The sequence below is a fragment of the Phyllobates terribilis genome, unplaced genomic scaffold (assembly GCF_046119375.1).
Source record: "Phyllobates terribilis strain yellow unplaced genomic scaffold, ASM4611937v1 Scaffold_9__5_contigs__length_417890890, whole genome shotgun sequence".
NCBI classification, from domain to species: Eukaryota; Metazoa; Chordata; class Amphibia; order Anura; family Dendrobatidae; genus Phyllobates; species Phyllobates terribilis.
The window spans coordinates 400705776-400960801 of NW_027362769.1; the positions used below are offsets into that span (position 1 = coordinate 400705776).

General features: G+C 49.6%; 3 protein-coding genes across 3 annotated transcripts; 2 read left to right on the forward strand and 1 right to left on the reverse strand.

Annotated features, from left to right (window-relative positions):
* The first annotated feature begins 356 nt into the window (after positions 1-356).
* On the forward strand, positions 357-139949 carry LOC141161435 (serine protease 33-like). The gene is made up of 5 exons (XM_073646244.1): positions 357-534; positions 701-905; positions 995-1266; positions 2673-2842; positions 139509-139949. The coding sequence occupies exons 1-5, from the start codon at positions 357-359 to the stop codon at positions 139785-139787; spliced, it is 1104 nt and encodes a 367-aa protein (XP_073502345.1). The 3' UTR covers positions 139788-139949.
* LOC141162628 (serine protease 27-like) lies at positions 116107-129217 on the reverse strand. Its single transcript, XM_073648913.1, has 5 exons — positions 129062-129217; positions 122486-122675; positions 121893-122164; positions 119072-119241; positions 116107-117966 (listed from the first exon to the last, which is right to left on the reverse strand). Exons 1-5 carry the CDS (start codon positions 129102-129104, stop codon positions 117688-117690), a joined length of 954 nt encoding a protein of 317 aa, XP_073505014.1. The 5' UTR covers positions 129105-129217; the 3' UTR covers positions 116107-117687.
* Positions 139950-207468: 67519 nt separating the features above from the next.
* LOC141162627 (serine protease 27-like) lies at positions 207469-246609 on the forward strand. The gene is made up of 5 exons (XM_073648912.1): positions 207469-207601; positions 218186-218390; positions 221640-221911; positions 241098-241267; positions 246114-246609. Exons 1-5 carry the CDS (start codon positions 207559-207561, stop codon positions 246390-246392), a joined length of 969 nt encoding a protein of 322 aa, XP_073505013.1. The 5' UTR covers positions 207469-207558; the 3' UTR covers positions 246393-246609.
* Positions 246610-255026: the final 8417 nt, after the last annotated feature.

Consider the following 255026-nt stretch of genomic DNA (forward strand, 5'->3'; position numbering starts at 1 on the left):
AAATAAAAAAAATAAAAAGTAGCAAGAACTTATGTTCTGACTTTTTTGCTGAATTTGCTATTGATAAAAGAAAAAAAAAATTCTTATTAAATAACACAAAAAAAAATGTTCATGTGTCAGAAACAAAGTGAAACTAAAAAGTTTTTGGGAAGAGCAATTTTCAAAAGTTAAAAATTTCAACCGAATAAAAGAGATGTGCCGCTAAGAAACCGACTGCCGGGGTTCGCTAATAAGCGGTTTACGATATGGTCCCAAATGATCAAGAGTGGAAGCGTGCACTGGTGTAAGATGGGACAAATTCATCAACAATGTGGCACATCTTTTAGCTCCTGTACGCCACTCTAATGTAAGTTATGATGGATTTTCTGGCCGCTCTCATCCAAGACCCCACCCGGCTAAGCTCCATTAGCCTTTTCAAAAAAGTAAGATGGGACTCGTATAAAAAATGGCAGAAATCTCTAAATTTTTGCACCATTTCAAAAAGTTATATGGTAGAAAATTTAAGAAATCCATTTGATCAATCAGAGTTTATATGTAAGGGGCGGCCATGGTCGCTCAATACAAGTCTATTATTTCCAATTAGAAGATGACTTTAGAGACTGTTTCTAGAGATGACCCATTGACTTCTTTGAGAGAGTGTTAAGACGTACTCGCCATACTCCACCCAGTTGTTCAGCATGTGTTCATTCTGTTATTCCAGTAGCCAGTTATACCTCATCCCCGGCCCCAACCAACTATTCTGTATGTGGGTCCCCAATGGTCAATAACCGGATTGTGGGGGGTACGGATGCTATGGATGGACAATGGCCATGGCAGATCAGCTTGCGGTATTTTGGATCTCATATCTGTGGTGGGTCTCTGATCGCCAACCAATGGGTCTTGAGTGCTGCCCATTGCTTCGAAAAGTAAGTCCTAAGGGGTAATCTATATTATTTCCTGAAAACTCCAGGTGATGTCACTGAGAGCCTCTATTTTTATGTTTCCTATTTCGCAGCTCCAGGAACCCAAGCTATTACAGTGTTTACTTGGGGAAATACCGACTGTCGATTATAGACGGCCATGAATACTACGCCTATGTACAGCAAATTATAACTCACCCCAGATTTGTGGGGATAATGGGGCCAGGAGACATCGCCCTGATTAAGCTGACTAGCCCTGTCACCTACACCAAGTACATTCTGCCTATCTGCTTACCATCATCCTTGGTCACCTTCCCTTCCAAACTGGACTGCTGGGTAACCGGCTGGGGAGACATCAACTCTGGAGGTAAGTCCTTCATGACACTTTGTTTCTCAGTTTTGTGATGTCAACGACAAGTGACCATTGGAAATTCCACAAGAACGAGACCGTCAGCAGTAGTCGAGAGTCTCCCCCTGATTGTTCCGATTTACGAAATTTCTCAATGGCGTTACCATCTGTGATAGGAAACTTATGGGCACTAGATAGGTGGAGAACTTCACGTCACCTGATGGCAAATGCAAAATAAAATCCATGATGGACAACATTTCCATCTCAGAGTCAAGGGAACATGGTCGAAATCTCTGTATAACGTACCCCAAAATTGTTAAGGAGACACCAGTATCTCTAGTCATGGATGTAAAAGGATAAAGGGGTTCTCTACTGTGGCCAACATTACTTGATAGAAAGGTCTCTTCATTTGAAACAGTTCCCAAATTGTGCTCCTGGTGGGACTGTGATTTGGGGGTAAATTTGGCAGTAGGTGTTACATTTACATGCAGAGCCACCACAGGAAAGTCATTATTATTATTATTATTTATTATTATAGCGCCATTTATGCCATGGCGCTATACATGTGAAAGGGATATACATAGCACAAACAATTACATTAAATTTTGAACAATTCAAGTCGGCGACTGGTTCAGGAGGAGCGAGGACCCTGCCCGCGAGGGCTCACAGTCTACAAGGGATGGGTGAGGATACAGTAGGTGAGGGTAGGGCTGGTCGTGCAGCTGTATGGTGGAGCGGTGGTTACTGCAGGTTGTAGGCTTGTCGGAAGAGGTGGGTCTACAGGTTCCTTTTGAAGGTTTCCACGGTCGGCGAGAGTCTGATGTGTTGGGGTAGAGAGTTCAGAGTAGGGAGGATGGAGAAATCTTGTATGTGATTGTGGGAAGAGGAGATAAGAGGGGAGTAGAGAAGGAGATCTTGTGAGGATCGGAGGCTGCGTGTAAGTAAGTATCGGGAGACTAGGTCAGAGATATATGGAGGAGACAGGTTATGGATGGCTTTGCATGCCAGGGTTAGGGTTTTGAACTGGAGTCTCCGGGCAATGGGGAGCCAGCGAAGGGATTGACAGAGTGTGAGCATTGACAGGAGAGTGTGAGCATTGACAGGAGAGTGTGAGCATTGACAGGAGAGTGTGAGCATTGCACTGCATCTATTCATATCAATGGGTTATCTGTGTATTGTAGGACAGGCCAGGTCCTCCAGATCTACAGACACTCTGCCCAAAAAATGAGGATCCTTTAATAAAAATATTTTTTTCTAAATTAGACGACCCTGGCAAGAATGCGTCATAATCATAAGACCAAAGGTTAATCGGTCCATAAATACCTAATGAGGGATGAAAAATGGTTGGATTTCCATATATTGTTGGCCATTGATTATGCCTAGACTTGATGAGAAGTCTCACAATGTCTTATGTAACTCCACAGTGAATCTACCGTATCCCGAGACTCTTCAAGAAGTGATGATGCCACTGATTGACTCCAAAACATGTGATGCCATGTACCACATAAACTCAGCTGTGAATAAAAGCACAAATATTATCCTGGATGACATGATATGTGCCGGGTATAATTACGGGACACAGGATTCGTGCCAGGTACACCAAATTATTCATATATCGTTCTTCCATTTCATATTGTATTGTAGTCACTCAACGCGTCATGTCCACCATTCAATTGGTCACCGATTCTGCTTTCTTTCCATCCAGGGAGATTCAGGAGGACCTCTGGTGTGTAAAGTACAAGGAGCATGGTACCAGGCCGGCATTGTCAGCTGGGGTGAAGGCTGTGCTCTGCCCAACCGTCCCGGGGTCTACACACTCACCACAGCCTACCAGACCTGGATACAAGCCTACATCCCAGAACTTAATTTTACTAACCTGGAAATCCCCATAAATGGAAGTGACAAGCGTCAGGGTCCAGAACCGATGGCTTTGATTCTTCTTACCTTGATTTTAATGTTTTTTAGTTTTATTTAAGTAACGGCTCCAATAAATATTAAGAAGCACATCAGAATTAAACTAAGAAACAGACGAGCTCTCAAAAGGTCTCATCTTCTGCTCTTCCTTCGTAGGATATAATACGGGAGGACAATCTGTCGGAATCACTAGGATTCTTGATAATCAGGAATTGTTTCTCCAAACTCCCTGCGGGTGTGAACCTGTCAACATGTGATGACCGCGTCTCATCCAGAGAAAAGGAAAACAACAGCAGTAGTTTATTTAATGAATTGCATAGAAGACATATGGGACTGCTGGGAAATCCATTAATAAGTGCAACATCTCAAGTCATAGATAAAACAGATTAGCAAAATGATGAGAGGAAACTTGCCTTGGATTTTACAAAAAAATTGTATTGCTTCATTTTAGTGATTCACTTTGTGCAATTGTTAAGGGCCTTCTGAAGGTTTGAAAAATAAAAAAAAATAATATGCTCACCTCGCCGCTCACCTGTCGTGCCACCACAGCTCCCAGCCCGGTCTTCCTCTGGCTCTGGGGTCTCCTGGTCTTCATGACAAGCGATATTCTCTTCTGTGTCTTTCTTCCCTCTCCACCGGCTCTCCTGAGCTGAGGAGGCCTCAAACAACATACGTCGTGATATCCGGAAGTCACAATGTGGATCATCTAAGTGTGCAAAGTGAAAAAAGACCAGGCTGATCTGGAGGGAACTGGTGGAAGACAAGGCTGGATCTGGAGGGAACTGGTGGAAGACAAGGCTGGATCTGGAGGGAACTGGTGGAAGACCAGGCTGGATCTGGAGGGAACTGGTGGAAGACCAGGCTGGATCTGGAGGGAACTGGTGGAAGACCAGGCTGGATCTGGAGGGAACTGGTGGAAGACCAGGCTGGATCTGGAGGGAACTGGTGGAAGACCAGGCTGGATCTGGAGGGAACTGGTGGAAGACCAGGCTGGATCTGGAGGGAACTGGTGGAAGACCAGGCTGGATCTGGAGGGAACTGGTGGAAGACCAGGCTGGATCTGGAGGGAACTGGTGGAAGACCAGGCTGGATCTGGAGGGAACTGGTGGAAGACCAGGCTCGGAGCTGTGGCAGTGAGGTAGAAGAACAGCGAGCGAAGTATACTGTGTGTTTTCATTTTCTAACCTTAATGTTATTACAGTCTCTCCGGACCATAAAACATTATAAATTAGGCTGATTCTATTAACATTGAATAAATTCAAAGCAATTGGAAATTCCTGGTCAAATTGGAGAAAATTTTCCTAATTCCAGCAGATTCGCTTATCACGAATAGAAACCTTTTATCAGGATAGAAGAAAAAACTAAAACAAAAAACAAAACTCCTCTCAGAACACATACAGCACACAACACGTAGTTCATAAATACACTTAGATGAATCTCAATGTATGTGCAACGACTTCGTTACCAGATGACGCCTTGGCTGCAAAAATCCTGAAATTCCAGAAAATTTGAGGCGACCATGATTTTTTTTAAAGATAAAGATTATTATGACTGTAACAATTTTATGTTCTCGGGTCACAGTGAATGCTGCTGATGTATTCATATCTGAATTATGGGCTGCAGACATGGATCACTTATTATCTTAATGATTTGTTATGGTTTTCTAATGTGTCTGTACAATTTTTAGGTCTGATGAGATTTTTTGAGAAGCTTTCTATAAAATATAAAAAATCAAGTTGACCACCCTGGATGATGTGAGTGGTTGTGACATGGTGTGCGGAGAGTCCAACACTCGGTGGGCAGTAGGAGGTGGTGGGGTAGAGCAAGAAGAAAACTTCTGTCTCTCGCCAGACACCAGTTATGTAGAACAGTGTTCGCCAACTCCAGTCCTCAAGGACCTCCAACAGGTCATGTTTTCAGGATTTCTTTAGTATTGCACAGGTGATAATTGCATCACCTACACAGGCAATAATTCCATCACCTGTGCAATACTAAGGAAATCCTGAAAACATGACCTGTTGGAGGTCCTTGAGGACTGGAGTTGGGGAACACTGATGTAGAAGGTGTATTTATTCACATGTTCGATGTACGGACGATTCAACAGCCGTGAATGTTTCTGGTCCTCCTGAGGCCTTCATCAGACCCTCTGTATGAATAGTAGTGTATAAGACTATTACATATAATTATAGGTCCATACATAGAGATTATACTCTAGGAACCATTATTCTAAAGAGACTAACATCAAATTTGTCTTGAATTTCGCAAAAAAATCAGTATTAGCCCAAATACTAATATTTTATGATTCACTTCAAGTGAATGCAACAAGACGGCATTTTTTCTGAATTGAAAATGGGTTAAAAAAAATAAAAACAATTATGCTCATGTCTCCTTGGTCTTCACCATCTTCATGCAGCTCCTGAAAGTTCCCATTCTTTGTTCTTCACCTTCGCAGTTTCGGTCCGGTCTTTGGCACGGACTAGGCACTGCGATGTCATGACATCGTCACACCCTAAGTCTCAGATCATCTGTATCCATGTATTTTGCAAAAAGGGTGGAGTTAAAATCACCAGCAGATTGTGACGTCTGTCGTGAGATTTCCCATATTATACAATATATTGGTAAGTGTTCATCCACAGTAAGGCTATGTGCACACGTAGCGTTTTTGATGCGTTTTTGCTGCGGTTTTCCTGTCGTGGAAATGCTGCGAAAACGCTTGTTAATAGGTCTACCATGCATCACAATGCGAATCCGGAAGTGCTGTGCACATGATGCGGAAATTTCCGCTCTGGATTCGCATTGCGTTAAAAAAACGCAGCATGACCATTTCTAGTGCGATCACGCCGCGAATTCTCACCTATTGACTTGAATTGAAATGCAGAACAACTGCAGGTAACCTGTGGATTTGCAGCATTTCAATTAAAGCCAAAGACTGCGAGTTCACAGCGGTGTCCTCCTGGTCCCCGGCGGTGATTCGCTGCTTCCCGCAGCCAGCGGCCCATTACCCGCTCGCCACCGCTGCAGGGCAATGGGAAGAGCGGAGGCTAAGCACCAGATTTCTGGTTAGATTTTATAGGGGGACCCCACGTCAATTATTTTCTGGGGTCCCTCTGTAATCTATCCAGTAAAGACTAAATAAACAGCTGTGAGCTGATATTAATAGCCAGGGAACATTATTGGCTAATGGCCCCTTCCCCAGCTACTAATGTCAGCCCCCAGCGGTCGGCTTTCCCTCTGCTGTTTATAAAAAAGAAGTGGGAGCCCACGGCATTTTTTTTTTATTTTAGGCTCTGTGTCCATGATCTGGATGTAGCAGTGCTTTGGATGCAAATTTTTGCTGTGTCCAAAACGTTGCATTCTATTGAACACAGGTAAATCCACATGTGTTCACTGAACCATGCAGATTTATCGCATTCAATACATTCTAGTGGTCACATTTCTGTTGCAGAAACTAGTGACTCCGCAAGAGAGTTTGACATGCTGCGGTCCTGAAAGACGCACCGCATGTCAGTGTCCGCAGGTGATCCGCAGCCTCTGATGCACGCATAGTGGACATGGGATTTCTAGAGATCCCATCCACTTTGCTGTAACATCTGGACGCTGCGGGTTTGACGCTGTATAAACACGCAGTGTTAAACCGGCAGCGGCTCCTGTCCATGGCCACGTACCCAAACTCACCAGAGGCATGTCAAATTCTGAAACGGATACACTAGTCTCTACTGCAGATTTTGACCGATTGAAGTGTCATTATATGCAGTGGATTCACATGTACCGACAACAAAAGTGCGGCATTAGAACACTGCGTTTTGGACGCAACAAAAATATGCTGCATCTAAAGCGCTGCTGAGTGCTAATCGGGGGGACGTAGCAGCTAACGAACCAGCTGTGAGATGTTAATTATGACCAGGGACCATGTTTGCAAATGCACCTTTTCAATCTAAAAATAGCAGCTCACAGCAGCCGCATAAATTGCATGAATAGAAATGCTAATGAAGATTGGGTGAATGGGACTAGCTGACAACTAGCTCTTTTGTTTGGTGATGACAAGATGTCAATCAGACCTTTTCATAACAAAACTTAATTAAAGGAAAGTAAAGAGTTAAATAAACACACAGACACAGAGTAAACACTTTATTTGAAATACAACAGACACATTCTTTAATCATTCAAATTAACCAATATACTCACCCCAGTTCTGATGGTAATCCAAAAGTTTAAGCAATGTCCCACCAAATAACTTTATTTAGCCCACAAAAGCATTCATTGATGTACAGAAACACTTAAAAAAAGCATGTAAAAAAACGCATCAAAAACGCGTCAAAAATGCATATAAAAAATGCATGCGTTTTTCCTGACAAGGAGATGCAGAAACGCACAGGAAATTTTTGCTTGAAATACGCATCGTGCGCACATAGCCTTATGCAGACAGTCCCTGGACACTTCTATCCAGAACTAAATCCAACCATCATTGAGGACAAGTCACGGGGGAATATCAGGAGGAAACTCAGGCTTTGATTGGCGGTAATTGCATTACCGTGGTCAGAGCGCTGTGGCATCATGCTGACAGGTGCTGACAGGTGTCAGCATGATGACACAGCAATGACAAGTGACCCGGCGGTAAATAGCTTACCGCGGGTCATAGGTGCCGGATGATGGTACTACTACCACCATCAGCCAGCAGGAGGCCTGCCATAGGAAAGAGTGGGCACATGCGCCGCTGGATGGGAGCAGTAGTCTCTCATCCGCCGGAGTCTGTACTGTGCTGAAAGTAAAAAAAGAAAATTTAAAATGAATAAAAAAATATTAAAATAAAAATAAAACACACTATACTCACCTACACCTGCGAAAATTAAAAAACACCATATACTCACCTTACAGCTAATCCCCAAAGTCCATGATCACCAATAATAAAAGTAAAATAATAAACCAACCTCATCCTTACCTTTCCGACGTCCAAATAACGAGGGTCCCACATAGTATGTGACTGCTCTGTTCATTCGCCAGCAATACACTGACTCAGTGAGGCTGCGCATGCGCAGAGAGTATTTTCCCACGCAAGCAATGAGTTGAACTCAGTTGATATTAATCCATCTATCTATCGATCTATTATCTATCTATCTATATATCAATATATCTATACTAGCTATTGAACAATGCCCGGGTGGCGAGCATTTTTATTGGAATATGCTGCCCCCATCCTTTTTTGTGCTGCCCCCATTCTTTTTTGTGCTGCCCCCATCCTGCGCCATATCCAGAGGCCGGGGGAGGAGTGTGGCGCCGGAGTACGCGCAAGTCCATAGCACGCTATCCAGCGCCATTTTGATGAAGTGCCGACGAACAGCGCGCTATGCGCCGCACTCCTCCCCTGGCCACCGGACCGAACAGAGGCACCGCGGCAGCACTCTTCCCAGTCAGGTAAGTACTTATGGTGCCGGAGAACGCGGTATGCATTCAGTGTCTATGCATACCGCGATCTCCTGCGCTATACACTCCTCTTACCTGTAGAGGCTGTATGTGTTCTTCGGTCTGGAGCCAGATTGCGCAGGAGCATCGCACATGCTCAGTCTTTAGAGGCTTCGGACAGAAGGACACATCTCCCGTTATATTATGGATGTCCCCCAATTCTGTTAAAATCCCCCATCCTGGTATATATGCCTCCCCTTCTTATTATACGCGGCCCCCATCCCATCCCGGTATGCATGGCGCCCCTGATCCCCAATCCTGGTACGCATAATGCCCCTGATCTCCATCCTGGTACGCATGGCACCCATGATCCCCATCCTGGTACGCATGGCGCCTCTGATACCCATCCTGGTATGCCTGGCTCCCCCGATCCCCATCCTGGTACGCATGGCGCCCCTGTTCCCCATCCTGGTATGCATGGTGCTGCTGATCCCTATCTTGGTATGCATGGCGCCCCTGATCCTCATCCTGGTACGCATGGCGCCCCTGATCCCCATCCTGGTATGCATGGCACCCCTGATCCCCATCCTGGTATGCATGGCGACCCTGATCCCCATCCTGGTATGCATGGCGCTCCTGATCCCCATCCTGGTACACATGGCGCCCCTCATCCCAATCCTGGTATGCATGGCGCCCCTCATTCCAATCCTGGTACGCATGGCACCCTTCATTCTGGTATGCTAGGCACCCTTCATCCTGGTATGTATGGCCCCCTTATCCCTATCCTGGTATGCATGGAACCCCATCCCTCATCCGGGTATGCATGGCACCCCTTATCCCCAATCCTGGTATGCATGGCACCCATTATCCCCTATCCTGGTATGCATGGCACCCCCTCATCCATATCATGGTATGAATGGTTCCCCCTCATCCCTATCCTGGTATGTATGGCCCACCTCATACCTATCCTGGTATGCATGATACCCCCTCATCCCTATCCTGGTATGCATCGTACCCCCTCATCCCAATCCTGGTATGCATGGCACCCCATCCCTCTTCCTGGTATGCATGGCACCCCATCCCTCATCCTGGTATGCATGGCACCCCTCATCCCCCATCCTGGTATGCATGGCACCCTTATATCCCCCATCCTGGTATGCATGGCACCCCATCTCTCATCCTGGTATGCATAGTATACCCCTCATCCCCTATCCTGGGATGTTGGCCCCCCTCATCCCTATCCTGGTATGTATGGTACCCCTTGTGATGAACCCGTAGCCGCCATCTTGGTAATGATAAATCATATCCAGGGATGGCCACACTTCAGCAGCCCCCACCCTTGGGACCTTCTGTTAAAACGTCAACTAGATAGTTTCCCCCATCCAGGCTCCTATGAGATAAGAAGCCCCAGGGCCTACTTAACACTTGAATGCTAGGAGCTTCAAAGACTTCGAGAGGAAACACAGCCAGCAGGGGGGGGTGCTTCGTCCATCTGTAACTGACCATTTGTCCCATAGGACTAGTTTCTTTGTCTGTCACAAGCATGGAGGCATAAGATATAGAAATATGAATAGTACACGCATGTTGCGTGGGATGGGCCAATAAAAAAATATCACGGCATCCCGGAGCCATTGCGCACACAAGCCTCTGCGGTAGACGTTGGTACGTGCTCTGGAAGCCAAGATATAGCGCTGAGCCATTCCTGAGGACCGTATGGTATCATAATTGATATCAAAAGGTCGGTTACGGCGGCCCAAATCCATGGGAACCCCTGGGGGTATCCTGAGACCATCCCAGAAGAAGTTATTGGGTTCCTTAAAATTTGGGCTTCTGATCGAAGTCACACCTGAGGGTGGAGACTGAGCCAGCTGACCTCACCAGCAGTGGGCGGGACGGGGCAGGTAAGATAGCAGGACAGACAAGAGATAAGTCAGTCTTGACCCAAGAGTGGTGTGCTGAACATCTGAGCACCAGCTGAGGCCACCAAGGGGAGGAGCAGTTTGACCATGCCGTGGTAGGCCTCAGCCTGTAACAAAGAACCGTGCCTGCGACCGCAGAATCCTCTCCCTGCGTCACAAGAAAATCAAGAAACCGGTAACTGATATGCTGTGGTGATTCTGTGTGTTGTATTCCATTGTTGTATAGTTTAGCCTGACCTTATACCTGTGTATATTTAGTTGTATATCGTGTATCTAGTGTATTATTATAATCAATTACCTCAAGTAATTGTGGTCCTGCCTTTTATTCTGCATAACGAACGCACGTCCGTGTGAGCTCAGCTCAAGCCAAAAACGCTACCCAGGGTTGGTTCCTGACCCGATATAGGCCCATTCACGGACTGGGCGTATATCTAAAATAGGGACTGGTGGCAGCATACCAACTGGGGAAGGCTGGTAGTGACGATCGGAGGTTCAGATATATATATTCCTGGCGCGGCCAAGGAAGATATATATACCGCCCTCACTACAGAGGGCCCCGATACCCAGTAGGTTACAGGACAGTCTCCCTGGCGACCCCTTATCCTAGGTGCAGTTCCTTGACTAACCTGAGGCTAAGAGGGCGCTAGCGAGTTGTGCTGTGTAGTGACGTTACGGTTTAGTGACGTTGAAGGGATAACACTCTACCGTGTTCCCTGCGCTGGTTGCAGCTACCTGGCACTACTTTCTCTAGGTGCAGTACCTTGACTGACCTGAGAGGTGAAGGGGCGCCAGAGAGCTGCACCCACCGGCCGGCTTTCATCACATTGGTGGCAGAGCGGTGGGATTGCAGAATAATAGTGTTGTGGGACCCCTACTCCCAGGTACTAAAGATTGCCAGTGGTAACTTCCACTGCTGGAGTCTTAAGGTCAGCCCAACGTTAGACGGTCAGGCTAAAAGTATAACAAGGTGTGTGCAAACTCAGGGTTGCAGCGGTGTCGGTTACCAAGATGGCAGATGGCACCAGGAGCAAGACCCTGCAGGAGGCTAATGCTACGGTCCGTGTGGCAGGAGGGGAGGACATTGTTACTCATGGCGAGGAGGAGTCCAGCCCGGGCACCTCAGGGAGCCAGTCCCCAGTATACGGTCCCGCAGTGGGCTGCCCACCACCTACCCAGCCCAACCTGTCCAGATCACAAGCCCTTTTATAAGCGGCTATGGCAAGTCTCCAGTCTCATGGCGATGCCGTCTACAAAACCCTCCTGGCAGCATCAGAGAAGGCAGCGGAGGAGGAGCGTGCAGAGCGGGCTGCGGAGCGGGCTGCGGAGCGTGAAGCTGCAGAGCGCCGGGAGGCTGCGGAGCGTGAAGCTGCAGAGCGCCGGGAGGCTGCGGAGCGTGCAGAGCGAGATGCGAAGCGCCAGCACCGACTGGACCTGGCCCAGCGGGGGCTTCCGCTAGAGCAACCAACCCATCAGGAGACCAAGTCGTCCAGAGTCCGAGCTGAGGACTTCCCTCTACTGGAGAAGGATGGGGACCTGGACTCCTTTCTGGTGGCATTTGAACGGACCTGTCTTCAGCACCATCTGGCCCGGGATCAGTGGGCCAGATACCTGACCCCCCGTTTGAGGGGTAAGTCCCTGGATGCCTTGGGGGACTTACCTGCCGGGGAGGTAGAGAACTACGACTGCATCAAGCGGGCCCTGATCTGGCAGTACAACCTCACTCCCGAGTCGTACCGCCAGAAGTTCCGGAGCCTGCTGCGTGGCCCCAAGGACACCTGGACCGATCATATGCGGGCGCTGTTGAGAGCCGCAGAGCACTGGACCTCGGGTCTAGCGCTTACTACCCGCCAGGAGGTCCAGGAACTGTTCGTCACGGAGCAGTTCTTGTGGAACTGCCCAGAGGACCTCCGACAGTTCCTCCGTGACCGAAAACCAACAGGGGCTTCTGCTACAGCCGCCCTGGCAGACGAGTATGCCAATAACAGGGCGCCTGAGCTGAAGAAGTCTGCCAGCAGCACCTGGAGAGGGGGTAAGCCCAATCATGCCCCTGCTTCCCCGGCCCCTAGAACACAAGGGGTGTATTCCCCTGTTGCCCTCTCCAGGCAAGGACCAGACGTAAGACGTTGTCATCTATGCAACAAACCAGGACACTTTAGGGCTGAGTGTCCCCAGCGCCAAAAGACCCCATCCCAGTCCCAGAGAGCGCCCAATGTTTTGTGTGTGGGAGGGGGTGGTGGTAGGTCCCTGGACAACATCCAACCCGTCACCATAGGCCGTTCTGCGGTCATGGGACTGCGGGACACTGGTGCTGAACGAACACTGGTACGGCCTGAGGTGGTGTCCCCCCAGGACTTGGTACCAGGAAAGACTCTTTCCGTCTCCGGGGTTGGAGGCGTGGAGCCGGCACTTCCCGTTGCCATGGTGTATTTGGACTGGGGTGCCGGGAGGGGGATGCGGGAGGTGGGAGTAACGCCAAATATTCCCGCAAATGTTTTATTAGGGACCGACTTGGGGTGTCTAGTATCGCAGTATGTACCCTCTGAACCCCCAAGTTCGGCCCCCCAAGAGTGTATTGATTTGTCTGCTGCTAATGCCAACCATGTTGTATGTAGTGTGCGTCCTGCTGAGGACGAGGGAGTGAAACCTGAGGGTAACACCTGCACAGACACAACACAAACAGGGTTAGTGAAAGCAGGTGGGGAGTGTGGGGATGCCCGCAGAGGTGCTCAGCCGGCGTGCCGTGACCTCTTGTCCTCCGGTGAGGGAGGGGGCGGGCAGGATTCTGTAGAGGAACAGGCCATGGGGGGTGGGGGTGTCCCAAGAGAGGAGCCGCCAGGTAAGACCCCAGGGCAGGAGTTCCCCACATCCGAGATGTCCAAAGGCCTAGGAAGCCTGCCTGATCGGGCGGCTTGGTCAGAAACAGAGGGGAAGCGGGCACTACCCACGGTCACAGCGGTCATAGCCGCTGTCACCAGGAGTGGGAGCGCCGGAGCCCAAGGAGCCTTGCAGAGGTCCGACGGCTTCCCCACTTCTGACCAAGTGTCTGCCGGGTCAGACAGCGGCCAGGTGACATGCTCGGAGGGGCTGACGGAGGATGTGGCAGTTTCATCGATTCTGGCCACATCAAGTCAGGAATTTCAGGCTGCGTTGGAAGCAGACGACAGCCTGAAAGCTCTCAAGGAACAGGCGGCACAGCCTCCCATGGAGTCAGACTGCGAGCGTGTGGTCTGGGACCAGGGACGGCTGTACCGGGTAACGGTCCAGCAGGGTTCACCGGAGGCATGGCCCAGGGACCGACAGTTAGTGGTACCCTATCCGTTCAGGGCGGAATTGTTGCGGATCGCACACGAGATTCCGATGGCCGGACACCTAGGGATCGCTAAAACCAAGGCCAGGATAGCTCAGCATTTCTACTGGCCTTGGATGGGAGCCGCGGTGGGTGCCTACTGCCGTTCGTGTGACACCTGTCAGAGGGTGGGGAAGGCGGGGCCGCTCCCCAAAGCCCCACTGGTAACTCTGCCAATCATCGAAGAGCCTTTCTCGAGGGTCGCTGTGGATCTTATTGGACCTCTGTCCACTCCCAGCCACTCCGGGAAATGCTTCATACTCACGGTAGTGGACTATGCCACCCGGTACCCGGAAGCGGTAGCTTTGTCGTCCATTCGGGCCGACAAGGTGGCTACCGCCTTACTGGAGATCTTCTCCAGAGTGGGTTTCCCCCAGGAAATGCTCACCGACCGAGGGACCCAGTTCATGTCGCGGCTGATGGAGTCCCTCTGTAAGCAAATGCAGGTGCAACATCTGGTGGCCAGCCCGTATCACCCACAGACTAATGGCCTGTGTGAGCGGTTCAAGGGCACCTTAAAGCAGATGCTTAAGATGTTGGTCGACTCCCACGGGAGAGACTGGGAGCGTTACCTCCCACACCTCCTATTTGCTTACCGGGAGGTTCCGCAGGCCTCAACGGGGTTCTCCCCCTTTGAGCTCCTGTACGGGCGACGGGTACGGGGCCCCCTGGCTCTGGTGAAGGAAGCATGGGAAGGGGATTTGGCCACCCCCGAGGTGTCGGTCATCGAGTATGTCGTGCGCCACCGGGACAGGATGATGGCCTTGGCAAAGCTGGTGCAGGACAATATGGCCCAGGCCCAGGCCGACCAGAAGCGGTGGTACGACCAGAATGCTTGTGAGAGGACCTACCAGGTGGGTCAAAAGGTGTGGGTACTGGTCCCCGTACCACAGAACAAGCTTCAGGCAGCCTGGGAAGGTCCCTACTTCGTGCACCAGAAACTCAACGCCGTCACCTATCTGGTCACCCTGGATCATGCCCGTGGAAGGAGGAAGGCCTTCCACGTGAACATGATGAAGGCTCATCATGAGCGGGAAGCGACTGCCCACCCAGTGTGCAACCTTCCCGAGGAAGGAGAGGTAGAAACCCTCCTGGATCTGCTCACCCAAGCCAAGGCGGGTGGGTCCATCGAGGATGTGGGGGTTGGCCACCAGCTCACGGAGGACCAACGGTCGCAGCTGGGGACCACCCTGCACCCCTTCCGGGGGCTGTTCAGCAGCCTGCCCGGAAGGACTGAAATGGCTGTCCACGACGTGGACACTGGCGATCACCCGCCGATCCGGCATTCAGCATATCGGGTCTCTTTCGAGGTGCAGGGAAACATGCGCCAAGAGATAGACGAGATGCTGAAGCTGGGGGTGATCCAGGCATCCAACAGCGCGTGGGCCTCGCCTGTAGTCCTCGTTCCAAAAAAGGACCGAACTACACGGCTCTGCGTGGACTACCGGGGGCTCAACGCTGTAACGGCCACCGATGCGTTCCCCATACCACGCATCGATGACCTGCTCGATCGGATGGCCGGGGCTAAGTACCTGACCATCATGGATCTGAGCCGGGGGTACTGGCAGATTCCTCTGACCCCCGCGGCAAGGGAACGCTCTGCCTTTATCACCCCTTTTGGACTGTACGAGTCCACAGTGATGCCATTCGGCATGAAGAATGCCCCTGCCACTTTTCAGCGGATGGTCAACACGCTGCTTGAGGGACTTGAAGGGTACGCGGCTGCGTACTTGGACGATATTGCAGTCTTCAGTCCCACTTGGGAGGATCACCTAGAGCACCTGCGGCAGGTGCTCGGTCGGATCCACCGGGCAGGCTTGACTATCAAGCCGGAAAAGTGCCAGCTGGGCATGAGTGAGGTCCTCTACCTGGGTCACCGGGTAGGCGGGGGGGTTCTGAAGCCAGAACCTGGGAAAGTGGATGCCATCGCATCCTGGCCCACTCCTAGGACCAAAAAGCAGGTGATGTCCTTCTTGGGGACCGCCGGGTACTATAGGAGGTTCGTCCCACACTATAGCACCCTGGCCAAGCCCCTGACGGACCTCACCAAGAAGAAGCTGCCCGTCGCAGTCGACTGGACAGTCGCCTGCGAGACAGCTTTTGGGGCACTCAAGGCCGCCCTAAGTAGCTCCCCTGTACTGCAAGCTGCCGACTTTGACCGGCCGTTTGTGGTACAGACCGACGCCAGTGACTTTGGCCTCGGTGCTGTGCTAAGTCAGGTCAACACGACAGGCCAGGAACATCCTGTCTTGTACCTGAGCAGGAAGCTACTGCCCCGGGAGGTGGCTTACTCCACGGTGGAAAAAGAATGCCTGGCAATTGTATGGGCCCTGCAGCGTCTGCAGCCCTACTTGTACGGGAGCAATTTCACCGTGGAGACGGACCACAACCCCCTCAGCTGGTTACACACGGTCTCTGGGTCGAATGGCAGGTTGCTACGCTGGAGCCTCGCTCTCCAGCAGTACCACTTCTCCATTCGCCACAGAAGAGGCCGTGACCACGGTAACGCTGACGGGTTATCCCGGCAAGGGGAGGGTGCAGAAGGACGCACGGGGGAACACAGGAATGTGCTACCCCCTCGCGCCCTCGTATAGGGGGAGGTGTGATGAACCCGTAGCCGCCATCTTGGTAATGATAAATCATATCCAGGGATGGCCACACTTCAGCAGCCCCCACCCTTGGGACCTTCTGTTAAAACGTCAACTAGATAGTTTCCCCCATCCAGGCTCCTGTGAGATAAGAAGCCCCAGGGCCTACTTAACACTTGAATGCTAGGAGCTTCAAAGACTTCGAGAGGAAACACAGCCAGCAGGGGGGGGTGCTTCGTCCATCTGTAACTGACCATTTGTCCCATAGGACTAGTTTCTTTGTCTGTCACAAGCATGGAGGCATAAGATATAGAAACATGAATAGTACACGCATGTTGCGTGGGATGGGCCAATAAAAAAATATCACGGCGTCCCGGAGCCATTGCGCACACAAGCCTCCGCGGTAGACGTTGGTACGTGCTCTGGAAGCCAAGATATAGCGCTGAGCCATTCCTGAGGACCGTATGGTATCATAATTGATATCAAAAGGTCGGTTACGGCGGCCCGAATCCATGGGAACCCCTGGGGGTATCCTGAGACCATCCCAGAAGAAGTTATTGGGTTCCTTAGAATTTGGGCTTCTGATCGAAGTCAGACCTGAGGGTGGAGACTGAGCCAGCTGACCTCACCAGCAGTGGGCGGGACGGGGCAGGTAAGATAGCAGGACAGACAAGAGATAAGTCAGTCTTGACCCAAGAGTGGTGTGCTGAACATCTGAGCACCAGCTGAGGCCACCAAGGGGAGGAGCAGTTTGACCATGCGGTGGTAGGCCTCAGCCTGTAACAAAGAACCGTGCCTGCGACCGCAGAATCCTCTCCCTGCGTCACAAGAAAATCAAGAAACCGGTAACTGATATGCTGTGGTGATTCTGTGTGTTGTATTCCATTGTTGTATAGTTTAGCCTGACCTTATACCTGTGTATATTTAGTTGTATATCGTGTATCTAGTGTATTATTATAATCAATTACCTCAAGTAATTGTGGGCCTGCCTTTTATTCTGCATAACGAACGCACGTCCGTGTGAGCTCGGCTCAAGCCAAAAACGCTACCCAGGGTTGGTTCCTGACCCGATATAGGCCCATTCACGGACTGGGCGTATATCTAAAATAGGGACTGGTGGCAGCATACCAACTGGGGATTGGGGAAGGCTGGTAGTGACGGTCGGAGGTTCAGATATATATATTCCTGGCGCGGCCAAGGAAGATATATATACCGCCCTCACTACAGAGGGCCCCGATACCCAGTAGGTTACAGGACAGTCTCCCTGGTGACCCCTTATCCTAGGTGCAGTTCCTTGACTGACCTGAGGCTAAGAGGGCGCTAGCGAGTTGTGCTGTGTAGTGACGTTACGGTTTAGTGACGTTGAAGGGATAACACTCTACCGTGTTCCCTGCGCTGGTTGCAGCTACCTGGCACTACTTTCTCTAGGTGCAGTACCTTGACTGACCTGAGAGGTGAAGGGGCGCCAGAGAGCTGCACCCACCGGCCGGCTTTCATCACACCCCTCATCACGCTGCACACACACAAAAAAATAAACATTTATACTCACTAGTGATGAGCGAGCACTAAATTGCTCAGGTACTCGTTGTTCGAGCCGAGCACATTGGAATACTCGGGTGCTCGACCCGAGCAATGAGCCCAATGTAAGTCTATGGGAAACTCGAGCATTTTTCAGGCGGCTCCCCCCAGCGGTCTGCAGAGGGCCTAAAAATTGCCTAAATCGATGGGAACAGTGCTCAAATGACATGGGAACAGCATGGGGAAGACCCCTGGAAGCATTTCTGACTCTCAGATCACGGCTGTCAACAACGTGGTCAGAGTATTACGCCACTTTTACGGACTCACAATAAAACATACAAAAACGAAACCAAAATGGATTTTCCTGGGAAATATGTTAAGGAACATCCTTTCCAGAGTAATGACTTGTATATAAAGCAAAATAAATAACCAAAAACAAAAATGCTCCTCCACACCTTGGGCTATGTTCACACATAGCGTTTTTGCACTTTTGCATTGCTGTCAACCGTGACAAATGCATTTGTGGCGCCCCTGCGGGTTCAGTCGCCACAGAGGTACTGCATCTCACCCAGAGGTGTGGTATCTCACTCTCAGGTAAGGATGGAGTACTGCCCGGGACCCTAACACCTGCATCCAACACTACACTACTCCAGACCAGCAGGAGGGGCAAGATGCACTGCTCCTCTGCTGAGCCCTGTCCCTGGCTGGAGTGGGGGGAACCAAAGTAGGGGGAACCACGAAGTGGGTGTGGGTGGAGGAAGTAAATCAGGGGAGCATTGAAGGAAGTGATATAAAAAGAGGGTGGAACATTCTAGAGTGAGCAGTTAGAGGAGGACAGTGAAAGGAGCAGGAGCTCTGTAGGAGCTCTGCGAAGGAGGATGGCCTAGAGAGAGGCCCAGGACAGACTGAGAAGGGGAGGAGCAGGAGGAAGGCTCCAGGAATGTGAAAGGGATCCCAGGGGTACTGGCAGTACTGGAGGCCACCCATATGCCTGAATCTGCCAGGCGGTGGAGGGATCAAGCCGCAGAGGGGACCCGCCCCTGACCAGTGAGAATTACAAAGTTCAACTGGAAACTGAAGGCTTCTGTACTTTCAGGGTGCAGTTGCCACATCCGCACTCAAGTCGCCAAAAAGGTATGTGGCACCCCAGGGGTCTGGTTTCCACAGTAACAGCAATGTTATGTCTGAGAGCAGGTGGGAGGTCTCTTGGTCAGGGATCCTATGCATGCCACACCTCCTGCCCAGTCCTGGGAGGGGAAGAACTTCCCCTATATAAACCTAGGGCTGAGGCAGGGTGAGTGAGTAGAGAAGAAGTAGAGACAGAGAAGCAGATATAGGAAAAGAACATCAGGAGCTCTGTGGGAGCAGTGCTACAAGGAGTCAGGGGCTGGCAGCTGCAGAGCTCGCCCTGACTGAGAAGTTATCACCGGACCCGGAGTCCGAGGCTGTGGGGACTAACTCCTATCCAGCAGCAGAAACCGACCGGCAGGGGATTGCAGGTCCTCTGGCCCAGAAACCCGAAGGCACGGTCACACGCGTGGGACCAGCACCGCCGTCGTGGAGCGAAAGCTACTAGAAGGCCCCGAGTCACCGGCCATACGGGTGAGCACCACACGGTACACTCAGGGACGTGGGCTACTTATACCCGCCTCTAGCAAGGTAGCCAGAAGAGTATCGTTAGTTTGGGAGGCCTACAACTCCGCCTGGCCAGGGGAGATCCCATCTGCTCAAGGACTGACCAGGCCCCAATCGCTAGCCAGTACTCCGGGAGGGTCTATCTTTGCACCAGTAAAGACCCTGAACTACACCGTACCGTCTCCGAGTGGTTCCTGCTACCCCCATCATCCACGTCGGCTGCCCTGAGGCCATACGCTGCACAATCCTACTACCGGCCTCAGCGGTCTGCCCTGCAGCAGCAGCTCCTTAGCTGTACTCAACGGGTGGCGTAGTCGTCCAACATCTACCGCTGATACAGCGCCACTTAGTCTGACTCCCTGGGCACGGACCGGATCACCGCCACGAGACTACAACCCTCAACAGATCCGGCTCCGGGTCAGCTCCCGCGTGCGCAACGCTGCGCGACACAGGCCCAGGGGCGCGTCAACTTTTGGCGTAGTCGGCAGGATCTCGTGCCCGCAACCACCGGGTACTGCGTGCCTGAAAAAGACTGTTCAAACTTACCTGTGGTGAAGATTCCCGCCATCCGGCGCCATCTTCCGCTTCCTTCCCGCCATCGGTGGAGTTTTCCCGCCATCCGGCGCCATCTTCAGCCTTCTTCCCGCCACACGTGGAGTTTTCCCGCCATTGGACGCCATCTTGAGGACGCCGCGCGGGAAGAAGAGGGGCGTGGACTCCGAAAGCGCGCGAGAACTGAAGCCCCGCCTCACGTCCGGACGTTGCGTAAGGTCCTGGAAGGAGCCCAGCAGACGCCGACGTCACAGGAGCGCGACGGAAGGTCCTCAACCTTGACGATCCACTGCGGAGCCGCGGCCTACGGAAGAGGATCATCGCAAGGTAGGCCACGGTCCACTAGGGGGGAGAAGGATGTCGGATACGGAGGAGAGCTTCACCGCTTCAACCCCCGCCAGCGCCACCGCTGTTGCGGTCATGCCTTTCACCATGCCCTATATCCCGGGGGCAGCCTGGCTACCCCAGTACTCAGGGGAGTCACATACCCTGCATGACTTTAGAGAAAAGCTGGATAGCCTCTTCCAGGTGTACCCCCTCACAGAGGAGCAAAAAGTGAGCATCCTGGTGGCCCAATTAACCGGGGCAGCCCAAAGGGAGGTAAAGTCCTGGCCACCTGGGGGGAGGACTGTCGCAGGGATACTAACCCGGCTGAGGGACACCTTTGATACCCGCACCTCAGCCGAGATCAAGCTTAGATTCTACGGGTGCAAACAGCGGGCACATGAGAGTATAAGGGACTATGCCCTGAACCTACAAGAGGCCCTGAGAGCCATTAAGCAGACCGACCCTGACGGCGTGGGAGACGAGGACAGGCTGTTGACTGAACAATTTATAGAGGGTTTATATTGCAATGCCCACCGAACCCAGTTGCGGGCAATGGCCTTACAGGACCCTCATCTGGGATTTGCACAGTTCAAGGACAGAGCCATCCGGGTGCTTCGAGAACCGGCACCAGGTGGCGTTGTGACCCACAGACGCCCCACTACCACTTACCACCAGGAGGCGGCGCCCTTGTCGGCAGGGCCTGTGGGAGCTGATGCGCAGGCTTTGAACAATGACCCGGCTCCAGACCTGCACCATCAGGTCCAAGAGCTAGCTAAAAGCGTTGCTGCGCTAACCCGAACTGTGCAGTCTTTACAGGTTTCCACTCCAGGGAAGATCCAGCTGGCATCCGGACCGGAGGACATCCCGTGGCGTCGACCAAGGAGGACCCCACCGGCCAGAGGAAGACCCAGCGACCGATACAACGAGGACGGACGACCCATCTGCCGCCGCTGCAATCAACCCGGACATATGGCAAGGTACTGTCCTTTAAACTGGCACAACCTGGGGTAGAGGGCCAACCCCCAGGAAAAAGATCACCAGGCCCATCGAACTGGTGCGACAAATATGTGGGAGGACGTCCAGTCTTACCCGTGGTACTGGATGGCATTCCTATGAGTGCCCTACTGGACACCGGGTCACAGGTCACCACCATCCCGTACGTGCTCTTCAAGCAGTACTGGAATGACTCGGATATCACCCGCTACCCTGACGACGACTTGAGTATCATCGCCAGCAATGGTCAGCCCGTGCCACAGATTGGATTTAAAGAGGTGACCATTAAAATCGGTAGAGTCGAATTGGCAGCACAGGGACTGATCATTGTAGACATTGACAAACACGAGAGTCACCCAAAGATAACTCTAGGAACTAATGTAATTGAAAATTGTCTTGCAGAGGTGATTTTCCTTTTACAGCAGGTTGCCAAGAACGCCAGCTCCGGCCAGCAGCGAGTGCTCCAGAAAGAGATCCGGGCACTGATGCGACGGCAACAGCTAGAACTCTCCGGTGGTGAGATTGGTAGCGTGCGAATGTGTGACCCTTTCCCTATTGCCATGCCCCCGAAAAGTGAAATGATGATTTGGTGCCGGGCAGCTATTGGTCTGAGAGGTAGAGATTACCAGGCAATGGTAGAACCAGTCTACTCAGACAGTAGGCCCACCATTTTGACAGCACGGGGGGTGGTCAATGTACGCCATGGGAGGGTGCCCGTTCGCATAATAAATATCGGGAAGAGGGAAGTGTACCTGCCCCGGTATGCCACGCTAGCCAAATTGTATACCATCAATCAAGATTCCATACAGTCCGTAGAACCCTTGCCTCCATCTTCCCCGGAGGAAGGTAACGGCTCTAAGAAAACAATGGAGGACTGGTGTCAGCAACTACATTTGGGTACTGACTCCACTCCCTCACACCAGAAACAGGGAGTCTATCGGGTGGTTCAAGAGTACGAGAGAGTGTTTAGTAAACACCCGTTAGACTTCGGGCGAGTCAAGGGGGTAGAACACCACATCCCCACGGGAGACCATCCTCCCATAAAAGAGAGGTATCGACCCGTACCCCCTGCACACTACCAACACGCCAAGGGGATGCTTAGAGACATGAAGGAGGCTGGGGTGATCAGGGATAGCTGTAGCCCCTGGGCAGCTCCACTAGTCTTAGTCAAAAAGAAAGACAACACCATGAGGATGTGTGTAGATTACCGGAAAATCAACCGTATCACACACAAGGATGCGTACCCCTTACCAAGGATAGAGGAGTCTTTGGCTGCTTTAAGATCTGCTAACTTCTTCTCTACCTTGGATCTCACTAGTGGGTACTGGCAGGTTCCTGTAGCAGAGGCGGACCGGGAGAAGACCGCATTCACCACCCCGATGGGACTTAGCGAGTTTACCTGCATGCCGTTCGGACTCTGCAACGCACCAGGAACCTTCCAACGATTAATGGAGTGCTGTCTGGGCCACAGAAACTTCGAGACGGTCTTGTTGTACCTGGACGATGTCATCGTATATTCCAAGACGTATGAGGACCACCTGAAACACCTGGCGGAAGTGTTCGAAGCTCTGGCAAGCTACGGCCTAAAGGTGAAACCCTCCAAGTGTCACCTCCTGAAACCAAAGGTGCAGTACCTGGGACACGTGGTGAGCGCTGATGGAGTGGCTCCCGACCCTGATAAGATCACCGCAATTAAGGAATGGCCAAGTCCCTCCAGTGTAAAGGAAGTGCGGCAGTTCCTCGGGTTGGTAGGCTATTACCGCAGATTCATCCCCGGTTTCACCAAAAAGTCAGCTCCTATGCAGGACCTCCTGATAGGCCAGTCCCGGAAGGCCAAGAACCAGAAGCCACCCTTCAGATGGGAGAAGTTAGAAGAAGAGTCCTTCCGCCAGCTGAAGATGGCCCTCACGGGGGATGAAATCCTGGCGTACCCTGATTACAGCCAGCCCTTTATCCTCTACACCGACGCAAGTAACATCGGGCTAGGAGCCGTGCTGTCCCAGATCCAGCAGGGGAAAGAACGAGTAATCGCTTACGCCAGCCGAAAACTGCGACCCACCGAGAGAAACCCTGAGAATTATAGCTCATTTAAGCTAGAGTTCCTGGCAGTGGCGTGGGCAGTCACCGAACGCTTTAAGCACTACCTCGCTTCTTCCCGGTTCACCGTGTACACGGATAACAACCCGTTGACACACCTGGACACGGCAAGACTCGGTGCCCTAGAGCAGAGATGGATGGCCCGTCTGTCCAACTACGAGTTCACAATCAAATACCGGGCAGGACGCTCCAATACCAACGCGGACGCCCTGTCCAGGATGCCAAACCTACCGGACGTAGGAGAAGATCCAGAGGGACTGGAAGAAGTTGAACTCCCCGCGTTCCACCGTCATGGGACTATCCAGTATTCCCATCGGGTAAGGAGTAAGCAAGCCGCTACGTTTAACCCCTTGCCTCACTACAACTGGGAGGAAACGCAAGACAGTGACCCTGCCATCCGACTGGTGAAGGAGATGCTGACTCGGCCAGAGGCTCGCCTTGACCCAGACACTCCGGAGGAAGCCAAGCAACTGTGGGCTGAGAAGAGTCGACTGTTCCTTTACAAGGGGAAGTTGTGCCGCAGAATGGTTAACTCCCGGACACATGAACTAATCTGGCAAGTAGTGGTGCCACGGAGAGACGCAGCCATGGTGATGGAGGCATACCACGACGGGGCTGGACACTTCGGATGGAAGAAGCTGGAGTTCCTGCTGCGCGGGCGGTTCCACTGGGTAGGCATGAGGGGAACCATCGAGAGGTGGTGCAGAGACTGTGGCCCGTGCAACCTAAGAAGGAAGGACCGTGCCAGCCAGAAGACTCCCCTGCAGTCCATCGTCACCCGGCAGCCGTTGGAACTGGTAGCCTTGGATCATGTAAAACTGACCCCAAGCAGAAGTGGCTACGTTTACGCACTAACCATCGTGGATCACTACTCCCGGTTCTTGGTTGTCGTCCCCGTCAAGGACTTAACAGCTCGAACAGCAGCTAGAGCCTTCCAGCAGCACTTCTGCCGTCCACACGGGTACCCGGACCAAGTGCTGACGGACCAGGGACCTGCCTTTGAAGCGGAGGTCTTCCAGGAATTCTGCAATCTGTATGGCTGCCGGAAGATAAGGACGACACCCTATCATCCGCAAACTAATGGACTTTGTGAGAGAACCAGGTGGTAATGGATCTTCTGAAAACGTTGCCCCTGGAAGAACGCAGTCTGTGGCCTGAGAAGCTGCCCGATCTGGTGGACCTATACAACCACATCCCGGTAGGTTCCACCAACTGTACCCCGGCTTACCTGATGAGGGCAAGGCCTGGTAAGCTACCTGTTGACCTGGAGATGGGAGTCCTGACACCCGAGGACACTTCACCAGAAGCAGACTGGGACACAGAGAGGCAGCAGCAGTACCGGAAAGTACAGGAGAGCGTGGAGCGAAGTCTCTGTCAAGCTAGGGAAAGACAAGAGAAAACTTACAACCAGTATGCTCCCGCTGTTCCCCTGGTACCCGGAGAGCAGGTCTTGAAGAGGAAAAGGCGGCTCCACAAGTTGGACGACCAGTGGGAGAAGGACCCGTACATCGTACTGCCCTCAAGCCACGACAACCCAAAGGTCTGTACCATCAGTAAAGACGGAGGGGAAACCACAACCATTGTATCCCGGGATCACCTGAAGAAGTGTCCCGAACAGCTACGGAACCCTGAAGAGGAACAAGAAGACCCTCGACCCGTAGAGGAAAGGGAAGACATGGTTAGTACTGTGCTCGGAGACTTCCCTCGGTCTTGGACTCAAGTCAATGGCGCAGTTGTGGTACCCGTACTCACCTTCCTCCAACCAGCATCCCAAGCACCTACGGAGCAACAGGTAGAGCTGGAAGAACAGCCGGTCCAGGAGGCAGAAGACTCCACACAAGCAGAACAGGAGGATCAACCCTCTGCTTATAGTGAGCCTGCCGTACCCCTAGTGAGCCAAAGAGCCGGTAGACAGCTGCCCAGTTTACCCTTGACAGCTCCTACACCCTGTAGTTCAGGGCTAGACAGTCAGCTCCGTAGGTCCACTAGGTCCACTAGAGGCCAGTTACCCGCACGTTGGAGGATTTGAAATGTATAAATTGTTTTATTTGTGGTTACCTGTTTTTCTTGTTGCTTGTGTATAATTATGTGTTTCTAGTTATTTATAGGAGTCCTTGGTGGATTTACCGGGAATCCTTTGTACATGGTTGGAGCGTAACCTAGGAATGGACTAAAGACTGTTAAGGACTCGGGGCAGGACAGACCCCTACCTGGTTACGTCTCCCTGTTTTGGTGAAATGGACACCTTGCTTTTCTTCAAAAACTGCACCCGGTTGCGGACACGCCGTGACCATCTTTATGTGTTTTTCTTATTGTATTATTATTGTTTATACCTTGTTATGTTTTTCTAAAAATATGTTTAGTCCCGGAGTACTAAATTTCACTAGGGGGGAATGTGGCACCCCAGGGGTCTGGTTTCCACAGTAACAGCAATGTTATGTCTGAGAGCAGGTGGGAGGTCTCTTGGTCAGGGATCCTATGCATGCCACACCTCCTGCCCAGTCCTGGGAGGGGAAGAACTTCCCCTATATAAACCTAGGGCTGAGGCAGGGTGAGTGAGTAGAGAAGAAGTAGAGACAGAGAAGCAGATATAGGAAAAGAACATCAGGAGCTCTGTGGGAGCAGTGCTACAAGGAGTCAGGGGCTGGCAGCTGCAGAGCTCGCCCTGACTGAGAAGTTATCACCGGACCCGGAGTCCGAGGCTGTGGGGACTAACTCCTATCCAGCAGCAGAAACCGACCGGCAGGGGATTGCAGGTCCTCTGGCCCAGAAACCCGAAGGCACGGTCACACGCGTGGGACCAGCACCGCCGTCGTGGAGCGAAAGCTACTAGAAGGCCCTGAGTCACCGGCCATACGGGTGAGCACCACACGGTACACTCAGGGACGTGGGCTACTTATACCCGCCTCTAGCAAGGTAGCCAGAAGAGTATCGTTAGCTTGGTAGGCCTACAACTCCGCCTGGCCAGGGGAGATCCCATCTGCTCAAGGACTGACCAGGCCCCAATCGCTAGCCAGTACTCCGGGAGGGTCTATCTTTGTCACCAGTAAAGACCCTGAACTACACCGTACCGTCTCCGAGTGGTTCCTGCTACCCCCATCATCCACGTCGGCTGCCCTGAGGCCATAACCCTCCCGTTGGGGGTTATACTATCACGCTGCACAATCCTACCACCGTCCTCAGCGGTCTGCCCTGCAGCAGCAGCTCCTTAGCTGTACTCAACGGGTGGCGTAGTCGTCCAACATCTACCGCTGATACAGCGCCACTTAGTCTGACTCCCTGGGCACGGACCGGATCACCGCCTCGAGACTACAACCCTCAACAGATCCGGCTCCGGGTAAGCTCCCGCGTGCGCAACGCTGCGTGACACAGGCCCAGGGGCGCGTCAGGTACCCACGTAGTATCCAGGGAACTCCAGGTTGCCCAGAAAGATCCGAGGATACCGGCTTGGGACTTTGTTTGGCGAGGCGCAGGGAAAGAAGGGTGAGGGCCAGCGCAGGAAGACAGCTGAGAAGGGTATATAGAAAAGGGTCCTGTCAGGCACTCTTGAAACACCTGGGAGTTTGCTGAACCTCTGCCTGGTGAACGCAGCGCAACGTGGGAGGTCGTAATCCGGAAAGTGCAACTTGAGGAACTTAACAACTGTGAGTAAACTCTGAGGACTGCACCCCACTGTCTCTGTGAAATTATTGCTGCGCCATCACCCCTGCACTACAACTGCTATAGCAACATCCATAACATCTCTACACTGCCCTGGAGCTAAGCTCTACCTGTGGAGAGCTAAACCAACTCAGCTGCATTTACACCAGCTCCAGAGGACCTGCTCCGCATCGGCGGCTCCCTTTAGCTGCATACCACAGGTGGCGTCACAAACTTTACTTAAAAACTATAAAACCCCTGTAAATAATATTCCCCTTTGAATTGACCGCCCTGGGTTACGGACCGGGTCACCGCTACTGTGACATCTCCCCTAGCAACGACCGGCCCGGCACCGAGTACCCCACGGCCCAGGGGGCGCGTCACATTCACTGGGAAATGTCATTTTAACATTTTACAACCTTATCTGCCCATGTGGTGTGTGAGACATGATCAGACACATCCTGTTTCATTTATGAAGGAGGGACAATGAAAGTCACAAAGCCTATTTTTATAGGGCCAGCAGTCGGCCCTCGCTATTCTTAGAGAGCCATCAGCCGGCTATGCTTTGTTGTTCCCATTACTAAAGAGTGGGTCTCCTATACTGTTATTGCGTATACAGTGAGTGGCAGGTCTGCTCAAAATTTGGACACACTCCTATAACCCTTTGAAAATTTGGACGCACCCCAATACCCCTTTGAAGAAACTTAGAGGAGGGCCTCCTGAAAAAAAATGTTCCCATTATTAAGAAGTGGGTCTCCCATTGTGTTTGCCTATGCAGTGAATGCCAGGGTTGCCAAAAATTTGGAGGCACTCCAATGCCCATTGGAAGAGACGTGGAGGTCAGCAAGCCTCCTGAAAACAATGTTCCCATTATTAGGAAGTGGGTCTCCTATACTGTTGGCCTATGCAGTGAATGCAAGGGTTGCCAAAAATTTGGAGGCAGTCCAATGCCCCTTGGAAGAGATGTGGAGGTCATAGGGCCTCCTGAAAACAATGTTCCCATTATTAGGAAGTGGGTCTCCCATTGTATTTGCCTATGCAGTGAATGCAAGGGTTGTCAAAAATTTGGAGGCACTCCAATGCCCATTGGAAGAGACGTGGAGGTCAGCAGGCCTCCTGAAAACAATGTTCCCATTATTAGGAAGTGGGTCTCCCATACTGTTGGCCTATGCAGTGAATGCAAGGGTTGCCAAAAATTTGGAGGCACTCCAATGCCCATTGGAAGAGACGTGGAGGTCAGCAGGCCTCCTGAAAACAATGTTCCCTTAATTAGGAAGTGGGTCTCCCATACTGTTGGCCTATGCAGTGAATGCAAGTGTAGCGCCCCGAGGGTTCGGCCGCTACAGGGGTATTGCACCTCTGCCAGAGGTGTGATATTCCACTCCCGGGTAAGGATGGAGTATGGACCAGGGCTCTGTTAGCTGCATGCATCACACACACCTCATTTCCGGGGGACAGCTCAATGGTGCTCCCATTAGTACAGTAATGCATACATAGTTACATAGTTAGTAAAGCCGAATAAAGACTTGCGTCCATCAAGTTCGACCTGTTAGTTCTGTAATTGCTAAAGTTGATCCAGAGGAGGGCAAAAACCCCAAATGATTTGGCCAATCTTCACCTGAGGAAAAATTCCCTCCCGACTCTGAAACCAGCAGTCAGAATAAATCCCTGTATCAACCTACTATTTTATTTTATTTTTAAGTATATGCTGAAATCTGCCTGGTATCTAGAAAAGCATCCAGTCCCCGCTTGAACTGGTTTAGTGAATCCGACATTACCGTCTCCTCACTCAGTGAATTCCATATTCTCACCGCTCTTACCGTAAAGAACCCCTTCCTATGCTGGTGCTGAAACCTTTTCTCTTCCAGTCTTAGTGAGTGCCCTCTTGTTACCGTAATATCCCTCCTTTTGAACAAATCCCGGGCAAGGTCTCTATACTGTCCCCTAACATATTTGTACACATTTATTATGTCCCCCCTCAACCTTCTCTTTTCCAGGCTGAATAGTCCTAGTTTTGCCAACCTCTCTGGGTATTGCAGTCCCTCCATTCCCTTTATTAATTTTGTTGCCCTCCTTTGTACCTTTTCAAGCTCATTTCTATCCTTTCTATATATTGGGGCCCATAACTGAGCACAGTATTCCAAGTGTGGTCTGACCAGTGCTTTGTACAGTGGAAGAACAATGTTCTCCTCCTTTGCAGCTATACCTCTTCTGATACATCCCATTACCCTGTTTGCCCTTACAGCAGCCGCCTGACTTTGGGCACTCCAATTTAGTTTGCTATCAATCAAGATGCCCAAGTCCTTCTCCATCTCTGAATTCCCCAATGATTTCCCATTCAGTGAGTACTGGTGACTTCCATTTTTCCTTCCCATATGTATGACCTTACATTTCTCCTCGTTAAACCTCATTTGCCATTTAATGCTCCACCTACCCAGCTTATCCAAATCCCTCTGTAGGTCTGCACTGTCCTCTTTTGTATTAATTGTTTTACATAACTTTGTGTCATCTGCAAATATTGATATTTTACTATTTATCCCGTTGACTATGTCGTTAATAAAGATATTAAATAACATTGGGCCTAGTACAGACCCCTGTGGTACCCCACTAGTGACGCTTACCCAATCTGAGTATATTCCATTTATAACCACCCTCTGCCTTCTATCCTTTAGCCAGTTAGCTACCCACTTGCAGACATTTTCCCCCAGCCCCATCATTCTCATTTTGTATACCAACCTATTATGTGGCACGCTATCGAACGCTTTTGAGAAGTCGAGATACACGACATCCACTGGTTCCCCCTGATCTACTCGAGAGCTAATCTCCTCGTAGAAGTCAATCAGGTTTGTTTGGCAGGAGCGATTCCTCATGAATAGAGATGAGCGTTGTTCTACTCGAACTGTTCGCCAATCTCAAATTCGAGCTGTTTTGGGCGGTGTTCGAGCCGTTCGGCGAACATGAACGATTTGAGAAAAATTCGGCTGTTCGAGGTTATGTTCGATAACTGTTCGTGCACCAAAATCATAACTAGATTTTTTCTCAGTAATGATGAAAATTAATGTTAATACGCAGTTTGAGTGTACAGCGGGGCGGGGGGAGGGGCAGGGGATGGATCTCTGCAGGAACAATGAAGATCTCCATTTTTTTTTCTCTTTCCCGCATTTGCAGTGGGGAGGTGCAATCTGTCAGCCTATCAGCAGTGCACACACGGAGCGAAGTGCTTTTTTTCACACAAGCAAGGGCATGTGTCATTGGCAGTGTATGTCACATGTCCTTGCCCTATAAGACCAAGCCATTTTCCCCGTCGCCACCATTTTCTCACTGCTGCAGCTGCGTGTTAGACGGCACCGCTGTTGCTGTGTGCGCTATACCTTGTTAATTTCAAGCCAATTTTCGCACAAATCTACAGATAGCTTGGGAGTAGGGAATAGTTGTGATTGCAGTCCTTTTAAGGACTAGGTTACAGCATTTCCTACGACTTTTATCAGGCAGGTCTGTGCTCTTAAATAGATAGATTGTGGGAGTAAAGACTAATTGTAATTGCAGTCCTTTTCAGGACTAGGTTACATCAGTTCCTATCAGTTTTTGCCAGGCAGGTCTGTGCCAGTGCTGTGCAAGTTTTTTTCACAGCATTTGGCTGAATCTAGCAAAGCTAATCCTGTTTGGCCTATTGCAGAGTGTGTTAGTCAGTGGAGTAGCCTATCTGTGTTGCAAGATATAACACCTGTGTATAGAATACCAATTTTTTTACTGCACCTAGTGAAGTCAAATCTTTAGGGCATAGCATCATTCTATTAGTCCATCTATACTGACCTCCATCAGGTTGCAAATTGAATATAATTTTTTTCTGCATCTAGCTCTGAAAAAATATTTGGGCTTCTAGCTGTGTGTGGGACTTGGTCTATTAGTCCATCTATACTGACCTCCATCAGGTTGCAAATTAAAAATAATTTTTTTCTGCATCTAGCTCTGAAAAAATATTTGGGCTTCTAGCTGTGTGTGGGACTTGGTCTATTAGTCCATCTATACTGACCTCCATCAGGTTGCAAATTAAAAATAATTTTTTTCTTCATTTAGCTCTGAAAAAATATTTGGGCTTCTAGCTGTGTGTGGGACTTGTTCTATTAATCCATCTATACTGACGTCCAGCAGGTTGCAAATTGAATATAATTTTTTTCTGCATCTAGCTCTGAAAAAATATTTGGGCTTTTAGCGGTGTGTGGGACTTGGTCTATTAGTCCATCTATACTGACCTCCATCAGGTTGCAAATTGAATAAAAAAATTTTCTGCATCTAGCTCTGAAAAAATATTTGGGCTTCTAGCGGTGTGTGGGACTTGGTCTATTAGTCCATCTATACTGACCTCCATCAGGTTGCAAATTAAAAATAATTTTTTTCTGCATCTAACCCAGCCAATAGTTTTGGCCTAATACCACAGTTTGGCCACTCAGCTCTGCTCAGTTACCATCCATTGTTTTTTTGTGCAAACAACTCCAGAGTTGTGAATTAGTTAACCACCAAAATGAGTGGAAAAAGGCCTGCTGCTGGTGGAAAGGGGAATAGGCGTGTTGGGAAGGGGAAAAAAGGTTGTGTCCGTGGGGTAGGTGCAGAAGAAAGACCATCTTCCAGCCAAACTAAAATGTCTACTTCTTTTAGCGGACAATGTGATAAGATCCCTTTCTTACGGCCACGCCAATCGCTACAAATTCCAGATGAGGCACAAAAACAGCAGGTGCTTCAACGGATATCAAGTGCTCCTTTAAGTGGGCTCTCCTCCACATCAACTTCAACATCACAAATACTCCAGTCCTCAAAGGTGTCACCCAAATCGCACTTGCTTCCTCACAGCTCCCAAATCTCCAGCTGCCCGTCTGAGTATGAGGTAGAACAGATGGTTGAGTCTGCAGAGCTGTTTACTCATACTATAGCCTGGGAATCAGAGGTCGGCTCCAGCGCTTCTGTGAATCCAGACGAGGAAATGATCTGCACTGATGCCCAGAATCTTTATGAGTCGGATCCAGGACCAGACGCAGAAGGTTCTGACCATAATGTAGACCCTCATTCCCAAACTGTAACTCCTGTTGGTGGAGACAATGAGGAAGACGATGATAAGACTCAAATACCTGATTGGAGCGACAACTTTAGTTTTTTGTCAGGGCAGGAACAGGTTGGCTCTGAGGACGACGGGTGTGATAACGCACAGGGTGATGATGATGAGGTTGGAGATCCCACTTACTGTCAACCCACAGTCAGCCAAGAGATGAGGTCAGCAGAGGAGGTGGAGGAAGATGCTAGTGACGACGAGGTCAGGTTGCGCCTTCCTGGACAGAGACGTAGTATTGGAAGCACGTCAACAACTGCATCCTCAAACACAACTCTGCCTCTCACCACAAGTCGTGGTGGCTCTTCAGGTCGCATGGGTGCTAAGCCTTGCATAGCCTGGGACATTTTTTCAGATCGATAAAGATGACCCAACTCGTGTTATCTGTAACATTTGTCAGCAAAAGCTAAGTAGAGGCCAAAAAATACATAGTTTGAGTACTTCATGCATGAACCGGCACATGGACATGAAGCATAAGTTGCAGTGGGAAGCTCAGTGTGCTACAATGCGGTCTAGCCGGCCGGGCCAACCACCGTCTGCCATATCTTGTGCATCCGCGGCCTCTTCATCCTCTGTGACTGGGGGGACAGCAGTCACACCTGTTTTGGGGCGCAGACCTGCCACCTCTTTACCCGCAACAGCCAGCGTGATTGGCAGGTCATCATTTTCTTTGGAGGTGGTAACACCAGCTGGTCTTGAGCGCTGTCCGACATCCATAGCACCACCTTTGGATCAAGGCAACCTAACATGTCCGCCTGCATCTTCCTCACAGACCGGCAGTTTGCCGGGGACACCCTTATCAACCCCGTCTAAGCACAATAGCCAGCCCTCGGTCCCTCAGATGTGGACAAGTAAAAGACCATTTCCTCCTAGCCATGAGAAAGCTAAGAGGTTGAATTTCACCATCTGCAAGCTCTTGGCTACAGAAATGCTGCCTTTCCGCCTGGTGGACACAGAGGATTTTCGAGACCTTATGTCCGTCGCAGTGCCCCAGTACCAGATGCCCAGTCGGCACTACTTCTCAAAGAAAGGTGTGCCTGCGCTCCACCAGCATGTCGCACACAACATCACCGCTTCTTTGAGAAACTCTGTGTGTGACAGGGTGCATTTCACCACAGACACTTGGACGAGTAGGCATGGACAGGGGCGTTACATGTCGCTGACTGGGCACTGGGTAACTATGGTGACAGCAGGACAAGGGGCTGCTGTCCAAGTCTTGCCGTCCCCACGAGTTGTGCGTCAATCCTCTTTATGTCATTTTTCCTCCACTGCTTCTGCCTCCTCAACCTCCTCTCGGTCTTCCACCTGCACCCAAAGCCTGTCTGGTCATGCCACAAGCTTTCTAACTGCGCAGAAGGGATCCTGCACACCTCCTTACTATGCTGGCAGTAGGGCTCAACGTCATCAGGCGGTTTTTACATTGAAATGTCTGGGAAATGTGAGTCACACAGCTGAGGAGTTGTGGTCAGCTCTGGAGAACCAATTTCATGAATGGTTGTCTCCACTGGACCTGAAACCAGGGAAGGCCGTGTGCGACAATGCTGCAAACCTGGGTGCGGCCCTTCGCCGGGGCAATGTCACACACGTGCCTTGTATGGCTCACGTGTTGAACCTGGTTGTCCAGCAATTTTTAGCCCACTATCCCAGACTAGATGGCCTTCTGCAGAGGGCACGGTCGCTGTGTGCTCACTTCCGCCGTTTGCATCCCGCAGCTCAGCGACTTACATCTCTACAGAAGTCGTTGGGCCTGCCACTTCACCGGCTAAAATGTGATGTGCCTACCCGGTGGAATTCAACTCTGCACATGTTGCAGCGACTGTGGCAGCACCGACAAGCCCTGGTGCAATACGTTCTGACGTATAGCCTGGGCCAACGAGATTCAGAGGTGGGGCAAATCACGCTGGAGGAGTGGTCTCAGATCAGGGACCTATGCACCCTTCTGCACAGTTTTGAAATGGCGACGAAGATGTTTAGTGCTGACGATGCCATTATCAGCATGACTATTCCGGTGATTTACATGCTGGAGCACATGTTAAACAGAATTCGGAGTCAGGTGGTGGCACAAGAGGAGGTGGAGGAAGTAGAGGAGGAGGAGTTGTATGCGGAAGGGCTAACATCTGCAAGGTCCAGACGGTCGGCAGCACCAAGGTGGCAGGCATGTGAGGGTCGGGGAGATGGTTTTACCAGGGCGCATGGTAGCAGCCAAACTAGTGAGGAAGGTGCAGGAGCCCAGGAAGAAGTGGAGGACGAACTGATGGAAGACTCATCAGATGAGGGAGACCTTGATCACATTTCTGTTGTGCGAGGTTGGGGGGAGAGGACAGAGGAAGGAAGCATGATTGTTACCTCGCCACCAACACAACAGGGACTTGGTGCTCCTGGATGCGCAACACACATGAGTGCCTTCTTGCTGCACTACCTGCAACATGACCCTCGAATTGTGAGAATTAGAAATAATCCTGACTACTGGGTTGCCACACTGTTAGATCCCCGGTACAAAAGTAAATTTGCAGAAATTATTCCTGCCATAGAAAGGGATGCACGCATGCAGGAGTATCAGCAGAGACTGTTGCAGAATCTTACATGTGCTTTTCCACAAAATACCAGTGGTGCACGTAGTGAATCTCACAGTTCCAACTTGCCAACCGTGGGACCGTCAAGTGTTCAGCACTCAAACCGTAACAGAACCACAGTATCTGCTGGTAACATTAATTTTGCGGAATCATTTCACCACTTTTTTAGCCCATCCTTTGCAAGGCCACAGGAGACAAGAAGTCTGACACATAGTCAACGCCTAGAGACGATGGTACAGGAGTATCTCCAAGTAAACATTGAAGCCACGACTGTGTCATTGGAACCTTGCTCTTTTTGGGCTTCCAATCTGGATAAATGGCCGGAGCTAGCCACTTACGCCTTGGAGATCTTGTCATGCCCCGCAGCCAGCGTTCTGTCTGAACGTGTGTTCAGCGCTGCTGGTGGTGTGCTGACAGATAAGCGCACGCGGCTCTCCACTGATAATGTAGACAGACTCACGTTCATAAAGATGAACAAATCATGGATCCGAAACGACTTTTCTACCCCTGTGTCATCCTGGGGAGAGTAAAAGCTTGATGATTGGTTAAAATCACCCTACCAACCGTTTTAAGCTTTCAAATTACTAATCATGTTTATCTGTATCTTGACTGGAAAATAATTTGGGCTTTGTAGCAGTGTGCAGCACTGATCCTATTAGGCCATCTATAATAAGCTTCACCAGATTTAAAATTAAAAATAATTTTTAGCTGCATCTAGCCCGGAAAATAATTTTGGGGCTCCGAGATGCGCAAGACACATAAGTGCCTTCTTGCTGCACTACCTGCAGCATGACCCTCATATTGTCAGAATTCGAAGTAATCATGACTACTGGGTTGCCACACTCTTAGATCCCCCAAACTTTTCGATCAACCTTTTCATTTTAATAAAGACCAAAAAAATGGTCATTTTTGAAATTATAAGCATTAGCAGGTTGTTAGAAACTGAAATCAAACAGTTTTCAACTCAAAACTTTATTCTAGGTGATGTTACATTTTCACATAGGACCTCTTGTTCGAAAGGAGCTTCTGAACTCTCTCGTCCATTGAATTTGTCAGGTTTTGGATGGTTTCTGCTTCAATTGTTTTGCATGAGGACAGAATACCCTCCCAGAGCTGTTGCTTAGATGTGAACTGCCTCCCGCCATCATAGACACTCCTTTTAATGATGCTCCAAAGGTTCTGAATGGGGTAGAGGTCAGGGGAGCATGGGGGTCACACCATAAGTTTGTCCCCTTTTATGCCCATATCAGCCAGAGATGCAGATGTTTTATGTGCAGCATGAGATGGTGCATTATCATGCAGAAAAATGATCTTGCTGTGAAATACACGGTTCTTCTTCTTGAACCATGGCAGGAAGTGCTGTTTGAGAAAATCCACATACATTATGGAGTTCATCTTTAGCGCCTTCAGGGATCCTAAAGGGGCCGACAATCTCTCTCCCCATGATTCCAGCCCAAAACATTACTCCACCTCCTCCTTGTTGGCGCTGTAGCCGTGTTTGCGTGGGGTGTCCATCAACCAGCCATCCTCCACTCCATCCATCTGGACCATCGAGCGCTGCACGGCACTCATCCGTGAACAAAACAGTTTTGAAATCAGTCTTCATGTAATGTTTGGCCCACTGGAGCCGTTTCTGCTTGTGTGAAGTGGATAGAGGAGGTTGACAGGATGGCGCATGCACAGCTGCAAACCTCTGAAGGACCCTGCATCTTGTTGTTCGGGGGACGTTGGAGGCACAAGCAGCTTCAAAAACTTGTCTGCTGCTATGACAAGGCTTTTTTGCCGCTGCTCTTTCAACCTGACGTAATTGCCTGTAGGAAAGAGTCCTCAATTTGCCCTTATCAGCACGCACACGTGTGTACTGTGAATCAGCTACATACTTCTTGATTGCCAAGACACTTCATCCTGATCATCGCACAATGTTGATTGTAGTCATGCCTTGACCTAAACACTCCACAATTTGTTGCTTCTCAGCAGCCGACACATCCTTTTTCTTTCCCATTTTGGCAGAAAATGTAGGCTGCTTAATAATGTGAGACAGCCTTCTTAAGTAGTCTTGCCTTTCATTGGACACACCTGCCAAACTAATTAGCACAGGTGTCTGCAATTGCTTACAGTGATATAAAGAGCCCTGACACACATCACCATCAATGAGTTTAACTGACAAACAAACAAATTCTTCCCTTATCACTCCTAAACACTTTTTGCATAATAATTTGGAACGCGGTGTACATGTGCTTTTCCACAAAACACCAGTGGTTCACGTAGTGAATCTTACAGTTCTAAGTTGCCAACCGTGGTCTGTATGGAATTGTTCAATAAAGGGCCCAAAATTAAGATAACATAGATGGGAGAGGTCTCTATGAATAGGAATTCCTAAGTATTTGATACCCTGTGAGGGCCAGGCAAAGGGAAAGTTGGACTGGATGGAATCCTATATGGATTTAGGGAGGGAGACATCGAGGGCCTCAGACTTCGCTGCATTGATTTTAAAATTTTACTGTGTAACAAAGTGATCTATTTCAGCCATAACAGCAGGGATGGATATATGTGATTGAGTGATATATACTAGGACATCATCAGCAAATAGAGAGCACTTGTACTCGGTGCCTCCCACCTCAATCCACCTAATATTGGGGTTATGGCGAATTGATGAGAGCAGGTGCTCCGTCACTAGGATGTATAAGAGAGGGGACAGAGGACATCCCTGCCTTGTCCCATTGGTGATTGTGAAAGGTGATGAAAATGTTCTGACGCGCCCCCTGGGCCTTGGGACACCCGGAGCCGAACCCTTTTTGGTGGATGCTGGTGGTTGTAGTCTTCGTGGCGGCGATCCGGTTCCGTGGCTCAGGGCGGTCAAACCAGTGGCGGAACTATTTATGTGGTTTTGATGTTTAAATGTCCGACTACGCCACCCGTGGATTGCGGTCAGAGTGAACCGCCGCTACAGGGCAGACCGCTAAGGCTGGTGTTGTGGGTGCAGCAGAGCGTAGCATAACTCCCCACGGGAGGAGTATAGCCTCAGGGCAGTGTATGCGGAGGATGGGGGTGATGGTGCAGGGCAGCAGCAGTAATGACACGGAGTCAGTGATGCAGTTCAGGGCCTTTACTCACAGTTCTTATTATCCAGACCACGTCTGCAGGTAACGGCTGCCCACGTCGTACTGTGCTCACCAGGTGAGGGGCTCAGACAACTCCCAGATAACTTTGGAGCGCTTCACAGGACCCCCTTTGTGTGTCCTTTGTCTGGCCTTTCTTACCAACACTTCTGTCCGGCTGCCTCGGGCCTCCTCTTGGTAAACTTGGCGCCAGTTTCCCTGACCCTATGTGGTGCCTTCCTAGTGGGTGGAGCAAGGGGCTGCGCCACATAAAATGTCAGAGCCTCCGGTTTCTAGCTGAGGGTCGTTTCCTGCCTCCACTAGTTCGGGGACCGGTCTCCCCCTTTGGCCTGACCCCTCCACGCAGGTGGATTCGGGCGTGCGGTGGCGACTCGCCCGTCCGCACCCCTGGGATCCCTTCATTCCTCGTTCCTGGAGCCTTCTCCGCTTCTCTTCCTTCCTTCTCCCTCTTGCAGGCCTGGGCCTCTGTTACTAGGCCCGCCTCCGGAGCAGAGCTCATGCAGAGCCCCTGCTCCCTGCCACTTCTGCTCAGACTTCTCTGCACTGAACTAAGATGGTGCCCACCTTTTATACTCCCTTCTCAATGCACCCAGGAACTGCTTCCTCCCTGCTCCTGCACTGCAGGGTTCCCCTTCCTCAGTGTTCCCTCCCCCCACTCCAGCCAGGGACAGGGACTGTCGTGCCCATCTCAGGGGCATATTGGTCGCCCTGCCCCACGGCAATGTGGTGTAATGCATGCAGGTGTCGGGTCCTGATCCACACTCCATCCTTATCTGAGAGTGAGATATCACACCTCTGGGTGAGGTGCAATACGTCTGTAGCAACCGAGCCCTCGGTGCTACAGTTCCATTTATCTTCAGCCTAGGTGACGTATTGTGATACAGGGCCGTGATTTTGGCTATAAAAGGGTCCCCTAGACCCCTACCCCAAGCTTTTTAAGAGAATCATATATGGCGTGCCAGGAGACTCTATGGAATGCTTTCTCAGCATCCAACGAGAGTATCTACTTACAAATTTTTAACTGCATCTAGCCCAGGAAATACTTTGTGCCTAGTAGCAGTGTCTGCTAGTCAGCAGATTATCCCGGCTGTTAAGCAAGCTACACCACCTGTAGTTTGGACACTTAATTTTTTCAAAGGAAATGCTTCGGGACCACGGGATACTTAGTGAAGAGCATCAGGAGGCACCCCAAGGCATAGGGGCTGGGACTGGCACTAGGATGCCTTGCGGTGGACAGCCGAGCTCGATCCTTATAAAAGCTTTTTAACTGCAGCAGCTTTAGTGGACGCTACTGGAGCTGGAATTACGCGGCTGCTGGCATGAGACTTGCCCTCCAATAGATCCTTGTAAATGGATTTAAAGTGTATTCATTCAAATTAGAGGGACAATTTAAATTAAAAAGCTTAGAGCTGCCTCCACCACAGGGGGGCTCTCTCGACCCACCAGCGGACAGGCACCAGTATTGGGAGAGGGGGGCTGGCCGTCAGGGTTCACCGCGGCTCTGGCACAAACCCGGCGACACGGAGGTGGCACGGGCAGGAGCGGACTGGCCGTCTCGGCTTCTCACTTTTTGGATTTTAGAAGGGCATGACATGCCTATATCTGTGTCTCCCCCTCCTTTTACTCCTCCACCTCTTTTCTTTTCGCATGACTATATGTACTTGTCACTTTTCCATGTGTTAGTTGTGTCTTCTGAGCAGTTTGTCAGCTTTTGGACACCTTTGAAGGTGTTTTCTATGTGTTTCTATGTGTTTTTGTTTGCCTGCCATTGGTTTTAACGGTGTTCGAAGGTGTTCGACGAACAGTTCGACGAACAGTTCGGCGAACACACGGGTGTTCGACGAACCGAACCGAACTCGAACACTACGGGGGTGGCTCAACACTACTCATGAATCCATGTTGGTTCGGGGTTAATAGATTATTAGCATCAAGATGCTCCATGATTGCCTCATTAATAAAGCCTTCAAAAATTTTGCCCACAACGGACGTCAGACTCACCGGCCGATAGTTTCCGGCGTCACTTTTCGCTCCCTTTTTGAATATTGGCACTACATTCACCTGTCGCCAATCAAGTGGTACAGACCCAGTCTCAACAGAGTCCTTAAATATAAGATATAACGGTCTGTCTATCACATGACTTAGTTCCCTTAGTACCCGTGGGTGTATGCCATCAGGTCCTGGTGATTTGTTTATTTTAATGTTACTGAGGCGTTTCTGTACCCCAGCTTGGGTTAGATTTGTCATACTTAGTGGAGGATTAAGCTTGTCACTTCTCATTTCGCCTGTTAGTTCTTTTTCCTTTGTGAAAGTTGACGAAAAAAATTTATTTAATAGATTAGCTTTATCCTCATCTTTCTCTATGATTTTGCCTTCATCACTTTTTATCGGTCCAATATTATTCGATTTAATCCTTTTACTATTTATATACGTAAAGAACAGTTTGGGATTTGATCTACTTTCCCTAGCAATACGTCTCTCTGTTTCCTCCTTCGCTATTTTTATTTGTTTTTTGCAGGTTCTCGTTTTTTCCTTGTAACACATTAGTGCCTCCTTACTGTTTTCCTGTTTTAATCTCTTGAATGCCTCTTTTTTGCTATTTAACGCCCCTTTTACGCTCTTGTTCAACCATATTGGTTTCCTCTTATTTCGGGCCCTTTTATTCCCATACGGTATATATCTCTCGCACTGAGTATTCAGAATTCTTTTGAAGGTTTCCCATTTACTATTCGTATTTCCTTGATTAAGAACTTTGTCCCAGTCTATAAGTTGAAGGTTTTCTTTCAGCTGATCAAACTTCGCCCTCCTAAAGTTTAATGTTTTAGTTGTTCCCTTATTGATAACCCTACTGAAGGGCATTTTGAAATTGATAATATTATGATCACTATTACCTAGGTGCCCCCCTATCTGTACCTCAGTTATTCTATCAGGCCTATTAGTCAATATTAAGTCCAACACGGCCGTCCCTCTCGTTGGTTCCTGCACTAGTTGGGAGAGATAATTATCCTTGATATTTGTCAAGAACCTTTTTCCTTTCTGCGATCTACAGGTTTCTGTTTCCCAGTCAATATCCGGGTAGCTGAAGTCCCCCATTACAATCACCTCATTATGTTTTGCTACTTTGTCTATTTGTCCTAATAGCAGTTTCTCATTCTCCTCTGTTATATTGGGTGGCTTATAGCAGATCCCCAGTAATATTTTATTATTTTTTGCCCCCTCTATCTCTACCCACATGGACTCGACCCCCTCTTCTCCCTCTCCTATATCTTCCCTTAGTCTGGGCTTTAGACGTGACTTTACATATAAGCAGACTTCTCCGCCCTTCCCCTGTTTCCGGTCCCTTCTAAATAAACTATAATCTGTTAAATTTACCGCCCAGTCGTAGCTATCGTCTAGCCAAGTCTCTGTTATACCTACGATGTCATACCTCTCCTCCGATATAAGCACCTGCAGCTCATCCGCCTTATTGGTCAGACTTCTTGCGTTGGTCAGCATGCAAGATAAAACTTTGGGGTTATTTAGCATCCTATTCTTCTCTAACGATCTAACTGTACTATCCCCACCCCCCTCTCCACCCTCATTATATTCACTTCTCCCCTTCCCCCTTGCTTGCCTCACATCCCACCTATTTCCTTGGTTTCCCCCCCCGTCTCTAGTTTAAAAACTCCTCCAACCTATTAGCCATCTTCTTCCCCAGCACCGCTGCACCCTCCCCATTGAGGTGCAGCCCGTCCCTACGGTAGAGCCTGTAGCCGACAGCGAAGTCGGCCCAGTTCTCCATGAACCCAAACCCTTCTGCCTTGCACCAACTCTTTAGCCACTTATTCACCTCCCTAACCTCCCGTTGGCGCTCCTGTGTGGCTCGCGGGATTGGTAGTATTTCTGAGAAAACTACCTTGGAGGTCCTTGCCCTAAGCTTCCTACCTAGATCCCTGAAATCATTTTTAAGGACCCTCCATCTACCACTCACTTTGTCATTGGTGCCAATGTGGACCATGACCGCTGGGTCTTCGCCAGCCCCACCCAGTAACCTGTCAACCCGATCCGGGATGTGCCAGACTCGAGCGCCAGGGAGGCAGCACACCGTTCGGCGATCCCGGTCTTTGTGACAGATTGCCCTGTCTGTCCCCCTAATAATAGAGTCACCCACTACCAGGACCTGTCTAGCCTGCCCTACACTTCCCCCCTCCCCCTCATTACTGGAGCATACACTCCCCCGGCGGTCAGAGGATCTGTCGTGCTCCAATAATGCCGGTTCTGAACCAGCCTTCCTATACTTCTTCCCTCTATCCCTTCTAACTGTTACCCAGCTCCCTGCCTGTTCAGCCTGCGCTTCCCCACTAAACTCCACCCCCAGTGTTGACCCATTGAGTGTCTGCTCGGTGAGCAGCAAACTCCGTTCCATGTTGTCGATGCTCCTCAGTACCGCTATCTGAGCACTTAGATCCAGGATTTGGGCTTCCAAGTGCACGATATGCTCACATCTCTCGCAGCAGTATGGATCCCTGAGCGGTAGCTCAGGGAATGCATACATTGCGCAAGATGTACACTGCACGGCTCCGGCCAACATGGACGTCATTCTAAATATGGGGATACAGTCAGTATATATGTACAAGTACAAAACACAATTATTTATATATAGGTGTATGGACGGGGATCAATTAGGGATGTGCAAGTGTATCGATTAGATATCGGCGCGGGATCAGTTAAGTATGGACGGGGGATCAATTAAGTATCAATTAAGTATGTACGGGGATCAGCTGAGTGGGTCAGGTGGATTAATTAAGTATGGACGGTGTGTCAATTAACTATGGACTGGGATCAATAAGTATGAACTGGGGAAATAATTAATTGTGGACTAGGGAATCAATCAATTAATTATGGACAGGGGGTTTAATTAAATAGGATGGAGGGTAAAGCAAATAAATAGTTATGGACGGTGGGTCTATTAACTAAGGACTGGGGATCAATAAGTATCAATAATATCAATAAATATGGACTGGGGAAATAATTAATTGTGGTCTGGGGAATCAATCAATTAATTATGGACAGGGGTTAATTAAATATGGTGGGGGATAAGGCAAATAGATAGGGACTGGGGATGAGTAAAAGTGGACAAGGGGAATCTATTAAATAGGACAAGGGGGATCACTCAATGCAGGCACGACAGACCATGTCCCTGGCTGGAGTGGGGAGGGGGGAGGAATACCCAGTGATGTAGGAGCAGAAGGGGGCGGTTTCTGAGCATAGGTAGGAGCTCATTGGTTGCTGGTCACCTGAGCTCACACACTAAGGGGAGGTATATAAGGTGGGCACCATCTTAGTTCTGGGAGAAGTTCAGTCAGAGGAGTGAGAGAAGGAGTTCAGCCAGAGAGGGCTGACAGGGGGCTACGGCTCGGTCTGGGCCCAGCTCCACGGGACAAGCCTAGAGTGAAGGTCAGAGCCAGAAGAAAGGAACAGAAACAGAAAGGAACAGAAAGTAACAGCAAAGAAAAGAGAAGTACCCAAGGTGTAGAAGGGCTCAGAAACAAGAAGACAGAAGGGACCCTAAGAACCCATGAGAATACCGGGTGAAGGGTAAGGCAGATTAAGGGTACCGGATCCCAAGTTGGTGGAGGAGAAACTACCCTCAGCCAAAGACCGGAGGTCGTGATCATTTATTGGTGCGACACCTCACCAAACCTGCTAGGAAAGCACCATATAGGACAGTGGGGAACGGGGTCCACGTTTACCCGCGCAGATCCGCGGTAGCTGGACAAAAGTTGGTCACTGGTGGGGCAGGCCAGAGAAAGGATAGAAGGGAGTCCTGTGCCATATTCCTGAACTGCCTGGGGGTTGACCGAGCCCCTCACCTGGTGGACGCAGCACGGCTCGGGCGGTCATTACTGACAGAAGTGACCCGGAGCATATGAACTGTGAGTAAAAGACATTTGACTGCAGTACGTTGTCTGTGTACTCCTTGCTCCTCCAGCACTAACGGCACTGGGACTCTCTTTACCATCAGCCCCACCATCCACTACACTGCCCTGGGGCTGCACTCTTCCCGTGGGGAGTTACACTACCTCAGCTGCATACACCATCAGCCTCAGCAGTCTGCCTTGCAGCGGTGGTTCATAATAGCCGCAATCCACGGGTGGCGTAGTCGGACATCACTTAAAACTTATAAAGGACTGCCACTGGTCGGACCACCCTGAGCCACGGGACCGGGTTGCCACTACTACCCCCATCGTCTCCCTATTGCCCGGCACAAGGGTTGCCAAAAATTTGGAGGCACTCCAATGCCCATTGGAAGAGACGTGGAGGTCAGCCGGCCTCCTGAAAACAATGTTCCCATTATTAGGAAGTGGGTCTCCCATACTGTTGGCCTATGCAGTGAATGCAAGGGTTGCCAAAAATTTGGAGGCACTCCAATGCCCATTGGAAGAGACGTGGAGGTCAGCGGGCCTCTGGAAAACAATGTTCCCATTATTAGGAAGTGGGTCTCCCATACTGTTGGCCTATGCAGTGAATGCAAGGGTTGCCAAAAATTTGGAGGCACTCCAATGCCCATTGGAAGAGATGTGGAGGTCAGCGGGCCTCCTGAAAACAATGTTCCCATTATTAGGAAGTGGGTCTCCCATACTGTTGGCCTATGCAGTGAATGCAAGGGTTGCCTAAAATTTGGAGGCACTCTAATGCCCCTTGGAAGAGAGGTAGATGGCCTCATGAAAAAATGTTCCCATTATTAGGAAGTGGGTCTCCCATAGTGTTGGTGTGGCACCCCAGGAGTCCGGTTGCCACAGTGGCATTGCCTCCCTCACAAGAGGTGATGCCATGCCTGGAAGCAAGCAGGGGTCCCCTAGTCAGGTATACTAACATGCAACACGTTAATGGCTCCAGACCAGCAAGGGAAGCTCCTCCCCTTAGCAACTGGATCTGGAGGCAGGGTTAGTAAGAGTTAGTGAGAGGAGTTGAATACAGGACAGCGACAAGGAAGGACCTAGGGAGTGGAAGTGCGCGGCAGTTCACCCCTGAGGATATTAGCACGGAAGAACCGGACACCGGAGTCCGAGGTTGTGGGGCACCAAAGGCCCAGCAGCAGAAACCAGAGGGCAGGAGACTGCAGGTCTCCTGGCCCCACCAGACGCCCGGAGGCTCAGCAGCACCGCAGGGCCCAGCACCGCCACGTGGGAGCGACGCATCAGCAAGGCCCGAGCTGCCTGCCATACAGGTGAGCACAAGGACGTTGTACTCAGGGACGAGGGCCGCGCACAGCTACAAGCAGCAAGGCCAGAGAGATTATTGCAAAAGGGAAGGCCTACAACTCCACCTGGCGAGGTGGATTCCTTACTTGCTTCCAGGCTGCCCGGACTTCCACTTCTAGCCAGCACCCGTGTCTCGGTCTGCCTAATCACCGCAAGTAAACATAAGAGGAAACTGCCATTGAGTTGTGGACTGATTATTAACTGCGCCATCACCCCTGCACTACACCGCCCAGCATCATCTACTTCACTACAACATCTACACTGCCCTGGAGCTAAGCTCTACCTGTGGAGAGCCGAACCAACTCTGCTGCATTAAACACCAGCTTCAGAGGACCTGCGCTGCAGCGTGCAGCGGTGGCTACCTATAGCCACATACTACAGGTGGCATCACGAACTGCATACATAAGAACTACAAAAATTCCCCTTTTCACTGACCGCCCTGGGTCACGGACAAGCCACTGTGACATCACCCCAAGCATCGACCGGCTCGGCACCGAGTACCCCGCGGCCCAGGGGGTGCATCAACTTGGCGTTACAAACAGGATTCACGAAGCCCGGTATAACCGGGTTCTGTGTACCATAGACTTTATTAAACGGTGTGATCACGTGGTTTGCCGCCCGCCGAGGGGAAGCAAGAAGCCCCAATCCGGAATGGCCGTGTAACAGATCCTTCCGCCTACAGAGCAGCATACTGGTACGTCAGCAAACGCCCAGGACCTGGCTGAGGTTCACTAGGGGGGAGGAAGATGCCCAGCATGGGAGAGGATTCAGCCGTGGGCGCGGCCGCCGCCACGGTAGTGCCGTTATCAACGCCATATATACCGGGGGCGGCGTGGTTGTCCCAGTACTCAGGGGAGTCGCACACCCTGAATGACTTTGAGGAGCGACTGCGCAGTTTGTTTAAAGTGTACCCCCTGTTGGAGGAGCAAAAAGTCAGCATCTTCATAGGACAGCTAATCGGTGCAGCCCAGAGAGAGGTGAAGTCCTGGCCGGGCAGGGACAAAGGCAATGTCAAGGAAATACTGGCCCGGTTGAAGGATACCTTTGACACCCGCACCGCAGCAGAAATGAAGATGAAGTTCTACGGGTGCAAACAAAGGATGCAGGACAGTGTACGGGACTATGCTCTAAACCTGAAGGAGGCGCTGCGGGCCATCAAACAGGTAGACCCTGACAGTGTGCATGATGAGGACAGATTGCTAACTGAGCGGTTTATTGAGGGGCTCCTGTCTAACGCTCACTGGACACAACTGCGCATTATGGCTCTGCAAAACCCTGATTTGGACTTTGCGCAATTTAAAAACCGAGCCATCCGGGTGCTGCGAGAACCAACCCCAGGCGGCACTGCACCCCTCCAGCGTCCAGCTATCACATACCACCAGGAGGTGGCGTCCTTTCCCCCAGCACCTGTGGAGGCTGACGCTCAGACCCTAGATAATGATCCATCTGCAGACCTACGCCTTCAGGTCCAGGAGCTGACCAAAAGTGTGGCTGCACTAACCAAAACTGTGCAGGCCATGCAAGTGTCTCCAAATGATGAGATGGATCAAGAAGCCGTAGCGGTCGATTACACACAGCCCAGCCTCATCTGATCCCAACCTGCATTGGGGGACAATGAGGGAGAGGAGGAGGAGGAAGAACAGGAGCTTGTATCATGCGCTGTAGATGGTAGTACCTGTACAACTGTCATATCGTTGGTTCAGCGTGGGTGGCCTGAGGACAGGGGGGAGGAGGAGGAGGAGAGCATAGTCAGTCGTCATCTTGGTGAGGACACGGAAGTCTTGTCCGTTACCAGTCTGGCACGCATGGCTGACTTTATGTTACGCTGCCTTAACCGTTACTGGTTGGTGACACTTTTAGACCCCCGCTACAAGGAGAACTTTCACTCTCTTATTCCTGAGGTGGAGAGGTCTACAAAAATGGGGCAGTACCAGAAGGCCCTTGCTGCAGAACTGTTAAAAAAAGTTCCCATCTGAACACGCTAGCGGCAGAGGTCACAGTTTGTTGACAAACCAAGGCTTACAGGCGAGAGAGAGGTGTGGCACCCCAGGGGTCTGGTTGCCAAAGTAATAGAAATATTATGTCTGAGAGCAAGTGGGAGGTTTCTCTGGTCAGGAGCCCTAAGCATGCAACACTGCCCGCCCAGACCTGGGAGGGGAGGAATCTGCCCTTATAAACTGGGTCTGGGGCGGGATTAGGGAGTCAGAGCTTGGAGAGGGAAAGATACAGCAGGAGCTCTGTAGGAACAGTAGCTGAAGACCAGGGGCTGGAGCTGAGCAGAGCTCGCCCTGGCTGAGGACACTACAACCGGACACCGGAGTCCGAGGCTGTGGGGACTTATATACACCCAGCAGCAGAAACCAGCCGGCAGGGAATTCCAGGTCCTCTGGCCATAGAAGCCCGGAGGCTCAGTCACAAGAAAGGGACCAGCGCCGCCATCCAGGAGCGGAGGCTAACAGAAGGCCCCAAGTCACCAGCCATACGGGTGAGCACCACACGGTATACTCAGGGATGTGGGCTACTTGTAACCGCTTACAGCAAGGTAGCCAGGAAAGAGTGCAGATAGACGGGGAGGCCTACAACTCCGCCTGGCCAGGGGAGATCCTGCTTGCTCACAGACTGACCAGGCCTCTACTGCTAACCAGTACTCCCGGGAGGGTCTGCTTTATACCATCAGTAAAGACCCTGAACTGCACCACACGTCTCTGTGTTTCATCGCCGCACCAGCACCATTAGTACTGGGACGCTCACACCATCACTCCCATCATCCACACTAGCTGCCCTGAGGCAATACTTCTCCCGTGGGGAGTTATCCCATACTTGGCTGCGCTTACAACATCAGCCTCAGCGGTCTGCAGCGCAGCGGCGGTCCCCACTGACCGCAATCCACGGGTGGCGTAGTCGGACATTTGTTATTACACTAAGACTGCCACTGGTTTGACCACCCTGAGCCACGGACCGGGTCGCCGCCACACTGAGACTACCACCCCCAGCATCCCACCAGAGGCCCGGTTCCGGGTTCCCCACGCGGCCCAGGGGGCGAGTCAGAGGCAACTCCAATCTAGCAGAGGCAGGGGAACACTGTCAACGTTCTGGGACAGTTTTCTGAGACCCGCCCAGCTTACAGGCCCTGTGGCGCGGGGTACTCTCACAAGGAGTGGAAAGTTTCAAAATATGTTGAGGGAGTACCTTGTTGACCGTACCAGCATCCTCCGTGATTCCTCTGTGCCTTTTAATTATTGGGTATCCAAGCTGGACACTTGGAATGAACTCGCTCTGTATGCCTTGGAGGTCCTGGCCTGCCCTGCCGCTAGCGTGTTATCGGAGCGTGTTTTTAGTGCCGCTGGGGGAATTATAACTGATAAGCGCACTCGCCTGTCAACTGACAATGCTGACAAGCAGGCCCTTATCAAAATGAACAAGGGCTGGATTGGGCCAGACTTCTCATTACCACCAAATGACATTAGGGTAACATAAAGTCAAATCCACTGTGTTTTTTCGGGAGGTGTATTCACATGCACCTCTTCACACCCACACATGGGTATACGCTTCCTCATTTCGGCTGTTTTATGTTCTTCTCCTTATCCTCAGCCTCCACCACCACTATACCACCAGGGTGACCGTGGTTCATGTTGCCATTATTGAAAGTTCCTCCGTCCTTATTTTTGGCAGCTTTTGCTTGGAAGGCATAAGCAAAGACTGTGGGAGACCCACTCCCCAATAATGAGAATAATATTTTTAAGATACTGTACTGTATGGCTCTTGTAAGGGGCATTAAAAGCGTCTTGTTAAGCTACTGCGACCTCCACCACTTTCCCGAGAGGCATTAAAAGCATCTTGTTAAGCTACTGGGACCTCCACGTCTCTTCCAAGGAGCATTCAAACCGTCTTGTTAAGCTACTGCAACCTCCACTACTTTTCCAAGGGGAATTAAAACCATCTTGTTAAGCTACTGGGACCTCCACCACTTTTCCGAGGGGCATTAAAACCGTCTTGTTAAGCTACTGGGACCTCCACGTCTCTTCCAAGGGGCATTCAAACCGTCTTGTTAAGCTACTAGGACCTCCACGTAGTTTCCGAGGGGTATTAAAACCGTCTTGTTAAGCTACTGTGACCTCCATGTCTCTTCAAAGGGGCATTAAAAGCCTCTTCTTAAGCCACTCTGAACTCCACAGCTCTTCCAAGGGGCATTGAAATGTTGTTTTTAATTACCTCTAACCTCCACGACTCTTCCAACGGGCATTGCATTTCCTCCTAATTTTAGTCAGCTTTTTCTTTTCAATGCATAGGCGAACACTAAGGGAGTCCCACTCCCCAATAATGGGTAGAAGGTTTTTAGTATGCTGTAATCCACGTCTGTTTCAAGGGGCATTGCAGTTCCTCATAATTTTTGGAAAGCCTTCCATTCACTGCTTAGGCCAACAGTGTACAGGAGACCCAGTTGCTATAAATAGAAAAAACGGTTTAGTTTAGGCCCTCTGACCTCCATGTCATTTCCAAGGGGCATTGGAGTGCCTCAAAATTTTTGGTAGGCATTGCACTCACTGTATGCCCTATAACTGTGTAGCAGAACTGCTCCTTTTGTTACAGAAACATATCCTACAAGACATGTGTGGTTGACTGGCCTGATATTGATGTGAATGGTCCCTGTTCCTCCTGCTCTTACTCCTTTGCCACCACCTCATCCATCATTTATCACCTGAAGCTTTGTTTTAACGGGAGTCATAGAACTGGGATAGTAGCAGGAAAACATCCAGCAATCCTCAGAGGAGGTAGGATATGCACCAAAACGCTGACCACCTCAGGCCTAGCCACTACTATATACATGCGCTTGCATTCCAAGAAAACAAAGCAGATGCTAACTTCTATCATCATCATCATGCTCCTCACCTTGGCACTCTCAACTGCCCTGATGGAGAAGCCAGGGCCCACCAGAGGAGTCTGGTTCTCTGGTGGGCTCGTCTAATGCTGCCCTAAAGCAGGCCGGGCTAAGAAAAGTGTGTGTGGGGAAGTTGACAGGAGGAATAGGGGCGGCTGGGGACCGTTTATGGACACCCGGCTGCCCCCCAGGCGGCTGGGGACCATGTGTGGACACCCGGCCGCGGGGCGGCTGCGGACCGAGTATGGACACCCGGCCGCCACCTGGTGGTTGGGGACCAAGTGTGGACACCCGGCCGCCGGGCGGCTGGGGACTGAGTATGGATACCAGGCCGCCAATGCAGTCATGACGTGGTGGCCAGATTCCGCCTCCACATGCCTAAAAGGCCCAATTTCAAGTGCAAGCTAGCAGTATAGTATTGCAGCCTGGGGGTGGGTGGGTGGTTGGCTGTATATTTGCGCTTGCATTGCAAGGAATGGGGGAGGTACAATTGAACTCTGCCCTGGGACAAGAACTTGCCCGGGGATAGTTGCAAGTCTGCATCTTCTGATGTGGCAAGGATGATTTCTGATGGGCACACTTTTAGGCAGTGACCTGGGTGTCAGAGATGCTTCCAGGGGTCTTCCCCATGCTGTTCCCATATCTTTTCAGCACTGTATGCATGTGTCACACAGCACATGGCCAGATAAGGTTGTAAAATGTTAAAATGACATTTCCCGGTGAATGCATTTGTCACGGTTGAAAGCACTACAAAAGTGCAAAAACACATAAAAAATGCTACTTGTGAACATAGCCCAAGGTGTGGAGGAGTATTTTTGTTTTTGGTTATTTATTTTACCTTATACACAAGTCTTTACCCAGGAAAGGAACTTCCTTAACATATTTCACAGGAAAACCGTTTCAGTTTCGTTTTTGAACGTTTTAATGTGAGCCTGTAAAAGTGGCTTAATACCTCTGACCACGTTGTTGACAGCAGTGACCTTGGGGTCAGAAATGCTTCCTGGGGCGATCCCCATGCTGTCCCCAAGTCATTTGAGCACTGTCACTATTGTTTTGGGCACTTGTTAGGCTTTTAAAAGACTGCCGGGGGTGCCACCGCAAAAATGCTCGGGTCTCCCATAGACTAACATTGGGCTCGTTGCTCGGGTCAAGCACTCGAGTATCACAGTGAGCTTGGCCCGAGCTTCGAGCACCCGAGCATTTTAGTGCTCGCTCAACACTAGTCCTAATGATATACCTGTAATTTCTTATTCTTATATATCCTGACAGCAGAGAGGTAATCTATTGGGATATGGTGTTTTCAGGGTCCTCTCACTGTCACCAGTTATCGCTCAGGGGCTCATTTTTAAATATTGGAGTAAATTAGTAATCCCAGCACAATCCCATTGTGTATATATGTCTGTATAGCTGTATATGTCATCTATTGCTCTGCATCCTGCACAATATCCCAACTTGATACATTTCTTCTTTGTTCTCTGTTACATTGTTCTCAGTACTCTCTGATACATGTCTGTCCCTCTCTCACTGCAATATCAATGCAAAAATGCTGGAAGGAAATCAGAGAGAAAAATAGGGCTGTAAGTAATGCAACCAATGTCCATAAGAAAAGGTTTAAACTCACCTTACAGGTTGCCTCCTGCATTCTTATATATACACTGCTCAAAAAAATAAAGGGAAGACTTAAACAACAGAATATAACTCCAAGTAAATCAAACTTCTGTGAAATCAAACTGTCCACTTAGGAAGCAACACTGATTGACAATCAATTTCACCTGCTGTTGTGCAAATGGAATAGACAATAGATGGAAATTATCTGCAATTATCAAGACACCCTCAATAAAGGAGTGGTTCTGCAGGTGGGGACCACAGACCACATCTCAGTACCAATGCTTTCTGGCTGATGTTTTGGTCACTTTTGAATGTTGGTTGTGCTTTCACACTCGTGGTAACATGAGACGGACTCTACAACCCACAGAAGTTGCTCAGGTAGTGCAGCTCATCCTGGATGGCACATCAATGCGAGTTGTGGCAAGAAGGTTTGCTGTGTCTGTCAGCGTAGTGTCCAGAGGCTGGAGGCGCTACCAGGAGACAGGCCAGTACACCAGGAGACGTGGAGGGGGCCGTAGGAGGACAACAACCCAGCAGCAGGACCGCTACCTCTGCCTTTGTGCAAGGAGGAACAGGAGGAGCACTGCCAGAGCCCTGCAAAATGACCTCCAGCAGGCCACAAATGTGCATGTGTCTGCACAAACGGTTAGAAACCGACTCCATGAGGGTGGTATGAGGGCCCGACGTCCACAGATGGGGGTTGTGCTCACAGCCCAACACCGTGCAGGACGCTTGGCATTTGCCACAGAACACCAGGATTGGCAAAGTGGCCACTGGCGCCCTGTGCTCTTCACAGATGAAAGCAGGTTCACACTGAGCACATGTGAAAGACGTGACAGAGTCTGGAGACGTCGTGGAGAGCGATCTGCTGCCTGCAACATCCTTCAGCATGACCGGCTTGGCAGTGGGTCAGTACTAGTGTGGGGTGGCATTTCTTTGGAGGGCCGCACAGCCCTCCATGTGCTCGCCAGAGGTAGCCTGACTGCCATTAGGTACCGAGATGAGATCCTCAGACCCCTTGTGAGACCATATGATGGTGCGGTTGGCCCTGGGTTCCTCCTAATGCAGGACAATGCCAGACCTCATGTGGCTGGAGTGTGTCAGCAGTTCCTGCAAGATGAAGGCATTGAAGCTATGGACTGGACCGCCCGTTCCCCAGACCTGAATCCGATTGAGCACATCTGGGACATCATGTCTCGCTCCATCCACCAACGTCACGTTGCACCACAGACTGTCCAGGAGTTGGCGGATGTTTAGTCCAGGTCTGGGAGGAGATCCCACAGGAGACCATCCGCAACCTCATCAGGAGCATGCCCAGGCATTGTAGGGAGGTCATACAGGCACGTGGAGGCCACACACAATACTCAGCCTCATCAGGAGCATGCCCAGGCATTGTAGGGAGGTCATACAGGCACGTGGAGGCCACACACAATACTGAGCCTCATCAGGAGCATGCCCAGGCGTTGTAGGGAGGTCATACAGGCACGTGGAGGCCACACACAATACTCAGCCTCATCAGGAGCATGCCCAGGCATTGTAGGGAGGTCATACAGGCACGTGGAGGCCACACACAATACTGAGCCTCATCAGGAGCATGCCCAGGCGTTGTAGGGAGGTCATACAGGCACGTGGAGGCCACACACAATACTCAGTGTTATGCACACGCCCGGGCTAAGCGGCGTGTGCGTGTGATTGGTAGTGATTCCACTGGACCGTGCCGGAGAGTGAATGCCTGGAGGGGCGTGACTAAGTATTCACCCGATCCGACCAGGGTCGCACGACGGCATACGACGCCAGTGCACCAAGGAGGAACCGAGCAGAGGGACCAGGTGCTACTCCAGGACAGACCCCGGACACGGCTGTTGACCCACACAGGGGAATACAGGAACAGGCTGGTAGGCTGGCACACAGACTGGTGGGTATAGGCAGGCACGACTGGTATGCAGGCAGGCGGGTATGCAGGCAGGGGGGTAAAGGCAAGCACAGCTAGAGTGCAGACAGGGAGGCACTAGCAGGTAGGAACACAGGCGGGATAGGACCCAGTACACACCGGGACTAGGAACAATACAGGCAGAGGGTTACAGGCAAGCACTGCTAGAGTGCAGACAAGGCTGAGCAGGGAGGACAGGGCTCTGTTCACACGGAACAGACAGGAAGGGAAAGACAGAGCCAGATACTCACACAGTACTTGCAGAGAAAACAAGCAGGAGTTAGGTACGAGTTCAGACTCTGCAGAAAAAGGAAGGGAACGGACATAGAGGCAAAACAGGTAAAGGACAGGAGAGTGTTCAGACTGGAACTGAGTGTACGGAGGAGACCGACACTGCAGCGGGATACAGGAGCGGGTCTGGGAATACGGCCCCCAGAGAGGCGGAACGAACAGGCAAGGAGCGTGTTCAGACAGGACAGACCAGAAACAGGAGCGGGTCTAGGAAATCGGCCACTAGAAGGCGGAACGAACAGGCAAGGAGCGTGTTCAGACAGGACAGACAAGAGAACACAGAAAGGACTCAGTTCAGACACGGGAACTAATACCGCAAAGCAGGAGACATACAGGACACAGTTCAGACACGGGAGCTGATACCGCAAAGCAGGAGACATACAGGACTCAGTTCAGACACGGGAACTGATACAAAAAGCAGGAGACATACAGGACTCAGTTCAGACACGGGAACTGATACAAAAAGCAGGAGACATACAGGACTTAGTTCAGACACGGGAACTAATACCGCAAAGCAGGAGAAATACAGGACTCAGTTCAGACACGGAAACTGATACAAAAAGCAGGAGACATACAGGACTCAGTTCAGACACGGGAACTGATACAAAAAGCAGGAGACATACAGGACTTTTTTTCAGACACGGGAACTAGTACCGCAAAGCAGGAGAAATACAGGACTCAGTTCAGACACGGGAACTGATACAAAAAGCAGGAGACATACAGGAGTTAGTTCAGACAGGCCTGGAAATACAGCCTCCAGGAAAGGCAGACAAGGAAACAAAGACGGGACCTGGCACCTTCAGAGTGCAAGCACACACTGAAGGAAAACACTTATGCTCAGGCAGGGATAGAAGGGAGCTGCCGAGCTATATACCAAGTGACAGACAGCAATAGGCTGAGGACGCACAAGGGGTGTGACCCACAGCAGGTACAAAAAGCAGGAAGTGATCGGGCGCCGCCCTTAAGCAGCAGAGACAGACACAAACAGACAGCATGGAGGGAAGCCAGAGAGACACTCTGGACAGGAGATCAAGTGCGCTCTCTTGCACAGTGGGAGATGGACCACCATGCAAGGACGCCGCCAGGTATGTTACAGTACCTCCCCCCTTACGCCCCCTCTTCTTCAGGCCTGCCAGAATCTTCCGCAGGGAATTCGAGGACCAGTCGTTCACTGGGTTGGAGGGGGACAGAGACTTGAGGGTAATCTCTGCTTCGAGGTACATCTTGTCAAGCTCACAGGAAAAAATAGACGGGTTATCAGGTACATAATGAGGAAAAGTCACTGTCTCTTTGTTATCTGGTGGTACCCCGGAGGATTCAGGAAACAACTGGAGGTCCTCCGCCGGGTCAGAAGAGTGCAGAGACTCGGGAGTAACCTCTGCTTCGGAGTACACTAGGTTGGACTCACTGGACGAAGCGAGCGAGGTATCAGTTACAGGATATAGGAAAGTCTCTGTCCATTCACCACCAGGTGGCACCCCGAAGGATTCTGAACACAACTGGAGGTCCTCCGCCTGGTCGGAGGGGTGTAGAGACTCAGGAGTAACCTCTGCTTCGGAGTACACTAGGTTGGACTCACTGGACGAAGCGAGCGAGGTATCAGGTACAGAGTATAGGAAAGTCTCTGTCCATTCACCACCAGGTGGCACCCCGAAGGATTCTGAACACAACTGGAGGTCCTCCGCCTGGTCGGAGGGGTGTAGAGACTCAGGAGTAACCTCTGCTTCGGAGTACACTAGGTTGGACTCACTGGACGAAGCGAGCGAGGTATTGAGTACCGGGTGTAGAGAAGTCTCTCTCCATTTGTCATCGAGTGGTATCCCGGAGGATTCAGGAGGCAACAGGGGATCCTCCGCCAGGTAGTAGAGGTGCACAGACTCAGAGGTAACCACAGCTTTGGAGCATCCTTGGACATGCACACCGGTTAAAGAGAGAGAAGCATCTGATGCCGGGTGCAGGAAGTTCTCCTGTGTGGAGTCTGGATGGGCAGAAGTCTCTTCGGGCAGGAGAACTGGTGCACTACCCACGCACACTACCCATTGGGGTTTCTCCGGGATACAGGGAGATGAAGCTTCAGTAGGGACTTCAAGGTTGGGGTCAGGAGGTCTCAGGGAGGACAGGCCCTGGCGTGACGGCTTGCCTCTAAGTCTAGCACGTCTGGACTGCCTCTTGAGGTTGAGAGAAGTATTCTGGAAAGCGTAGTCACCCTGAGAGGATTCTGGGTGGGCAGTAGTCTCATTGGGCTGGAGGACTATTGCGCTACCCACACACATTACCCATTGGGGCTGCTCCGGGATATTGGGAAGTGAAGCTTCAGCAGGAGCCTCCGGGTTAGGATCATCGAAGACCATTAGAAAGGCCACCAGGAAGGCCATTAGGTCCCGGAGGATCGGATCCTGTGTTTCATATAGGGGGTTGATCCATTCCAAGGCATCACCCGCCAGGTAAGACATCATAAAGGCCACTTTAGCCCAATCGGAAGGAAAATAAAGAGGGTAGGCCTTAAAGTGTAGCATGCATTGCTCCACAAATGCACGACACTGTCTTGGATCCCCATAGTAACGTGGCGGATCCGCAGGAACGAGAGCTGATAGATCCATCTGGACGGTGCGTAATTCGCCTGGAACTCAGCTAAGGGAAAAAAAAAATTATTTATTTTATTTTAATGCATGTATTCGCTGGAAAACTTCTCAGAGGGCGAAGGCCGTGGGGCTCAACGGAAACCATGGCCTGAGCATGCTGTTATGCACACGCCCGGGCTAAGCGGCGTGTGCGTGTGATTGGTAGTGATTCCACTGGACCGTGCCGGAGAGTGAATGCCTGGAGGGGCGTGACTAAGTATTCACCCGATCCGACCAGGGTCGCACGACGGCATACGACGCCAGTGCACCAAGGAGGAACCGAGCAGAGGGACCAGGTGCTACTCCAGGACAGACTCCGGACACGGCTGTTGACCCACACAGGGGAATACAGGAACAGACTGGTAGGCTGGCACACAGACTGGTGGGTATAGGCAGGCACGACTGGTATGCAGGCAGGCGGGTATGCAGGCAGGGGGGTAAAGGCAAGCACAGCTAGAGTGCAGACAGGGAGGCACTAGCAGGTAGGAACACAGGCGGGATAGGACCCAGTACACACCGGGACTAGGAACAATACAGGCAGAGGGTTACAGGCAAGCACTGCTAGAGTGCAGACAAGGCTGAGCAGGGAGGACAGGGCTCTGTTCACACGGAACAGACAGGAAGGGAAAGACAGAGCCAGATACTCACACAGTACTTGCAGAGAAAACAAGCAGGAGTTAGGTACGAGTTCAGACTCTGCAGAAAAAGGAAGGGAACGGACATAGAGGCAAAACAGGTAAAGGACAGGAGAGTGTTCAGACTGGAACTGAGTGTACGGAGGAGACCGACACTGCAGCGGGATACAGGAGCGGGTCTGGGAATACGGCCCCCAGAGAGGCGGAACGAACAGGCAAGGAGCGTGTTCAGACAGGACAGACCAGAAACAGGAGCGGGTCTAGGAAATCGGCCACTAGAAGGCGGAACGAACAGGCAAGGAGCGTGTTCAGACAGGACAGACAAGAGAACACAGAAAGGACTCAGTTCAGACACGGGAACTAATACCGCAAAGCAGGAGACATACAGGACACAGTTCAGACACGGGAGCTGATACCGCAAAGCAGGAGACATACAGGACTCAGTTCAGACACGGGAACTGATACAAAAAGCAGGAGACATACAGGACTCAGTTCAGACACGGGAATTGATACAAAAAGCAGGAGACATACAGGACTTAGTTCAGACACGGGAACTAATACCGCAAAGCAGGAGAAATACAGGACTCAGTTCAGACACGGAAACTGATACAAAAAGCAGGAGACATACAGGACTCAGTTCAGACACGGGAACTGATACAAAAAGCAGGAGACATACAGGACTTAGTTCAGACACGGGAACTAGTACCGCAAAGCAGGAGAAATACAGGACTCAGTTCAGACACGGGAACTGATACAAAAAGCAGGAGACATACAGGACTTAGTTCAGACAGGCCTGGAAATACAGCCTCCAGGAAAGGCAGACAAGGAAACAAAGACGGGACCTGGCACCTTCAGAGTGCAAGCACACACTGAAGGAAAACACTTATGCTCAGGCAGGGATAGAAGGGAGCTGCCGAGCTATATACCAAGTGACAGACAGCAATAGGCTGAGGACGCACAAGGGGTGTGACCCACAGCAGGTACAAAAGGCAGGAAGTGATCGGGCGCCGCCCTTAAGCAGCAGAGACAGACACAAACAGACAGCATGGAGGGAAGCCAGAGAGACACTCTGGACAGGAGATCAAGTGCGCTCTCTTGCACAGTGGGAGATGGACCACCATGCAAGGACGCCGCCAGGTATGTTACACTCAGCCTCATCAGGAGCATGCCCAGGCGTTGTATGGAGGTCATACAGGCACGTGGAGGCCACACACAATACTGAGCCTCATCAGGAGCATGCCCAGGCGTTGTAGGGAGGTCATACAGGCACGTGGAGACCACACACAATACTCAGCCTCATCAGGAGCATGCCCAGGCGTTGTAGGGAGGTCATACAGGCACGTGGAGGCCACACACAATACTGAGCCTCATTTTGACTTGTTTTAAGGACATTACATCAAAGTTGGATCAGCCTGTAGTGTGTTTTTCCACTTTAATTTTGGGGGTGACTCCAAATCCAGGCCTCCATTAGTTAATAAATGTGATTTCCATTGATGATTTTTGTGTGATTTTGTTGTCAGCACATTCAACTTTGTACAGAACAAAGTATTCAATGAGAAGATTTCATTCATTCAGATGTAGGATGTGGTATTTCAGTGTTCCCTTTATTTTTTTGAGCAGTGTATATATCTGTATGCTCCTACCAGCTGCTGCACGCCGCAGCCTTAAACGATCCCCAGCCGCCCCTATTTGTCCCGGTGTGCCTCATACACAAGCGCGCATACCAAAACATTATCTGTGCCCTCCCCAGTGCATTTAGTGGGAAGGACAGCCTAACCACAAACACATGGACAAGTGAATGTGGCCAGGGTTGGTCCATCTTACTGACGCCTTCACACTGGGTTAATATTGTGGAAGCCGGGACACAGTTGGACACTGGGATGCAACACGTCCTCCAGACATAGAGGATTGCCGGTCCTGGGTCAATCAGGCTTCAACACAAAGTTCAAAAGGTAGACAGCAGCAGTGGTCGGCCTCCAACACAACGAGCAAATTATTCATGATCATGATGCCATCCATCTCCTTAGCTTTCTGTTCCTTGGAATGCAAGCGCATGTATGTAGTAGCGGCTAGGCCTGAGGTGGTCAGCGTTTTGGTGCATATCCTACCTCCTCTGAGGATTGCTAGATGTTTTCCTGCTACTATCCAAGTTCTATGACTCCCGTTAAAACAAAGCTTCAGGTGATGAATGATGAATGAGGTGGTGGCAAAGGAGAAAGAGCAGGAGGAACAGGGACCATTCACATCAATATCAGGTCAGTCAACCACACATGTCTTGTAGGATATGTTTCTGTAACAAAAGGAGCGGTTCGGCTACACAGTTCTAGGGCATACAGTGAGTGCAATGCCTACCAAAAATTTGGAGGCACTCCAATGCCCCTTGGAAGTGACATGGAGGTCAGAGGGCCTTAACTAAACCGTTTTTTTCCATTTATAGCAACTGGGTCTCCTGTACACTGTTGGCCTAAGCAGTGAATGGAAGGCTTTCCAAAAATTATGAGGAAGTGCAATGCCCCTTGAAACAGACGTGGATTACAGCATACTAAAAACCTTCTACCCATTATTGGGGAGTGGGTCTCCCTTAGTTTTCACCTTTGCATTGGAAAGCAAAAGCTGACTAAAATTAGGAGGAAATGCAATGCCCGTTGGAAGAGTCGTGGATGTTAGAGGTAATTAAAATCAACATTTCAATGCCCCTTGGAAGAGCTGTGGAGTTCAGAGAGGTTTAACAAGATGGTTGTAATGCCCCTTGGAAGAGACGTGGAGGTCACAGTAGCTTTAAAAGACGGTTTTAATGCCCCTTGAAAGAGACGTGAAGTTCAGAGTGGTTTAACAAGGCGGTTTTAATGCCCCTTGGAAGAGACGTGGAGGTCCCAGTGGAATAAAAAGACAATATCAATGCCGCTTGGAAGAGACGTGGAGGTCCCAGTAGCTTAACAAGACGATTTTAATGCCCCTTGGAAGAGACGTGGAGGTCACATTAGCTTAACAAGATGGTTTTAATGCTCCTTACAAGAGGCATGCAGTACAGCATATTAAAAACATTATTCCCATTATTGGGGAGTGGGTCTCCCGTTGTCTTTGCCTATGCCTTCCAAGCAAAAGCTGCCAAAAATTAGGATGGAGGAACTTGCAATACCCTTTACAAGAGCGATGCAGTACAGCATATTAAAAACATTTTTCCCATTATTGGGGGTGGGTCTCCCATAGTCTTTGCCTATGTCTTCCAAGCAAAAGCTGCCAAAAATTAGGACAGAGGAACTTGCAATGCCCCTTACAAGAGCCATGCAGTACAGCATATTAAAAATATTATTCATATTATTGGGGAGTGGGTCTCCCATAGTCTTTGCCTATGCCTTCCAAGCAAAAGCTGCCAAAAATTAGGATGGAGGAACTTGCAATGCTGGCAACACGGACCACGGTCTCCCTGGTGGTATAGTGGTGATGGAAGCTGAGGATAAGGAGAAGAGCAAAAAACAGCCGAAATGAGGAAGCGTATACCCATGTGTGGGTGTGAAGCGGTGCATGGGAATGCACCTCCTGAAATAACACAGTGGATTTGACTTTATGTTACTCTGCTGTCATTTGGTGGTGATGAGAAATCTGTCCCAATCCAGCCGTTGTTCATTTTGATAAGGGTCAGCTTGTCAGCATTGTCAGTTGACAGGCGAGTGCGCTTATCAGTTATAATTCCCCCAGCGGCACTAAAAACACGCTCCGATAACACGCTAGCGGCAGGGCAGGCCAGGACCTCCAAGGCATACAGAGCGAGTTCATTCCAAGTGTCCAGCTTGGATACCCAATAATTAAAAGGCACAGAGGAATCACGGAGGACGCTGGTACGGTCGGCAAGGTACTCCCTCACCATCTTTTGAAACTTTCCACTCCTTGTGAGAGTACCCCACGCCTAAGGGCCTGTAAGCTGGGCGGATCTCAGAAAACTGTCAAAGAACATTGACAGTGTTCCCTTGCCTCTGCTGGATTGGAGTTGCGTCTCTCTTGCTTGTACGCCTTGGTTGGGCAACGAACTGTGACCTCTGCCGCTAGCGTGTTCAGATGGGAACTTTTTTAACAGTTCTGCAGCAAGGGCCTTCTGGTACTGCCCCATTTTTGTAGACATCTCCACCTCAGGAAAAAGAGAGTGAAAGTTCTCCTTGTAGCGGGGGTCTAAAAGTGTCACCAACCAGTAATGACTGTCACCCAACATTTTGACAATGCGAGGGTCACGGTTAAGGCAGCGTAACATAAAGTCAGCCATGCGTGCCAGACTGGTAACGGACAAGACTTCCGTGTTCTCACCAAGATGATGACTGACCATGCTCCTCCTCCCCCCTGTCCTCAGGCCACCCACGCTGAACCGACGGTATGACAGTTGTTCAGGTACTACCGTCTACAGCGCATGATACCAGCTCCTGTTCTTCCTCCTCCTTCTCCTCCTCCTCCACTCCCTCATTGTCCCCCAATGCACATTGGGATGAGACCTGGGAGGGGAGGAATCTGCCCTTATAAATTGGGTCTGGGGCGGGATTAGGGAGTCAGAGCTTGGAGAGGGAAAGATACAGCAGGAGCTCTGTAGGAACAGTAGCTGAAGACCAGGGGCTGGAGCTGAGCAGAGCTCGCCCTGGCTGAGGACATTACAACCGGACACCGGAGTCCGAGGCTGTGGGCAATAATATACACCCAGCAGCAGAAACCAGCCGGCAGGGGATTCCAGGTCCTCTGGCCATAGAAGCCCGGAGGCTCAGTCACAAGAAAGGGACCAGCGCCGCCATCCAGGAGCGGAGGCTAACAGAAGGCCCCAAGTCACCAGCCATACGGGTGAGCACCACACGGTATACTCAGGGACGTGGGCTACTTGTAACCGCTTACAGCAAGGTAGCCAGGAAAGAGTGCAGATAGACGGGGAGGCCTACAACTCCGCCTGGCCAGGGGAGATCCTGCTTGCTCACAGACTGACCAGGGCTCTACTGCTAACCAGTACTCCCGGGAGGGTCTGCTTTATACCATCAGTAAAGACCCTGAACTGCACCACACGTCTCTGTGTTTCATCGCCGCACCAGCACCATTAGTACTGGGACACTCACACCATCACTCCCATCATCCACACTAGCTGCCCTGAGGCAATACTTCTCCCGTGGGGAGTTATCCCATACTTGGCTGCGCTTACAACATCAGCCTCAGCGGTCTGCAGCGCAGCGGCGGTCCCCACTGACCGCAATCCACGGGTGGCGTAGTCGGACATTTGTTATTACACTAAGACTGCCACTGGTTTGACCACCCTGAGCCACGGACCGGGTCGCCGCCACACTGAGACTACCACCCCCAGCATCCCACCAGAGGCCCGGTTCCGGGTTCCCCACGCGGCCCAGGGGGCGAGTCAACTTTGGCGTAGTCGGCAGGATTTCCTGCCCGCAATCACCGGGTACTTCGTGCCTGAAAAAGACTTTTGTACTTACCTGTGGCAAAGTTTCCCGCCGTCCGGAGTCGTTTCCCGCCATCGGACGCCATCTTGGGTCGTTTCCCGCCATCTTCTGCCGTCTTCCCGCCATCCGCAGCCGCTTCCCGCCATCGGACGCCATCTTCGGGACGCCGCACGGGAAGAAGAGGGGCGTGGACGCCGAAAGCGCGCGAGACCCGAAGCTCCGCCCCACGCTCTGACGCTGCGCAAGGTCCTGGAAGGGAGGAAGAGCGACGCTGACGTCATCGGAGCGCGACGCCAGGTCCTCTACCCCGACGATTGACTGCGGAGCCGCGGCCTACGGAAGAAGAGCATCGCAAGGTAGGCCGCGGTCCACTAGGGGGGTAGAAGGATGTCGGATACCGAGGGGAGCTCCACCGCCACAGCCACCGCCAGCGCAACCGCTGCAGCAGTCATGCCATTCACCATGCCCTATATCCTGGGGCCAACCTGGCTACCCCAGTACTCAGGGGAGTCACATACCCTAAGTGACTTTAGGGAAAAACTGGATAGCCTCTTCCAGGTATACCCCCTCACGGAAGAGCAAAAAGTGAGCATCCTGGTGGCCCAGTTAATCGGGACAGCCCAAAGGGAGGTAAAGTCCTGGTCACCTGGGAAGAAGAGGACTGTCAGAGAGATACTAGAACGGCTGAAAGACACATTTGATACCCGAACCTCAGCCGAAATAAAGCTCAGATTTTACGGGTGCAAACAGCGGGCACATGAGAGTATAAGAGACTATGCTCTAAACCTACAAGAGGCCCTGAGAGCCATTAAGCAGGCAGACCCTGACAGCGTGGGTAATGAAGACAAGCTGTTGACCGAACAATTTATTGAGGGTCTACTGTGCAATGCACACCGAACCCAGTTGCGGGCAATGGCCTTACAGGACCCTGACCTGGACTTTGCACAGTTCAAGGCCAGAGCCATCCGGGTGCTCCGAGAACCGGCACCAGGTGGCGCTGTGACCCACAGGCGCCCTGCTATCACTTATCACCAGGACGCGGAGCCCTTGTCTGCAGGGCCTGTGGGAGCTGATGAACAATAACCCGGCTACAGACCTGCACCATCAGGTCCAAGAGCTGACTAAGAGCGTTGCCGCGCTAACCAGAACTGTGCAGTCTTTGCAGGTCTCTTCTCCAGGAAAGATCCAGCTGGCAACCGGACCGGAGGACGTCCCGTGGCGCCGACTGAGGAGGACCCCACCGGCCAGAGGAAGACCCAGTGACCGTTACAACGAGGACGGACAACCCATCTGCCGCCGCTGCAATCAACCTGGACATATGGCAAGGTACTGTCATTTAAACGGGCACAACCTGGGGTAGAGGGCCAACCCCCAGGCCTAAGATCATCAGGCCCATCGAACTGGCGTGATAAATACGTAGGGGAACGTCCGGTCTTGCCTGTGGTACTGGATGGCATTCCTATGAGTGCCCTCCTGGACACTGGGTCACAAGTGACTACCAGCCCGTACGTGCTCTTTAAGCGGTACTGGAATGACTCGGACATAACCCGCTACCCAGATGACGACCTGAGCATTATCGCCAGCAATGGTCAGCCCGTGCCGCAGATAGGATTTAAAGAAGTGACCATCAAGGTCGGTAAAGTTGAACTGCCGTCACAAGGACTGATCATTGTGGACATTGACCGTCGCGAGAGTCACCCAAAAATAGCCCTAGGTACTAACGTAATTGAAAACTGTCTTGCAGAGGTGATTCTTATTTTGCAGCAGGTTGCCAAAAACGCCAGTTCCAGCCAGCAGTGTGTGCTCCAAAAAGAGATCCGGGCACTGATGAAGCGGCAACAAGTGGAACTATCTGGTGGTGAGATAGGTAGCGTGAGAATGTGTGACCCGTTCCCTATTGCCATGCCCCCAAAAAGTGAGATGATGATTTGTTGCCGGGCAGCTATTGGTCTGAGAGGTAGAGACTACCAAGCAATGGTAGAACCCGTCTACTCAGACAGTAGGCCCACCATTTTGACAGCACGGGGGGTGGTCGATGTACGTCATGGGAGGGTGCCCGTCCGCATCATAAATATCGGGGAGAGAGAAGTATACCTGCCCCGGTATGCCACGCTAGCCAAATTGTTCACCATAAACCAGAACTCTGTACAGGCCGTGGAACCCTTGCCTCCATCTCAACCAGAGGAAGGTAACGGCTCTAAGAAACCAATGGAGGACTGGTGTCAGCAACTGCATTTGGGTACTGACTCCACTCCCTCACACCAAAACAGGGAGTCTACCGGGTGGTTCAGGAGTACGAGAGAGTGTTTAGCAAACACCCGCTAGACTTTGGGCGAGTAAAGGGGGTGGAACATCACATCCCAACGGGAGACCATCCTCCCATGAAGGAGAGATACCGACCCGTACCCCCTGCACACTATCTGCACGCCAAGGGGATGTTAAAGGACATGAAGGAGGCTGGGGTAATTAGGGACAGCTGTAGCCCCTGGGCAGCTCCACTAGTCTTAGTGAAAAAGAAAGACAACACCATGAGAATGTGTGTAGACTACGGGAAGGTCAACCGTATCACACACAAAGATGCGTACCCGTTACCTAGAATAGAAGAGTCCTTAGCTGCATTAAAATCTGCTAACTTCTTCTCTACTTTGGATCTCACTAGCTGGTACTGGCAGGTTCCTGTAGCAGAGGCGGACCGGGAGAAGACCGCATTCACCACCCCGATGGGTCTCAGCGAATTTAACTGTATGCCGTTCGGGCACTGCAACGCACCAGGAACCTTCCAACGGTTGATGGAATGCTGTCAGTGACACCGGAACTTCGAGACGGTCCTATTATACCTGGACGATGTCATCGTCTATTCCAAGACCTACGAGGACCACCTGAAACACCTGGCCGAAGTGTTTGAAGCTCTGGCAAACTATGGCTTAAAGGTGAAACCCTCCAAGTGTCACCTCCTGAAACAAAAGGTGCAATACCTGGGACACGTGGTGAGTGCTGACGGAGTGGCTCCCGACCCCGAGAAGATCACCGTGATTAAAGACTGGCCAAGACCCTCCAGCATAAAGGAAGTGCGGCAGTTCCTCGGGTTGGTAGGCTACTACCGAAGATTCATTCCCGGTTTCACCAAAATGGCAGCCCCTATGCAGGGCCTCCTGATAGGTCAATCTCGGAAAGCCAAAAAACAGAAGCCGCCCTTCAGGTGGAAAAAGCTGGAAGAGGAGACCTTCTGCCAGCTGAAGATGGCCCTCATGGGGGATGAAATCCTGGCATATCCTGACTACAGCCAGCCCTTTATCCTCCACACGGACGCAAGCAACATAGGGCTAGGAGCCGTACTGTCCCAGATCCAACAGGGGAAAGAACGGGTAATCGCTTACGCCAGCCGAAAGCTACGGCCCACGGAGAGGAACCCTGAGAATTATAGCTCATTCAAGCTGGAGTTCCTGGCAGTGGTGTGGGCAGTGACCGAACGTTTCAAGCATTACCTTGCCTCTTCCAAGTTCACCGTGTACACGGATAACAACCCGTTGACACACCTGGACACTGCAAGGCTCGGTGCCCTGGAGCAGAGATGGATGGCCCGCCTGTCCAACTATGAATTCACCATCAAATACCGGGCGGGACGCTCAAATACCAACGCGGATGCCCTGTCTAGAATGCCAAACTTACCGAACGTAGGGGAAGATCCAGAAGATCTGGAAGAAGTCGAGCTCCCTGCGTTCCACCGTCATGGGATTACCCTGTATTCCCACCGTGTGAAGGACAGGTGCTCTGTGACGTTCAATCCCTTGCCCCACTACAGCTGGGCGGAAATACAAGACAGTGATCCCGCAGTCCGTCTGGTGAAGGAAATGCTGACACAGGCCGATGCCCGTCTTGACCCAGACGCTCCGGAGGAGACCAAGCAACTGTAGAAGGAGAAAAGTAAGCTGTTCCTCTACAGGGAGAAGCTGTGCCGAAGAATGGTTAACTCTCGGACACATGAGTTGACCTGGCAGGAAGTGGTCCCAAGACGAGACGCGGCTATGGTTCTGGAGGCATACCACAACAGAGCAGGACATTTTGGATGGAAGAAGCTGGAGTACTTGTTGCGTGAATGGTTCTACTGGGTAGGCATGAGAGGAGCCATCGAGAGGTGGTGCAGAGACTGTGGCCCGTGCAACCTAAGAAGAAAGGACCGTGCCAGCCAGAAGACTCCCCTGCAGTCCATCATCACCAGACAGCCACTGGAACTGGTAGCCCTGGACCATGTGAAACTGGCTCCGAGCAGATCTGGGTATGTCTACGCCCTCACAATCGTAGATCACTACTCCCGGTTCCTGGTGTTGGTTCCCGTCAAGGACTTAACGGCTCAAACAGCAGCTGGAGCCTTCCAGCAGCACTTCTGCCGTCCACACGGGTACCCGGAGCAAGTGTTGACAGACCAAGGACCAGCCTTCGAAGCAGAGGTCTTCCAGGAGTTCTGCAACCTGTATGGCTGCAAGAAGATAAGAACAACGCCCTATCACCCGCAGACCAACGGACTCTGCGAGAAGATGAACCAGGTGGTGATAGATCTGCTAAAAACATTGCCCCTGTAAGAACGCAGCCTGTGGCCTGAGAAACTGCCCGATCTGGTGGACCTGTACAACCACATCCCGGTAGGTTCCACCAACTGTACCCCGGCTTACCTAATGAGAGCAAGACCTGGTAAGCTGCCTATTGACCTGGATATGGGAGTCCTGACACCTGAGGACACCTCGCCAGAGGCAGACTAGGATACAGAACGGCAGCAGCAGTACCGGAAAGTACAGGAGAGCGTCGAGCGAAGTCTCTGTCAATCAAGAGAAAGGCAGGAGAGGACTTATAACCAACATGCTCCCGCTGTTCCCCTGGTACCTGGAGAGCAGGTCTTGAAAAGAAAAAGGCGGCTCCATAAGTTGGACGACCAGTGGGAAAAGGACCCGTACAACGTACTGCCCTCAAGCCACAATAATCCAAAGGTGTACGTCATCAGCAAGGATGGAGGAGAGACCACAGCCACTGTCTCCAGAGACCACCTAAAAAAGTGCCCCGAGAAGTTGCAAAGCACGGATGAAGATCAGGAAGACCCTCAACCCGTAGAGGAAAAGGAGGAAATGATCAGCACCGTACTCGGAGACTTTCCCCGGTCCTGGACACAAGTAAATAATGCTATTGTGGTGCCCGTCCTCACCTTTCTCCAGCCAGCCTCTCAAGTGCCTATGTGACACCCCAGGGGTCTGGTTGCCACAGTAATAGAGATATTATGTCTGAGAGCAAGTGGGAGGTTTCTCTGGTCAGGATCCCTAAACATGCAACACGGTCCGCCCAGACCTGGGAGGGGAGGAATCTGCCCTTATAAACTGGGTCTGGGGCGGGATTAGAGTAGTCAGAGCCTGGAGAGGGAAAGGAAGAACTAGGAGCTATGTAGGAGCAGTAGCAGAAGTCCAGGGGCTGGAGCTGAGCAGAGCTCGCCCTGGACAAGGACACTAAAACCGGACACAGGAGTCCGAGGCTGTGGGGACTGATCTACACCCAGCAGCAGAAACCAGCCGGCAGGGGATTCCAGGTCCTCTGGCCATAAAAGCCCGGAGGCTCAGTCACAGAGAAGGGACCAGCGCCGCCATCCAGGAGTGGAGGCTAACAGAAGGCCCCAGGTCACCAGCCATACGGGTGAGCACCACACGGTATACTCAGGGACGTGGGCTACTTGTAACCGCTGACAGCAAGGTAGCCAGGAAGAGTGCAGATTAATGGGGAGGCCTACAACTCCACCTGGCCAGGGGAACTCCTGCTTGCTCGCAGACTGACCAGGCCCCTTATACTAGCCAGTACTCCCGGGAGGGTCTGCCTTGTACCATCAGTAAAGACCCTGAACTGCACCACACGCCTCTGTGATTCCTTGTCGCACCAGCACCATCAGCACTGGGACCCTCACACCATCACTCCCATCATCCACATTAGCTGCCCTGAGGCAATACTCCTCCCGTGGGGAGTTATCCCATACTCGGCTGCGCAACCAACATCAGCCTCAGCGGTCGGCAGCGCAGCGGCGGTCCCCACTGACCGCAATCCACGGGTGGCGTAGTCGGACACTTATTACAACGTTTAGAATGCCACTGGTTTGACCGCCCTGGGCACGGACCGGGTCACCGCCATGGAGAACTACAACCCCCAGCGATCCGGCTCCGGGTATTCCCCCTGCACAGCAGCAGCAGCACAGGCCCAGGGGGCGCGTCAACTTTGGCGTAGTCGGCAGGATTTCGTGCCCGCAACCACCGGGTACTGCGTGCCTGAAAAAGAGACTTTTATACTTACCTGTGGTGAAGTGTCCCGCCGTCCGGAGCCGTTTCCCGCCATTAGACGCCATCTTGGACCGTTTCCCGCCGTCTTCTGCCTTCTTCCCGCCATCCGCAGCTGCTTCCCGCCATCGGACGCCATCTTCGGGACGCCAAGCAGGAAGAAGGGGGGCGTGGACGTCGAAAGCGCGCGGGATTCGAAGCTCCGCCCCACACAGTGACGCTGCGCAAGGTCCTGTAAGGGAGGAAGAGCGACGCTGATGTCATCGGAGCGCGACGCCAGGTCCTCAACCCCGACGATCGACTGCGGAGCCGCGGCCTACGGAAGAAGAGCATCGCAAGGTAGGCCACGGTCCACTAGGGGGGAGGAGGATGCCGGACACCGAGGGGAGCTCCATTGCCACAGCCACCGCCAGCGCAACCGCTGCAACAGTCATGCCATTCACCATGCCCTATATCCCGGGGGCAGCCTGGCTATCCCAGTACTCAGGGGAGTCACATACCCTAAATGACTTTAGAGAAAGACTGGATAGCCTCTTCCAGGTGTACCCCCTCACAGAAGAGCAAAAAGTGAGCATCCTGGTGGCCCAATTAATCGGGGCAGCCCAAAGGGAGATAAAGTCCTGGCCACCTGGGAGGAAGAAGACTGTCAGAGAGATACTAGCCCGGCTGAAAGACACGTTTGACACCCGCACCTCAGCCGAAATAAAACTAAGATTTTATGGGTGCAAACAACGGGCACATGAGAGTATAAGAGACTATGCGCTAAACCTACAAGAGGCCCTGAGAGCCATTAAGCAGGCAGACCCTGACAGCGTGGGAAATGAAGATAAGCTGTTGACTGAACAATTTATTAAGGGTCTACTGTGCAATGCCCACCGAACCCAGTTGCGGGCATTGGCCTTACAGGACCCTGACCTGGACTTTGCACAGTTCAAGGACAGAGCCATCCGGGTGCTCCGAGAACCGGCACCAGGTGGCGCTGTGACCCACAGGCGCCCTGCTATCACTTACCACCAGGAGACGGCGCCCTTGTCTGCAGGGCCTGTGGGAGCTGATGCGCAGGCTTTAAACAGTGACCCGGCTACAGACCTGCACCATCAGGTCCAAGAGCTGACTAAGAGCGTTGCCGCGCTAACCAGAACTGTGCAGTCTTTACAGGTCTCTTCTCCAGGAAAGATCCAGCTGGCATCCGGACCGGAGGACGTCCCGTGGCGCCGACTGAGGAGGACCCCACCGGCCAGAGGAAGACCCAGCGACAGATACAACGAGGACGGACGACCCATCTGCCGCCGCTGCAATCAACCCAGACATGTGGCAAGGTACTGTCATTTAAACGGGCACAACCTGGGGTAGAGGGCTAACCCCCAGGCATAAGACCATCCGGCCCATCAAACTGGTGTGATAAATACGTAGGGGGACGTCCAATCTTGCCTGGGGTACTGGATGGCATTCCTATGAGTGCCCTACTAGACACCGGGTCACAGGTCACCACCATCCCGTACGTGCTCTTTAAGCAGTACTGGAATGACTCGGACATAACCCGCTACCCAGATGACGACCTGAGTATCATCGCCAGCAATGGTCAGCCCGTGCCGCAGGTGGGATTCAAAGAGGTGACCATTAAGATCGGTAAAGTCGAACTGGCGGCACAAGGACTGATTATAGTGGACATAGACCGTCATGAGAGTCACCCTAGAATAACCTTGGGAACTAATGTGATTGAAAATTGTCTTGCAGAGGTGATTCTCATTTTACAGCAGGTTGCCAAGAACGCCAGTTCCGGCCAGCAGCGTGTGCTCCAAAAAGAGATCCGGGCACTGATGAAGCGGCAACAGGTGGAACTATCTGGTGGTGAGATAGGTAGCGTGAGAATGTGTGACCCGTTCCCTATTGCCATGCCCCCAAAAAGTGAGATGATGATTTGGTGCCGGGCAGCTATTGGTCTAAGAGGTAGAGACTACCAAGCAATGGTAGAACCCGTCTACTCAGACAGTAGGCCCACCATTTTGACAGCACGGGGGGTGGTCGATGTACGCCATGGGAGGGTGCCCGTTCGCATCATAAATATCGGGGAGAGAGAAGTACACCTGCCCCGGTATGCCACGCTAGCCAAATTGTTCACCATAAACCAGAATTCTGTACAGGCCGTGGAACCCTTGCCTCCATCTCAACCAGAGGAAGGTAACGGCTCTAAGAAACCAATGGAGGACTGGTGTCAGCAACTGCATTTGGGTACTGACTCCACTCCCTCACACCAGAAACAGGGAGTCTATCGGGTGGTTCGAGAGTACGAGAGAGTGTTTAGTAAACACCCGCTAGACTTCGGGCGAGTAAAGGGGGTAGAACACCACATCCCCACGGGAGACCATCCTCCCATAAAGGAGAGATACCGACCCGTACCCCCGGCACACTACCAACACGCCAAGGGGATGCTTAGAGACATGAAGGAGGCTGGGGTAATCAGGGACAGCTGTAGCCCCTGAGCAGCTCCACTAGTCTTAGTGAAAAAGAAAGACAACACCATGAGAATGTGTGTAGACTACAGGAAGGTCAACCGTATCACACACAAAGATGCGTACCCGTTACCAAGGATAGAAGAGTCCTTAGCTGCATTAAAATCTGCTAACTTCTTCTCTACTTTGGATCTCACTAGCGGGTACTGGCAGGTTCCTGTAGCAGAGGCGGACCGGGAGAATACCGCATTCACCACCCCGATGGGTCTCAGCGAATTTAACTGTATGCCGTTCGGGCTCTGCAACGCACCAGGAACCTTCCAACGGTTGATGGAATGCTGTCTGGGACATCGGAACTTCGAGACGGTCCTGTTATACCTGGACGATGTCATCGTCTATTCCAAGACCTACGAGGACCACCTGAAACACCTGGCAGAAGTGTTTGAAGCTCTGGCAAACTACAGCCTAAAGGTGAAACCCTCCAAGTGTCACCTCCTGAAACCAAAGGTGCAGTACCTGGGACACGTGGTGAGTGCTGACGGAGTGGCTCCCGACCCTGATAAGATCACCGTAATTAAGGACTGGCCAAGACCCTCCAGCATAAAGGAAGTGCGGCAGTTCCTCGGGTTGGTAGGCTACTACCGAAGATTCATTCCCGGTTTCACCAAAATGGCAGCCCCTATGCAGGACCTCCTGATAGGTCAATCTCGGAAAGCCAAAAACCAGAAGCCGCCCTTCAGGTGGGAAAAGCTGGAAGAGGAGTCTTTCTGCCAGCTGAAGATGGCCCTCACGGGGGATGAAATCCTGGCATATCCAGACTACAGCCAGCCCTTTATCCTCCACACGGACGCAAGCAACATCGGGCTAGGAGCCGTACTGTCCCAGATCCAGCAAGGGAAAGAACGGGTAATCGCTTACGCCAGCCGAAAGCTACGGCCCACGGAGAGGAACCCTGAGAATTATAGCTCATTCAAGCTGGAGTTCCTGGCAGTGGTGTGGGCAGTGACCGAACGTTTCAAGCATTACCTTGCCTCCTCCAAATTCACCGTGTACACGGATAACAACCTGTTGACACACCTGGACACTGCAAGGCTCGGTGCCCTGGAACAGAGATGGATGGCCCGCCTGTCCAACTTTGAATTCACCATCAAATACCCGGCAGGACGATCAAATGCCAACGCGGATGCCCTGTCTTGAATGCCGAACTTACCGGACGTAGGGGAAGATCCAGAAGATCTGGAAGAAGTTGAGCTCCCTGCGTTCCACCGTCATGGGATTACCCTGTATTCCCACCGTGTGAAGTACAGGCGCTCCGTGACGTTCAATCCCTTGCCCCACTACAACTGGGCGGAGACGCAAGACAGTGATCCTGCAGTCCATTTGGTGAAGGAAATGCTGACCGAGGCCGATGCACGTCTTGACCCAGGCTGATGCACGTCTTGACCCAGATGCTCCGGAGGAGACCAAGCAACTGTGGAAGGAGAAAAGTAAGCTGTTCCTCTACAGGGAGAAGCTGTGCCGGAGAATGGTTAACTCTCGAACGCATGAGTTGACCTGGCAGGTAGTGGTCCCAAGACGAGACGCGGCTATGGTTCTGGAGGCATACCACATCGGAGCAGGGCATTTCGGATGGAAGAAGCTGGAGTTCTTGTTGCGTGAACGGTTCTACTGGGTAGGCATGAGAGGAGCCATCGAGAGGTGGTGCAGAGACTGTGGCCCGTGACACCTGAGAAGAAAGGACCGTGCCAGCCAGAAGACTCTCCTGCAGCCCATCATCACCAGACAGCCACTGGAACTGGTAGCCCTGGACCATGTGAAACTGGCTCCAAGCAGATCTGGGTATGTCTACGCCCTCACAATCGTAGATCATTACTCCCGGTTCCTGGTGGTGGTCCCGGTCAAGGACTTAACGGCTCAAACAGCAGCTAGAGCCTTCCAGCAGCACTTCTGCCGTCCACACGGGTACCCGGACCAAGTGTTGACAGACCAAGGACCAGCCTTCGAAGCGGAGGTCTTCCAGGAGTTCTGCAACCTGTATGGCTGCAAGAAGATAAGAACAACGCCCTATCACCCTCAAACCAATGGACTCTGCGAGAAGATGAACCAGGTGGTGATAGATCTGCTAAAAACATTGCCCCTGGAAGAACGCAGTCTGTGGCCTGAGAAACTGCCCGATCTGGTGGACCTGTATAACCACATCCCTGTAGGTTCCACCAACTGTACCCCGGCTTACCTAATGAGAGCAAGACCTGGTAAGCTGCCTATTGACCTGGATATGGGAGTCCTGACGCCTGAGGACACCTCGCCAGAGGCAGACTGGGATACAGAACGGCAGCAGCAGTATCGGAAAGTACAGGAGAGCGTCGAGCGAAGTCTGTCTCAAGCTAGAGAAAGGCAAGAGAAGGCTTATAACCAGTGTGCTCCCGCTGTTCCCCTGGTACCTGGAGAGCAGGTCTTGAAGAGGAAGAGGCGGCTCCACAAGTTGGACGACCAGTGGGAGAAGGACCCGTACACCGTACTGCCATCAAGCCATGAGAACCCAAAAATCTGCGTAATCAGTAAGGATGGAGGAGAAACCACAGCCATTGTCTCCAGAGACCACCTGAAGAAGTGTCCCGAGCAGCTGCAAAGCCCTGAAGAAGATCAAGAAAACCCTCAACCCGCAGAGGAAAGGGAAGAAATGATCAGTACCGTACTCGGAGACTTCCCCCGGTCTTGGACACAAGTAAACGGCGCTGTCGTGGTACCCGTCCTCACCTTTCTCCAGCCAGCCCCGCAAGTGCCTACAGAGGAACCGGTAGAGCTGGAAGAGCAGCCGGCAAGAGGTAGAAGAGTCCACACCAGCAGTACAGGAGGATCAACCCTCTGCTAGTAGTGAGCCTGCCGTGCCCCTAGTGAGCCAAAGAGTGCGCAGAAAGCTGCCCAGCTTGCCCATAACACCTCCTACACCCTGTAGTGCAGAACCAGTTAGTGAGCTCCGTAGGTCCACTAGAGTCACTAGAGGTCAGATGCCCGCTCGCTGGAGAATCTAAACCAATGCACTGTAAAGTTGACTGTTTATTGAAAAATGTTTATGGTTTATGTTTGTTGCCTGTTATGTTTCTCAGTTACCCTGCAGATTTATTTGGACTGACAGGTTATGGACACTGGATAACCGGAACAGTTTTGTAGATAGTTGCACCTTGGTGCCTCTTGTGAAGACGGCCGCGGAAGAGAAAACCTGTCTGGCGTGGCCTACTTGCGGCCCAAAGTAGCTAGCTCTACCCTTGCAGCCACGCCCAAGGACAACGCAAGGGGTTTGCTTTGGACAGGTCCCCTATTCTGTGCCAAGACTTCGCCTTGTTGGGTGATATGGACACCCGGTCACGGAAACGCCGTGACCTCTACAGACTAAAGCTTCTTGTAAATATGTTGTCTTGTTATTGTTATACCTTGTATATATGTTTCTTTAAAAATGTGTTTAGTCCCGGAGTACTAAAATTTACTAGGGGGGAATGTGACACCCCAGGGGTCTGGTTGCCACAGTAATAGAGATATTATGTCTGAGAGCAAGTGGGAGGTTTCTCTGGTCAGGATCCCTAAACATGCAACACGGTCCGCCCAGACCTGGGAGGGGAGGAATCTGCCCTTATAAACTGGGTCTGGGGCGGGATTAGAGTAGTCAGAGCCTGGAGAGGGAAAGGAAGAACTAGGAGCTCTGTAGGAGCAGTAGCAGAAGTACAGGGGCTGGAGCTGAGCAGAGCTCGCCCTGGACAAGGACACTAAAACCGGACACAGGAGTCCGAGGCTGTGGGGACTGATCTACACCCAGCAGCAGAAACCAGCCGGCAGGGGATTCCAGGTCCTCTGGCCATAGAAGCCCGGAGGCTCAGTCACAGAGAAGGGACCAGCGCCGCCATCCAGGAGCGGAGGCTAACAGAAGGCCCCAGGTCACCAGCCATACGGGTGAGCACCACACGGTATACTCAGGGACGTGGGCTACTTGTAACCGCTGACAGCAAGGTAGCCAGGAAGAGTGCAGATTAATGGGGAGGCCTACAACTCCACCTGGCCAGGGGAACTCCTGCTTTCTCGCAGACTGACCAGGCCCCTTATACTAGCCAGTACTCCCGGGAGGGTCTGCCTTGTACCATCAGTAAAGACCCTGAACTGCACCACACGCCTCTGTGATTCCTTGTCGCACCAGCACCATCAGCACTGGGACCCTCACACCATCACTCCCATCATCCACATTAGCTGCCCTGAGGCAATACTCCTCCCGTGGGGAGTTATCCCATACTCGGCTGCGCAACCAACATCAGCCTCAGCGGTCGGCAGCGCAGCGGCGGTCCCCACTGACCGCAATCCACGGGTGGCGTAGTCGGACACTTATTACAACGTTTAGACTGCCACTGGTTTGACCGCCCTGGGCACGGACCGGGTCACCGCCACGGAGAACTACAACCCCCAGCGATCCGGCTCCGGGTATTCCCCCTGCACAGCAGCAGCAGCAGCACAGGCCCAGGGGGCGCGTCAACTTCAGAAGATCAGGTAGAACTGGAAGAGCAGTCGGCCCAGGAGGCAGAAGAATCCATACCAGCAGATCAGGAGAATCAACCCTCTGCTAGTAGTGAGCCTGCCGTGCCCCTAGTGAGCCAAAGAGTGCGCCGACAGCTGCCCAGCCTACCCGCAACATGCCCTACACCCTATAGTGCAGAACCAGTTAGTGAGCTCCGTAGGTCCACTAGAGTCACTAAAGGTCAGATGTCCGCCTGCTGGAAAATATAAAGTAATGCACTGTAAATTTACCTGTTTATTGAGAAATGTTGAGGGTTTTTGTTGTTGCCTGTTATTAATTATGTTTCTCAGTTACCCTGCAGATTTATTTGGACTAACAGGTTATGGACGCTAGATAACCGGAACAGTTTTGTAGATAGCTGCACATTGTACCTCTTGCGAAGATGGCCGCGGAAGAGAAAACCAGTCTGGCGTGGCCTCCTTGCGGCCCAAAGTAGTTAGCTTCAGCCTTGCAGCCACGCCCAAGGCCAACGCAAGCGGTTTGCTTTGGATAGGTCCCCTACTTCGCTTAATACTTCACCTTGGGTGATACGGACACCCGGTTGCGGACACGCCGTGACCTTTAAAGAACTAAAGCTTCTTGTAAATATGTTATTGTATTATCGTTCATACCCTTGTATTTATGTTTCTTTAAAAATGTGTTTAGTCCCGGAGTACTAAAATTTACTAGGGGGGAATGTGGCACCCCAGGGGTCTGGTTGCCACAGTAATAGAAATATCACGTCTGAGAGCAAGTGGGAGGTTTTTCTGGTCAGGAGCCCTAAGCATGCAACACTGCCTGCCCAGACCTGGGAGGGGAGGAATCTGCCCTTATAAACTGGGTCTGGGGCGGGATTAGGGAGTCAGAGCTTGGAGAGGGAAAGATACAACAGGAGCTCTGTAGGAACAGTAGCTGAAGACCAGGGGCTGGAGCTGAGCAGAGCTCGCCCTGGCTGAGGACACTACAACCGGACACCGGAGTCCGAGGCTGTGGGGACTGATATACACCCAGCAGCAGAAACCAGCCGGCAGAGGATTCCAGGTCCTCTGGCCATAGAAGCCCGGAGGCTCAGTCACAAGAAAGGGACCAGCGCCGCCATCCAGGAGCGGAGGCTAACAGAAGGCCCCAAGTCACCAGCCATACGGGTGAGCACCACACGGTATACTCAGGGACGTGGGCTACTTGTAACCGCTTACAGCAAGGTAGCCAGGAAAGAGTGCAGATAGACGGGGAGGCCTACAACTCCGCCTGGCCAGCGGGGACCCTGCTTGCTCACAGACTGACCAGGCCTCTACTGCTAACCAGTACTCCCGGGAGGGTCTGCTTTATACCATCAGTAAAGACCCTGAACTGCACCACACGTCTCTGTGTTTCATCGCCGCACCAGCACCATTAGTACTGGGATGCTCACACCATCACTCCCATCATCCACACTAGCTGCCCTGAGGAAATACTTCTCCCGTGGGGAGTTATCCCATACTTGGCTGCGCTTACAACATCAGCCTCAGCGGTCTGCAGCGCAGCGGCGGTCCCCATTGACCACAATCCACGGGTGGCGTAGTCGGACATTTGTTATTACACTAAGACTGCCACTGGTTTGACCACCCTGAGCCACGGACCGGGTCGCCGCCACACTGAGACTACCATCCCCAGCATCCCACCAGAGGCCCGGTTCCGGGTTCCCCATGCGGCCCAGGGGGCGAGTCAGAGGCAACTCCAATCCAGCAGAAGCAGGGGAACACTGTCAACGTTCTGGGACAGTTTTCTGAGACCCGCCCAGCTTACAGGCCCTGAGGCGCGGGGTACTCTCACAAGGAGTGGAAAGCTTCAAAAGATGGTGAGGGAGTACCTTGTCGACCGTACCAGCATCCTCCGTGATTCCTCTGTGCCTTTTAATTATTGGGTATCCAAGCTGGACACTTGGAATGAACTCGCTCTGTACGCCTTGGAGGTCCTGGCCTGCCCTGCCGCTAGCGTGCTATCGGAGCGTGTTTTTAGTGCCGCTGGGGGAATTATAACTGATAAGCGCACTCGCCTGTCAACTGACAATGCTGACAAGCTGACCCTTATCAAAATGAACAAGGGCTGGATTGGGCCAGACTTCTCATCAGCACCAAATGACAGCAGAGTAACATAAAGTCAAATCCACTGTGTTTTTTCGGGAGGTGTATTCACATGCACCGCTTCACACCCACACATGGGTATACGCTTCCTCATTTCGGCTGTTTTATGTTCTTCTCCTTATCCTCAGCCTCCACCACCACTATACCACCAGGGTGACCGTGGTTCATGTTGCCATTATTGAAAGTTCCTCCGTCCTTATTTTTGGCAGCTTTTGCTTGGAAGGCATAAGCAAAGACTGTGGGAGACCCACTCCCCAATAATGAGAATAATATTTTTAAGATGCTGTACTGTATGGCTGTATGTATGTACTGTAAGGGGCATTAAAAGTGTCTTGTTAAGCTACTGCGACCTCCACCACTTTTCCAAGAGGCATTAAAAGCATCTTGTTAAGCTACTGGGACCTCCACTTCTCTTCCAAGGAGCATTCAAACCGTCTTGTTAAGCTACTGCAACCTCCACCACTTTCCAAGGGGAATTAAAACCATCTTGTTAAGCTACTGGGACCTCCACCACTTTTCCGAGGGGAATTAAAACCGTTTTTTAAGCTACTGGGACCTCCACGTCTCTTCCAAGGGGCATTCAAACCGTCTTGTTAAGCTACTGGGACATACACGTCGTTTCCGAGGGGTATTAAAACCATCTTGTTAAGCTACTGTGACCTCCACGTCTCTTCAAAGGGGCATTAAAAGCGTCTTCTTAAGCCACTCTGAACTCCACAGCTCTTCCAAGGGGCATTGAAATGTTGTTTTTAATTACCTCTAACCTCCACGACTCTTCCAACGGGCATTGCATTTCCTCCTAATTTTAGTCAGCTTTTGCAATGCAAAGGCGAAAACTAAGGGAGACCCACTCCACAATAATGGGTAGAAGGTTTTTAGTATGCTGTAATCCACATCTGTATCAAGGGGCATTGCAGTTCCTCATAATTTTTGGAAAGCCTTCCATTCACTGCTTAGGCCAACAGTGTACAGGAGACCCAGTTGCTATAAATGGAAAAAACGGTTTAGTTTAGGCCCTCTGACCTCCATGTCATTTCCAAGGGGCATTGGAGTGCCTCAAAATTTTTGGTAGGCATTGCACTCACTGTATGCCCTATAACTGTGTAGCAGAACTGCTCCTTTTGTTACAGAAACATATCCTACAAGACATGTGTGGTTGACTGGCCTGATATTGATGTGAATGGTCCCTGTTCCTCCTGCTCTTACTCCTTTGCCACCACCTCATCCATCATTTATCACCTGAAGCTTTGTTTTAACGGGAGTCATAGAACTGGGATAGTAGCAGGAAAACATCCAGCAATCCTCGGAGGAGGTAGGATATGCGCCAAAACGCTTACCACCTCAGGCCTAGCCGCTACTACATACATGCGCTTGCATTCCAAGGAACAGAAAGCTAAGGAGATGGATGGCCTCATGATCATGAATAATTTGCTCGTTGTGTTGGAAGCCGACCACTGCTGCTTTGCCCCTTCAACTCCTCTCTCCTCTCCTCTTTGCCGTCGGCCACACTCGGGGCCCTCAATATGGCAGCAGATGTGCTGCGTCTTCGCTGCTCTCAGCGTCAGCAAGCTCTCCAACAACTAACTGAACTGCCTAGCTCCACCCTCCATATATATATCCCTAACGGGCTCCCTCTGTTGGTATGAGGTGGAAGGGTGGAGGTGTTTGTATGTAGTGAGGGCCTCTTGTGGAGAAGTCCATCCATGCACCCTGGGTCCTGTGGTACCTGTGAACATCAGGGTGCCACATTCCCCCCTAGTACAATTCAGTACTCCTGGACTGAAGCATTTTTACAAAACAGGTTAACAACAATAACAAAAATAATAATTATAACAACAATTAAGTTACAGTTGTGGCACCCCAGGGGTCTGGTTGTCACAGTGGTAGAAATACCATGTCTGAGAGCGAGCATGGGTCTTCCTGGTCAGGAGCATTATTGCATGCCACACCTCCTGTCCCAGTCCAGGGAGGGGAGGAACCTGCCCTTTATAAACTGGATCTGGGGCGGGGTTAGGGAGTCCAGTCTAGTCTAGTTCCAGAGAAAGGGACAGAGGAGCAGCAAGGAGCTCTGTAGGAGCCAGGAGCTGAAGACAAGGGACTGGAGCAGAGCTCATCCTGACAGAAGACACAGAGAACCGGACACCGGGGTCCGAGGCTGTGAGGATATCCACATCCAGCAGCAGAAACCACCTGGCAGGAGATTTCAGGTCCTCTGGCCATAGAAAGCCGTGAGGCTCAGTCACAGGCAAGGGACCGGCACCACCATCGAGGAGCGGAAGGAACCAAAGGCCCCAAGTCACCAGCCATACAGGTGAGCACCACACGGTACACTCAGGGACGTGGGCTACTACACGACTACAGCAGGGTAGCCAGGAAGAGTGCAGTCAGATGGGAAGGCCTATACCTCCACCTGGCCAGGGGGACTCTTGTTCGCTCACAGACTGACCAGGCCTCTAATGTTGGCCAGTACTCCCGGTAGGGCCTTCTTCATTACCAACAGTAAAGACCCTGAACTGCACTGCACGGACTCTGAGTCATTTCTGCTGCGCCCACGCACCACGACCCTCACCATCTATAGACCCTGCCCTGAGGCTATATTCCTCCCGTGGGGAGTTATACTACCCGCTGCTGCGCACACAACATCAGCCTCAGCGGTCTGCCCCGCAGCGGCGGTTCTTAGTGACCGCAATCCACGGGTGGCGTAGTCGGACATTTAAACATTGCAAAACCAAATTAACAGGTCTGCCACTGGTTTGACCACCCTGAGCCACGGGACCGGGTCTCCGCCACGGAGACTACAACCCCCAGCATTACACAGAGACCCGGCTCCGGGTATTCCCCCACACACGGCCCAGGGGGCGCGTCACAGCATGTCCCGTAACCAGGTGTCCATTTCACCGATGAAAGTGTAACAGGGAGAAACATGAGTGACCCACCTGAAAACCCTCAATGTAGGCCCTGGGCGTGGCTACAGGGCATAAGTGATCCAGGTGCTGGACCACGTCTTCGGCCACGCCAAACGGGTTTTTGTTCTGTGGTCATTTAAGGGGCACTTTTGATGAGTGCAACTATTTACAGGAACAGTTTTTGGCTGCTCACAGTCCTCAGCCTACAAGTCTTTGCACCCTGACGGGTAACTAAATGCACACATATTATTGACAGTTTATACAATAAATAATAGACAATACCCAACTGGGTAACTATTTACAATTTAGGCACTTCATGCTTATTCCCTAAACCGGGCAGGGATTTGTCCTTATGTGCTGCGTGTGGACCTTCGTAGCACTGGGGTGTCACTAGTGTCTGTGCGTACCCTTTCTGTTAATCTAGCAGATGTACATGCTGGTAGATTATAGAACTGCCTTAATCTCTCTATGGGACTGGCAAGTACACTGTCCACTGGGCCTGCAGGCTCTGTCTCAACGGGTGATCCTCCTCTTCCTGGGGACTCTTCCTCTTCCTGAGCAGGTTCTTCTAGAGCACTCACAGGTTCTTCATGTGGCTGATAGAAGTGTATTAGAGGTATAATCACTGCTCCATCAAGTTGAGGCCAGTCCGCAGGGAAATCTCCTAGAACAGTGTGAAGCACGTCTTCCTTGGGTTCTGTTAGAACCCTCCTGTTTGCTTTATCTATCTTGTGGTTTGCGGTCACGTGACCATCTGCCTTTATATTCCAGCTCCACCCTTCTGGCTGTGCTGGACTTCAGTGTTTTACTGCCTCTCTAGCCTGGTGCTTCTTTGCCTTTCTCTGTCAAGTTCGCTTGGTCTTCTGGGACCTCTAGTACTTTTTGTCAGTTTGTCTTTTTTGTGTTCTGCAACAACTTCTGTTTAGGAGGTGTCCCATTTTTGTCCCAGTCCTTAGTTCTTTTAGGGACCCCTTCCTTAATTCTATAGGTCTTCGTTCAGACTAGCCGAGGACTAAGGCGGGTCTGTTCACTAGAAACAGGCAGCCCGCTACATCGTAGGGATTCAGCTTAGTCTTACTGTAGGGACAGCTTTCCCCTATCTTTCCTTAATACATGTTTCAGATCATAACAGTAAGTCCAGCCCAAAAAACTAAAAGGAAAGAAATTCGGGGATCAGTATGGTTTCCATCTAGGATTTGGCTCAACGCCTCCAGGGATTGTCTCTGGATGTGGCCGAGCTTCAGCAACACGTGAGTAGCTGTTCTGAAGCGCATTTTGTGGAACCCAAGGTAGGACTGCCTGATGTTTTTTATGCTAAACATACTTGTTTGTTATATTTTCGTTTGAGACCAAGATCCTCTGGGAATGAATCAGCGCATTGGTTTTATTATGTCACTTTTGCGCAATGAACCACAGGGGTGGGCCTTTTCTCTCCAGCCTAATGATCCATGTTTAAGGTCTGTTGAACAATTTTTTCTGCTATGGGGCTATTATATGACAATCCTGATCGAATCTCATCTGCTGAATCAGAACTTAGATGCTTGAATCAGGGGTCAGGTGATGTTGAAAATTATTGCACACACTTCAGGAGATGGGCTTCAGAAGTTAAATGGAATGATCCGGCGCTGAGATGTTTATTTCTTGCTGGTCTGAGTGAAAGGTTTAAGGATTTTCTAATTGCATTCCCTGCACCTGAGACTCAGCAGGAAGCTATGCAGTTAGCTGTTCGTATAGACAGGAGACTGAGGTGCAGGCTCAATGAGGTAAAAACTCCTGTAATGTCAGGTCCTAGTCCCCAGAAAATCTGCTCTGACGGCGGGGAACCGATGGAGGTTGGGGCGATGTCACTCCGCTCTCAGGAAAGAGACCGGAGATTCGCCGAGGGATTGTGTCTTTATTGTGGTAAAGCTGACCATTTGATTAAGTATTGTGAGCGTCGTTTAAGTAAAGAAAAAAAAAAGGTCAGTTACGCCCGTATAGCTTGTTTACGCTCTGCAGGAGTGTTTCTTTCTGGGAGTACTACTCTGCAGGGAGATTTGATTGAATTTCAGGTATTTGTGGATTGTGGTTCAACACTTAATGTGATTGATAAAGGGTTTTTGGAAAACCTTAAATGGAAATCCAAACCTTTGTCATCTCCTATTTCTGTGGTTGCAATTGATAACACTCCTTTGAAATGTATTACTCACAAGGTTGCTGCATTTCCCCTCACTATCAATGGAGTTCACCAAGAAATTTTGGATTTGGTTGTTTTGGATAATTTACCCTCTCCAGTCGTTCTAGGATTGCCTTGGTTAAGACTGCACAATCCTTTATTGGACTGGTCTACTAATGTGATTAAATCTTGGAGTCTGAAGTGCTATGATAAATGTTGTAATGGTCTCATTGCGGCTGTGGAAAAAGGGGAATTACCAGTACCTATTCAAGATTTTTGGAGGTTTTTTTCGGAGGAGGAGTCGCAAGTTTTACCTCCTCATAGGGATTATGATTGCGCCATTGAGTTTGTTCCTGGAGCTACTCTTCCCAAAAGTCGCTTGTTTAATCTGACTATTCCTGAAAGAAAGGCTTTGGAGGAGTACATACTGACTAGCCTGGCTACTGGTCACATTAGACCTTCTAAGTCGCCTGTGGCCGTTGGATTCTTCTTTGTTAAAAAAAAGGACGGCGGTTTACGTCCATGTCTGGATTTTCATGAAATTAATAAGATTACCGTACGCAATTCCTACCCATTGCCGTTAATTCCTGACTTGTTTAACTAGTTAGTGGGGGCCAAGTGGTTCTCCAAAATTGATCTCTGGGGGGCATACAATTTGTTACGTGTGAAGGAGGGTGATGAATGGAAAACTGCTTTTAACACTCCTGTGGGTCATTTTGAGAATCTGGTGATGCCTTTTGGTCTTACCAATGCACCTGCATTTTTTCAGAACCTTATTAATGACATCCTGAGACCTTTGATTGGTAAGAATGTGGTTGTGTATTTGGATGACATTTTGATTTACTCACCAGATCTGGAGTCCCATAGGCAGAGTGTACGTGAAGTTTTGCAGTTATTGAGTATAATTCACTCTTTGCTAAGCTGGAGAAATGTGAGTTCGCTGTGCAGAAAATTAGTTTTTTGGGCTACATTGTCTCCAGCGAGGGCTTTGAAATGGACCCTGTGAAGGTTCAGGCTGTGCAGGAATGGCCTAGGCCTATTGGTTTGAAATCTATACAGAGGTTTTTGGGTTTTGCCAATTATTACAGGAAAATCATTAAGAATTTTTCTATAATTGTTAAACCTCTAACCGATCTCACCAGGAAAGGTGCGGATACGGCCCAGTGGACTACTGAAGCCATTGAAGCGTTTGAGTATCTCAAAGAGAGGTTCAGTTCTGCCCCTATCTTTATGCAGCCTGATGAGACCAAGCCTTTTTTGGTTGAGTTCGATGCTTCATCGGTGGGGGTCGGAGGAGTTTTGTCTCAGGAGCACAAGGGTGGAGTGCATCCTTGTGCCTTCTTTTCGAGGAAATTTTCGGAAACTGAACTGAATTATGATTAGAGATGAGCGTTGTTCTACTCGAACTGTTCGCCAATCTCAAATTCGAGCTGTTTTGGGCGGTGTTCGAGCCGTTCGGCGAACACGAACAATTTGAGAAAAATTCGGCTGTTCGAGGTTATGTTCGATAACTGTTCGTGCACCAAAATCATAACTGGATTTTTTCTCAGTAATGATGAAAATTAATGTTAATACGCAGTTTGAGTGTACAGCGGGGCGGGGGGAGGGGCAGGGGATGGATCTCTGCAGGAACAATGAAGATCTCCATTTTTTTTTCTCCCTCCCGCATTTACAGTGGGGAGGTGCAATCTGTCAGCCTATCAGCAGCGCACACACGGAGCGAAGTGCTTTTTTTCACACAAGCAAGTGCATGTGTCATTGGCAGTGTATGTCACATGTCCTTGCCCTATAAGACCAAGCCATTTTCCCCGTCGCCACCATTTTCTCACTGCTGCAGCTGCGTGTTAGACGGCACCGCTGTTGCTGTGTGCGCTATACCTTGTTAATTTCAAGCCAATTTTCGCACAAATCTACAGATAGCTTGGGAGTAAGGAATAGTTGTGATTGCAGTCCTTTTAAGGACTAGGTTACAGCATTTCCTACGACTTTTATCAGGGAGGTCTGTGCTCTTAAATAGATCGGTTGTGGGAGTAAAGACTAATTGTAATTGGAGTCCTTTTCAGGACTAGGTTACATCAGTTCCTATCAGTTTTTGCCAGGCAGGTCTGTGCCAGTGCTGTGCAAGTTTTTTTCACAGCATTTGGCTGAATCTAGCAAAGCTAATCCTTTATGGCCTATTGCAGAGTGTGTTAGTCAGTGGAGTAGCCTATCTGTGTTGCAATATATACCACCTGTGTATAGAATACCAATTTTTTTACTGCACCTAGTGAAGTAAAATCTTTTGGGCATAGCATCATTCTATTAGTCCATCTATACTGACCTCCATCAGGTTGCAAACTGAATATAATTTTTTTCTGCATCTAGCTCTGAAAAAATATTTGGGCTTCTAGCAGTGTGTGGGACTTTCTCTATTAGTCCATCTATACTGACCTCCATCAGGTTGCAACCTGAATATATTTCTTTTCTGCATCTACCTCTGAAAAAATATTGGGCTTCTAGCTGTGTGTGGGACTTGTTCTATTAGTCCATCTATACTGACCTCCATCAGGTTGCAAATTGAATATATTTTTTTCTGCATCTACCTCTGAAAAAATATTGGGCTTCTAGCAGTGTGTGGGTCTTGTTCTATTAATCCATCTATACTGACCTCCATCAGGTTGCAAATTGAATATAATTTTTTTCTGCATCTAGCTCTGAAAAAATATTTGGCCTTCTAGTAGTGTGTCGGACTTTCTCTATTAGTCCATCTATACTGACCTCCATCAGGTTGCAAATTCAAAATAATTTTTTTCTGCATCTAACCCAGCCAATAGTTTTGGCTTAATACCACAGTTTGGCCACTCAGCTCTGCTCGGTTACCATCCATTGTTTTTTTGTGCAAACAACTCCAGAGTTGTGAATTAGTTAACCACCAAAATGAGTGGAAAAAGGCCTGCTGCTGGTGGAAAGGGGAATAGGCGTGTTGGGAAGGGGAAAAAAGGTTGTGTCCGTGGGGTAGGTGTTAAAGCAACAGTAACATCTGCAGAAGAAAGACCATCTTCCAGCCAAACTAAAATGTCTACTTCTTTTAGCGGACAATGTGATAAGATCCCTTTCTTACGGCCACGCCAATCGCTACAAATTCCAGATGAGGCACAAAAACAGCAGGTGCTTCAACGGATATCAAGTGCTCCTTTAAGTGGGCTCTCCTCCACATCAACTTCAACATCACAAATACTCCAGTCCTCAAAGGTGTCACCCAAATCGCACTTGCTTCCTCACAGCTCCCAAATCTCCAGCTGCCCGTCTGAGTATGAGGTAGAACAGATGGTTGAGTCTGCAGAGCTGTTTACTCATACTATAGCCTGGGAATCAGAGGTCGACTCCAGCGCTTCTGTGAATCCAGACGAGGAAATGATCTGCACTGATGCCCAGAATCTTTATGAGTCGGATCCAGGACCAGACGCAGAAGGTTCTGACCATAATGTAGACCCTCATTCCCAAACTGTAACTCCTGTTGGTGGAGACAATGAGGAAGACGATGATAAGACTCAAATACCTGATTGGAGCGACAACTTTAGTTTTTTGTCAGGGCAGGAACAGGTTGGCTCTGAGGACGACGGGTGTGATAACGCACAGGGTGATGATGATGAGGTCGGAGATCCCACTTACTGTCAACCCACAGTCAGCCAAGAGATGAGGTCAGCAGAGGAGGTGGAGGAAGATGCTAGTGACGACGAGGTCAGGTTGCGCCTTCCTGGACAGAGACGTAGTACTGGAAGCACGTCAACAACTGCATCCTCAAACACAACTCTGCCTCTCACCACAAGTCGTGGTGGCTCTTCAGGTCGCATGGGTGCTAAGCCTTGCATAGCCTGGGCATTTTTTCAGATCGATAAAGATGACCCAACTCGTGTTATCTGTAACATTTGTCAGCAAAAGCTAAGTAGAGGCCAAAAAATACATAGTTTGAGTACTTCATGCATGAACCGGCACATGGACATGAAGCATAAGTTGCAGTGGGAAGCTCAGTGTGCTACAATGCAGCCTAGCCGGCCGGGCCAACCACCGTCTGCCATATCTTGTGCATCCGCGGCCTCTTCATCCTCTGTGACTGGGGGGACAGCAGTCACACCTGTTTTGGGGCGCAGACCTGCCACCTCTTTACCCGCAACAGCCAGCGTGATTGGCAGGTCATCATTTTCTTTGGAGGTGGTAACACCAGCTGGTGTTGAGCGCTGTCCGACATCGATAGCACCACCTTTGGATGAAGGCAACCTAACATGTCCGCCTGCATCTTCCTCACAGACCGGCAGTTTGCCGGGGACACCCTTATCAACCCCGTCTAAGCACAATAGCCAGCCCTCGGTCCCTCAGATGTGGACAAGTAAAAGACCATTTCCTCCTAGCCATGAGAAAGCTAAGAGGTTGAATTTCACCATCTGCAAGCTCTTGGCTACAGAAATGCTGCCTTTCCGCCTGGTGGACACAGAGGATTTTCGAGACCTTATGTCCGTCGCAGTGCCCCAGTACCAGATGCCCAGTCGGCACTACTTCTCAAAGAAAGGTGTGCCTGCGCTCCACCAGCATGTCGCACACAACATCACCGCTTCTTTGAGAAACTCTGTGTGTGACAGGGTGCATTTCACCACAGACACTTGGACGAGTAGGCATGGACAGGGGCGTTACATGTCGCTGACTGGGCACTGGGTAACTATGGTGACAGCAGGACAAGGGGTTGCTGTCCAAGTCTTGCCGTCCCCACGAGTTGTGCGTCAATCCTCTTTATGTCAAAGCTCCTCCACTGCTTCTGCCTCCTCAACCTCCTCTCGGTCTTCCACCTGCACCCAAAGCCTGTCTGGTCATGCCACAAGCTTTCTAACTGCGCAGAAGGGATCCTGCACACCTCCTTACTATGCTGGCAGTAGGGCTCAACGTCATCAGGCGGTTTTTACATTGAAGTGTCTGGGAAATGTGAGTCACACAGCTGAGGAGTTGTGGTCAGCTCTGGAGAACCAATTTCATGAATGGTTGTCTCCACTGGACCTGAAACCAGGGAAGGCCGTGTGCGACAATGCTGCAAACCTGGGTGCGGCCCTTCGCCGGGGCAATGTCACACACGTGCCTTGTATGGCTCACGTGTTGAACCTGGTTGTCCAGCAATTTTTAGCCCACTATCCCAGACTAGATGGCCTTCTGCAGAGGGCACGGTCGCTGTGTGCTCACTTCCGCCGTTCGCATCCCGCAGCTCAGCGACTTACATCTCTACAGAAGTCGTTGGGCCTGCCACTTCACCGGCTAAAATGCGATGTGCCTACCCGGTGGAATTCAACTCTGCACATGTTGCAGCGACTGTGGCAGCACCGACAAGCCCTGGTGCAATACGTTCTGACGTATAGCCTGGACCAACGAGATTCAGAGGTGGGGCAAATCACGCTGGAGGAGTGGTCTCAGATCAGGGACCTATGCACCCTTCTGCACAGTTTTGAAATGGCGACGAAGATGTTTAGTGCTGACGATGCCATTATCAGCATGACTATTCCGGTGATTTACATGCTGGAGCACATGTTAAACAGAATTCGGAGTCAGGTGGTGGCACAAGAGGAGGTGGAGGAAGTAGAGGAGGAGGAGTTGTATGCGGAAGGGCTAACATCTGCAAGGTCCAGAAGGTCGGCAGCACCAAGGCGGCAGGCATGTGAGGGTGGGGGAGATGGTTTTACCAGGGCGCATGGTAGCAGCCAAACTAGTGAGGAAGGTGCAGGAGCCCAGGAAGAAGTGGAGGACGAACTGATGGATGACTCATCAGATGAGGGAGACCTTGATCACATTTCTGTTGTGCGAGGTTGGGGGGAGAGGACAGAGGAAGGAAGCATGATTGTTACCTCGCCACCAACACAACAGGGACTTGGTGCTCCTGGATGCGCAACACACATGAGTGCCTTCTTGCTGCACTACCTGCAACATGACCCTCGAATTGTGAGAATTAGAAATAATCCTGACTACTGGGTTGCCACACTGTTAGATCCCCGGTACAAAAGTAAATTTGCAGAAATTATTCCTGCCATAGAAAGGGATGCACGCATGCAGGAGTATCAGCAGAGACTGTTGCAGAATCTTACATGTGCTTTTCCACAAAATACCAGTGGTGCACGTAGTGAATCTCACAGTTCCAACTTGCCAACCGTGGGACCGTCAAGTGTTCAGCACTCAAACCGTAACAGAACCACAGTATCTGCTGGTAAAATCAATTTTGCGGAATCATTTCACCACTTTTTTAGCCCATCCTTTGCAAGGCCACAGGAGACAAGAAGTCTGACACATAGTCAACGCCTAGAGACGATGGTACAGGAGTATCTCCAAGTAAACATTGAAGCCACGACTGTGTCACTGGACCCTTGCTCTTTTTGGGCTTCCAATCTGGATAAATGGCCGGAGCTAGCCACTTACGCCTTGGAGATCTTGTCATGCCCCGCAGCCAGCGTTCTGTCTGAACGTGTGTTCAGCGCTGCTGGTGGTGTGCTGACAGATAAGCGCACGCGGCTCTCCACTGATAATGTAGACAGACTCACGTTCATAAAGATGAACAAATCATGGATCCGAAACGACTTTTCTACCCCTGTGTCATCCTGGGGAGAGTAAAAGCTTGATGATTGGTTAAAATCACCCTACCAACCGTTTTAAGCTTTCAAATTACTAATCATGTTTATCTGTATCTTGACTGGAAAATAATTTGGGCTTTGTAGCATTGTGCAGCACTGATCCTATTAGGCCATCTATAATAAGCTCCACCAGATTTAAAATTAAACATAATTTTTAGCTGCATCTAGCCCGGAAAATAATTTTGGGGCTCCGAGATGCGCAAGACACATAAGTGCCTTCTTGCTGCACTACCTGCAGCATGACCCTCATATTGTCAGAATTCGAAGTAATCATGACTACTGGGTTGCCACACTCTTAGATCCCCCAAACTTTTCGATCAACCTTTTCATTTTAATAAAGACCAAAAAAATGGTCATTTTTGAAATTATAAGCATTAGCAGGTTGTTAGAAACTGAAATCAAACAGTTTTCAACTCAAAACTTTATTCTAGGTGATGTTACATTTTCACATAGGACCCCTTGTTCGAAAGGAGCTTCTGAACTCTCTCGTCCATTGAATTTGTCAGGTTTTGGATGGTTTCTGCTTCAATTGTTTTGCATGAGGACAGAATACCCTCCCAGAGCTGTTGCTTAGATGTGAACTGCCTCCCGCCATCATAGACACTCCTTTTAATGATGCTCCAAAGGTTCTGAATGGGGTAGAGGTCAGGGGAGCATGGGGGTCACACCATAAGTTTGTCCCCTTTTATGCCCATATCAGCCAGAGATGCAGATGTTTTATGTGCAGCATGAGATGGTGCATTATCATGCAGAAAAATGATCTTGCTGTGAAATACACGGTTCTTCTTCTTGAACTGTGGCACCCTGAGGATTCGGCTGCTACAGGGGTATTGCACCTCAACCCAGAGGTGTGATATTCCACTCCCGGGTAAGGATGGAGTGTGGAGCTGAGCTCGGTAGGCTGCATGCACTACACACATCCCATTTCCGAGGAGCAGACCAACGGTACTCCCACTTAGAAATGTGCAGGTACGACCGAGTCTGTTCCTGGCTGGAGTGGGAGGGGGGTGGTACATCCCAAGTAGTGTAGGGGCAGATAGGGGGAGCAGCCTGGGTAAAGATAGGAGCTCATTGGGTGCTGGTCGCCTGAGCTCACACATAGAGGGAGTATATAAGGTGGGCACCATCAAAGATCAGGGTCAGTCTGCCAGCCTTTTGCAGAGAGAAGTCAGAGGAGGAAGAGGAGCAGAGAAGCCCCAGAGAGAGAGAGAGTGGAGCAGAGAAGGAAAGACCCAGAGAGAGCAAAGAAAGGACTCTGAGAACCCAAATTCAATCCCCGGGTGAAGAGTCGGCAATAGGGTACCGGATCCCAAACTGGTGGGGGCAAAAGCACACCCTAGCCAGAGACCGGAGGCCGTGGGCAGCGTCTGCCACGGCCACCCACCACATCCACCCCGAAGGCATACCACGTGGAGGGTCAGGGAACCCAAGGCCAAGGGTGTCCCAACAGAAGGCCCGAGGGAGCTGGACCTAGGTGGATCACTAGTGGGGACGGCCAGAGGAAAGGACAGAAGGAGAGCTCAGGGTCACGCTCCGGACTTGTTTGGGGGTTTGCTGAATCCAGGACCTGGTGGACGCAGCACGGCTCGGGTGGTCACTTGAAGCTGGAGTGACCGGAACATCAGCAGTGAGTAAATACCCTAAACTGCATAACCCGACTCTGTCTTCATTTAACATCCATGCTGCACCACCACAACCCCCATCCTCTGCACCTGACCCCCTGAGGCAATACCCCACCCGTTGGGGGTTATACTACCAAAAGCTGCACCAACACCATCAGCCTCAGCGGACCCTGCTGCAGCGGCGGCCATAGTGACCGCAATACAACGGGTGGCGTAGTCGACATTAAGAACTTAATAACATCTGTAGGACTGCCACATACAACTGAGTTTGACACCCTGGGCACGGACCGGGTCACAGCCACTCGAAAGACTACAACCCCCATCTGATCCGGCTCCGGGTATTCCCCTAAAGAATATGGCCCAGGGGGCGCGTCAACTTTGGCGTAGTCGGCAGGATTACGTGCCCGCAACATCCGGGTACTGCGTGCCTGAAGAAAAGAACGAGTTTACCTCAAAAAGAAGTCTCCTGCCGGTTCCGGAGGGTCCCCGCCATCGGACTCCATCACAGGTCGATTCCCGCCGGTTGTCCGCCATTAACAGCTTTTTCCCGCCATCTGCAGAGTTTCCCGCCACTGGGAGACGATTCCCGCCATTTCCAAAGGTTTCCCGCCTTGGAAGAGCGGACGCCATTATGGGCGTGCCAGAGGATGGCAAGAGGCCACCTCCCATCGTGGGCCAGGACCGAAAATGGCGCCAAAAGTGGAAACCGCCCCCACCAACAGAGACTGTGATGCTAGAGGTGTCTGTCAGCGTGAAAGAACTGCCCCTGGAGCTGACAATCACCAAGTGGCCCCGGGACCGCCCTCGAAGTGGGAGGACTGAGAAGAAGAGAGCAAAGATGGGTGTCGCCTGGAGCAGTCTGGAGCGAGCGCACCCGGAGGCAAGAAGCCTGGAGAAGAGTATCGGAGGAGCTTACCCGGAGATGGCGAGAAAGCAGAGCAGCACCGGCCCGTTGGCCAGGAGCCTGCTAGAAACAGAGGAGGGAGAGCAGAGCAGCACCGGCCCGCTGGCCAGGAGCCTGCTGGAGACAACTGTAGGAGGGCAGAGCAGCACCGACCCGTTGGTCAGGAGCCTGCTGGAAACAACGACCCCACTAGGCCTAGTGGAGGTCCTAGCACAGCTCCCCCGAGACCGGGAGTGTGCGCAGACCGCTCTGGAGGGCCTCGCACGGAGGATGGCCCGGGTGCAGCGAGAGACGTTGGCGCAGTGGAGCCGAGAGATGGCCCAGCAGACCGAGACCCGTCAGCGGAGCACGCCACCCGAGACGAGGAGACAGACTGCCTCTGAGGATGGCGCAGGAGGACTGAAGGCCGGAGACGGCGCCGAGAAGGGAGCCGAACGAGTGGAGGCAGGTAAAGGGGACGTCTATACCCCAAACCGGGAAACCGTGTACCTGCCCCAGCTCCCCGTCGCAGAGCCCGAAGTCTATCCTGCCGTGCCCGTCGCTGCAACGTCACCGCCGCAGACTAGGCCTCAAACGGGAGCCGCGACCCCTGTGATGTCACACGCCTCGACCCCGAGCGTGACCAAGCAGGAAGTACCACCAGCCTGGTCGCAAGGCCTAGTACCCCCGGGCGCCGCAATACCAACAGCGCCCCCTACCTCCGCGGAGCCCCCGGCCTGGTCGCAGGGCCAAGTAGCCCAGGGCGCCGCCGTCCTTACGGTGCCCTTCACCTTCCAGATACCCCAGGCCTGGCCGCAAGGCTCGGGCAACCCGGGCGCTAACACCACCGTGCCCATAAGACCAAAAGTGCCGCATCTGGGAGAGGACCTGTTTACCCAACACACGTGCCCGGATGGGCAGCCTTTCATCTGGCCCCAGGAATATCATGAACTGGAACGGCAGAGGAAGGCTGGGGCCATGTGTGCACCCCTGATCCCGGCTCCAAAGCCCGTAAAGAGGATCTCGCCCCCGCTAGAAGAGACCCAGTTTGAGTGGGACCCCACCGGAGAAGACCTCATGGGGTTCACTCAGGAGACTCGGGCAGCTGCAGCGGAGCGTGCTGAGTGCTGCCGCCAACAACTCGAGGTCTTTGAGAGGGAGCGGAGAGAGAGGCGGGTCCGGGAACAACAAGCCCAGATAAGGAGCGCGGAGCAGAAGAGCCGGGCCAGGAGAGACCCCCGTGCAGCGCATAGTCCCCGCACCACCGGGACTGTGATAAAGTTTAACATGCAGCATGGGTGGGGCTTCATCCGAGACCACCGCACCCTAGGCGACGTCTTCGTGACCAGGAGAGACGTTGAGTCCCACCTACCGGAGGGACACAGAGGTCGTGACCTTTACATCGGGGACGAGGTCACCTTCACCCGGCACAAGTGTGCCAAAGGACCCTACGCCCTCCATGTGCATCGCCTGACGGAGGAAGAGCTGCGGTGTGAGGAGGAAGAACAAGAGGACCCGGACGGGTCTGAAGCTAAAGGAAAACATAAAGAAAGAGCAGGAGGACGCCGTCGTTAAGTACAGCAGAGTACAAGCTGTATATAGTTGCCCGTCGGGGCACAGTGAACTGTTGCTAATATAGTCCCCGTTGGGACCAGCAAGTGTGAACTGTTTACCCGTTTATCCCTTAAATCCCACTGACCGAGGACTGAGAGCGGCCAAATCCCTTGTATATAGTTGCGCGTCCTAAAGCGCTCCCTACTGGTTTTACAGGAAAGCCACGAGTTTTTTCAAGAAAAGACTGTCGCACTTTACCCGGTCACACGTTGCACAGTGACCGGAGGAGGAGCAGAGGCGACGAGAATGTTATTTGTATGAAAAGTTTTCTGATATATATATGATATTTTATATGTTTTTACTATGTTGTTTATATGAAAAAAATTTGTATGTTTTGTGGTGTTTTGTTCTTACAGCCCGAGGACGTGCTGTGATTTACCAGGGGGGAATGTGGCACCCTGAGGATTCGGCTGCTACAGGGGTATTGCACCTCAACCCAGAGGTGTGATATTCCACTCCCGGGTAAGGATGGAGTGTGGAGCTGAGCTCGGTAGGCTGCATGCACTACACACATCCCATTTCCGAGGAGCAGACCAACGGTACTCCCACTTAGAAATGTGCAGGTACGACCGAGTCTGTTCCTGGCTGGAGTGGGAGGGGGGTGGTACATCCAAAGTAGTGTAGGGGCAGATAGGGGGAGCAGCCTGGGTAAAGATAGGAGCTCATTGGGTGCTGGTCGCCTGAGCTCACACATAGAGGGAGTATATAAGGTGGGCACCATCAAAGATCAGGGTCAGTCTGCCAGCCTTTTGCAGAGAGAAGTCAGAGGAGGAAGAGGAGCAGAGAAGCCCCAGAGAGAGAGAGAGTGGAGCAGAGAAGGAAAGACCCAGAGAGAGCAAAGAAAGGACTCTGAGAACCCAAATTCAATCCCCGGGTGAAGAGTCGGCAATAGGGTACCGGATCCCAAACTGGTGGGGGCAAAAGCACACCCTAGCCAGAGACCGGAGGCCGTGGGCAGCGTCTGCCACGGCCACCCACCACATCCACCCCGAAGGCATACCACGTGGAGGGTCAGGGAACCCAAGGCCAAGGGTGTCCCAACAGAAGGCCCGAGGGAGCTGGACCTAGGTGGATCACTAGTGGGGACGGCCAGAGGAAAGGACAGAAGGAGAGCTCAGGGTCACGCTCCGGACATGTTTGGGGGTTTGCTGAATCCAGGACCTGGTGGACGCAGCACGGCTCGGGTGGTCACTTGAAGCTGGAGTGACCGGAACATCAGCAGTGAGTAAATACCCTAAACTGCATAACCCGACTCTGTCTTCATTTAACATCCATGCTGCACCACCACAACCCCCATCCTCTGCACCTGACCCCCTGAGGCAATACCCCACCCGTTGGGGGTTATACTATCAAAAGCTGCACCAACACCATCAGCCTCAGCGGACCCTGCTGCAGCGGCGGCCATAGTGACCGCAATACAACGGGTGGCGTAGTCGACATTAAGAACTTAATAACATCTGTAGGACTGCCACATACAACTGAGTTTGACACCCTGGGCACGGACCGGGTCACAGCCACTCGGAAGACTACAACCCCCATCTGATCCGGCTCCGGGTATTCCCCTAAAGAATATGGCCCAGGGGGCGCGTCAGAACCATGGCAGGAAGTGCTGTTTGAGAAAATCCACATACATTATGGAGTTCATCTTTAGCGCCTTCAGGGATCCTAAAGGGGCCGACAATCTCTCTCCCCATGATTCCAGCCCAAAACATTACTCCACCTCCTCCTTGTTGGCGCTGTAGCCGTGTTTGCGTGGGGTGTCCATCAACCAGCCATCCTCCACTCCATCCATCTGGACCATCGAGCGCTGCACGGCACTCATCCGTGAACAAAACAGTTTTGAAATCAGTCTTCATGTAATGTTTGGCCCACTGGAGCCGTTTCTGCTTGTGTGAAGTGGATAGAGGAGGTCGACAGGATGGCGTATGCACAGCTGCAAACCTCTGAAGGACCCTGCATCTTGTTGTTCGGGGGACGTTGGAGGCACAAGCAGCTTCAAAAACTTGTCTGCTGCTATGACAAGGCTTTTTTGCCGCTGTTCTTTCAACCTGACGTAATTGCCTGTAGGAAAGAGTCCTCAATTTGCCCTTATCAGCACGCACACGTGTGTACTGTGAATCAGCTACATACTTCTTGATTGCCAAGACACTTCATCCTGATCATCGCACAATGTTGATTGTAGTCATGCCTTGACCTAAACACTCCACAATTTGTTGCTTCTCAGCAGCCGACACATCCTTTTTCTTTCCCATTTTGGCAGAAAATGTAGGCTGCTTAATAATGTGAGAGAGCCTTCTTAAGTAGTCTTGCCTTTCATTGGACACACCTGCCAAACTAATTAGCACAGGTGTCTGCAATTGCTTACAGTGATATAAAGAGCCCTGACACACATCACCATCAATGAGTTTAACTGACAAACAAACAAATTCTTCCCTTATCACTCCTAAACACTTTTTGCATAATAATTTGGAACGCGGTGTACATGTGCTTTTCCACAAAACACCAGTGGTTCACGTAGTGAATCTTACAGTTCTAACTTGCCAACTGTGGTCTGTATGGAGTTGTTCAATAAAGGGCCCAAAATTAAGATAATATAGATGGGAGAGGTCTCTATGAATAGGAATTCCTAAGTATTTGATACCCTGTGAGGGCCAGGCAAAGGGAAAGTTGGACTGGATGGAATCCTATATGGATTTGGGGAGGGAGACATCGAGGGCCTCAGACTTCGCTGCATTGATTTTAAAATTTGACCATGTAACAAAGTGATCTATTTCAGCCATAACAGCAGGGATGGATATATGTGATTGAGTGATATATACTAGGACATCATCAGCAAATAGAGAGCACTTGTACTCGGTGCCTCCCACCTCAATCCACCTAATATTGGGGTTATGGCGAATTGATGAGAGCAGGTGCTCCGTCACTAGGATGTATAAGAGAGGGGACAGAGGACATCCCTGCCTTGTCCCATTGGTGATTGTGAAAGGTGATGAAAATGTTCTCACGCACCCCCTGGGCCTTGGGACACCCGGAGCCGGACCCTTTTTGGTGGATGCTGGTGGTTGTAGTCTTCGTGGCGGCGACCCGGTTCCGTGGCTCAGGGCGGTCAAACCAGTGGCGGAACTATTTATGTGGTTTTGATGTTTAAATGTCCGACTACGCCACCCGTGGATTGCGGTCAGAGTGAACCGCTGCTACAGGGCAGACCGCTGAGGCTGGTGTTGTGGGTGCAGCAGAGCGTAGCATAACTCCCCACGGGAGGAGTATAGCCTCAGGGCAGTGTATGCGGAGGATGGGGGTGATGGTGCAGGGCAGCAGCAGTAACGACACGGAGTCAGTGATGCAGTCCAGGGCCTTTACTCACAGTTCTTATTATCCAGACCACGTCTGCAGGTAACGGCTGCCCACGTCGTACTGTGCTCACCAGGTGAGGGGCTCAGACAACTCCCAGATAACTTTGGAGCGCTTCACAGGACCCCCTTTGTGTGTCCTTTGTCTGGCCTTTCTTACCAACACTTCTGTCCGGCTGCCTCGGGCCTCCTCTTGGTAAACTTGGCGCCAGTTTCCCTGACCCTATGTGGTGCCTTCCTAGCGGGTGTAGCGAGGGGCTGCGCCACATAAAATGTCACAGCCTCCGGTTTCTAGCTGAGGGTCGTTTCCTGCCTCCACTAGTTCGGGGACCGGTCTCCCCCTTTGGCCTGACCCCTCCACGCAGGTGGATTCGGGCGTGCGGTGGCGACTCGCCCGTCCGCACCCCTGGGATCCCTTCATTCCTCGTTCCTGGAGCCTTCTCCGCTCCTCTTCCTTCCTTCTCCCTCTTCCAGGCCTGGGCCTCTGTTACTAGGCCCGCCTCCGGAGCAGAGCTCATGCAGAGCCCCTGCTCCCTGCCACTTCTGCTCAGACTTCTCTGCACTGAACTAAGATGGTGCCCACCTTTTATACTCCCTTCTCAATGCACCCAGGAGCTGCTTCCTCCCTGCTCCTGCACTACAGGGTTCCCCTTCCTCAGTGTTCCCTCCCCACACTCCAGCCAGGGACAGGGACTGTCGTGCCCATCTCAGGGGCATATTGGTCGCCCTGCCCCACGGCAATGTGGTGTAATGCATGCAGGTGTCGGGTCCTGATCCACACTCCATCCTTACCTGAGAGTGAGATATCACACCTCTGGGTGAGGTGCAATACGTCTGTAGCAACCGAGTCCTCAGGGTGCTACAGTTCCATTTATCTTCAGCCTAGGTGACGTATTGCGATACAGGGCCGTGATTTTGGCTATAAAAGGGTCCCCTAGACCCCTACCCCAAGCTTTTTAAGAGAATCATATATGGCGTGCCAGGAGACTCTATGGAATGCTTTCTCAGCATCCAACGAGAGTATCTAATTACAAATTTTTAACTGCATCTAGCCCAGGAAATACTTTGTGCCTAGTAGCAGTGTCTGCTAGTCAGCGGATTATCCCGGCTGTTAAGCAAGCTACACCACCTGTTAGACACTTAATTTTTTCAAAGGAAATGCTTCGGAACCATGGGATATTCAGTGAAGAGCATCAGGAGGCACCCCAAGGCATAGGGGCTGGGACTGGCAGTAGGATGCCTTGCGGTGGACAGCCGAGCTCGATCCTTATAAAAGCTTTTTAACTGCAGCAGCTTTAGTGGACGCTACTGGAGCTGGAATTACGCGGCTGCTGGCATGAGACTTGCCCTCCAATAGATCCTTGTAAATGGATTTAAAGTGTATTCATTCAAATTAGAGAGACAATTTAAATTAAAAAGCTTAGAGCTGCCTCCACCACAGGGGGGCTCGCTCGACCCACCAGCGGACAGGCACCAGTATTGGGAGAGGGGGGCTGGCCATCAGGGTTCACCGCGGCTCTGGCACAAACCCGGCGACACGGAGGTGGCACGGGCAGGAGCGGACTGGCCGTGTCGGCTTCTCACTTTTTGGATTTTAGAAGGGCATGACATGCCTATATCTGTGTCTCCCCCTCCTTTTACTCCTCCACCTCTTTTATTTTCGCATGACTATATGTACTTGTCACTTTTCCATGTGTTAGTTGTGTCTTCTGAGCAGTTTGTCAGCTTTTGGACACCTTTGAAGGTGTTTTCTATGTGTTTCTATGTGTTTTTGTTTGCCTGCCATTGGTTTTAACGGTGTTCGAAGGTGTTCGACGAACAGTTCGACGAACAGTTCGGCGAACACACGGGTGTTCGACGAACCGAACCGAACTCGAACACTACGGGGGTGGCTCAACACTAATTATGATGCTGTAAATCGGGAGTTGCTGGCTATTAAACTTGCGTTTGAACATTGGCGTCATTATTTGGAAGGCGCTAGATTTCCTATTCAGGTTTTCACAGATCATAAGAATTTGATCTATCTGGATGCTGCCAAGCGCTTGAATGCCCGTCAAGCTAGGTGGGCACTTTTTTTTTCTCGGTTTCATTTTTCTGTTACCTATATCCCTGGTACTAAGAATGTTAAAGCCGATGCTTTATCTCACAGCTTCTCTCCTGTGGTCGGTGCTGAGGAGGAGGAGAACATTTTACAGAAAGGAGTTGTGGTGGCGGCATTGGACTCCATTTTGGAGAATGGGATTCTGAAAGCTCAAGACGATGCTCCATCTAACACTCCCCATGGGAGGTTGTTTGTGCCTAGAGACTTTAGGAGAGATTTGTTTGTGGAGTGTCATGAGTCTCGGTTGGCAGGTCATCCAGGAATTTCTGAGACTAAGAGACTTATCAGTCGCAGTTTTTGGTGGCCTGGATGGCAGAAGGAAGTCATCAAGTGGGTGCGTCAGTGTACTGTGTGTGCTAGGTCAAAGGCTTCACATACTCCTGCTGCGGGGTTGCTTTGCCCTCTGGAGGTTCCTAGTACGCCTTGGACGCATCTCTCTATGGATTTTATTACTGATCTTCCTGTGTCTGAGGGTTTTACTGTCATCTGGGTGGTCGTGGACCATTTTAGTAAGATGTGTCATTTGGTTCCATTCATTAAGTTGCCCTGCACCAAGACACTCGCTAAGGCATTTGTTAAGGAGATTGTCAAGCTCCATGGCGTTCCCACGGATATTGTTTCTGATAGAGGACCTCAGTTTGTGGCTCGCTTTTGGCGTGCTTTTTGTGACAGGTTGGGAGTCCATTTGTCATTTTCGTCTGGTTATCATCCTGAGTCTAATGGACAGACTGAAAGAAAGAACCAGGATGTTGAACAGTTTTTGCATTGTTTTGTGCCAGACAATCAAGAGGTGTGGTCTGAGTTTCTGCCTCTCGCATAATTTGCTCTTATCAATCATACATCCTCCTCTGCTGGGTGTTCTCCTTTTTTTGTTGTATTGGGAGACATCCGTCTTTTGGTTCGTTCTCCAAATTAGGGTCGGCGTTGCCGGAGCAGGAGAATTTTTCCGGTGATTTGGAGAGAGTTTGGACTAATGTACGTTGCAACCTTCAAGAGGCTAGCAAGAAGTCCAAGAAGTATTATGACAGGAAACGTAAGGAGGTTTTGTTTACTGTGGGTGACATGGTTTGGTTGTCCTCGAAGAACTAGCGGTTGAGGATTCCCTCTAAAAAACTGGGTCCTAAGTTTGTGGGGCCATTTAAAGTGCTTCAGGTTGTTAACCCGTCTGCGGTTAGGTTGGATGTCCCTACTTCCTGGAAGATTAATCCTGTGTTTCATGTTTCCTTGTTGAAAAAGGCTGACGTATCTGATAGGGATGCCACTGTCACAGTTCCTCCTGTGGTGGAAGACGGCGAATATGAAATTTCGCGTATCTTGAATTCTAGATGGCATAGAGGGAGATTGCAGTATCTCATCTCCTGGAAGGGTTTCGGTCCTGAAGACAACTCCTGGGTAAGGACGGATGATGTCTCTGCTCCTAGGCTTGTTAAAGCTTTCCACAGGAGGTTTCCGGATAGGCCTGGGCCTGGAGGATCCGGAGGATCCTCATAGAAGAGGGGGTACTGTTAAAACCCCTCCTGTTAGTTTTTTCTATCTTGTGTTTTGCGGTCACATGACCATCTGCCTATATATTCCAGCTCCGCCCTTCTGGCTGTGCTGGACTTCAGTGTTGTTTGACTGTTTCTCTAGGTGCTTCTGTGCCTATCTCTGTCTAGTTAGCTTGGTCCTCTGGGACCTCTAGTACTTTTTGTCAGTTTGTCTTTTGTGTTCTGCAGCAACTTCTGTTTAGGAGGTGTCCCATTTTTGTCCCAGTCCTTAGTTCATTTAGGGACCCCTCCCTTAATTCTATAGGTCTTCGTTCAGACTAGCCGAGGACTAAGGCGGGTCTGTTCACAAGGAACAGGCAGCCTGCTACATCGTAGGGATTCAACTTAGTCTTACTGTAGGGACAGCTTTCCCCTATCTTTCCTTAGTTTATGTTGCAGAGCATAACAGTAGTAGCAGAAGAAACTATAATGGAGAATTGCGATGTAATATCAGAAGAACCTATAATAGATAGCTCATCATCAGAAGAATTCATAAATGTAAACATTGTTGAACCAGAGATCCTTGAAGAAGTGATGCCTCCTCAAGATAACTTCTTAATATAGTCGTCTTTTGAAGATGTATCTGACAGCATTGAGAAGAATGCATCTCCAAAACTTCCTGATATTTGCTTTAGAGTAATTACAGGAAGTATAAGTAAAGATCAGTATGATCGCTGGTCTGAAACTTCTGTTGACGATATTGAATATATATGTTCATATAAAGAACCTCTCTCACATCAAAAAGATTTCCAGGAAGATATTCCTGAGCCTCCCAGATTATTACCAGAGGAAGTGAAACGTCTTCAGGAACTGACTCCCGCAAATAGGGAAAATAATTCCTTTAGAAAGCACTCTGGTTCAAATAGTGGACTATATGAAGCTGATGAAAATATGTTACGGGATCTAAAGAATCATGAATACAACTATAGTAGAGGGCAATGACCCATTTGGAAAATTCTTGCAGGATGTGCCAGAGATGAGGAAAGATTGCAGTCTGCTGGCCAGGCGAAATTAAGTGGAACCAAGTTGTGCTAGAAGAGTTGAGGGGGGAGCAAATTCAGATGATCAGGTGACCTCCAGGAAGGATTTCCCAGATGTAAAAGTCCAGCGTGCCAAGGCAGATTTGGCATCAGGCTGCACAGTGGAGCAGACGTGATCCAGAGGGACTGCAGAGCCCAGCGTGACAGGCCTTAGCCGAAGGCCTGCACTGCACCAGAGTCAGACACCGCCTGAGAGGCTCCACACTCCTCACAGAAGCGCCCTGAGCCCTGTGCATGTTGGTCAAAGTCAGGACCTGCACCTCACACTGAGTAAGTTCCCGCGACCTGTCAAGAGCCAAGGTCTGGATCCCTTTACCTCAAGCGTGAGAGACTACCATCAATGGTCAAACCAAGAAGAGCTGAGAGAGTAAAGTGACAGGAGAGACGCGCCAGCTACAGCTGAGGAATCGTGCAGTTGAACAGGGCCGTCACTTCCAACTCTCACCTACGGTACTGGGGACAGTTGGGATTAGGATTTCAGGTTGGGTGGGGGCAGATTGGTGCATGGGAGGCTAAACAGGATCTGATAGACTTTATTTGGAAGAGACTTGTGGCCTAGCGGGAAGAACCGGTGACCCCCGCTAGGGCCATAGAAAGAGAACTCATGTGGTGACTCCCACGACTGGGTGCATCACACTTTTGGAAAGAACTTTACTGTTACTGAACTATTTCTTACTGTTAGTCCAAGTTGCTGTTTATTATCCCTGTTACTAACCCCCTTGCATAATAGTTGTTATACATATAAAGTGGTTTTATCAATCCCTGACTGTTCCCAGCTTGTGTCTCTGTGCATTGCATTCCGGCACCTGTGTTACACAACAGCAAGACAAATCATGGTAATGTTACTGTAAGTAGAAATATTAAAGACCCTGAATGTGCTACAAGAACAATCCTCGAAGAGATTTCTAGGTCTGACTTGGACCATGTCTTCTCTGTTAACAGAACAGTGTCAGATGATCTTACTGAGAACACTCATGACATGGAAACTGTAAGGTTTACTTGTAATTTAAAGGAGATTTTTTACAAAAGTCGTTGAAAGAAAAGTACATATATGGTGTTAGGCGTCGGGCTGCTGCTGGATTCAGAACCTTCTGTGGTCTCCCATTCCAGTCCAGCCAGGGATGATGCTGCTCAACATCATCATCAGCCCCAACGTCTAGCTGGTCCACGAGATGTACAGATTATCTCTTGGGTACTTGTGCCTAGCAATGTAGAGCATAGGTTGCGGATGGAGACAGGGATGTTGGAGCCTAAGTCCAGGATTCTAGGTACTGAGCATGCCCGTGACATGCCGGACCGTGATTGGTGGTTCGGGAGTCAGCTGATCTGGCACTGCCTGATTGGTCGCGGTTGACGCCACCAATAGTGTGAAGGTGGGCAGGGCTTAGTCTTTAAAAGGTCCGCCCACAAACATGGCGGCGTGCTCTGATCATTGAGCAGTATGCTGTTGTGTGGACGACTGTGTTCCACGTGTAGCTTCCATAGGCAGGTGTAGTAGAAATAGGCAGGCTAGTGGAAATAGGCAGGTAGCTTCGTCTAGCAGTCTGGTTCTGCCAAAGAGGTCGCCTAGCACCCTGAGCCGCCTGCAAACGTCCTATCCATGGTTATCGCCTGTCAGCCACGTGGAGTAGAACCCTTCAGTCCGGTAGCACTCCGGCTGGAGGTACGTGTACCCGTCGGCGTAGTCATGCACGCATCCTAGCGCCGCCAGTGTAGTCCCTGTGCTGTAACAGGACTACAGATAGTTTTTTACCGCATATCTCTCGTGCTGCTAACGGAGATAGTGCGAATTCCTATACCCGTTCCAGTGTGCTGTAACACGGAAGGGATTGTTATTCAGTTAGTTTTTCCTTCTCACCCAGAAGGTGTTCGGCAGCAGTCCATCAGGCTGCATCGCAGACCCCGGGTGCGGTTGCGTTCCATTATAATAAAGTTGTCTGCAACCATCCCCCTAACATATGGACCTCGTTTTCAGACTATGTTCAACTCCAGGCGGATTCCTAGCTGTTCACATTCTACAATGAAGTGTAGAAATCCTCTGCTTATCACTGTGCGTTGCCCATACTGCAGGACAGACTTCAGGAGACCTGACAGCAGACACTGAAGCACATGCAATACTTCTGTCTACTATGAGGAAGAATTATGAGATGAACCGGTTACCTATTCAAGGACTATAATAAAAGTTAGAACTCGAAGATATTCTCCCTTTCACTTCAGTCGATTAAGGTATAAAATGCCATTGGACAAATCAAATTCTGACATCTCCGTCATCCTTAAGGCCCCGTCACACTTAGCGACGCTGCAACGATCCCGACAACGATATGACCTGTCAGAGATCGTTGCTGCGTCGCTATGTGGCCGCTGGTGAGCTGTCAAACTGGCAGGCTCACCAACAATCAGGGGAGCAGCGACATCGTGGAAAGAATATTTCCACGATGTCCTGCTCCTGGTTACCAGCCTGCTGAAGCAGGAGCAGGCTGGTTACCATGATAAACATCGGGTTACTAGGGGCACACGCGCACCTAGTAACCCGTTGTTTATCATGGTTACCACTCTGCTACGGTGAGCGGGAGGTTACTGCTCGCTTTAGCAGGCTCGTAACCATGATAAACAATGGGTTACTAGGTGCGCGTGTGCCCCTAGTGACCCGATGTTTATCATGGTTACCAGCCTGATCGCTGCTCCCGCTGGTCACACACAGCGATGTGTGCTGACCAGCGGGAGGGCAACGACCAAAAAATGGTCCAGGACACTTTGCAGCGATCAGTGACCTCACAGCAGGGGCCTGATCGCTGCAAAGTGTCACACATAGCGACATCGCTGGTGAGGTCGCTGTTGCGTCACCAAAACCGTCACACAGCAGCGATCTCGCTAGCGATCTCGCTATGTGAGACGAGGGCTTTAATGAGTGTGTACAATCCAATCACTTAAAGTTGAGTAGTGTTGGTTTTGGTAACGCTGCAGTAGATAGAACTTCAGCCAGTCAGGTAGCAGGGGAGGGAGGCCAGCAGGCAAGAACATCTGTACCAGTTTCCTCCATGTCCCAATCTTTTAAGAACATTAACATTGTATCAAATCTTTGTACGAGTCTGCACTCAAGATTACAGAATGTTGCAAGACAGACTGAGCAAAAAATGTCCTTTTACATATCAGTTATTGGGTATGCAGTGACTACAACGGCTGCCTAAATGTAGGAAATACCCCAATATCAATTTAAAAACACATAGAGGAGGGCCTCCGTAACAACATGTTCCCATTAGAAAGGAGTGGTTCTGCTTTACAATTATTGCATATGCAGTGACTGCAACGGCTGCCTAAATTTAGGAGAACAAGACGATACATGGATGTGCTTGCTGATGGTGGTAGTTGCGAGTTTGCAACAACAGGTGCAGGACGGGAGGCATCTTGGCATGCGCCATGGACATGGGACTGGCGTGCACGCACAACATCGGGACAAGCAGTGGTGTCACCTGCAAACACAGTTTCTTGACCCTGGCGTTTGACCCACCTAGTCTGGTGCTTTGATGTCATGTGCCTGAGCATGCTGGTGGTGGTCAGACTGCTAGTTTTGCTACACCTGCTGATACTGGCCTGGCAGGTGGTGCAAATGGCCTTTTTGTGGTTATCTGCAGAGTCTTTAAAAAACAACCAGACTCGGGAAAACATAACAGTTGTACTGGCACCTTCCGTTGTGTTGGAGTTCCGGGGAACGGTTGCCCACCTTGTGTCTGTGGCCACCACACTGCTTGTACTTGCCTGTTTTGGTGCTACGCCTCATTCCCCCTGTGTGCTGCTGTCCTCGCTCTACATGTCACCTTGCCAGGTTGGGTCAGTGATTTCATCATCCACCACCTCGTCTTCCACTTCAGCACCCTGGTCCTCCTCCTGACTTTCTGGCAATTGTGTCTCATCATCATTCACCTCTTGCGACAGTAGTTGCACCTTCCCATCGTTGCCTTTGTGTGACCGTAGTTGCTCAAATATTTGGTCATCGCTACACGCGTTCTCCTCTTGTCCCTTTTGAAGGTGGCCAAGCGAGAGACCCGAATCTGTAAATGGAAAAGTGAACAGGTCCGCGTTCTCCTCTTGTTCCTCTTGAAGCTGGCCCGGGCGAGAGACCTGAATCTATAAATGGAAAAGTTAACAGTTCTTTGGAGTGTCCAAGTGTGGGATCAGTTGTCTCCGGGCATTCGACATGGTGGAAGGAAGGAGTATCAGGGTGAGGGATATGTGGACAATACTCACGGCTACTGAGACTTGACCGTATGGAATCTGAGAAAAACCTCGGCACTCAATATACCTCTTTTGAACTCAATATTTTAATATTTAAATATAAGTGCAGTCCAGAAAAACAACAAACATTTCGGCCTAAATGGCCTTCATCAGTGTAAGCTATACGAAACTAAAACATAAAGATATAAATAAAAAAATCAAATAAAACAAAGTATATATAGAACAAAGTGTGAAATGATGGTAACCTGTAATGAATGCATCAGAAACAGCCATTACACCTGTCTTTTATGTGTTGCCCAAGATTCATAAAAGTTGGACCAACCCCCTGGGAGGCCTACTGTGGCTTCAACCGAGTCAGTGTTGTCACCGCTGTCAATTTTCTTGGAGAAAATACTCACACCTCTAATCCAACATAGCCCCTCTTATCTACTCAATACGGGCACTTTCCTTGCAACTTTAGCTGACATTAAACAAGTTCCACCTGAGTCCATCCTGGTATCTTTCGACGTGAATAGCCTTTACACTTCCATACCTCACGACCGAGGCATTAACGCGGTACAACACTTACTAACCAATTCAGAGACAGACCCTAGGATCAGTAACCTCTGTATAGATCTTCTTACATTGGTACATAGTGAATCCTGCTTTGAGCAGGGGGTTGGACCAGATGACCCAGGAGGTCCCTTCCAACTCTACCATTCTATGATTCTATGATTCTACTTTCCCAGAATTATTTTTTATTTCAAGATGATTATTACCTGCAGATCAGGGGCACCGCCATGGGGTCTAATGTGGCCCCCCCATATGCTAATAGCTATATGGCCACTTTTGAGAGCGAGATTGTCTATTCAAACAGCCTCATTCAAAGACATTCGATCATCTGGAAGACATTCATAGATGACGTTTTTTGCATATGGGGTGGTACTACTGAATCCCTAGAGGAGTTTTTTTCTGTCATTAACACCTCCTGGCCTGGTCTAAATTTTACGATGACCAAGGATTTACATCAGGTTAACTTTCTTGATACAATGGTCATGAAGGAAGGAACTTGGCTATCTGACAACAGATCTTTACTCAAAGCCCACAGACCATAACGGTCTGTTGCACTTCTCTAGTTGTCATGTTAAAGCAATGAAGTCCTCCATACCTAAGCCTAAATTTCAGAGAGTTAATAGAATAGTCATTAGTGAACCCCTTCGACAATTAAGGATAAATGAAATGGAGAATAAATTTTTGGAACGCGGTTACCTCCCCGGTTATATTACAAAAACAATTGACGAACCACCCCATCTACCTGGACTGACACCAAAGACCACATTCCGTTTGTGCATACCTTTTACCCTTATGCCTATATACTGCATAAAACTATACGCCGACATTGGGGTATTCTGAAGACAATATACCCCACCATCCCTGCGTTTCAAAAACCCTTTATGCCATGTTTTAAGAGAGCTGCTAACTTGAAAGACTACCTGGTACATGCGGACATAGGCACAACCAAACTAGGACCACAACAATGGTTCCTACAAAATCTTCCCATGCCTTCAGTGCAAACAATGCAATAACGTAATACGGGGCAATATACTGAAGTACATCACCCACAGACAGGCAAAAAATATTTTATCAAAAATTATTTTACTTGAGACACAACTTTTGCTGTTTGTCTCATTAAGTGCCCGTGCGGACTTATATATGTGGGAAAAACTACTCAAGCAGTCAGGGATAGAATTTCTATACATAAGTCGACAATATGGTGCAAACATTTGTTACTACCTATCCCATACCATTTTGTGACAGCTGGACATAACATATCCCAATTAAAATTTCAAGTCCTCAAACAAGTTCTACCACCACGCCGGGGGGGTGATCGCATGCGCCTCGTTAAAAGACAGGATTGGATCCATGAGCTCCAGTCCCGGTCACCCAAGGGACTGAATAGAGATTACGATCTCTTATCCTTTTTGTAAGAGTTACAGATTCCGATTGAGTGGTACCTTAACAGGAGATCGCTGCTCACCTGCTTTATGGACCACGCAGCCCCATTCACTAAACTATGGGGGTTATTGACTGAACTATACTATGCTATGGCCATGTATTGTTTTGGAGTTATAATTGATTGATGCATACATGTACTCTTTTATCAATACCAGGATTCTCCCTTGCAGCCTCATAATAATATGGCTATTGGTTGATTTATTCATATTTGCCCATACTAACTCAGTGCATCTATATTGCAGATCAGCCCATTATATGTGATATCTTCCTCCCCTCACCACCTCCGATCGCTCTCCATGGATTCACGGCACTAGTCACTCTTCTCCTCACTTCTTCTGCCTTTGGAACACATGATTCCCGGTGTGGAACGCATGCTTCCGGTCTGTGGAACGCACCTGCACCGCAATCGACTTCCTAGAGTCGGTATGGTACCGCTACACGTCACTTCCGGGGACGTCACGGACACGCCCCCTCCATTCCCGGCCATTTCGCTGACAGTGATTCGTTGCACAGTGATCAGCATTTTTCCAATTAACTAGGATTGGCTAGTCACTTTCACACCACACCTCCCATTTTGGCTAATCAGGATCCACACTGCTATTGGCTTCCTTTCCCTTAGGTCCCACCCCACTTATATTTAAATCACCTCTGATACCATTTCACCCAGGGCAGACACTGGAACCAGCAGTGGACACTGCGTTCTAGCCCCACATGTTTATTGGTTGGTGATACAGGTATAGTACTCCTCTTTTCACCTCTACTATAATGGACCTAAGAGTTTATATCTAAAGTTTATTCGATTATGATTCCTATAGATCCCACTGACCCTGCACCCAGTGAGACATAGAGTCCAGCTCATCCCCCCTGTTTTTCCTATTCTTACAAGCAGTTGGGTAGATCTTTGTTCACCCATTGATAACTAGTATATATAGTGGGTACGGAAAGTATTCAGACCCCTTTAAATTTTTCACTCTTTGTTTCATTGCAGCCATTTGGTAAATTCTAAAAAGTTCATTTTTTTCTCATTAATGTACACTCTGCACCCCATCCTGAATGAAAAAACAGAAATGTAGAAATTTTTGCAAATTTATTAAAAAAGAAAAACTGAAATATCACATGGTCATAAGTCTTCAGACCCTTTGCTCAGACACTCATATTTAAGTCACATGCTGTCCATTTCCTTGTGATCCTCCTTGAGATGGTTCTACTCCTTCATTGGAGTCCAGCTGTGTTTTAATTAAACTGACAGGACTTGATTTGGAAAGGCACACACCTGTCTATATAAGACCTCACAACTCATAGTGCATGTCAGACCAAATGAGAATCATGAGCTCAAAGGAACTGCCCAAGGAGCTCAGAGACAGAATTATGGCAAGGCATAGATCTGGTCAAGGTTATAAAATAATTTCTGCATTACTCAAGGTTCCTAAGAGCACAGTGGCCTCCATAATCCTTAAATGAAAGAAGTTTGGGACCACCAGAAGTCTTCCTAGACCTGGCCATCCAGCCAAACTGAGTGTCAGGCAAAAGGTATTTTTTCCCTAATTTTAAAAATGAGAGATGTTTTAAAAAAGAAACCCCCCACCCCCTATCCGTTTGTAAGAGAAGACATAGAACTGCAGTGCTGGCCCCCACCCTAAGAATTTTTATTATCGTCGTAAACCCTCAGTGCAGAGCAGCTTCTAGTTCAAAATAGTTATTCTCTCCAAAATTCTATTGTTTAGCTGGACAAATAGTTAATGTAGAATTTAAAAATGCACATGATGGTCACTAACCCAGGGACCAGAGTTTTGGAATGTTCACATTTTCCTGGTTACAATGATATATTTTTCATAACTGGGATACCCCCAGAAATCGAGGAATTGGTTTCTTAGCTTCTGAGCATCATAGAGAGGTCCTGTTTAATATCCATCTGCATGAAAATTAGTGACGGCCAACATGATGTCTCCATTTTGGATGTGGGACCCCTCGACACCAAGATATGAAATCTGAAGGTTTCTATGTTCTATGCAGCTGGGTGGTTTCACAAAACCGAGCCCCCGTGTGAGGTAGACAAAATGGGTGGTTCCTAATAATTTGGCCCTGTTACTAAAAAGCAAATCGACCATTTTCAGGTCATTCTTCTCAGGGACGCCAGACGCACGCACATCACGCTGCGCGGAAGAATCACGTCTAATTTCCGGGGAGCCGTCCCCCCCACAGAATCTGAGACCATCACCTTGTGAAGCAGGTTTTGCTATTACTTATCCCTTTTATTTTAATAACTGTTGATGCATACATGTAAATTGTCTCCTTTATAATATCTTGTATATATTTTGTAAACACTGCCCACCTTTGGGAGTAAATCATAATTATTTACCAGTTTCGTCTTCTTGTCCTATGTCGAGCAAACACGTTCCTCACCCGCTAATTCACGTTACCTACCAGGTACCCGATCCACCTGTTAAGTGATCGGTGGTGGCAGTATACCAGTATTTATGTGATATTGTGGTTTGAGGGTGGCTGGTCGGAGGTATATATACGTTTCTGGAAGGAACTGGTGGTATATATACGTCCTGTCACATCACGTGCCGCAATAGGCGACATAAACTAGAGCAGCTGCACCCGTGCTTATCCTCAGTCAATACCGTGTTTGACCAGAAGGATAAGGGGGCGCCAGAGAGCTGCAAGGTCTGACTCAAAAGTGGGTGTCGTTTTCCTGACAAATTGGTGGCAAGCGGTGGGGTCATAGGACATTAGTGATCGGGTTTGAGCAATCATTCCTCTCACTAAAAACTTGCACAAAAGTTTTGGAGGATCGAACTCAGTGTTTATTAGATCTGAGACAATACTGTATGTGTAGCAGTTACCCCTACCCTTCTTCGTTTTTTCTTTTCTATTTTTATTTTGGTGATCATGGTCGTAGTTGGGGAGTCCTGGTACAGCCAGCAGAAAAAGGACACTCTTATTGGAATATGTATAACCAAAGGCATTGACCCCCATGGCAAAAGCAGAGAACAAATGATTGCTGAACTGTTACAAGATGCTGCAGAGCCCGTCCGACAGCAGAGCCCTGATGAGGGGGCGGCCAGCCAAGGCCCGGATGGCGCTGCTGCAGGGGTCCCAACTGTGATTGCCAGCCGTACCCGCAACCAGGGTAGTGTGGACCCCCACCTGCAGATGGCCTTGGAGGAGCTCGCCGCAGACGATCGTGATGGACGACTGCAGCTGATCCTGAAATTCCAGGAGCGAGCAGAGCAACAGGCCCAAGCTGACCGAGAGGCTGCTGAGCGACAAGCCCAAGCTGACCGAGAGGCTGCTGAGCGACAAGCTGACCGACGACACCAGCTGGAGCTAGCCCGGATTCAGAAGGAGTCGCCCTCTACGCAGACCCGTGAGTCCAACGGTGCCAGCTGCTTTAAACCTCGTCCTGAGCACTTCCCTGTGATGGAAAAGGATGGGGACTTGGACACATTTCTGCGAGGCTTTGAAAAGGCCTGCAGGCAGTATCAGCTGCCCACCGACCAATGGGCAAGATATTTAACTCCAGGGCTCCGAGGAAAAGCCTTGGAGGTGTTCGCTTCCCTCCCTCGAGAACAAGATGGAGACTATGAGGCCGTCAAGCAGGCCCTGATAAAAAAGTACCAGCTGACTCCGGAGGTTTACCGGAAAAAGTTCAGAGCCCTCCAACATGGACCACATGACACCTACAGCGATGTGGTAGACGGACTCAGAACCAACTTTGAGCAGTGGATCCAAGGACTGTCAGCGACCACCTTTGAGCAGCTAAAGGATCTGATGGTGAAAGACCAGTTCCTGCATCTGTGTCCGACTGAGGTACGGCAGTTCGTGATGGATCGAGAGCCACCAGATGCCAATAAAGCAGCGCAGATCGCAGACACCTTCGAGGCCAACCGGAGACCAGAGGTGCGGAAGTCGGTCGTCACCAGCTGGAAAGGGGGTAAGCCATCAACCACCATCCCTGCCCCTGCCAGCCGACCTTCCGGAGGCCTTTTTCCCGTTACCAAGGCCCTGCCTGCATCTGATGCCCGCAGGTGTTATTCCTGCAACCAGACTGGTCATCTCAGCGCCACTTGCCCAGAGAAGCAGAGGAAGAACCCCCCATCCAAGGCCCCAGGGCCTAATGCCTCAGTTCTTTTGGTGGGTGGGCCGGTTGGGAGGGCCTGTGAAAACTTTCAGTCTGTCAGGGTGGGGGACACTCTCACTGTAGGCCTCAAGGACACTGGGGCCGAACAAACCCTCATCCGACCCGAACTGGTGTCCACTGAAGCGCTTATTCCGGGAAAGACCCTGACTGTCACCGGGATTGGGGGCGTCCGATGCCCCTTGCCCATGGCCCGGGTGTTTATTGATTGGGGTGCGGGGAGTGGGGTGAAGGAAGTGGGAATATCTGCAAACCTACCTGCAAATGTTTTGTTGGGAACTGATTTGGGGAGGATGTTTGCTTATTATGTCCCTGACACCCCTCCCAGATCTGATACGGTTGGTAAGGTTAATACTGATACTGTGAATGTCGATGCTTTACCTGATGATGATGATGTATTGGAAGGTGCAGGAGAACTCAGCCATGTCACTCTGCGGGGAGATGTTGCTGAGGATCCCCTAGCAGGAGCAAATGTCAGTGCCAAGGGTAATTGGGAGAGGCACGAGGACCATGAAGCAGGTGGTGCTGTGCCAGTGACCAGGGTCACAACAGAAGGTGACCTGGCTGATAGTCGCTGCCCCATACGTAGCACTGTGCCTGAGGTAATGGAGGATGGTGGAGAAGTAGTTCTCATGGCCTCGCAGGCTAATGAGATGGTGTTATTCCTCGGGGAGACGGCCTATATAGCCGCTGTTACCCGCAGTCAGAGTGCCCAGAACGCAAGTAATGCCCTGCCTTCTGGACCCTCCTCGGACAGAGGAATAACTGAATCAGGTATGGACCCAGAGCCGGTCCCAGAGGGTCCCAGTGAGGACGTGGCCTTAACCTCACTTCTGGCTTCCTCCAGCCAGGAGTTTCAGGCAGCTCTGCACTCAGATGCTAGCCTGGAGACGTTAAGGAGCCTCGCTGAGAAGCCCACCTCCGAGTCGGATAAGGAGAGGGTATTCTGGAACCAAGGAAGGTTGTACCGGGAGACAGTTCCCTGTACACCCCAACAGGAGTGGCTGAGGGAAAGACAGCTGGTCGTCCCCTACCAATTCAGGGATGAGTTGTTGCGGATTGCCCATGAAATTCCACTCGCTGGACACTTGGGTGTCAGCAAAACCAAGGCCCGGCTGTCTCATCACTTTTATTGGCCCAAAATGAGGACAGATGTGGTGAACTACTGTCGCTCCTGTACCACGTGTCAAAGAGTGGGAAAGTCAGGTGCGGCCCCCAAAGCCCCCCTGATCTCTTTGCCAGTGATAGAGGAGCCTTTCCAGAGGATTGCTGTGGACATTGTGGGACCACTGGCCATGCCCAGCAGCTCTGGAAAACGTTTCATCCTTACCGTGGTATACTATGCTACCCGGTATCCGGAGGCAGTAGCCCTGTCCTCAATTAGGGCGGATAAGGTGGCGGACGCCCTCTTGGCCATCTTTTCGCGAGTAGGATTTCCCAGGGAGATGCTTACCGACCAGGGGGACTCAGTTCATGTCACGCTTAATGGAGGCTCTATGTAAGAAAATGCAGGTGCAGCATTTGGTATCGAGCGCGTATCACCCACAGACCAATGGTTTGTGTGAGCAATTCAACGGTACCCTCAAACAGATGTTAAAAATGCTGGTTGAGACCCAGGGTCGTGACTGGGAGCGTTACCTCCCACACCTGCTATTTGCTTACAGAGAGGTTCCACAGGCCTCGACGGGGTTCTCCCCCTTTGAGCTCCTGTATGGCAGGCGTGTCCGAGGACCCCTTGGGTTGATAAGGGAATTCTGGGAAGAAGAGCCGAGCTCCCCAGGAGTGTCCATCGTGGAGTATGTCATGCGCTTCCGTGACAAGATGCAGACCTTGACGCAGTTGGTGCATGACAACATGGCGCAAGCCCAGGCTGACCAAAAGCATTGGTACGACCAGAACGCCCGAGAACGGACCTACCAGGTGGGTCAGAAGGTGTGGGTGCTAGTCCCCGTACCAAAGGACAAGCTTCAGGCAGCCTGGGAAGGTCCGTACGTCATTCACCAACAGCTCAACCCGGTCACCTACGTGATCACACTTGACCACGAGCGGTGTAGGCGGAAGGCTTTTCACGTTAATATGATGAAGGCTCATCAAGAACGTGGAACCTGCGTACTACCGGTCTGCAACCTGACCGAGGATGGGGAGGATGACCCCCTCTTGGACATGCTCGCCCAAGCGAAGGCCAGCTGGTCCCTAGAGGATGTAGAGCTAAGCGACTTGCTATCCGCAGACCAGAGGTCTCAGATGCAACTCATGCCCCACTCCGGTGGACAGCCTATCGAATCTCCGACGAGGTGCAGCATGTCATGCACCAGGAGGTCGAGGAGATGCTGCAGTTGGGGGTGATTAAGCGGTCCAAGAGCGCGTGGGCCTCACCTGTAGTCCTGGTGCCAAAGAAGGACCGGACCACCAGGTTCTGTGTGGACTACAGGGGGCTCAACGCTATCACAGCCTCTGATGCACAACCAATGCCACGCATTGAGGAGCTGCTGGAGCGGTTAGCCAGTGCAAGCTATCTCTCCATTATGGATTTGAGTCGGGGATATTGGCAGATTGGCAGATTCCCTTGAGCCCCGGGGCCCAGGAGAAGTCCGCCTTTATCACCCCCTTCGGATTGTATGAATCCACGGTCATGCCCTTTGGCATGAAAAATGCCCCTGCCACGTTCCAGCGAATGGTCAACCACCTGCTCCAGGGACTGACCCAAAAGTGGGTGTCGTTTTCCTGACACTGAGTAATCGTGGGAGAAGAGCCTTAATGAGAGAGGTAAAGAAGAACCCCAAGATCACTGTGGCTGAGCTCCAGAGATGCAGTAGGGAGATGGGAGAAAGTTCCACAAAGTCAACTATCACTGCAGCCCTCCACCAGTCAGGCCTTTATGGCAGAGTGGCCCAACAGAAGCCTCTTCTCAGTGCAAGATATATGAAAGCCCGCATAGAGTTTGCTCAAAAACACATGAAGGACTCCCAGACTATGATAAATAAGATTCTCTGGTCTGATGATACGAAGATAGAACTATTTGGTGATAATTCTAAGCGGTATGTGTGGAGAAAACCAGGCACTGATCATCACCTGCCCAATACAATCCCAACAGTGAAACATGGTGGTGGCAGCATCATGCTATGAGGGTGTTTTCCAGCTGCAGGGACAGGATGGCTGGTTGCAATTGAAGGAAACATGAATGCGGTCAAGTACCAAGATATCCTGGATGAAAACCTTTTCCAGAGTGCTCTGGAGCTCAGACTTGGCTGAAGGTTCACCTTCCAACAAGACAAGACAATAATGAGAAAAAAAATTTACATTTTAGAATTTACCAAATGGCTGCAATGAAACAAAGAGTGGCAGATCTATGTAGAGGGCTCAGCAGCTGAGCCTGGACGATACTAGACAAATGCCTGTTGTGTTACACAGCTGCCATCTGCCTGTCACAAAAGTTTGCTCTGCCCACTGCTGTTGTTTAACTACTTAAATGCTGCAGTCAATTTCTGACAGTTGCATTTAAATAGCCCAATCACAAATGTGTACCAGCTCCCATCGGCCCCCTTCCATGCGATCACGGGGAACCGATGGGTTGTTATGGCATCTTGGTCCACCTATGAAGCTTAGCCACAGGCTGGGCTTTATATGAAAACCGCAATTTCATCATAAACTGCAATAATGCTTTGCTCTAAAAATACTAAACAAAGTAAAATATAAACTATAAAGTTTTAAAAATATAAAGTTATTAAAAAAAACTCTGAAAAGCATAAAACGTATAAATGTTTAAATTGCCTCTTTTTGCCATTTAAAACATCGATAATTTTTTAAAAAAGTAAACATATTTAGTATCAGCATGTCTGGAAAAGTTTGACATATTCAAGATATAAAATAACTTTTATCAGATGTTAAACTGAATCAAACTGCAAGAGCGTTTCTCTTCTGGTCACTACACAAAAATGGCATCAGTAGAAATGGGCTTGGTGTGACCTCTCTGCTCTATGTTATTAGAACCTGGTGCCCCCTATCTTATGTATGACTTTGTACATTTTGTGCCCTCTCTCTTATCATTGTCTTGGTAGCCTTGGTGCCCTCTCTCTTGTCTATGTATCGGTGGGCTTGGTGCCCTCTATCGTCTATGTTTCGAGGTTCTTGGTGCCCCCTCTCTTGTCTGTGTCGGTGTGCTTAGTGCCCCCTCTCTTGTCTATGTGTTGGGGGACTTGGTGCCCATTCTCTTGTCTATGTGTCGGTGGGCTTGGTGCCCTCTCTCTTGTCTATGTGTCGGTGGGCTTAGTGCCCCCTCTCTTGTCTGTGTGGGTGGGCTTGGTGCCCTCTCTCATCTGTTTTGGAGGGCTTGTTACCCCCCTCTCCAGTCTATGTCTTGGTGGGCTTGGTGCCTCCTTTTGTCTATGACTCGGTGGTCTTGGTGCCCCCTCTCTTGTCTATGTGTCGGTGGGCTTGGTGCCCTCTCTCGCCTGTTTTGGAGGGCTTGTTACCCCCCTCTCCAGTCTATGTCTTGGTGGGCTTGGTGCCTCCTTTTGTCTATGACTCGGTGGTCTTGGTGCCCCCTCTCTTGTCTGTGTGTTGGGGGGCTGGGTGCCCTCTCTCTTGTCTATGTGGCAGTGGGCTGAGTGCCCTCTCTCTTGTCTATGTGTCGGTGGGCTTGGTGCCCTCTATCTTGTCTATGTTTTGGAGGGCTTGCTACCCCCTCTCTAGTCTGTCTTGGTGGGTTTGGTGCCTCCTTTTGTCTATGACTCAGTGGGCTTGGTGCACCCTCTCTTGTCTACGTTTTGATGGTCTTGGTGCCCCCTCTCTTGTCCATGTGTCGGTGGGCTTGGTGCCCCCTCTCTTGTCTACGTTTTGGTGGTCTTGGTGCCCCCTCTCTTGTCTATGATTCAGTGGGCTTTGTGCACCTTCTCTTGTCTACGTTTTGGTGGTCTTGGTGCCCCCTCTCTTGTCTATGCATCGGTGGGATTGGAGCCACACTTTCATTCTCTTGTGTCTACTGTGTTGTCCTTACAAGTATTTAAAACGTTCATCCAAGGAAGCTACAGTAATTATTACAGAATTTTATTACAAATATGTAAGTTTTTGGTGACATCACTTTTGTGCTTGACTTTAATACAAAATTTATGATAGCCTCCAACATCTGAGGATAGCTGGGACCCAGAGGTGGACATACCATTGGGGCAACCTGTGCAGGCACAAGACGTAAGTGGGCATCTACTACATTCAAAATAGGTAGAATTGTGCATTATGGAGACCTATTGGACTGCAAAGGGCCCATATACTGTACTAGCACAGGGGCCATGTGCTTTCTGTTTAGACCCCTACTGAAACCACATATTAAATTATAAAGGTATATGGCCAAAGGGCATTTCATTAATACCATTTGAGAAAAGAAAATGCAAAGATCAGAGACTGCAGCCCTCACATCATAAACTGAAGGGTCTACAGCCCAGAGACCCCTCACTGGTCCCATACATTATAATCTACAGATATCGGAGCACCGAGGCTGTAATTATGAAAAGTGTCAGCAGATAACACGACGCGTTCATGTTTCCACTACATTTTTGGGAAGGTTCTGGAATGTCGGTCACATCTTGGAAGCTCAGATCTGGTATGTATGACTGGATCCAGGACTGGTAGGCGGTTACCAGGGTGTAGACCCCTGGACGGTTGGGTAAAGCACATCCATATCCCCAGCTGACAACACCAGGCTGGTACCAGGCACTATTAACCTGGCACACGAGAGGTCCTCCGGAGTCTCCCTGAAAAACAACAGCGGACAATGAGCCACGAATCAACAGTGTCGTTCCTTATACTATTTCCATCATATAAGTAATAATCACATGACGACCGGAAATCTCCAGAGTTCTTCGTGAAATTAAATAAAGCACAGATGAAGGAACGCACTCCGTAGATGAGTCTCTGTATAGGAAAGGGCAATGGCCGATATTAACAGGAGATCCCCGAACAAGAACACGGATGCAAGAATTCTATGATGCTAGAATAGATTTATTTTGTTCTGGCAAAAAGTCAACAGAATATTCCAACGTTTCAAACTTGTTTTGTCAAAGAATCTATACAAAATTCATTTTACATATACAGTACAGACCAAAAGTTTGGACACACCTTCTCATTTAAAGATTTTTCTGTATTTTCATGACTATGACAATTGTACATTCACACTGAAGGCATCAAAACTACGAATTACCACATGTGGAATTATATACTTAACAAAAAAGTGTGAAACAACTGAAAATATGTCTTATATTCTAGGTTCTTCAAAGTAGCCACCTTTTGCTTTGATGACTGCTTTGCACACTCTTGGCATTCTCTTGATGAGCTTCAAGAGGTAGTCACCGGAAATGGTCTTCCAACAATCTTGAAGGAGTTCCCAGAGATGCTTAGCACTTGTTGGCCCTTTTGCCTTCACTCTGTGGTCCAGCTCACCTCAAACCATTTCGATTGGGTTCAGGTCTGAGAAGGTGTGTCCAAACTTTTGGTCTGTACTGTATCTCTCCCTAAATCAGCAGCACTGACCCTACACTGTCTGATCCCAGCCGTCTATGTCCAAGATGGCGGCGCCCGGTTTTAAATACTCGAGGTGACGCTGTGCGGCCAGCCAATCACTGTAATGCCCACAAACAACATGGCTGCGGCATTACAGTGACTGGCTGGCAATCCCTGCATGTTCATTGGCTCTGTAAAGAGCGCCAAACATGCAGGGCGGAGAACCGAGCTCCCGGCCGAGTAACCTGGAAATGCTCGGTGCTCGCCAAACATCCCGAGTAGTGAGATGCTCGGGCAAGTACCAAGCAGTGTCGAGCATGTTCGCTCAACACTAGTCATTACCAGATCATGACGTCTCACCTGACAAGAGTCTTTCCCTCCTGCCGTGTATCCAGCACATATCATGGTGTCGTCCACTATGGTGGATGAAGTGTTTATGTCTGAATCTATGTGATACATTCCGTCACACGTCTCGTGATCGATCAGCGGCACCTTCACATTCTGTAGAGTTTTCGGAGAAGGTAAACTCACTAATAAAGTAAGCAGAGAAGGGTCAGTAAATATAATGCACCAGCCTTTATTATACAGGGTCTTGATAAAGTCTTCACACCCCGTGAACTCTTCCACATTTCTCATGTTACACCCATGTACCTAAATGTATTTTATTTGGATTTTCTGTGACACAAACACTAAGTACAAGTATTTGTGACGTGTAAAGGAAATGATGCAGGGATTTCTAATTATTTTAAAAATATAAATTTGAACATTGTGACATTGTGCATTTGTATTCAGACCCTGAGTCAGTACTTTGTAGGACCACCTCTCTCTGCTGCAGTCTTTTGGGGTCTGTCTCTCCAGCTTTGCACATCTAGAGGTGACATTTTGCCCCTTCTTCTTTGCACACTCGCTCTCGCTCAGTGAGATTGGATGGAGACTAGTGATGAGCGAGCATGCTCATTACTCGAGATTTAAGAGCATGCTCAGGTGTTTTCCGAGTATCTTCAGCGTGCTCGGGTGATATGTTTTAGTCACTCCGTGCTCATGATTTGCGACTGTTTGACAGCTTTAATACATGTGAGGAATGTCTGTTTCTTAGTCATTCCTCACATGCATTAAAGCTGTTAAACAGTCGCAAATCATGAGCACGGAGTGACTCAAACATAACACTCGAGCACGCTGAAGATACTCGGCGAGCACTCGAGCATGCTCATCGAAAGGGTTAAGAGAACATGCTCGCTCATCACTAACGGAGAATTCTGTGATAAGCGATTTTCACGTCTTGTCACAAATTCTCAATATGCTTTGATCTAAAACAGTGGCGGGGATTTTTTTTTCTGCCAGAGGTCATTTGGATATTTCTACCTTCTCCCGGGGCCATACAAAATTATCAACTTGAAATTTTCCTGCCATTTTTGTTTAAACATTTAATTGGCTCACTCCTTATGTGATGGCCAGAGCTGCTTCTTTTTGGTGAAACTTGTGATATTAGGTTTTATTGATGATACTACGCAAAACTGCTTTTCCACATTTGCGTTGACCTTGAGCGCAGTCTATTCTTTTCAATGAATTTTTAAATGCACTCAGCAGTAAGTTCTGAACAACGATGTATATTACACTGCATGTCTAGTTATAGTGGGAAGAAGTAAACAGACTCCTTCTGTCTCACCCTATTACCTGCACCAGTGACCCTGTTCTCTCACATCTCCTTCAGTCCCTTTCCCCGGCTGTCACCACTCACCTAACTAAAATATTTAATCTCTCTCATCTAGTATCTTTCCCTCCTTATTTAAACACTCCAGCATACATCTATTACTTAAAAAAACATGCCTCGACCAGAACTGCACTGCTAGACCTGTCTCTAATCTTTCCTTTATCTCTAAACTCCTGGAACACTTGGTCCACTCCCGTCTCATCTGCTATCTCTCAGATAACTCTCTTTTTCTCTTCTCAACTATTTACCATCTGGTTTCCGCTCTTTACATTTTACTGAAACTGCCCTCACTAAAGTCTCTAATGATCTACTAACAGCTAAATCTAATGGTCACTACTCCCTGCTGATCTTCTGGATCTCTCTGCAGCATCTGAAACTGTGGATCACCAGCTCCTCCTCACTATGCACTGCTGTATCCTCCTCAAAGACACTGTTCTATCCTGGTTTTCCTCCTACCTCTCTGACCGCTCCTTCACTGTATCTTTTGCTGGCTCCTCTTCCTCTCCCCTTCCCCTTACTGTCGGGGTCCTCAGGGTTCAGTCCTAGGCCTCCTCTTCTTATCCTTAAAGGCTCCGTGTGTGGCTCCACCATTACTCCCCGGCAGCATGCCCCCTTTCTTGGGGTCATATTTAATTCAGATTTTTAATTTACTCCCTACATCCGATCATTCGCTCGTTCGTGTCATCTACACCTCAAGAACATTTCTAGAATTTGACCCATTCTCCTCTTTGATTCTGCAAAAACTCTTACTGTCGCTCTTATTCATTCTTGTCTGGACTAGTACAACTTTCTGTTAATCGGTCTCCCTCTTTCTAAACTTTCCCCCCTCTCCAATCTGTCCTGAATGCTGCAGCCAGGATCATATTCCTGTACAGCCTCTACACTGATGCCTCTACCCTGTGCCAGTCATTGCACTTGTTACCCATCCGATACAGAGCTCAATACAAACTCATCACTCTCACCCACAAAGCTCTCCACAGTTCAGCACCATCTTCTCCCTCGTCTCAGTCTGCCACCCTCCTCGTACTTTTAGTTCTGCTAATGACTTAAAACTAAAATCCTCCATAATCTGAACCTCCCACTCCCATCTCCAAGATTTCTCACCTGCTGCGCCAATTCTTTGCAACGCACTACCCAGGACAATTCGGTTAATCCCCAATATCTTCAGTTTTAAGCGTGGCCTAAAAACGCATTTCTTTAGACTGGCCTATCACCTCAACACACTTATCTAACTATCCCCATTTTGCCCATACAAGAGTTTCTTCACAATCAGGACCCTTGTAGCATCTGTTCACAGCCCCATGCACTTAATAGCCCTCTGTGTTTGTATAATGATTATTATTATACCTCTTCTCCACTATAGCTATGTCCATGATGGTTCTCCATTGTAGGAGGTCGTGTATTAAATAATCAATTAATGAGATGTACCATGGGGCTGCATGCTGGGCTGAAGAACTAAGCATCACTTACCATCATTGCCTATATCTCCCCAGCCGGTGACCCAGCAGTCCATGCCACAAGGGAAGGTGACGGAGGCGGAGGGCAGACAAATGGGCATGATGTAACTGGTGTAGGTGACCGGACTGTCGAGCTTGAGCAGAGCGATGTCCCATGTGTGAGCGGCACTTGTATACGCCAGAGGTTTATAAATGGAGTCTATCTTCTTCCAAACACTGTGCGGATTGTCCAGAGACAGATTGTACGCGCCCAGTAGCACGTCATAGTTACTCAAGATTTCAAGTCTGAAAAAAAATGGCCAAAAATAATACTGACAATTCAGTCTCAATTACATCTGAACAAGTCGCCCTTTTGTAAGTATTTCTTTACAGATTGTAGGGATGTTTAAAGTAGGACAAAATATTTCAGGAGAGGAGTGTGATAAGGATGTTGGAAGCCAAACTGTAGGCACCACTTGGCTTTTGGTTGGCCCATCATAGTCTAAGTCGGAGTATTATACCTCCATATACAAGAGGGATACAAGAGTAATGGATGACGTTCTACTGACTTTGGGACTGTCAGTGATACATAAAGTGTCAGAGATGAGATACATGTAGAAAACTTACGAATCAAAGCAATGGGCAGCAGTCAGCAACCACTGGTCGGAGATCAAGGAACCACCACAAAAATGGCCGTTTTGATCTTGTATACTAGCCTGCCAGGGCCACTGTCCATCTGCTGCATCAGTGCCACCAACGATCCGGCTGGAGAAGGCTGGAGACCCACACACCGACTGTGATGTGGAGGTAGAAAAGACTGGGGAGAAACAGAATCAACGATATAAGGCTTCTTGCTTTAGATACAGGAAAAATCTATCTTTGTAATATGTTAGGCAGTAGGTAGAAAAATATTCAAATTTGAGAGTCCTCAGTGGTTGATACCTTTTAATGGCTAACGAAAAGATGGTAACAAATAGTAAGCTTTTGAGGCTACTCAGGTCGTTTTAGAGGAACCCAAGAACCCAATAAAATACATTTTAAGTTTTTGGATGTAACATGAAAGATATGTGGAAAAGTTCACGTGGTATGAAGACTTTTTCAAGACACTCTAGCTGTTAATATCCAAGATCTGGTGCATCTGTGGAACGTTTTGGTTGAATTTCTGGCTTTTTTTATAACACAATATACAAAAGCTATGCAATCCATACCAAGAGATGACATAGACCCATAGGACTCTTAGCACTTAGCTACAAGAATGGCTGACATGAAGAATGTATCCAGCAGATTAAGCATATATAGGGGGGTTTGGAATAAGGATTTAGGCTGAGAAGATACAACTTGATGTATTAGTGTAACCACGACCACTGTGGATCTTGGCCACCATTGAGGACTTCTCGGTCATATCTCCTTCCATGAGTTACTGAGGCTTCAGATGTTCTTCTATAGATGTTGTATGTTCTGTACTCTGTGAGATGAGTGCTGGCAGCGCATCAGAGACTGCCCACATACTGTATGTGTTCATCCACAAATGATACAGATGAATAATATGATTTAGTGATACTCTGTTGGGAGATGTCTATGTTCTAAATGTCCACACAAGTAATTACAATTTAATTGTTGAAGGTTTTGTTGGAAACTTAGACATTTACACACTGTGCACACATATACGAATTACAAAGACACATTACAGATGCATGTACACATTACATACACACATACATATATATTTATAGTATAATATCCTTGAAAGACCTAAAGTTAGCTACAAAAAAGTTCTTAAGAAATTACCCAGATACAGTGTAAAGGACATATCGATATTCATGCTATAGTTACTTTTATAGTTACTCCATTTTTGCAGCTTGCTCCCAAAATCATGTTATTATTACTATATACATTCTTTCATTCTTTTATCCTGCTTCACATGCAATTTTCTCACAAGAACTTTTTCTCTCAAGAACATTCTGTGAGACACCCTGCTCCTGTTATCTAACTAGTCTGAGCTGGGATGTGTAACCTTGTAACTTTCCATCAAGCACCGAACTAACAATAATATGACCATATGTGTGTTTCCGTAATAATTGTACTAACATTGGTTCAAGCCTGTAGTATGGCTGCAGGTGATTGGCTATTGATATACTCAAAACAATATATAATGCTAAGTAGAAATAAACGGGGTTAGAGATTCTCAAATCCACCCATACAGAGCTTTGCCTCCGCCTGGTTTCCTGATTGCAATCAACCTTGTAACAAAATAATTTGACACTCACTTGGTCAACCGTGAAGGGTCATTGCTGCCGTCCCTCAACAACAAAAGTCATGGAGGTTTTCATTTTCTTCTAAATCACCTTGTGCTATCTGTGGTTTACGTAGGACTGCAGGTGAACCTACTGAGAGAGCTTCCCCTGACACATTGACCTAGTGCAATCACAGCCAGACCCAAACTTATTTTGATTTCATCATATGTACTATGGCACCCTTTAGTCAATGGCACGCAGTGACATTTTTTACTAGCCTTGACCTCGGCTTCCTGGCAACTGATATGTGCAAAGTAGTTTATAACAATGTTGTAAACATGAAATAACTATTCAGTCTCTGGTGAAAGAAGCTCAACTACAGTAGCATAACAGGTCCAACAACTTATTTTATTGCCTATTATGACTCGGTTCCCATTTTCAACCTCTGCTTACTCTCAATGAATGGAAACAATCCACACAAAGCCTGGATACATTCACTTAAAGCTCTGCTACACCATCACAAACACAGCTCTGATACACACACATACACAGATTTAACTTTGATACACACACAGCTCAGCTACATCAGCACACATAGTTTAGCTACATCAACACAAAGCACAGCTACATCATTACACACAGCTGAGCTATATCATCACACACAACTCCGCTATATCAACACAAAGCTCAGGTACATCATCACTCACACCTCTGCTACATCATCACATAAACAGCTCAACTACTTCAGCATGCACAGCCAGAGGTACAACTATCACAGAGGGAGCGACCATGACCGAGCATGCAGGAGGAGGGTCTGCCAATATCAGCCTTGTTTTCAGCTTAATTGTATTGCAGCACGGAGATCCACCTTCTCCCTGTGCCATAAGAGCTATGGTGGCCACCGGCTGGTCTATCAGAAGCCAGCAGCTGATGTTGGCATTCCGGTCACGGATGGCACATTACATCATTGCCGTGCACTGTTCACCTCCTCTGCCAGCTATAGAGGAGAAAAAAACCAAGCAATGTGAACTGAGGTCTAAGATGGTACACATGCAAGAAATAGGAGCATGCTCACACTAGCAAAAAGATGCAAAACCTACAAAAGACAAAAAATATATCTCATATCCTGCCATCATTATATATAAATGTAAAGCAAAGTTGCATATGAAATATAGGGTACTTAGTGAACTATTTTTGATCAAAAAAAGTATACAAGCCGTCCCACCAGCGACAAGGTGACCCTAAATTGGGACGGTCCTACACTGTATATATTAAAAACCTTACTGAATATCAAAGTTGAAGTAATGCATATAAAAGGGTAGACAAATAGAACCGGGTCCCAACATCAGACCACCTAAGCCCGTGGTAAGCTACATATATACTAACCAGCTCAACAAGGGGCATGCCGTCCCAATTTAGGGTCATCTTGTCGCTGGTGGTGTCTTTTGTAGGTTTTGCATCTTTTTGCTAGTGTGAACATGCTCCTATTTCTTGCATGTGTACCATCTTAGACCTCAGTTCACATTGCTTGTTTTTTTGTCTTGTTTGCATTCTGTGAAAATTAGGGGTGTGGCATGCCCCTTGTTGAGCTGGTTAGTATATATGTAGCTTACCACGGGATTAGGTGGTCTGATATTGGGACCCGGTTCTATTTGTCTACCCTTTTATATGCATTACTTCAACTCTGATATACAGTAAGGTTTTTAATATAGACAGTGTAGGACCGTCCCAATTTAGGGTCACCTTGTCGCTGATGGGACGGCTTGTATACTTTTTTTGATCAAAAATAGTTCACTAAGTACCCTATATTTCATATGTAACTTTGCTTTACATTTATATATAATGATGGTAGGGTATGAGATATATTTTTTGTCTTTTGTAGGTTTTGCATCTTTTTGCTAGTGTGAACATGCTCCTATTTCTTGCATGTGTACCATCTTAGACCTCAGTTCACATTGCTTGGTTTTTTGTCTTGTTTGCATTCTGTGGAAATTAGGGGTGTGGCATCCCCCTTGTTGAGCTGGTTAGTATATATATAGCTTACCACGGGCTTGGGTGGTCTGATATTGGGACCCGGTTCTATTTGTCTACTCTTTTATATGCATTACTTCAACTTTGATATACAGTAAGGTTTTAATATAGACAGTGTAGGTACCGTCCCAATTTAGGGTCACCTTGTCGCTGGTGGGACGGCTTGTATACTTCTTTTGATCAAAAATAGTTCACTAAGTACCCTATATTTCATTTGCAACTTTGCTTTACATTTATATATAATGATGGTAGGGTATGAGATATATTTTTTGTCTTTTGTAGGTTTTGCAGCTATAGAGGAGGAAGAAAACAGTTCTCGCCATGGGAGCGAGGAAAGGTAGGAAGCATAGTTTATTTTTTTTGTTTAAATATGTTTGAGGAGATCACCAGTACGAGGCCATTATTATAGAAAGGGGCCAGGGTATGAGATACTATTAAATAACTGGCCCATGATGGGGAACATTATTACAGAATGACGGCCATTATCACTGGATGGGGGACAATTTGGCAAGATGGGGCCAGAATTGGGAACATTTTTAAATAAAAGGCCCAGGATGGAGGCCATTATTACAGGATGGAGAACTTTATTACCAGGTGGGAGACATTATTAAAGGATGAGGCCATTATTCAAGAATCGGGTCATTTTGGAGATTCCCTAATGATGTATGTACAGGACTCGCCCCAGCTTGACAAACACTGTTCCCAGGTGTCTCTTAGTGTAGCCTTGGGCTTGAAAACTTTGATAAAGTAGGTGTAGGTTGAATTCCACTTGGAAGCTAATATCATTGGAACAGTTTCTGTGAGTACTCATGTGAGTACCCTACAGGTACACTCTTCTTGAGAGATTCTGGATGGCCGCATTAAATTGAAAAAAACTGAAGAAATTGGTGTGAGTTTCCTATAGACCTCAATTTGAACATAGCCATCAGGACAAATACGTAATTTCAAGTCCAAGCTGTATATTTCCTACTCTTTAATTGCATATAAATTTCATGCCCATAAGATAGAAATTAAATCAAGAAAACAATGTTTTTCAACCTCCCAAAATATTAAAACATCATCAATAAACCTCCCACAGAAATGTTAAGATGACCTCAGAAAAAAAAAAAAATCTTTGTTAAATTGTGTTTATCCTCCCAGCACTGAAAAAATAAATGAGTAATTTGGTGCGCAAACCGTGCCCATGGCGGTTCCTCTTATTTAGTGGTAGAACTTATTATCAAAAAGAAAATAAATTATGTGTCAAAAGAAACACAAGCAATAAAAATATAAAATCATTCTGTGCTCTAAAGTGCGAATTTTGGTGTACAAATAAATCTGTATTGCATTCAATCCTACTGAGTGTTTAATGTTACTGTAGAGATTTAACATCAATGCTGAACACAAACGTTCATTGATTCTTATGACTGTCTTTTTTATCTTTAGGTATGATGGTAAACTGGGTACAAAAGGGGCTAGTGATGAGTATAGGTGCTGACTCAGTGACAAGGCAATCATTTTCTGAAATTATTGGGTGGCTAGGTGTAGGGGAGTCCTCTTCTCTGTCTCTTCAAAGTGCATAAAAGTTGCAGTTGTGGCACTGGGATTCCTACACGATGTCAGGCAGCAAAACATCCTGTAATAGCTCCTTGTATAAGTGTAGGTAATGGGAGCGATGTCACCTGCAGAACTATGTAACACCACAGGTAATTGTAATAATCATCTGAATAAAAACATGTAAGAGCTTTACCTGCAGTCCTATGTAACACCACAGATAACACAGTGATAACTCTCTGAGTACAGATAATGTAGTAGATGTCACCTGCAGTCCTATGTAACACCACAGATAGCACAGTGATAACTCTCTGAGTACAGATAATGTAGTAGATGTCACCTGCAGTCCTATGTAACACCACAGATAACACAGTGATAACTCTCTGAGTACAGATAATGTAGTAGATGTCACCTGCAGTCCTATGTAACACCACAGATAACACAGTGATAACTCTCTGAGTACAGATTATGTAGTAGATGTCACCCGCAGTCCTATGTAACACCACAGATAACACAGTGATAACTCTCTGAGTACAGATAATGTAGGAGATGTCACCTGCAGTCCTATGTAACACCACAGATAACACAGTAATAACTCTCTGAGTACAGATAATGTAGTAGATGTCACTTGCAGTCCTATGTAACACCACAGATAACACAGTGATAACTCTCTGAGTACAGATAATGTAGTAGATGTCACCTGCAGTCCTATGTAACACCACAGATAACACAGTGATAACTCTCTGAGTACAGATAATGTAGTAGATGTCACCTGCAGTCCTATGTAACACCACAGATAACACAGTGATAACTCTCTGAGTACAAATAATGTAGTAGATGTCACCTGCAGTCCTATGTAACACCACAGATAACACAGTGATAACTCTCTGAGTACAGATAATGTAGTAGATGTCACCTGCAGTCCTATGTAACACCACAGATAACACATTGATATCTCTCTGAGTACAGATAATGTAGTAGATGTCACCTGCAGTCCTATGTAACACCACAGATAACACAGTGATAACTCTCTGAGTACAGATAATGTAGTAGATGTCACCTGCAGTCCTATGTAACATCACAGATAACACAGTGATAACTCTCTGAGTACAGATAATGTAGTAGATCTCACCTGCAGTCCTATGTAACACCATAGATAACACAGTGATATCTCTCTGAGCACAGATAATGTAGTAGATGTCACCCGCAGTCCTATGTAACACCACAGATAACACAGTGATAACTCTCTGAGTACAGATAATGTAGTAGATGACACCTGCAGTCCTATGTAACACCACAGATAACACAGTGATAACTCTCTGAGTACAGATAATGTAGTAGATGACACCTGCAGTCCTATGTAACACCCCTGGCCCTGCATGTGGTGATATTCAGAGTTTCTTACCCCCCTGTAGTAGTATCAGCACATAGAGCAGGTTCCTCTGCATTTCTCACTGTGTTGTCATGTCTTCGCTACCTCTTGGTATCTAGCAGCTTCTTATATATGAGGAGGGGGGGGGGAGTTCTTGCACTTTTATCTACAAAGAAAAGTTTTTGTTTTCTGAAGCTACATTCATTACTTTCAATACAATAAATATGAGCAAAGTCCACATTTCCACCCACGACCTGTCCCCACCCATGAATTGTCCTCAGTGATGGCTGGATGTCATTCTGGATAGAAGTGTACTTTAAGGGACTTAAAGGGAACCTGTCAGCAGGTTTGTCCATATAGAGATAGTCCCATGTCTGTATAGGTGCTTATAGCAGTATAAGGCATCCCATCTTTACAGAGATGCGTCAGTACTATATGGGGGGCCCATTATACTGTATGGAGGACTATGTGGGGCCCATTATACTGTATGGAGGATTATGTGAGGCCTTTATGCTGTATGGAAGACTATGTGGGCCCCACATAGTACTCCATACAGTATAATGGGCCCCCCATATAGTACTCCATACAGTATAATGGGCCCCACATAGTCCTCTATACAGAATAATGGGCCCACATAGTCCTCCATACAGTATAATGGCCCCCACATAGTCCTCCATACAGTATAATGGGCCCCACATAGTCCTCCATACAGTATAATGGGCCCCACATAGACCTCTATACAGAATAAATGGCCCACATAGTCCTCCATACAGTATAATGGGCCCCACATAGTCCTCTATACAGAATAATGGGCCCACATCGTCCTCCATACAGTATAATGGGCCCCACATAGTCCTCCATACAGTATAATGGGCCCCACATAGTCCTCCATACAGTATAATGGGCCCCACATAGTCCTCCATACAGTATAATGGGCCCCACATAGTCCTCCATACAGTATAATGGGCCCCACATAGTCCTCCATACAGTATAATGGGCCCCACATTGTCCTCCATACAGTATAATGGCCACATATAGTACTCCATACAGTATAATGGCCACCCATAGTGCTCTGCACAGTGTAATGGGCCCCACATAGTCCTCCATACAGTATAATGGGCCTCACATAGTCCTCCATACAGTATAATGGGCCCCACATAGTCCTCCATAAAGTATAATGGGCCCCACATAGTCCTCCATACAGTATAATGGGCCTCACATAGTCCTCCATACAGTATAATGAGCCCCACATAGTCCACCATACAGTATAATGGGCCTCACATAGTCCTCCATACAGTATAATGAGCCCCACATAGTCCTCCATACAGTATAATGGGCCTCACATAGTCCTCCATACAGTATAATGGGCCCCACATAGTCCTCCATACAGTATAATGGGCCCCACATAGTCCTCCATACAGTATAATGGGCCCCACATTGTCCTCCATACAGTATAATGGCCACATATAGTACTCCATACAGTATAATGGCCACCCATAGTGCTCTGCACAGTGTAATGGGCCCCACATAGTCCTCCATACAGTATAATGGGCCCCACATAGTCCTCCATACAGTATAATGGGCCCCACATAGTCCTCCATACAGTATAATGGGCCCCACATTGTCCTCCATACAGTATAATGGCCACATATAGTACTCCATACAGTATAATGGCCACCCATAGTGCTCTGCACAGTGTAATGGGCCCCACATAGTCCTCCATACAGTATAATGGGCCTCACATAGTCCTCCATACAGTATAATGGGCCCCACATAGTCCTCCATACAGTATAATGGGCCCCACATAGTCCTCCATACAGTATAATGGGCCCCACATAGTCCTCCATACAGTATAATGGGCCTCACATAGTCCTCCATACAGTATAATGAGCCCCACATAGTCCACCATACAGTATAATGGGCCTCACATAGTCCTCCATACAGTATAATGAGCCCCACATAGTCCTCCATACAGTATAATGGGCCTCACATAGTCCTCCATACAGTATAATGGGCCCCACATAGTCCTCCATACAGTATAATGGGCCCCATATAGTCCTCCATACAGTATAATGGGCCCCACATAGTCCTCCATACAGTATAATGGGCCCCACATAGACCTCTATACAGAATAATGGGCCCACATAGTCCTCCATACAGTATAATGGGCCCCACATAGTCCTCTATACAGAATAATGGGCCCACATAGTCCTCCATACAGTATAATGGGCCCCACATAGTCCTCCATACAGGATAATGGGCCCCACATAGTCCTCCATACAGGATAATGGGCCCCACATAGTCCTCCATACAGTATAATGGGCCCCACATAGTCCTCCATACAGTATAATGGGCCCCACATAGTCCTTCATACAGTATAATGGGCCCCACATTGTCCTCTATACAGTATAATGGCCACATATTGTACTCCATACAGTATAATGGCCACCCATAGTGCTCTGCACAGTGTAATGGGGCCCACATAGTCCTCCATACAGTATAATGGGCCTCACATAGTCCTCCATACAGTATAATGGGCCCCACATAGTCCTCCATACAGTATAATGGGCCCCACATAGTCCTCCATACAGTATAATGGGCCTCACATAGTCCTCCATACAGTATAATGAGCCCCACATAGTCCACCATACAGTATAATGGGCCTCACATAGTCCTCCATACAGTATAATGAGCCCCACATAGTCCTCCATACAGTATAATGGGCCTCACATAGTCCTCCATACAGTATAATGGGCCTCACATAGTCCTCCATACTGTATAATGAGCCCCACATAGTCCTCCATACAGTATAATGAGCCCCACATAGTCCTCCATACAGTATAATGGGCCTCACATAGTCCTCCATACAGTATAATGAGCCCCACATAGTCCTCCATACAGTATAATGAGCCCCACATAGTCCTCCATACAGTATAATGAGCCCCACATAGTCCTCCATACAGTATAATGGCCCCACATTGTCCTCCATACAGTATAATGGGCCCACATAGTCCTCCATACAGTATAATGGGCCCACATAGTCCTCCATACAGTATAATGGCCTCACATAGTCCTCCATACAGTATAATGGACCCCACATAGTCCTCCATACAGAATAATGGCCCCACATAGTCCTCCGTACAGTATAATGGGCCCCACATAGTCCTCCGTACAGTATAATGGGCCTCACATAGTCCTCCATACAGTATAATGGGCCTCACATAGTCCTCCATACAGTATAATGGGCCCCACATAGTCCTCCATACAGTATAATGAGCCCCACATAGTCCTCCATACAGTATAATGGGCCTCACATAGTCCTCCATACAGTATAATGAGCCCCACATAGTCCTCCATACAATATAATGAGCCCCACATAGTCCTCCATAAAGTATAATGGCCCCACATAGTCCTCCATACAGTATAATGGGCCCACATAGTCCTCCATACAGTATAATGGCCTCACATAGTCCTCCATACAGTATAATGGCCCCACATAAAAAAAAAATGCTTCACTTCTTCCCGTCCTCCCTGCTTCGATCTCTTCATGTTGTTTTCAGATCCTCTGCACGTCTTGGTACAGCGGGTGCATTGTAATGATGTCATCGTGCCTGCTGCGCTGAGACGTCAGACCCAGCGGGGGAATGATGGCAAAGGACCGCTCCCTCCTCCATCATTGATTTCACCTATATTGGTATCTAGGATGCAACTGCCATTCCTCATTTTCAGAATTTTCCTTGCCCTCAAAATATTTGCTAAAGTTAAACTCGCTTGATGAACATTTCAGTCGATTCCTAAGAGTTTCCTGCAAACAGTTTTTGGCCTTTTTACAGTTGGACTTTTTTCTCCACCTGACATGATTTCTTGTCTCCTAAGATTTCTGATAGATGGACATGCACAGTATCTACTGAGTAACAGATATTGCTATATTGCAGTATTATTATGGCACTCCTCCTGTATAATAAATTGTACAAATAAGCAAATGATATATCAGGTTTATAGACAACCACAAGGTCTCATTTGGTCTCTGAATACATTTTATATTAAACAGTCCTGGTTTCTCGTCCATCTCATCTCCTTGACATGGACTAAAGGATGGGGTATACAGATGGGAGTGATAGTCTCACTCCATGAATCTTAATCTAAGGATTCAACTGATATTGGGAGGCACAGGAGCTGCAAAGTCAATATGGCTGTAAGGTGCTGAACCGGCAGAGTGTTATGCACTATGCAAGAGACCCAGCAAGACTGGCACCAAACCAGCAAGGTACAGCCAAAGATGCACTTGGTGCAAGCTGCCAGATAGGCAAACCCTTGAGGGCTGGGAATACTCTTCATCCAGCTCCCAATAAACGGAAGGGAGACTTTGGCAGAGCCCTTAAATGGCCCACTGTCACCGGACAGCTAGAGTCTGGTGATGCGGTCGGTGCCTAGTCAAGAACCAGGTGAGAACCTTTGCAAGAACCCCAGGAAGTGTAGCCAGAAGAAAAAATGAGAAAACTCCTGAACAGATAGAGTCACTACTGCTAGCATCACTCACCACCACAGCAAATAGGAACAGCAAAGGACTGAGCAGGGAACAGGTTAAATAGCCCGCCTAATGATCAGGTGTTGAATACATCTCAATCATCCCCAGACAACCACTCCCTGCTAGCTTTCACAGCAGAATGAACAACATTCCACAACTGCCTAGCGCCAGACACAGCCGTCCTGCATTGCCTGGCAACTGGGGAAATCAGTGAGAGACATGGTGTCCTGCATCCTCACACATCCTACAACACTAGAATGCGATGCTCCATAACATTGGGACTGTTTCCCTGCACATGTAGAAGCTCCGCCTCAAGGGTCAGGACAATGGTAGCACCTGCAACCGGAGTAGCATAGTACCGGACATGATCCATTCCCAGGTGTGAGCACAGAACCACAATTCCTAACACAGTCACTTGACTGTGAATAGGGATTCCCAGAAGCTCCAGAATCAGCATGACTGTGAATAGGGAGGTTCTGGAGCTGCAGAGTCAGTGTGTCTGTGAATAGGGAGGTACAAGAGCTACAGAGACAGTATTTTACTGTGAATATGGAGGTGCTGAACCTGCAGAGTCACTCAGTGTGTCTGTGAATAGGGAGGTGCAGAAGCTGCAAAGTCAGTGTGACAGTGAATAGGGAGGTGCTGGACCTGCAGAGTCATTGTGAATAGGAAAATGCAGGAGGCACAGGAGCTGCAGAGTTAGTATAGCTGTGAATAGGGAGGTGCAGCAGCTGCAATGTCAGTGTGACTGTGAATAGGGAAGTGCAGGAGCTGCAGAGTCAGTGTGACTAAATAGAGAGGTGCAGGAGCTGCAGAGTAACTCAGTATGACTGTCAATAGGGAGGTGTAGGAGCTGCAGAATCCATATACCTGTGAATAGGCAGGAGCTGCAGAGTCAATATGACTATGAATAGGGAGGTGCAGGAGCTGCAGAGTCAGTATACCTGTGAATAGGCAGGAGCTGCAGAATCAGTACGACTACGAATAGGGAGGTGCCGAAGCTGCAGCGTCAGCATAACTTTTATAGGGAGGTGCAAGATCTGTCGAATCAGTGTGATTGTAAAAAAGGAGGTGCAGGGCCTGCAAAGTCATTGTGATTGAATACATTGATCTGTGATATACTACTGTAACACCAGTGTTTTATTTTTCACCCACTATAAACAAGGAGGGCAGTTCTAATTTTTCTACTATATCAAAATACTGAAATTAAGGCTTGTGTGTCACAGATTGTGTGCTTCCTGTATTTTGAGACTTGCAAACTACAATTTATATTTTGAATATGTTTTGAAGACAAAAGAAAAATCTCCATAATCCAGGAAAGTAAACACAACTTTATACTTCACAAAGTGTCATGCTGAAATAAATATATATTTTTTCAAACTTCTCTGTGGTAGCAGACTAATATTGGACCCGTACACTCCCCCGAAATACCGCTGTTGGTCACCACCAGTTACCATCCATTTTCCTATAGTCAGATAGCTTGAGGTCACTTGGACATTACAAAGGCTGTGTTTGCACTAAAGAGATGAAAATTGGTTAAATTCAGTCCTAGGAGACATCCGAATGCTACACACATATTTTCCAGGAAATTATTGCCTATATTAATATTCTGTCCATCTATATCCCTATCAGTATATTGTAGGATGAACCAGAGGAAATCCAACACTTGGAGACAGACACACCAGTGCAAATTGCTGAGAATTTAAAAATATTTTCTCTTAATTCAGCTTCTGAGTCATAGAAAGAGTTTGATTGATTTCATAGTTGATCCAACGACTCCAACAATACCGAATTCTGCCATTCTGAGTATACAGGTCCTACGTAGAGTTACGGGTCTTCATTAGTGTTGAGCGATACCTTCCGATATCAGGAAATATCGTATCGGATTGGATCGGACCGATACCCAAAAAGTATCGGATATCGCCGATACCGGAAACCAATGCAAGTCAATGGGACACAAATATCAGAATGAAAATAAACCCTTTCTTTCCTTGTAGGCTAATTCTACATGAAGTAAAACAACTAACAATAATGTAGAATGTATTCCGCGAAAAGCCGGCAATTCAGCAGCGGCATACACCGGTACCCGACAATTTATAACAGAAAGAATAGAGCTTCACACATAGATTAGATAGATAGAAACATGTCAGTCACATATATAAGAAGTACAGTGACAGTGTTGATTACTGTACTTGTCATTTAGTGTTAAAATAAAGGATTTATTTAAAAAAAAATTGGCGTGGGGTTCCCTGTAATTTTAGTCTCTAGTGGAGGTTAAGCAGACAGCTGGGGCAAATGTTTGAAGCCTGGGAAGGGGGTAATACCCACGGAGCTTCCCAGGCTACTAATATCAGCCCCCAGCTGAATACCTAGCCTTTACTAGCTATTAAAATGGGGGACCCCCTCAAAAAAATGACGTGGGGTCCCCCCTAATTTAATAGCTAGCAAAGGCTAGGCAGACAGCTGGGGGCTGATATTAATAGCCCAGGAAGGGAGCCATGAATATTGGCCCCCTCCCAGGCTAGAAACACCAGCCGTCAGCCGCCCCAGAAATGGCGCATCCATAGGATGCGCCAATTCTGACACTTAGCCTCGCTCTTCCCACTGCCCTGTAGCGGTGGCAGTGGGGTAATAGGGCTGGGGTTGATGTCAGCTTATAATGCCAGCTGACATCAAGCCCAGGTTAGTAATGGAGAGGAGTCTATAAGACACCCCCATTACTAACCCCATAGTCAAAGTTAAAAAAAAAAGCACAAACACCCAGAATAAAGTCCTTTAATTGAAATAAAGACACAATTCTTTATTGTTCTAAATTAAACCATACTTACCGTCACGCCCATTCCAGCTGAAGCCAACGATCTCCTGCAATAAAAGAAAAATAATAAAGCAACCTCATCCTTACCTTTCCATGGTTCCCAGGACAGCTTCAGCTCTGCTACATCGAGGTGACAGGCTGGATCGCAGCAGAACGCTGCCATCCAGCCTGTCATCCCACAGACACTGAGAAGCGCAGGCATGCTTGTGCTCCTCAGTGTCGCGCTGTGACGGCATCCAGATGAGCCGAGGTCATGTCCAATGAACTCGGCTCACCTCATGCACGTCACTGACAGCGTGGGAGAATTCTCCTGCACTCAGCGCTTCAGCGTGAGAATTTTCCCACGCTGTCAGTGACGTGCATGAGGTGAGCTGAGTTCATTGGACATGACCTCACCTCATTCACGTCACTGACAGCGTGGGAAAATTCTCACGCTGAAGCGCTGAGTGCAGGAGAATTCTCCCACGCTGTCAGTGACGTGCATGAGGTGAGCCGAGTTCATTGGACATGACCTCGGCTCATCTGGATGCCGTCACAGCGCGACACTGAGGAGCACAAGCATGCCTGCGCTTCTCAGTGTCTGCGGGATGACAGGCTGGATGGCAGCGTTCTGCTGCGATCCAGCCTGTCACCTCGATGTAGCAGAGCTGAAGCTGTCCTGGGAACCATGGAAAGGTAAGGATGAGGTTGCTTTATTATTTTTCTTTTATTGCAGGAGATCGTTGGCTTCAGCTGGAATGGGCGTGATGGTAAGTAGAGTTTAATTTAGAACAATAAAGAATTGTGTGTTTTTTTCAATTAAAGGACTTTATTCTGGGTGTTGTGTTTTTTTTAAATACTTTACTAGAAATTCATGGTGGTCATGTCTAATATTGGCGTAACCCCATGAATTTCGGGCTTAGGGCCAGTGGATAATACAAAGCTGGCCCTAACCCCTTTATTAACCAGTGAGCCACCGCACCAGGGCCCTGGATGAGTTGGGTACAGCGCCAGAAGATGGCGCTTCTATGAACGCGCCATTTTCCGGGGCGGCTGCAGACTGCAATTTGCAGCGGGTGGGGCCCAGAAAGCTTGGGCCTCCCTGCGCTGCAGATTCCATCCCCCAGCTGCCAAGTTGTACCTGGCTGGACACAAATATAGTGCGAAGCCCCACGTCAATTTTTTTAAAATTATTTCATGAAATTCATGAAATAATTAAGAAAAAAAGGGCTTCCCTATATTGTTGTGTCCGGCCAGGTACAAATAGGCAGCTGGTGGTTGGGGGCAGCCCGTTCCTGCCTGCTGTACCTGGCTGGACACAAATATAGGGCGAAGCCCCACATCAATTTTTTTTTAATTATTTCATGAATTTCCTGTGCATGGCTGCTGTAAGCTCACGCTGCCGGGAACACGTCCGCTCCCGGCAGCGGGAGCCCCTGACTGAGGTCACCGGAGTGCATTCAGTCAGCGCAGCTCCGGAGACCTCCTTTACAGCACTGCTGTACCGTGGGAATTTCTCACGATACAGCAGGGTCGTAAAGCAGCTAACCGGAGCAGCGCTGCCTGAACTCCGGTGAACCCGCTTATGCAATGACGGGGCTGCTTTACGGCCCCATCATTCTAGCGGCGGCAGCGGTTCAGAGCGGTCACATTCTATGTGGCTGCTCTAAACTGGAGATCTTCGTGGGACACTCGTGGACTACTACGGAGGGGTAAGGATAAGGTTGTGGTTTATTATTTTATATTTTATTACAGGAGATCGATGGCTTCGGGGAATTAGGTGTCTAGGTGAGTATAGGTGTAGTTTTTTATTTTTTACTTTATTTTAGGTGGCGATCGGCGGGGACAGGTAATGTATGAACTAATTTATTGTAGGTAACCACTGGCCACCAATGACATGTATTTAACATTTATTGGGGACACAGTAGGGCAATTTATATAGCAGGATCAGGCTGATGGGAACTACTGCTCCCATCGAGCTGATCCTGCTGGCACGAGTGGATGGAGGACAGACATAGGCCGATGGGAGTAGTAGTGTCACATCGGCCTATGTCTGCCTGCACGCACACACCCCCTAGACATCGCACAGACACCGCGCACACCCGCAGACATCGCACAGACACCGCACACACCCGCAGACATCGCACAGACACCGCGCACACCCGCACACACTCGCAGACATCGCACAGACACCGCGCACACCCGCACACACCCGCAGACATCGCACAGACACCGCACACACCCGCAGACATCGCACAGACACCGCGCACACCCACACACACTCGCAGACATCGCACAGACACTGCGCACACCCGCACACACTCGCAGACATCGCACAGACACCGCGCACACCCCCGCAGACATCGCACAGACACCCACACACACTAATCATGACGGGCTGATGGTCTGGGAGGTGAGGCTGACCTGTGCGACCGTGGGAAAGTTCATGTGAGTTCATGCAATGCAGTCAAGCATGAACTCACATGAACCCTCCGAGGGCACCGCGGCGACTTCAAATGAACAGCTGATCGGCATCAGCTGATACCTCAGCTGTTCATTTGAAATAACCGGCGGGAAAGCGCAGCACAGAACGGGAAAGCCGGCGGTGAAGTCTTTTCACTGTCGGCTTCCCCGCCCGGGTCCTTTGCTCCCCGCTCCTTGGTGCTGCGCTCCCCGCCCTGTCCTAACTTACGATCGGGATGGGAGGTGGCGGGGGGAGCGGAGGATCGGGGTGGGAGGCTGCGGGGAAGCAGTATGGGGCTGTGTGATTGTTTAAAAGCCGGCGGCTATTTACCGCCCGCTGGCTTTTTACCGCGCGCCGGCTTTTAAACAATCAGGAGAATTCTCCCACGCTGGGATGGCATTCTGATGACAGGCTGGATCTCAGCTGAGCGCTGCCATCCAGCTTGTCATCGTTCAGAGACACTGCAGAGCGCAGGCATTATGGGAACTTCCGATTCCGGTATTCGATATTGTAAAAGTATCGGAATTAAGTATTGGAATTCCGATACCGCGAATATCGGCCGATACCTGATATTTCAGTATCGGAATGCTCAACACTAGTCATCACGTGATTTTTACTTATAGATTTCATGTGTATTATGGAAATAGTGTATATAATGACGTCTCAAGGCTCATTGTCCGCTGTTGTCTTTCAGGGAGACTCCGGAGGACCTCTCGTGTGCAAGGTCAATGGTACCTGGTACCAGCCTGGTGTTGTGAGCTGGGGTTCTGGATGTGCTTTACCCAATCGCCCAGGGGTCTACACCCTGGTAACCGTCTACCAGTCCTGGATCCGGTCATACATACCCGAGTTGAATTTCTATGAAGTGACTGACATTCCACAACCTTCCCAAAAATGCAAAGGAAACATGAACGCGTCGTGTTATCTGCTGACACTCCTCATCATTACAGCCTCGGTGCTCCGATATCTGTAGATCATATTGTACCAGTGAGGGGTCTCTGGGCTGCGGAGCTTCTATCTTATGATGTGTCGTCTGCAGTCTCTGATCTTCACTCTTATTTGTTGCTTTTGTTTGCAGAAATGGTGATAATGAAATGTCAGAGTTTGTGGTTGGCCATAGATATAATCTTATTTCTGGGTACTGGAGTCTTTCCTAATCACAGCAATCCCAGCTTTCAGGCCTCTCCAACAGTTTGGGGGCTTTTATAGACTATTACAAAATGTCACAATAATCATTATTTATTGTCTTACCAATGAAATATTCTTTATTACCAACTATCCTGAATTGCACAATGCTGTTTCCCTAAAGTATTCACAGAGAGGAGTGCGGGCAGGAAGGGCTCCATAACATGGAGAATAGAGAGGGGCATGGAGACCAAAGAGGAGTGCAGGCAGGAAGGGCTCCATAACATGGGAAATAGAGAGGCGCATGGAGACCAAAGAGGAGTGCGGACAGTAAGGGCTTCATAACATGGAGAATAGAGAGGGGCGTGGAGCTCAGAGAGGAGTGCGGACAGTAAGGGCTACATAACATGGAGAATAGAGAGAGACATGGAGAATAGAGAGAGACATGGAGCCCAGAGAAGAGTGCGGGCAGTAAGGGATCCATAACATAGAGAATAGAAAGGGACATGGAGACTAGAAAGGAGTGCGGGCAGGAAGAGCTCCATAACATAGAGAATAGAAAGGGACATGGAGACTAGAAAGGAGTGCGGGCAGTAAGGGATCCATAACATAGAGAATAGAGAGGGGCATGGAGCCCAGAGAGGAGTGCGAGCAGTAAGGGATATGTGTCACCCTGGCCTGGATGCCACAAAATCTAATAAAGCTGTGTCTGAGAGCAAGGGGGAGGTTCTCTGGTCAGGGGAACATTAGCATTCAGTACCTCCTGTCTCAGGCCAGTAGGGGGAGCAGGCTGCCCCTATAAAAGCTGGTGCTGGGGGCAGGGTTAGGGAGAACTTGACGACCTGTCTCAGGACTGAGACTTGTCCCAGAGCGGAGCAGGGACAGAAAGTTGTATTGCACCTAAGAGGAAGTGTGGCAGGAGGAGAGCCACAAGCCAGAGACAAGAGGCGAAGAGAGCCTGTCTTGGCAGATAAAGGACTTAATTTACCAGACTTTGGTGTCTGAGGCTGTGAGGATTCCACATCCTACAGCAGATAACCAGTCCGCAAGGGACTGTATATTCCTTGGCCTAAGAAGCCTGAAGGCCCTGCCACAATAGAAGGGACCAGCAAAGCCGTACAAGGCTGGGAGCAGAAAGGAACCCACGTTGCAGGCCATACAGGCGAGAATACACGGAAAGCTCGGAAACGTGGGCTGTTACCCTATAAGGAGGAGATAGCCAGAAGGAGCGCAGAAAGCACGGTAGGCCTACACCCTCACCCTGACCAGGGCCAATCTCCCAATTGCTCTCAGACATCCAGGTCCCCTCCTAGCCGGGACTGTTTGTGGGTCAGTTTACCTGTTCAAGTAAAGACCCTGGACTGCAACCTGTTGTCTGTATGCTCCTTGCTCCTCCAGCACTATCAGCACTGGGACTCTCACTACCATCACTCCCACCATCCACTATACTGCCCTGGGGCCGCACTCTTCCCCTGGGGAGTCACACTACCCCAGCTGCACACCTCATCAGCCCCAGCGGTCTGCATGCAGCGGTGGTTCCTAATAACCGCAATCCACGGGTGGCGTAGTCGGACATTATCAATAGCGCATCGCAGACTACCACCGGTCTGACCACCCTGAGCCACGGAACCGGGTTGCCACTACTACTCCCATCGTTCCCCTATTGCCCGGATCCGTGTGCCCCACGGCCCAGGGGGCGAGTCAGACACATAACATGGAGAATAGAGAGGGGCATGGAGCCCAGAGAGGAGTGCGGGCAGTAAGGGCTCCATAACATGGAGAATAGAGAGGAGCATGGAGACCAGAGAGGAGTGCGGGCAATAAGGGATCCATAACATGGAGAATAGAGAGGGGCATGGAGCCCAGAGAGGAGTGTGGGCAGTAAGGGCTACGTAACATGGAGAATAGAGAGGGGCATGGAGCTCAGAGAGGAGTGCAGATAGCAATGGCTCCATGACATGGAGAATAGAGAGGGGCATGGAGACCAGAGAGGAGTGCGGGCATTAAGGGCTACATAACATGGAGAATAGAGAGGGACATGGAGACCAGAGAGGAGTGCAGACAGCAATGGCTCCATAACATGGAGAAAAGAGAGGGGCATGGAGCCCAGAGAGGAGTGTGGGCAGTAAGGGATCCATAACATGGAGAATAGAGAGGGGCATGGAGCTCAGAGAGGAGTGCGGGCAGTAAGGGCTACATAACATGGAGAATAGAGAGGGGCATGGAGCTCAGAGAGGAGTGCGGGCAGTAAGGGCTACATAACATGGAGAATAGAGAGGGGCATGGAGCTCAGAGAGAAGTGCAGATAGCAATGGCTCCATGATATGGAGAATAGAGAGGGGCATGGAGCCCAGAGAGGAGTGCGAGCAGTAAGGGCTACATAACATGGAGAATAGAGAGGGACATGGAGACCAGAGAGGAGTACAGAGAGCAATGGCTCCATAACATGGAGAATAGAGAGGGGCATGGAGCCCAGAGAGGAGTGCGGGCAGTAAGGGCTACATAACATGGAGAAGAGAGAGGGGCATGGAGCCCAGAGAGGAGTGCAGGCAGTAAGGGATCCATAACATGGAGAATAGAGAGGGACATGGAGCCCAGAGAGGAGTGCGGGCAGTAAGGGCTACATAACATGGAGAATAGAGAGGGGCATGGAGCCCAGAGAGGAGTGCGGGCAGTAAGGGATCCATAACATGGAGAATAGAGAGGGGCACGTAGCCCAGAGAGCAGTGCGGGAAGTAAGGGCTCCATAACATGGAGAATAGAGAGGGGCACGTAGCCCAGAGAGGAGTGCGGGCAGTAGGGGCTACATAACATGGAGAATAGAGAGGGGCATGGAGACCAGAGAGGAGTGCGGGCAGCAATGGCTCCATAACATGGAGAATAGAGAGGGGCATGAAGCCCAGAGAGGAGTGTGGGCAGTAAGGGCTACATAACATGGAGAATAGAGATGGGCATGGAGCCCAGACAGGAGTGCGGGCAGTAAGGGATCCATAACATGGAGAATAGAGAGAGGCATGAAGCCCAGAGAGGAGTGTGGGCAGTAAGGGCTACATAACATGGAGAATAGAGATGGGCATGGAGCCCAGACAGGAGTGCGGGCAGTAAGGGATCCATAACATGGAGAATAGAGAGAGGCATGAAGCCCAGAGAGGAGTGCGGGCAGTAAGGGCTACATAACATGGAGAATAGAGAGGGGCACGGAGCCCAGAGAGGAGTGCGGGTAGTAAGGGCTACATAACATGGAGAACAGAGAGGGGCACATCGCCCAGAGAGGAGTGCGGGCAGTAAGGGATCCATAACATGGAGAAAAGAGAGGGGCACGTAGCCCAGAGAGGAGTGCGAGCAGTAAGGGATCCATAACATGGAGAATAGAGAGGGGCATGGAGACCAGAGAGGAGTGCGGGCAGTAAGGACTACATAACATGGAGAATAGAGAGGGGCACGGAGCTCAGAGAGGAGTGCGGGCAGTAAGGGATCCATAACATGGAGAAAAGAGAGGGGCACGTAGCCCAGAGAGGAGTGCGAGCAGTAAGGGATACATAACATGGAGAATAGAGAGGGGCATGGAGCTCAGATTGGAGTGCGGGCAGTAAGGGCTACATAACATGGAGAATAGAGAGGGACACGGAGCCCAGAGAGGAGTGCGGGCAGTAAGGGATCCATAACATGAAGAATAGAGAGGGGCATGAAGCCCAGAGAGGAGTGCGGGCAGTAAGGGATACATAACATGGAGAATAGAGAGGGGCATGGAGCCCAGAGAGGAGTGCGGGCAGTAAGGGATCCATAACATGGAGAATAGGGAGGGGCATGGAGCCCAGAGAGGAGTGCGGGCAAAAAGGGATCCATTACATGGAGAATAGAGAGTGGCACAGAGCCCAGAGAGGAGTGTGAGCAGTAAGGGATACATAACATGGAGAATAGAGAGGGGCATGGAGCTCAGAGTGGAGTGCGGGCAGTAAGGGCTACATAACATGGAGAATAGAGAGGGGCATGAAGCCCAGAGAGGAGTGCGGGCAGTAAGGGCTACATAACATGGAGAATAGAGAGGGGCACGGAGCCCAGAGAGGAGTGCGGGCAGTAAGGGATCCATAACATGGAGAATAGAGAGGGGCATGAAGCCCAGAGAGGAGTGCGAGCAGTAAGGGATACATAACATGGAGAATAGAGAGGGGCATGGAGCTCAGAGTGGAGTGCGGGCAGTAAGGGCTACATAACATGGAGAATAGAGAGGGGCATGAAGCCCAGAGAGGAGTGCGGGCAGTAAGGGCTACATAACATGGAGAATAGAGAGGGGCACGGAGCCCAGAGAGGAGTGCGGGCAGTAAGGGATCCATAACATGGAGAATAGAGAGGGGCATGAAGCCCAGAGAGGAGTGCGAGCAGTAAGGGATACATAACATGGAGAATAGAGAGGGGCATGGAGCTCAGAGTGGAGTGCGGGCAGTAAGGGCTACATAACATGGAGAATAGAGAGGGGCATGAAGCCCAGAGAGGAGTGCGGGCAGTAAGGGCTACATAACATGGAGAATAGAGAGGGGCACGGAGCCCAGAGAGGAGTGCGGACAGTAAGGGATCCATAACATGGAGAATAGAGAGGGGCATGAAGTCCAGAGAGGAGTGCGGGCAGTAAGGGATCCATAACATGGAGAATAGAGAGGGGCATGAAGTCCAGAGAGTAGTGCGGGCAGTAATGGCTACATAACATGGAGAATAGAGAGGGGCACGGAGCCCAGAGAGGAGTGCGGGTAGTAAGGGCTACATAACATGGAGAACAGAGAGGGGCACGTCGCCCAGAGAGGAGTGCGGGCAGTAAGGGATCAATAACATGGAGAAAAGAGAGGGGCACGTAGCCCAGAGAGGAGTGCGAGCAGTAAGGGATCCATAACAAGGAGAATAGAGAGGGGCATGGAGACCAGAGAGGAGTGCGGGCAGTAAGGGCTACATAACATGGAGAATAGAGAGGGGCACGGAGCCCAGAGAGGAGTGCGGGCAGTAAGGGATCCATAACATGGAGAAAAGAGAGAGGCATGAAGCCCAGAGAGGAGTGCGGGCAGTAAGGGCTACATAACATGGAGAATAGAGAGGGGCACGGAGCCCAGAGAGGAGTGCGGGTAGTAAGGGCTACATAACATGGAGAACAGAGAGGGGCACATCGCCCAGAGAGGAGTGCGGGCAGTAAGGGATCCATAACATGGAGAAAAGAGAGGGGCACGTAGCCCAGAGAGGAGTGCGAGCAGTAAGGGATCCATAACATGGAGAATAGAGAGGGGCATGGAGACCAGAGAGGAGTGCGGGCAGTAAGGACTACATAACATGGAGAATAGAGAGGGGCACGGAGCCCAGAGAGGAGTGCGGGCAGTAAGGGATCCATAACATGGAGAAAAGAGAGGGGCACGTAGCCCAGAGAGGAGTGCGAGCAGTAAGGGATACATAACATGGAGAATAGAGAGGGGCATGGAGCTCAGATTGGAGTGCGGGCAGTAAGGGCTACATAACATGGAGAATAGAGAGGGGCACGGAGCCCAGAGAGGAGTGCGGGCAGTAAGGGATCCATAACATGGAGAAAAGAGAGGGGCACGTAGCCCAGAGAGGAGTGCGAGCAGTAAGGGATACATAACATGGAGAATAGAGAGGGGCATGGAGCTCAGATTGGAGTGCGGGCAGTAAGGGCTACATAACATGGAGAATAGAGAGGGGCACGGAGCCCAGAGAGGAGTGCGGGCAGTAAGGGATCCATAACATGAAGAATAGAGAGGGGCATGAAGCCCAGAGAGGAGTGCGGGCAGTAAGGGCTACATAACATGGAGAATAGAGAGGGGCACGGAGCCCAGAGAGAAGTGCGGGCAGTAAGGGCTACATAACATGGAGAATAGAGATGGGCATGGAGCCCAGAGAGGAGTGCGGGCAGTAAGGGATCCATAACATGGAGAATAGAGAGGGGCATGAAGTCCAGAGAGGAGTGCGGGCAGTAAGGGATCCATAACATGGAGAATAGAGAGGGGCATGAAGTCCAGAGAGTAGTGCGGGCAGTAATGGCTACATAACATGGAGAATAGAGAGGGGCACGGAGCCCAGAGAGGAGTGCGGGTAGTAAGGGCTACATAACATGGAGAACAGAGAGGGGCACGTCGCCCAGAGAGGAGTGCGGGCAGTAAGGGATCAATAACATGGAGAAAAGAGAGGGGCACGTAGCCCAGAGAGGAGTGCGAGCAGTAAGGGATCCATAACAAGGAGAATAGAGAGGGGCATGGAGACCAGAGAGGAGTGCGGGCAGTAAGGGCTACATAACATGGAGAATAGAGAGGGGCACGGAGCCCAGAGAGGAGTGCGGGCAGTAAGGGATCCATAACATGGAGAAAAGAGAGGGGCACGTAGCCCAGAGAGGAGTGCGAGCAGTAAGGGATACATAACATGGAGAATAGAGAGGGGCATGGAGCTCAGAGTGGAGTGCGGGCAGTAAGAGCTACATAACATGGAGAATAGAGAGGGGCATGAAGCCCAGAGAGGAGTGCGGGCAGTAAGGGCTACATAACATGGAGAATAGAGAGGGGCACGGAGCCCAGAGAGGAGTCCGGACAGTAAGGGATCCATAACATGGAGAATAGAGAGGGGCATGAAGCCCAGAGAGGAGTGCGGGCAGTAAGGGCTACATAACATGGAGAATAGAGAGGGGCACGGAGCCCAAAGAGGAGTGCGGGCAGTAAGGGCTACATAGCATGGAGAATAGAGAGGGGCAGAGAGCTCAGAGAGGAGTGTGGGCAGTAAGGGCTATATAACATCGAGAATAGAGAGGGGCACGTAGCCCAGAGAGGAGTGCGAGCAGTAAGGGATCCATAACATGGAGAATAGAGTGGGGCATGGAGCCTAGAGAGGAGTGCGAGCAGTAAGGGCTACATAACATGGAGAATAGAGAGGGGCATGGAGCCCAGAGAGGAGTGCGGGCAGTAAAGGCTCCATAACATGGAGAATAGAGAGGGGCATGGAGCTCAGAGAGGACTGCGGGCAGTAAGGGCTCCATAACATGGAGAATAGAGAGGGGCATGGAGCCCAGAGAGGAGTACGGGCAGTAAGGGCTATATAACATGGAGAATAGAGAGGGGCACGTAACCCAGAGTGGAGTGCGGACAGTAAGGGATCCATAACATGGAGAATAGAGAGGGGCACAGAGCCCAGAGAGGAGTGCGGGCAGTAAGGGATCCATAACATGGAGAATAGAGAGGGGCATGGAGCCCAGAGAGGAGTGCGGGCAGTAAGGGATCCATAACATGGAGAATAGAGAGGGGCATGGAGACCAGAGAGGAGTGCGGGCAGTAAGGGATACATAACACGGAGAAGAGAAAGGGGCATGGAGCCTAGAGAGGAGTGCGGGCAGTAAGGGATACGTAACACGGAGAAGAGAGAGGGGCATGGAGCCTAGAGAGGAGTGCGGGCAGTAAGGGATACGTAACATGGAGAATAGAGAGGGGCATGGAGCCCAGAGTGGAGTGCGGGCAGTAAGGGATCCATAACATGGAGAATAGAGAGGGGCATGGAGACCAGAGAGGAGTGCGGGCAGTAAGGGATCCATAACATGGAGAATAGAGAGGGGCATGGAGCCCAGAGAGGAGTGCGGGCAGTAAGGGATACATAACATGGAGAATAGAGAGGGGCATGGAGCCCAGAGAGGAGTGCGGACAGTAAGGGATCCATAATATGGAGAATAGAGAGGGGCATGGAGCCCAGAGAGGAGTGCGGGCAGTAAGGGATCCATAACACGGAGAAGAAAGAGGGGCATGGAGCCCAGAGAGGAGTGCGGGCAGTAAGGGCTATATAACATGGAGAATAGAGAGGGGCATGGAGCCCAGAGAGGAGTGCGGGCAGTAAGGGCTCCATAACATGGAGAATAGAGATGGGCATGGAGACTAGAGAGGAGTGCGGGCAGTAAGGGATACATAACATGAAGAATAGAGAGGGGCATGGAGCCCAGAGAGGAGTGCGGGCAGTAAGGGATACATAACATGGAGAATAGAGAGGGGCATGGAGCCCAGAGAGGAGTGCGGGCAGTAAGGGATCCATAACATGGAGAATAGAGAGGGGCATGGAGCCCAGAGAGGAGTGCGGGCAAAAAGGGATCCATTACATGGAGAATAGAGAGTGGCACAGAGCCCAGAGAGGAGTGTGAGCAGTAAGGGATACATAACATGGAGAATAGAGAGGGGCATGGAGCTCAGAATGGAGTGCGGGCAGTAAGGGCTACATAACATGGAGAATAGAGAGGGGCATGAAGCCCAGAGAGGAGTGCGGGCAGTAAGGGCTACATAACATGGAGAATAGAGAGGGGCACGGAGCCCAGAGAGGAGTGCGGGCAGTAAGGGATCCATAACATGGAGAATAGAGAGGGGCATGAAGCCCAGAGAGGAGTGCGAGCAGTAAGGGATACATAACATGGAGAATAGAGAGGGGCATGGAGCTCAGAGTGGAGTGCGGGCAGTAAGGGCTACATAACATGGAGAATAGAGAGGGGCATGAAGCCCAGAGAGGAGTGCGGGCAGTAAGGGCTACATAACATGGAGAATAGAGAGGGGCACGGAGCCCAGAGAGGAGTGCGGACAGTAAGGGATCCATAACATGGAGAATAGAGAGGGGCATGGAGACTAGAAAGGAGTGCGGGCAGTAAGGGATACATAACACGGAGAATAGAGAGGGGCATGGAGCCTAGAGAGGAGTGCGTGCAGTAAGGGATACGTAACACGGAGAAGAGAGAGGGGCATGGAGCCTAGAGAGGAGTGCGGGCAGTAAGGGATACGTAACATGGAGAATAGAGAGAGGCATGGAGCCCAGAGAGGAGTGCGGGCAGTAAGGGCTCCATAACATGGAGAATAGAGATGGGCATGGAGACTAGAAAGGAGTGCGGGCAGTAAGGGATACATAACACGGAGAAGAGAGAGGGGCATGGAGCCTAGAGAGGAGTGCGTGCAGTAAGGGATACGTAACACGGAGAAGAGAGAGGGGCATGGAGCCTAGAGAGGAGTGCGGGCAGTAAGGGATACATAACATGAAGAATAGAGAGGGGCATGGAGACTAGAAAGGAGTGCGGGCAGTAAGGGATACATAACATGAAGAATAGAGAGGGGCATGGAGCCCAGAGAGGAGTGCGGGCAGTAAGGGATACATAACATGGAGAATAGAGAGGGGCATGGAGCCCAGAGAGGAGTGCGGGCAGTAAGGGATCCATAACATGGAGAATAGAGAGGGGCATGGAGCCCAGAGAGGAGTGCGGGCAAAAAGAGATCCATTACATGGAGAATAGAGAGTGGCACAGAGCCCAGAGAGGAGTGTGAGCAGTAAGGGATACATATCATGGAGAATAGAGAGGGGCACGGAGCCCAGAGAGGAGTGCGGGCAGTAAGGGCTATATAACATGGAGAATAGAGAGGGGCATGGAGCCCAGAGAGGAGTGCGGGCAGTAAGGGATACATAACATGGAGAATAGAGAGGGGCATGGAGCCCAGAGAGGAGTGCGGGCAGTAAGGGCTACATAACATGGAGGATAGAGAGGGACATGGAGCCCAGAGAGGAGTGCAGGCAGTATGGGCTACATAAAATGGAGAATAGAGAGGGGCATGGAGCCTAGAGAGGAGTGCGGGCAGTAAGGGCTATATAACTTGGAGAATAGAGAGGGGCATGGAGCCCAGAGAGGAGTGCGGGCAGTAAGGGATACATAACACGGAGAAGAGAGAGGGGCATGGAGCCTAGAGAGGAGTGCGGGCAGTAAGGTCTACATAACATGGAGAATAGAGATGGGCATGGAGCCCAGAGAGGAGTGCGGGCAGTAAGGGCTCCATAACATGGAGAATAGAGAGGGGCATGGTGCCCAGAGAGGAGTGCGGGCAGTAAGGGCTACATAACATGGAGAATAGAGAGGGGCATGGAGCCCAGAGAGGAGTGCGGGCAGTAAGGGATCTATAACATGGAGAATAGAGAGGGGCATGGAGCCCAGAGAGGAGTGCGGGTAAAAGGGGCTCCATAACATGGAGAATAGAGAGGGGCACGGAGCCCAGAGAGGAGTGCGGGCAGTAAGGGATCTATAACATGGAGAATAGAGAGGGGCACGAAGCCCAGAGAGGAGTGCGGGCAGTAAGGGCTCCATAACATGGAGAATAGAGATGGGCATGGAGACTAGAGATGAGTGCGGGCAGTAAGGGATACATAACATGAAGAATAGAGAGGGGCATGGAGCCCAGAGAGGAGTGCGGGCAGTAAGGGATCCATAACATGGAGAATAGAGAGGGGCATGAAGCCCAGAGAGGAGTGCGGGCAGTAAGGGCTACATAACATGGAGAATAGAGAGTGGCACAGAGCCCAGAGAGGAGAGCGGGCAGTAAGGGCTACATAACATGGAGGATAGAGAGGGACATGGAGCCCAGAGAGGAGTGCGGGCAGTAAGGGATACATAACATGGAGAATAGAGAGGGGCATGGAGCCAAGAGAGGAGTGCGGGCAGTAAGGATACAAAACATGGAGAATAGAGAGGGGCATGGAGCCCAGAGAGGAGTGTGGACAGTAAGGGCTACATAACATGGAGAATAGAGAGGGGCATGGAGCCCAGAGAGGAGAGCGGGCAGTAAGGGCTACATAACATGGAGGATAGAGAGGGACATGGAGCCCAGAGAGGAGTGCGGGCAGTAAGGGATACATAACATGGAGAATAGAGAGGGGCATGGAGCCCAGAGAGGAGTGCGGGCAGTAAGGATACAAAACATGGAGAATAGAGAGGGGCATGGAGCCCAGAGAGGAGTGTGGACAGTAAGGGCTACATAACATGGAGAATAGAGAGGGGCATGGAGCCCACAGAGGAGTGCGGGCAGTAAGGGCTATATAACTTGGAGAATAGAGAGGGGCATGGAGCCCAGAGAGGAGTGCGGGCAGTAAGGGATACATAACACGGAGAAGAGAGAGGGGCATGGAGCCTAGAGAGGAGTGCGGGCAGTAAGGTCTACATAACATGGAGAATAGAGATGGGCATGGAGCCCAGAGAGGAGTGCGGGCAGTAAGGGCTCCATAACATGGAGAATAGAGAGGGGCATGGTGCCCAGAGAGGTGTGCGGGCAGTAAGGGCTACATAACATGGAGAATAGAGAGGGGCATGGAGCCCAGAGAGGAGTGCGGGCAAAAAAGGCTCCATAACATGGAGAATAGAGAGGGGCATGGAGCCCAGAGAGGAGTGCGGGCAGTAAGGGATCTATAACATGGAGAATAGAGAGGGGCACGGAGCCCAGAGAGGAGTGCGGGCAGTAAGGGCTCCATAACATGGAGAATAGAGATGGGCATGGAGACTAGAGATGAGTGCGGGCAGTAAGGGATACATAACATGAAGAATAGAGAGGGGCATGGAGCCCAGAGAGGAGTGCGGGCAGTAAGGGATCCATAACATGGAGAATAGAGAGGGGCATGAAGCCCAGAGAGGAGTGCGGGCAGTAAGGGCTACATAACATGGAGAATAGAGAGTGGCACAGAGCCCAGAGAGGAGTGTGAGCAGTAAGGGATACATATCGTCGAGAATAGAGAGGGGCACGGAGCCCAGAGAGGAGTGCGGGCAGTAAGGGCTATATAACATGGAGAATAGAGAGGGGCATGGAGCCCAGAGAGGAGAGCGGGCAGTTAGGGCTACATAACATGGAGGATAGAGAGGGACATGGAGCCCAGAGAGGAGTGCGGGCAGTAAGGGATACATAACATGGAGAATAGAGAGGGGCATGGAGCCCAGAGAGGAGTGCGGGCAGTAAGGATACAAAACATGGAGAATAGAGAGGGGCATGGAGCCCAGAGAGGAGTGTGGACAGTAAGGGCTACATAACATGGAGAATAGAGAGGGGCATGGAGCCCACAGAGGAGTGCGGGCAGTGAGGGCTCCATAACATGGAGACTAGAGAGGAGCATGGAGACCAAAGAGTAGTGCGGGCAGTAAGGGATCCATAACATGGAGAAAAGAGAGGGGCACGTAGCCCAGAGAGGAGTGCGAGCAGTAAGGGATACATAACATGGAGAATAGAGAGGGGCATGGAGACCAGAGGGGAGTGCGGGCAGTAAGGGCTACATAACATGGAGAAAAGAGAGGGGCACGGAGCCCAGAGAGGAGTGCGGGTAGTAAGGGCTACATAACATGGAGAACAGAGAGGGGCACGTCGCCCAGAGAGGAGTGCGGGCAGTAAGGGTTCCATAACATGGAGAAAAGAGAGGGGCACGTAGCCCAGAGAGGAGTGCGAGCAGTAAGGGATCCATAACATGGAGAATAGAGAGGGGCATGGAGACCAGAGAGGAGTGCGGGCAGTAAGGGCTACATAACATGGAGAATAGAGAGGGGCACGGAGCCCAGAGAGGAGTGCGGGCAGTAAGGGCTACATAACATGGAGAATAGAGAGGGGCATGGAGCCCAGAGAGGAGTGCGGGCAGTAAGGGATCCATAACATGGAGAATAGAGAGGGGCATGAAGCCCAGAGAGGAGTGCGGGCAGTAAGGGCTACATAACATGGAGAATAGAGAGGGGCACAGAGCTCAGAGAGGAGTGTGGGCAGTAAGGGCTACATAACATGGAGAATAGAGAGGGGCACGTAGCCCAGAGAGGAGTGTGAGCAGTAAGGGATCCATAACATGGAGAATAGAGTGGGGCATGGAGCCTAGAGATGAGTGCGGGCAGTAAAGGCTCCATAACATGGAGAATAGAGAGGGGCATGGAGCTCAGAGAGGACTGCGGGCAGTAAGGGCTCCATAACATGGAGAATAGAGAGGGGCATGGAGCCCAGAGAGGAGTACGGGCAGTAAGGGCTATATAACATGGAGAATAGAGAGGGGCACGTAACCCAGAGTGGAGTGCGGACAGTAAGGGATCCATAACATGGAGAATAGAGAGGGGCACAGAGCCTAGAGAGGAGTGCGGGCAGTAAGGGATCCATAACATACAGAATAGAGAGGGGCATGGAGCCCAGAGAGGAGTGCGGGCAGTAAGGGATCCATAACATGGAGAATAGAGAGGGGCATGGAGACCAGAGAGGAGTGCGGGCAGTAAGGGATACATAACACGGAGAAGAGAGAGGGGCATGGAGCCTAGAGAGGAGTGCGGGCAGTAAGGGATACGTAACACGGAGAAGAGAGAGGGGCATGGAGCCTAGAGAGGAGTGCGGGCAGTAAGGGATACGTAACATGGAGAATAGAGAGGGGCATGGAGCCCAGAGTGGAGTGCGGGCAGTAAGGTTTCCATAACATGGAGAATAGAGAGGGGCATGGAGACCAGAGAGGAGTGCGGGCAGTAAGGGCTATATAACTTGGAGAATAGAGAGGGGCATGGAGCCCAGAGAGGAGTGCGGGCAGTAAGGGATACATAACACGGAGAAGAGAGAGGGGCATGGAGCCTAGAGAGGAGTGCGGGCAGTAAGGTCTACATAACATGGAGAATAGAGATGGGCATGGAGCCCAGAGAGGAGTGCGGGCAGTAAGGGCTCCATAACATGGAGAATAGAGAGGGGCATGGTGCCCAGAGAGGTGTGCGGGCAGTAAGGGCTACCTAACATGGAGAATAGAGAGGGGCATGGAGCCCAGAGAGGAGTGCGGGCAAAAAAGGCTCCATAACATGGAGAATAGAGAGGGGCATGGAGCCCAGAGAGGAGTGCGGGCAGTAAGGGATCTATAACATGGAGAATAGAGAGGGGCATGGAGCCCAGAGAGGAGTGCGGGCAGTAAGGGCTCCATAACATGGAGAATAGAGATGGGCATGGAGACTAGAGATGAGTGCGGGCAGTAAGGGATACATAACATGAAGAATAGAGAGGGGCATGGAGCCCAGAGAGGAGTGCGGGCAGTAAGGGATCCATAACATGGAGAATAGAGAGGGGCATGAAGCCCAGAGAGGAGTGCGGGCAGTAAGGGCTACATAACATGGAGAATAGAGAGTGGCACAGAGCCCAGAGAGGAGTGTGAGCAGTAAGGGATACATATCGTCGAGAATAGAGAGGGGCACGGAGCCCAGAGAGGAGTGCGGGCAGTAAGGGCTATATAACATGGAGAATAGAGAGGGGCATGGAGCCCAGAGAGGAGAGCGGGCAGTTAGGGCTACATAACATGGAGGATAGAGAGGGACATGGAGCCCAGAGAGGAGTGCGGGCAGTAAGGGATACATAACATGGAGAATAGAGAGGGGCATGGAGCCCAGAGAGGAGTGCGGGCAGTAAGGATACAAAACATGGAGAATAGAGAGGGGCATGGAGCCCAGAGAGGAGTGTGGACAGTAAGGGCTACATAACATGGAGAATAGAGAGGGGCATGGAGCCCACAGAGGAGTGCGGGCAGTGAGGGCTCCATAACATGGAGACTAGAGAGGAGCATGGAGACCAAAGAGTAGTGCGGGCAGTAAGGGATCCATAACATGGAGAAAAGAGAGGGGCACGTAGCCCAGAGAGGAGTGCGAGCAGTAAGGGATACATAACATGGAGAATAGAGAGGGGCATGGAGACCAGAGGGGAGTGCGGGCAGTAAGGGCTACATAACATGGAGAAAAGAGAGGGGCACGGAGCCCAGAGAGGAGTGCGGGTAGTAAGGGCTACATAACATGGAGAACAGAGAGGGGCACGTCGCCCAGAGAGGAGTGCGGGCAGTAAGGGTTGCATAACATGGAGAAAAGAGAGGGGCACGTAGCCCAGAGAGGAGTGCGAGCAGTAAGGGATCCATAACATGGAGAATAGAGAGGGGCATGGAGACCAGAGAGGAGTGCGGGCAGTAAGGGCTACATAACATGGAGAATAGAGAGGGGCACGGAGCCCAGAGAGGAGTGCGGGCAGTAAGGGCTACATAACATGGAGAATAGAGAGGGGCATGGAGCCCAGAGAGGAGTGCGGGCAGTAAGGGATCCATAACATGGAGAATAGAGAGGGGCATGAAGCCCAGAGAGGAGTGCGGGCAGTAAGGGCTACATAACATGGAGAATAGAGAGGGGCACAGAGCTCAGAGAGGAGTGTGGGCAGTAAGGGCTACATAACATGGAGAATAGAGAGGGGCACGTAGCCCAGAGAGGAGTGTGAGCAGTAAGGGATCCATAACATGGAGAATAGAGTGGGGCATGGAGCCTAGAGAGGAGTGCGGGCAGTAAAGGCTCCATAACATGGAGAATAGAGAGGGGCATGGAGCTCAGAGAGGACTGCGGGCAGTAAGGGCTCCATAACATGGAGAATAGAGAGGGGCATGGAGCCCAGAGAGGAGTACGGGCAGTAAGGGCTATATAACATGGAGAATAGAGAGGGGCACGTAACCCAGAGTGGAGTGCGGACAGTAAGGGATCCATAACATGGAGAATAGAGAGGGGCACAGAGCCCAGAGAGGAGTGCGGGCAGTAAGGGATCCATAACATGGAGAATAGAGAGGGGCATGGAGCCCAGAGAGGAGTGCGGGCAGTAAGGGATCCATAACATGGAGAATAGAGAGGGGCATGGAGACCAGAGAGGAGTGCGGGCAGTAAGGGATACATAACACGGAGAAGAGAGAGGGGCATGGAGCCTAGAGAGGAGTGCGGGCAGTAAGGGATACGTAACACGGAGAAGAGAGAGGGGCATGGAGCCTAGAGAGGAGTGCGGGCAGTAAGGGATACGTAACATGGAGAATAGAGAGGGGCATGGAGCCCAGAGTGGAGTGCGGGCAGTAAGGTTTCCATAACATGGAGAATAGAGAGGGGCATGGAGACCAGAGAGGAGTGCGGGCAGTAAGGGATCCATAACATGGAGAATAGAGAGGGGCATGGAGCCCAGAGAGGAGTGCGGGCAGTAAGGGATACATAACATGGAGAATAGAGATTGGCATGGAGCCCAGAGAGGAGTGCGGACAGTAAGGGATCCATAATATGGAGAATAGAGAGGGGCATGGAGCCCAGAGAGGAGTGCGGGCAGTAAGGGATCCATAACAGGGAGAAGAGAGAGGGGCATGGAGCCCAGAGAGGAGTGCGGGCAGTAAGGGCTATATAACATGTAGAATAGAGAGGGGCATGGAGCCCAGAGAGGAGTGCGGGCAGTAAGGGCTCCATAACATGGAGAATAGAGATAGGCATGGAGACTAGAGAGGAGTGCGGGCAGTAAGGGATACATAACATGAAGAATAGAGAGGGGCATGGAGCCCAGAGAGGAGTGCGGGCAGTAAGGGATACATAACATGGAGAATAGAGAGGGGCATGGAGCCCAGAGAGGAGTGCGGGCAGTAAGGGATCCATAACATGGAGAATAGAGAGGGGCATGGAGCCCAGAGAGGAGTGCGGGCAAAAAGGGATCCATTACATGAAGAATAGAGAGTGGCACAGAGCCCAGAGAGGAGTGTGAGCAGTAAGGGATACATATCATGGAGAATAGAGAGGGGCACGGAGCCCAGAGAGGAGTGCGGGCAGTAAGGGCTATATAACATGGAGAATAGAGAGGGGCATGGAGCCCAGAGAGGAGTGCGGGCAGTAAGGGATACATAACATGGAGAATAGAGAGGGGCATTGAGCCCAGAGAGGAGTGCTTGCAGTAAGGGCTACATAACATGGAGGATAGAGAGGGACATGGAGCCCAGAGAGGAGTGCAGGCAGTACGGGCTACATAAAATGGAGTATAGAGAGGGGCATGGAGCCTAGAGAGGAGTGCGGGCAGTAAGGGCTATATAACTTGGAGAATAGAGACGGGCATGGAGCCCAGAGAGGAGTGCGGGCAGTAAGGGATACATAACACGGAGAAGAGAGAGGGGCATGGAGCCTAGAGAGGAGTGCGGGCAGTAAGGGCTACATAACATGGAGAATAGAGATGGGCATGGAGCCCAGAGAGGAGTGCGGGCAGTAAGTGCTCCATAACATGGAGAATAGAGAGGGGCATGGTGCCCAGAGAGGAGTGCGGGCAGTAAGGGCTACATAACATGGAGAATAGAGAGGGGCATGGAGCCCAGAGAGGAGTGCGGGCAGTAAGGGATCTATAACATGGATAATAGAGAGGGGCATGGAGCCCAGAGAGGAGTGCGGGCAAAAAGGGCTCCATAACATGGAGAATAGAGAGGGGCACGGAGCCCAGAGAGGAGTGCGGGCAGTAAGGGATCCATAACATGGAGAATAGAGAGGGGCACGGAGCCCAGAGAGGAGTGCAGGCAGTAAGTGCTCCATAACATGGAGAATAGAGATGGGCATGGAGACTAGAGATGAGTGCGAGCAGTAAGGGATACATGACATGAAGTATAGAGAGGGGCATGGAGCCCAGAGAGGAGTGCGGGCAGTAAGGGATCCATAACATGGAGAATAGAGAGGGGCATGAAGCCCAGAGAGGAGTGCGGGCAGTAAGGGCTACATAACATGGAGAATAGAGAGTGGCACAGAGCCCAGAGAGGAGTGTGAGCAGTAAGGGATACATATCATTGAGAATAGAGAGGGGCACGGAGCCCAGAGAGGAGTGCGGGCAGTAAGGGCTATATAACATGGAGAATAGAGAGGGGCATGGAGTCCAGAGAGGAGAGCGGGCAGTAAGGGCTACATAACATGGAGTATAGAGAGGGACATGGAGCCCAGAGAGGAGTGCGGGCAGTAAGGGATACATAACATGGAGAATAGAGAGGGGCATGGAGCCCAGAGAGGAGTGCGGGCAGTAAGGATACAAAACATGGAGAATAGAGAGGGGCATGGAGCCCAGAGAGGAGTGTGGACAGTAAGGGCTACATAACATGGAGAATAGAGAGGGGCATGGAGCCCAGAGAGGAGTGCGGACAGTAAGGTTTCCATAACATGGAGAATTGAGAGGGGCATGGAGCCCAGAGAGGAGTGTGGACAGTAGGGGCTACATAACATGGAGAATAGAGAGGGGCATGGAGCCCAGAGAGGAGTGTGGACAGTAAGGGATACATATCATGGAGAATAAAGAGAGGCACGGAGCCCAGAGATGAGTGCGGGCAGTAAGGGCTATATAACATGGAGAATAGAGAGGGGCATGGAGCCCAGAGAGGAGAGCGGGCAGTAAGGGCTACATAACATGGAGGATAGAGAGGGACATGGAGCCCACAGAGGAGTGCGGGCAGTAAGGGCTACATAACATGGAGAATAGAGAGGGGCACGGAGCCCAGAGAGGAGTGCTGGTAGTAAGGGCTTCATAACATGGAGAAAAAAGAGGAGCACGGAGCCCAGAGAGGAGTGCGGGCAGTAAGGGTACATAACATGGAGAAGAGAGAGGGGCATGGAGCCCACAGAGGAGTGCGGGCAGTAAGGGCTCCATAACATGGAGACTAGAGAGGAGCATGGAGACCAAAGAGTAGTGCGGGCAGTAAGGGATCCATAACATGGAGAATAGAGAGGAGCATGGAGCTCAGAGAGGACTGTGGGCAGTATGGGCTCCATAACATGGAGAATAGAGAGGGGCATGGAGCCCAGAGAGGAGTACGGGCTGTAAGGGCTATATAACATGGAGAATAGAGAGGGGCACGTAACCCAGAGTGGAGTGCGGACAGTAAGGGATCCATAACATGGAGAATAGAGAGGGGCACAGAGCCCAGAGAGGAGTGCGGGCAGTAAGGGATCCATAACATGGAGAATAGAGAGGGGCATGGAGCCCAGAGAGGAGTGCGGGCAGTAAGGGATCCATAACATGGAGAATAGAGAGGGGCATGGAGACCAGAGAGGAGTGCTGGCAGTAAGGGATACATAAAAAGGAGAAGAGAGGGGCATGGAGCCTAGAGAGGAGTGCGGGCAGTAAGGCTTACGTAACACGGAGAAGAGAGAGGGGCATGGCGCCTAGAGAGGAGTGCGGGCAGTAAGGGATACGTAACATGGAGAACAGAGAGGGGCATGGAGCCCAGAGTGGAGTGCGGGCAGTAAGGGATCCATAACATGGAGAATAGAGAGGGGCATTGTGACCAGAGAGGAGTGCGGGCAGTAAGGGGTCCATAACATGGAGAATAGAGAGGGGCATGGAGCCCAGAGAGGAGTGCGGGCAGTAAGGGATACATAACATGGAGAATAGAGAGGGGCATGGAGCCCAGAGAGGAGTGCGGACAGTAAGGGATCCATAATATGGAGAATAGAGAGGGGCATGGAGCCCAGAGAGGAGTGCGGGCAGTAAGGGATCCATAACACGGAGAAGAGAGAGGGGCATGGAGCCCAGAGAGGAGTGCGGGCAGTAAGGGCTATATAACATGGAGAATAGAGAGGGGCATGGAGCCCAGAGAGGAGTGCGGGCAGTAAGGGCTCCATAACATGGAGAATAGAGATGGGCATGGAGACTAGAGAGGAGTGCGGGCAGTAAGGGATACATAACATGAAGAATAGAGAGGGGCATGGAGCCCAGAGAGGAGTGCGGGCAGTAAGGGATACATAACATGGAGAATAGAGAGGGGCATGGAGCCCAGAGAGGAGTGCGGGCAGTAAGGGATCCATAACATGGAGAATAGAGAGGGGCATGGAGCCCAGAGAGGAGTGCGGGCAAAAAGGGATCCATTACATGGAGAATAGAGAGTGGCACAGAGCCCAGAGAGGAGTGTGAGCAGTAAGGGATACATATCATGGAGAATAGAGAGGGGCACGGAGCCCAGAGAGGAGTGCGGGCAGTAAGGGCTATATAACATGGAGAATAGAGAGGGGCATGGAGCCCAGAGAGGAGTGCGGGCAGTAAGGGATACATAACATGGAGAATAGAGAGGGGCATGGAGCCCAGAGAGGAGTGCGGGCAGTAAGGGCTACATAACATGGAGGATAGAGAGGGACATGGAGCCCAGAGAGGAGTGCAGGCAGTACGGGCTACATAAAATGGAGTATAGAGAGGGGCATGGAGCCTAGAGAGGAGTGTGGGCAGTAAGGGCTATATAACTTGGAGAATAGAGACGGGCATGGAGCCCAGAGAGGAGTGCGGGCAGTAAGGGATACATAACACGGAGAAGAGAGAGGGGCATGGAGCCTAGAGAGGAGTGCGGGCAGTAAGGGCTACATAACATGGAGAATAGAGATGGGCATGGAGCCCAGAGAGGAGTGCGGGCAGTAAGGGCTCCATAACATGGAGAATAGAGAGGGGCATGGTGCCCAGAGAGGAGTGCGGGCAGTAAGGGCTACATAACATGGAGAATAGAGAGGGGCATGGAGCCCAGAGAGGAGTGCGGGCAGTAAGGGATCTATAACATGGAGAATAGAGAGGGGCATGGAGCCCAGAGAGGAGTGCGGGCAAAAAGGGCTCCATAACATGGAGAATAGAGAGGGGCACGGAGCCCAGAGAGGAGTGCGGGCAGTAAGGGATCCATAACATGGAGAATAGAGAGGGGCACGGAGCCCAGAGAGGAGTGCGGGCAGTAAGGGCTCCATAACATGGAGAATAGAGATGGGCATGGAGACTAGAGATGAGTGCGAGCAGTAAGGGATACATGACATGAAGTATAGAGAGGGGCATGGAGCCCAGAGAGGAGTGCGGGCAGTAAGGGATCCATAACATGGAGAATAGAGAGGGGCATGAAGCCCAGAGAGGAGTGCGGGCAGTAAGGGCTACATAACATGGAGAATAGAGAGTGGCACAGAGCCCAGAGAGGAGTGTGAGCAGTAAGGGATACATATCGTCGAGAATAGAGAGGGGCACGGAGCCCAGAGAGGAGTGCGGGCAGTAAGGGCTATATAACATGGAGAATAGAGAGGGGCATGGAGCCCAGAGAGGAGAGCGGGCAGTAAGGGCTACATAACATGGAGGATAGAGAGGGACATGGAGTCCAGAGAGGAGTGCGGGCAGTAAGGGATACATAACATGGAGAATAGAGAGGGGCATGGAGCCCAGAGAGGAGTGCGGGCAGTAAGGATACAAAACATGGAGAATAGAGAGGGGCATGGAGCCCAGAGAGGAGTGTGGACAGTAAGGGCTACATAATATGGAGAATAGAGAGGGGCATGGAGCCCAGAGAGGAGTACGGACAGTAAGGGTTCCATAACATGGAGAATTGAGAGGGGCATGGAGCCCAGAGAGGAGTGTGGACAGTAGGGGCTACATAACATGGAGAATAGAGAGGGGCATGGAGCCCAGAGAGGAGAGCGGGCAGTAAGGGCTACATAACATGGAGGATAGAGAGGGACATGGAGCCCACAGAGGAGTGCGGGCAGTAAGGGCTATATAACATGGAGAATAGAGAGGGGCACGGAGCCCAGAGAGGAGTGCGGGTAGTAAGGGCTTCATAACATGGAGAAAAAAGAGGAGCACGGAGCCCAGAGAGGAGTGCGGGCAGTAAGGGTACATAACATGGAGAAGAGAGAGGGGCATGGAGCCCACAGAGGAGTGCGGGCAGTAAGGGCTCCATAACATGGAGACTAGAGAGGAGCATGGAGACCAAAGAGTAGTGCGGGCAGTAAGGGATCCATAACATGGAGAATAGAGAGGGGCATGGAGCTCAGAGAGGACTGCGGGCAGTAAGGGCTCCATAACATGGAGAATAGAGAGGGGCATGGAGCCCAGAGAGGAGTACGGGCAGTAAGGGCTATATAACATGGAGAATAGAGAGGGGCACGTAACCCAGAGTGGAGTGCGGACAGTAAGGGATCCATAACATGGAGAATAGAGAGGGGCACAGAGCCCAGAGAGGAGTGCGGGCAGTAAGGGATCCATAACATGGAGAATAGAGAGGGGCATGGAGCCCAGAGAGGAGTGCGGGCAGTAAGGGATCCATAACATGGAGAATAGAGAGGGGCATGGAGACCAGAGAGGAGTGCGGGCAGTAAGGGATACATAACACGGAGAAGAGAGAGGGGCATGGAGCCTAGAGAGGAGTGCGGGCAGTAAGGGATACGTAACACGGAGAAGAGAGAGGGGCATGGAGCCCACAGAGGAGTGCGGGCAGTAAGGGCTCCATAACATGGAGACTAGAGAGGAGCATGGAGACCAAAGAGTAGTGCGGGCAGTAAGGGATCCATAACATGGAGAATAGAGAGGGGCATGGAGCTCAGAGAGGACTGCGGGCAGTATGGGCTCCATAACATGGAGAATAGAGAGGGGCATGGAGCCCAGAGAGGAGTACGGGCTGTAAGGGCTATATAACATGGAGAATAGAGAGGGGCACGTAACTCAGAGTGGAGTGCGGACAGTAAGGGATCCATAACATGGAGAATAGAGAGGGGCACAGAGCCCAGAGAGGAGTGCGGGCAGTAAGGGATCCATAACATGGAGAATAGAGAGGGGCATGGAGCCCAGAGAGGAGTGCGGGCAGTAAGGGATCCATAACATGGAGAATAGAGAGGGGCATGGAGACCAGAGAGGAGTGCTGGCAGTAAGGGATACATAAAAAGGAGAAGAGAGGGGCATGGAGCCTAGAGAGGAGTGCGGGCAGTAAGGGTTACGTAACACGGAGAAGAGAGAGGGGCATGGAGCCTAGAGAGGAGTGCGGGCAGTAAGGGATACGTAACATGGAGAACAGAGAGGGGCATGGAGCCCAGAGTGGAGTGCGGGCAGTAAGGGATCCATAACATGGAGAATAGAGAGGGGCACGGAGCCCAGAGAGGAGTGCGGGCAGTAAGGGCTCCATAACATGGAGAATAGAGATGGGCATGGAGACTAGAGATGAGTGCGAGCAGTAAGGGATACATGACATGAAGTATTGAGAGGGGCATGGAGCTCAGAGAGGAGTGCGGGCAGTAAGGGATCCATAACATGGAGAATAGAGAGGGGCATGAAGCCCAGAGAGGAGTTCGGGCAGTAAGGGCTACATAACATGGAGAATAGAGAGTGGCACAGAGCCCAGAGAGGAGTGTGAGCAGTAAGGGATACATATCGTCGAGAATAGAGGGGGGCACAGAGCCCAGAGAGGAGTGCGGGCAGTAAGGGCTATATAACATGGAGAATAGAGAGGGGCATGGAGCCCAGAGAGGAGAGCGGGCAGTAAGGGCTACATAACATGGAGGATAGAGAGGGACATGGAGCCCAGAGAGGAGTGCGGGCAGTAAGGGATACATAACATGGAGAATAGAGAGGGGCATGGAGCCCAGAGAGGAGTGCGGGCAGTAAGGATACAAAACATGGAGAATAGAGAGGGGCATGGAGCCCAGAGAGGAGTGTGGACAGTAAGGGCTACATAACATGGAGAATAGAGAGGGGCATGGAGCCCAGAGAGGAGTGGGGACAGTAAGGGTTCCATAACATGGAGAATTGAGAGGGGCATGGAGCCCAGAGAGGAGTGTGGACAGTAGGGGCTACATAACATGGAGAATAGAAAGGGGCATGGAGCCCAGAGAGGAGTGTGGACAGTAAGGGATACATATCATGGAGAATAAAGAGGGGCACGGAGCCCAGAGAGGAGTGCGGGCAGTAAGGGCTATATAACATGGAGAATAGAGAGGGGCATGGAGCCCAGAGAGGAGAGCGGGCAGTAAGGGCTACATAACATGGAGGATAGAGAGGGACATGGAGCCCACAGAGGAGTGCGGGCAGTAATTGCTACATAACATGGAGAATAGAGAGGGGCACGGAGCCCAGAGAGGAGTGCGGGTAGTAAGGGCTTCATAACATGGAGATAAAAGAGGAGCACGGAGCCCAGAGAGGAGTGCGGGCAGTAAGGGTACATAACATGGAGAAGAGAGAGGGGCATGGAGCCCACAGAGGAGTGCGGGCAGTAAGGGCTCCATAACATGGAGACTAGAGAGGAGCATGGAGACCAAAGAGTAGTGCGGGCAGTAAGGGATCCATAACATGGAGAATAGAGATGGGCATGGAGCCCAGACAGGAGTGCGGGCAGTAAGGGATACATAACATGGAGAATAGAGAGAGACATGGAGCCCAGAGAGGAGTGTGGGCAGGAAGGGCTCCATAACATGGAGAATAGAGAGGGGCATGGAGCCCAGAGAGGAGTGCGGGCAGTAAGGGCTACATAACATGGAGAATAGAGAGGGGCACGTAGCCCAGAGAGGAGTGCGGGCAGTAAGGGATCCATAACATGGAGAATAGAGAGGGGCATGGAGCCCAAAGAGGAGTGCGGGCAGCAATGGCTCCATAACATGGAGAATAGAGAGGGGCATGAAGCCCATAGAGGAGTGCGGGCAGTAAGGGCTACATAACATGGAGAATAGAGATGGGCATGGAGCCCAGACAGGAGTGCGGGCAGTAAGGGATCCATAACATGGAGAATAATGAGGGGCATGGAGCCCAGAGAGGAGTGCGTGTGTAGCACCCCGAGGACTCGGCTGCTACAGGGGTATTGCACCTCGAACCAGAGGTGTGGTATTCCACTCCCGGGTAAGGATGGAGTGTGGGACAGAGCTCAGATAGCTGCATGCACTACACTCACCCCATTTCCGGGGGACAGAACAACGGTACTCCCACTAGGTAGATGTGCAGGTACGACAGCGTCTGTCTCCGGCTGGAGTGGGGAAGGGGAAGGAATATCCCTGTAGTGTAGGGGCAGATAGGGGAGGGACTCTGGGTATAGCTAGGAGCCCATTGGGTGCTAGTCACCTGGGCTCACACATAGAGGGAGTATATAAGGTGGGCACCATCTAGAGACAGGGTCTGTCTGTTCAGGGAGGAGTTCAGCCAGAGGGGGCTGACAGGGAGCTGTGGCTCCGGCTGGGCCCAGCTCCAGGGCCAGGCCTGAAGCAGAGAGAAAGAGACAGAAAGGCCCAGAGACGCAAGGAGAGAGGGAACCATGAGATCCCCCAGGAGAACGAAGAGGGTGAAGGGTTGGCAGAGAAGGGTACCGGATCCCAAACTGGCAGAGGCTAATCATCCTTAGCCAGGAACCGGAGGTCGTGGTCAAGCTTTGGCGCGACCCTCACCATATCCACCAGGAAGGCATACCACGTGTAGGGCCAGGGAAGCCAGGAAAGGTTTCACCACCAAGAGGCCCGAGGGAGCCGGACATAGGTGGGTCCCTGGTGAGAACGGCCAGTAGAAAGGAAGAGAGGGGAGCTCTGGACCACGCTCTGGAACTACCTGGGAGCTGGCCGAGTCCCTGCCCTGGTGGACGCAGCATGACTCGGGTGGTCCTTACTGTGCACAAGCGACCGGATAAAGAACAGTGAGTAAAGTCTTTGAAACTGCACTTCAAGCCTCCGTGTTTCGTTGTATCACCTGCACCCTCAGTACTGGGACACCCGCACCATCACTCCCCTCATCCAACTCACAATAGCTGCCCTGAGGCCATACCCCTCCCGTTGGGGGTTATATCATCTACGCTGCACCATCCTACCACCGGCCTCAGCGGTCTGCCCTGCAGCGGCAGCTCCATAGCTGCATTCAACGGGTGGCGTAGTCGAACCATACAGCATTATCTGCCAAACACTGCCTCCTAGTTTGACACCCTGGGCACGGACCGGGTCACCGCCACAAGGACTACTACCCCTATCCAGATCCGGCTCCGGGTATCCCCTGAACATGGCCCAGGGGGCGCGTCACGTGCAGTAAGGGATCCATAACATAGAGAATAGAGAGGGGCATTGAGCCCAGACGGGAGTGTGAGCAGTAAGGGATCCATAACATGGAGAATAGAGAGGGGCATGGAGCCCAGACAGGAGTGCGGGCAGTAAGGGATCCATAACATGTAGAATAGAGAGGGGCATGGAGCCCAGAGAGGAGTGCAGGCAGTAAGGGATTCATAACATGGAGAATAGAGAGGGGCACGGAGCCCAGAGAGGAGTGCGGGCAGTAAGGGATCCAGAACATGGAGAATAGAGAGGGGCATGGAGCCCAGAGAGGAGTACAGGCAGTAAGGGATTCATAACATGGAGAATAGAGAGGGGCATGGAGCCCAAAGAGGAGTGCAGGCAGTAAGGGATTCATAACATGGAGAATAGAGAGGGGCACTGATCCCAACATACCCAAAGACGAGAGCTTGCACCAAGCATGCATATTGCAAAGAAGAAAATGGGCACAAATTCCACCATAAAACAAAGGGAAGAAGAATGAGGGGGCACAAAACCTACCATAACATGAGGAAAAGTGGGAGGAGGTTTCCAAGCTACCATAACGCAGGGAAGAGTCAAAACTGAGTTGTGGAATCTAAGACTTCCCTAGTTTTAAAGTCCTTTGTAAAGATCTGGTCTTCACTAGTGATGAGCGAGCATGCTCTCTACTGCTCAGAGCTCGCCGAGCATTTCCGTGTAGCTCGGGAGGGAACTCGGGTCCCCTCCCTGCATGTTTGGCGCTCTTTAGAGAGCCAATGAACATGCAGGGATTGCCTGCCACTCACTGTAATGCCGTAGCCATGTTGGTTGTGGGCATTACAGTGATTGGCTGGCTGCACAGCATCATCAGGTGTATATCAGACCTGGCGCCGCCATGCTCGTCACAGTCACTCCGGATCAGACAGTGTAGGGAGAGATGCTGCTGAGCTAGGGAGAGATTTGATTGAGTATTAGGTAGTGTAGGGAGAAAAACCCTACATTACACTTATCCATCTTATCAAACAGTCCTTCTGAGGACTAATCCATCTGCAGAGATATCAGGCAGGCAGGGTATATAGGCAGGCAGGCAGGGTATATAGGCAGGCAGGGTATATAGCAGACTGCAGTGCATATAGCACAGGAGGCTCCATTCCAGTTCTGTCTTCTGCAGCGGTTAGATATTTCTATATAAAGGCCCAGGTCTCAGGGGCCAGGAATATTTTTCTTTGGATCTTAATCCTCATTATTTGCTTAAAAAGCAATCCAGAGAACACCGTTTTTCTGCGCCATTTGCTTGTTGGCACTGCAGAATACAGCCAGGTCCTTTCCATATTACAGCGCTAGAAATCCAGCTATTTAAAACTGTGTTTTCTCCGTCACACGGATCACATATACGTTGTCAGAAAATACTGCCATTTCTGGCCTCCATTAAAAATTTCCTTTAGTGTGTCAGTGAAGCAATTCACACCAGTTTGCTGTTCAAACTACTTACCTACAGGCCAGGTATGTAAAACTCTGTTTTCTCCGTCACACAGATCACATATAAGTTCGCTCCAAACTCAGTCATTTGTAGTGAGCGTGGAAGATACTGTCCTCCATTTAAAATGGCAAGGCGCATGGCAAGGGACAGGGAACTGAACGTGACGGTGATGGTGCATTCAGAGACCGAGGACAAGGCCGTGGGCAAGCCGAAATTGTGCCACAACAAACACCCACATCTTCTCGCCTGACCTTCCTGTCCCAAATCCTAAGGGACCGCAGCACACCACTATTGAACCCAGAGCAGTGTCAAAAGGTTGTTGGTTGGATAGCGGATAATGCTTCCAGTCACTTAGCCACCACCACCACCACCCTGTCTTCCACACAGTCAAGTTTCAGTAGCAGTGAGTCTGGACCGCATATTCCTCACCCTGATCCTCCTTCCTCCCACCATGCCGAGTGCCCGGAGACAACTGATCCTACACTTGGACACTCCGAAGAGCTGTTCACTTTTCAATTTATAGATTCGGGCCTCTTGCCTGGTCCACTTGAAGCGGGGCAAGAGGAGATCGTGTGTAGCGATGCCCAAATATTTGAGCAGCCACGGTCACATGAAGGCGACGGTGGGAAAGTGTCACAAGAGGTGGACGATGATGAGACACAATTGCCAGAAAGTCAGGAGGAGGACCAGGGTGCGAAAGTGGAAGACGAGGTGGTGGATAATATAGTAACTGACCCAACCTGGCAGAAGAACATGAAGAGCGAGGACATCAGCACACAGGGGGTGGGAGGCAGAGCACCCCAACAGGCAGGAAGAAGCAGTGTGGTGGCCGCAGAAAGAAGGCAGTCAACCGTTCCCCGCAACACCAACACGAAGGAAGTTGCAAGTACAACTATTAGGTCTTCCCGAGTCTGGTTGTTTTTTAAAGACTGTGCCGATAACCCCAAAAAGGCCATTTTCACCACCTGCCCAGCCAGCATCAGCAGGGGTGGCAAAACGACCAGCCTGACCACCACCAGCATGATCAGGCACATGGCAGCAAAGCACCCGACTTTGTGGACCGAAACCCACGGTCCAGATACAGTGTCTGCGTGTGGCACCATAGCTTCTTCCGCTGTTGTGCATGCAAGCCAATCCCCTGTCCATGGTACATGCGAAGACGCCTCCTGCCCTGCACCTGTCATTGCACACTCTCAAGTAGCAGCATCAGGAAGGACGTCCATGTCCTTGTCCCAGCACAGCGTTCAGTTGTCCATACGCCAGTCCTTGGAACGCAAGCTCAAATATGCAGCCAACACCCCACAGGCCACACTACTAAATTGTCACATTTCACGACTGCTTGCGCTCGAAATGTTGTCTTTTAGGCTCGTGGAGACGGAAGCATTCCGCAACCTGATGGCGGTAGCCATCCCTCGGTACTCGGTCCCCAGCCGCCAATATTTCTTCCAGTGTGCCATCCCCGCATTACACAAGCACGTGTCCCAAAACATTAGCCGTGCTCTCAACAACGCAGTTACCGGTAAAGTCCACCCAACCAAGTGCTTGTGGGCAGGGACGGTACGTCTCGCTGATGGCAAACTGGGTTAACATAGTGGAAGCCAGGACACAGTCGGACCTTGGGACGGAACACGTCCTCCCGACGCCAAGGATTGTGGGCCCTACGTCAATCAGGGTTGCCCCCACGGTCTACAGCTCCTGCACCTCATCCTCCTCAGCCTCCTCCTCCTCTTCAGCCTCCATCTCCGAAATGACCACATCAGTCACAAGCTGGAAGCACTGCAGTACTGCCTTGGCCAAGCGGCAACAGGCTGTGTTGAAGCTAATATGCTTAGCTAAAAAAAACACACAATGCTGAAGAGTTGTGGATTGCTCTGAAAGAGCAGACAGATCTGTGGCTCACACCGCTGAACCTACAGCCAGGCATGGTCGTGTGTGACAATGGCCGGAACCTGGTGGCAGCTCTGAGGCGAGGCGAGCTCACACATGTACCATGCCTGGCCCATGTGCTTAACCTCGTGGTTCAGCGGTTTCTCAAATCCTACCTGGAGCTGCCGGATCTGCTTGTTAAAGTACGCCGCCTGTGTGCCCATTTTAGAAAGTCGCCTACAGCTTCTGCCGCCCTTGCCGTGTTTCAACAGCTTTTGCAGGTTCTGTCTCACAGACTGGTGTGTGATGTCCCCATGCGTTGGAACTCTACACTGCAGATGTTGGGAAGGATTTGTGAGTAGAAGAGGGCAGTTGTTGAGTACCAGCATGAACAAGGCATTCGGTATTCAGTTCAGACTCCACACATAAGACCTCAGGAGTGGACATGGATGTCAGACATATGTACCATCCTCCAAAACTTTGAGGACTCCAACAAAATGGTGAGCAGCGATGACGTCATAATTAGCGTCACCATCCCTCTTCTCTGTCTTTTGAAACGCTCTCTGCTCACAATCAAAGAGGATGCATTGCAGGCTTAGCACGATGAGATGGAGCAAGGAACCATACAGGGTGATTCCACACAGCCAAACCTCATCACATCCCAACGTGGATTGGGTAACAATGAGGAAGAGTAGGAGGAGGAGGAAGGACAGGAGCTAGTTTCATGCACTATAGACGGTACTACCTGCACAGCTGTCATACCGTCTGTTCAGCGTGGATGGCCAGAGGACAGAGAGGAGGAGGAGGAGGAGGAGAGCATGGTCAGTCATCCTCTTGGTGAGGACTCGGAAGTCTTGCCTGTTAGTAGTCTGGCACGCATGGCTGAGTTTATGTTATGCTGACTTTCCCATGACCCTCGCGTTCTCAAAATTTTGGGTGACAGTCATTACTGGTTGGTGACACTTCTAGACCCACAACACATATGGATAAGCATATAGTGGCTGTGCAAACACACGACTATAATGCCCTACAATTAGATTGCACAACAGCAGAATAATGACAAAATAGAACAACTTAAAATAGACACATAGGATCAACAAAACAGAGTCCAACAGGTGGTATACAGAAGGTGGGGTACAAGGATCGTAGCAAACTTACATAATGGGTACATGTAAATTGATATATGATTAATCATATTATATAATATTAAATGAGGTGCCCATAAACATAAATATTAATATTCATATGGTAGGTAAGAGATAGAAAACATAATATATGTTCATCCGTACAATGAAGAAGATGGTATCAAGAGCTCAAAAATAATGGAATAACACTAAGTATATAATAAGAAAAAACAATTCTTTAAGATATAATCCACAGGGGAATGGAGTAGTATAGCACAGACTGTAGTTATTTCACATGGTAGTGAAAAAAGCTTATTTAGAGTAAAGTGACCATGCATTGAAGGTGCAAATATGCAAATATTAATAAATAAAGAATGGAAAATTCATGGGATTTTTGAGCAAACACTGCCAAAGTTGGAACAGAATTAACACCACATGATTGGGGAGGGACCAATATGATTAGATAAACATGCTTACCACCAAAGTGCTAGCACCACACACCACGTTTCCCGACGCGCGTTTCGCCACCGCGGGCTTTGACGAGGGATAGTGGGAAGACGGATACACGGTCATTATATATAATCCATTGGCCAATGGAAATTGGGGAATCAGAAAGAGCACCCGCGGCTGATAGCTGCGTGGGGCCGTCTGTGAACGCCGGCGTCATTTCCGTATCACATGACGCGACCAGTGAGGTCGCGGCATGGGAGCGGAAGTGACATCGGAATGCTGTCCACCATGGAACGCACAGGAGGTTAAAGTTTACCGGAAATTCTGGAAAGTGTCCATAGCGGTGGAACGCAAAAGAATATATTAGAATAACCAGGCAGGAATGAATCTGCCGATTCATTGATCATATCCTTAGACCTCATGTTGAGGTATTACCCTCATATCTCAAAGATACTTCAGACTTGCTTAAAAAAATGGATGGACTAATTGTTGATACTAATACTGTACTAGTTGTATGTGATATAGAATCCCTCTATACATCCATAAATCAGAATGATGGACTTAGAGCGGCCCGACACTTTCTGGAAATGTCTAATCACGATCTATCATTTATTAACTTTGTCCTTCACCTCCTGGCCATCGCTCTGTCACACAATTTTTTTCTCTTTGACGGGTCCATATACCTACAGCTCCGGGGCACGGCAATGGGGGCGACCTGTGCGCCCTTGACGCGCCCCCGGGGCAATGGGGTACTCGGCAGCCGGACCTATGGATGCTGGTGGGGGATAGGTCACAGTGGCTCGCCCAGTCCGTGGCCCAGGGCGGTCAACCAAAAAGGGGGATTGAAACTTGGATAGGAAAAAATAAAGTAAATAGTTTGTGACGCCAGATGTGGTACCTGGTAAGGATTACCAGCGCTGCTGCAGACCTCCGGGGGGTGATGGGATGGCAGCTGGGATGTTTCTGCTCCCCACAGGCGGAGCGGGCCCCCGGGGCAGTGTGGAGTTTGATGGTGGGTGGTGATGCTGGGACCTGTAATGCAGGCGGATGGTGCAGCAGGAGTAACTGACAGAGACAGGGGATTCGCTTCAATACCTATTACTGGTGCGTATGTCAGGTACGGTCCAGGGTACTCAGTAGGATGGGTGCACTTCAGGATTTCTCCCCAGTGAGCGGGTATAAGGCCTCCTGGTCCGTGTCTCCCTCTCTGTATGCTCCTGGCCAGCCTGCAACTGGGCCTAGCTTATGTGTTGTGCTGTTCCTTCACCTGTCACTCGGTAGTAGGACCTTCTGCTGGCAACCACTATCCCTGGTAACGCTGGGGCCTTCGTGGTTCCTGGGCCTGTGTGGGTCTAGCTTCAGGTCTGCCAGGGACTTGTAGTCCTCCTGGAATGCCGGTTATCCCTACTGGGTATAAATGGACCCTGTAGGCGCGGACCCTGTGTCCGGTTTGCATATCGGCGTGAGCCTATGATGCTCCTCTGCCCCCTCAACTCCTCTGTCATTTCTCCTCTTGACTTCGGCCTCATTCAGGGCCCTCAATACGGCAGCAGCAGACGCGCTGCATCTTCGCTGCTCTCAGCGTCAGCACGCTCTCAGACTCTCTCTGTCTGACTCTAAAACTAACTGAGCTGCCTGACTCCACCCTCCATATATATTTCCCTAACGGGCTCCCTCTGTTGGTATGAGGTGGAAGGGTGGAGGTATTAATATGTAATGAGGGCCTCTTGTGGAGAAGTCCATCCATGCACCCTGGGTCCTGTGGTACCGGTGCGCAGCAGGGTGCCACATTCCCCCCTAGTACAATTCAGTACTCCTGGACTGAAGCATTTTGTAACAGGTTAACAACAATAATTATAATAACATTAATTAAGTTACAGTAAGTCCCGTAACCTGGTGTCCATTTCACCGAAGAAAGAACATGAGAGACCCGCCTGAAAACCCTCAATGTAGGCCCTGGGCGTTGCTACAGGGATTAAGTGATCCAGGTGCTGGACCACGTCTTCGGCCACGCCAAACAGGTTTTTGTTTTGTGGTCAAATTAAGGGGGCACTTTGACGAGTGCAACTATTTACATGACAGTTTTTGGCTGCTCACAGTCCTCAGCCTACGAGTCTTTGTACCCTGACCGGTAACTAAATGCACACATATTATTGACAGTTTGCAGTCTCTTAAAGATGATGGATACTGATTCCTGGTCTGCGGCTGGCCAGGTTTCAACTTCCCGCTCTGCGGCACCAGTCAATTGTCCCAGCACAACAGCGGTTCTCTGCTTACCAGTCATTGAATACATATCCAGTACACCGCATATTTTTCTCTTGAACCCAGACAGGGTGTCTGGTTTGCCATCATACTGGGAAAGCCATTTCGCTCCAGGGATATACGGCAGGGCCATGGGTATCAACGGAGCCACGACCCCTGCTGGTGGGGCGGCCACTCCGGCCTGAGAAGTGCAGGGCGCAAGTTGAGCAGCAGGAGCGTTAAACGGTGCTCCGGCGGCTTGCTGGTCGTCGGCCATGGTTGCGCCCCACTAGTGAACCGTAGCCTACCTCCTTCTTCTTTAATCGGGTAGGCCGCAGCTCCGCAGGCGACTGTCTCCTTCCAGGACCTGACGCTTCCTGGTTTGGTGTCAAGGCGCGAGGCGGGACCTGGGCTTCACGCGCTTCCAGCGGTTACGCCTCTTCGTTTCCCATGGTTACGCCCCTCTTCTTCCCGCGCTGCGACAGGAAAATGGCAGATAATGGCGGGAAACCTCGGGAATGGCGGGAAATCTTCACCACAGTATGCAACACAGTTCTTTTAAGGTGCACAGTACCCGGTGGCAATGGGCATGCAATCCTGTTCGTGACGCCAGAACTTGACGCGCCCCCGGGGCAATGGGGTACTCGGCAGCCGGGCCTATGGATGCTGGTGGGGGATAGGTCACAGTGGCTGGCCTGGTCTGTGGCCCAGGGCGGTCAACCAAAAAGGGGGATTGGAACTTGGATAGAGATAAAAAATAAAAGAAATAGTTTGTGACACCACCTGTGGTACCTAGTAAGGATTACCAGCGCTGCTGCAGACCTCCGGGGGGTGATGGGATGGCAGCTGGGATGTTTCTGCTCCCCACAGGTGGAGCGGGCCCCCGGGGCAGTGTGGAGTCTGATGGTGGGTAGTGATGCTGGGGCTTGTAGTGCAGGTGGTAGTGATGGTGCAGCAGGAGTAACTGACAGAGACAGGGGATTCGCTTCAATACCTTTACTGGTGCGGATGTCAGGTACGGTCCAGGGTACTCAGTAGGATGGGTGCACTTCAGGACTTCTCCCCAGTGAGCGGGTATAAGGCCTTCTGGTCTGTGTCTGCCTCTCTGTATGCTCCTGGCCAGCCTGCAACTGGGCATAGCTTATGTGTTGTGCTGTTCCTTCACCCGTCGCTTGGTAGTAGGACCTTCTGCTGGCAACCACTATCCCTGGTAACGCTGGGGCCTTCGTGGTTCCTGGTCCTGTGTGGGTCTAGCTTCAGGTCTGCCAGAGACTTGTAGTCCTCCTGGAATGCCGGTTATCCCTACTGGGTATAAAGGGACCATGTAGGCGCGGACCCGGTGTCCGGTTTATATATCGGAGTGAGCCTATGATGGTCCTCTGCCCCCTCAACTCCTCTCACCGTTGGCCACACTCGGGGCCCTCAGAACTCAGCAGCAGACGAGCTGCGTCTTCGCTGCTCTCAGTGTCAACACGCTCTCTCTCAGATTGAGAGACTAACTGCACTGCCTGGCTCCACCCTCCATATATATATCCTTAATGGGCTCCCTCTGGTGGTGTGAGGTGGAAGGGTGGAGGTGTTTGTTTGTAATGAGGGCATCTTGTGGAGAAGTCCGTCCATGCACCTTGGGTCCTGTGATACCTGTGCGCAGCAGGGTGCCACATTCGCCTATGCATTAAAAAGTCAAAGCTGACTAAAATTAGGAGAAAATGAAATGCCCGTTGGAAGAATGGTGGAGGTCGCAGTGGAATAAAAAAACAATAACAATGCCCCTTGGAAAAGTGGTGGAGGTCGCAGTAGCTTAACAAGACGGTTTTAACGCCCCTTGGAAGAGACGTGGAGGCCGCAGTGGAATAAAAAGACAATAACAATGCCCCTGGGAAAAGTGGTGGAAGTCGCAGTAGCTTAACAAGACGGTTTTAATGCCCCTGGGAAAAGTGGTGGAGGTCGCAGTAGCTTAACAAGACGGTTTTAACGCCCCTGGGAAAAGTGGTGGAGGTCGCAGTAGCTTAACAAGACGGTTTTAATGCCCCTTGGTAGAAACGTGGAGGTCGCAGTGGAAAAAAAAGACAATATCAATGCCCCTGGGAAAAGTGGTGGAGGTCGCAGTAGCTTAACAAGACAGTTTTAATGCCCCTTGGAAGAGATGTGGAGTTCGCAGTGGAATAAATAGACAATATCAATGCCCCTGGGAAAAGTGGTGGAGGTTGCAGTAGCTTAACAAGACGGTTTTAATGCCCCTGGGAAAAGTGGTGGAGGTCGCAGTAGCTTAACAAGACGGTTTTAATGCCCCTTGGAAGAATGGTGGAGGTTGCAGTGAAATAAAAAGACAATATCAATGCCCCTTGAAAAAGTGGTGGAGCTCGCAGTAGCTTAACAAGACAGTTTTAATGCCCCTTGGAAAAGACGTGGAGGTCGCAGTAGCTTAACAAGACGGTTTTAATGCCCCTTGGAAGAGTGGTGGAGGTCGCAGTGGAATAAAAAGACAATATCAATGCCCCTTGAAAAATTAATGGAGGTCGCAGTAGCTTAACAAGACGGTTTTAATGCCTCTTGGAAGAGACGTGGAGGTTGCAGTAGCTTAACAAGACGGTGTTAATGCCCCTTGGAAGATAAGTGGAGGTCGCAGTGGAATAAAAAGACAATATCAATGCCCCTGTGAAAAGTGGTGGAGGTCACAGTAGCTTAACAAGATGGTTTTAATGCCCCTGGGAGAAGTGGTGGAGGTTGCAGTAGCTTAACAAGACAGTTTTAATGCCCCTGGGAGAAGTGGTGGAGGTCGCAGTAGCTTAACAAGACGGTTTTAATGCCCCTGGGAAAAGTGGTGGAGGTCGCAGTAGCTTAATAAGATTGTTTTAATGCCCCTTGGAAGAGACATGGAGGTCACAGTAGCTTAACAAGACGGTTTTAATGCCCCTTGGAAGAATGGTGAAGGTCGCAGTAGCTTAACAAGACGGTTTTAAAGCCCCTTGGAAGAGACGTGGAGGTCGCAGTAGCTTAACAAGACGGTTTTAATGCCCCTTGGAAGAATGGTGGAGGTCGCAGTGGAATAAAAAGACAATATCAATGCCCCTTGAAAAAGTGGTGGAGGTCGCAGTAGCTTAACAAGACGGTTTTAATTCCCCTTGGAAGAGACGTGGAGGTCGCAGTGGAATAAAAAGACGGTTTTAATGCCCCTTGGAAAGACGTGGAGGTTACAGTGGAATAAAAAGACAATATCAATGCCCCTGGGAAAAGTGGTGGAGGTCGATGTAGTTTAACAAGATAGTTTTAATGCCCCTTGGAAGAGACGTGGAGGTCACAGTAGCTTAATGTGGTGCCCCTGAGGGTTCGACCGCCACAGGGATGCTGCACTTCTTTAATGGAGTGTAGTATTCCTCCTCTGAGGTAAGAACAGTGTGATGGTCGTGACCCAACCTTTGCATCCAACACCACATTTCTCCACCAGAGGGGGCTAGAATGCACCAGGTGCTGCCCTCCTGGTTACAGGGAGACTGGGAAACCAAGAATGAGGGGAACCAGTTAGTGGGTGAGGGTGGAGGACTTACAAACAAGTGACACTTTAAATTTCATATTTAATAAAAAGCCATCTTTGGTTTTGGTCTTTGTGCTGTCAAATACTGTGTGTTACTGTGATCTCCCACCCTGAGCGTGGATCCTGTGTGGACCTGCAGTGGATGGAGACACAGCCCTCGTACCCCGGCCTTGGGACGAGGGGCAGGTTGCAGATGAGGAATGTCTCAACCCGGCCAAGGACCAGGACCAAGAAGGCCCGGAGCTTAAGAGTGTGGCTCCATAGCAAATGGATCCCGGGGAGGATGCAGACGGAGTGGTGTACGCCACCTGTCCTCGCCAACCTGATATATTCAGAGGGAGTCGGGCTGCAAGAGGGGTACCGGCCCCCGACACCCGATCTTTATACTCTATGTCCTGGTTGGGAAAGCCCTGTAGGCCCTGAGGATCCCACCGGGTATCAGAAGGAGCAGAGCTGCCACCCGTACCCTTGTTGTGAGAGGACCTCAGAGGGAGACCTGGCCTATTCACACACACGGACAGGAAAGGATACGATCTGTAGTTCAGGAACACTCTGGTATGGGGTCCCGATCGAATGCTGGACTTGCTCGGAGGTTGTCGGACCCCCGTCTCTGGTGACCGAAGGACTCCGCGGGGAGCAGGGAGTCGCCTTCCTTCTGCCACGCGGCACCTGTACTCCTCTACTACTACCCCCTTTATCCTGTCTCTACCTGCCCTGAGGCCCTGCTCCGCCTGTGGGGAGGAGTACTAACTATGGCCGCCATAACACCATGCCTCAGCGGACTGCAGGGGCGCTGGTGGCCTTCACCAGGTGCCACTGGTGGCGTAGTCGTAAATCAGCCACTCAACCCGGATAAGCCCACACCATCCTTTTTAAATTGTGACGGCCCTGAGCACGGGTCGGGTCCAGGCCACGGCTGCGCCCCATCTCTCCAACACAGGACTCGACTCCGAGTCCCCCATCTCCCAGGGTAAAGAAAAGGGCTTCCGAGAAGAGGCATCACAAAACCTGGCGTAGTCGGCAGGATTGCGTGCCCGCAGCAAAGGAAGGAATCACCCATTGCTACCGGGTACTGTGTGCCTTACACCTTGAACTGTTGTTTTACACTTAAAATGGCGCCCGCCCTAGAAGAACAGGCGCCATAATGTTGTGAAAAGACTGTCTTTGAACACCTCCCATCGTGGGCAGGGCTCCCGCTTGGCGCCAAAAATGTGGACTGCCACTTCCATCAAAGACTGTCCGCGGTGTAATGCCCATCAAACCAGATGGGCTGAATGAAGGTGGGCCTGTCAGCATGCCGCCCAGGAACCGCAGTCGGAGGTTGGCATTCTTCAGAGGCAGACATGGACGCTTCTGGAGCGCAACCCACCGAACCTTCTGAACCCAGTTCAGGCTCTTCACCCGGCAGAGAGCGAGGCGGCAGCGTTCTAACGGCGGGAGATATGGAATTTCTCCGGCAGGAAGCTCCGGGTCTCTTGCGGAGACAGAGAGAGGCCCAGGAGGCGGCGATGGCTGCGTGGCGGGAAGAGATGTTGCTACGTATCCGGGCCCGCCGCCAAGGAGTTGAAGTCTCAGGACAAGGAGACCCGGTGACAGAGGTTGTGAGTGGCCCAGCGGCGGGTGAGTGTGCTACCCCTGCCCCAGCTGCAGAGCCTACCGTCCCTATCCTGGACCTCATGGCCGAATACCTAATACCCCACGCGGCCACCTGGGAGCTATAGGTGAGGACCTGCATTGCCGCCCTACTCCTGAACCCGAAGTGCCTGAAGCTGCAGAGGTGTCCACCGGCTCCAACCCAGATTGTTCCGTGCCTGTAGAGGACACGCAGCAACCCTTGATGACACCGTTACCCGCACCAGCAGTAACCTGGCCGGAGGCTGAGGAGTGGGCCTGGGACAACCGGGGGGACACATGAAGGGCTTCCCCCGGGAGACCCGAGTTGAAGCGCACAGGAGGAGCCAGTGGTGCAGCGACCAAATATTCCAGCTCGCTCGGGAGCAACGTCAACGGGAGCTCCGCTGTGAGCGCCTTGAGGTACGGGCCAAAGCTGCAAAATCCCGGGCTCGTCAGGAAGAGGCCACCCATCCCAGTCCCCGAGTGGAAGGGCAAGTTGTCCACTTCCACCATGAGGCGGGCTGGGGGTTTATCCGAAGTCCCCAGTACCAGGACGACGTGTTTGTCAGCCGGCGGGACGTCGAGCCGCGTCTGAAGAAGGGACACCCTGGCCGGAACCTCTTCCCGGGCGATATAGTGACCTATTCTTGCCACCAGGGGGTGCGGGGGTGGTACGCCCTGGATGTACACAAAGTGTCTGGGAGCGACGCCCCCTCGCGCCCAGCCTGAGGGGACCGGTCAGCCTCCGTCGGGAGGAACGAGCCTTTTCCCAGGAGGGAACCCGAGGTTTAAGCAGCCCCGGCTGTTGCAAGTTGTTTACAAGTTAATATGTTGACATTTTTATTTTCCTTACTCTATATCCCGGTTTCTTGAGACATGTGTCCCTGCGGACTGGCAGCAGACAGACTCTTTCCCTTGTATATAGTTTGCATCTTTTTAGGTGCTTCATATTGGTTTTATACAAAAACCACGGATATTTCTACCTCAAGACCTCAGAAGGAAAACCTGTCAGGGTGGCTCTCTGGGAGGTCCAACTCGGGATCTTCATGCCCTGCAGCCACCCCAGGGCCCACGTTGAGGGTTTGGGGCAGATCCCTCACACTTCTGAACTGACTCTGCGTCTTTGCACCTTGACCTGACTTTCTGCACAAAATGTTTCTGCAAAAATGCTAGTACTTTTATAATTTTATACTTTTGTATTTTTGTACTGTATAACCTGTTTAGCAACATTTAAGAAGATATGCCTCCCATAAAGGGAAGATGGTTTTGTTATATAAAAAGAAAATTTCCTGGGTGTTACTCTTTTGCAGCCCACGGACGTGCTGTGTTTCACCAGGGGGGAATGTGGCTCCCCTGAGGGTTCGACCGCCACAGGGATGCTGCACTTCTTTAATGGAGTGTAGTGTTCCTCCTCTGAGGTAAGAACAGTGTGATGGTCGCCTTCCTTCTGCCATCTCTGATGTGAGTAAAGCCTTGGAAGTTCACCCCTATGGCCTCCGGACTGTTTATTCTGCGCTACACCGCATGACGCGGCACCCCTACTCCTCTACTACTTCCCCCCTTCATCCTGTCTCTAACTGCCCTGAGGCCCTGCTCCGCCTGTGGGGAGTAGTACTAACTATGGCCGCCATAACACCATGCCTCTGAGGACTGCAGCGGCGCTGGTGACCTTCACCAGGTGCCACAGGCGGCGTAGTCGTAAATCAGCCACTCAACCCGGATAAGCCCACACTATCCTTTTTAAATTGTGACGGCGCTGAGCATGGGTCGGGTCCGGGCCGGGCCATGGCTGCACCCCATCTCTCCAACACAGGACCCGACTCTGAGTCCCCGATCTCCCAGAGTAAAGAAAAGGGCTTCCGAGAAGAGGCGTCACATTAACAAGACGGTTTTAATGCCCCTTGGAAGAATGGTGGAGGTCGCAGTAGCTTAACAAGACGGTTTTAATGCCCCTTGGAAGAATGGTGGAGGTCGCAGTAGCTTAACAAGAAGGTTTTAATGCCCCTTGGAAGAGACGTGGAGGTCGCAGTAGCTTAACAAGACGGTTTTAATGCCCCTTGGAAGAATGGTGGAGGTCACAGTGGAATAAAAAGACAATATCAATGCCCCTTGAAAAAGTGGTGGAGGTCGCAGTAGCTTAACAAGATGGTTTTAATGCCCCTTGGAAGAGACGTGGAGGTCGCAGTGGAATAAAAGACTGTTTTAATGCCCCTTGGAAGAGACGTGGAGGTTGCAGTGGAATAAAAAGACAAAATCAATGCCCCTGGGAAAAGTGGTGGAGGTCACAGTAGCTTAACAAGACGGTTTTCATGCCCCCTACAAGAGCCATGCAGTACAGAATATTAAAAACATTATTCCCATTATTGGGGAGTAGGTCTCCCATAGTCTTTGCCTAAGCCTTCCAAGCAAAAGCTTGGAAGGCATAGGTCGGAGGAATTTGCAATGCTGGCAACACGGACCAAGGTCACCCTGATGGTATAGTGGTGATGGAGGCTGAGGATAAGGAGAAGAGCAAAAAACAGCTGAAATGAGGAAGCGTATACCCATGTGTGGGTGTGAAGCGGTGCATGGGAATACACCTCCCGAAATAACACAGTGGATTTGACTTTATGTTAATCTGCTGTCATTTGGTGGTGATGAGAAGTCTGGCCCAATCCAGCCCTTGTTCATTTTGATAAGGGTCAGCTTGTCAGCTTTGTCAGTTGACAGGCGAGTGCGCTTATCAGTTATAATTCCCCCAGCGGCACTAAAACACGCTCCGATAACACGCTAGCGGTAGGGCAGGCCAGGACCTCCAAGGCATACAGAGCGAGTTCATTCCAAGTGTCCAGCTTGAATACCCAATAATTAAAAGGCACAGAGGAATCACGGAGGATGCTGGTACGGTCGGCAAGGTACTCCCTCATCATCTTTTGAAACTTTCCACTCCTTGTGAGAGTACCCCGCGCCTCAGGGTCTGTCCGAAGGGAGAGTCTGAGAAAACTGCCCCAGAACGTTGACAGTGTTCCCCTGCCTCTGCTGGATTGGAGTTGCGTCTCTCTCGCATGTATGCCTTGGTTGGGCAACTAACTGTGACCTCTGCCGCTAGCATGTTCAGATGGGAATTTTTTTAACAGTTCTGCAGCAAGGGCCTTCTGGTACTGCCCCATTTTTGTAGACCTCTCCACCTCAGGAATAAGAGAGTGAAAGTTCTCCTTGTAGCGGGGGTCTAAAAGTGTCACCAACCAGTAATGACTGTCACCCAACATTTTGACAACACGAGGGTCATGGTTAAGGCAGCGTAACATAAAGTCAGCCATGAGTGCCAGACTGGTAACGGGCAAGAATTCCGTGTCCTCACCAAAATGACGACTGACCATGCTCTCCTCCTCCTCCTCCTCCCCCCTGTCCTCAGGCCATCCATGCTGAGCCGACGGTATGACAGTTGTACAGGTACTACCATCTACAGCGCATGATACAAGATCCTGTTCTTCCTCCTCATCCTCCTCCTCCTCTCCCTCATTGTCCCCCAATGCACGTTGGGATGAGATGAGGCTGGGCTGTGTGTAATCAACCGCTACGGCTTCTTGATCCATCTCATCATACTCTGGCTGCAATGCCTCTTCTTTAATTCTGTGCACAGAGCATTGCAAAAGACAGACAAGTGGAATGCTGACGCTAATGATGGTGTCATCGCCACTCACCATCTTGGTGGACTCCTCAAAGTTTGTCAAGATGGTACATATGTCAGGCATCCAGGTCCACTCCTGAGGTCTTATGTGTGGAGTCTGACCTGAATATCGACAGCCTTGTTGCAGCTGGTACTCCACAACTGCTCTCTTCTGCTCACAAATCCTTTGCAACATGTGGAGGGTAGAGTTCCAACGTGTGGGGACATCACACACCAGTCGGTGTGACGGAAGCTGCAAACGCTGCTGCAACACAGCAAGGGCGGCAGAAGCTGTAGCCAACTTGCAAAAATGAGCTGACAGGCGGCGTACTTTGACGAGCAGATCTGGCAACTCGGGGTACGATTTAAGAAACCGCTGAACCACGAGGTTAAGCACATGAGCCAGGCATGGTACGCGTGTGATCTCACCTCGCCTCAGAGCCGCCACCAGGTTACAGCCATTGTCACACACGACCATGCCGGAATGTAGGTTCAGCGGTCTCAGCCACAGATCTGCCTGCTCTTTCACAGCTGTCCACAACTCACAAGCAGTGTGAGGTTTATCACCTAAGCTTATGAGTTTCAGCACAGCCTGCTGCCGCTTGGCTGAGGCAGTACTGCAGTGCTTCCATCTTGTAACTGATGTGGTGATATCTGAGATGGAGGCTGAACATGAGGAGGAGGATGATGCGCAGGAGCTGTACACTGTGGGGGCAACTCTGACTGACATAGGGCCCGCAATCCTCGGTGTAGGGAGGATGTGTTCCGTCCCAAGGTCCGACTGGGTCCCGGCTTCCACTATGTTTACCCAGTGTGCCGTCAGGGAGATGTACCGTCCCTGGCCTCAAGCACTTGTCCACGTGTCCGTTGTCAGGTGGACTCTCCCAGTAACCGCGTTGTTGAGGGCATGGCAGATGTTTTGGGACACGTGCTTGTGTAGTGTGGAGATGGCACACCGGGAAAAATAGTGTCGGCTGGGGACCGAGTACCGAGGGACGGCCACCGCCATAAGGTTGTGGAAGGATTCCGTCTCCACCAGCCTAAAAGGCAGCATTTCCAATGCAAGTGACCAGCCCAGGGGATGGGGGATGACTCGGTACCCGGGCCTTCGCCTTTAGGGATGTCGCGGTGGTCGGATCCCGGGCCCGTACCCTGGGGTCACTCTTTAAAAAGGGTGGATATTTATTAATTTTAAGAAAGTTTGTGACGCCACCTGTGGCTTCTGGTGAGAATCACCAGCGCTGCGCAGTCCACTGAGGCCGATGATAAGGCAGCTCGATGGTATAGCTCTCCACAAGTGGAGTTATGCCTCAGGGCAGCGGGGATGTGAGGATCACTGTAGGGTGAAGGGTGCATGTCAGGATCCTCCCCAATGAGTGGGTGTAGGGTCTCCTGTTTCTTGCCTTTGCATAGTAAGTTTCTGACCTGCCTGGAGCTAGGCCTAACTTTGTCTCGGTCCTGCGCTGGCTGACCTTGTGGTAGGGCCTTTTCTTGGAGTACACGCTCCTCAGCTTGCAGGGACTATGTGTCTCCCGGCTCTGTTACGTATCAGCACTTTAGCGATCCTGGGACTTGTAGTTCTCCAGGGATTCCGGTTATGTTTTACTGGGTCATAGAGATCCCGGTAAACTTTGGACCCGGTGTCCGGTAAACACTTCGGGGTGAGCCAGCTAAGCTCCTCTGCCCCCTATGTACTAACTCTCCACTCGCCTTCGGCCTACTCGGGCCCTCACTAGGCTATACACACTAACGGCAGCTTGCTGCGCTTCACCGATCTTATGGCGCCGGCACACCTAAAGCTCACTACTCTGAGCTACACTGAGTCTAGACTGTGCTCCACTGCAGACTGACCTCTCTCAGGCTTCTCTACTGCAGGAACTCTCTCAACAGACTTGGCTCTCTGTCGACTCCAGAATAGACTAACTGCTGCCTGGCTCCACCTTCCCTATTTATATTCCTAACGGGCTCCCTCTGCTGGTCTGAGGTGGAAGGTGAAGATGTGTGAATGGTTATGGGGGCCTCTTGTGGAGGAATCCAACAATGCACTCTCCCAGGATCTGTGATACCAAGCGCAGCTGGGCGTCACATTCCCCCCTAGTTAAGCTCAGCACTCCCTGGCTGAAGTACATTTTATAACAACAATAATAACATGAACAATGCATTAACAATCTTCCCTTTATGGGAGGCACCAATCTTAAATGTTACATAACATTAACAAATACAGAGTGTCCTCAGAATTCAAGTCTCCTATGGTGAGGTTCCCAAACAGGATGTCAATCTCACAGGGTAGAGTACTTGGTGGTTTTGAGGGACCTGTCCCAAACCCTCAACGTAGGCCCTGGGGTGGCTTCAGGGCATGAAGATCCCGAGTTGGACCTCCAATAGAGCCACTCCAGACAGGTTTTCCTTCTGAGGTGACCTAAAGGGGCACTCCAGGGAGTGCAATTATATACAAAAGCAGTTTTTGGGCTGCACATAGTCCCCAGCCACAAAGTTCTTAGATAATTAAGGAAGTAAACAGGCAAAACACAAAGTAATATACTTATGCATGAAAATACACACTAATTCAGTACAATCATACACAATACCCCAGGGGTAACTATCTACATTCTTAGAAATTTGACTATTTACTGAGTGTATCTAACAGGGGGTTTGTCTCTTGTGCTACGTGTTGATCTGCGTAGTGCGGTGGTCTGTGTGGTATCAGAGTCTGTATTTTCAATTATTCTACCAGTTCTATGTGTGACCATGTTGTAAAACTGCTTTAACCTCTCTCTTGAATTGGCAAGTTCACCATTGGCTGGGCCCTCTTGCTCTGCTCCTACCGGGGATCCTTCATCCGGGGATACTTCTTGAGCTGGCTCTTCTGCAGCACTTACAGGTTCAACTTGCTGTGGAGGGTTTTCTGGCTGTCCGTAGAATTGGAGTACTGGAATAATTACTGCACCTTCTATTTGAGGCCAATCTGCTGGGAAGTCTCCTAGGTCAGTGTGTATCACCGCTTCTTCAGGTTCTTCTGGGATTGTGAGAGGCACTTCTTCCTGAGGTTTCAGTAGGTCTGGACACAACTTTAGGTGGTCCCTGTACACTGTAGCAGACGTTCTTCCTTCATCTCGACTGATTATGCGGGTCTTCTTATTGTCAAATCTTGACGGTAACACAGTGTAGGGTTCTTTTTCCCACTGGTCATCAAGTTTGTGGTTGCGTCTTTTCCTTTTTAATACTGTTTCACCTGGTGTGAAGGGTTCTGCGGGTGCGTTTTTGTTGTAGTGCGCCTCCTGCTTTTCTCTCACCCGAGTGAGACTGTCCTCGACACAGGCTTGTACTCTCCTGTACTGCTCTTGTCTGGTCGTGTCCCAGTCCTCAGTGGTCATATCAGCTTCAGGCTCAACAACACAAAGCTCCAGATCCATGGGCAGCTTTCCTGGCCTTGCCCGCATGAGATATGCCGGAGTGCAATTGGTGGAACTTACTGGTATATGATTAGACAGATCTACTAGGTCAGGTAGTAGGTCTGGCCACTGATTTCTCTCCTCAAGTGGTATGGTCTTTAGCAGGTCGATGATGATGTTGTCCATCGTTTCGCAGAGACCGTTGGTTTGTGGATGGTACGGTGTAGTTCTTATCTCTTTACAACCGTATAGATGGCAGAATTCCTTGAACAACTCAGCCTCAAAGGCCGGGCCTTGATCCGTCAGCACCTGCTCAGGATAACCATGGGGTCTACAGAAATACGCTTGGAACGTCTTTGCTGCAGTCTCTGCCGTCAGGTCTTTGACGGGGGCGACCACCAGGAAACGTGAGTAGTGATCCACCATGGTCAGAGCATAAGAGTACCCTGACCTGCTGGGGGACAGCTTGACATGGTCCAGGGCCACGATCTCCAGGGGTCGAGTCGTCTTGATGGGTTGCAGGGGTGCCTTCTGGCTGCTGAAGTCTTTTCTTCTTAGGCCACAGGGTCCACAGTCCCGGCACCACCTCTCAATGGAGCTGCGCATTCCTACCCAGTAGAATCAACACTTCAGCAGGGTCTCTAGCTTTTTCCAGCCAAAGTGCCCCGGCTGATCGTGGTAAGCTTCTAATACTATCTGGATGTCTGTCTTCGGGACCACTATCTGCCATACCATCTCATGGGTTTTTGGATTGACGTATCTCCGACACAGCTTCTCACGGTAAATAAACAGCCGGCTCCTCTCGTTCCACAGCTGCTTTGCTTGGAGAGACGCATCCTTCTCCAGGGAGGCACCTTCTTGGGTTATCAGCTCCTTGATGCGGCTGACAACCGGGTCACTGTCCTGGATCTCTTTCCAGCTGTGGTGAGGCAGGGGGTTTAACGTCTTTCCACGCTGCTTCCTGGAGGCTCGTTGCTCGTGGATCATCCCATTCCGGTGAAAGGCAGGTAGCTCAATCTCTTCCAGGTCATACACTTCTTCTTCTGTGTCTGACTGGTGAGGCATCCTAGATAGGGCATCGGCGTTGGCGTTCTTGCGGCCTGCCTGGTATTTAATTGAAAATTGGTAGTTTGACAGCCGAGCCATCCATCGTTGTTCCAGTGCCCCCAACTTAGCTGTTTTAAGATGGGTCAAGGGGTTGTTATCAGTAAAGGCAGTGAACTTACTGGAGGCCAGGTAGTGCTTGAACCTTTCAGTGATGGCCCAGACCAGGGCTAGAAACTCCAACTTGAAGCTGCTATAGTTCTCTGGGTTCCTCTCGGTCGGGCGGAGCTTCCTGCTTGCGTATGCGATCACTTTCTCTTGGCCATTCTGCTTCTGACTTAGGACAGCGCCCAGCCCTTTGTTGCTGGCATCAGTATACAGCAGGAACGGTTGGCTGTAGTCAGGGTAAGCTAGGATCTCATCACCTGTCAGGATCTCCTACATCTCCTGAAACGACTCGGCTTGCTCCTTACCCCAGTGGAATTGGGGGTTTCTGCCTCTGGGGGACTGCCCTACCAGGAGGTCTTGCATAGGAGCTGCTTTCTTGGTGTAGTCCTTTACAAACCTCCGGTAGTATCCTACTAGTCCCAAAAAATGACGCACCTCCTTGAGGTTCGTCGGCTCCGGCCACCTCTGTGATCTTCTCCGGGTCTGGTGCTACCCCTTCCGGGCTGACAATGTGCCCCAGGTACTGTACCTTTCTCTTGAGCAGGTGGCACTTTGAGGGCTTCAACTTCATCCCGTACCGGGACAGTGACTCAAATACCTCTGCCAGGTGTTTCAAGTGGTCCTCGTACGTTCTGGAGTACACTATCACATCGTCCAGGTAAAGTAACACAGTCTCGAAGTTGTGGTGTCCCAGGCAGCACTCCATCAATCTCTGGAACGTTTCTGGGGAATTGCAGAGTCCAAACGGCATACTGTTGAACTCGCAGAGTCCCATCGGGGTGGTGAAGGCCATCTTCTCCAGATCCTCCTCAGCCACAGCTACTTGCCAGTACCCACTAGTGAGGTCAAGGGTGGAAAAGTAATTTGCAGACTTTAAGGCAGCTAGGGACTCCTCTATGCGTGGTAAAGGGTATGCATCTTTATGTGTAATGCAATTTACTTGACGGTAATCTACACACATTCTCATGCTTCCGTCCTTTTTCCTAACTAGCACTAGGGGAGCTGCCCAGGGACTACAACTATCCCTTACTACCCCCGCCTTTCTCATGTCGTGCAACATTTCCTTAGCCTTCTGGTAGTGTGCTGGTGGTATAGGCCTGTAACGTTCTTTGATGGGTGGATGGTCACCTGTGGGGATATGGTGTTGAACCCCCTTAATCCTCCCAAAGTCAAGTGGATGTTTACTGAACACCTGCGCGTATTCTTGAACCACCCGGTGTACCCCATGTTTCTGATGGGCAGGAGTGGTGTCTGTCATGGAGCTGTTGACACCAATCCTCCACCTGGGTTGCAGGGTCATTATCCTCCACTTCGTCTGGTGAAGTTAAGGACTCCGCCTCGTGAATGCAGTTGTTATTGACAGCATGTAATTTGGCAACAGTGGCATAACGTGGCAGTCTGACCTCATCTTCCCCACAGTTGAGAAGACAGACGGGCACCCTCCCATTACCTCTACCACTCCCCTGGTGGTTAAGAGCATGGGCCTATGCTCAGAGCAAAGGGGTTCTACTACCACCTGGTAGCTCTGTCCTCTAAGACCTATGGCAGCTCTACACCAGATGAGCATTTCACTCATTGGGGGATGACAATGGGTATAGGGTCTGTTACCCGCACGTTACCGGTTTCACCGTCTGTTAACCTTACTTGCTGTTGATACATCAGGACTCGGATCTCCCTCTGCAGTGCCCTCCTCTGTCTCGGCCTGGCAGTGTCGGCGATCTGTTGGAGCAAGAACACAACTTCTCCCAAACAGTTACCAACAATGTTAGTGCCTAGTACCATATACGGGTTGGTGTCATCAGGATTAGTCTCTACTACAATTAGCCCCTGGTCCTTCAGCTCCACTCTCCCCACCTTTACAGTCACATTCTTAACCCCGAGTAGGTTAAGGGGGAGTCCTTGGAGGCATAAACAGAAAGATTTGGATCTGGTGGGTGAAGTTCGTCTATGGACCAGAACCTCTTGTAGAGGACGTCAGGCATGATGGTTACCTGAGATCCTGTGTCCAGCAGGGCGTGCGTCGGGATCCCGTCCAGTACAATGGACAGGAAAGGTCTTCCTCCGACGAACCTGTTGTACCAGTTTGATGGGCCTGGTGAGTTTACTCCTGGGTGTCGGCCCTCGGACCCAGGGTTTTCTCGTTTAAAGGACAATTCTGGGCGATGTGTCCGGTCTTGCGGCAGCGGTAGCAGGTAGGGTCCTTCTGTGGACGGCGCTGGTCACTGGTCCTCAAAGAGGGTGACGTTGGCCTCCTTCGCATTCAGGGGACATCCTCAGGGCTGTCGGCTAGCAGGATCTTCCCTCCTCCCTCGGACTCCGTCCGCAGCTGGAGAGCACTCAGCTCAGGGTTTTGCTCAACTGACGCACCTCAGAGCGCGGACTGTCCAGTTCTCTAGGGGACGTTGCTGGAACCTTAGCTTCAGCAGCCACTGGTGAAAAGGTGGATGTAGCAGGCACTGGGGTAACCCCACCCTGGTAACATTGGATGGCATTTGTTTCCAGGGGCTGCAGTCCTTTTATAGCCATGTCCTTAAGATTGTCAAAGGTGGCATCTGGATGATCCAGGGACCACCAACGCACAGTCCTGCTCTCCTCTGGAGACCTCAGTCCCCGGACAAACTGGTCTTTCAGCATTTTGTTCTCATTTTCAATGCTGGTTGGACTGACCTGTTTAAGAGCCCGCAGGGCCCCCTGTAGACGCCAGGCGTAGTCCCAAACATTGTTCTCCGGCTGTTGGGAACAGCTGTAGAACCTCATCCGGAGGTCCGCCTCAGTAAGATCCTCAAAGACAGTCTGTAATTTTTGGAATATTGTGGACACTGACTCCTGTTCTGCGGCCGACCATGTTTCCACTTCCCGTTCCGCAGCATCGGTCAGTTGTCCTAATATGACAGCGGCTCTTTGTTTGCCTGTCATGGAGTACATATCCAAGATACCACATATCTTCCGTTTGAATCCAGACAGGTTATCTGGTTTGACGTTGTACTGGGGGAGCCACTTTGCTCCAGGAATGTACGGCAGAGTCGAAGGAATGACAGGGGTTACAGGCGCTGCTGGTGGAGCGGCTGCTTCGGCCTGCTCATCATCGGGAGCGGGTTGAACCTCAGGGACGTTGACCGGCATGTCGGCGTTCTGCTGTTCGTTGAACATTCTGGCGCACCCCTAGTTAACTGTGACCTACCTTCGTAGTTTTTTTTTCTTCCAGTAGGCCGCAGCTCCGCAGGTGACGGTCGTCTTCAGGACCTTGCGTCGCTTGCGTCCTACGTCAGAGCGTTCAGCGACGCTCCTTACAGGACCTGGCGCTTCCTGGTTTGACGTCGAGGCGTGGGGCGTGTCTGAGGCTTCGAGCTCTTTTGCAGGTACGCCCCTCAGATTTCCCGCGGTTACGGCCTTCTTCTCACTCAGCGGCCCAACAATGGCGGCAATCTTCACCACAGTCAAAACACACAGTTCAGAAGAAAGGCGCACAGTACCCGGTGGCAACGGGCATAACACTTCGTCGTTGCAGCGGGCACGCTATCCTGTTCGTGACACCAGAAGAGATGACCAGCCCAGTGGATGGGGGATGACTCGGTACCCGGGCCTTCGCCTTTAGGGATGTTGCGGTGGTCGGCTCCCGGGCCCGTACCCTGGGGTCACTCTTTAAAAAGGGTGGATATTTATTAATTTTAAGAAAGTTTGTGACGCCACCTGTGGCTTCTGGTGAGAATCACCAGAGCTGTGCAGTCCACTGAGGCCGGTGATAAGGCAGCTCGATGGTATAGCTCAAGGCAGCGGGGATGTAAGGATGCAGGGCAGATGTGACCCAGCCGGGTCAGAGCAAGAACAGGGACAGACACGATAGTCACTTCAGTACCTTTTACTGATGGAAATTCAGGCACGTCCCGGAGCACTGTAGGGTGAAGGGTGCATGTCAGGATCCTCCCCAATGAGCGGGTGTAGGGCCTCCTGTTTCTTGCCTTTGCGTAGTAAGTTTCTGACCTGCCTGGAGCTAGGCCTAACTTTGTCTCTGTCCTGCGCTGGCTGACCTTGTGGTAGGGCCTTTTCTTGGAGTACACGCTCCTCAGCTTGTGGGGACTATGTGTCTCCCGGCTCTGTTACATATCAGCACTTTAGCGATCCTGGGACTTGTAGTTCTCCAGGGATTCCGGTTATGTTTTACTGGGTCATAGAGATCCCGGTAAACTTTGGACCCGGTGTCCGGTAAACACTTCGGGGTGAGCCAGCTAAGCTCCTCTGCCCCCTATGTACTAACTCTCCACTCGCCTTCGGCCTACTCGGGCCCTCACTAGGCTATACACACTAACGGCAGCTTGCCGCGCTTCACCGATCTTATGGCGCCGGCACACCTAAAGCTCACTACTCTGAGCTACACTGAGTCTAAACTGTGCTCCACTGCAGACTGACCTCTCTCAGGCTTCTCTACTGCAGGAACTCTCTCAACAGACTTGGCTCTCTGTCGACTCCAGAATAGACTAACTGCTGCCTGGCTCCACCTTCCCTATTTATATCCCTAACGGGCTCCCTCTGCTGGTCTGAGGTGGAAGGTGAAGATGTGTGAATGGTTATGGGGGCCTCTTGTGGAGGAATCCATCAATGCACTCTCCCAGGATCTGTGATACCAAGCGCAGCTGGGCGTCACACAAGCAGTCGTGAAATGTGCGAAATTAGGACTGTGGCCTGTGGGGCGTTAGCTGCGAATTTCCGCTTTCGTTCAAAGGTCTGGGATATGGACAATTGAACGCAGCGGTGGGACGTGGACGTGGATGCTGTTTCTTGAGAAACTGCCATAACAAGTGAAGACTGAGAGGAGGGGGCATCATTGCATGCAGTATGGACAGTTGATTGCCTTGCCCACACAACAGGGGGTTCTATTGCATGCACAACAGCAGAAGAAGCAGTGGTGACACCCGCTGACACTGGTCGTGGACCCTGGGGTTCGCCCCACAAAGTCGGGTGCTTTGCTGCCATGTGCCTGATCATGCTGGTGGTGGTCAGGCTGGTAGTTTTGTCACCCCTGCTGATGCTGGCATGGCAGGTGGTACAAATGGCCTTTTTGGGGTTATCAGCAGAGTCTTTAAAAAAATTCCAGACTCTGGAAGACCTACAGATTGAACTGGCAACGTCCCTCGTGTTGGTGTTTCGGGGAACTGTTGCCTGCCTTCTGTGTGCACACTGCTTCTTCCTGTCTGTTGGGGTACTCTGCCTCCCTCACCCTGTGTGCTGCTGGCCTCGCTCTGCATGTCCTCCTGCCACGTTGGGTCAGTTACTAGATCATCCACCAACTCCTCCTCTTCCACTTGCGCACCACGATCCTCCTCCACACTTCCTGGCAATTGTGTCTCGTCATCGTCCACCTCTTGTGACAAATTGCCAGCGTCGACTTCCTCTGGCCGTGGCTGTTCAAATATTTGGGCATCGCTACATGGGATCTCCTCTTCCACCACTTCAAGTGGAGCAGGCCAGGGGCACAAATCTGGAAATGGACCAGTGAACAGCTCTTCAGAGTGTCCAAGTGTGGGATCAGTTGCTGTCTGACGACACTCGGCATGGTGAGAGGAAGGAGCATCAGGGTGAGGAGGAGTATGCGGTCGAGACTCATGGCTACTAAGAGTTGACCGTGTGGAAGACAGACCGGAGGTGGTGGTGCCAAGGTAACTGGAAGTATTATCTGCTATCCAATTAATAACCTGTTCACACTGATCAGTTCGCAATACTGGTATTTTTCTGTGCTTCCCTAGTAATTCGGTCAAGAAGTGGGAGCGAGAAGATGTGGCTGTTGGTTGTGGCACATTTTCACCTTGGCCACGGCCCCGTCCTCTGCACGCACCATCACCAGAAGGTCCAGTTCCACGTCCCTTGCGATGCGCCTTGTCCATTGTAAAGGAAGTAAAATAGCTTACACTCGCACTATCAATGGAAAAAGGGTAATAAAAAGTAGATTAGAACTGTGGAAGAGGAAAACCACAGTTCTATTTCTCTGGCCTACACCCGACTCTTTTAAACAATCTGAACAATCAGGGAGAAATTATTACTGTTTTTCTTTATGGAAAAAATACCAAAAGCAGGATAATAGAGATTTTTTACAGTGGAATGGCAAAACCACAGTTATTGTTTACTGGGGTATACCAGACTATTTTAAATAGATATATTTGCGGCTGAACAGTGAGCGACACACTTAAACTGTTTTTTTTTAAGGTAAAAATGGCAAAAAGTGGATAATACAGAGGTTTGAACCGTGGAACTGCAAAACCACACTTCTATTTCTCGGGGCTTCACCAGACTATTTTCAACAGATATATTTGTGTCTGAACAATCAGGAGACACTATTACTGTTTTTCTTTATGGCAAAAAATGGCAAAAGCAGGATAATACAGAGATTTGACCCATGGAACTGCAAAACCACACTTCTATTTCTCTGGCCTACTCCAGACTATTTTCAACAGATATATTTATGTCTGAACAATCAGGAGACACAATTACTGTTTTTCTTTACGGCAAAAAATGCCAAAAGCAGGATAATACAGAGATTTGACCCGTGGAACTGCAATACCACACTTCTGTTTCTCTAGCCTACACCAGACTATTTTGAACAGATATATTTGTGTCTGAAAAATCAGGGAGACACTATTAGTTTTTTTTTACGGCAAAAAATGCCAAAAGCAGGATAATAGAGATTTTTTACCGTGGAACATCAAAACCACAGTTATAATTTACTGATGTATACCAGACTTTTTTAAATATATATATTTGCGGCTGAACAGTGAGCGACACACTCAAACTGTTTTTTTTTAGATACAAATGCCCCAAAAGTGGATAATACAGAGGTTTGAACCGTGGAACTGCAAAACCACACTTCTGTTCCTCTGGCCTACACCAGACTATTTTCAACAGATATATTTGTGTCTGAAAAATCAGAGACACACTTTTTTTTGGGGGGGAGGGGGACACCAAAAGGTTAATAAGACAGATATTTGTACAGTGTGAAGGAGGAAAAAAAAAAGAGGATTTAGATGAAAAAAAAAGGATTTTTCCTGGCCCCCGAGACCTGGAGCTAAATCCAGCAATTTTAGCAACAGGAGCACACAGGACTGTAATGCAGCGTTTACTGGTATAACCACTGCGTCTCCTATACAGCCTGCCTGCCTGCCTGCCTGATATCTGGGATGGATATTAGTCCTGAGAAGTACTGTTTGTTTGATATGGCAGCCTTTACAGACCCTACACTAACTATTTCGCAGGATATATATCTCTCCCTAAATCAGCAGCGCTGTCCCTACACTGTCTGATCCCAGCCGTCTATGTCCAAGATGGCGGCACCCGGTTTTAAATACTCGAGGTCACCCTGTGTGACCAGCCAATCAATGTAATGCCCACAACCAACATGGCTGCGGCATTACAGGGACTGGCTGGCAATCCCTGCATGTTCATTGGCTCTGTAAAGAGCGCCAAACATGCAGGGCGGAGACCCGAGCTCCCACCCAAGTAACCCGGAAATGCTCGGTGCTCGCCGAACATCACGAGTAGCGTGATGCTCGGGCTAGTACCGAGCAGTGTCGAACATGTTTGCTCAACACTACAGGTCGCCCGACAAGACCCGAGGCTACCGGATTGGGACACTGGTTGCGAGGCACAGGGCAGGAGGGCGAGAGCCAGCGCAGGAAGACAACTGAGGAAGGAACATAGAACGGGGTCCTGTCAGGCACTCTTGAATTACCTGAGGGATTGCTGAACCCCTGCCTCGTGAACGCAGCACGACATGGGAGGTTGTAGTCCGGGACCTGTAACCTGAGGAACTTAACAACTGTGAGTAAACTCGGAAGACTGCACCACACTGCCTCTGTGATTATTGTCTGCGCCATCACCCCCTGCACTACAAAGCCCAGCATCACCTGTAACATCTATACTGCCCTGGAGCTAAGCTCTATCTGAGGAGAGCCACACCAGCTTTGCTGCACTAACATCAGCTCCAGAGGACCATATCCACAGCGGCAGCTCCTTTTAGCCGCATACCACAAGTGGCGTCACGAACTTTGTACATAAAAACTATAAAATCCCCTTTTTACTGACCGCCCTTGGTCACGGACCGGGTCACCGCCACTGTGACATCTCCCCTAGCAATGACCGGCCTGGCACCGAGTACCCCACGGCCCAGGGGGCGCGTCAATTTGGGGTCACGAACAGGATATGAGTCTGTGTTTTATACTGAATGTGGCGCCCACCCCAGAAGAACGGGCGCCATTATGTGCGAACCAAAAGACAACAAGAGACCGCCTCCCATCGTGAGCCGGGTCCCAGAATAGCGCCAAAAACAGAGCACGCCCCAACTAGCAGTGACCATGAACGTAGATGTGTCCATCAAGGTGGGGGAGCTGCCCCCAGGTGTGGCCAACAGCAAGCAGCCATGGGACCGCCCCAGAAAGGGGAGAAGAAAGAAGAAAACTGGGAGACAGGGTGTGGTCTTAAGCAGACCAGAGAGACCACACCCGGCAGGCAAGATGGAGAGAGTTCAGCCTGAAGCTCCATCTTGTGGCCTGCAGCCCACGGCAGAACCCCTCACCGTGGAGGGGGTGCTAGCAAAGTTGTCCCTGGAGGACACCAGCTTCATCCGGGACGAGATGCAAGAACTGGGCAGGAGGATGGAAGTGGCCCTGCAAGCTGATATCGCTGCCTCGAAATCGGAGCTGGTGGAGAAGTTGGCGACCTGGCAGTGGTCGGCGCTGCAAGTGATCGGCGGCGCCCAAGCCCCGGCGGAGCTTCTCATGGATCGGGACGTGATAGGCCAAGCTGAAGCAGTCGTGGGAGCAGGTAGGAGTGATGTCCCTGTCCCAGACGCAGCTGGTGCTGCACCGTCCCTGGTCCCCCTGCCGGAACCGCTTATCCCGGGTGCTCACGCCCCAGACCTGTACCCTGGTGATCACGTCATCTACACCAGGCACCGAGGTGAGAGGGGCTGGTATGCCCTCCAGGTATACCGAGTGTCAAAGAAGAGAGACATGCCGCCGCAGTACCAGGCTGAAGACCCGGCTGGGTCAGCCTGTAGGAATCAGGAGTTCCCCCGGAGGGAGCACCACTGTTGAACTGCCTGAATCTACAGAAACTGTATATAGTTACCCATAAGGGTAAAGCAGAAAAGTTGAGTTTTGAAGTGAACTGCAAAAGTTGGTCGTGTGTGCATCTAGTTACCCGGTAAAGGTATAAAGACATTAAGGTAGAGGACGGTGATCTCCTTAAAAACTTTCCACTGTATATAATTGCACTTCTTAAGGTGCCCCTTATTGGTTTTATGTAACAACGAATGACCTCAGAACAAATACCCGTTTGGCGTGGCCGAAGACGTGGTCCAACACCTGGATCACCTAAGCCCTGCAGCCATGCCCAGGGCCTATGTTGAGGGTTTTCGGACGGGTCCCTCATGCTCATGTTTGCTAGTTTGCATCTTGATAAAGAAAATGGCCACCCGGTTGCAGAACGCGCTGTAACCTGTTGACAAATGTTTTATATGAAAAATGTTTTATGTGGAAAATGATATGTGAAGAAAAATGTTATTTAAAAATTCCTATAATGTTTTGATAAAAACGTAAACAGTAACGTTCAAGAAAAAGTGCCTCCCATAAAGGGAAGAAAAGTTGTATGTTTATGATCTTATATGTGATGCATCTAAAAATTTGCATGTCTGTAACATACCCTGTTTTTACTCTGTTCCAGCCCGCGGGTGTGCTGTGTTTTACCAAGGGGGTATGTGGCGCCCCTGAGGGTTCAGTTGCCACAGAGGTACTGCATCTCACCCAGAGGTGTGGTATCCCACTCTAAGGTAAGGATAGAGTGCTGCCCGGGACCCTAACACCTGCATTCAACACATACACTTCAGTAGGGCAGGGCGAGATTGCTCCTAAGGGAGAGCACAGTCCTTGGTCCCTGGCTGGAGTGGAGGGGAACCAAGTGAGGGGGAACCATGTAGTGGGTGTGGGTGGAGGACGTAGTTCAGGGGAGCACATGAAAGGAAGCTGTATAAAAGGGGGAACCATCTTAGAAAGACAAGCCAGTCAGAGAAGGAGAAGTGAAAGGAGCAGAGGCTCTGCAGGAGCTCTGCTCGGGAGGCGGGCCCAGCCCGAGAGACCCAGGACTAAGAGAGGAGAGGGAGCAGGAGAAAGGCTCCAGGAACAGAAGGGATTCCAGGGGTACGGGAAGTGCTGGAGGCCACCCGTACGCCCGAATCTGCCAGGCGGTGGAGGGATCGAGCCGCAGAGGGGACCGGCCCCTAAACTAGTGGAGAACTACAAGGCTCAGCTAGGAACCGGAGGCTGCAGTGGCCACAACCGCAATTATATCGCTGAAAAGGTGGCCACATAGGGTCCAGGGTACTGCAGGTCGCCCGACAAGACCCGAGGCTACCGGATTGGGACACTGGTTGCGAGGCACAGGGCAGGAGGTCGAGAGCCAACGCAGGAAGACGACTGAGGAAGGCACATAGAAAGGGGTCCTGTCAGGCACTCTTGAATTACCTGAGGGATTGCTGAACCCCTGCTTGGTGAACGCAGCACGACGTGGGAGGTTGTAGTCCAGAACCTGTAACCTGAAGAACTTATCAACTGTGAGTAAACTTGGAAGACTGCAACCCACTGCCTCTGTGATTATTGTCTGCACCATCACCCCCTGCACTACAACGCCCAGCATCACCTGTAACATCTACACTGACCTGGAGCTAAGCTCTACCTGTGGAGAGCCACACCAGCTTCTCTGCACTAACATCAGCTCCAGAGGACCTGCTCCGCAGCGGCGGCTCCCTTTAGCCCCATACCACAGGTGGCGTCACGAACTTTGTACATAAAAACTATAAAATCCCCTTTTTACTGACCGCCCTGGGTCATGGACCGGGTCACCGCCACTGTGACATCTCCCCTAGCAACGACCGGCCTGGCACTGAGTACCCCATGGCCCAGGGGGCACGTCAGACACCCCTACAGTGTACCTGAGGAACTTAAACAGAACTGTGAGTAAACTCGGATGACTGCACTCCACTGCCTCCATCAATTATTTCCGCTGCACCATCTCTCCTGCACTACAAGCCCCAGCATCATCTCCTTCTGTACTAACACCTGCCCCGGGGACCCGCTCCGCCTGTGGGGAGCAAAAACATCCCAGCTGCCATCCCATCACCCCCGGAGGTCTGCAGCAGCGCTGGTAATCGTTACCGGGAACCACAGGTGGCGTCACGAGACAAACTGTACACTAAAACCCCCTTTTCAAGAGAAACCCCAGAGTATGGGCCCGGGAGCCGACTGCCCTACACCTGCACTACTGGACACCGGGTCACAGGTAACCATCATACCTGATGTCCTCTACAAAAGGTACTGGTCCCTAGATGAACTCCATCCGCCAGCCCCAAATCTCTCTGTGTATGCATCCAATGGCCTTCCTCTTAACCTGGTAGGGGTTAAGGACGTGACAGTGAAGGTGGGGAGAGCGGAACTAAAGGACCAACGGCTGATTGTAGTGGAGTCTAACCCTGGTGATACAGACTTGTATATGATACTTGGTACAAATGTAGTTGGTAACTGTTTGGGAGAAGTGTTGTTCTTACTCCAACAGATGGCTGACACTGCCAAACCGGGGCAGAGGAAGGTGTCCCAAAAGGAAATTCGAGCCCTCCTGTACCAGCAGCAGGTAAAACTAACAGGTGGTGAGATTGGTAATGTATGGGTAACAGATCCGATGCCCATTGTGATTCCCCCAATGAGTGTAATGCTGATTTGGTGTAGGGCAGCAATAGGTCTCAGGGGACAGAACTACCAGGCGGTAGTGGAGCCCACTAGCTCAGAACAAAAACACGTTTGGCGTGGCGGAAGACGTGGTTCAGCACCAGGATCACTTAAGCCCTGCAGCCACGCCCAGGGCCTACGTGGAGGGTTTTCGGACGGGTCCCTTATGCTGCTAAAAATGTTGAAAATGTTTTACATGAGAAAATATATATATGCAAGTGAAAAGTTTTATATTGTTGTCGATAACGTTAACTTGTAACGTTTAAGAAATGTGCCTCCCATAAAGGGAAGAAAAAGTTTTATAACCTTCTAAGTGATGCATCTGAAAATTTTATATGTCTAAAATACCGTTTTTTTGCTCAGTTCCAGCCCGCGGACGTGCTGTGTTTTAACAGGGGGGAGTGTGGCGCCCCTGAGGGTTCAGTCGCCACAGAGGTACTGCATCTCACCCAGAGGTGTGGTGTCTCCTTCTCTCAGGTAAGGAGGGAGTGCTGCCCGGGACCCCAACACCCGCATTCAACACTACACTACTCCAGGCCGGCTGGAAACGCATTATGCACTTCTCATGCCCTGTCCCTGGCTGGAGTGGGGGGAACCAAAGAGAGGGGGAACCAGTAGTGGGTGTGGGTGGAGGATGTAGAATAGGGAAGCACTATTATAGGAGATATATATAAAGGGAAGAGTTAGAGAGTTCAGAGAGTTAAGTTCAGTCAGTGAGTAGTAAGGAGGGGAGCAGGTGGTCTTCAGGAGCTCTGCTCCATAACTGGCACCTAGTAAGAGAGGCCCAGGAGGGGAGCAGAGGAGAAAGGCTCCGGTAACATAAGGGATCCCAGGGGGTACGGTGAGTGCAGGACGACACCCATACTCCCGAATCTGCCAGGTGTCAGAGGGATCAGGCCGCAAGAAGGGAACCGGTCCCTGGACCAGCCGTGTTACTCCAGGTCTTGGCTGGAAAAACCGAAGGCTTCTGCACTTCCACGGTGCAGTTGCCACAACCTCACCCTAGCCACCGTGAAGGGCACCAAATAGGTCCGGGAACTCCACATTACCCAGAGGGACTTCAGAGTACCCGATCGGGACTTTGTGTGGGGAAGCACAGGGCAGGAGGGAGAAGACCAGGCGCGGGAAGTCGGACTAGAGAGGAATATACAAAAGTGGGGTCCCGTCAAGCGCTCCTGACATACTTGAGAAAGTGCTGAACCCTCAGTCTGGTAGATTAAGTGCGACGCGGGAGGCTGACACCCGTACAGTGTACCTGAGGAACCTAAACAGAACTGTGAGTAAACTCAGATGACTGCACTCCACTGCCTCCGTCAATTATTTCTGCTGCGCCATCTCTCCTGCACTACAAGCCGCAGCATCATCACCTTCTGCACTAACACCTGCCCCGGGGGCTCGCTCCATCTGTGGGGAGCAGAAACATCCCAGCTGCCATCCTATCACCCGAGGAGGTCTGCAGCAGCGCCGGTAATTGTCACCGGGAACCACAGGTGGCGTCACGAGACAAACTGTACACTAAAACCCCTTTTCAAGAAAGACCCCAGAGTGCGGGCCCAGGAGCCGACTGCCGTGACATCCTAAACAAGGTAAAGGCCCGGGTATCGAGTCCCCTATATCCCTCCTGGGCGAGACACAAGCACATTATACATCACTATGCAAACGTTGTACCCATAAATTCCACTATTGCTACCCTAGCTAAACGTGAGGTTGATGCATTTTGATCAAAGTAAGTGAGTCCATTAGTCAAATATGAGCGACCTCATCAGATGTGAACCTACAGTGATGCTGGTTCAGACAAGTGTAAAATGAAGATGTCCTTCCAGAAAAGTAGATGACTGTTCATCCATATGGTGTTTGGTATACCCATTTTCTCATTTGTTTTTTATACCCACAATGAAAAAAATAATAATAAGGCCTGATTCAGCATCTTATGTAATTTTTGCAATAGATCCATTAAAAAATGTCATACCAGCTATTAATGTAAAGAGAGGAGAGAACAAGGCGCAATGGGTGACTCAGTATTGCAATTTGTAGAGGGGTGTGGGGATGGCTACTAACCTTATGAAGTTGTGCACCTCTGCACAACCCCAGTGTAAAGCTCCACAAGCTCCGCTCTGTTGGTGGCTGTCATCTATTTCCAGCGGCGTTCACAGATCCTGATCTCTTGGTGGTGGATCAACGTGGTCAGGTTAGTAGCATGTAATGCCGAGATAGACGCCCAGCTTCACCAACACCCCCGGCAGCGTTCCGGAGGGGTTAAGGCAGCGCAGCTTGGAAAACCAGGGTAGTAATTTTAATTAAATTGCTCCCACAGGTGAAAAAACAATAGATTAAAGGCAGCTCTACCGCACCCCAACAGGGGGAAAAGGACAATCAGTGAATATGAATAGCGGTACCAGAGCGCCAATAACGGGGCAAAAATATTAAAAGGACTGATTTATTAATATACACAACGCGTTTCGGTGGACACAGCCACCTTCATCAGGTGTGACAAGCAGCAAACAATTGATCCTTATATACATTTGACTAGGTATACAATTACTTAAAAGGGGCGGGGCCAGATACAGAGTAATACCTCTATATTAACCCCTTGAGTTCATATATGCTCAATAGAGTAAAAAGGATTGTTATAAAATAATGCCTAATGAAGCATATAGGGTTCTTATAAAAAGGATTCGCTGTAAAAAAAAACAAAAAACTTGTGAATCCTATAATCTTAATACTTCATAGGATATATTGTCATCTACCACCCTATATTTTAGATTATATAAAAAAATAATAATAATAATAATTTTTACATTCAACATAAAACAATGCATAAATATAAAGTTATAAAATTACAATCAGTTTCTATCATTGTAATTAGGAAAAGTAGACGAAGAAAGGAAAGAGAAAAAAAAAGAGAAAAAAATATATATATATAAAAAAAAAATAATAATAATAATAAAAAAATTCCAAAAAAAAAAAAAAAAAAAATCCCCCCCCCCAAAAAAAATAAAATAAAAAAATAAATAAAATTTTTTTCTTTCAATTTTTTCTCCTTTCTCTCTCTCCTCCCTCCTCCCCTCCCTCTCTCCTTTCCCCTCTTCCCTCCTTCTCTCTCTCCTCCCCCCTCCTCCTCCATATAAAAGATATATATAATAAATTTGCTAAAATATGAAAACAATTATTTAAAAAGTTGTCTTCTCTATATTAAGGTTCAAACCTTCAGGAGACGAGGTTCCCATTTTGAAAATCCAATAATTTTCACGTGTAATGAGACGATTTAGTCTATCAGGGTGTGTATCAACTATATGATCAATGATAGTTAGTTTTAGGTTATTAGGATTTTTTTGATGTTCTTTTAAGAAATGATTAGAAACGCTATGTAGGGGAAAGCCGTGTCTAATATTTTGGCGCTGTTTCTTTAATCTGGAGGGCATCTCCTGGATAGTGCGGCCAATGTATTGCAGATAGATCACATATGAGGACTGACATGTAAGTCTAAAGCGAATGGGATAGATCTCTCCAGTGACCGCAGAGACGAATGTTTTGGCTCCGTTATCAATGGATTGACAGCATAAGCATTTAGGGACATTACATTTATAACATCCATTATTGCTAATAGGAACTGAATGGTTCGGTCTTCTACCAATTGTTGTATTGCTAGGGGCTATATAGTTTCCTAGATTTTTACTCCTCCGATATATGACATGAGGAAATTCCGGTAAATGACCAGTTAATATTGGATCATTACTTAAAATGAACCAGTATTTTTTTAATAAACTGGATAACACTTGCGTAGGTTTACCATAAGTAGTAATCAGATTTAAACTGAAATCGTTGTTTGGCTCTTGGCTGGTATTCTTGGATTTGTTGATACACAGGTTCTGTGATAGGGATCTAGTTTTGGAGAAAGCATCCTCTACATCTACCCACTTTAACCCCTTAATAACATTTGACGTACTAATATGCGTCTGTGCCCTGGGACTTAAGAGCCAGACCCGTATTAGTACGTCATGGCGATCGCGCCCGCACACAGGCTGTGCGGGCGCGATCGCCGCCGGGTGTCAGCTGATTGTCACAGCTGACACCCGGTACTATGTGCAGGGAGCGGTCCCGCACCGCTCCCAGCACATTAACCCCCGCTATGCTGCGATCGAAGTCAATCGAAATCGATCGCGGCATTGCGGGGGCAAGGGGAGGTGATCGGCGATACTCACCTCCTCTTCCGGCTTCCAGCGCAGACTGCAGCGGCTTCCCGGGTGTTGCCATGACGACCCGATGTCGTCATGACAACATCCGGGTCACCAGAGAGCAGGAAGATTGCTTGGACATGCGCAGTGCATCTCCAAGCAATCTTAACACTGTGCACTTCTGACAGCCTGCATGGCATAGGGATGGTGCTCCATTCCTATGCCATGCAGGCGATCAGAAAAAAAAAAGTGAAAGTCCCAGAGTGGGACAAAGTAATAAGGTGTACAAACTGTCTGAAAGTGGAAAAAAAAAAAAAAAATGTGCAAAAATATTATAAAAAAATTAAAAAAATAATACACCAAAAATAAAAATATAATGTACCCATCAATAAATATTATTATAAAAAAAATAAAAAAAAAACAATAAAAGTACACATATTTGGTATCGCCGCGTCCGGAACAACCTGACCTATAAAACTGTCCCACTAGTTAACCCCTTCAGTGAACACGGTAAAAAAAAAAAAACGCAGCAAAAAACAATGCTTTATCACCATACCGCCAAACAAAAAGTGGAATAACACGCGATCAAAATGACGCATATAAATAAAAATGATACCGCTGAAAACGTCATCTCGTCCCACAAAAAACAAGCTGCCATACAGCTCCATCAGCCGAAAAATAAAAAAGTTTCAGCTCTCAGAATAAAGCGATGCTAAAAAATATTTTTTTCTATAAAATAGCTTTTATTGTGTAAAAGCGCCAAAATATAGAAAAATTATACAAATGTGGTACCGCTGTAAACGTACTGACCCGAAGAATAAAGCTACCTCATCAATTTTACCACACGCGGAACAGAATAAAAAAAAAAAAAAAAAAACAATTCCTGAATTGTTGGTTTTTGTTTATTCTGCCTCCCAAAAATCGGAATAGAAAGCGATCAAAAAATGTCACGTGCCTGAAAATGGCACCAATAACAACGTCAAGTCATCCCGCAAAAAACGAGCCGTCACATGACTGTCTGCCAAAATCTGGAAAAATTATAGCTCTCAAAATATGGCGATGCAAAAACTAGATTTTACAAAAAATGCGTCTTTTAGTGTGTGACAGCTGTCAGTCATAAAAACCCCATATGATTCTGGCATTGCTGTAATCACACCGACCCGAAGAATAAAGTCGTCTAATCACTTATACCGCACAAGGAACGGCGTCAAAAATAAACTCTTGGGTTAGGATTGGGCTAGGGTTAGGGCTGGGTTTGGGGCTAGGGTTGTGCTGGGGCTAGGGTTGTGCTAGGGCTAGGGTTGTGCTAGGGCTAGGGCTGGGGTTGGGATTTTTTTCAAAAGTAAGAAAAAAAGATGACGATATGGTGACTACTGTTGAGAGCAAGTGCTCGCTACTTGAGTTTGCATCGGGTGCTCTGGTATGCATTGAGTATCGTGGGTATTTGAGTGACATGCTCGAGTCTCTGCCCCATATGCTTCGCGGCCAAAAAACTTTACGGGGATTGCCTGCCATGCACGAGCGATCCCCGCATGTTTTTTTTTGGGTGCCTAATAACCGTGAAACATGCGGAGCAGGGACTCGAGCATGTCACTCAAGCACACGCTGTACATGGTGCATACCTGAGTACCCGATGCAAACTCAAGTAGCGAGCACTTGCGCTCAAGAATAATGACAACTTATTCAATATGATGACCTAATGTAAACAAATTCTGTGCCGTACCTCTGGGTTCAAAATGTTCACTATACACCTTAATAAAATCCTTGAGGGGTATAGTTTCCAAAATGGGGACACTTGTGGGGGAGCTCCACTGTTTAGGCACATCACGGGCCCTCCAAACGTGACATGGTGTCCGCTAACAAATTGAATGGAAAATCGGCTCAAATTGTTAGCGGACGCCATGTTGCGTTTGGAGAGCCCCTGTGTGCCCAAACATTGGAGCTCCCCCACAAGTGACCCTATTTTGGAAACTAGACCCCCCAAGGCACCTATCTAGATGCATAGTAAGCACTTGGAACCCCCAGGTGCTTCACAAATTGATTCGTAAAAATGAAAAAGTGAAAAAAAAAACACTTTTTCATTTTTATGAATCAATTTGTGAAGCACCTGGGGTTCCAAGTGCTCACTATGCATCTAGAAAGGTGCCTTGGGGGGTCTAGTTTCCAAAATGGGGTCACTTGTGGGGGAGCTCCAATGTTTGGGCACACAGGGACTCTCCAAATGCAACATGATATCCGCTAACAAATTGTCGGCTCAAATTGTTAGCGGATATCATGTTGCATTTGGAGAGTCCCTGTGTGCCCAAACATTGGAGCTCCCCCACAAGTGACCCCATTTTGGAAACTAGACCCCCCAAGGCACCTATCTAGATGCATAGTGAGCATTTGGAACCCCAGGTGCTTCACAAATTGATTCATAAAAATGAAAAAGTGTTTTTTTTTTCACTTTTTCATTATTACGAATCAATTTGTGAAGCACCTGGGGGTTCCAAGTGCTCACTATGCATCTAGAAAGGTGCCTTGGGGGGTCTAGTTTCCAAAATGGGGTCACTTGTGGGGGAGCTCCAAAGTTTGGGCACAGAGGGGCTCTCCAAACGCAATGTGGTGTCCGCTAACAATTTGAGCCGATTTTCCATTCAATTTGTTAGCGGATACCATATTGCATTTAGAGAGTCCCTGTGTGCCCAAACATTGGAGCTCCCGCACAAGTGACCCCATTTTGGAAACTAGACCCCCCAAGGCACCTATCTAGATGCATAGTGAGCACTTGGAACCCCTAGGTGCTTCACAAATTGATTCGTAAAAATGAAAAAGTGTTTTTTTTTTCACTTTTTCATTTTTACGAATCAATTTGTGAAGCACCTGGGGGTTCCAAGTGCTCACTATGCATCTAGAAAGGTGCCTTGGGGGGTCTAGTTTCCAAAATGGGGTCACTTGTGGGGGAGCTCCAAAGTTTGGGCACACAGGGGCTCTCCAAACACAACATGGCGTCCGCTAATTATTCAAGCAAATTTTACAATCAAAGTCAAATGGCGCTCCTTCCCTTCCGAGCCCTGCCGTGCGCCCAAACAGTGTTTCTTCCCCAAATATTGGGTATCTGCGTGCCCAGGGGAAATTGCACAACAAATTTTGGGGTCCATTTTTTCTTGTTACCCCTGTGAAAATAAAAAAAATTGGGTCTAAAGTAACATTTTTGTGAAAAAAGTTAAATGTTCATTTTTTTCTTCCACATTCAAAAAATTCCTGTGAAGCACCTGAAGGGTTAATAAAGTTCTTGAATGTGGTTTTGAGCACCTTGAGGGGTGCAGTTTTTAGAATGGTGTCACTTTTGGGTATTTTCTGTCATAAAGACCCCTCAAAGTGACTTCAAATGTGATGTGGTCCCTAAAAAAATGGTTTTATAAATTTTGTTGGAAAAATGAGAAATCGCTGGTCAACTTTTAACCCTTATAGCTTCCTAACAAAAAAAAAATTTTGGTTCCAAAATTGTGCTGATGTAAAGTAGATATGTGGGAAATGTTATTTATTAACTCTTTTGTGTGACATATCTCTCTAATTTAAGGTCATAAAAATTAAAATTTTGAAAATTGCAAAATTTTCAAAATTTTCGCCAAATTTCCATTTTTTTTCACAAACAAACGCAAGTGATATCGAAGAAATTTTTCCACAATCATGAAGTACAATATGTCACGAAAAAAACAATCTCAGAATCAGGGGGATCCGTTGAAGCGTTCCAGAGTAATTACCTCATAAAGTGACAGTGGTTAGAATTGTAAAAATTGGCCCGGTCATTAACGTGCAAACCACCCTCAGGGCGTAAAGGGGCTAAGGAAGTGGATGTAAATAGCTATCTTGAATTTGACAGTGGCCATCTACCCAGCTGGATTAGAAATATTCCATACGGTCAATATTGGCGTGTCAGAAAAAATTGTACACATGATTCGGATTTTTTTCTGGAATCTAAGGTTTTACAAAAACGTTTTAGAGCTAAGGGATATCCCCAGAAATTATTAGAGGATGCTTTCTCCAAAACTAGATCCCTATCACAGAACCTGTGTATCAACAAATCCAAGAATACCAGCCAAGAGCCAAACAACGATTTCAGTTTAAATCTGATTACTACCTATGGTAAACCTACGCAAGTGTTATCCAGATTATTAAAAAAATACTGGTTCATTTTAAGTAATGATCCAATATTAACTGGTCATTTACCGGAATTTCCTCATGTCATATATCGGAGGAGTAAAAATCTAGGAAACTATATAGCCCCTAGCAATACAACAATTGGTAGAAGACCGAACCATTCAGCTCCTATTAGCAATAATGGATGTTATAAATGTAACGTCCCTAAATGCTTATGCTGTCAATCCATTGATAACGGAGGCAAAACATTCGTCTCTGCGGTCACTGGAGAGATCTATCCCATTCGCTTTAGACTTACATGTCAGTCCTCATATGTGATCTATCTGCAATACATTGGCCGCACTATCCAGGAGATGCCCTCCAGATTAAAGAAACAGCGCCAAAATATTAGACACGGCTTTCCCCTACATAGCGTTTCTAATCATTTCTTAAAAGAACATCAAAAAAATCCTAATAACCTAAAACTAACTATCATTGATCATATAGTTGATACACACCCTGATAGACTAAATCGTCTCATTACACGTGAAAATTATTGGATTTTCAAAATGGGAACCTCGTCTCCTGAAGGTTTGAACCTTAATATAGAGAAGACAACTTTTTAAATAATTGTTTTCATATTTTAGCAAATTTATTATATATATCTTTTATATGGAGGAGGAGGGGGGAGGAGAGAGAGAAGGAGGGAAGAGGGGAAAGGAGAGAGGGAGGGGAGGAGGGAGGAGAGAGAGAAAGGAGAAAAAATTGAAAGAAAAAATTTTTATTTTTTTTTTGGATTTTTTTTTTTTTTTTTTTGGGGATTTTTTTGGAATTTTTTTTTCTCTTTCCTTTCTTCGTCTACTTTTCCTAATTATAATGATAGAAACTGATTGTAATTTTATAACTTTATATTTATGCATTGTTTTATGTTGTATGTAAAAATTATTATTATTATTAATTTTTTTATATAATCTAAAATATAGGGTGGTAGATGACAATATATCCTATGAAGTATTAAGATTATAGGATTCACAAGTTTTTTTTTTTTTTTTTTTTACAGCGAATCCTTTTTATAAGAACCCTATATGCTTCATTAGGCATTATTTTATAACAATCCTTTTTACTCTATTGAACATATATGAACTCAAGGGGTTAATATAGAGGTATTACTCTGTATCTGGCCCCGCCCCTTTTAAGTAATTGTATACCTAGTCAAATGTATATAAGGATCAATTGTTTGCTGCTTGTCACACCTGATGAAGGTGGCTGTGTCCACCGAAACGCGTTGTGTGTGTATTAATAAATCAGTCCTTTTAATATTTTTGCCCTGTTATTGGCGCTCTGGTACCGCTATTCATATTCACCGATTATACCAGCTATTAATATCTTACCAGGAAAAGATCACGGCCGAACATGTCAACTTCACCTTACAGATAAAGATGTCATGATCGGGTTATTAATTTACTCGCAGAAAGGAAAGTGAAAATGTTTTAAGTTTTAAAAGTAAATTGAAGAGAGGTCATAAAAAGAGAAAAATCAATGATTCCTTGTAGACCAGTGTAAGAACCTTCACATCTCACTATCCCTTCAATATCTGACAATCTGTGAGGAGGCAAGTGCTCTCCAAGAAGAGAAGACAAAACGAAGAAATGGAGAAGAACCTGATCTGTGTCCTGTTAGTCCTATATGTCGGTAAGGGACCTGGTATATATATATAGCATCCATGGTGTTACACAGGATTGAAGGTAACATCTACTACATTGTCCATGAGATTTACTGCAAATTGATATCGGGGTGTTACATAGGACTGCAGGCAATTCCTACTTCAACATCTTCTGATTGTCTTTTACTTTGCCTTAGTCTTTTCTCACAGTTTACTTCTCTATAGTTCCATCTTTTTCTGATCTTCTCTTACCCAACCACCGTCTCTTCTCCCACTATTTTCTCATCTTATAGTTAGCTTCCCTAAGGCTCCACCATCTTCTGATCTTCTCTTACCCAACCGCCGTCTCTTCCACCACTATTTTCTCATCTCACAGTTTGATTCTCTAAGGCTCCACCATCTTCTGATCTTCTCTTATCCAACCATCGTCTCTTCTCTCACTGTTTTCTCATCTCAGAGTTTCTTTCTCTAAGACTCCACCATCTTCTTCTGATCTTCTCTTACCCAGCCATTGTCTCTTCTCCCACTATTTTCACATCTCACAGTTTGCTTCTCTGAGGCTCCACCATCTTCTTCTGATCTTACCCAGCCATTGTCTCTTCTCCCATCACTTTCTCTTCTCACAATTTCTTTCCCTGTATAACGCTCTGTACACATTTGTGCTATATGTGTTATAGGAGCCAGTCTTGGCATGAAGATTTGCTCTTTTAAGCTCAATTTAGAATTTTTGCTCTTTAAGAATTATTTCCTATCTGGTGGAATTCCATTTAATTGGTTTAGACCAAGACCAGGGTTATTGCTACACCTGCAAAAATGTGAGGTTGATTCATTTTGATCAAAGTAAGTGAGTCCATTAGTCAAATATGAGCGACCTCGTCAGATGTGAACCTACAGTGATGCTGGTTCAGACAAGTGTAAAATGAAGATGTCCTTCCAGAAAAGTAGATGATTGTTCATCCATATGGTGTTTGGTATATCCCATTTTCTCATTTGTTTTTTATACCCACAATGAAAAAAATAATAATAAGGCCTGATTCAGCATCTTATGTAATTTTTGCAATGGATCCATTAAAAAATGTCATACCAGCTATTAATATCTTACCAGGAAAAGATCACGGCCGAACATGTGAACTTCACCTTACAGATAAAGATAACATGATATTATGATTAGGAAAGTGAAAATGTTTTAAGCTATAAAAGTGAATTGAACAGAGGTCATAAAAAGATAAAAATCAATGACTCCTTGTAGACCAGTGTAAGAACCTTCACATCTCACTATCCCTTCAATATCTGACGATCTGTGAGGAGGCAAGTGCTCTCCAAGAAGAGAAGACAAAACGAAGAAATGGAGAAGAACCTGATCTGCGTCCTGTTGGTCCTATACGTCGGTAAGGGGCCTGGTATATACACTGCTCAAAAAAATAAAGGGAACACTTAAACAACACAATGTAACTCCAAGTGAATCAAACTTCTGTGAAATCTACCTGTCCAGTTATGAAGCGACTGATTGTGAATCAATGTCTCCTGCTGTTGTGCAAATGGAACAGACAACTGGTAGAAATGATCGGCAATTAGCAAGATACCCCCTATAAAGGAGCGGTTCTGCAGGTGGTGAACACAGACCATTTCTCTGTTCTCATCCTTTTTGGCTGTTGTTTTAGTCACTTTTTTCATTTTACCATTGCTCTCACCCCTAGAGGTACAGTAGCATGAGGCGGTGTCTACAGTACAACCCACAGAAGTTGCTCAGGTAGTGCAGCTCATCCAGGATGGCACATCAGTGCGAGCTGTGGCAAGAAGGTTTGCTGTGTCTGTCAGCGTAGTGTCCAGAGGATGGAGGCGCTACCAGGAGACAGGCCAGTACACCAGGAGACGTGGAGGAGGCCGTAGGAGGGCAATAACCCAGCAGCAGGACCGCTACCTCCGCCTTTGTGCAAGGAGGAACAGGAGGAGCACTGCCCGAGCCCTGCAAAATGACCTCCTGCAGGCCACAAATGTGCATGTGTCTGCAGAAACGGTTAGAAACCGACTCCATGATGGTGGTATGAGGCCCGACGTCCACAGATGGGGGTTGTGCTCACAGCCCAACACCGTGCAGGACGCTTAGCATTTGCCACAGAACACCAGGATTGGTAAAGTCGCCACTGGCGCCCTGTGCTCTTCACAGATGGAAGCAGGTTCACACTAAGCACATGTGACAGACGTGACAGAGTCTGGAGACACCGTGGAGAGCGATCTGCTGCCTGCAACATCCTTCAGCATGACCGGTTTGGCAGTGGGTCAGTAATGGTGTGCGGTGGCATTTCTTTGGAGGGCCGCACAGCCCTCCATGTGCTCGCCAGAGGTAGCCTGACTGCAATTAGATACCAGGATGAGATCCTCAGACCACTTGTGAGACCATATGCTGGTGCGGTTGGCCCTGGGTTCCTCCTAATGCAGGACAATGCCAGACCTCATGTGGCTGGAGTGTGTCAGCAGTTCCTGCAAGATGAAGGCATTGAAGCTATGGACTGGCCGCCCGTTCCCCAGACCTGAATCCGATTGAGCACATCTGGGACATCATGTCCGCTCCATCCACCAATGTCACGTTGCACCACAGACTGCCCAGTAGTTGGCGGATGCTTTAGTCCAGGTCTGGGAGGAGATCGAACAGGAGACCATCCGCAACCTCATCAGGAGCATGCCCAGGCATTGTAGGGAGGTCATACAGGCACGTGGAGGCCACACACAATACTCAGCCTCATCAGGAGCATGCCCAGGCATTGTAGGGAGGTCATACAGGCACGTGGAGGCCACACACAATACTCAGCCTCATCAGGAGCATGCCCAGGCGTTGTAGGGAGGTCATACAGGCACGTGGAGGCCACACACAATACTCAGCCTCATCAGGAGCATGCCCAGGCGTTGTAGGGAGGTCATACAGGCACGTGGAGGCCACACACAATACTCAGCCTCATCAGGAGCATGCCCAGGAGTTGTAGGGAGGTCATACAGGCACGTGGAGGCCACACACAATACTCAGCCTCATCAGGAGCATGCCCAGGCGTTGTAGGGAGGTCATACAGGCACGTGGAGGCCACACACAATACTCAGCCTCATTGTGACTTGTTTTAAGGACATTACATCACAGTTGGATCAGCCTGTAGTGTGTTTTTCCACTTTAATTTTGGGGGTGACTCCAAATCCAGGCCTCCATTGGTTAATAAATGTGATTTCCATTGATGATTTTTGTGTGATTTTGTTGTCAGCACATTCAGCTTTCTACAGAACAAAGTATTCAATGAGAAGATTTCATCCATTCAGATCTAGGAGGGGGGATTTGAGTGTTCCCTTTATTTTTTTGAGCAGTGTATATAGCATCCATGGTGTTACACAGGTAACATCTACTACATTGTCCATGAGATTTACTGTAAATTGATATCGGGGTGTTACATAGGACTGCAGGCAATTCCTACTTCAACATCTTCTGATTGTCTTTTACTTTGCCTTAGTCTTTTCTCACGGTTTACTTCCCTATAGTTCCATCTTCTTCTGATCTTCTCTTACCCAACCATCGTCTCTTCTCCCACTATTTTCACATCTCACAGTTTGATTCTCTAAGGCTCCACCATCTTCTGATCTTCTCTTATCCAACCATCGTCTCTTCTCTCACTGTTTTCTCATCTCAGAGTTTCTTTCTCTAAGGCTCCACCTGTCACGCTGTCTCTGTATACTGGAGGTAGGGGGCCTAAGCTGACCCTAAGCTGGGGCCCTGACTAATCCCTCAACCTGGAGGTACTGTTAAAGGTACAGAGGTCCAGGCCGCCAGCGTAACCCCTACCTCCTGAAGATCCCTGCACCTCAGTAATCTAGTCCTGAGAAGGACCCCGATCACAACCAAAGGGAACAAGAAATAATATGCCCAAACACAGTATTTAGACGAACGAGACAGTACAAGGGAAAAACCAAAACCACCTTGCATACAAACAACTTCTCAACTACAACAGAGGGAAAACCAACGGGAAAGGAGATAAATGATAAAGCGAGGAAAGGGAAAAAACACTTCCAAAAACACTTATCTCAGCAACTCCAAACACCACGATCCGCTCTGTCAGTCTGAATGAAATGCTTTCACCGACACCTCCCAAACAGACCAGCAGGTATATGAAGGAGTCTCACTACAGAAGTATTGATTGCAGCTGGGCGAGGCTGGACCTCATCTAGCCCAGAGAGAGAGAGAGAATTAACTCCCTCACTGCCGAGAAACACAAAGCACCAACAAGTCAGCTGCGAGAAGTCAGGCTGTGTACTCGTGACGATCTTCGTGGCAACACACCCGTGACAGTACCCCCCCTTCTACGAGGGGCCTCCGGACCCTCAGGGCCAGGTTTATCCGGGTGAGTCGTGTGGAAGGCCCGAACTAATCGGTCTGCGTTAATATCCGACGCAGGAACCCACATCCTCTCCTCAGGACCATACCCCTTCCAATGAACCAGGTACTGAAGGGACCGGCGATTAAAGCGTGAATCAATGACCCTCGATACCTGGAACTCCAAGTTACCATTGACAACCACTGGAGGGGGAGGTAAAAGTGACGGCACCACCGGCGCCACATACCTCTTAAGCAATGATCTGTGAAACACGTTGTGAATTTTAAACGTAGGGGGGAGGTCAAGACGGAATGCCACCGGATTAATAATAGAACTGATTCTGTACGGCCCGATGAACCTGGGACCCAGTTTCCAGGAGGGAACCTTAAGTTTTATATTCCTGGTAGACAACCATACCCGATCGTTCACACTTAGGTCCGGACCAGACACTCTCCTCCTATCAGCCATACGTTTGTATCGGTTCCCCATAGTATTCAGATTCTTCAGCACCCCTCTCCATACTGAAGCGAGTGATGAGGAAAATCGTTCCTCCTCAGGAACCCCCGAAGAGCCCCCCCCACTGAAAGTACAAAACTGGGGGTGAAAACCATATGCCCCAAAAAACGGGGACTTACCAGTGGACTCGCTCCGCCTATTATTAAGAGCAAACTCTGCCAGAGGTAAGAAAAAAGCCCAGTCCTCCTGGTTCTCTGACACAAAACACCGGAGATATGTCTCCAAGCTCTGGTTCATACGTTCCGTCTGACCATTGGTCTGAGGATGAAAAGCCGATGAGAATGACAACTGCATCCCCCGCCGTGCACAAAACGCCTTCCAGAACTTAGACACAAACTGAGACCCCCGATCAGACACCACCTCGGAGGGTACCCCGTGAAGCCTCACAATCTCCCCAATGAACACCTGCGCAAGAGTTTTAGCATTAGGGAGAGCCGGAAGAGCGATAAAATGTGCCATCTTGCTGAACCTGTCCACTACAACGAGTATGACCGTTTTACCCGAAGACGGAGGGAGGTCCGTAATAAAGTCCATAGACAGATGAGTCCAAGGACGCTCCGGGATCTTCAAAGGTAAGAGGGCCCCAGACGGACGGGTATGTGAGGTCTTAGAGCGCGCACAAACCCCACAGGACGCGACAAAAGTTACCACCTCCTTATGTAAATTAGGCCACCAAAACCGACGCGAGAGGAGATCCACAGTAGCTTTACTCCCCGGGTGTCCTGCAAAAACTGAGTTATGGTGTGCCTCGATCACCTTTTGTCGCAACTGATCTGGAACAAACAATCTCCCTGGAGGTCCAACAGGGGCGTCCCCCTGAGCCTCCAATACCTCCTCCTCCAGCTCAGAGCATACTGCCGAAACCACCACCCCCTCCTGAAGGATAGGAATCGGGTCGTCCGTATTCCCGGCCCCCGGGAAACTACGAGATAAGGCATCCGCCTTTACATTTTTTGACCCAGGACGATATGTAACGACAAAATTAAACCTGGTAAAAAACAATGACCACCTAGCTTGTCTGGGATTCAGACGTTTCGCGGACTCCAGATATAGCAGGTTCTTGTGATCGGTGATGACGGTGACCGGATGAACAGCCCCCTCCAGAAAATGGCGCCACTCCTCAAAAGCTAACTTAATGGCCAAGAGTTCCCTATTGCCGACATCGTAATTCCTCTCAGCGGACGACAATTTTTTAGAGAAAAAGGCGCACGGATGCCACTTACCAGGGGACGAACCCTGTGACAATACTGCTCCCACCCCTACCTCGGAAGCGTCTACCTCTACAATGAATGGCTGAGACGCATCGGGTTGAATGAGTATGGGCGCCGAGGCAAAACATTTTTTCAAAGAGGAGAATGCTTGACAAGCCTTGTCAGACCACCTAGAAAAATCCGTCCCCTTTTTAGTCATGTCAGTGAGAGGCTTAACCATGGACGAGAAATTACGAATGAACTTCCGGTAATAATTAGCAAACCCCAGGAAACGTTGTAGTGCCTTAAGATTCTCAGGCCGATCCCACTCAAGAACTGCCCGCACTTTCCCAGGGTCCATACGAAAACCGGACGCTGAAACCAGGAAGCCTAAAAACTGAAGTTCCTGTACGGCGAACACACACTTTTCCCACTTGGCATACAGTTTATTATCCCGCAAGATCTGTAGCACCTGCCTAACGTGCTCCTGATGAGACACCAGATCCGGCGAGTAAATTAGGATATCATCCAGATATATGACAACAAACTGTCCCACCAAGCGGCGAAAAATGTCATTAACAAAGTGTTGGAACACCGCCGGGGCATTAGTCAGACCGAATGGCATGACAAGGTTCTCATAATGCCCCTCCGGAGTGTTAAACGCCGTCTTCCACTCATCCCCCTCCTTCATCCTAATCAGATTGTACGCCCCCCTGAGATCCAACTTAGAAAACCATTTGGCGCCCACGATCTGATTAAAGAGATCGGGAATAAGTGGAAGCGGATACGGATCTCGGACCGTAATCCGATTAAGTTCACGGAAATCCAGGCAAGGGCGTAGGCCTCCATCTTTCTTCTTAACAAAGAAGAACCCCGCAGCCACCGGTGAAGATGAAGGTCTAATATGCCCCTTAGCCAGACTTTCTGAGATATAATCCTTCATGGCCTGCCTCTCAGGACCAGAAAGGTTATACAACCTAGCTTTAGGTAACTTGGCCTCAGGGAGCAGTTTTACAGAACAGTCATACACGCGATGAGGAGGTAGTTCCTGACACCCTTTCTCCGAGAATACATCCTCAAAGTCCGCCAGAAATGGAGGTAAGACCCAAGGAGTAACCGCACCAATGACCGTGTTCATGCAGTTTTTATTACAGAATTTACTCCATTGGCTTATCTCCCTGGTTTGCCAATTAATAACCGGGTTATGCTTAGCTAACCAAGGAAGGCCCAACACAATAGGAGTGGGAAGACCCTCCAACACGTAGCAAGACAACAGTTCTTTATGTATTGCCCCCACTTGAAGTTTTACGTCATGCACAACTTGCAAAAAACTTCCCTGCCCGAGAGGCCTGGCATCGATCGAGAATATGGGGATGGGTTTAGCCAACTCACTCAACCGCATACCTTGAACCCGGGCAAACCGAGCATCAACCAGATTAGCCCCGGCCCCACTATCCAGAAGAACAGATATCCTCTCAGTTCTCGTACCCACCACCACCTCCGCCGGTACGAGAAACTGAGACGAACCTAGGGACGAAATACCTACTCCCAGATTGCCGTCCACCACACAACCTGGGATCAACAGTTTTCCGACGACTCTTCACTCTGCAAGGGACGGGATGGACACCCCCCAATAAAATGTCCCTTTCTCCCGCAGAAGAAACACCTTCCTGCCTTATGGCGCACCACCGGTCCCCTCCCCCGAAATGATGTCCCTCCTAATTGCATAGGCTCCTCTGGACTGACCAGGGGAACCACCATATGAGGGGACCTTGTAGGAGGTGGAGTCATCACAGGGGGTAGAGTTATCCCGCACCTCTCCCGAAGCCGTCTGTCCACGCGAATAGCGAGGGCCATAGCGGCTTCCAGAGACACGGGAGAGTCATACTGTGCCAACACATCCTGCAATTTGTCGGATAAACCATGACAAAACTGGCTCCTAAGAGCCGGGTCATTCCACTGGGTGTCCGTGGCCCACCTACGGAACTCCGAACAGAATTCCTCCGCCGGACGATCTCCCTGCTGGATCCTACGTAACTTAGACTCAGCAAGGGAGATCCGATCTGGGTCATCATATACGAGTCCCAGGGCAGCGAAAAACCTATCCACTGACTGGAGAGCCGGGGAACCCGGGGGAAGAGAGAACGCCCAAGATTGTGGGTCCCCTTGTAGGAGCGAGATGACAATTCCCACCCTTTGTTCTTCACTCCCCGATGACCGAGGCCGCAGCCGAAAGTACAATTTACATGCCTCCCGGAAAACAAAAAACTTGTCCCGCCCCCCAGTGAACCTATCAGGGAGAGCTACTTTAGGTTCTGGTCCGGCTTGCTCCTGAGGATGCCAAACCTTGGACCTAACGTCCGCCAGCTCCATGGACAAACTCTGCAATTGCCGAGCTAGACCGGCTACTGGATCCATAGTAGCTGGAGAAAAACTAAGTGGTCGGTGAAAATGTCACGCTGTCTCTGTATACTGGAGGTAGGGGGCCTAAGCTGACCCTAAGCTGGGGCCCTGACTAATCCCTCAACCTGGAGGTACTGTTAAAGGTACAGAGGTCCAGGCCGCCAGCGTAACCCCTACCTCCTGAAGATCCCTGCACCTCAGTAATCTAGTCCTGAGAAGGACCCCGATCACAACCAAAGGGAACAAGAAATAATATGCCCAAACACAGTATTTAGACGAACGAGACAGTACAAGGGAAAAACCAAAACCACCTTGCATACAAACAACTTCTCAACTACAACAGAGGGAAAACCAACGGGAAAGGAGATAAATGATAAAGCGAGGAAAGGGAAAAAACACTTCCAAAAACACTTATCTCAGCAACTCCAAACACCACGATCCGCTCTGTCAGTCTGAATGAAATGCTTTCACCGACACCTCCCAAACAGACCAGCAGGTATATGAAGGAGTCTCACTACAGAAGTATTGATTGCAGCTGGGCGAGGCTGGACCTCATCTAGCCCAGAGAGAGAGAGAGAATTAACTCCCTCACTGCCGAGAAACACAAAGCACCAACAAGTCAGCTGCGAGAAGTCAGGCTGTGTACTCGTGACGATCTTCGTGGCAACACACCCGTGACACCACCATCTTCTTCTGATCTTACCCAGCCATCGTCTCTTCTCCCACTATTTTCACATCTCACAGTTTGCTTCTCTAAGGCTCCACCATCTTCTTCTGATCTTACCCAGCCATTGTCTCTTCTCCCATCACTTTCTCTTCTCACGATTTCTTTCCGTATATAACGCTCTGTACACATTTGTGCTATATGTGTTATAGGAGCCAGCCTTGGCATGAAGATTTACTCTTTTAAGCTCAATTTAGAATTTTTGCTCTTTAAGAATTATTTCCTATCTGGTGGAATTCCATTTAATTGGTTTAGACCAAGACCAGGGTTATTGCTACACCTGCAAAAATGTGAGGTTGATTCATTTTGATCAAAGTAAGTGAGTCCATTAGTCAAATACGAGCGACCTCGTCAGATGTGAACCTACAGTGATGCTGGTTCAGACAAGTGTAAAATGAAGATGTCCTTCCAGAAAAGTAGATGATTGTTCATCCATATGGTGTTTGGTATACCCATTTTCTCATTTGTTTTTTACATCCACTATTAAAAAAATAATGATAAGGCCTGATTCAGCATCTTATGTAATTTTTGCAATAGATCCATTAAAATGGGAATCTTATGGACAGTGTCAGTATGCTGTATTTTTCTTGGACCTTTTCTATGGTTGGAACAGGCAAAGGATACTGGCGCTTATTTTTCACACAGAAAATTGTTCCATCTGAATTAACCCATTCACTTACTTTGGTTCGTGTGCTGTCCATGCACTTCAATCCTTACCCAGCACACTATTGTGGCATTATCCATTTCACCCATCTTGTCAGTGGATAGCAGACGAACCTAAAAAAAAAACATGGTGATGATCTCAACTTGGCGTCACAGACACATACGGCAGAAGATGTTCAGAGGTTTTTTTTTCATGGATTTTCTGAAATCGGAAAATTCCATATCCGAAAACACATAAAAAACACAGTTTTGTTGTTGCCTGGGCTTTTGATGTTTTTTTTTTTCATACCCGACTTTATGGTGTAGGATTTTTGTTCTTTCATTGATTCAGTAGTAAAATGGGGGTCCTACTGCTGGCTCAGGGGATAGAAGATAACTCGATATTTGGGGAATAATCCCTTAATGCTTAATCAACTATCAGAAGTTGTGCCTACAGCTGCCAAACTTTTGGCATAAAAAAAAAGAAGCAAAACAGGATACATGTGTATTTGGGCCACCTGTATCTACAGCTACAGTACACCCCATTATGTCTATTCCCAACTATTCGTGTCCTGTTCCTCATCTATATGATTGAAGAGACTTCTCGGAAGACCTTGGTCAGTGGAGCTCAGATTTGCTGGCTCTTTTGAGACCTTCCAGGATGTTTTGGTGAGTTGGTAAGTTCCAGTCCGTGGCCACGTTAGGACAGCGGAGACGCGTCTGTAGTAAAGTAACGTAGATGGAGTCTGGTAACGGCTACTATTGACTTGTATGGATCTTTCCTTCCAGCTACTTCCAACCCTGCAGATGGCGGCTCGGTCTGTGGCTCCCCGCAGGTCACCGGCCGCATAGTTGGTGGCTCAGATGCTGTAGAAGGAGAATGGCCGTGGCAAGTCAGTCTGATGCAGAGGAAAGAAGATGACTTCTACCACGCATGTGGAGGCTCCCTGATCACCCCTGAGTGGGTGCTGACCGCTGCCCACTGCTTCAATGGGTAAGTTCTGTGTTCACACCTCAGTAGACCGCCATCGTTTTGAATCTCTTAAGTCTATATAATTGATAAGATCCCCGAAATATCCCTGACACCCATTCTCCACCAACAAGACAATTTTCAGGGTTTGCATTGTGTTTTTTTCCTCCCCTTCTTCCCGGAGCCATAACTGTTTTATTCTCTATAGACTCAGCAGCAGGAGCCTTATGATTTGCAGGGTTATTTGAATGACACCATTCACTTTACTACATTGTACTGAGAATGGGAAAAGAATAAATTCCAAATGTAGGAAAACAGTAAAAAAAAAAAAGTGCAGTATCACCATTGCTTTATGGTCTTCATTGTGCTGTAAAAATGACCCAGGAACACGATTCCTCATCTCAGTGTATTTACTGCGATAACAAACTGTCAAGGAGATATTAAGAAAATATTAACAATTTCTCCAAAACCCCTCATTGTCAAAAGAGAAGCTGACACTTGGCCAGTGGCCTCTACACAAATTAAAGAAGTTGTCCAGTACTTTATATTACCCCCCCCCCCCCCCCCAATATATTCCCCCGGGGCCCCTAAGACTTTTTGTAAATACCTTCTGCTGTTGATAATGCCTGTAAGTGGCGCTATCGGTGGGCGCTCACAGGCATCACGTGACCCCATGCTGATGTCACAACAAGTGAGGCGTGAATCAGCACTGGGGTCCCCACGGTGGCTGCTGGGTTGTGGATGGGGTTAACCCCCATGTCACACCCAAATTCTCAATGAATGGGGAGAGGCAGAGCGCGCGGTGGATGCCAGTGTGACGCAGGGGGGCAACCCCGCCCACAGCATGGCATCCACCTGGAACGCAGAAGACAAAGACCCCCGGCTGTTGCCAGCACTTGTCGTGACATCAGCGGATGTCAGAGCCGGCTGCAGCTGGGGATCACATGATGCCTGTGAGCGGCCAGCGATAGCGCCGCTCACAGGCATTCTCAGCAGCGTAAGGTAATTACAAAAGTCTTGGGGGCCCCGTGGGGATACATTGAGGGGTAATATAAAGAACTGGAGAACCCCTTTAACCCACGCTTGAGAAATGCCTGGTGAGCTAATGCCAGCCAAGAGGTGCTACCAACCCAATTACAATGCGAGTGTATTTCCCCCTGGCAGAGGCAGGGGATAATTAGACACAGACCCCCAACAATTTACATCTAGCTGTTGAGGCTTGATTCCCAGAACGGCAAAAGGAATTTTACCGAAGCCCCAGTCTGAGCAGTACCGATACGAAATATGGAATATCTCAAGTTCCATAATTCTGATAATAATGGGACCCATATTTTTAGTGACAGGTCAGCTAAGGAGCTATATGGATATTTCCCCGTCGCTGTAAGCCACTCAGGGGGGCTGTGGCGCAAAAGAAACAAAATAGCAGACCACAACTATGCCATGTGTAGTTTCTACGGAAAGGTAAATTCATAGCGAAAAAAATGGTATCACTTTCGGGCCTCTATGATCAACCAGTGAGAAGTTATCAAAGAAGTTAGAGATTTTAATAGAAACATGAAGGGTGGAGCCCAGCCCACATGATGTCAGCACAAGGGGCATGTAGGCAGGTCCCCTCTTCGGCATAAAAGATCCAACTGAAGATTGATCCATATTCATTGCCAGGGGGGTATAGAGACTATAAGCAACGGATCCTGTTCAATAACAGTCAAATCAATAAGTGGGTCGCCCCCCCCTCCAGCTAAATGGAGTCGTCTCTGCTATCTGTCTAGTATGTAAGTCTTCTTTAATCCTGTTTATTTTGTGTAACTGTATATTCTGTATTGTAAAATTTTGTAATCCCTTTTGTAAAATTTTTGTATATTTTTCATAACACTGCTTCCCTTTTGGATTAAATATAAAATGTAATAGTCCTGTTTCTTTTGCTCTGTATTCGTTCTCTTCCCCGAAGCCATATACTGTATGCTACCAGATCGCAGGCGTCCGACCAGACCTGTATTCTATTTCAAATCTGGATGGTGGTGGCAGCGAATATTAATAATTGGGCTATCGTGAAGCTGGTAGTAACCGTATTGGGGTGCATACACATATTCCATGCATTGGAATCCGGAGGTGTGACGCCATACGCTTTCTGCTCGCTTGCCGATAGCTACGTAGTGAGCAATCGGGATCATGTGCTCGCGAATCCCTGACGAAATCCTGACAGAGTGATGGCAGCGGTGAGATATTGTGCGATCTCCCCGGTGTCGCCCCTGGGAGCTCCTGACACAAACTTTTAAAGTATTTTTTTTTTTTTATTGGCACGGTGAAAAAATATTTGGAGATTACAAAAAACTGTGGTTTGTGTCGTAACTCGTAACTTTTAATTTTCCTTTTAATGGAGCGGTGTGAGAGCTTATTTATTGCTTGGTGAACGGATGTTGGTACCCTTTGGGGTACAGATGACATTTACATCAGCTATTATTGCATTTTTTAAGGAGATGCAGCAACTGAAAAATGGTAACTCTGGCATTCTTGATGTCTTTTCATTTACCATACAAGTTAATTAACTTTAGATCATTACTTTTTTCTTTTTTTTTTCTTTTCGATGTTTTACATACGGGTTATTTAACTTAACAATATGATAAATCAGACTTTAACAAGGCGCTGATATCAAATATGATTCTTTTTTATTTTTATTTTTTCTTTCATTTTTAAGTCAATTAAAGATAAAGTGAAGCACTTAGAAGTTAGCGCTAAGCAATATATGGAGCTGCTGCATCCTTCCTTGTGCATTACTTAGTTCCAGCAGGTGACAGAGCAGTTATCAGCTGATGGCTGGACCCACAATGATCATACGTCGATGATCAATCCTACAGACAGGTCATCAATAGTTTTGTCCTAGACGACCTCTTTCAAGTACAGAAATGTCCACCCTAAAATTACTGCAAAATTTGTTTTAGGACTTTAAATTCTCAGTGTACAAACTCAATACAATACTGTAACATGCAAGTAAAGATCTTACCAGGGTGCAATTCACATCCCATCCACAGGGCGGCCACACAATTATGGCATCAACATTTCCAGACAGAGTATCACAAAATCATGTTTATGCTGCTAATCTCACAGTCACAGAAGGACACATCCGTACCCCTCTAAAACCCTAAATATGTTTATAGCAGGACCTTAGATGATAATTGTGTAGTTGGGTATTGAACACCGGACTGAATTTGGCCCACTGGATGTTTTATCTCGTTGTGACTCTTCTAACTTCTGGTCACTTTCTCTGCTCCGCAGTGATCTTGACTTTAGGAATTACAAAGTGATATTAGGACTCTACAAGCTCCAATCTGAAAATCCTAATGGAGTCGTTCGTAGTGTGAAGACTGTTGAAATTCACTCACAGTATAAAGAAAAGTGGCACAATTGGGACATCGCTCTGGTGAAGCTCTCCAGCCCGGTGCCCTACACCAAGTACATCCTGCCCGTCTGCCTGCCCTCCGCCTCCGTCACCTTCCCCTGCGGCCTGGAGTGCTGGGTCGCCGGCTGGGGAGATATACACTGTGGTGGTAAGTGACGCTCAGCTCCTGATCTCAGCATTCACCACTGTGTAATGTCTCCACCATTGATTGCTTCATACACCGTCTCCTTCTCGGGGCGTCATTAATAGTTATAGGCGGGCGAGGCTAGCTCTTACACAGGGGCACTGGTGCTTTTAAGAATCCCTTCTGCAAAAATAAATGAAAATCGACCAATGGATCTGGAAGCCCGTGTGCATTCACATACTCTCCCCATCCATGTACTTAGAGGACAAAACATCCGAGGGGGCCGCTAACCAGATAACCATGACTGGAACAATGGTGGCATAGCCTAATTGTGGCTACAGGGGAAACTCAGCAGATAACCGCTCTGTTACTGAAAATAAATCAAAGACCAACCCAGATACTACCACCATACAGTGACCGTATAGTGTTAGATACCAGTCCTGCAGAACATAGAAGAGAACACAGTACTATTATAGATGGTGACTTACAGCTTACATTCTGTCTTATGGAGTCATTCAATTTTCCCGTTTTTTCCATCTGGCCCAGACCGTTATGACAACTTCTCCAGCCAGGAGTCGTCTGCAGGGATTACAGCCCAGACACATCTGACTTCTCACATTTCCAGCCCCGTGTCCATCTTTTCCCATCCTGCACAATCTGACCATCTTGCCGTATGTGTTCCTATGACTAGTGGCACAAAAACTGCCCCACATAATAATGGCTACCACTGTGTCCCTTACATAATAATAATGCCTCCTTTGTGCCATCTAAGCAGTAAAATATCCCCCTAGAAAATATTAATGCCCAGAGTAAATTCAGTAGAAAACAGTGCCCGCACTTTGCCTCCTAGAAAGTAATAACGCCCCGTGCGTGCATTTGACATTCACAATACTCTACTGCCCCTATAACAATAATACTTCTCAAGTCCCCACTCAATATTTAATAATGTTCCCAGAATCCCCTCAAGTACAAATTTCCCTATACACAGGATAATGGGCCCACAGCTTCCCTATGCACAATGATGTGCCCACAGCTCCTCTATACACAGTATGATGGGCCCACAGCTCCCCTATACACAGTACGTTGGGCCCACAGTTCCCTATGCATAGTGATGTTCCCATAGCTCCCTTATGCAAAGTATGATGGGTTCACAGCTCCACTATAGACTTATAGTGGGCCAACAGCTCCCTAATTCCCAATTTAATGGGCCCACAGCTCCCCTATACACAGTATACTGGTCCAGCAGCTCCACTATACACAGTATGAAGGGTCCACAGCTCCCCTATAGATAGTATAGTGGACCAACAGCTCCCTAATTCCCAGTATGATGGGCTCACAGCTCCCCTATACACAGTATAGTGGGCCAATAGCTCCCTAATTCCCAGTATTATGGTCCCACAGCTCCCCTATAGACAGTATAATGGGCCAACAGCTCCCTAATTCCCAGTATGATGGGCAAACAGCTCCCCTGTACACAGTATACTGGGAACACAGCTCCCCTATACAAAGCATAATGGGCCCACAGTTCCCCTGTACATAGTATACTGGGCCCACAGCTCCCATATGCACAGTGTAATATACCCATATCTACCCCTATACACAGTATACTACATACACAGCTCCCCTATATAAAGTACACTGGGCACTCAGCTGCCTTATACACAGTACAATGGGCCAACAGCTCCCCTATACATAGTATGATGGACCCACAGCTCCCCAATACACAATTTAAAAGCTACAGCTCTCCTAAAACACATTAAAATGAACCCCACAGTAGTCCTCACACTATACAATGGCCCATACTTATGCACCTGTCAAATTTTGCTTGAATGCAGATTGCACATTTTCTGTTAGTACAATAAACCTCATTTCAAGGCAGAAACATTACTGTGTCCAACAGTTATTACATAGATCAAACTGAAATAGCTGCTGCAAAAACACCAATTTATATAAAACATTAAGCTTAAGATTAATAGGGGTGCCCAAACTTTTTCATATAACTGTACGTATTAGTACGTACTGGGCTTTAAAGGGGTTAACAGAATTAAACACTTGAAATAAATCACTCTGTTTGTAATGACTCTATATAATATAGGAGGATAGGAGGTTCACTTTTTGTATTGAAGAACTGAAATAAATTAACTTTTTGATATTCTAATCTAGTGAGATGCACATATACGTTTTCAGAAAATACTGCCATTTCTGGCCTCCATTAAAAATTTGTTTCAGTGTGTCAGTGAAGTTATTGACGCCAGTTTGCTGTTCAAAACAGTTACCCACAGGCCAGGTATTTAAAACTGTGGTTTGTCCGTCACACGGATCACATATAAGTTCGCTCCAAATTCAGTCATTTGTAGTGAGCGTGGAAGATATTGTCCTCCATTTAAAATGGGCAACGCACGTGCCAAAGCACGGGGAACTGAACGTGATGGTGATGATGGTGCATGCAGAGGTCGAGGCCGTGGGCAAGCTGAAATTGTGCCACAGTAAACACCCACATCATCTCTCTCAACCATCCAGTCCCAATTAATAGGGGACCTTAGAACACCACTATAGAATACAGAGCAGTGTGAAAAGGTTGTTGGTTGGATAGCGGATAATGCTTCCAGTCCCTTAGCCACCACCACCACCACCCTGTCTTCCACACGGTCAAGTCTCAGTAGCCGTGAGTCTGGACTGCATATTCCTCACCCTGATCCTCCTTCCTCCCACCATGCCGAGTACCCAGAGACAACTGATCCCACACTTGGGCACTCCGAAGAGCTGTTCACTTTTCAATTTATAGATTCGGGCCTCTCGCCTGGTCCACTTGAAGCGGGGCAAGAGGAGATCGCATGTAACGATGCCCAAATATTTGAGCAGCCACGGTGGGAAAGTGTCACAAGAGGTGGACGATGATGAGACACAATTGCCAGAAAGTCAGGAGGAGGACCAGGGTGCGTAAGTGGAAGACGAGGTGGTGGATGATATAGTAACTGACCCAACCTGGTAGGAGGACATGCAGAGCGAGGACAGCAACTCACAGGGGGAGAGAGGCAGAGCACCCCAACAGGCAGGAAGAAGAAGTGTGGTGGCCGCAGACAGAAGGCAGGCAACCGTTCCCCGTAACACCAACAAGAAGGAAGTTGGCAATACAACTGTTAGGTCTTCCCAAGTCTGGTTGTTTTTTAAAGACTCTGCTGATAACCCCAAAAAGGCCATTTGCATCACCTGCCAGGCCAGCATCAGCAGGGGTGCCAAAACTAGCAGCCTGACCACCACCAGCATGATCAGGCACATGGCACCAAAGCAGCCGACTTTGTGGGCCGAACCCCAGGGTCCAGGAAAAGTGTCTGAAGGTGGCATCATTGCTTCTTCCGCTGTTGTGCATGCAAGCCAATCCCCTGTCCATGGTGCATGTGAAGATGCCTCCTCCCTGCACCTGTCGTTCCACACTCTCAAGTATCAGCATCAGGAAGCACGGCCATGTCCTTGTCCCAGCACAGCGTTCAGTTGTCCATATCCCAGTCCTTGGAACGCAAGCGCAAATACGCAGCCAACACCCCAGAGGAGACACTACTAAATTTCCACATTTCGCGACTGCTTGCTCTCGAAATGTTGCCTTTTAGGCTTGTGGAGACGGAAGCATTCCGCAACCTGATGACGGCGGCCGTCCCTTGGTACTCAGTCCCAAGCCACCACTATTTCTCCCTGTGTGCCATCCACGCATTACACAAGCATGTGTCCCAAACCATTAGCCATGCCCTCAACAAAGCAGTGGGAAAGTCCACCTAACGACGGACACGTGGACAAATGCTTGTAGGCAGGGACAGTACATCTCGCTGACTGCACACTGGGTTAACATAGTGGAAGCCGGGACCCAGTCGGACCCTGGGATGGAACACATCCTTCCAATGCCAAGGATTGCGGGCCCTAGGTCAGTCAGGGTTGCCCCCACATTCTACAGCTCCTACACCTCATCCTCCTCAGCCTCCTCCTCCTCTTCATCCTCCATCTCCGAAATTATCACATCAGTCACAAGCTGCCAAGCGGCAACAGGCTGTGCTGAAGCTAATAAGCTTAAGTGGCAAACTGCACAATGCTAAAGAGTTGTGGACAGCTCTGAAAGAGCAGGCAGATCTGTGGCTCACACCGCTGAACCTACAGCCAGGCATGGTCGTTTGTGACAATGGCCGAAACCTGGTGGCGACTCTGAGGCAAGGAGAGCTCACACACGTACCATGTCTGGCCCATGTGCTTAACCTCGTGGTTCAGCTGTTTCTCAAATCCTACCCGGAGCTGCAAGATCTGCTTGTTAAAGTACGCTGCCTGTGTGCCCATTTTAGAAAGTCACCTACAGCTTCTGCCGCCCTTGCCGTATTTCATCAGCATTTGCAGCTTCTGGCTCACAGACTGGTGTGTGATGTCCCCACGCGTTGGAACTCTACCACAGATGTTGGTAAGGATTTGTGAGTAGAAGAGGACAGATGTTGAGTACCAGCATCAACAAGGCCGTCGGTATTCAGTTCAGACTCCACACATAAGACCTCAGGAGTGGACATGTACAATCCTCCTAAACTTTGAGGACTCCACCAAGATGGTGAGCAGCGATGACGCCATAATTAGCGTCACCACCCCGCTTCTCTGTCTTCTGAAACGCTCTCTGCTCACAATCAAAGAGGATGCATTGCAGGCAGAGCACTATGAGATGGAGCAAGGAACCATACAGGGTGATTACACACAGCCCAGACTCATCTCATCCCAACATGGATTGGGTGACATTGAGGAAGAGGAGGAGGAGGAAGAACAGGAGCTAGTTTCATGCGCTATAGATGGTACTACCTGCACAACTGTCATACCGTCTGTTCAGCGTGGATGGCCTGAGGACAGGGTGGAGGAGGAGGAGAGCATGGTCAGTCATCCTCTTGGTGAGGACACGGAGGTCTTGCTTGTTAGCAGTCTGGCACGCATGGCTAAGTTTATGTTATGCTGCCTTTCCCATGACCTTCACGTTCTCAAAATTTTGGGTGACAGTCATTACTGGTTGGTGACACTACTAAACCCACGCTACAAGGAGAACTTTATATCTCTTATTCCTGAGAGGGACAGGTCTACAAAAATGGGGCAGTACCAGAAGGCCCTTGTTGCGGAACTATTAAAAAAATTCCCATCTGAAAATGCAGGCGGTAGAGGTCACAGTTCGTTAGACAACCAAGGACTACAGGCGAGAGAGACACAAGTCCAATCCAGCAGAGGCAGGGGAACACTGTCAAAGTTCTGGGAGAATTTTCTCAGCCCCTCCCATCGCACAAGCCCGTAGGCGCGGGGTACTCTCACAAGGAGTGCAAAGTTTGGGAAGATGCTGAGGGAGTACCTTGACGACCGTACCAACGTCCTCCGTGATTCCTCTGTGCCTTATAATTATTGGGTATCAAATCTGGACACGTGGAATGAACTGGCTCTCTACACCTTGGAGGTCCTTGCCTGCCTTGCCATTAGCGTTTTATCAGAGCGGGTTTTTAGTGCCGCTGGTGGAATTATAACTGATAAGCGCATCCGCCTGTCAACTGAAAATGCTGACAGGCTGACTCTTATAAAAATGAACAAGGGCTGGATTGGGCCAGACTTCTCAACACCACAGAATGATAGCAGCGTAACACAAACTCTAAAACAGTGTCTTTTTTTGGGAGGTGTATTCCCATGCACCTCTTCACACCTACACATGGGTATACGCTTCCTGATTTTGGCTATTTGCTCTTGTCCTCCTCCTTCTCCCCCTCCTCATCCTCCACCACCATATCACCAGGGTGACCATGGTCCGTGATACAACACCCACATAATTTTTTTAAAGGGTGTTTATGATGCCCGTAAAAAAATTTTTTATACAGTATGTTCATGTATACCCCCCCCACTTAGTGCATGGGCATTACAAGTATAGGAGACACGCTCCTTTCTATTGGGAACATTTTTTTATTAAGCCCTCCTCCACGTCTCTTCCAAGGGGCATTGGAGAGCCTCCCAATTTTTGGCAACCCTTGAATTCATTGCATAGGCCAACAATATGGGAGACCCACTTCCTAATAATGGGAACATTGTTTTCAGGAGGCCCTTTGACCTTCACGTCTCTTTCAAGGGGCATTGGAGAGCCTCCCAATTTTTGGCAACCCTTGCATTCACTGCATAGGCCAACACTATGAGAGACCCACTTCCTAATAATGGGAACATTTTTTCATGGGGCCCTCTATGTCTCTTCCAAGGAGAATTGAAGTGCCTACAAATTTATGGCAACCCTTGCATTCCCTTCATAGGCCAACATTATGGGAGACCCACTTCCTAATAATGGGAACATTGTTTTCAGGAGGCCCTTTGACCTCCTTGTCTCTTCCAAGGGGCATTGGAGAGCCTCCCAATTTTTGGCAACCCTTGCATTCACTGCATAGGCCAACAGTATGGGAGACCCACTTCCTAATAATGGGAACATTTTTTCATGAGGCCCTCCTCCACGTCTCTTCCAAGGGGCATTGGAGTGTCTCCCAATTTTTGGCAGCCCTTGCATTCACTGCATAGGCCAACACTATGGGAGACCCACTTCCTAATAATGGGAACATTTTTTCATGAGGCCCTCTACGTCTCTTCCAAGGAGCATTGGCGTGCCTACAAATTTATGGCAACCCTTGCATTCACTGCATAGGCCAACACTATGGGAGACCCACTTCCTAATAATGGAAACATTGTTTTCAGGAGGCCCTTTGACCTCTACGTCTCTTCCAAGGGGCATTGGAGTGCCTCCAAATTTTTGGCAACCCTTGCATTCACTGCATAGGCAAACACAATGGGAGACACACTTCCTAATAATGGGAATATTGTTTTCAGTAGGCCCTCCTCTAAGTCTCTTCAAAGGGGTATTAGTGTGTGTCCAAATTTTCAAATGGGTATTGGGGTGCGTCCAAATTTTGGGCAGCCCTGCCACTCACTGCATATGCAATAACAGTATAGTAGACTCACTCTTTAGTAATGGGAGCAACAAAGGATAGCCAGCTGATGGCACTTTAAGAATAGTGAGAGCCAACTGCTGGCCCTTTAAGAATAGTAAAGGCCGCATGATGGCCCTATAAAAATAGGCTTTGTGACTTTCAGAGTCCCTCCTTCATAAAGGAAACAGTATGTGTCTGATGATGTGTCACACACCACATGGCCAGATAAGGTTGTAAAATGTTAAACTGACATTTCCCAGTGAATGCATTTGTCTTGGTTGAAAGCAATGCAAAAGTTCAAAAATGCATCAAAAACGCTACGTGTGAACATAGCCCAAGATGTGGAGGAGCATTTTTGTTTTTGGTTATTTATTTTGCCTTATATACAAGTCATTACCCTGGAAAGGATGTTCCTTAACTTATTTCCCAGGAAAATCCATTTTGGTTTCGTTTTTGTATGTTTTATTGTGAGTCCGTAAAAGTGGTGTAATACTCTGACAACGTTGTTCACAGCAGTGACCTGGGAGTCAGAAATGCTTCCAGGTGTCTTCCCCATGCTGTCCCCATGTCATGTGAGTACTGTTCCCATTGATCTGGGCAATTTTTAGGCCCTCTGCAGACCGCCGGGGTGAGCCGCCTGAAAAATGCTCGAGTTTCCCGTAGACTTACATTGGGCTTTTTACTCGGGTCGAGCACCCGAGTATTCCAATGTGCTCGACCCGAAAGGATATGTTGTTCCAGTTTCGAGTTGGCACTGTTTAGACTAGCTTTTTCCTTAGTTTTTTTCGGGGCGATGAGAGTAGGTAAATTGGTGGCCCACAGCAAGAACAGGGCAGGGGGTTTATTGGCTGAAGACGTAAGTTGTTGGGCTGGGGGCATTGATTTTTGGATCAGGAGTGTGAAAACTGATCAGTTGGGTTGAGGTAGGCGAGTGGTATCAGATAGAGTGGACGGAGCTTTGATGTGTCCAAGGAAGTGTTTGGAGGCGTATTGGCAGGTGTGGTCAGGGAGATCCGGCCCACTATTATGCCATGGTAAGGGTGCATTTTTGTCCCGATTTCAGTTTATAGCGGTCCTGAAAAAGGAGTGTAAGAGATGGGCCTTAGTTCGGACGTATACTGTCCGCATTCTTTTAGGATTGGCGCTGCGTCAGATGCTGATAGTCGTGGCTTGGGTGCTGAGGTGATAAATCGGATTGGCAGGTGGAGTTTGGACCGTTATTGGACGTATGTGCGGCACTGAATGCAATGGGAAATAGTTTTTATTTGGAGTTGTTGAATATGCTTGTAATTATTCCTTTCAAATGGCATTCCCTTGTTAGCCTGGATTTTCGGACACTCGTTTGTGCATTGGGGGGCGCTGCGTGCTGATGTAAGGCCGGACAGTAGGCAATTGAGTTTTTTGAGGGAACAAGTAGTTATCCGTTGGCTAGGTTTTAGAGTGATGATTAGAGATGAGCGTTGTTCTACTCGAACTGTTCGCCAATCTCAAATTCGAGCTGTTTTGGGCGGTGTTCGAGCCGTTCGGCGAACACGAACAATTTGAGAAAAATTCGGCTGTTCGAGGTTATGTTCGATAACTGTTCGTGCACCAAAATCATAACTGGATTTTTTCTCAGTAATGATGAAAATTAATGTTAATACGCAGTTTGAGTGTACAGTGGGGCGGGGGGAGGGGCAGGGGATGGATCTCTGCAGGAACAATGAAGATCTCCATTTTTTTTTCTCTTTCCCGCATTTGCAGTGGGGAGGTGCAATCTGTCAGCCTATCAGCAGCGCACACACGGAGCGAAGTGCTTTTTTTCACGCAAGCAAGGGCATGGGTCATTGGCAGTGTATGTCACATGTCCTTGCCCTATAAGACCAAGCCATTTTCCCCGTCGCCACCATTTTCTCACTGCTGCAGCTGCGTGTTAGACGGCACCGCTGTTGCTGTGTGCGCTATACCTTGTTAATTTCAAGCCAATTTTCGCACAAATATACAGATAGCTTGGGAGTAGGGAATAGTTGTGATTGCAGTCCTTTTAAGGACTAGGTTACAGCATTTCCTACGACTTTTATCAGGCAGGTCTGTGCTCTTAAATAGATAGATTGTGGGAGTAAAGACTAATTGTAATTGGAGTCCTTTTCAGGACTAGGTTACATCAGTTCCTATCAGTTTTTGCCAGGCAGGTCTGTGCCAGTGCTGTGCAAGTTTTTTTCACAGCATTTGGCTGAATCTAGCAAAGCTAATCCTTTTTGGCCTATTGCAGAGTGTGTTAGTCAGTGGAGTAGCCTATCTGTGTTGCAAGATATACCACCTGTGTATAGAATACCAATTTTTTTACTGCACCTAGTGAAGTAAAATCTTTTGGGCATAGCATCATTCTATTAGTCCATCTATACTGACCTCCATCAGGTTGCAAATTAAAACTAATTTTTATCTGCATCTACAGTACCTCTGAAAAAATATTTGGGCTTCTAGCAGTGTGTGGGACTTGTTCTATTAGTCCATCTATACTGACCTCCATCAGGTTGCAAACTGAATATATTTTTTTCTGCATCTACCTCTGAAAAAATATTTGGCCTTCTAGTAGTGTGTCGGACTTTCTCTATTAGTCCATCTATACTGACCTCCATCAGGTTGCAAATTAAAACTAATTTTTATCTGCATCTACAGTACCTCTGAAAAAATATTTGGGCTTCTAGCAGTGTGTGGGACTTGTTCTATTAGTCCATCTATACTGACCTCCATCAGGTTGCAAACTGAATATAGTTTTTTCTGCATCTACCTCTGAAAAAATATTGGGCTTCTAGCTGTGTGTGGGACTTGGTCTATTAGTCCATCTATACTGACCTCCATCAGGTTGCAAATTCAAAATAATTTTTTTCTGCATCTAACCCAGCCAATAGTTTTGGCCTAATACCACAGTTTGGCCACTCAGCTCTGCTCGGTTACCATCCATTGTTTTTTTGTGCAAACAACTCCAGAGTTGTGAATTAGTTAACCACCAAAATGAGTGGAAAAAGGCCTGCTGCTGGTGGAAAGGGGAATAGGCGTGTTGGGAAGGGGAAAAAAGGTTGTGTCCGTGGGGTGGGTGTTAAAGCAACAGTAACATCTGCAGAAGAAAGACCATCTTCCAGCCAAACTAAAATGTCTACTTCTTTTAGCGGACAATGTGATAAGATCCCTTTCTTACGGCCACGCCAATCGCTACAAATTCCAGATGAGGCACAAAAACAGCAGGTGCTTCAACGGATATCAAGTGCTCCTTTAAGTGGGCTCTCCTCCACATCAACTTCAACATCACAAATACTCCAGTCCTCAAAGGTGTCACCCCAATCGCACTTGCTTCCTCACAGCTCCCAAATCTCCAGCTGCCCGTCTGAGTATGAGGTAGAACAGATGGTTGAGTCTGCAGAGCTGTTTACTCATACTATAGCCTGGGAATCAGAGGTCGACTCCAGCGCTTCTGTGAATCCAGACGAGGAAATGATCTGCACTGATGCCCAGAATCTTTATGAGTCGGATCCAGGACCAGACGCAGAAGGTTCTGACCATAATGTAGACCCTCATTCCCAAACTGTAACTCCTGTTGGTGGAGACAATGAGGAAGACGATGATAAGACTCAAATACCTGATTGGAGCGACAACTTTAGTTTTTTGTCAGGGCAGGAACAGGTTGGCTCTGAGGACGACGGGTGTGATAACGCACAGGGTGATGATGATGAGGTCGGAGATCCCACTTACTGTCAACCCACAGTCAGCCAAGAGATGAGGTCAGCAGAGGAGGTGGAGGAAGATGCTAGTGACGACGAGGTCAGGTTGCGCCTTCCTGGACAGAGACGTAGTACTGGAAGCACGTCAACAACTGCATCCTCAAACACAACTCTGCCTCTCACCACAAGTCGTGGTGGCTCTTCAGGTCGCATGGGTGCTAAGCCTTGCATAGCCTGGGCATTTTTTCAGATCGATAAAGATGACCCAACTCGTGTTATCTGTAACATTTGTCAGCAAAAGCTAAGTAGAGGCCAAAAAATACATAGTTTGAGTACTTCATGCATGAACCGGCACATGGACATGAAGCATAAGTTGCAGTGGGAAGCTCAGTGTGCTACAATGCGGCCTAGCCGGCCGGGCCAACCACCGTCTGCCATATCTTGTGCATCCGCGGCCTCTTCATCCTCTGTGACTGGGGGGACAGCAGTCACACCTGTTTTGGGGCGCAGACCTGCCACCTCTTTACCCGCAACAGCCAGCGTGATTGGCAGGTCATCATTTTCTTTGGAGGTGGTAACACCAGCTGGTGTTGAGCGCTGTCCGACATCGATAGCACCACCTTTGGATGAAGGCAACCTAACATGTCCGCCTGCATCTTCCTCACAGACCGGCAGTTTGCCGGGGACACCCTTATCAACCCCGTCTAAGCACAATAGCCAGCCCTCGGTCCCTCAGATGTGGACAAGTAAAAGACCATTTCCTCCTAGCCATGAGAAAGCTAAGAGGTTGAATTTCACCATCTGCAAGCTCTTGGCTACAGAAATGCTGCCTTTCCGCCTGGTGGACACAGAGGATTTTCGAGACCTTATGTCCGTCGCAGTGCCCCAGTACCAGATGCCCAGTCGGCACTACTTCTCAAAGAAAGGTGTGCCTGCGCTCCACCAGCATGTCGCACACAACATCACCGCTTCTTTGAGAAACTCTGTGTGTGACAGGGTGCATTTCACCACAGACACTTGGACGAGTAGGCATGGACAGGGGCGTTACATGTCGCTGACTGGGCACTGGGTAACTATGGTGACAGCAGGACAAGGGGCTGCTGTCCAAGTCTTGCCGTCCCCACGAGTTGTGCGTCAATCCTCTTTATGTCAAAGTTCCTCCACTGCTTCTGCCTCCTCAACCTCCTCTCGGTCTTCCACCTGCACCCAAAGCCTGTCTGGTCATGCCACAAGCTTTCTAACTGCGCAGAAGGGATCCTGCACACCTCCTTACTATGCTGGCAGTAGGGCTCAACGTCATCAGGCGGTTTTTACATTGAAATGTCTGGGAAATGTGAGTCACACAGCTGAGGAGTTGTGGTCAGCTCTGGAGAACCAATTTCATGAATGGTTGTCTCCACTGGACCTGAAACCAGGGAAGGCCGTGTGCGACAATGCTGCAAACCTGGGTGCGGCCCTTCGCCGGGGCAATGTCACACACGTGCCTTGTATGGCTCACGTGTTGAACCTGGTTGTCCAGCAATTTTTAGCCCACTATCCCAGACTAGATGGCCTTCTGCAGAGGGCACGGTCGCTGTGTGCTCACTTCCGCCGTTCACATCCCGCAGCTCAGCGACTTACATCTCTACAGAAGTCGTTGGGCCTGCCACTTCACCGGCTAAAATGCGATGTGCCTACCCGGTGGAATTAAACTCTGCACATGTTGCAGCGACTGTGGCAGCACCGACAAGCCCTGGTGCAATACGTTCTGACGTATAGCCTGGGCCAACGAGATTCAGAGGTGGGGCAAATCACGCTGGAGGAGTGGTCTCAGATCAGGGACCTATGCACCCTTCTGCACAGTTTTGAAATGGCGACGAAGATGTTTAGTGCTGACGATGCCATTATCAGCATGACTATTCCGGTGATTTACATGCTGGAGCACATGTTAAACAGAATTCGGAGTCAGGTGGTGGCACAAGAGCAGGTGGAGGAAGTAGAGGAGGAGGAGTTGTATGCGGAAGGGCTAACATCTGCAAGGTCCAGACGGTCGGCAGCACCAAGGCGGCAGGCATGTGAGGGTGGGGGAGATGGTTTTACCAGGGCGCATGGTAGCAGCCAAACTAGTGAGGAAGGTGCAGGAGCCCAGGAAGAAGTGGAGGACGAACTGATGGAAGACTCATCAGATGAGGGAGACCTTGATCACATTTCTGTTGTGCGAGGTTGGGGGGAGAGGACAGAGGAAGGAAGCATGATTGTTACCTCGCCACCAACACAACAGGGACTTGGTGCTCCTGGATGCGCAACACACATGAGTGCCTTCTTGCTGCACTACCTGCAACATGACCCTCGAATTGTGAGAATTAGAAATAATCCTGACTACTGGGTTGCCACACTGTTAGATCCCCGGTACAAAAGTAAATTTGCAGAAATTATTCCTGCCATAGAAAGGGATGCACGCATGCAGGAGTATCAGCAGAGACTGTTGCAGAATCTTACATGTGCTTTTCCACAAAATACCAGTGGTGCACGTAGTGAATCTCACAGTTCCAACTTGCCAACCGTGGGACCGTCAAGTGTTCAGCACTCAAACCGTAACAGAACCACAGTATCTGCTGGTAACATCAATTTTGCAGAATCATTTCACCACTTTTTTAGCCCATCCTTTGCAAGGCCACAGGAGACAAGAAGTCTGACACATAGTCAACGCCTAGAGACGATGGTACAGGAGTATCTCGAAGTAAACATTGAAGCCACGACTGTGTCACTAGACCCTTGCTCTTTTTGGGCTTCCAATCTGGATAAATGGCCGGAGCTAGCCACTTACGCCTTGGAGATCTTGTCATGCCCCGCAGCCAGCGTTCTGTCTGAACGTGTGTTCAGCGCTGCTGGTGGTGTGCTGACAGATAAGCGCACGCGGCTCTCCACTGATAATGTAGACAGACTCACGTTCATAAAGATGAACAAATCATGGATCCGAAACGACTTTTCTACCCCTGTGTCATCCTGGGGAGAGTAAAAGCTTGATGATTGGTTAAAATCACCCTACCAACCGTTTTAAGCTTTCAAATTACTAATCATGTTTATCTGTATCTTGACTGGAAAATAATTTGGGCTTTGTAGCAGTGTGCAGCACTGATCCTATTAGGCCATCTATAATAAGCTCCACCAGATTTAAAATTAAACATAATTTTTAGCTGCATCTAGCCCGGAAAATAATTTTGGGGCTCCGAGATGCGCAAGACACATAAGTGCCTTCTTGCTGCACTACCTGCAGCATGACCCTCATATTGTCAGAATTCGAAGTAATCATGACTACTGGGTTGCCACACTCTTAGATCCCCCAAACTTTTCGATCAACCTTTTCATTTTAATAAAGACCAAAAAAATGGTCATTTTTGAAATTATAAGCATTAGCAGGTTGTTAGAAACTGAAATCAAACAGTTTTCAACTCAAAACTTTATTCTAGGTGATGTTACATTTTCACATAGGACCCCTTGTTCGAAAGGAGCTTCTGAACTCTCTCGTCCATTGAATTTGTCAGGTTTTGGATGGTTTCTGCTTCAATTGTTTTGCATGAGGACAGAATACCCTCCCAGAGCTGTTGCTTAGATGTGAACTGCCTCCCGCCATCATAGACACTCCTTTTAATGATGCTCCAAAGGTTCTGAATGGGGTAGAGGTCAGGGGAGCATGGGGGTCACACCATAAGTTTGTCCCCTTTTATGCCCATATCAGCCAGAGATGCAGATGTTTTATGTGCAGCATGAGATGGTGCATTATCATGCAGAAAAATGATCTTGCTGTGAAATACAGGGTTCTTCTTCTTGAACCATGGCAGGAAGTGCTGTTTGAGAAAATCCACATACATTATGGAGTTCATCTTTAGCGCCTTCAGGGATCCTAAAGGGGCCGACAATCTCTCTCCCCATGATTCCAGCCCAAAACATTACTCCACCTCCTCCTTGTTCGCGCTGTAGCCGTGTTTGCGTGGGGTGTCCATCAACCAGCCATCCTCCACTCCATCCATCTGGACCATCGAGCGCTGCACGGCACTCATCCGTGAACAAAACAGTTTTGAATTCAGTCTTCATGTACTGTTTGGCCCACTGGAGCCGTTTCTGCTTGTGTGAAGTGGATAGAGGAGGTCGACAGGATGGCGTATGCACAGCTGCAAACCTCTGAAGGACCCTGCATCTTGTTGTTCGGGGGACGTTGGAGGCACAAGCTGCTTCAAAAACTTGTCTGCTGCTATGACAAGGCTTTTTTGCCGCTGCTCTTTTAACCTGACATAATTGCCTGTAGGAAAGAGTCCTCAATTTGCCCTTATCAGCACGCACACGTGTGTACTGTGAATCAGCTACATACTTCTTGATTGCCAAGACACTTTATCCTGATCATCGCACAATGTTGATTGTAGTCATGCCTTGACCTAAACACTCCACAATTTGTTGCTTCTCAGCAGCCGACACATCCTTTTTCTTTCCCATTTTGGCAGAAAATGTAGGCTGCTTAATAATGTGAGACAGCCTTCTTAAGTAGTCTTGCCTTTCATTGGACACACCTGCCAAACTAATTAGCACAGGTGTCTGCAATTGCTTACAGTGATATAAAGAGCCCTGACACACATCACCATCAATGAGTTTAACTGACAAACAAACAAATTCTTCCCTTATCACTCCTAAACACTTTTTGCATAATAATTTGGAACGCGGTGTACATGTGCTTTTCCACAAAACACCAGTGGTTCACGTAGTGAATCTTACAGTTCTAACTTGCCAACCGTGGTCTGTATGGAGTTGTTCAATAAAGGGCCCAAAATTAAGATAACATAGATGGGAGAGGTCTCTATGAATAGGAATTCCTAAGTATTTGATACCCTGTGAGGGCCAGGCAAAGGGAAATTTGGACTGGATGGAATCCTATATGGATTTGGGGAGGGAGACATCGAGGGCCTCAGACTTCGCTGCATTGATTTTAAAATTTGACCATGTAACAAAGTGATCTATTTCAGCCATAACAGCATGGATGGATATATGTGATTGAGTGATATATACTAGGACATCATCAGCAAATAGAGAGCACTTGTACTCCGTGCCTCCCACCTCAATCCACCTAATATTGGGGTTATGGCGAATTGATGAGAGCAGGTGCTCCGTCACTAGGATGTATAAGAGAGGGGACAGAGGACATCACTGCCTTGTCCCATTGATGATTGTGAAAGGTGATGAAAATGTTCTGACGCACCCCCTGGGCCTTGGGACACCCGGAGCCGGACCCTTTTTGGTGGATGCTGGTGGTTGTAGTCTTCGTGGCGGCGACCCGGTTCCGTGGCTCAGGGCGGTCAAACCAGTGGCGGAACTATTTATGTGGTTTTGATGTTTAAATGTCCGACTACGCCACCCGTGGATTGCGGTCAGAGTGAACCGCCGCTGCAGGGCAGACCGCTGAGGCTGGTGTTGTGGGTGCAGCAGAGCGTAGCATAACTCCCCACGGGAGGAGTATAGCCTCAGGGCAGTGTATGCGGAGGATGGGGGTGATGGTGCAGGGCAGCAGCAGTAACGACACGGAGTCAGTGATGCAGTCCAGGGCCTTTACTCACAGTTCTTATTATCCAGACCACGTCTGCAGGTAACGGCTGCCCACGTCGAACTGTGCTCACCAGGTGAGGGGCTCAGACAACTCCCAGATAACTTTGGAGCACTTCACAGGACCCCCTTTGTGTGTCCTTTGTCTGGCCTTTCTTACCAACACTTCTGTCCGGCTGCCTCGGGCCTCCTCTTGGTAAACTTGGCGCCAGTTTCCCTGACCCTATGTGGTGCCTTCCTAGCGGGTGTAGCGAGGGGCTGCGCCACATAAAATGTCAGAGCCTCCGGTTTCTAGCTGAGGGTCGTTTCCTGCCTCCACTAGTTCGGGGACCGGTCTCCCCCTTTGGCCTGACCCCTCCACGCAGGTGGATTCGGGCGTGCGGTGGCGACTCGCCCGTCCGCACCCCTGGGATCCCTTCATTCCTCGTTCCTGGAGCCTTCTCCGCTCCTCTTCCTTCCTTCTCCCTCTTCCAGGCCTGGGCCTCTGTTACTAGGCCCGCCTCCGGAGCAGAGCTCATGCAGAGCCCCTGCTCCCTGCCACTTCTGCTCAGACTTCTCTGCACTGAACTAAGATGGTGCCCACCTTTTATACTCCCTTCTCAATGCACCCAGGAACTGCTTCCTCCCTGCTCCTGCACTACAGGGTTCCCCTTCCTCAGTGTTCCCTCCCCCCACTCCAGCCAGGGACAGGGACTGTCGTGCCCATCTCAGGGGCATATTGGTCGCCCTGCCCCACGGCAATGTGGTGTAATGCATGCAGGTGTCGGGTCCTGATCCACACTCCATCCTTACCTGAGAGTGAGATATCACACCTCTGGGTGAGGTGCAATACGTCTGTAGCAACCGAGCCCTCAGGGTGCTACAGTTCCATTTATCTTAAGCCTAGGTGACGTATTGCGATACAGGGCCGTGATTTTGGCTATAAAAGGGTCCCCTAGACCCCTACCCAAAGCTTTTTAAGAGAATCATATATGGCGTGCCAGGAGACTCTATGGAATGCTTTCTCAGCATCCAACGAGAGTATCTAATTACAAATTTTTAACTGCATCTAGCCCAGGAAATACTTTGTGCCTAGTAGCAGTGTCTGCTAGTCAGCGGATTATCCCGGCTGTTAAGCAAGCTACACCACCTGTAGTTTAGACACTTAATTTTTTCAAAAGAAATGCTTCGGGACCATGGGATACTCAGTGAAGAGCATCAGGAGGCACCCCAAGGCATAGGGGCTGGGACTGGCAGTAGGATGCCTTGCGGTGGACAGCCGAGCTCGATCCTTATAAAAGCTTTTTAACTGCAGCAGCTTTAGTGGACGCTACTGGAGCTGGAATTACGCGGCTGCTGGCATGAGACTTGCCCTCCAATAGATCCTTGTAAATGGATTTAAAGTGTATTCATTCAAATTAGAGAGACAATTTAAATTAAAAAGCTTAGAGCTGCCTCCACCACAGGGGGGCTCGCTCGACCCACCAGCGGACAGGCACCAGTATTGGGAGAGGGGGGCTGGCCATCAGGGTTCACCGCGGCTCTGGCACAAACCCGGCGACACGGAGGTGGCACGGGCAGGAGCGGACTGGCCGTGTCGGCTTCTCACTTTTTGGATTTTAGAAGGGCATGACATGCCTATATCTGTGTCTCCCCCTCCTTTTACTCCTCCACCTCTTTTCTTTTCGCATGACTATATGTACTTGTCACTTTTCCATGTGTTAGTTGTGTCTTCTGAGCAGTTTGTCAGCTTTTGGACACCTTTGAAGGTGTTTTCTATGTGTTTCTATGTGTTTTTGTTTGCCTGCCATTGGTTTTAACGGTGTTCGAAGGTGTTCGACGAACAGTTCGACGAACAGTTCGGCGAACACACGGGTGTTCGACGAACCGAACCGAACTCGAACACTATGGGGGTGGCTCAACACTAGTGATGATATGGAGCCGGGTGATGTCCGAATTTTACAAAGCGGCTCGATTGGATAGAACACCCGATGTTTTGGTTATGCATATGGGAGGGACCGATTTGGGGGCTAGGCCCGTTAGAGAGTTAATTCAGGATATTCGTTTTGACTTCTTGAGGTTGTGGACAGCTTTTCCGGGGGTGTTGACTGTGTGGTCAGACATACTGCCTAGGCAGAAGTGGCGGGTGGCTAGATCGGTGAAAGGGATTAACAGGGCGAGAGTAAAATTAAATAGGGCCATATCCAGCCTTGTGTCTAGGAATGGTGGGTTAAGCGTTAGACACTTTGAGTTGGAACCTAGGGTCGGAAATTTTGGTTAGAGGACGATGCTCATCTGAACGCTATTGGAATTGATCTTTGGGCCCTGGCGATACAGGAAGGGATCAAAAGGGCATTGGTGGTTTTGGGGGCACTCACGAGCCTAAGTTTTCAGGGCTGATGGTGGTTGGCGGGGGGTGGGGTTCTTGGAGTAGGTACCAAATTGTCGGTGGAAGGAATTGTAAAAATTCCAGGCCATTTTAAATTGAGTGGGGGGTGGATCTGGCAGTCGGTTCTGGGCTCTGGACTGGGTTTTACCCCGGGAGCTTTTAGTTGGTTAGTCTTTCACTGACTGTGGAAGTATGGTGCCCTTGAGCTGGTGGTGTACGGCTAAGGGTAACATGGCGGTCGGAGTTCTTTTAGTTTATTTAAAGCCAGATCTATTAGCTTCAAGAACCCTCACCCCATATATATTTTATTGATATTTTATTGTTAATAAGTTAATGTTGTGTGTTAATAAAATGGCCGCTGTGGCCAAATTTATCCAAAAGAATATTAGGTGGTAGTGTTTTTATTTGGAGGGTACCCGGTAAGGCGGGAGAAGGTAAGCTATGAGGTAAGAAGCCGTATTGACCGTACCAGGTCATGTATCCTGTCATACAAAAAGGCCAACACTTGATCACAAATGATCGTCAGAGGCCACCGGCTCCCCGGATCTCAGACATTCACAGCTGAGCTACAGGCGGCGGCATTACTCTGGGATTTACTGACCCTTCTCTCATCATTTTATTAGTGGGTTTACCTTCTCCGGGAACTCTGCAGAACGTGAAGGTGCCGCTGATCGATCACGAGACGTGTGACAAGATCTTACATGAAAATTCAGATCTAAGCAACGCAAATACATTAGTGGACGACACCATGATATGTGCTGGATACACGAAAGGAGGAAAAGACTCTTGTCAGGTGAGACGTCATGTTCTGGTAATGCCCCTATGTGGATGAATATAACTACTATAATACTGCCCCTATGTACAAGAATATAACTACTATAATACTGCTCCTATGTACAAGAATATAACTACTATAATACTGCTCCTATGTACAAGACTATAACTACTATAATACTACCCCCTATGTACAAGAATATAACTACTATAATACTGCTCCTATGTACAAGAATATAACTACTATAATACTACCCCCTATGTACAAGAATATAACTACTATAATACTGCCCCCTATGTACAAGAATATAACTACTATAATACTGCTCCTATGTACAAGAATATAACTACTATAATACTGCCCCTATGTGGATGAATATAACTACTATAATACTGCCCCCTATGTACAAGAATATAAGTACTATAATACTGCCCCTATGTACAAGAATATAACTACTATAATACTGCCCCTATGTACAAGAATATAACTACTATAATACTGCCCCCTATGTACAAGAATATAACTACGATAATACTACCCCCTATGTACAAGAATATAACTACGATAATACTGCCCCCTATGTACAAGAATATATCTACTATAATACTGCCCCTATGTACAAGAATATAACTACGATAATACTGCCCCTATGTACAAGAATATAACTACTATAATACCACTCCTATGTACAAGAATAAAACTACTATAATACCACTCCTATGTACAAGAATATAACTACTATAATACCACTCCTATGTACAAGAATATAACTACTATAATACCACTCCTATGTACAAGAATAAAACTACTATAATACCACTCCTATGTACAAGAATATAACTACTATAATACTGCTCCTATGTACAAGAATATAACTACTATAATACTGCCCCCTATGTACAAGAATATAACTACTATAATACTGCTCCTATGTACAAGAATATAACTACTATAATACTGCCCCCTATGTACAAGAATATAACTACTATAATACTGCCCCTATGTACAAGAATATAACTACTATAATACTGCTCCCTATGTACAAGAATATAACTACTATAATACTGCTCCTATGTACAGGAATATAACTACTATAATACTGTCCCCTATGTACAAGAATATAACTACTATAATACTGCTCCTATGTACAAGAATATAACTACTATAATACTGCCCCTATGTACAAGAATATAACTACTATAATACTGCCCCCTATGTACAAGAATATAACTACTATAATACTGCTCATATGTACAAGAATATAACTACTATAATACTGCTCCCTATGTACAAGAATATAACTACTATAATACTGCCCCCTATGTACAAGAATATAACTACTATAATACTGCCCCTATGTACAAGAATATAACTACTATAATACTGCTCATATGTACAAGAATATAACTACTATAATACTGCTCATATGTACAAGAATATAACTACTATAATACTGCTCCCTATGTACAAGAATATAACTACTATAATACTGCTCATATGTACAAGAATATAACTACTATAATACTGCTCATATGTACAAGAATATAACTACTATAATACTGCTCCCTATGTACAAGAATATAACTACTATAATACTGCCTCCTATGTACAAGAATATAACTACTATAATACTGCTCCTATGTACAAGAATATAACTACTATAATACTGCCCCTATGTACAAGAATATAGCTACTATAATACTGCTCCTATGTACAAGAATATAACTACGATAATACTGCCCCCTATGTACAAGAATATAACTACGATAATACTGCCCCCTATGTACAAGAATATAACTACTATAATACTGCTCCTATGTACAAGAATATAACTACTATAATACTGCCACTATGAACAAGAATATAACTACTATAATACTACTACTATGTACAAGAATATACCTACTATAATACAGCTATGTACAAGAATATGACTACTATAATACTGCTCCCTATGTACAAGAATATAACTACTATAATACTGCCCCCTATGTACAAGAATATAACTACTATAATACTGCCCCCTATGTACAAGAATATAACTACTATAATACTGCCCCCTTTGTACAAGAATATAACTACTATAATACTGCTCCCATGTACAAGAATATAACTACTATAATACTGCCCTCTATGTACTAGAATATAACTACTATAATACTGCCCTCTATGTACTAGAATATAACTACTATAATACTGCCCTCTATGTATGAGAATACAACTACTATAATACTGCCCCTATGTACAAGAATATAACTACTATAATACTGCTCCCTATGTACAGGAATATAACTACTATAATACTGCTCCCTATGTACAAGAATATAACTACTATAATACTGCTCTTATGTACATGAATATAACTACTATAATACTGCCCCCTATGTACAACAATATAACTACTATAATACTGCTCCTATGTACAAGAATATAACTACTATAATACTGCTCCTATGTACAAGAATGTAACTACTATAATACTGCTCCCTATGTACAAGAATATAACTACTATAATACTGCTCCTATGTACAAGAATATAACTACTATAATACTGCTCCCTATGTACAAGAATATAACTACTATAATACTGCTCCTATGTACAAGAATATAACTACTATAATACTGCTCCCTATGTACAAGAATATAACTACTATAATACTGCTCTTATGTACATGAATATAACTACTATAATACTGCCCCCTATGTACAACAATATAACTACTATAATACTGCTCCCTATGTACAAGAATATAACTACTATAATACTGCTCCTATGTACAAGAATGTAACTACTATAATACTGCTCCCTATGTACAAGAATATAACTACTATAATACTGCTCCTATGTACAAGAATATAACTACTATAATACTGCTCCTATGTACAAGAATATAACTACTATAATACTGCCCCCTATGTACAAGAATATAACTATTATAATACTGCCCCCTTTGTACAAGAATATAACTACTATAATACTGCCCCCTATGATCACAGACTTTTCAAAGAAATTTTTTAGGCAACAAAGCTATTTTACACAACTTGACTGTCCCTTATTATACTCAGAGTTATCTCCATAACACAGAGAAAAATAAATGTAAAAGTTATAAAATGAAAGCGATATCATTTCTCCCCTTTCCGCTCCTCGCCGTCTGCTGACCCTTTCTTGGAATATCTCCTTTCCACTGCTGAACTCTGACGTCCTGTCTTGTGTACTGGACCATGTGACGTATATGATCAGATGTGTCCCCGGCCTTACAGAGTCATTTTTTAGCGCGTGTCCCCCTTAAGAAAATGTGCAGTGACCGGACAGGGGATGGTGAGCAGCCGAAGGGTTGGAGTTTTGAGCACTTAGTTGAGTATCTTTTTTTTGTACATTTTATGTTTCATATACTGTGGGGTTTGGAGAGACCCCAGGGAAAAATAAGGGTCATTCAATTCACAGAGAATGACTTTATTGGAAATAGACTTTGTTGGTAAAATCCACGTGGTCTCTTGAATTCTGCAGAGGATGGATGGACAGGTTATTGATCTGCAAATAATGAAAAATTAGAATTAAAATTTTCGAAACCTCTGGATTTCTTCTGTTCGGAGTCTCAGCCTCGTGCAGAAATCCCGGCACCTCCAGCCTCGGCTGCTGTCGCTGAGGTTATTAATGGTCGTCTGCGGAAGGTTGTGAATGTACAAATCATTAGGATCCGCTGCCAGCTGCTCCTGTGTAATCACCGATCAATGACGTCCCCGATGTGCTCGATGGAGACAAGTCCAAAGACGCTGCCGGAAGTTCCTGTGTTATCACCCATCAATGATGTCCCCAATGTGCTTGATGGAGACAAGTCCAGAGACGCTGCCGGCAGCTCCTGTGTAATCAACGACCAATGATGACCCCGATGTGCTTGATGGAGACAAGTCTAGAGACGCTGCCGGCAGCTCCTGTGTAATCAACGACCAATGATGACCCCAATGTGCTCAATGGAGACAAGTCCGGAGATGCTGCCGGAAGTTCCTGTGTTATCACCGACCAATGATGACCCAGATGTGCTCAATGGAGACAAGTCCGAAGACGCTGCTGGCAGCTCCTATGTAATCACCGACCAATGATGACCCCGATGTGCTCGATGGAGACAAGTCCGAAGATGCTGCCGGAAGCTCCTATGTAATCATCGACCAATGATGACCCCGATGTGCTCGATGGAGACAATTCTGGGGATGCTGCCAGCAGTTGCTCTGTAATCACCAATCAATGATGTCCCTGATGGACAAGTCCAGAGATGTTGCCTGCAGCTCCTGTGTAATCACGATCAATGACGTCCCTGATGGACATGTCTGGAGATGCTACCGGCAGCTCCTCTGTAATCACCAATGATATCCTCGATGTGCTCGATGGAGACAAGTCCAGAGACCCTGCTGGCAACTCCTGTGTAATCACTGATCAATGACGTCCCTGATGGACAAGTCCGGAGATGCTGCTGCCAGTTACTGTGTAATCACCAATGACATCTCTGATGTACTGAATGGAGACAAGTCTGGAGACATTGCAGCAATGGGATACAAGTCAGGAGACACGGCAGCCACGTAGGTGGCTCACAGTAGAGCGAGGAAGATGTGGCCGGTGGTTGTCGTGTGGAATAATATCTCCTGGTAGACTGGAGAAATGGCCACACCACTGGTTCCACCAACAAATCAATGTAACTATTTTCAGATATTTTATATTCAGGGCTGTCGTACCACTTCTTTTGCACAGATCAAAGAATTCTGGAGATTTCCAGTCATCACGTGATTTTAACTTATAGATTTTATATGTAGGATGGAAATAGTGTATATAATGATGTCCCATGGCTCATTGTCTGCTGTTGTCTTTCAGGGAGACTCCGGAGGACCTCTCGTGTGCAAGGTCAATGGTACCTGGTACCAGCCTGGTGTTGTGAGCTGGGGTTCTGGATGTGCTTTACCCAACCGTCCAGGGGTCTACACCCTGGTAACCTCCTACCAGTCCTGGATCCGGTCATACATACCTGAGTTGAGTTTCTATGATGTGGCCAATATCCCACAACCTTCCCAAAAATGCAAAGGAAACATGAACGTGTCGTGTTATCTGCTGACACTCCTCATCATTACAGCCTCGGTGCTCCGATATCTGTAGATCATATTGTACCAGTGAGGGGTCTCTGGGCTGCGGAGCTTCTTTCTTATGATGTGTCGTCTGCAGTCTCTGATCTTCACTCTTATTTGTTGCTTTTGTTTGCAGAAATGGTGATAATGAAATGTCAGAGTTTGTGGTTGGCCATAGATATAATCTTATTTCTGGGTACTTAGGTACTTTCCTAATCCCAGCTTTCAGGCCTCTCCAACAGTTTTATAGACAATTAGGTTCATACAAGCATTACAAAATGTCACAATAATCAATAATCATTATTTGTTGTCTTACCAATAAAATATTCTTTATTACCAGGTATCTTGAATTGGATAATGTTGTTTCCCAGGGGAATGGGGATAACTCGGTACCCGGGCCTTTTGCCTGTCCTTTTGGGATGTCGCAGTGGTCTGCTCCCGGGCCCGTACCCTGGGTCACTCCTTTAAAAGGGTGGATAATTGGTTGATTTTATAAAAAAAAAAAAGAGTTTGTGACGCCACCTGTGGCTTCTGGTGATGATCACCAGCGCTGCGCAGTCCACTGAGGCCAGTGATAAGGCAGCTGGGTGGTACAGCTCCCCACAGGTGGAGCTAGGCCTCAGGGCAGTGTATGAAGGGATATGCAGGACAGACGCGACCCAGCCGGATCAGGGCAAGAAAAGGGACAGACACGATAGTCACTTCAGTACCTTTTACTGATGGAAATTCAGGCACGTCCCGGAGCACTGTAGGGTGAAGGGTGTATGTCCGGATCCTCCCCAATGAGCGGGTTTTGGGCCTCCTGTTTCTTGCCTCTGCGTAGTAAGTTTCTGACCTGCCTGGAGCTAGGCCTAACTTTGTCTCTGTCCTGCGCTGGCTGACCTTGTGGTAGGGCCTTCTCTTGGAGTACACGCACCTTAGCTGCGGGCCTATGTGTCTCCTGGCTCTGTTACGTATCAGCACTTTAGCGATCCTGGGACTTGTAGTTCTCCAGGGATTCCGGTTGTATCTTACTGGGTCATAGAGATCCCAGTAAACTTCGGACCCGGTGTCCGGTATATTCTTCTTCGGTGTGAGCTAGTTAAGCTTCTCTGCCCCCTATGAACTAACTCTCCACTCGCCTTCGGCCTACTCGGGCCCTCACTAGGCTACTCACACTAACGGCAGCTTGCCGCGCTTCACCGATCTTATGGCGGCGGCACACTTAAAGCTCACCTCTCTGAGCTACACAGAGTCATGCTCTGGATAAGCTCCACTGCAGGCTGACCTCTCTTGGGCTTCTACTGCAGGAACTCTTTCAACAGGTTTGCTCTCTGTCAATTCCAGTCTAGACTGACTGCTGCCTGGCTCCACCTTCCCTTTTATATCCCTAATGGGCTCCCTCTGCTGGTCTGAGGTGGAAGGTGGAGATGTGTGAATGGTTATGGGGGCCTCTTGTGGAGGAATCCTTCAATACACCCTTCTAGGATTTGTGACTCCAAGCGCAGCTGGGCGTCACATAAGGGGTCCATAACATGGGGAATAGAGAGGGGCATGGAGCCCAGAGAGGAGTATGGGCAGCAATGGCTACATAGCATGGAGAATAGAGAGAGACATGGAGCCCAGAGAGGAGTGCAGACAGCAATGGCTCCATAACATGGAGAATAGAGAGGGACATGGAGCTCAGAGAGGAGTGCGGGCAGTAATGGCTCCATAACATAGAGAATAGAGAGAGACATGGAGCCCAGAGAGGAGTGCGGGCAGTAAGGGCTCCATAACATGGAGAATAGAGAGACACATGGAGCCCAGAGAGGAGTGCGGGCAGTAAGGGCTACATTACATGGAGAATAGAGAGAGACATGGAGCCCAGAGAGGAGTGTGGACAGTAAGAGCTCCATAACATGGAGAATAGAGAGGGGCATGGAGCCCAGAGAGGAATGTGGACAGTAAGGGCTCCATAACATGGAGAATAGAGAGAGACATGGGGCCCAGAGAGGAGTGCGGACAGTAAGGGCTCCATAACATGGAGAATAGAGAGGGGCACAGAGCCCAGAGAGGAGTGTGGACAGTAAGGGCTCCATAACATGGAGAATAGAGAGAGACATGGAGCCCAGAGAGGAGTGTGGACAGTAAGGGCTCCATAACATGGAGAATAGAGAGGGGCATGGAGCCCAGAGAGGAGTGCGGGCAGTAAGGGCTCCATAACATGGAGAATAGAGAGAGACATGGAGCCCAGAGAGGAGTGCGGGCAGTAAGGGCTACATAACATGGAGAATAGAGAGAGACATGGAGCCCAGAGAGGAGTGCGGGCAGTAAGGGCTCCATAACATGGAGAATAGAGAGGGGCATGGAGCCCAGAGATGAGTGCGGGCAGTAAGGGCTCCATAACATGGAGAATAGAGAGGGGCATGAAGCCCAGAGATGAGTGCGGGCAGTAAGGGCTCCATAACATGGAGAATAGAGAGGGGCATGGAGCCCAGAGAGGAGTGCGGGCAGTAAGGGCTACATAACATGGAGAATAGAGAGAGACTTGGAGCCCAGAGAGTAGTGTGGACAGTAAGGGCTCCATAACATGGAGAATAGAGAGAGACATGGAGCCCAGAGAGTAGTGTGGACAGTAAGGGCTCCATAACATGGAGAATAGAGAGGGGCATAGAGCCCAGAGAGGAATGCGGGCAGTAAGGGCTACATAACATGGAGAATAGAGAGAGACATGGAGCCCAGAGAGGAGTGCGGACAGCAATGGCTCCATAACATGGAGAATAGAGAGGGGCATGAAGCCCATAGAGGAGTGCGGGCAGTAACGGCTCCATAACATGGAGAATAGAGAGGGGTATGGAGCCCAGAGAGGAGTGCGGGCAGTAACGGCTCCATAACATGGAGAATAGAGAGGGGTATGGAGCCCAGAGAGGAGTGCGGGCTGTAAGGGCTACATAACATGGAGAATAGAGAGGGGCGTGGAGCTCAGAGAGGCGTGTGGACAGTAAAGGCTCCATAACATGGAGAATAGAGAGGGGCATGGAGCCCAGAGAGGAGTGCGGACAGTAAGGGCTCCATAACATGGCAAATAGGGAGAGACATGGAGCCCAGAGAGGAGTGTGGACAGTAGGGGCTCCATAACATGGAGAATAGAGTGGGGCATGGAGCCCAGAGAGAAATGCGGACAGTAAGGGCTCCATAACATGGAGAATAGAGAGAGACATGGAGCCCAGAGAGGAGTGCGGGCAGTAACGGCTCCATAACATGGAGAATAGAGAGGGGCATGTGACGCGCCCCCTGGGCCAGTGTTATTTGGGGGATACCCGGAGCCGGATCAGATGGGGGTTGTAGTCTCCGAGTGGCGGTGACCCGGTCCGTGCCCAGGGTGTCAAGCTCAGTGTGTGGCAGTCCTTATAGATGTTACTAGATGTTCTTTTATGTCGACTACGCCACCCGTTGATTTGCGGTCACTACGGCCGCCGCTGCAGCAGGGTCCGCTGAGGCTGGTGGTGTGTGTGCAGCTTCGGGTAGTATAACCCCCAACGGGAGGGGTATAGCCTCAGGGGGTCAGGTGTAGAGGATGGTGGTTGTGGAGGTGCAGTGAGGATGGTAATGAGACTCAGAGTCGGGCTGTGCAGTTCATGGTCTTTACTTACTGCTGTTATTCTGGTCACTCCGGCCTTGAGCGACCGCCCGAGCCGTGCTGCGTCCACCAGGTCCTGGACTCGGCCAACTCCCAAGTAATTCTGGAGCGTGATCCTGAGCTCCCTTTCTGACTTGTCCTTCTCTCTGGCCTTCCCCACCAGGGATCCACCTAAGTCCGGCTCCCTCGGGCCTCTTGTTGGTAAACCCTTGTCTCTGGGTTCCCTGACCCTATTCACGGTTTGCCTTCCGGGTGGATTTAGTGGGTGGTCGTGGCAGATCCTGCCCACGACCTCTGGTCTCTGGCTAAGGATTAGTGCCCTCCACCAGCTTGGGATCCGGTACCCTTGTGCCAACTCTTCACCCTCTGATCTAATCTTGGGTTCTTGGAGTTCCCTCTTCTCCCCCTCTGGGTCCTTCTTTCTCCTCTCTCTCTCTGGGCCTTGGAGCTGCTCTTCTCCTCTGCTCTCTTCCTCTGACTCTGCAAGAAGACTGACAGACTGACCAAACCTCTACAAAAGACCCTGTTCTAAGATGGTTCCCACCTTATATACTCCCTCTATGTGTGAGCTCAGGTGACCAGCACCCAATGAGCTCCTAGCATTACCCAGACTGCTCCCCCTATCTGCCCCTACACTACTGGGATGTTCCACCCCCCTCCCACTCCAGCCAGGGACAGACACTGTCGTACCTGCACATTTCTCTAGTGGGAGTACTATTGATCTGTCCCCCGGAAATGGGATGTGTGTAGTGCATGCAGCCTACTGAGCTCAGTTCCACACTCCATCCTTACCCGGGAGTGGAATATCACACCTCTGGCTTGAGGTGCAATACCCCTGTAGCAGCCGAATCCTCAGGGTGCTACATTCCCCCCTGGTAAATCACAGCACGTCCTCGGGCTGTTAAAGATAAAAACATCCAAAACATACAATTATTTTTCATAAACATAAACATATCAAACATATAAAACATCATATATATATCTGCATAAAACTTTTCATATAAAACTTTTCATAAATAACATTCTTGTTTCTGGTTCCTCCGGTCACGGTGCAACTTGTGACCGGGTAAAGTGCGACAGTCTCTTTAAGAAAAATGGTTTTCCCATAAAACCAGTAGGGGGCGCTTTAGGATGCGCAACTATATACAAGGGGATATGGCCGCTCTCAGTCCTCGGCCAGGTATTAGGAAATAGGGTCACACGGGTAACAGTTCACACTTTGTCCCAACGGGGAACATATTTTAAATAAGTAACAGTTCTTGGTACCCCGACGGGCAACTTTATACAGTCTCTCTCTACCGTACTTCAACGACGGTGTCCTCCTGCTCTTTCTTGTTGGTTGGTTTCAGTTTCAGACCCGTCCGGGTCCTCTTGCTCCTCCTCACACCGCAGCTCCTCCTCCGTCAGGCGATGCACATGGAGGGCGTAGGGTCCTTTGGCACACTTGTGCCGGGTGAAGGTGACCTCGTCCCCTACATACAGGTCACGACCTCTGTGTCCCTCCGGCAGATGGCTTTCTACGTCTCTGCGGGTCACAAAGACGTCGCCGGGGGTATGATGGTCTCTAATGAAGCCCCACCCATGCTGCATGTTGAATTTTATCACAGTCCCGGTGGAAGGGGGACCATGAGCTGCACGGGGATTCCTCCTGGTCCGGCTCTTCTGCTCCGCGCTTCTTATCTGCATCTGCTGTTCCCGGACCCGCCTCTCTCTCCGCTCCCTCTCGAAGACCTCGAGCTGCTGCCGGCAGCACTCTGCACGCTCCGCTGCGGCCGCCCGAGTCTCCTGAGTGAACCCCATGAGGTCTTCTCCAGTGGGGTCCCACTCAAACTGTGCCTCCTCTAGCGGGGGCTGGGTCCTCCTGACGGGCATCGGAGCCGGAATCAGGGGCTCACACATGGGCCTTGCTCTCTGGAGTTCCAGCTGGATGTACTCCTGGGGCCATACAAAGGGCTGCCCATCCGGGCACGTATGCTGGGCAAATAGATTTTCACCCAGGTGCGGCACTCTAGATGTTGAGGGCGCGTTGATGGTAGCGGCGCCCGGGTTGACCAGGCCTTGCGACCAGGCTTGGGGCACGCTAAAGGAAAAGGGCACCGTAAGAACGGCGGCGCCCTGGGTTACTCGGCCCTGCGACCAGGCTGGTGGCTCCGCGGAGGTAGGGGGCGCTGTTGGAATGGCGGCGCCCGGGGGTACTAGGCCTTGCGACCAGGCTGATGGTATTTCCTGCTTTGCCGCGCTCAGGGTTGAGGCGCGTGACGTTACAGGGGTCGCGGCCGCGGTTTCCGGTTGAGGCCTAGTCTGCGGCGGTGACGATGCAGCGACGGGCACGGCAGGGGGAACTTCGGGCTCTGCAACGGGGAGCTGGGGCAGGCACGCGGCTTCCCGGCTCGGGGTAGAGACGTCCCCTTTACCTGCCTCCGTCCGTTCAGCTCCCTTCTCGGCGCCGTCTCCGGCCTTCAGTCCTCCTGCACCATCCTCAGAGGCGGTCTGTCTCCTCGTCTCGGGTGGCGTGCTCCGCTGACGGGTTTCGGTCTGCTGGGCCATCTCTCGGCTCCACTCCGCCAACGTCTCTCGCTGCACCTGGGCCATCCTCCATGCGAGGCTCTCCAGCGCAGTCTGTGCACACTCCCGGTCTTGGGGGAGCTGTGCCAGGACCTCCACTAGGCCTAGTGGGGTTGTGGCTTGTAGCAGGCTCCTGACCACTGGGTCGGTGCTGCCTGACTCTCCCTCCATCTCCGGGTAGGCTTTCTCTGGACTCCTCTCCAGACTTCTTGTCTCCGGGTGCGCTCTCTCCAGACTGCTCCAGGCGACACCCATCTTCGTTCTCTTGTTCTGTCTCCGCCCACATTGAGGGTGGTCCCGGGGCAACTTAGTGATTGTCAGTTCCAGGGGCAGTTCTCTCACGCTGATGGACACTTCCAGCATCACAGTCTCTGTTGGTGGGCGCGGTTTCCGCTTTTGGCGCCATTCTTCGACCTGGCCCACGATGGGAGGTGGCCTCTTGCCACCCTCTGGCACGCCCATAATGGCGTCCGCTCTTCCAAGGCGGGAAATCTTTGGAAATGGCGGGAATCGTCTCCCAGTGGCGGGAAACTACATGGATGGCGGGAAAAAGCTGCAAATGGCGGACAACCGGCGGGAAACGACCTGTGATGGGGGTCCGTTGGCGGGGACCCTCCGGAACCGGCGGGAGACTTCTTTTTAAGGTAACGGTGAACTTCTCTTCAGGCACGCAGTACCCGGTTGTTGCGGGCACGTAATCCTGCCGACTACGCCAAAGTTGACGCGCCCCCTGGGCCAGTGTTATTTGGGGGATACCCGGAGCCGGATCAGATGGGGGTTGTAGTCTCCGAGTGGCGGTGACCCGGTCCGTGCCCAGGGTGTCAAGCTCAGTGTGTGGCAGTCCTTATAGATGTTACTAGATGTTCTTTTATGTCGACTACGCCACCCGTTGATTTGCGGTCACTACGGCCGCCGCTGCAGCAGGGTCCGCTGAGGCTGGTGGTGTGTGTGCAGCTTCGGGTAGTATAACCCCCAACGGGAGGGGTATAGCCTCAGGGGGTCAGGTGTAGAGGATGGTGGTTGTGGAGGTGCAGTGAGGATGGTAATGAGACTCAGAGTCGGGCTGTGCAGTTCAGGGTCTTTACTTACTGCTGTTATTCTGGTCACTCCGGCCTTGAGCGACCGCCCGAGCCGTGCTGCGTCCACCAGGTCCTGGACTCGGCCAACTCCCAAGTAATTCTGGAGCGTGATCCTGAGCTCCCTTTCTGACTTGTCCTTCTCTCTGGCCTTCCCCACCAGGGATCCACCTAAGTCCGGCTCCCTCGGGCCTCTTGTTGGTAAACCCTTGTCTCTGGGTTCCCTGACCCTATTCACGGTTTGCCTTCCGGGTGGATTTAGTGGGTGGTCGTGGCAGATCCTGCCCACGACCTCCGGTCTCTGGCTAAGGATTAGTGCCCTCCACCAGCTTGGGATCCGGTACCCTTGTGCCAACTCTTCACCCTCTGATCTAATCTTGGGTTCTTGGAGTTCCCTCTTCTCCCCCTCTGGGTCCTTCTTTCTCCTCTCTCTCTCTGGGCCTTGGAGCTGCTCTTCTCCTCTGCTCTCTTCCTCTGACTCTGCAAGAAGACTGACAGACTGACCAAACCTCTACAAAAGACCCTGTTCTAAGATGGTTCCCACCTTATATACTCCCTCTATGTGTGAGCTCAGGTGACCAGCACCCAATGAGCTCCTAGCATTACCCAGACTGCTCCCCCTATCTGCCCCTACACTACTGGGATGTTCCACCCCCCTCCCACTCCAGCCAGGGACAGACACTGTCGTACCTGCACATTTCTCTAGTGGGAGTACCATTGATCTGTCCCCCGGAAATGGGATGTGTGTAGTGCATGCAGCCTACTGAGCTCAGTTCCACACTCCATCTTTACCCGGGAGTGGAATATCACACCTCTGGCTTGAGGTGCAATACCCCTGTAGCAGCCGAATCCTCAGGGTGCTACACACGGAGCCCAGAGAGGAGTGCGGGCAGTAAGAGATCCATAACATGGAGAATAGAGAGGGGCATGGAGCCCAGAGAGGAATGCGGGCAGTTAGGGATCCATAACATGGAGAATAGAGAGGGGCATGGAGCCCAGAGAGGAGTGCGGACAGTAAGGGCTCCATAGCATGGCGAATAGAGAGAGACATGGAGCCCAGAGAGGAGTGTGGACAGTAAGGGCTCCATAACATGGAGAATAGAGAGAGACATGGAGCCCAGAGAGGAGTGCGGGCAGTAAGAGATCCATAACATGGAGAATAGAGAGGGGCATGGAGCCCAGAGAGGAGTGCGGGCAGTAAGAGATCCATAACATGGAGAATAGAGAGGGGCATGGAGCCCAGAGAGGAGTGCGGGCAGTAAGAGATCCATAACATGGAGAATAGAGAGGGGCATGGAGCCCAGAGAGGAGTTCTGACAGTAAGGGATCTATAACATGGAAAATAGAGAGAGACATGGAGCCCAGAGAGGAGTGCGGGCAGTAAGGGATTCATAACATGGAGAATAGAGAGAGACATGGAGCC

Bases quoted from the DNA above. Each gene is read 5' to 3' on its own strand.
- LOC141161435 (XM_073646244.1), top strand. From the start codon at position 357: ATGGATTTTCTGGCCGCTCTCATCCAAGACCCCACCCGGCTAAGCTCC. The intron at 535-700 runs GTAAGGGGCGGC...CTGTTATTCCAG, and splicing joins TGATCAATCAGAGTTTATAT to TAGCCAGTTATACCTCATCC. The intron at 1,267-2,672 runs GTAAGTCCTTCA...GTAACTCCACAG, and splicing joins GGGAGACATCAACTCTGGAG to TGAATCTACCGTATCCCGAG.
- LOC141162628 (XM_073648913.1), bottom strand. From the start codon at position 129,104: ATGCAGAGGAACCTGCTCTATGTGCTGATACTACTACAGGGGG. The intron at 119,242-121,892 runs GTAAGTGATGCT...TTACTTTATTAG, and splicing joins GGGAGATATAGGCAATGATG to TGAGTTTACCTTCTCCGAAA. The intron at 117,967-119,071 runs GTGAGACGTCAT...GTTGTTTTTCAG, and splicing joins GAGGGAAAGACTCTTGTCAG to GGAGACTCCGGAGGACCTCT.
- LOC141162627 (XM_073648912.1), top strand. From the start codon at position 207,559: ATGGAGAAGAACCTGATCTGTGTCCTGTTAGTCCTATATGTCG. The intron at 207,602-218,185 runs GTAAGGGACCTG...CTTTCCTTCCAG, and splicing joins CCTGTTAGTCCTATATGTCG to CTACTTCCAACCCTGCAGAT. The intron at 221,912-241,097 runs GTAAGTGACGCT...TCATTTTATTAG, and splicing joins GGGAGATATACACTGTGGTG to TGGGTTTACCTTCTCCGGGA.